This window comes from Trichosurus vulpecula, chromosome 9 (assembly GCF_011100635.1).
Source record: "Trichosurus vulpecula isolate mTriVul1 chromosome 9, mTriVul1.pri, whole genome shotgun sequence".
NCBI classification, from domain to species: Eukaryota; Metazoa; Chordata; class Mammalia; order Diprotodontia; family Phalangeridae; genus Trichosurus; species Trichosurus vulpecula.
This window is the reverse complement of record NC_050581.1, coordinates 112,445,471-112,733,828: the sequence shown is the minus strand read 5'-3', so window position 1 is coordinate 112,733,828 and position 288,358 is coordinate 112,445,471. Positions and strand designations below refer to the sequence as shown.

The window sequence follows — 288,358 nt, the reverse complement described above, 5'->3', positions numbered from 1 at the left end:
TGTATTTTAGCCTTGGATAGAATGGCTCTCGCTTCCCTGAGTGAAGATAGCTTGACAAGAGTCATATGGAAAAGAAAAAATGGGGATTAGGAGTCTGGGCCTATAAGGACTAAGGCAGGGCCTAAAAGTGCCCAGAATGCCCTGTGTTCATTGAAGGTAGTGTGGGGGGATGGGGAGAACCCTGGTCTTGGAGTTCTAACTCCTAGGTTTTATGTCTTCTGCCTGGTTCTGCAATTTAACATCCCTGTGACCTAGGGACCAGTCCCATAACCTTACCCTCACCCAACAGAACTTCAGCTCCTTGAGGGCAGGGACTTTCTGTCCTTTTAATTTCTTTTGTCCCCAATGTACAGCCCAATGACAAATGAAGAGTGGGTGTTTAATAAATGCTTGCTGTATTAAATTGAGTCTGCCAAATGGAGATCGTAATGCTCCCTGCCACCCCCACACCATGTGGCTGTTGGGGATCAAACGGGATAAAGCATGAGAGTGTTTTCTATCCTCCAAAGCACTATTCAAATATACAATCACTCTACATAGGACTGATACATTGGCAGCAGACAGTGGATGAATGACTTACCAAGCCTAAAAAAGAGAGCCTAGCTCTGTTGGTCACAGTTTGCAGCTTATAGTGTGGTTTCTCCCAAGTCATTAACCTGTCAACCTGTCAGATGCTGTAGTTAAAGGAATGAAGCTCTAACATGGAATATTTAGAGAGGGGCCAGAGAATGGTGTGAATGTTGGACTTGGGGTCAGAAGATTTAGGTTTGAATCTCAGTGCTGATGTTTCCCAGCCATGTGAACTTGGGCAAGCCCCTTCCTCTGTGTAGGCCTCAGTTTCTTCACCTGTGGAATGAGGAGGTTGGACTTGAGTGATGAGATTCTTCCCAGATTTAGGGTTGTTTGAATCTTTGATACTAGGCCTTTGAATAAGGCTGGCCCAGCCAAGGGCAGGGAAAGGAAAAGGAAGAAAGGGAGTAGGAGGAACACAGTGGGGAAGAAAAGGAGAGGGAGGTCAGGTGAAGAGGAGGGGGAAAATGATGAGCCTTCATAGGGAAAGGTAGAGAGCCAGCAACCAGCTTTGGTCCTGGCTCCCATGCCCAGGATCAGTGTGGGAAGTGCCTTTCCTCCCACTACTCTCTCTTTTTTTCTTCCTACCCTCCTCTCCTCTTTCCTTCTCTCCCCTCCCTTCTCCTCCTCTCCTCTCTCTTCTTTCCTCCTCTCCCCTCCCCTCTTCTCTTCTTTCCTCCTCTCCCATCCCTCCCCCTTCTTTCCCTCTTGTCCCCTTCCTTCCCTCCCCTTCCTTCCCTTCCCTTCCCTTTCCTTGTCTCCCCTTCCTTTGTCTTCTCTTCCTTTCCCCTCGCCTTGCTTTCCTTCCCCTTTCCTTTTCCTTTCTTTCTCCTTCCTTTCCTATTTTACCCAGACTGAAAGTGTAGCTGTCACTTATGGTTCTAATCCCACTACTGATTGGCATAGAGGCTTTGACCTGCTCTCTTTCTGACCTGGGCCAGTTCAACCCTCCTTAGAGAGCTTGGTGGCCCCTCTGTCCCCCAGGGGCTCCCACTATTAGTACCTGATTTCGTGTAGACATCAGATCTTTAGCCCCACTACACCTCAGAGCTCCCAAGTTCGTCAGCCTCAACCTCAACCTGTAGTATGGGTTGTAGGTGTGAACACCACACTCGGCTCCACAGCATTTTCCGAACCTTTTCCCTCTACCTTTCTTGCAGAAACCAGGGATCTTTTTGCTCATTTCCTCCTCCCCATTAATATCTGCTGAGCTGCCAGTGATTGATAACCACTTCAAGTGTGAGTCTTCTCCAGGGAACTTAATTCCTCAAAATTGTCCTCGTCATTCCCATAGCAGGTGATTATCACAGCCTGGGAACTCCGCAACCTGAGATGCCTCCAGTCTATGCCTTCTCCAGCTGCAGAAGAGAAGGAGAGAACATGCATTTCTGAGGAAATCACCTCTTTCCCTCTTGTGGGACAGTTCCATTTTGGGGCAGAGGTAGAAATCCAGCAGGTTCAGGGGCCCACCCGGTCCAAGAATCAGAGGCCTTAGAAAGCATTTGGTCCACCTCTCCATTATGTAGGTGAGGACATGGATAGCCCACAACTGTTGAGTGCCTTGTCTACAATCACACAGAGCTTGTGCCTGAGAGCCAGGACTAGAAACCAGGTCTCCAATCTACAGATTTTTCCACCATACCAAGCTGCTTCTTGGGAGCTAGCTGTATAACTAGGAAAGCCATTCCTGCTTCCTGGGCCTCAGTTTCCTTATTTATAAAATGAAGGGGTTGGACTAGATGGCCTCTGAGGCCCCTTCCACTTTCAATATTCTCTGATTATGCAACAATCTATGATGCCATGATAATTCTTGCTCTTTCTTACTCCCAGGAGTATTGTGTGTTATCAAAAGAGATAATAGAAGGGAATGTGCTTTGGGAAAAGTTATGTATTTATATATATATATATATATATATATATATATATATATATAGTGTAGATATATATATATGTGTGTGTGTGTGTGTGTGTGTAATATATATTTTATTTATATATATTATATAGAGAGATTATATATAATATATATATATATATATATATATGTATGCATTAGAGAGAGAGAGACAACCTTGAAAGAATTAAGAACTTTGACTAATGCATTGACCAAACATAATTGCAGAGAACCAGCAATGAAGCATGCTACCCTCCTACTGACAGAGAAGTGATGGACTCAAGGTGTACAGGCTGACACATTTTTTTAGACATACTCAATACTGAATTTGTTTTTCTTGACTCAGCAAATTTATTATAATAGTTTTGGTTTTCTTTCCTTCCTTCTCCTATGGGGGGGAGAGGGAATAAATTTTTGTTCATTGAAAAACAAAGTTAATTTTTTTAATAATCTTGCATATCTTTATTTTTTTAATTCCATATTTTATTATTTAATAATTTTTTAGTTTTCAGCATCGATTTCCACAAGATTTTGAGTCACAAATTTTCTCCCCATTTCTACCCTCCACCCCCACTCCAAGATGGCATATATTCTGATTGCCTCATTCCCCATTCAGCCCTCCCTTCTGTCATCCCACCCTTCTGTCACCCCACTCCACCCACATCTCCATTCCCCTTACTTTCTTACAGGGCAAGATAGATTTCTATGCCCCATTGCCTGCATATCTTATTTCCAAGTTGCATGCAAAAACAATTTTTTTTGAGCATCTGCTTTTAAAACTTTGAGTTCCAAATTCTCTCCCCTCTTCCCTTCCCACCCACCCTTCCTAAGAAGGCAAGCAGTTCAACATATGCCACACATGTATCATGCAATACACTTCCATAACAGTCATGTTGTAAAAGACTAACCATATTTCCCTCCATCCTATCCTGTCCCCCTTTATTCAATTTTTTTCCCTTGACCTTGTCCCTTTTCAAAAGTGTTTGCTTTTGATTACCTCCTCCCCCATCTGCCCTCCCTTCTATCATTCCCCATTTTTTCTCCCCTTCCCGCTACTTTCTTGTAGTGCAAGATACCCAATTGAGTGTGTATATTATTCCCTCCTCAAGTCAAATCCAATGACAGCGAGATTCACTCATTGTCCCTCACCTGCCCTCTCTTCCCTTCCAACAGAACTGCTTTTCTTGGCACTTTTATGTGAAATAATTTACCCCATTCCATCTCTCCTTTCTCCCTCTCTCAATATATTTCTCTCCCACCCCTTAATTTTATTTTATTTTTTAGACATCATTCCTTCATATTCAACTCACCCTGTGCCCTCTGTCTCTCTGTCTCTCTCTCTCTCTCTCTCTCTCTCTCTCTCTCTCTCTCTCTCTCTCTCCATATATATATATATAAACATATATACATACATATACACACATACACACACACATATATGTGTGTATAGATAGATATAGATATATACATACATACATACATACCTGTATATTCCCTTCAACTACCCTAATGCTGAAAAGGGTCTCATGAATTACACACATCATCTTTCCATGTAGGAATGTAAACAAAACGGTTCAACTTTAGTAAGTCCCTTATGATTTTTTCTCTTGTTTACCTTTTCATGCTTCTCTTGATTCCTGTATTTGAAAGTCAGATTTTCCATTCAGCTCTGGTCTTTTCTTCGAAAAAGCTTGAAAGTCCTCTATTTTATTGAAAATCCATATTTTGCCTTGGAGCATGATACTCAGTTTTGCTCCTAGCTCCTTTGACCTCTGGAATATCATATTCCAAGCCCTTTGATCCTTTAATGTAGAAGCTGCTAGATCTTGTGTTATCCCAATATACTCAAATTGTTTCTTTCTGGCTGCTTGCAGTATTTTCTCCTTGACCTGGGAACTCTGGAATTTGGCAACAATATTCCGAGGAGTTTTCTTTTTGGGGTCTTTTTCAAGAGGTGATTGGTGGATTCTTTCAATTTCTATTTTACCCTCTGGTTCTAGAATATCAGGGCAATTTTCCTTGATAATTTCTTGAAAGATGATGTCTAGGTTCTTTTTTTGATTGTGGCTTTCAGGTAGTCCAATAATTTTTCAGTTATCTCTCCTGGATCTATTCTCTAGGTCAGTGGTTTTTCCAGTGAGATATTTCACATTGTCTTCCATTTTTTCATTCCTTTGTTTCTATTTATAATATCTTGATTCCTCATAAAGTCACTAGCTTCCACTTGCTCCAATCTAATTTTTAAGGTAGTATTTTCTTCAGTGGTCTTTTGGACCTCCTTTTCCATTTGGCTAATTCTGCCTTTCAAGGCATTCTTCTCCTCATTGGCTTTTTGGAGCTCTTTTGCCATTTGTGTTAGTCTTTTTTTTAAGGTGTTATTATCTTCAGTACTTTTTTGGTCTCCTTTAGCAAGTCATTGACTTGTTTTTCATGGTTTTCTCACATCACTCTCATTTCTCTTCCCAATTTTTCCTCTATTTCTCTTACTTGCTTTTCCAAATCCTTTTTGAGCTCTTCCATGGCCTGAGACCAATTCATATTTCACTTGGAGACTTTTGATGTAGGCTCTTTGACTTTGTTGACTTCTTCTGGCTGTATGTTTGGATCTTCTTTTTCACCAAAAAAAGATTCTAAAGTCTGAGTCTGAATCTGAGTCTGTTTTCGCTGACTGTTCATGTTCCCAGCTAACTACTTGAGCCTTGAGCTTTTTGTGGGGGTATGACAGCTTTTAGAGTAGAGAGTATTTTGTCCCAAGCTTTAGGGGCTGCGCTGCTATTTTCAGAGCTATTTCTACACGGCAAGCTCTGTCACACCAGCACTCTTCCTCCCCCAAGAACCACCAGCCAGGACCATGATCCAGATCCAAGCAGGGCAAAGCAGGCTCTGCACTCCTGCTCTGATCCACTGCTGCTTAATTCCTCCCACCAGATGGGCCTGGGGCCAGAAGCAACCACAGCTTGAGTTCTGGAAGCAGCCACAGAGCTGCACCACCTCCGCAGCCCCTAGGGGCTGGGGCTGACCGTGCACTCCTCTCACCCTGATCCAGCACTTTTTCCACTAACCTGCTCTGTTATCTTTGGCATTTGTTGACATTGGGTTGAGAAGTCTGGTAACTGCCACAGCTCAATGATTCAGGGTCCAATGCCTGTTCTGCCTGGCTCCTGGTCTGGTTGGTCCTGGCACGGCCCATGCTGGGCTGCACTCTGCTCCCAGAACCATGCGATAGACCCTTCCCAGCGACCATCCAGCCTGTCCTGGGCTGCATCCCTGCTTCCCTCTGCTATTTCATGGGTTCTACAGCTCTAGAATTTGTTCATTTGTTCAGAATTTTTACAGGTCTTTGGAGGGACCCGGGGGAGAACTTAAGCGATTCCCTGCTTTCCAGTTGCCATCTTGGCTCCAACCCCCAAATTTAATTTTTTAAAACAAAAATTATATATTATCCAAATCCTGATGACTAGAATTATTTCTAGGAAAAAGACATACAGACCCAAAAAGGAGAGAATCACAGCCCATGGTCCCAATTCCAGGGTGAAAGAGAAAGGTCTTCTGGGAGGTAGAGGAGTGTCTGGATTCCATCCCTAGGAATCACACAGCTCCATGAAATCTAATGGAAGACAAAATGCTATTCATTCCATTCTAATTGAAGGCAGATTCTTCTGGATCTTGCCTCTTCCCTCTAGAGTAGGAACACAGTTTCCTTAATTCTGAATTTCAGAGGAATTGCATTTTTTGATCTCTAAAAATAAACAAACCAAAAACCAAGATAAAAATTCAGAGTGAATGAGATTCCCCTCACTAAAGTTTCCCTCAGATACCTCACTGAGACATGGAAGGAACTTTGCATTCTTGGAGACTATACCAGCAGACTACAAATTCTGTCTTTCCCTGGTCTTATGTATAGGTTTTGAGTTTGGACCTGACATGTAACCATGTGTCTGTTTTCTGAGGACTAACCTCTTCAAATTCAGAGAGGCATGTCACAAGGAGATGGGCCACCAGTGAGGAATCTTTTGCTTGTTACAACTCAGGAAACTCTATTTTTAAATAGAGATGGACCCTTAAACTACAAGTCTTTCAAAGTTTCCAAATAGCACAATTCTACAGAATGTAGCAATCAATCAACACTATTTGCTCAGTATTGACTTGACTGTGTCATGGGCACATCATCCCTATGGTGACCTAGGTCCTCCTTTTGGGAGTTAGGCAGTGATTTCAAGAAACAGACAGGGAAGGGAAAAGAATGGGTTCCATACTAACTGGACTTATACAGTTATTCCTATTAAATTTTACCTTATTAGATTAGGCCCATTGTTCATGTCTGATGAAATCTTTTTGCAATTCAGTTCTATCATGCTATTAACTTTCCCTCTCATTTTTGTGCATTATTAAGTCAAGAGTGAGACTCCTTCTCCTCACTTCACTACCCCCCTCAGGGTGCCCTTTGATGACTTTTTTCCCCCTTTACTACTACCGTGGATGCTCATTATAAATTTATTTCACCTGCAGAGGTGAGACATAATGTGGTTTGGCCAGGCCCATCCCTCCCCTAAAGAGGACTCTGCCTGTGGGAAATAACATAATATCAAGGAGTCTAAAGGCTCTCATGTCTAAGGGAATTTTGTTGGAATAACTGGGATCACACAAATAAATTGTAGAAAAATACATGACAGTGAGTAAAGAATAAATATACAGTTATCCCACATCATGGGGGCTAGGGATGTGGGACCCCTGTGATCTAGAAAATCCACTCAAAATTTTTTGGCCCTCCCTTCATACCAGAGAAGTCTGAATTATTATGGTATTAAAAGATAAGATATGTGGATATTATACAATACTATACATATATTTTATGCATTTCTGAGTTTCTAAACTTCGTCTGTGTCCTCTGTGTCTTCTGCAACACTCTCTCAAAATTCCCATTTAATTTCTTATTCCAGCCTGCAATATATCGAGACTGTGATGAGGAAAGTTGGGGTGTGGAAGGGGTAACTGTGCTTGAAGAGACAGAATGTTATAAAGACCACTGCATTTAGATTTAGAGCAAGAACATTCCAACCTAAATTTTGCCACTTACTACCCATACTCTGGGTCTCAGTTTCCTAATCTAAGGAAGGTGGACTAGATGATCTCCAGCGTTCCGCCCATCTCTAAATCTTCTAGTAATGACAGAAGCAGACACCAGGGAATAGGTGTAGACCCCTACTGGGTATAGGCCTCACATCTCTCCCCTAGGCATAACGGCACCCCACTCTCTTGATGAATGACTTCTGTTTCATTTACCAGATCTACATTACCAAAGTTAGACAACTACTCCAAGGTTACACCCAAACTTTCTCAAGGTCCTAGGGGGTAACCCCATGGAGGGGAAATACACTCCCCCTGCTCAACATTCTAACTTCTGAGCCCCTATCTGATGTATTTGCTCTCTATTCAACCAGTCACTCACAATAATGACACATTCAGACCTTAAACATAACCATAACAAAAGAAATAATATCATAGATGCTTATGTATTGGAGCAAATAATAGAATAATAGAAGAACAGGATAGAATAATAAAATAGAATAAACTATATTATTATGTAATATTACATAGTGTATAAACTATATTAACAATAAACATATAAATCTAGCTCGGAATCTCCCATCAATGTACTCAGTATCTATGATGATGAGCCGTCAGGAACTTCCAGGTACTTGGAACGAAAAATGCATAAGCAAGGAAATTTCATGCTCTTAGGGTAACTTACAACTCTGAACTACAGGATTTGATATTATTGGTCCCTTCAGGGACATATGCATGACTAGAAACAGTTTCATTGCTTTTTTCCTATTGATCTTTATCACTCCTCAGGCAAAATCTCTTCTCTACTTGTATCATTTTTAAGCTTTTTTTTTTTCTCCCAATTTGTAATATTGTTAAAACGATGTTTAGGAAATGTTACCTCTTAATATGAATAACAGTTCTCTTTAAGCCAGAGAACTTCAAAGTTCATCGGACTGGCTATCTTTGGGCTGTACAAATGGGCCTAGACAGTAAATCACTCTCTGGGACACTGCATTGTCCCTTCAGAATGGAGCTCGTAGAAACACAACTCAGGTTTAAGCCAGTTCACCAAATAACCAAAGCTTTTGCAGAGCTCCCTCTGCATTTCCTTGTCAAATCAGAGATGGCAGCAGAGAGCAACACACCCTTATGAGAAACTGCCCCTCTCTTTAATTCTGCGTGGTCAATAGCTGTCACTGAAGCTCTTCTCTCTCAGTCAATGAAGTCAATTCTCTCTCAGAAACTACTTAACTGAAGCCTTCTGTTACCTGACTGCTTATAACTACCCCAGCTCTGACAGAGCAGCTTTTGAGACCTCTGCTATGTCTTTCATTCTTCATTCTTCATTCCAGATTCTGTCAGATTCTTCTGTCAGTTTCCTATAACTAGTTCCTACATGTGGTTCATACAACCCTCAATCACTTAAATGAGATACTCCTCACTCTGAATGACTGGCCTTTCACCTAAAAAGCCACAACTCCCCAAATTTCCCCTATCAAATCAATAGCCCTTTTTTAAAAAAAAAATCATATCACACAGTCTCCAAATGTTTATGTGATTTCTCATTTTTTAGTTTTACCCTCTTTAGTCATAAAATAAAATGACTTAGGGTATCTAGTTTGTAGCTCTAAAGACCTCAACATAGTCCTTCATCTCTATGGTGTCCTTTAAACTGTTTCCTTATATCTGTATTTTCCCATTTTTTTTTACAAATAAAAAAATCTCTTTTCTTGCAGTCTTTACAATATTAAATCAAACTCATAAGAGTGAAGCATTACTCTACGTTGTACACAAGGAGATTTGCATCTTTATAGTTATCCCATAGTTCATTTTCTGTCTAAAACTGTTCCAATCCCATCTGAAATCTGTTTATATGTGTGTATACACATGCACATAAATGTATATATATAAATGTATATATATGTAAATGTGTATATGTATGCATATATACATATATTATACATATATATAAATTCACAGCAGCAACATAGGGAAGTCAGCTAAGTTTCTAGTATCTTGATCTTCCCCCTCTTATATCATTTTCCATAGGGATGGGAGTAGGAGTAGTGGAGCAAATCTTCAGGATCCATTTCTCTTTGAAGGCCATTAAGGCCTAGCTATGCCTCCCTAATCAAGTACTTTGTGAAAATTATTTTTAATACAAGTGTAATATATTACATATATCCTTATTAATTTTATTTTGTTAGATTCAGTCCGACATTCTAGCCTGCTGAGATAGTTTTGAATCCTGATTGTCATTCATTAAGTACAGAGTTGATAAGCCTGCTATTTATGCCTTTACCCAGGTTACTGATAAAAACAGTAAATAGCACAACACCAAGAACAAAGACGTGGGACACTCCACCGGAGACCTCTATGGCTGTTGACATCAACTACTCTTTGGCTACAGTCATTTAACCAGTTTCAAATCCACCTGCGTCGTCATCTGACCCACATCTCTCCATCTTATCCACAAGGAGAGAAGGAGAGACTCTGTGGAGAGCTTTGCTGAAGTCTAGGTAAGCTCTATCTGTAACATTCCCTTCATCAATCGATATCATATCCCTGTCAAAAAAGGGAATGATCATTTTGTCTTCTGTGATCTATTCTTGAACTTAAAATATGGAATGTAAAGTTGGTGGGGAAGGGCATTTGGACTAAATGTTCTCTGAAATTCTTTCCATCTCTAAGATTCTACACTTCTATTTATTGAATAGAAACTCTATGCCTATCTACTGATATATGTCACAGAGCCAGAAAAAAAAAGACATTCTCTATCTTAGGAGCCATGCAAATCCTCTGCATCCTTCAAGACCTAACTCCTCAGTGAACCCTCCAGGATTCTTGCAGCCCTGGTCTTCAATCAGAAGATCTAGATTCAAACCCTGGTCCTGCAACTTACCATATGTGACCTCAGGCAAATCATCTGTCCCCTTTGGGCCTCATTTTTCCCATCTGCAAACTAGGGATAACAATACACTGTTTCACAGAGTTGTTGTGAGGCTCAGATGAGAGAATGTATGTATAGAATTTTGCAAATGGCAAAGTGCTTTTAAACAGTAATAGTTCATGTTTCCGTAGCATTTAACAGTTTACAAGACACTTTCCTCATAATAATCCTGTGAGGCAAGTTGTTTTAAATGAGGAAACTCAGAGAGGTTAAATGTTATAAATGAGGAAGCTCAGAGAAATTAAATGACATACCCACAATCACATAACAAGTATCAGAGCAGAGGTTTGACTGGATTCAATGCTCTTTCCACCAAGCTAGGCTGCCTCTACTAAACATGAGGTGCCTTTGTAATTATTCTTTATTTTTTATACCACTCACCCTGGCACTCAGTCACACACCGTCTTATATTTTCTAATTCGTTCAAGTGAGTGAAGCTCCTTTTTAATTAGCCAGGGCAGGATTATCTTCATTTTGTCTAGTCTCCCCTTCCTGTCCTCATCTCCCCTTGGGAATCTGCCTGTGTACTTACGGAACTGATGGGAATGGCCTCCAGGTGGCAATAGATAGCTTCTCTAAGTTCTAAGTCTTCATTGTAGCCCTTCAGAGCCTTGAGGTAAGGGAACCAATCTGCAGCAGCATTGCCCAGGAATTTGCCATCTTCCCTCCACCCTGAACGAGGTGTAGGTGTAGGACAGAACCTCTCCTAGTGTAGGACAGAACCCCATTTATGCCTTGCCCTGGCACTTTCCTTGTTCAAGATGGGTGGGGGTAATAAAGTAGAAAGACCAGTAGTGAGAGACCAGCTGGGTTGAGACCTTCCTGCAATCAGTGGCTTCTCCTTGCCTTCAGAAGAGCCTACATCGGTCAATGACCTGATAAATAGTTGGCCAAGAGTTGCCCCAGAGGAAGGTCAATTGGCATAATAAATAGGTGTGAGTGGGGAAAGAGGTAGGGAAGGGGGAGAGGACATGGGGAGGGGAGGACTGGAAGGACAAGAGGAAAAGGAGGAAGAAACTGGAAAGATTTCCAGATGAGAAAGCAAGATGGTACAATGCTATCCACGGGGTCTAGAGTCAGGAAGACGTGAGTTCAAATCCTCACCGCCACTACCTCTTAGACATCCACGAGTTGTGTGATCCTGGACAAGTCGCTTCATCTCTATCTTCCTCAATTTCCTTGAACGTAAAATGGACATAATAATAGCACCTACCTTTCAGGGTTGATGTGAGGATTAAATGAAATCATATTATTAAAGCATTTAGCACAGTGACTAGCACACAGTAAGCACTAGTTATAAACGCTAGTTAGTATTATTTAATCTTTCTCAGTCTGTTTCCTTATCCACCCCACAGGAATAAAAATATATGCACTATTCTTTTCATTTAATCCAATTTGACAAACATTTAATAAGCATGAGCACTGGTACCAGATGCTAGGGACACAAAAGCCAAAACAAAACAGGAGCTGACATTCTGTCAATTGTTCAATTTTATCCCCCTGACCCTGTCCCTTTTCAAAAGTGTTTGCTTTTGATTACCTCCTCTCCCAATCTGCCCTCCCTTCCATCATGTCCCCTCTTATTCCCTTACCCCCCTACTTTCCTGTAGGGTAAGATACCCAGTTGAGTGTGTTGTTCTCTCCTTGAGTCAAATCTGATGAGACCAAGATTCACTCATTCCCTCTCACCTGCCCCTTCTTCCCTTCCATTATAACTTCTCTTTCTTGCCCCTTTTATGTGAGATAATTTACCCCATTCTATCTCTCCCTTTGTCCTTCTCCCAATATATTCCTCTCTTGCCCCTTAATTTTATTTCTTTTAGATATCATCCCTTCATATTCAACTCAGCCTGTACCTTCTGTCTATATATGTATATTCCCTTCAACTACCCTAATACTGAGAGAAGTCTCATAAGTTACAAATATCATCTTTCCATGTAGGAATGTAAACAAAATGGTTCAACTTTAGTAAGTCCTTTATGATTTCTCTTTCCTGTTTACCTTTTCATGCTTCTCTTGATTCTTGTATTTGAAAGTCAAATTTCCTCTTCAGCTCTAGTCTTTTCTTTTTCAAGAATTCTTGAAAGTCCTCTATTTTATGGAAAATCCATATTTTGTACTGGAGTATAATACTCAGTTTTGCTGGGTAGGTGATTCTTGGTTTTAATCCTAGCTCCTTTGACCTCTGGATATCATATTCCAAGCCCTTTAATCCCTTAAGGTAGAAGCTGCTAGATCTTGTATTATCCTGATTGTGTTTCCACAATACTCAAATTGTTTCTTTCTGGCTACTTGCAGTATTTTCTCCTTGACCTGGGAACTCTGGAATTTGGCTACAATATTTAGAGAAGTGATTGGTGGATTCTTTCAATTTCTATTTTACCCTCTGGTTCTAGAATATCAGGGCACTTTTCCTTGGTAATTTCTTGAAAGATGATGTCTAGGCTTTTATTTTTTGGATCATGGCTTTCAGGTAGTCCAATAATTTTTCAGTTATCTCTCCTGGACCTCTTTTCCAGGTCAGTGGTTTTTCCAGTGAGATATTTCACATTGTCTTCCATTTTTTCATTCTTTTGGTTCTGTTTTATAATTTCTTGATTTCTCACAAAGCCACTAGCTTCCACTTGCTCCATTCTAATGTTTAAGGTAGTATTTTCTTTAGTGGTCTTTTGGACCTCCTTTTCCATTTGGCTAATTCTGCCTTTCAAGACATTCTTCTCCTCATTGGTTTTTGGAGCTCTTTTGCCACTTGGGTTAGTCTATTTTTTAAGGTGTTATTTTCTTCAGTATTTTTTGGGTCTCCTTTAGCAAGTTATTGACTTGTCTTTCATGATTTTCTTGTATCACTCTCATTTCTCTTCCCAATTTTTCCTGTACTTCTCTTACTTGCTTTACCAAATCCTTTTTGAACTCTTCCATGGCCTGAGACTAATTCATATTTTTCTTGGAGGTTTTTGATATAGGCTCTTTGACTTTGTTGACTTCTCCTGGCTGTATGTTTTGATCTTCTTTGTCATGAAAGAAAGATTCTATAGTCTGATTCTGAGTCCTTTTATGCTGCTTGCTCATTTACCCAGCCAATTTATGACTGCTTTTAGAGTGGGGAGTGCTTCGTCCCAAGCTTTAGGGGTTTTGTGCTGCTGTTTTCAGAGCTACTTCTATTCTGAGGTGGTATGATACTCCTCTCCTGGCCTGTGCTCTGGTCTGTGAGTGTGAGCACTTGTTTCTGCCATGTAACTACCAGGAGGACTCCCTCTCCACCGTCACTGCAAGCTCTGCCACATCAGCACTCCTCCTTCTCCAAGAACTTCCAACCTGGACTGCAACCCAGATCCAAGCAGGGTAAAGACCTTGCCTCAACCCCAGCAAAGCTCTCCCTGCACTCCCGCTCTGATCAGCTGCTTGATTCCTCCCACTGGGTAGGCCAGGGACTCTGGAAGCAGCCACTAGAACTTCCTGCTGTAGCCCCCCGCCACCTTTGCCACCCCCAGGACTGGGGCCAGACCACGTACTTCTCTCACCCAGATCCAGCAGTTTTCCCACTGACCTACCCCGATGTTATTGGTGTTTGTGGGTTGAGAAGTCTGGTAACTGCCATAGCTCAGCGATTCAGGGCCCTGAAGCCTGCTCTGTGCCCGGTCTACTCTGGCCTGGTCTCTTCAGGCATGGCCCATGCTGGGCTGCACTCTGCTCCCAGAACTGTGTGATAGACCCTTCCCAGAGACCATCCAGGCTATCCTGGGCTGGAGACTTGTTTCCCTCTGTTATTTTGTGGGTTCTGTAGCTCTAAAATTTGTTTAGAGTCATTTTTTACAGGTGTTTAGAGGGATTTGGGGGAGAGCTTAAATGAGTCCCTGTTTTCAAGCCACCATCTTAGCTGCAGGTCGTCTTGACTCCGAGTCCAGTACCCCAGAGGTACCAGACTCTAGTAGCCTCTTCCATCAGCAAAACTCCTTAATGGACCCAAGCCAGATTCAGGAGCTGGTTTTATAGGGCCTCCGAGGACAGGTCAGCTGGGGACCGTGTCTTTGCAGAATCATAGCATCAGCAGGCTGAGTTGAAGGCATTTAGCATCTATAACCGAGCCAAGCATAATCGTTCAAGGCTCACAAAGGAAAAAGAGAGTCAGAAGGAACAGAGGCGTCAGAAAAACATGGCAGACAATGAGATGGTGGATGCCTTCCTCAAAATTATGGCCTCTTGGCAGCAGAAGCAGATTCTCACTAAGATCAAGGACTAGGCCTGAAAGATGCTAAAAGGGACTGTGCTCTATTGGAAAGATCGTTTAACTTGAAGTCAGTGGACCTGAGTTTGGAGGCCAACTTTATCACCTACTACCTGTATGACCTTTGTGTGAGCCCCTCTCTCTCTCTGAGACTCAGGTTCATTATCTATAACATGAAAGGAAAGTCCCTTTCAGCTAAACATCCATAATCCTAGGATAAGAACATAAGACCTTTGTCAAATCTCTGAATGGTTAGTGAGATTGGGTTTCTAGCACCTGGTCCTGCCCCAGGTTCTTCTCTATCTATCTGGCTTAAGTTTGAAAGAGGGCAGACCCCACTGCCTTAATAGGGCAGCAGCGGCCTGTGCTGCTTGGAACTGCTCTCATGCTCATATCTGGTAAATCTAGCTATAAAAATTCACTTCCTCGTTCTTTTCTGAATTTTTTGAACAGAGAATAGGAGAGACCAGCTAGGCTGGGGTTGGTCCTAGGTTGTGCTTGGTCCCCAGGACATTTTCTAGGGTCTACAAAAGCAGGCCAGCTGAGGACCAGTAGACAAGGTCCTTGCCAAACAATGGTGGCGCTCGGGATCCACAAACAAACCAAGAAGCAATATCCGCTAAAGTCAGCAAAGGAAGAAGAGAGATAAAAGAAAGTGAGGCAGTAGAAAAGCAAAAGCCCTGCTAGGCTGGTTATCATTCATACTTTCTCTCTCCCACCCTGCCCCCACTCCAGCCAACTTTCTTCCAAGGACTTTTCTCCTGTGTTTTTGTTAGAAGAAACAATGCTGTAGTTTCAAGGGTGAGAGGAATCTAAGGGCCTCTCTGATTAGTATGCTCTGCTAGCCTCTCCCTTTTCATGTTATGGAAGGGAACAAGGGTTGATGGAGAAGGAAGAGGTGGCCACATCAACCTAGATTAGGACATTATGTTAGGATACAGATACTTGCAACTTGCCAGAGGACCCACTCAGGAAACCCACGTATTGGCAAACATATTACCCCAAGGCTAAGGATGATGGTCTGTGCTCCAGAACAGAGGGAGGGGAAATGAGCTCTGAAATGGGGAAGTCCTATGGGTCTAGAGACAGCCTTGCAGGACCTACCTTGACCCATGCTCTGGATAACTTCTCCCTTTGACTACAGCCTGTCATAGACATGGAGTACTGATTATTAGGAGGGACTCATGAACATGACCAGGGATTGTCCCCCCTTTCAGGGATGACCTGTGAGATTAACCCTTATTTGTACCCTCTCTTCAGTATGGTGCATTGGTCAGTGTAACAGATCAGGAGTCAGAAGACCTGGGTTTGAAGCTTCTTGTCCAATTTGCTATGTGACCTTGATCATTTAACAATCATTTAACCTTCTGAGTCTTGGTTTCTTCATCAATTTAGAAGAGACTAGATGACATGCAGCTGAAAGTAAGAATGAATCCCAGCGCCTAAAATCTATCTACTGCTTATATACATAACCCATCAGCGAATAATGCCGTCATTGGCCAGGGAGATTATACAACTGCAACTACTTTAGTAGAGACCGGAAGGTGGATCTGACATAAAAATACACATGTGCCTGAAGGAAATTAAGTGCAGCAAATCTCGTGAATGCTTTGCCAAGCTCAGACCCCAGACATAATCTTGGTTTGCAGCCTTACTATTCAACCTCTGACTATGAAAAAGTAGCCAAATACAGTAGCTCTAACTGTGGTTCTGGCTGAACCACAGGATCTCAAAGTTAGAAGGTACCTCAGAGACCACCCTGTCCAACCCATCCATCCCTGAATAGGAATCCCCACTACAATGTCCTTGAGAAGCGGTCATCTGACCTCCACTTGAAGACCTCCAGGGAGGAGCAACCCACTTGCATCTGAGGCAGCTCACTCCATTTTTTGCACAGCCCTTCCTTTCTTCTTGCTGGAATCTACTTCTCTGAGCCTTTCCTCTCTTCCCCTCTGCTCCTGGTTCCGTTCTCTGGAACCAAGCTAAACGAGTCTGACCTAAATTCTTCCAACCACAGTGTGAGGCCATTTCATCTGAAGGAGAAATTGAACTGTGTCCTAGGATGTGTTTTCTCCGACTGTCCCACATTACTGAAATGCTTCTCCTTCCTTTGCTCCACCTCCTGACATCCCTGACTTACTTTAAGTCATAGCTAAAATCCCAGCTTTCACTGGGATCCTTCCCTATCCCCTCTTAATTCTAGTGCCTTCCTCTGTTAATTATTTCCTTTATATCCTGTATATAGCTTGCTTTGTATAGTATGTGTGTGTGTGTGTGTGTGTGTGTGTATTCTCCCCACTGAGGGCAGAAATTGTCTGTAACCTCTTTTTGTATCACCAGCGTTTGGAACTGTGCCTGACACATAGCAGATGCTGAATGTTTATTCATCAAGTGACATCTCTTTTCTGCCATACCTAGGGAGAAAATTTTAAAGGGGATGTCCTTGCCAGTCCCTCTCTGAGGTGTCACTGGTCTGGCTCTTCATTTGTCCTCTGGGAAATCGGGGAGGGGGGAGGAAGGAGATATTTGGACCTGTGGATGGCAGAGCCCAGGCACAAGATAGGAAAACACCTTGGCCTGTGAGAGCGAGAATCAAAGAAAGCATCAGGCGGGGCCATGAGGGTCTGTCTTGACAATATGATTGCACACACACACACACACACACACACACACACACCCCTACCTCTCCCTTGAGCCATCCCCAGTCCCTAAGATTTAGGTAGGCCTGTTGCTTCTTATAGCATTAAATGCCCCAAGGCAGGTGTTCTCCCTCACTCCCCTCAAATATACTCATCCTGGGTCAGGCTCCTCTGGGCCAGTTGAGTATTAGGAAATAATCTACTCATGTTCATTGGGTGCACTTGACCTAATGTTTAACATATATACATTTTATTTGAAAGTTTCTGTCTATTTTGCCCCAACCCAGAGGCCTGTCTGCAGTGGTAGAGATTTCAGACATTGAGGCAGGTCACAGAGAGATATTTTGACACAAGAGAACTTGCAGTATTCCCTCCCCACAACCTACCATGTAGGCAGCCATCTATTCTGCCTGTGGATAAGTCCAGCCATGTGAACCTTCATGCTACCTGGGTATCCCTAGCATTTCTCAAGTTTCATCGTCCTCCCCTAACCCATCATATTGAACTTGGCCTTGGGAACACTGTAATCCCTTGTACAAAAGATCATATCCTCTCTGCATCTTTATACTCAGCATTCCTCCCGAAAAACTGAATCTATAACATCTGCCATCTTCTGCAATACAGAGTGAAGGGAGCAAAACCAGGAGTACAATTCATACAATAAAAAAAGTCATTATAAAGGCAAAGAACTTTGAATGCATCCAGTTGGGCATGTCACATTGGACAGACATCTTAAAAGCAACACATTCAAAACTGAACTCAATGTCTTTACCCGTAAGCCCTCCTTTCTTCCTAACTCTCTTATCCCTGGGGATGATAGATTCAAGATGCAGAATGAGACGCATTTTTGAATATGGCCTATACGGGAATTCATTTTGTTTGACTACATTCATCTTTGTTACAAAGGGATTTCTTCTTTTTTCTCCAATGAGGGTGGAGAAAGGTAGAAAGGAGAGAAAACAATTGCTTGTTAATTGAAAATTTAAATTAAATTTTTAAAAAAGAAATTAGTGCTAGGGCTAGAGGAAATGTGACCAAACACAAATGTGACTAGAAATCTGTGCTAGGGTTAGAGGAAATCTGACCAAACACAAATTCCCAAGTAAAAATTGACAACCCTGAAGAGTTTTGATTGCAACTTTTATTTATTTCCAACCAAAGCAGAGAAGGAGAGGGGTAAAAGTACAGCTTTCAGATTAACCAAAGCTTCTTCATTTCACCGGCCTTATTCTACTTCTTTTCCTTAGAAGTTCCTCAAGATTCCACCTATTGCGTCATCTATGCCCCGGTAATATATCTCTTTAACTTTGGGTGGAAGGGAGTCGATGTCAATTTCTTCAAGGGATGAAGATCTTTTAGAACGAACCGTCTGAAGAGGAAAACCATAAATTAGTAATGTGAGTCGTTGGGAAGCAAGTAGAGACTAAAGCCTTCTTCAATGCCCTGTGTTCACAGAAGGTAGTGAAAATATTGGAATAATAATACTCACATACCTGCAAGAATCAAATAGGACAAGGTATAGCAAACTATTTTGTAATCTCCAAAGTACTATGCAAATGTACAGTCATGATACAGAGAACCCATACATGGATAACTCATAGGATTTTAGCAAGTATCCCAATAACCTACATTCAGTGGCCAGTGTAATAATAGAGCACATTTCCTGATTCCCAAACCTGGGTTCTCTATACTACATTAAACAGAAACAGATTTCAGCTCACAATGGCAGAATGTTAGAATGAAAGTGACCTCAGAGATTATCCAATCCACCCCTTCCCCCTTTTTTTGACTGATGAGCTAACCGAGACCCAAAGAGATTATTCAAAGTCTCCTAATTTGAAAGTGGTAGAGATGGTACTCAAATATGACTCCAGCAGAGAGTCAAAAGGGGACAGACAGGATAGCAGGTATAGATAGCCTTCCGAGGACCCTTGCCACAATGGCGAAAAAGTGGGTGTGGCTGATCAGGTTTGGGCAATTCACACTGACCACAAACTTGATCAGCTTCAAACAGTGCATTTTCCTTGAGTAATCAAATCTAATGAGAACTTTGGTCAGAATATTTAAAAATCTTCTAAACTGAACAGCTCACATGCAATTTTCCCTTTTGGGGAAACCTAGATTTATATTTCTCGGTTTCTCAGGTTTGTGTGGTCTCCTGAGATGCAGTAATAGTAATTAAGGTGGGACTTTTTGCTGTTGACCTTTAATGATTCTGGCCTTTGTTTGAATGGGACAGATAAAATGGGATGTTTTTGTATTTCTCAGCACTGAGACAATTGGGAGCCATCGATTTGTATCTGATGTGATATTGGGGGTGGGGAACTTCGCGCCCAGCCTAGGTGAGGTCAGGGCCCTCCTGGCCCTGAACAGGATATATAATCGCTGAGGTTAGCATTCTTTTTCGGAGCTCTTAGCCACAGCAAGAGTGGCGCGGGACTCTGGGCCAGCTGTTGTAATGAGCTCCTCGGCTGGTGGATCCTACCCCCCCACAAAAGCTGCTTGCTGGATTGTTGATACAGATGCTGGTTTTCCAATGAGGTTTTATGCTGATTTCTGGAGGTTTAAGTTGAAATCTAAGGGGTTCCTGTGTTAGACTCATGGCTCAGACAAGCTTGGTAAAAAAGCAGAGAGGAACCCTGAGACTCCCAATCCTAGGTGGCATTTGGGCAACAAGCCTGGCCTTCTCCCCTGGCAGGCGATCTTGGGAAAGCTTACCGGAGCATTGTCACTGCCATTGCCAACATCCTCACATTCGACAGAACCAAGCCCCGTACGAGTCAGCCTGGTGAACTTCGCTGTACATTGCTTCTCCAGCTGATCAGGATAGGGAGAGAAAACGTTTGAGGGTTTGAAAAATACATGACTTTTCATCTTCTCAGGAAGGTTAGTCCGTTGTCTTATTTTACCTCCTCTCCCTTGCTATAGGGTAAAGGTAGAAATTCAGTCCAGACATTGAACCAGTTCAAAAATGAGAGAACACCAGAAGTGACAGAAACCTAGGAGATCATGTGGGTCAGGTTCATTATTAGGAAGAAGTCTGAGACATTCAGCAGCTTGCCCAAAATCACAGAGATTTGGTGTCAACATTAAGACTAGAAACCGGTCAGGTCTCCTGCCTCCCTATTTTTCCACTATACCACAGTCAGAGGTGTACTGGAGCTAGTTCAAGCTGCTCTCAAGAGGGCTGATTGTTAAATTTTCACAGTGAGCATTTATACTTCAGAAATTGGCAAAGATTACAAATCAGGACTTGATTTTGTGTTTAGCTTATTGTCTAGATTTAAGAAACTGATGGAGAAATGTTAATAATGCAGATTAAATTTAAGTGTGTATGTTTTGGGGGAAGGGGGAGGGCCTATTGTTAAACATTTACCAACACAATCCTGCCATTCTTCTCCTCCCTCTTTTCTATATGACCATAAGTCAATCAATCCCCCTCTTTGTGTCTGTTACTTCACGTAGAAAATAAAAGGTTTGGTCCAGAGGATCTCAAAGTACTTCTCATCTATATAATGCTGTTATTCTATATCAATCAATTATTTTATTGTCTTCACCACTCATTGCGAGTACTGGAGTGAATAATGGAAGGCCAAATGCCTCAGGGAAAATTGCAGGTCACCAAAAGACTGAACTCGAAATAAATGCAATAACTAGTAAGTGCCGAGGACAGACGATACCATAGTCTCAGTAGAGATGAAGAAGAAGGTAGCATGGATATCAAAGGCAGCATATACTGACAGATACTAGAGATTGGTTTTGTTATGGTTCTTGTTTTGTTATAAGAGTGATATCTGTCAGGAAACTATGGTATAAGAAACAAAAAAAATCAGTAAAACTTTTTTTAAAGAAAAAGAGAAGTTATGGGTTGTTCAAATGCTATGTTCAAATGGGTGGTAGGATTATTGCTGGAAAGAGACACAGTGACCCAGGGATGGGAAGGGATACAACTTAGGGCTTCGATAATGAAGTGAGACAGGGTGAGTTTCTGCACTGAGAACCCACCCTGGGGATGCACAGAGAGTCCCAAGGGGCTACCTCTAAAACCAAAGGCTACTCACTCCATTCTCTTTGAAGGCACAGGTTTCTGGGTCCTGCTGCTCTGATGAAGGACACTCTGTTTCCTTTATTCTGAATGTCAATGGCAGTGTGAGAGGTGAGTCCTAAAACATCAGAGTAAAAACTCAAGGTCAACCAGGGCCTCATATACCAAGGTCCTATTTGCATGCCCCATCGTAGCCTGAAGGTAACCCTGTCTTCCTCAAAGTTATGCTATCAGAGCACAAGTTCTAGCTGGAAAGATTTCAGACCCAGTGGGAGGGCTTGTATCTGTGAAAAGAGGACCAGCTCAGCTGAAGACAAGAAGGCTTATCACCAGAAAAGTGACAGCAAGAGGAGGAATTTTTTCAGCCATGGTAGCTCAAGAAACATGAAGGAGTTATTGTTGACATGGAAAGGGAGACTGGAGGAAACAGCAGAAGTAAAGGCAGGTACCCATGCCGATGAAATCATAAACTTCTTAAAGTAACAAGCAATAAAACCCTAAGCAATTTATAATCAGGTGAAGTTTTTGCCAAAGGTCTGTGTCTCAGAATACTAAGAGGTAGAACCCTAGGACTTAGAGTCCTAGTTCATAGGACAGCTAGGTGGTGCCATGGTGCACAGAGTGCTGGGCCTGGAATCAGGAAGACTCATCCTCCTGAGTTCAAATCCAGCCTTAGACACTTACAAGTTGTGTGACCCTGGGTAAGTCATTTAACTCTGTTTGTCTTAGTTTCCTCATCTGTAAAATGAACTGGAGAAGGAAATAGCAAACCACTCCAGTAACTTTGGAAGAAAACCATCAATGGGGTCACAACTGAACAGTAACAACAACAAAGACACACACACACACACACACACACACACACACACACACACACAGAGTTGTATGACCTTGGACAAGGAATTTAACCTTTCTGTGCCTTATCTGTAAAAAGGGGAATACTAGTAGCATCCATCTCAGAGGGTTCTTGGGAAAATCAAAGGAGTTAGCACATATAAAGTGCTTTGCAAAACCTCACAGTATTATACACATGCTAGCTATTATTATCGTAGATTTAGAACTGGAAAGGACCTTAGAGACCATCAAAGTCCAGCCCTCTCATTTTACAGGTGAAGACACTGAGGACCAGAGAGGTTGAGCAATTTGCCCAGAGTCACACGTAGGGTGAAGAAGAATGCCAACTCAGGTCTTCCTGAGTCCAAGCACAACATGCCATCACCTCACTGCTTCTCCTAAAGAGGACCGCAGATCTGTCTTTCGGGTATAGGAGTGCCTGCTACAGCTCTCGTCACTTTGGGAGTAGCTAGGGGAGTGACTGTAAATCGATATTCTATGGGGCATTTAGGAAGGAGGCAGATTGGTGGTTTGGAAAGTGGAAAAGCCATGTCATTGCCCCGTGTTGGTGGAGCTGGATGAGAATTGGAGCTGGGTGTGCCTGGGTATGAGAAGACAGGATGAATATGAGGAAGGAGGAAGAGAAACCAAGAGACACGGTGTGGTCAAGGCTTGTCCCTGTTCTAGGTCCTGGACATGAATCATGGGATTTAGAGCTGAAGGGGACTTTAGAGAACACCCAGATTCCCGAGGGATCTGTGAACTGGGGATAGAAAAAAATTACATCTTTGTTTTATTTAACATCTAACTGAAATTTAGCATTTCCTTCCATTATTTAAAAACATGGTTTTGAGAAGGGATCCATAGGCTTTGCCAGACTGGTCCAATCATACACACACACACACACACACACAAAGGTAAAGAACACCTCTTTTAATCCAACTCCCTCATTTTACAGGTGAGGGAAGTAAAGTCTAGAGAAATTACAGGACTTGTTCAAGGTCCCACAGGGCATAAATAAGAGAGCTTGTGAATCAGGCTCATTGACTCCAAATCCGGGGCTCTTTCCACCCCACCACACTGTCCCTCTGCAGGGGTAGAAGGCAGAGCTGGTCTCATTGGCCCCTGAACAAAACCACTCAGCCTCAAGCTATTTATTCTAAGGACTTAGATGCCTTTTTGTTGTTGTTGTTCAGTCATTTCAGTTGTGTCCAATTATTTGTGACCCCATTTGGGGTTTTCTTGGCAAAGATACTAAAGCAGTTTGTCATTTCCTCCTCTAATTCATTTTACAGTTGAGGAAACTGAGGCAAGCAGGGTTAAGTGATTTGCCCAGGATCACATAGCTAGTAAGTGTCTATGGCCAGATGCCCCTTAGATACCGTAGATATTTGTAGAAAGGCACACAATTCAATTTAAGTCAAGAACCCAGATCCAATTGGGTTCCACACTTTCCATTACAATCTACTGCCCAATAGTTTCATGTCTTCTTGTGGTTTCCCCTTGCCCCAACTCCAGCCATATACACACCCCCAACGAATCCCACTGTATACTCACTGGGGTGGAAAGACTGGACTCCAGAACTCGATACTTTGCTCCTTCATTCAAGTTCTGATTAAACCTCCTTGCAGCCAAGACTGAAGCACTCCTGAAGGTCAGCCCTCTTCTAGGTACAGCTATGACTGCTGTGGCCAGGCCCAGCAGCAGCAAGACCCTCCAAGTACTCTCCATTCTTCTTCCTCTTAGGTCCAGGGCAGGTCCTTCACAGCATATCAGGGATCCCTATTTATAAGCCTGCCCTAGCCCTTGTCTTATGCAAGGAGAACCAGCTCTGCTCAGGCCTCTTCCCAAAATTGGTGACATCTCTTTTTCTTTGCAATAGACTTCCATTGGCTAATGTTTCAAGTGGGTAGAATTGGTCAAGGAGTGCCCCAAAGGAAAAAAAGCTTGGGTAAGAAGCCTCTGCATTGGGTACAGGTAAGATCCAATGAGGTAAAGAAATCTGTGTGCTCATCTCCTTTACCACTTCCATACTCCTCTGCAGGATTTAACATTGTAGACCCTCTCCTCCTTTAGCTTAGCTTCCATGAACCTCTCGTGGTTCTCCTCCAATCTCTCAACCCCATTAACTGTCTCCTTCGCTAGCATTAGAATGGTGGTATAAGGAAAGGACCAGAGCTCCCAAATTGCAGAGCTGGGAAGGAACCTTTGAAATCCTATTTGTTGCAATGAATTGTTGAATCCAACACAAGTCTCTCATTTTATGAAAATCAGGCTCAGAGTGGTAAGGTGACTTGCCCAAGGTCACACAGCCCTGCGTGTGCAGAGCAGGAACTTAAGCTGGGGTTTTCTCACACCAAGGCTAGTGATCGTTCTATCCAATCGCAGTTGCCTTTCTCAGGCCTATTAGTCCTGACCCTTTTGACTACAGAGAGATTTCCTACTACCTAATTCCAAACGATGGGTTGAGATGGAATCAATCGAGCAACCAATCAATCAAGTGCCTTCTATGTACTAGGTACTGTGCTAGGTGCTGGAGAAACAAAGTTAAAAATAAAACAGCCCCTGTCCTCTAGAGGTTTACAGTCTATCCAGGGGATACAACTTGTATATATGTAGGTATATACGAAATTGATAGAAGATTATTTGGGGGAAGTCACTGACAACTGGAGGGATCAGGCAAGGCATCATGTGATAGAGTGTCAAACTGGAACCCAGACAGCAATAAATGGCCAAAAACATTCCTGGGTTAAAGTGGTTAAATGTAATTAAATTAAATTGTAATTGGGATTAATGTAATTAATTAAACTAAAATGTATTTTAATTAAAATGTAATTGGGAAATGTAATTGGGATTAAAATGTAATTTGGAAATGTTTAACAAAATAAGTGAAAATAGAACATAGATAATGTTAATCTGTGGTTTTCTAAGTCAATATGCAGTCCACAGGGATCCCTTTCTATTTGAGTTTGACACCACTGATGTGGAAGATGTTTCTTGAGCTGATCCTCAAAGGAAAACTAGGGATTCTAATTGATAGGGGTAAGGAGAGAGGACCTTCTGAGCATGAGAGACACAATACAAAGACACAGACACAGGAGATTGAGTACCATTTGTGAGACACCACTCATAAGACCACTCTTGCTAGACCATAATTTGTGAAGGGAAGTAATAAGACAGGAGAGACAAATTGGGCCAGGTTTGACAGCCAATTAGAGTACATGTCTGACATCTTTTAGGCTTCTTCAGACAAGGGCAAAGCTGAATGACCTTATTTTCAGATAGTGTCCTTATTTGAGGCAAGACTTGTCCTGTTGCTTTAATTAAAAAAAAAAACAAAAAACGAGGTCCTCAGCTTACTCCAGACAAGCCCAACATGCCACATGAGACGCCTCAAGTGTCAGGACTTGGTGGTCTTCCTTATCCCCACACCTCTCCTGCTCATCTACCTTTCCTTTGCTTGGGTCTTCACAGTCACACCACACACCTCACCTGAGCCTTCTTCTGGGTTTCAGGCTTTCAATGTGCTGGCATAATGCTCAAAACAAAAGAGATAATAGCTGTATTACCCGCTGTCCTAGTCAGATTAAAAACCCAGCATGTTGGGTTCAGTTTGGGGTGCCATATTTTAAAAAGATCATGGCCAAGGGGGCAGCTAGGTGGTGCAGTGAGTAGAGCACCAGCCCTGGAGTCAGAAGGACCTGAGTTCAAATCCAGCCTCAGACACTTGACATACTTACTAGCTGTGTGACCTTGGGCAAGTCACTTAACCCCAATTGCCCTGCTTCCCCCCCACCCCGCAAAAAAGAAAAATGTAAAAAAAAAAAAGATCATGGCCAGATTGAAGCATTCCAGAAGTGAATAACCATGGACATACTGTACAATAATTAGTTGAAGGATCTTGGAATGGTCAGCCTGAAATGAGAAGATAGGGTGAGACATGACAGCTATCTTCAAAGATTTAAAGAACTGTCATGTAGAATATGATTTAGACTTAAGATTACAGGATATTAGGATTTAGAGCTGGAAGGGAACTTTAAAATAATTTAAAACCAACTCCCTCAGATTAGAGGAAATAATGACCAAAAATAATGACCAAGAAATGAAAGAAAGTCCAATGTATCTCATAGCGAAAACAACTGACATAGAAAACAGATCAAGAAGAAAATTTTAAGAATCATTGGACTACCTGAGTATCATGACCCAAAAAAAGAGTATAGACAACATATTTCAAGAAATTTTATAAGGGAATTACCAAGATCTCTTAGAACGAAAGAGTAGAAATAAAAAGAATCCACCAATCACCTCCTGAAAGAAATCCCAAAATTAAACCCCCATGAATGTTATAGCCAAAATCCAGAGCTTCCAGTTAAGAGAAAAGATGACACAAGCACTTCAAGCACTGAGGAGCTAGAGTCAGGATCACACAAGCTTTAATAGCCACCATTATAAAGGAGTAGAGAACTTGGAATATAACATTAAAGAGGTATGGACTTGGAGTGCAGATTGAGACTTTTTTTTTTGGACATTACCAATGCAGGAATTTGTTTTGCTGAACTGTACATGTTTGTAATCGGAGTTTTGTTTTTGTTTCTTTCTGTCTCAATTGAGGGAGGGAAAAAATTTAATTAAAAAAAGATTCAACGAGATAGCTATATAAAAAGGGCAGTGAATATAGAATCAGAAGACTTGAATCTGAATTCCCATTCTGACACATGCTAGCTGAGTGACACTGAGTAAGTCTCTTAAGCTTTCGGGTCTTTAGTTTCCCTGCCTGTAAAATGGGGATAATATTAACCCAAGCCCCAAAACCAGTCCAGGCCAGCAAAACTATAAATAAACCCAAAACAATGGGCCTTATTGAATGGAAGGCTGGAGTGGTCATTCAATAAAAGCATACAGTGATTGGGGTTAAAAGGTGTACTCAAGCAGCCCCATTCAGAAAAATACTGAAGAAGCCCAGAAGGTTAAAAAAAAAAAAGGTCCAAGCCTTTCAGGTGAAAAAATAGCCAATACCCACAATTTCTTGCAAAAATAAATGACCAGAAATTATATTCCTAAAGACAAAGCTCCCACATGTAGCAAGGGGATGTCATGTGTGGCTTGCAGGAAGGCAAGAAGAGACCTCTCTTCCCCTCTCCTCACTCTTCTCCAAGGGAGAGTTTGATTCATGCCAGGAAGGAAAGTGGGAGATTGGGGCCAGAGGCCACTGCTCTGCTATTCTCAGAGAGTGGGAGTACTGGACTAGAATTATATCTATCTAATCTCTTAAATATTGTTAGTCTAGAGAATGTAATATTTAGATTCAAGCTAAGTTCCTAATTACTGTTCTTTAATGGGGAAAGGAGGACCCCAAGCTTTATATCGAAGGCTTGACTCCATTCCCTTCAAATACAACACACATAGCAAATATTAATGAAACCCATTTATCCAAATCAAAGCAAAATAGAAATCAGAGAAAGTATACATATGAAAATATATACCAGACAATCAGATTGAAGTATTTCTCCCATTGGGTGCCAGGTAACTCAGCTCAATCAAGAGAGTCTCAGATCTCACACAAGGGGAAAAATCCCCAAAGTCTCTAGTGTAGCAAGCTGAGAATAAATTTATGATCAAAGTTTGGCTTCTTCCTGGAGTCTTTCTCCCTTCATGGCTCTGAAAAAAAGTTGGGATTCCATACATCTTTTCCTTCAATGCTAGAGACTATAAAAATTCTAACAACTCTGCCCTGCTTCTCCCAAAGGCTCAAGGCATTGGCCTCTACCAATGAGGAGAGATTCCCAGGCCAATGGGCCTTAGAGATTGGTCTACAATACTTATCCTGCCAGCCTCATGGGATTGTTATGAGGAAAGAGCTTTGCAAAACCTACAATTTTTTTTTATTTTTTTTTTAATTTTTTTTGTTTTTTTTTTTTTACCTACAATTTTATAGTGACAGAAAAATTGTTAATATAATGACAGAAGAATGCTAATATCCCTCTTAATGATCCTAGTAATGTCAGAATTCCAGTGATGTCCTAATGTTCCTACTTTTAAGGCATTTTCAATTAGGTTGAGTTGAGGCACACCCTAAGTCCTTGTAAACAAAGCCAGCTTGAGCCACGCCAGCTTCCAAAGTAGCTTCTGATGTCTTTACCCTCTTCTTTTGGGATTCATGGGATGAAGGGTGAAACAGCCAGGACGAAGTGGTTTTCCTTGCTCTGACTGCCGAGGGTAGTTGGCTACTTAATATGATCCCTCTTCCCCTTTTCTTCTCCTCTAGGTCTCCTGGTGGGACACCCCCTAGGGTGGCAGGTTTGTCTTGATTAGAGATACCTTATTCTTATTCTGAGTTTAATTTAATTTAAAACTTGACAATAGCAATAGGAATCACTATGATGCTTATAAAGCACTTTGAAACAGTCAAGCACTTTATAGAGATAACTGTGAAAGCCTTAAGAATTCTGATCAATACCATGACCCATCATGGTTCTCCAGGAATCATGATGAAACATGCTACCCATGTCCTGACAGAGAGGTGATGGACTCAGGTTGCAAAATGAAACAAATATATTCTGGATACACGGCCAATGCAGGAATATTTTTTGTTTGGCTATGTATATTTCTTAAATGGGCAATAGAAGGGAGAGAAAATGGATTTTATAATGAAAAAAGAAAATCTAATTTTATAAAAAGAAAAGAAAGTTAAATACTATGTAAATGTTAGTTATTATTAAGGAAATGAGAAAACAAAGACTCAAAGAGGTTAAGGGGCTCACCAAAGATCACACAGCAAGTTGGTCTCAGAACCAGGACCCTAGGTCTGATGTCTTAATTTAAAGTGAATGAGGAAACCTTGGAAAGGTCCCCCTGAAAGGCTGCCCAGGTCTGGCCTACATTAAACTCACACTGAACCATGACTCTAGGATGTGAGCTGGGCCTTAGCCTGAGGGAAAGCTGGGCAATCAGTGATCCAGGAGATGCCTGCGGCTGTCTTTGGAGCCATGAGCCTTTGCCATTCTTGAGACCATTCCCTGATTTCTGGGTTTCCAGGGCATGTGGCGTCATCCTCAGCTGTGGGGCAATGTGTTTGCCAAGGCCTTAACTTCCCCAAAAGTTGCAGGTATGTGGCCTAATTGAATGGACTAATCAAGTTTCCTTCTCTATCCTCATTCCACAACCTGAGGTCAAAAGGAACTTGTGTCAGAGACAGATAGACACTCAGACATACAAAGACAGAGACAGAAAGAGAGACAGACAGAGACAGAGAGACAGAGTGATGGAGAAAGAGACAGAGAGACAAAGAGACAGAAATACAGTGAGAGAAAATGAGAATCTATGACTACACTAATTAGCGGTGCCCCCATAGATGGCTACAATGATATGTGATCACCTACAAGGTGTGTACTGAAAACTGGAAGGTGCCCTTCTGCCACTAAAACTTCTGATAGCTTAAGATAGTGCCTGAAATCTCAACATTAGATCCTTATTCCTTTAGCAGAAGTTTTTTTTTTTCCTGTTAACATACTTCCCTACAAGTAAACCGTGATCTAAACCATGATCAACCATCAACATCTCATTGTAATTGTGTTTCTCAGGTCCTTTCCTGAAAGCAAAGCTTGATTGAAGGAAAGAACAGAAGAATATGACTAGGGGGTGAGGAGGTAGAGGGAGGAAGAGTCAGAAAAGGAGATGGGTCCTACCCATTACTAAGGGGGAAAGGCTTAGAGAAGGTAGGCTGGAATGACAAACTTTGCCAAATTCTTCCTTTAGCTGAAGCTAGTGCAAGCGAGAACTGTGTGGCCCATTTCCAGGTGCTTTATATATATTATCTCATTTGATCCTCATAACCCTGGGGTGTAGACACTATTATTATCCCCATTTTACACATGAGGAGACTGAGGCTAAGATGGTCAGTGACTCCATCCACTTTGCCACCTCGCTGCCTGACGTGAGCCTTTCCTATGCCATTTACATGCCTGGGGTGGGGTTCCGGACTGAAATTTGGAGGCCTTAACAGGTGCCTGTGGGTAAGAGGGATCTTGCAGCACTGTCATGTTACAGATCTAGCTTTGGCTGCACCCTTTTAAATGTTCCCAAGTACCTGGATGGGACCCTGTTGAAGCTGGATAGCGTGGTCTGGATAACTGGGTCCCTGGCGCTCCTTTATGCAGGTCTCCAAGAGCCTCGTAGACTCTATCCTTACAATAGCTTAAGGGGCCAGATTTCAGCCAGCCTATGTTAGAAATAGAGGCCAGGACCCCAGTCCTAACCCTTCAAGGCTTTCTGTCCCTATCCCAGAAGATGAATCCGCTGGAGCTTCCCTAAGGATTAGAGTCGGGGAGGGCTGAAGAGAGGAGAATCTCTCTACCCAGGACCCAATGATCTGCCTTCCTAGAAGATTTAGCGTGGTCTTCAGACACAGAGGACTCTGAAGAAGAGGAAATTTAAAAGATGCTACATCAACAATACCACAAATCATAAGGTGATTGGGCATCATGGTTTGGTGGAAAGGGTACTAGATTAGGAGTTAGACATCTAGGTTTTGCCTTTTACCAGGCAAGTCACCTGACCTCTCTGGGCCTCAGTTTCCTCATCTGTAAAATTAGAGGTTTGAGCTAGAGGATCTTTAAAGTCTCTCCATCTCTAAATACTATGATCCTATGATGATTTCACAAAGGGCTCAGTGGCCCAGAACACATTAAAGGCAGCACAGGACAGAGGGCTCCAAAGATCCCAACCTCCATTTGGAGGTGATCCTATCTGTTGCTTCCTGCCTCAGACAGACACTGACCTGTTTACACTCAATGGCTTCTGATTGGGCTCATAGACTGTGCCTTTGTCTGCATCCCTGGCACCAAATATAACTAGAGAGGAGATTCTTGGTCAGCCAAAATTTATACTAGATGGCCCCCGAGTTCCCTTCCAGTCCAGATTCTCTGAGATCTCAGCTCACACCTCAGCAAAGTAAGGACACCGGCAAAGTTTGTCTTGAATGGCCCAGCCTCCCCTAAGCCCACTTCTCTTCCCACTCACCCCTGGTTTACCCCGCTTTTCCTTCCTCCCTACCCCCTTTCACTCCCTGAGTTTTTGTTCCTACCCAATTACCCCCAAATAGACTCCTCTGTTAGGAAAAGAAATTCACCTGCTGAGTCCTCAGTAGACTACCACATCATCTGAGACTCTTTCCATGGAGATGACTATTATTAACAGGGCACAAAGCCTTAAACCAGGGATCTTTAAAGTTAGGAGTCTGTGGATAGATTTCAGGGAGCCTGTGAATTTGGATGAAAAAAAATAATTATCTTTATTTTCACTAACCTCTAATTAAAATTTAGTGTTTCAGTCAATTCTTTAAAAGTATGATTCTGAAAAGGGTTCCATAGGCTTCACCAAACTGTCAAAGGGATCCATGACACAAAAGGGGTCAAGAACACCTGCTGTAATCTAAAGGGATGAAGGTACAATGTTGAAATGTCAGGTACCAGTTTGTGTTGATGGGGAATTGGGGGGTGGAGGCAGGAGGTAATTTTCCTCACCTCTCAGGGCCAGCTTTGTCAGTAACCATTGACAATGTGAGAAGCAGTATGGCCTAATATAGCAGGACTTAGAGCCAGGAAGACTTGAGTTCTGTCACTACTGTGTGACCCTGGACAAGTCAGAGGCTTAGCTTCCTCATCTGTAAAAATGGATATAACACCTACCTATCTCACAGGGTTGCTACAAGGCTCAAATGAAATCACATATTCAATTACTTCACAAAATTTAAAGTTCTGTATGAATGGAATTCATCACCACTAATGCCATTAGCAATATTATTACTGCAGCCACCTGCAGAATTAATACTGTCAGCCTCTCCCCTGAGATCCTTTACCCTCAAAATGTGGAGAATAAGGGTGGATGGAGAAAGAAGAGATGGCCACATCTGCCTGGATTGGGACATTAAGTTAAGTCACAGATATCTGCAATTCACTAAGGAACCCACTCAGGAAATAAAGACATTGGCAAACATGTTGCCCCAGAATTTAGGTTGAGTTTATGTGCCCCAGGGAGCAGGAAATCTGCTCCACTCCCTGGCATGAAGAAGATCCATAGGGCTAGGGTCAGCCCTCAGGGATTCCACCTATTGATGGAGCACAGCCCAGTCCTGGACTCATAGCTAAAGATCAGAAACAAATTCCTAGAAATCAGAGACTGAAGACCTGGAAGGGAACCTAGAATTCCCCTGGTCCAACCTCCTCATTTTACAGAGGTGGAAACAGCCTCAGTGAGGTTAATGATTTTGATTTGCCTAATTCACAAAGACAGAACCCAGACTCAAGCCTTGGTCTTCTCCCTCTGAATCCAGTAATATCTCAACTATTACACCTCAGTCACCGAAATCAGGGATTGGCAATTCTGCCATATTTTCATTTACTTTTTCCTTTGCCTATATGGGGTATTGCTAAGTGAGTCAGATCATGAGCCAGAGACCCAAGTCCTGGCCCTGTGGCCAATTTACTGCGTGACACTGGACAAGTCACTTAACCTACCTTGCCTTTACTTTCTCAATCCTCTTAATTAAATATTAGCAATGACTATTACAATAATTATAATTCATATTTCCTTAGAACAAGGGTCAGACACACTACATCCTGTGGGCCAAATTTAGCCTGTGGCCTATTTTTATATGGCCCTTGGGCTAAGAATGGTGTTTATGTTTTTAAATAAAGTTTTATTGTATTTTAAAATGTAAAATCCATTCTTAGGTTGGAGGCTATACAAAAACAGGCTGCCAGTATAGTTTGCTAACCTTGGCCTTAGAACTTTCTGGTCACAAAGTGCTTTCCATCTATCACTTTATCTTTTCTCCAACAGGAATTAATTGATGGGCAGCTGAAAGCCAGAACTGGACACAGGAGAGGCAGCTGGCTTGGGAGAGTTGCAAATGAGAGGGAGGATAGAGAGGCTAGCTGGGGAGCTAGCTGGGGAGCTGGAGGTGTGGGAGCATGCCTGAACCTAAGTCAGGCTTCATTTACTTGAGAGTTTCTCCTGGTCTTTCCAATTAGAATCTTCTTATGTGCCATTTTGGAGCTATCTGATATAAGTGGTCAATTCCAGAGGTAAGAAAGACACAGTGGTGTATAGCCAATTTCAATGAAGAAACCCTTCTGAAACATCTTCCTGGATCTGATGAAGTCTCCAGGATTCTAGCAACATGCTCAAACCTCAGTCTCTATATTCCCCACCCATCCATCTCTCTGTAATCAGAGGGATCCCAAATAATGGTTCTGCAACTATGAGGTGATTTTAAAAAAGTCTTAGAATCAGAATGGATGAAAAAGCATTTATTAAGCACTAATTATATACCAGGAGTTGTGCTAAGCACTAGGGATACAAACACAAGAGAGAGACAGCTCCTGCCCTCAAGGAGCTTATGTTCTAAGGGAAGAGATGACGGACGCAGGTGAGCAGTGGCCATGTAATGATGAGGCTTCAGGAAACTTCAGGACTTTTCCAGAAGTAATGGTCGTATTGATTTGATTACTGTTCCCAGAGCAAAAGTTGTGAGGAGGGGAGAGAAGAGGAAGGATAGTGGAGGGGAGATGTCATGGTGGCTGACATGGCTGGCACCAACTAGATGTAGTGAGCTCTCACCAGTCAGCACAGTCCCAGAGAAGGAACTGGCAGTGCAATGGGGAGTGTGAATGGCAGAGGGCAGGAGTGGCATGGTAGTATGGACATGAGCTCAAGCCCAGTCTGTGACACTTCTTAGCTATGTATTTGTGAACAAGTTAATTTATTTCCCTAAGTCTTAGTTTCCTCCCCTGTTAAAAAAATAATATTTGCAATAACCAATAATTATTAGCTTCAGACAATTATTAGCTAAGCGACTATATGATATTTGGAGTCAAAAGACCTGATTCCCACATTCTGCCTCTGCTACTACGAGCTGTGAACTTGGACAATCCATTAAAAAAAAAAAGCTTTTATTATGTCAGACAGAGCAGCTAGACGTCATAGAGAATTGGGACTGGAGTCAGAAAGAATTCTCTTCATGAGTTCAAATCTGGACTCAGACATTTGCTAGCAGTGTGACACTGGGGAAGTCACTTAACCCCATTTGCTTCAGTTTCTTCATCTGTAACATGAGCTGGAAAAGGAAATGGCAAACCACTGCAGTATCTTTGCCAGAGAAACCCCAAACAGGGTCATGAAGAATAGGACACAACTGAAACAACTGAACAACAAAAATGTGTCAGACAGTGAGGGTTGCTTAAGATACAAAATGAAAACAGTCCCTGATCTCAAGGAGCTTCTATTCCATCTGAAGAGACAACATGTGCATCTAAAAGAGTATTCAAAGTAAATAGATAAGAAATGCGAGGGCACTAGCAGTCAGAGGGATCAGGAAAGGCTTTATGAAGAAGGTAGTTTGTGAGCTGAGACTCAAAGGCAGTAAAAGATTTACAGAAACAGAAGATGGAGAATGATGGAGGAGGAACAGCCAGAAGGTGGAGTGAGGGAACGGAAGTGATATATAATGAGGCAAATATATACACATATATACATACGTATATACACATATATACATACATGCATACACATATATACATACATATATGTGCATATCTATATATCTATAGATACATATACGCACAGATCTATACTTAAGGAAAATCACTTTGGCAGCTGTTTGAAGAAGAAGTTTGAGGGGGGAAGGCTTAAGGCCCAGAGAGCCTTACAATGATAATGGTGGCCAAAGATAAGAACAATCAAATTTAAAGCTGAGCACATTAATGCATTGTTAGTGGAGCTGTGATTTGGTCTGGCCAAATTAGAATGATGTGAAAAGAGTGATTTAAATGTCTATATCCTTTGACAAGGAGATTCCACTGCTAGATAAGCACCCCAAGGAGGCAAATGACAAAAATAAAAGTGCCATATATGCCAAAATTTTTATGGCAGCACTTTTTGTAGAAGCAAAGAGCGGGGGGTGGGGGGCAGGGGGAGGGAGGTGATCATCACTTGAGGGAATGGCTAAACCAATTATGGTACGTAGATATAATGGAATATGTTAAATATGATGAATACAACAGAGAAACATGGGAAGAACTACATGAACTGATGTAGAATGAAGCCATCAGAATCAGGAAAACAATATATGCAATGACTACAACAATATACATGGAAAGACTAGCAATAACAAAACAATCAAAACTGGATACAATAAAATTATGATGACCAAGCCTGTCCCCAAAGAAGAAATATGGTAAGAACATCTCCCTACTTTTTTCCAGACTTGGGAGTTTAAAGATGTGGAATGTCGCATAAAACATAAGAATTTTGATATCTTGCTTAGTTTTGATGAACCCCACCACCACATACACACACACACACACACACACACACACACACACACACACACACTTTTGAATTCTTTATTATAAGCAATGTCCCTTTGGATGGGATTCAATGGGAATTACAGGTTACATAGAAACAAAAGATATCAATACAATGTATCTTCAACAGTAATAATAATGCTGAGGTGTGAATCTGGGAGACTAGAAAGATAGGGGTGCCTTCAACAGAAACAGGGAGGTTTAGAAGAGGGATGGGTTTGGAGAAAAGATGATTTTATTTAACCAAGTGAATAAGTCACTTAAGCACTCTGGGTATCAGTTGCCTTATGTGTAGAACAAAAAGACTGGACTTGCTGATTTCTGATGTCACTTCCATCTCTAAATCTGTGAACCTATCTTATGATTCTAAATCACCAAACTCTCTGAGACTCTCTGCAGGGACTAAATAAGATAAAGTTTAATATAAGTATCCACTAACCTCCCAGAACTACTGCAAGAAAAGTACTTTGTAAGTCTTAGAGTACTGTTAAAATGAGAATGACTTTTCTCATCCCATCAATTAGCAAGTGTCTAGGGAATGACTACTATGAAGTCATCTCTTAGACCAGTGGTTCCTGTTTAGGACTTTGCAAAGGTGGTCTAGAGGTTTGTGTTAAAAATTCTTTAACGGTACATTAAATAGTAAATAACTGCCCAGGGGGGTCGGAGCCAAGATGGTGGCTGGAAAGCAGGGACTAGCGTGAGCTCCCTGACGAATCCCTCCAAAAACCTATAAAAAATGGCTCTGAACCAATTCTAGAACGGCAGAACCCACAAAAGAGTGGAGGGAAGCAGGGCTCCAGCCCAGGACAGCCTGGATGGTCTCTGGGTGAGGTCTATCCCACACAGAACTGGGAGCTGGGAGCTGGGAGCTGGGAACGGAGCAGAGCAGAGCCCAGTGCGAGCAGCACGGACCAACCAGACCAGGAGCCGGGTTGAGCGGGCCCTAGCATGCTGAATCAGTGAGCTGCAGCAGTAACCAGACTTCTCAACCCACAAACACCAAAGACAGCGGAGAAGAAGACCAAAACATACAGACAGAAGAAGTTAACAAAGTCAAAGAGCCTGCAACAGAAACCTCCAAGAAAAACACGAACTGATCCCAGGCCATGGAAGAGCTCAAAAAAGGATTTGGAAAACCAAGTTACAGAAGTAGGGGAAAAAATTGGGAAGAGAAATGAGAAGGATGCGAGAAAACCATGAAAAACAAGTCAATGACTTGCTAAAGGAGACCCAAAAAAATACTGAAAAATATACTGAAGAAAACAATATCTTAAAAAATAGACTAAATCAAATGGCAAAAGAGCTCCAAAAACCCAATGAGGAGAAGAATGCCTTGAAAGGCAGAATTAGCCAAATGGAAAAGGAGGTCTAAAGACCACTGAAGAAAATACTACCTTAAAAATTAGATTGGAGCAAGTGGAAGCTAGTGACTTTATGAGAAATCAAGATATTATAAAACAGAACCAAAGGAATGAAAAAATGGAAGACAATGTGAAATATCTCCTTGGAAAAACCACTGACCCGGAAAATAGATCCAGGAGAGATAATTTAAAAATTATTGGACTACCTGAAAGCCATGATCAAAAAAAGAGCCTAGATATCATCTTTCAAGAAATTATCAAGGAGAACTGCTCTGATAATCTAGCGCCACAGGGCAAAATAGAAATTGAAAGAATCCATCGATCGCCTCCTCAAATAGATCCCAAAAAGAAATCTCCTAGGAATATTGTCGCCAAATTCCAGAGCTCCCAGATAAGGAGAAAATACTGCAAGCAGTCAGAAAGAAACAATTTGAGTATTGTGGAAACACAATCAGAATAACCTGGCAGCTTCTACATTAAGAGATTGAAGGGCTTGGAATACGATATTCCGGAGGTCAATGGAGCCAGGATTAAAACCAAGAATCACCTACCCAGCAAAACTGAGTATCATGCTCCAAGGCAAAATATGGATTTTCAATAAAATAGAGGACTTTCAAGCTTTCTCAGTGAAAAGACCAGAACTGTATAGAAAATTTGACTCTCAAACACAAGAATCAAGAGAAGCATGAAAAGGTAATCAAGAAACAGAAGTTGCAAGGGACTTACTAAAGTTGAACTGTTTTGTTTACATTCGTACATGGAAAGATGACATGTGTGATTCATGAGACCTCAGTATTAGGGTAGCTGAAGAGAATATGCATATATATATATATATATGTTTATATATATGTAAGTGAATGTGTATGTATGTACATATCTATGTGGGTATGTATATATGTGTGTATATATATATATATGTGCATGTGTGTGTGTGTGTGTGTGTGTGTATGTATATAGAAGAGAGAGAGAGCAGACACAGGGTGAGTTGAAGATGAAGGGAAGATATCTAAAAGAAATAAAATCAAATTAAGGGATGAGAGAGGAACATATTGAGAGAGGGAGATAGGGAGAGATAGAATAGGGTGGATTATCTCGCATAAAGGTGGCAAGACGAAGCAGTTCTGTGGAAGGAGGGGAGAGGGCAGGTGAGGGGGGAATGAGTGAATCTTGCTCTCATCAGATTTGGCCTAAAGAGGGAACATCATACATACTCAATTGGGTATCTTACCCCACAGGAAAGAAGAGGGAGGTAGATAAAAAAGGGGGGGGTTACGGAGGGGAGGGCAGATGGGGGTGGAGGTAATCAAAAACAAACACTTTGGAAAGGGGACAGGGTCAAGGGAGAAAATTCAATAAAGGGGGATGGGTTGGGAAGGAGCAAAATATAGTTAGTCTTTCACAACATGAGTATTGTGGAAGGGTTATACATAATGATACACATGTGGCCTATGTTGAATTGCTTGACTTCTTAGGGAGGGTGGGTGGGAAGGGAAGAGGGGAGAGAATTTGGAACTCAAAGTTTTAAAAACAGATGTTCAAAAACAAAAAAAATAGTTTTTGCATGCAACTAGAAAATAAGATACACAGGCAATGGGGTGTAGAAATTTATCTTGCCCTACAAGAAAGGAAGGGAAAAGGGGATGGGAGGGGAGTGGGGTGATAGAGGGGAAGGCTGACTGGGGAACAGGGCAACCAGAATATATGCCATCTTGGAGTGGGGGGGAGGGTAGAAATGGGGAGAAAATTTGTAATTTAAACTCCTGTGAAAATCAATGCTGAAAACTAAATATGTTAAATAAATAAATTTAAATTAAACAAAAAAAAATAACTGCCCAATTATGTTACAAATATGTTTTCCCCCTTTGACAACAAGTATGTGCATATTTGAAACATTATAGGTTTGTTTCTTCAGCATTTCAAAACCTACATGCATGCAATAATTTTGGTTTTCTTGCAGCGATTACAGCAAACTCTGACCACTCCTAGTTAAGTGAAATGTGTTATCAAATTGTTTCCAAACTTAATACATGCCATTTTACTTTAGGTACTTTTTTATTTAATACAGTAGGGAAGAGAAAGGGGGGAAGGGAGGAAAAGAGAACAAAGGGTATGGTAGAAAGCAGATTCCCAATGGATGATCAGATACATGTTCATGCCCTTATTTGTGTTTTGTATACCACATTAGAGTAGCTCCCTCATTCTCCTTTGTTATCCTATAATTATACTTCATCAGCTGTGTAATCATGTGATCAAGACGTTATGAACATTTTTATTCTTGTAATGTAAATAGCAGGATACATGAAAACCATGTCACTGAACATTATGTTATTGTTGTTCAGTTGTTTCAGTTGTATATGACTCTTCGTGACCCCATTTGAGGTTTCCTTGGCAAAGGTACTGGAGTGATTTGCCATTTCCTTCTCCAGCTCATTTTACAGATGAGGAAACTGAGGCAACAGGGTGAAGTGACTTGCCCAGGTTCGCAGAGCTAGTAAGTGTCTAAACTCAGGAAGATGAGTCTTCCTAACTGGAAGAGGAAGACATTTTTAATCTAATTAATTCTATGTTTTGTAGGAAAACAAATCATTTGGTCTTTTTATTGTAGAACTCGCACAGATGGAGCAAAGAGGATGACTAGGGCCTTGTTTTATCAATAAAAAATGAATATGAATGCAGCATGGACACACTGCAACACACACAAATTTAGACATCAAGAGCACGCCACAACAATCTGAAGGCACATCATATGATACGGTCAAAAGAGTTAATTTTTTTTCAAAATCAAGCCCCACTAACTCTTGATTGCTTACTACCTTATGCAGAAAGATGGGCAACAAGCATGTTTCATTTAGTGGCTTTCCTGTGCCAGTTATTACTTGTTCATTTGATTAGAAGAGTTCATTGTCTTTGCTGATCTTTTCACCTGAGTGAATGAATGTACAAATGATATGGTGTGGCTACCAAGATTAATATGTTTAGCAGACATCTTTTTAAAAATTAATAAACTCAATGCATCATAACCAGGTGCAAATAAAAACATATTGACTGTTCAAGACAAAGTATAAAGTTAACTGCAAAATTGAGAATAGTCCTGTAACATTCCATAATTTCTTGATGACGTTCCATAATTCCTTCTTAGGAAATGAACTATCTTTGGGTCTGGCTGTGAAGAAAGACACAGATGATCATCTGAAAGTTTTAGAACTGACTTTCGACTTCTGGGGCAGAGCCAAGATGGCGGCTGGAAAGTAGGGACTAGCATGAGCTCCCCGCCAAGTCCCTCCAAAAACCTATAAAAAATGGCTCTGAACCAATTCTAGAACCGCAAAACCCACAAAACAGCAGAGGGAAGCAGGGCTCCAGCCCAGGACAGCCTGGATGGTCTCTGGGTGAGGTCTATCCCACACGGAGCTGGGAGCTGGGAGCGCAGCGCAGCAGAGCCCAGCATGGGCTACGTGGACCAACCAGACCAGGAGCCAGGCGGAGCAGGCCCTAGCACCCTGAATCAGTGAGCTGCAGCAGTTACCAGACTTCTCAACCCACAAACACCAAAGACAGCAGAGAAGGTTAGTGGGAAAAGCTGCGGGAGTGGAAGAAATTCACGGTTTGGCCACTGCCCCTGGGGCAGCAGAGATGGGGCAGCTACAGCTGCAGTTGCTTCCGACCCCAGGCCCACCTGGTGGGAGGAATTAAGTGGCGGATCAGAGCAGGAGTGCACAGACTGCTGAAGATCTAAGCCCAGTCCGGGTTGGGGGCTTTTGGGGAAGTAGGAGTGCTGGTGTGGCAGAGCTGGCGCATCCCCCACAAACATGGAACATAGAATTCTTTAGTCTACAAGCAGTCATACTTCGCTGAAAAACTCAAGGGTCAAGTTAGTTGGCTGGGAATATGGCCAGGCAGCGAAAACACACCCAGATTCAATCTCAGACTTTGGATTCTTTCTTTGGTGACAAAGAAGACCAAAACATACAGCCTAAAGAAGTCAACAAAGTGCAAGAGCCTACACCAAAAGCTTCCAAGAAAAACATGAACTGGTCCCAGGCCATGGAAGAGCTCAAAAAGGATTTGGAAAAGCAAGTTAGAGAAGTAGAGGAAAAATTGGGAAGAGAAATGAGAAGGATGTGAGAAAACCATGAAAAACAAGTCAATGACTTGCTAAAGGACAACCAAAAAAATACTGAAAAATACACTGAAGAAAACAACACCTTGAAAAATAGACAAACTCAAATGGCAAAAGAGCTCCAAAACGTCAATGAGGAGAAGAATGCCTTGAAAGGCAGAATTAGCCAAATGGAAAAGGAGGTCCAAAAGACCACTGAAGAAAATACTACCTTAAAAATGAGATTGGAGCAAGTGGAAGCTAGTGACTTGATGAAAAATCAAGATACTATAAAACAGAACCAAAGGAATGAAAAAATGGAAGACAATGTGAAATATCTCATTGGAAAAACCACTGACCTGGAAAATAGATCCAGGAGAGAGAATTTAAAAATTATTGGACTACCTGAAAGCCACGATCAAAAAAAGAGCCTAGATATCATCTTTCAGGAAATTATCAAGGAGAACTGCTCTGATATTCTAGATCCAGAGGGCAAAATAGAAATTGAAAGAATCCACCAAACACCTCCTCAAATAGATCCCAAAAAGAAATCTCCTAGGAATATTGTAGCCAAATTCCAGAGCTCCCGAATCAAGGAGAAAATACTGCAAGCAGCCAGAAAGAAACGATTTGAGTATTGTGAAAACACAATCAGAATAGCCCAAGATCTGGCAGCTTCTACATTAAGAGGTCAATGGAGCTAGGATTAAAACCTAGAATCACCTACCCAGCAAAACTGAGTATCATGCTCCAAGGCAAAATATGGATTTTCAATAAAATAGAAGACTTTCAAGCTTTCTCAGTGAAAAGACCAGAACTGCATAGAAAATTTGACTTTCAAACCCAAGAATCAAGAGAAGCATGAAAAGGTAATCAAGAAAAAGAACAAGAAAAAGAAATTGCAAGGGACTTACTAAAGTTGAACTGCTTTGTTTACATTCCTGCATAGAAAGATGATGTGTATGATTCATGAGACCTTAATATCATAGTAGCTGAAAGGAATATGCATATATATATATACATATATATATATATATAATATAAGTGAATGTGCATGTATGTATATATGTATGTGGAGGGAGGGAGGGAGGAAGAGAGAGAGAGAGAGAGAGAGGACACAGGGTGAGTTGAAGATGAAGGGAAGATATCTAAAAGAAATAAAATCAAATTAAGGGATGAGAAAGGAATATATTGAGAGAGGGAGGCAGGGAGAGATAGAATGAGGTGGATTATCATGCATAAAGGCGGCAAGAGGAAGCAGTTCTGTGGGAGGAGGGGAGAGGGCAGGTGAGGGGGGACTGAGTGAATCTTGCTCTCATCAGATTTGGCCTGAGGAGGGAATACCATACATATTCAATTGGGTATCTCACCCCACAAGAAAGAAGAGGGAAGAAGATAAAAAAGGGGGGGATGATGGAGGGGACAACAGATGGGGGTGGAGGTAATCAAAAACAAACACTTTGGAAAGAGGACAGGGTCAAGGGAGAAAATTCAATAAAAGGGGATGGGTTGGGAAGGAGCAAAATATAGTTAGTCTTTCACAACATGAGTATTGTGGAAGGGTTATACATAATGATACACATGTGGCCTATGTTGAATTGCTTGACTTCTTAGGGAGGGTGGGTGGGAAGGGAAGAGGGGAGAGAATTTGGAACTCAAAGTTTTAAAAACAGATGTTCAAAAGCAAACAAAAAAAATACAAAAAAAAAAGAACTGACTTTCAAAGAATATTTTCTTGAAATTTCCAATAAACTAAATTGGATTCATAAACTACTTGATATGCCTTTTATATCTCTGGCTAATGAATTGACAAAGGATGAAAAAAGAGAACTTAATCGACATATCACTGGATTTTGGACATTCAAAAATGATAGCCTTAAATAGTCTTACTTAAAAATAAAAAATGAATGTCCATCAAGACAGCTTGTAAAATTCTCCTCCCATTTTCCACCACATATTTTGATATCCTGACTTGTGATTGAATTAGATATGAGCTGCACAAAGTTGACAGCCTCATGACTTTGTATAGCTCTGCCTCACTCAAATCCAATTCGTTAGCAAGTCAAGACATCCCCCTCTTCGTGTCATTGGTCCTCGTCAAAAATGAAGGATGAACAATTTATAAGAAAATGCATTTTCACTTTATCCTTGTTTGCAATCAAAATATAAAAATAAAATCTATGTGGAAAGAGATTTAAAATTGTATTTGCCTGGGGTCAAGCCAAATAGTGCAAACCTCCTTGGTTTAAATTAAAAAGTCCAACATCAAGAGTAAGTTTATACGTCATTGCCATATTTTGTTAAATATCTTCCAAGTTGTAATTTATTTCATTTAAAATGTTACTTCTATTAGAAAAACTATGTATGATAAAGAAATTCAATATGAAATCTTGCAAATAATAGGAAGCCTTTGAGATCTTGTTGGATTCCTTCTTTCAAAAATCTTACAGAATGTCCCCTATAAGATATTCAAAATTATTGTACAGAGTTTTATAACTTTATATTTAAAGTTTTCATAAATATCAAAGAATAAAATATCACATTTTATAATTATAATTGTATAATATTAATTTTAATTTGGAGCTTTAAGGGGCAAAAATTATCATTGCAATTATTGTAAGCACTTAATGAATAAATCTAAAAGAATATTATGAGTAGTATACTAAATTACCCTGAAGGTTCACAATACATTTTTGTTGTTTTTGAAAGGGGTTTGAAGAACAAAAAATGTTGGGTATCATGCTGGAGACAGTTATCTCCATTTGACCAGGAAGGGTGCCCAGAGAAAGGGAGTGAATGTCCGAAGTCACACAGTTAGTCAGTGGTAGAACAGAGGTTTCCTGACTTCAAGTTCAATGCTTTTTCACCATTTGGTATGGCCCCTGCCTCCAATTATGTGGAAAAAGAAAAGTCAGTTTGTTGAATATCTTTGTGAGAAGAAGAGAAGCAAGGAATCTTAAAAATGACCCTCAAGGGGACATTCCACCAACTTGCATTCACACTTACAGGTTGGATCCCCAGAGGGCAACTGCTACTCCTGATTCTAATGCAGAGTTCTTTCTTTGGGGACTCTGAAACACAAAATTATCTCCTCAGACTTCAAGTCTTTGCTTAGATCTCAGCCAGAGAAGACAGATAAATTTTTCTGCCCCTTTCTCAACCTCTCAGCAGCCCCTGGGACTCCATCAAGGTGAGAAGGCTTGAGCCACTGAGATTTTTGCAAAAGGTACCTCCTTCCTCTTTGCCAAGGGATTAGGCAATGTGTTATGGAGAAAGAAAGCCACAGATTAAAACATCTGACCTGCCCCCCCTCCGCCCCCCAGAGGCCTTAAAAAGAACATCTTGGAGGGGGAATAGACCTGGACCCCCAACCAAGGTGAGAAAAGATGGGGACCCTGGGGAGAAGCCTCCTGGTGCTGTGTGTGGCTATGACCATCACAACACTTTCTGCTCGGCGAAAAAAGAGATTGAGTGACCGAGAAGCTATATCCCTACTACTAGCTACCTACAACAGAGAGTCCAACGATAATTTCATCTATGGGCTCCTTCACCAGGTGAGTCCCCTCTGCACTTCTCTCCGTCTTCCCAAGCACAGAATTTTGGGTTATAGACTCCAAGTCAAAGGTGCATGCTTCCATGTAGCCCTGAGGGAAGGATTAAGGTCCATCCCTAGGGTTTAAGGTCATTCCTAAACCCTGACCGGGAATCCTCTGGATATCTTTGAGGGAGGTTCAGTTGGGAGTAGTTCTGGTCATTGGAACAGCTGCAGGTCACTCCCCCCACCCCCAGGCCTAAGAACCCTGGGCAGAATAAGGTAGTTCTGGACTCCCTTAGAAAAGCCTCCTGAGAGAAGCAAGTCTTAAGATGTGGTTGGTTTTTTTTTAATTGATATTTTTGTTTTTATATTAGAGCAATTTCCAAAACTACTCTCCTCATCCCTCTCCACCCAGTGAACCTTGCCTTGTGATAAGGAAAAACAGTTAAGTAAGCAAAACCAGTTGCTGGCAGTCCTGTCTGCTAGTATATGCAAAATTCTAACTCCGCAGTGAAAGAAAAGAAATGCATTTCCTCATCCCTTCTCCAAGGCCAAGATTGACCATCACTATTATATAGTATTATGCTTCATTTTGTGATTATTTTCATTCAAAATTATTATAATTGTGTATGCTATTCTCCTGATTCTGCTCATTTTATTCAGCAAACAACTATCCTTATGTTTCCCTGAATTTCTTTGAGCTGTGTTTTGAAGGAGAGGAGAAACATGATTTCATGGAAGGTGACAGGACTGGGGGATGGGGTGGGGAATCTATTTTTCGGTTTTTTTAAATTTTTTTTCAGGGGGGAGAAGGCAGGGCAATTGGGGTTAAGTGACTTGCCCAAGGTCACACAGCTAGTAAGTGTGTCAAATGTCTGAGACCAGATTTGAACTCAGGTCCTCCTGACTCCAAGGCTGGTGCTCTACTCACTGTGCCACCTAGCTGCCCCAGGGGAATCTATTTTTCAAAGGGAATGGTGGGTGGCAAGGTGCAGAGTCTGTCCAAAAGAGAGAACAGGGATTACTGTGCAAGGTAAAGAGCTCATTTAAGCCTGGGAAAATAAGAGTCTAATAAATAATGAGAGTGTTCCTGCACTACAACTGCCCACAGGGGCAGGGCCTACCCTGAGGCAGAGCAAGTGGCTGCCCACATGTGATATAAAAGCTCCTTGGCCCCAAATATTCCCTAATGACTTTCTGTGATCTCTGTGATTTCCATTTGAATCACTCTTCTTAGTGGAGATTGGGTTTCCAGAGGGCTCCTGCTAAAACACACCTATGTTATATATCAGCTCAATTGTACCTGCTGCCCCATTTGGAGAAGAGGAATTGAGGGGTGTTCATCTGTTCTAGAAGAGAGTTAGAGGATGAATGGCTTTGATGGAGGAGGGGAGATGCCTGAATAGTAGGTACAAGGTCACAAAGGATTAAGTAGAAAAGCTGGGCTTCAAACCCAGCCCTTCTTACTCTAAAACCTCTTGTACCACATACCTCTTCTCCCAATAGGAGAATACTGGGTCCTGGAAGCTGGGGGAGGGCAAAAAGAGGGCAAAGATCTGCATCCTAGGGGAGTCTTCAAGGACAGACTTTGTCTATGCCACACTATTCACGATCATCCTCACTCCTCTCACCCCTGCCCTTGATGTTTCCTTCAACTCTCTCCCTCCCAGGCTGACAAACGGATCCTGAGTTTCACCATCCAGGAAACCAAGTGCCTTAAGTCAGAGAATCAGAACCCTGACCAGTGTGAATTCAAAGAAGGTGGGGTAAGTACTCCTTACTGAGCCTGGGATACCACACCATGTTACCACTGGCAAATAAAAATAAATGTCAACACTCAAGGATTCAGGAGCAACTTTTTTTGGAGGGGTGAAGGCAGGGCAATTGGGGTTAAGTGACTTGCCCAAGGTCACACAGCTAGTAAGCGTGTCAAGTATCTGAGGCTGGATTTAAACTCAGGTCCTCCTGACTCCAGGGCCGGTGCTCTACTCACTATGCCACCTAGCTGCCCCGAGCAGCAATATTTAACCCAGCCTTGCGAATAGGCTGCTAACCTAAAGCCTAATCATCCATCCAGACTTGAGCAGATAGCAAGGTAGTTTACTAATCCTTCTACTTTGGGAATACTTTCAGGCAGCCAGGCTGGTAACAACGTGCTGACCAAGGACAGGATCTGATACACACTGCTTTTTCACATCCTGTTTTCTAAAATGAGTTGATTTTGAAGGCAACATAGCAAAGGAAAACTCTACCTTGCCTTCCATCTCAGGGTTCTAGCTCCTATAGCCTCAAAAGGAACTCATTAAAATGTAATCCGACTGATAAGAATGCCAGGACCCAGAGCCAGAGGGCAATCTAGTATCAAGACCCTGGTTATTGTCCATTATATGGTAAGAAACCCAGAATGCTATGACAATAGTAGCAATATTCACAATCATTTAGCAATTTCTTCCCAACAAACCTATGAGAAGGGTGGTGCAAATATGATTATCTTCATTAAAAAAATTCTTTCAGGGCAGCTAGGTGGCGCAGTGAATAGAGCACCAGCCCTGGAGTCAGGAGGACCTGAGTTCAAATCTAGCCTCAGATACTTGACACATTTACTAGCTGTGTGACCTTGGGCAAGTCACTTAACCCCAATTGCCCTGCCTTCCCCCATGCAAAAAAAAAAGTTCTTTCCATTTTATAGATGAGAAAACTAAGGGTCACAGAGGAGAAATAACTTACTCAAAGTGAAATAACTTATAAATATCACGGGTAGGGTGTGAGCCTTGTGGGGTCTTTTGATTCCAAGACCAAGACTTCCTACACTGCCCTGTTGTACCCAGCTATAGCACAAGAGTGACATTCGTTTGTTTTGTTCAGTTTGTTGTGCAGGGAGAGAGCAGTCACATGAGCTAAAATTTAGTCAAGAAGATGAGAATAACAGAATCTAATTACTAAATAGAATATAATAAATAGAATATAAAATAACTATATATAATAAGTCAAATAACTCAGAATATAATAGCTAAATCAATTACTAGAGGATACTCTGCTTCAATCAATCAATCAACATTTCTTAGGTGCCTACTATGTGCTGGTCCCTGCCCTGCTTATAATCTAATGGGGGAGACAATATGCAAACAGATAATACAGAAAGAAAAAAAAAAAGCACTGGATTTAAGAGGAGGTAGGGAAGGCTTCCTGTAGAAGGTGAGGTTTTAATTGGGACTTAAAAGGAAGCCAATCCCTTCTCGCCTGGACCACCCTGGACTCTGAACCTTTCATTAGACCACTACATCCCTTCTGGCCATTGGAGGGCAATCGAAGCCTTAAAGTTCTACTAAGAAGGGTTTTTTTGGTTTTGCTTCTTATTACTTTTCCTTTTCTGCTGGGAGGCAGCTCTCCCTCATGCACATGATACCGCTCTCTGAATTCACATCCACCAGACTCTTAAAACATGGAGAAGATGGAGAGTGAGAAGGAATGAATAAGGGGAATTTAGCAATCTCTTCATCTGTAATGAAGATAATACTAAGGAATAAAGAGACTACTAGGACTGCCAATAGAATTTCCTGGGGATTTCCCTGGATCCTGGGGCACCTTCCACTTCCAACTAGGTTCTTAGAATGGGGTCACTCTCCAGTTAACTCCAATTCCATCTCAGAAGATTTTGGGGCTCTTGTGTTAGAGAAAGCAGTATGAGGTGATGGAAGGAACCCAGTATTGGGAGTCTGAGGCTCTAGACTTGATTATTGCCTCTGTCACTTCCTACTTGTGTGACTATGGCTAACTCAGCCATTTGGGGCCTCTTCTGTTTCTCTCTCTACATGAAGTGAGGAGAGAGGAGCAGAGTGATAGAAGACTAGCAACAGAGATGACCTTAGGGGTTATCTAATCCAACTCTCCCCTTGCAGAGATGGGAAAATAAGACCCAGAGCGAGGAAGTCACTTGGCCAAGGTTACAGAAGTAGGTAGAGACATGATCCTTAAGGTCCTTTCCATCTCTGAATGCCTTATGACCTAGCCTACAGTTCTTGTTCTTCACCTGTAAAATGAGGTACTAATACTATACTACATATGTTCCAGGGTTGTGATGCTTTGAGGTTTACATGATGCTATAAAATATTACATCATTGCATCCTCACAAACCCTGGAAGGTAGGTGCTTTTATTACCCTCATTTTGCAGATGAGGAAACCCAAGGCTAAATGGTTAAGTGACTTGCCCAGGACCACATGGCTCATTAATGTCTAAGGCTGATTTAGAATTCAGATCTCCTTGATCCAGGTCCAATACTCTGTCTGCCGTGTCACCCAGCTTCACCCAGCTGCCTCGTGGATAGAAAGGACTATAAAAGGGATACCAAAAGCCTCAGTTGAGCTTCAAGCTATTAAAGATGAAGAGGTTTCAGAGATTAAAGTTATTAAAGTTAAAGCTGCACTAAGAATCTTGGGATGCTCTAGAATGCCAGTGAAGGTTTTGATGGTGATGGTCATTATGCTTGGTTGCTTATTTATTATATTTATTATTATTATTAGACATCTATACTTGCAAATATAGGGAGCAGCAGGGTGATGATTGGTGAGCTGTCAGTGCCCCAACCCTAGTGGGCAGAAAGGTCATACTCAGTATCCTGTCTCTATCTACCAGATAGCCCAGCTCCCTAGCATGCCTTGGGAAACATACCTATGCCTGAGAGTCAAGAGTCTCTCAAGATGGCCTCATGAGACCCTTGGTCAATCAGAGGAAATTTTGTTGCTGTTCTTTTTCTTTTACTTTTAAAAAATGTATTGATCTCTCTTGTGTTTACATCCCATCTGTTTCCCAAATATCCCTTCCCAATCCTCCACCTAGATAACCCTTTGTAAGAGAAAGGGGAAAAAATGGAGTTTTTCAGCATTCAGCAAATCTAACCAACTCAACTGAACATGGCAGCGTATGTCTCATTCCATGTCCTTAGTCCTCCATTTCTGCAAAGAAGGAAGGGAAGTCCATCTATGTAGTGTCTGGCCAAGTTTGGTCATCAAAATTACTCAGCATTCACTTTCCATTTCCACTGTTATAGTCATGGTGTATTCTTTCACCTTTTTCTGCTTACTTCCCTTGGTATCAGTTCCTATAAGTCTTCCTAGGTTTCAAATCTGAGAAAATTCTATAACCCAAGCAGCCATTTGGCCTAAGGAAATTCCCCAAGAGGCCAGATAGGAAAAGTCAGGAGCATCTGACTCCTGAGGGAACAGAGCTACTAATGCCTCAAGTATCACCTTTTTGTTCTTTGTCTTTGTAGCTGGTGAGAGACTGCTCTGGAGAGATTTCCTCTGAGCAACCTCCTCGAGTGGTTCTAGTCTCTTGTGACTCTCTGACTGCACAGGTGAGTTTTTACAACCAGATACTTTAGAATAATAGAAAGGAACAGTGTGATCCTGACCTTGACCTTTCCACCTTCCCCTTTTCCCAAGGAACTTCCTTCCCCTGAGGTCAGGAAGGAGTCTTGGGGAAGACTGTGCAGCTCTAACTTCCTAGGATATGTTCCCACTACTCCCTGGAGTCCTACCAAGCACAAAAGGGATCAAGCTTCTTTTCCTTGGCCCCAGGGGTCAGAAACGGGAGCAATGGGTTGAAGATTCCAAGAATCATCTTTAGGCACCAGGAAAAGTGAGGGGGAGGGGGAGTAGTCAGGAAGGGTAGCCCACAAAATCAGAAGAGGCTGCTTCAGGAAGCAGTGAGATTCCCATCACTGGAGCTGTAAGGGACTTCTGTGGTCCCTTCCAACACTGAGATTCTGTCTAATGAATTTTCACTACAGCAAAAAAAAAAAAAAAAAAAAAAAAGGCAGGGGGAGGGAGGAGGGGGAAATAATTTGGCCTTGGTGAGCAGAAGAGAAGAGATTGTTAGATGGTGGGACCTTTTGAAATTCCATCTCATAAGTGTTTGCCTGTTCTGCCTGAGCTTAAGGCCAGGCCTTCCCACTCAAGGGAAGGTTAGCACCAAAAAAGACAGGTAAGTAACCCTAACCCACCCCCAACTCATTCTCCTATTCCTCTGGGAATTCCCAGCCATTGTCACGTGATCAGGTCCCTTTCTGAGAAGGAAAGAAAGCTATCTTGGACCTTCCTGGCATATAATAGGTACTGAAATTCATTGTTCAGTTGAAGATACTGAAAGTTTCTCCTCCTCCTTAGGTGACCAGAGGGCCTCTTCCTGACCACTGGAGCCTCTCTCCTCCCTTCTTCTTGATGGTCCTAGGGTTGGGTGTTCTGCCTCAGGTGGTCTCCTAAGGTCCTTCCCGGCTATGAGCTGCCATGCAGAGACTTTGCTTGAAGGACTTGGAGTACATACCCCAATCTACTCTTTCTGGGTCATTTTTACTATTTCCTAGGACCCCTCCCTTGACACCCAGCCCCACGTTCTCACTCCTTCCTCTAACCCTATCATTCATTCAACACAATTTCCAAGCATGTTAAAACCCTACTCTCAGAAAAGTTGGTGATCAGCCTTCATCAGTCTTCAATCTGCTTGTTGTGGCTTTTGGTTTCCTTTCGTTGTCATTGACCCTGCTAACCTGAGCTCCTGCTGGAGAGTGAAGAATGTGTCCCTGAAAGGATCCCAAGACCTCTAAGACCAGAGGCATTTTTAAGGGGGTTCCTTTGGGGGAAAACCTTCCTGAAATTATACCTTGTTGGTCTAGGTAACTTACTTGTTCTGCCTATGAGTAAGGAGAGCCCTGGACGTTCAGGATAGTAGGCCTAGCCCCAGTCATACGCTGATATACCTCAGGAATTCCAGCAAGGTCTCCAAGACATCCTAATAGTCCTGCATACCTGGGAGGTCTTCTGCCTTCCTGAAGACATAACGGCTGTTTGTGTATATCTTTCTCCCACAGGAGGCTCAAGCTGATCCATCCCCAGCCCATGGTGGTGTTCAAAATGGCCGCCTCCTACGCGGTCAAGGTGGCAGAGGACGAAGGCGAGGAAAACGTGATTTAGGGAGGGGGCCTCCTTTCGGAGAGCCTTCAAGGCGCTTCAGGCGTCCTCGGCCTGGCCCCGGCTTTCCTGGCCCCGGCTTTCCTGGCCCTGGCTTTCCTGGCCCCGGCTTTCCTGGCCCTGGCTTTCCTGGCCCCGGCTTTCCTGGACCCGGCTTTCCTGGCCCCGGCTTTCCTGGCCCCGGCTTTCCTGACCCCAACCAGCCTGGCCCCGGCTTTCCTGACCCCAACCAGCCTGGCCCCGGCTTTCCTGACCCCAACCAGCCTGGCCCCGGTTTTCCTGACCCCAACCAGCCTGGCCCCGGCTTTCCTGGCCCCAACCAGCCTGGCCCCGGTTTTCCTGACCCCAACCAGCCTGGCCCCGGCTTTCCTGGCCCCAACCAGCCTGGCCCTGGCTTTCCTGGCCCCAATCAGCAGGGCCCCGGCTTTCCTGGCTCCAATCCGTAGGGTCCTGGCTTTCCTGGCCCGAATCAGCAGGGCCCCGGCTTTCCTGGCCCCAATCGGCCTGGCCCTAATCGTCCTGGCCCCAATCGTCCTGGTCCCAATCGTCCTGGCCCCAATCAGCCTGACAATGATGATTACCCTGAGTACTTTTGACCACAGCCTGGGCCTGATTTCCCTGGGTCTGGGCTTTTAGCCTAGGCTCCTCTTTGGCTAAGCTTCCCATTTAGATTCCTGTCTCACGCCTAGAATTTCTTCCTTAACCCGGGCCCACTAAAGCCACTTCTTCAATAAGTTCCAAGATTTGAACCCACACATCCAGTAGGAGCAGAAAATGTATAAATAGGGACCAAATGCAGTAAGACATCCAAGAATCCAAAGAAGAGACTAGACTGTGGATTGTCAAAGGGCAGGGACTGTTAGACCTTTAATGCAGCATTCCAAGCAGACAGCAATAGAATAAAGGCTTTGTGATAGCAATAACCATTCTAACGATCTCTTACCTTGTGGTCTTCTTGTCCCCTATTTCCTCCTGAGTCCAATCTATTCTAACTACACAGACAAATCAATTTTCCTAAAGAGGCACAGGAAGGGAGGGAGGGAGGGAGAGAGGGAGAGAGGGAAAGAATATGCATTAAATAGTACCTACTATGTGCCAAGCACTGTACTAAGCACTTTACAAATATCAGTTGATGTGATCCTTACAACAACCCCAGGAGGTAGGTACTGTTCTTATCCCCATTTTACAGCTGAGGCAAACAGAGGTTAAGTGGCTCACCTAGGGTCACACAGCTAGTTAAGAGTCTGAGGCTGGATTTAAACTCATGCTTCTCAACTCCAGGCCCATCATTCAATGCACTGCTGCACCATAGAAGAAATGGGATTGGACTTGAAATCAAAAGATCTGGATTCTAATCCTAACTCTGCCCTTATGTAACCTTAGGCAAGTCAATTAACCTTTGAGCTCTTAGTTTTCTAAAGCTTAAGTTTTCTTGTTAAAAAAAACAAAACAAAACAGAGTTTATCTCTTAAATTCTCTTCCAGATATAAAACCTACGAATATACAGATCTGATCCTGTCCTTCCCCTGCTCAAACACCTCCATTGACTAGTCTGTATAAAATTCAAAGCCTTTATCTCACTTTATCTCTCACTATTCTTTTTCATGTTTATACATGTATTATCTCCCTGAATGAAATGTAGGCTCCTTGAGGGCAGAGATGAATGTTTTGTCTTGCCATCCCTAATGCCTAGCATACTGCTTGGCACATAGTAGACACTTTAAAAGAGGATGGAGGATAGATTAAGGAGTAAGGAAAACCGATTCAAAGGTTGTTCCAGAAGTCCAGGCTAGAACACCTGACTGCGGAGAAAGAAATAGATATGAGAGATGCAATCGATAAGAGTTGGCAACTGACTGGTTATACAGGAGAAGGCAGAGGTTGAGGGTGACTCCAAGGTTTCAAATCAGAGTGACTAGAGGGATGGTGATACTCTTAACAGAAATAGGGAGACTGAAAAGAGGGGTGGGTTTGGAGAAAAAGTATATTAAATTTTGGATATGTGGAGTTTGAGATGCTTATAGTTCAAAATGCCCAATAAGTAGTTGGTGATGAACACCTGGCTCTCAGGAGAAGGACTAAAGGTTAGTTAGATAGTTCTTGGATTAATTAATTAATTAATAAACCCAAAGGAGCTGATGAGAGTGAGAGAAAAGAGAAGAGCCCAGAACATAGCCTTGGGGGACATCCATAGTTAGAGGGAAGTGTGTGGGTTGGATAATTGTGAAGACTTCACAGGGTATGTCTAATGGAGAGGTTTTGGGATTTGGCCTTATAATTTTAGGAAGGCATGCCTTTCCCCCCCCCCCCCCTCTCAGATGTTAGAAGACAATGAACTTCCTGTGAGCTATTTGTTCTCTGCTCCAGGAAGGGTCTCTCCTTCCCCCATCCCATTTCTCCTCCTAGACTTTCAGGAGCCACCCTGGCAGTTGAGTTCTGATAGGGAAAAACCTGAACGAACTGGATCAATCTTGGTCCTCTGTGTAGTTTTCCTGCCTAGATTGTAAGCCTGCCTCTCAGCCAATGGTGAGAAGCAATAGAGGTGGGTGGGAATCTTTTTCATTAAGAGTATAAATTAAGGCAGGTTCTCTTTTACCTTGCCTCCTCCCTTATGGAGGTGTGCCCAAGTCTTGCAAGGTTTGTGTAATAAATTTACTTTGTTTCTCTTAAAGATGTCTCTCCTATTATTTAAAGATTCTGTCCCATACAGAAGGATATATGATGATCCACCTAAGATAGAGTAGTTAGGCAGGTAGGAGGAAAACCCAGAGAGAGGCATGTCATGAAAATAAAGAGAGGAGAGAGTATCCAGGATGAGGGTTGTTATGATATCAAATTTTGCAGAGAAGTCAAAAAGGAGCGTTGTAGTGCATTGGAAAGAACAATGACTCTGGACTCAGGGGACTTGGGTTAAATCCAGCCTCTGACACTCACTTGTATAACCTTAATCAAGTCACTTAATTGCCAAGGGCTTCAGTTTTCCCATATGTCAAATGAGGGAATTGGACTAGGTGGTCTCTGAGGTCCCTTCCAGCCCTATATCTATGATCCTATGGTCATTGGTCTTTTGATATATAGGGAATTGACAGAAATATTTGAGACCAGGAGTCATTCCCCTGTGCATAAGTAGTCAAAGCATATGAAGAAACATTCTCAAAAGAAGAATTATAACTATTAATGGGCATACAAATGATCGCTTGATATCATTAATATAATAGAAATGCAAATCAAAACAACCCTGAGGTTTTTCCTCACCCCAAGAAAATTGGGAAAAGATGACATAAGATGGTAATAGTCAATGCTGGAGGGACTGTGGAAAGCCAGGTGCAGTAACATGCTACTGGTGAAATTGTGAATTGGGCCAACCATTCGGAAATGCAATTTGTAATTATGCTAAAGAAGTGACTAAGGTGTCCATAAACTTTGACCCAATGACTCCACTGTTGAGGCATATACCAGTAAGGATGTGACAGTCAGAAAGAAAAGTCTCATATATACCAAAATATTCATGGCAGCTCGTTTGATGCTATCAAAGAACTGAAAATCAAGTAGAGGCACATTCATTGGGGAATGGTGAAACAAACTTTGGCAGCTAGGTGGCACAGTGAGTAGAGTGCCAGGCCTGAAGTCAGAAAGACTCATCTTCCTGAGTTCAAATATGACCTCAGATGCTTACTAGCTATGTGGCCCTGGGAAAGTCACTTAATCTTGTTTGCCTCAGTTCATCATCTGTTAATGACCTGGAAAAGGAAATGGCAAACTACTCCAGTATTTTTGACAAGAAAGCCCCAAATGGGGTCACAAAGAGCCTGAAACAACTAAACAACAACATATGAATATAATGGAATATTGCTGACCTCTAAAAAGCTATGAATATGAAGTATTCAAAAAAACATGAAAAATTTACATGAATTGATACGTGAAGTAAACAGAACCAGGAAAACAATATATACAATGACTACAACAGTGTAAGTGGAAAGAACAAAAAGAAGAAGAAAAAGAAAGTGAACACCATGTAATTATAATGAGCAAGACTGGTCCTGGAGAAGAATTGAAAAATATCTCTCCTTCCCTTTTTTGAAGAGGTAGGGGACTATTGAAAGGATATGAAATATTACATCTACGGCAGGAATCTGCCTATGTGTTTGTTGGCTTAGCTAAACTATTTTTCCCTCTTCCTCTTTTATTCATTATTGCAAGAAACAACTAGATTTATAGGGGAGGAGGAAGTGATATATTCAGAAATGAAAGCAATGATCACAGTAGATAAATGGTCAAAGGATAGGAAAAGACAATTCTCAAAGGAAGAATTCCAAATGATCAATAGCCATACCAAAAAATATTCTAAATCACTAATAATTAGAGAAATGCACATTAAAACAACTCTGAAGTTCCAACTTACAGCTATCAAATTGGCAAAGATGTCCAAATATTGTAGGGGCTGTGGGAAGATAGGCACATTCGTGTGTCATAGGTAGAGCTGTGGCATGGTCTAAACATTCATTCTGAAGAGCAATTTGGAACTATGCCTCAAAAGTCATTAAAGAATGCACATCCTTTGACCCAGGTGGCTAAACGGCTCAGTGGATAAAGTGCTGGTCCTGGAGTTGAGAAGACTCATATTTTTTTTTTAAAACAATGGCCACTCTGGCCACAATAACTTTAATTACTTTGTGATGAGATCCAGGGAGATAATGTACTAAAGATGGAAAAGAATTTTAGACCTAAAAAGAAGAATTTTATATCATACTGTATAAGAAACAGAAAATAATTCTCTACTCTAACATTTGGATAATGTTCAGAAGAGAGCTTAATAACTGTGGGACAAATTCCTTTTGCAAAATAGTGACTTTTATCATCATTTCCTATACCAAACTCCCTAGAAATATTTTAATATTCTGTTCCTTGAGACTACCTTGGCCTTCAGTCTCAATTATGACTTCCTACAGAGAAGTTCTCAACCTTTCTCATTATGAGGGAAGACTCATATTTTTGAGTTCAAATCTGGCCTCAGACACTTACTAGCTGTGTTACCCTGGGCAAGCATATTTGCCTCAGTTCCTCAGCAGTAAAATGAGCTGGAGAAGGAAATGGCAAACTATTGTAGTATCTTTGCCAAGAAAACCCCAAATGGGGTTACAAAGTGTTAGACATGACTGAAAAATGACGGAACAATAATCCTTTGACCCAGCGATACCAATTCTAGACCTATTCCACAATGAGATAAAAGAAAGAGGGAAAAGGGCCAAATATACCAAAATATTTATGATAAATCTTTTTGTTATAGCTAAGAACTAGAAACAAATGAGTTGGGGAATGGCTGAACAGATTATGGTATATGAGCAGAAAGGGGTTGCTTCTACTTGTATACCATATATACCACAGACCATATATACCACATACACTCCATTACAACCATTGTGGTATATGAATGTAATGGAATTCTATTGTACCATAAGAAATAATGCAAAGGGTAGTTTCAGAGAAATCTGGGAAGACTTGTATGAACTAATGTATAGTGAAGTGAGTAAAACTAGGAGAACAATTTATATAAGAACATTTTAAAGAAAAAAAGAACTTTGAAAAACTTAAGAACTTTAATCAAAGTAGTAACCCACCATAACTCTAGAAGATGAAAATGAAGCATGCTGTGTGCTCCCTGACCTAGGGGAGTGGAGAGGATGGTGATAGACCCAAGGTGCAGAATAAGATATATTTTTGGACATGACAAATGTATGGGTTTATTTTGCTTGAAGATGTTTATACGTTAGGAGAATTGTACTGTTCTGTTTTCATGTAGGGTGCAGAAAATGAGAGTTAGCAAACATAAGAAAGAAAGAGAGAGAGAGAGAGAAGAAAAAAAAGAGAAAAAAGGAAAAGGAGGGGAAAAGAAAGAAAGAAAGAAAGAAAGAAAGAAAGAAAGAAAGAAAGAAAGAAAGAAAAGAAAGAAAGAAGAAAGAGAAAAGAAAAGAAAGAAAGAAAAGAAAAGAAAAGAAAGAAAAAAATGAGAGAGGGGGAGGAAGGGAGGAAGAGAGAGAAAGAGAGAGAAAGAAAGAAAGAAAGGCAAAAGAAGAAAGAGGAAGAAAGGATTATTGAAGCATTTTTTAAATGCACAGAAGAGAAGAGAATTCAGAAGACAAACAAGCAAGACAGCTATGAAAGTAACATGCTGGAATAATTATGTACTTAAAAAAAATCTTTGTAATAGAGATTTGTGGTTTCACCTATAACCCTCTTTATCTGTTCTACTTTGTATATGGAAATGTTCTCTCTTTTCGGAATCAAAATAAAAATACAATTTAAAAAGAAATGAAGGTGTGTGACAGATTTACAAATTAAAGAAATAAAGCAGAGGTGTCTCAAGGTGAAAGTAGAAAGGAAAATTTATTATGATCCTGGGAAAGGGCAACTCGGACACCAGGAGCACTAGGGGTCCTCTCGGTGTCAGAGCGCACTGGACACAGAAAATTGGGGTGTTTATATAGGTCCCTAACCGCAATTCCCCTTCCCAACCTCCTTCCTCTCAGCTTGAAGATGCAAGCTTTGAGGGTACAATCTGGACGCAATAAATCTATCCCAGGGATGATGGCAAAGAACAAAGTTTTAATTATCTTTGACAAGCAAGTGACGAACATAACCTTCCCACCATTCTTATCCTATTCTCCCATCAATCTGAAGTGATAAATCTATCTCAATGACAATGACAAGGAACAAATGGTTCTGTTATTTTTCACAGTCAGAGGCCAGTAGTTTGATACCTCACCTTCACATCTGTGATGAATTAATCTCTCCTCCCCTCCCTGCCTCTGTAAGGGATATCCCTCAAACTCCTTACACTTGCCTCCCATCATTCTTATACCTAAATAGTCCTGCACATCTACATTGCACCTGGCTTCCCGGCTTTTCATCCATTCTTCTCCCAAGCCGAGGGTCCCTTATCCTGGTGGTCAATACACAGGGGGTGAGCATCCTGTGTCCTATCCTTATTCTCAGAGGATTTTTATGGTTGCTGACTTATTCGCCCCTAGCCTTCTTTCTCTCAGGCCTCTCACCCTTAGGTAAATACACAGGATGGGAGTATCCGGTGTCCTATTCTTATCCTCGGGGGCCTTACGGTCACTAACTTGGCTTATAGAAAGGAAAATATCTAAGTAGAGAAATGGCTTTACAGAAAGGAAAATATCTAAGTAGAGAAATGGGACTCACTATCCTACTTATTTCTATTTATTTAATTTGTCCCCTTTTATGAGAGGTCTTCACTTGTTCCACTCAAACATGATATAAATACAAATAATATCAACCAAAAAGTTTAAGATATCATTAGTAACTTTGGGAGAGCATTTCAGTGGAGGAATGAGGTTAAAAGCCAAACTACAATATGTTGAGAAGTGAATGAGAAGAGAGGAAGTTGAAGCAAGAAGAAAAGAAACCATTTTTTAAGGAGTTTGTGAAAGGGACAGGACACACAATGATAGGCTGAGGGCATGCTGAGCTGAAATGAGGGTTCTTTAAGGATGAAGGAGCCCTAAGAGACTTTATAGGCAGCAGGCAAACTTGTCTCCTCACTGTTTCCAAGTCATTTGACGTTTATGGGGGTTTTAGTGGACTGCAGTGTAGGGAGCCAGCTATATCCTGTTTAGGCCTCTTAGACCTCTGCAAGGCAGGGTCAACTGAGAATGGGTCTATGCATGGCAAGGCCAGTTTTAGGATAAGACTTAGTAAAGAAAACCTGCCTTTGTAGCTGATTATCTGTATGGGAGATGACAGAAATGTTTCAGTCTGGTTATCTATATGCGAGAGAACATAAATGTTCTTGGCTAGCCTTGAGGAAAAATAGTGTCTCACTCCCAGGAACAAGGAGATAAAAAACTTAATCAATGCTTTATTGTACTCTTCTTTGAAGTCAGGATAACTCAGCAATTAACCTTTATAAAATACTGTCAGTAACTCCATTAAAGTCAGTCTATAGCTTGACTATATGATTTGCCTAGCCCCATGTCTTTGTCTTTTTGTGTCAATTACTTCATTATATATTCACAACACTGCTGGTACACTGCAGGATCAATGCATCCATGCTGTGCTTTGACAATCTTCTAACAAAAAAAAGCTAACGTTATCCTTAGCTACACTAATAGAAGCATAATCTCTTAATGAGGAAGGTGCTTGTCCTGCTGTCCTCAGCCCTGGTCAGACAACATCTGGAGTTCTGTGTTCATTTCTGGGTACCACATTGACAAATCAAATAATAACCAGAGATGACCAGTATGATAAGATTGTAGGAGAGATGATTAAAGGAAAATGTTATCACAGTCTTTAAATATTTAAAGTACTTTTCCACAAAGGAAGAATTGGACTTATTTTTTCCTTTCCCTAGAATGAGAAACTTGGAGCAATAAGAGGAAGCTCAAAATTGTGAAGAGCCTTTTGGGGCCTCGGTGTTCTCTTTTGCAAGGTAAGAGAGCTGAAGCAATCTCATTTCTTGGACCATACCCTAAGGATATTAACCAATAGGGAGAAAAGACATGTCTATATAAAAATGGTGGGGGGTGAGGGGGCAGCTTTTAATAATAACAAAAACCTGGAAATAACCAATAGGTCCAAGATTTGGGAAATGGCTGAATTATGCCCTATCACTGCAATGAGATGCTATCATATCATTTTAAAAATAGAAATATAAAGGGTCCAAAGAGATATAGAAGGATATGGGGAAGCTTGAGCAGGTTGTTGAATTTCTCTATCCCACAAGATTGCTGTGGAGAATGCTTTGTAAACCTTATTAACAAAATGGGAGTGCTGGTTATCACTGTAGAAAGACCTCCTTATCAAGGACCTCCAAGGGTTAAAAAGAAATCATAGAGATTTTGGTGAGCTGGGAAATGAGTATGGGCAACCATCTCCCAGAATTCTGGGATTTTGGTTTTCCTTTACCCTTGGAGAGTTTTGCCCAGACTTTTCCACAGGCCAAGATGGAGAAGGAAGAGGAAGAAATGACCAAGGAATCTTTGATTTTCTTGCCACACAAAAGTGGGCATGCTAACCCTGAAGCTGAAAACAGGTAAATGCAAAACTAGTTCAGAGAAGTCTTTGCGTTCATGGAAATGAATAGATGAGCAATCCATACCAAATCAGGTCAAAACTAGCAGCTTCCATTGGTAAGATCAAGCAGAATTCCAGTCCACAAATTCTTTTGTCCCGTACTTCATCAGAATCTCTGGAGAAGCTCCCACAATTAAAAAAAACAAAACCTTTTGCTTCTATTCCCTTCACAAAAGTGAGAAGGATGAGTGGGGGGCGGGGTGGGGGATGAATAGGAGGAGAGAAGAAACCAATTCAAGCAACTATATTATTACAATCCGCTCTTTGAAGCATGGTTTTATTGTTTATTTGTGTTTCTTGTGCTATCTGGCTACATTAATAAATCACATGGCCATTAATAGTGAATTGCCAGAAGTAAAAATGTGGGCTCGAGCTAACTAACAAAAGAGAAAAATTTTGTAAGTTTTGGTAATTTTTGAAATAAATTCTAGAACATATCCTTCCTCCTCCACCCACCTCACTCCCATACTGGGGGTAAGTTAAAGAAAATAGGATACCCACCAGTAGCTAGAGTGCTATCTGGTGACCAAACAATATACTGTCTTCCCCTCTGTTGACAAAGTAATTGACAGATGGATGACAATCCGCTTTCTCTAGAAAGGCAAAGAGCAATAAAACAGGCTACTGGTGATCAGGTAGTCACAGTTGTCACTAAGTGCACCTCTTAGTACCACATCTAGCGCTACACTGCTGACCACACCCTGATTATATTATTGGCATTATTGGAAGTGATACAACAGGAGTCAGCAGAATAAGAACATATACATCAAAATCACTTAACCTGTTGGCCTCAGTTTCCTTTTCTGTAAAATGAGCTGGAGAAGGAAATGGTAAACCACTCCAGTATCTTTGCCAAGAAAACCCCAAATGTGGTCATGAAGAGTGAGACACGACTGAAATGACTGAACAACAGCAATACCTTTAAAATAATCAACATGTATATAGAGCTTTAAAATCTACAAAGCACTTAGCATATATTATCTTGAACTTCACAACTACCCTGTGCTGTAGGTGCTACAGTTATTATCATAATAGCTTGCCTGCCGAAAATCTCAAATGCAAACTCTGACAGCTAAGCATATTGGGAATTGTATTCTTTCCCTCCCAACCTCCTCCCCCCTTCCTTAGCTCAAGAAAAGATGGAGGAAACACCATATGGACTTGGGGCTTGGATTAGGGCTGAGAGATCAGAATGCAGATGCTTGAGCAGAAGAGGGCTGAGGCTGCATCTTAGTGAAGTTGAAGAGCTACAGCCACAGAGATGAGAAATCAAGGCAGAGATTATTCAGTGGAATGGAGAGCAACTTGGGATGGCCAGCATTATCAACCACCGGAAGGAGATGGAACTGGAGAAGGGTCTAAGCAATAGTAGAATCTTTCACCACTGGCTGCAAATCTAAGTGACTGAAGGGCATCTCATCTCTTCTTTCCTCTTCCTGAGCTGAAAAATAAAACAAAACAAGCCCTATCCTATCTACCTATCCCTCTACTACTAAAGGGAGTTTGTAAATTTGATTCTCTTTTCATAAATGAGTTTGTCCCCATTGTGGACATGTTGTTGTCTAAAATCAGAGAGTATATAGTCCCAGCATGGAAAGTTATAAGATCTCTCTGGGGGCTATTAAGCTCCAGTTTAGTTTTAGGAATGATCCCATAACTTGGGGAGGATTCTAGGAAGATGGCGGAGGTTGGTCAGAAAATTTCAAGCTCTCAAGATTTTCCTCCAAAAAAGAGATAAAATAGCATTTTAGGGTGAACATAGAGCAGTGAAAATAAATAAGAACAGGGGCAGAACAGTGGTCCTTCTGAGACAATGGGAGAAGATCTGAAGAAATATCCCAGGTCTGGGTTTCATTCTTGTGAAGAGTAAACAGCTCCAGGCTAGGGACTACTTAAACAACAAGCAGCAAGCCCTGAGGTTAGCCGGGTTGGGAGGTTGCCTCAGCCCCAGCCACAGGAACTTTTACCTCCAAGACAGTGAAAGGAGTTGGGAGTCTGAGCTAGGGAAGATCAAGGGAACCTCCGCAGACAAGGGACACCAGACCCAGCTGTTTTGCCAATACCAAGCCCTGAGCAGAAAGGAACCAGCTTACACTCTGTGAGTACAGAAGCAGTGGGGCAGGTGTACCACTGGCTGTGGGCACTTACAGGAAGCTGGAGGTCTTGGTTTGTGTTCAAGGTCAGAGGGGAGAACTAAAGGAGGATCTGAGGCTAGAGACGCTATCCCCCATACCCCAGGATTAGAGGTGATTACAAAAACTAAACTACCACCCAAAAAAATGCACAGGCAAAGGAGAAAGAATCCAACCATAGAGAGTTAGTGTGAGAATAGAGAAGACCAAGGTTCGTCTTCAGAGGAGGATACTGAAGCAAAGAAACCCACTTCTACCCCAAAGAGTAATGTCAAATGGTCACCTACCCAAAAAGTATTCATAGAAGAACTTTAAAAAGACGTTAAAAATCAAATGAGAGAGATTGAGGGCAAACTAAAAACAACAACAATCCAAGAAAAACAAGATTATGAAAAGAAAGTCAATCAATTAGAAAAGGAGATCCAGAAACTTAAGGAGGAAAATGACTCCTTGAAAATCAGAATTGGGCAAGGGGAAGCCAGTGAAGCTATAAGAGATCAAGAAATAATAAAACAAAATATAAAGAATGAAAAAATAGAAGAGAATGTGAAACATCTTGTGTGGTACGGATTTACAAATCCAAGAACTAAAAACAGAGGCATCTCAAGGTGAAAGTAGAAAGGAAAATTTATTACGATCCTGCGGGAAAGGGCAACTCCAGGCACCTCTCAGTGTCAGAGCGTGCCAGACACAGAGAACTGGGGTGTTTGTATAGGTCCCTAACCGCAGTTCCCCCTCCCAACCTCCTTCCTTTCGGCTTGAAGACAGAAGCTTTGAGGGTACAATCTGGACGCGATAAATCTACCCAGTGACAATGGCAAGGAACAAATAGTATGGTTATTTTTGACAAGCAGGTGATGGACATAACCTTCCCACCATTCTTATCCCGTTGTCCCATCAATCTGAAGTGATAAATCTATCTTAATGACAATGACAATGAACAAATGGTTTGTTTATCTGCGACAGGCAGAAGTCAGTTGTTGGTTACCTCATCTTCACATCTGTGGCAAGCTAGCCTTTCCCATCACCCTTACATCTGTGACGGATATCCCCAGCACCCTTACACCTTGTCTCCCATCATTCTTATACCTAACTGGTCTTGCAGTCTACATTGCACCTGGCTTTCCGACTTTTCATCCATGCTTCTCCCGAGCCAGGGATCCCTTATCCTGGGGTCAATGCACAGGGGGTGAGCATCCTGTGTCCTATTCTTACTCTCAGAGGATTTTATGGTTGCTGCCTTATTCACCTCAACCCTTCTTTCTTTCAGACCTCTCGCCATTAGGTAAATACACAGGATGTGAGCATCCTGTGTCCTATTCTTAACCTCAGGAGCCTTACGGTCACTAGCTTGGTTTATGGAAGGGAAAATATCTAAGTAGAGAAATGGCTTTATAGAAAGGAAAATATCTAAGTAGAGAAATGGAACTCACTATCCTACTTATTTCTATTTATTTAATTTGTCCCCTTTTATGAGAGGTCTTCACTCGTTCCACACAATCTCATAAGAAAAACAACTGATCTGGAAAACAGACCAAGAGAAAACATAAGAATAATTGGACTAACTGAAAGCTATAACCAAAAAAAGAATCTTGATACATGAATGCAAGAAATAATTAAAGAAAATTGTCCTGAAGCATTAGAACAAGAGGAGAAAGTAGAGATAGAAAAAATCCACCAAACACCACCTGAGAAAGTTCCTATGAGGAAAATCCACAGGAATATCATAGCCAAATTCTGAAACCCCCAGCTCAAGGATAAAATATTACAAGCAACAAGAAAAAACAATTTACATATGGTGGTGCCAGAATTAGAATCACACAAGACCTAGCAGTGGTGACAGTAAAAGACCATAGGTCTTAGAACACTATATATCAAAGAACAAAAGAACTGGGTTTCTGGCTGAAAATATCATACCCAGCAAAGCTAAGCATAAATCTGAATGGGAAAAAAATGGACATTTAATGATTGCTAAAAAAAAAAAAAAAAAAAACCTAAACTTAATAGAAGATTTCTCATACAAGAGCCAAGAGAAACATAATACATACCAATGACAAATTACAAGGGACTCAATAAGAACAAACTGTTCACCTTTTATGTATGTAAAATGGAAAATGTATGTCTAAGATTGTTATTAGTAATTGGGTAGTTCATAAGAAAGAATGGGGTAGATCTGAGTATGATGTGACTCCAAAAAGCAAAACCATTCAAGAACAGCTAAAATACAAAAAAAAAAGGTGCAAGAGGAAGAACTAAAACAGAGGAATTAGACAGGGAAGGAGGGCTGTTAGTTCTAGAAACTTGCTTTCATCAGGGATGTGTTTAAGAGGGAACAATACATAGACATTTAGAAGAGTATAAACATCTTCTAAATTTTGAAAGAAATAAAACGCTAAGGGGATAAGGAGGGGGAGAAGATAAGGAAGGGATCTTTGGAGGAGAGGATGAGGGAATAGGTCAGAGGGGCATATAAAATGGTGTCCAGACTTATGTGAATAGGAGGATAAGGGAGAGATGGTTGTGGGGGGAGTAGGTTAACTAATAGGAGGGCAAGGTAGCAGGTAGAAACGAAGTAGGGAAGTCAGGAAAGACAGGAAATAAGAGATACACACAAACATAAAAATAAAGATTAGGAGTAGAATCTGTTAGGGAAAGTATGTTTCTGTATGTTATGTATATATGTGTATATGTGTGTTTTATATATACATATATAAATATATACATATATATACATGCTTAATTGTAGCCTGAGGCTGGGAGGAAAGGGGTGAAAAAAGAACAAAGTAAAAAGAGTACAGCAGAGAGAAAAAGAAAACCTACAAAGAAGCAAAGAAGAGATGGACACATACAAAAAATTTTTATTTAAAAAAAAAGATAGACAGCTCTCAACACAACACATAGTATTTATTATATAAGTCTTGAAATGGAAATTTATTGCTATATATTTCGAATCCTCTCATGTTCTGCTCTGCACATGCTTTTTAATTTTATATTTAAGTTTATGATATGTTTTTCTTTTTGCATTATATATTTAAGTTTTAGTATTTAGGTCTAAAATTTTAAAAGATTAAGAAAAAAAAGAAAAACTTTAACTAGGGCCTCACTTATATTTCCCTTGAAACAATGAGATGATTGGAGTTATGATGTTGCTGGAGGTGTGGATCCCAGAGTCTAAAAAAGGATGAGGAGAGCTGGAGAGACTACAGGAAAAAATCCCACCTCCAAGATGACACAGTTGTCTGTGGGATTTCTGTAATTTATGAGAATTTCAGCTCCATCCCTAATTTGGTTGGGAGGGAAATGTATAGTCCCCTTGTGCTCCACAGTGACATCTAGCAGAGTTACATTCTTATGTGCATTTTACAGATGAGAAACCTTAGTTTCAGATGTGTTACATAACTTAATGGCAGTCATATACATATCTACTGAGTATCAGGCAGGATGTGAAATTTCCTTATTCTTTCCTGTTTCTTCCTGTTCTCTTATGACACTACTAATATCTCCTGATATTTTAGACATACTGTATTTATTTTCAATGTAATTTCTATTTCTATCTCTTCCTGCTGGGTGTTTTGGTAACATACTGAAAGACTAATAACTTTGGGGGTTTTGTTATTTTATATTTTGTAGCTTATCAATTGGTTCAATTAATTTTAATCAATTCCCTGGGTAAACCATCAAACTATTTGTAAGTAGTGAAAATGTTTCTTTTTATCAATATATTTTTTATTTCTTTTTCTTTTGTCTTACTGGATAGTTAGTTTTTATAGAGCTATATAAAATAACAGTGGTGACAATGGATCTTAGTGGAAAGGCCTCTGAGGTTTCTCCATATCAGGTAGTTTTACTTAACTACTTTACTTTGCTTCAAAGGAGAATGTGCTGGTAGAGAGAGAGAGAGAGACATAAATCCAGAAACGACTGCATTGTAAAAACAAGATATAAAACTTAATATACCCTAGATCCCATTAACCTCCAGATCCTCAGTCATACGTACTGGATTGATCTCAGGGAATGACTGAAATGACCATTATTTTCTTTGGTTCATATACTCCATCATTACCCAGAGTTTATTCTGGAAAATCTGCAACTATGTTTGGAACTAATTTCCATAAATGTGAATATTCAGTCCTCAGTTACTGTAGGAGTACTCAAGGAAACACATGCATATTGAGGTGAGGAGTGCTTTTGTTTCACTCCACAAAGAAATGCAGAAGATTCAAAGGACTCCCAGGTACCCATAAACAGATACAAGATTCATATCAAATACTCAGAGAAATTCATCAACTCTCCTGGAGCTTCCATCACAGCTACACTCTGACATTGTAGTAAAACATCTCTCTGCCATCAGGTTTTACACAGTCAAGGCTTATAGTGCCACCCTGTGGTTTGTCCTCTTCCTCAGAAGAGACAAACATCCTTTCCATTTCCTTGAAAGTCATTTCTCTTCCTACCAGATGCAGAGTGTCTCAGTAATTCACTATAATGCGCTGGGGGGAGGGGGGCGGAGGAGTGGAGCAAAGTCCCAATCTCTTTTTTAAGTGCCGTTTTTTTATTTTTAAATGACAAAAAAAACCTCATAAAACATTAGATAATGTGATTTTTAAAGGAAAAGAAAAAAAGTTTTAAGATTAAATTAAGTTTAAAGTAAAAAGAAGGAAGGGAACAAGCATTTATGGAATGCCTACTATGTGCCAGGCACTGTGCTAAGCACTTGATAAATATTATCTCATTTGATTTTCACAACAACCTTGGAAGGTGGATACTATTACTCTTATTCCCATTTTACAGTTGAGGAAATTGAGATAGAGGTTAAATGACTTTCCCAGGGTCACACAGGCAATAAGCAGTCTGTCTGAGATCACACTTGAACTCAGGTCTTCTTGACTCTAAGCCATGTTCTCAATCCACTGTACCACCTAGCTGCCTCTAAGGGAAATAGACAAAATGATAAGAAATTTACAGTAGCTGATTTTGGTACAATAAAATTGAACTCTTAAATGAAATAGATGACCCCAGAAAAATCAACTCCCTGAAAGAACAAAATAGGAAATAGATAAGCCAATAATAACTTAATCTCAGGAAGCAAAATTAAGCAAATCATAAATGAACTCTCATGGTTAAAAAAAACAAAACCCTCCAGATCCAAACAGATGTACAAATGACTTTATCTAACATGTAAAAAACAAGAATGTTTTTTAAAATACCAAATTCTTTCTTTTAAACAAACATGATTCTGCTTTCCAAACCAGGGAGGAATATAGTAGAAAAAAAGAACTAGACACCAATATCACTAACATACATAGATTTTTAAAATATTAAATAAAATGCTGGTCAAAAGAATACAATAATATATCAATAAATTATTCATTATAACCAGTTATAATCCAATAGATACTGAAAGGTTGGCTGAGAAGGACTTTCTCCATTCCCTTGGGTGAAACTGATTCTCTCCAACACCAGCAAATGGGGCTGCCTCACAGCATGACCTTCCTTTGAAGTCTTCACCTCTACACCCCCTCCCAACCTATTTTGTACAGAGGGGAGAAAAACAAAAGGTCCCTTGTGCAGAGTGACCTGTCTACTTGGAGATAACAAGATTAATTCATAAGAGTATTAGCTCATGAGGTTGTTAGCCTATGGCAAAGACACCAGTTGTATATTGCTTCTTATGTCTGTAAAGATAGAAAATACGTATTATTAAAAGAATTCATAAATACCATCAGCTCCCAGGCAAAGATCACCAAGCTAGAAATGAGGCAACACAGTCAGTTAAACTACGTGTAGTCAATTATCCATTTGCTTTCCCTCTTATTCATGATCTCTACAGCAAAGACCCTAATTCATGATACATTTTTAATTGCCTAACTTCCACCTAGAAAAAAATTATAAAAATGAAAGAACTAGTAAACAGATTTAGAAGAGCAGAGAAATGCTTGACAGAACAACGACCACATCTAGGCAATAATAAAACAAATGGGTTGTCCGAAATGGATTCTCTCTGCAGAGAAAAGAGTAAATTAACTATTGCTCTGGCAGCAGCACAGGGCAGGCATAGTTCAATAACTCTATTTCAAATATTACCCTAATAAGCAGATCAGGAAGCAAGGGGAAAAGGCCACTTCAATGTTTAGAGTCTTGATTCTTACTATGTAGCTGCTGCCACTGCTCGCTGCTATTGCCATTCTCCCTCTTCACAATATTAGTTTAAAAACTTCTTAGGATGGCATAAGTTTTACCCTTCTACAAACCACACTGCATACAATTCCATCTTTTCCTCGGCTGGGAAAAGATTATCAATATAAATAAGGGTCTTTATAACCTTCTTTGCAAAGAAACCAGTCCACACAAGTAATGCAATGATGGTTCAACATTAGGAAAATAACTACCATAACAAATATTTGTAACAAAACAACATTATTATATCAATAAACACTGAAAAAAAAGGCTTTGTTAAAAATAAAGAACTCATTCGTATTTAAAAAACCACTAAGAAGCACAGGAATGAAATACTATTCCTAAATGTGATCAAAATCACTAATCTAAAACCAAGAGGTAACACTCTTTGTAATGGAAAAGTGCTGGAAGCTTTCCCAATAAGGTCAGAAGTAAAGCAAGGAATAAAATTAAGGGATGAGAGAGGAATATATTGAGAGAGGGAGATAGGGAGAGACAGAATGGGGTAAATTATCTCGCCTAAAAAAGTGGCAAGAGAAAGCAGTTCTGTAGGAAGGGAAGAGAAGGCAGGTGAGGGGCAATGAGTACCTTGCTCTCATCAGATTTGACCTGAGGAGGGAATACCATACATACTCAATTGGGTAACTTACCCCACAGGAAAAAAGGAGGAAGAAGATGATAAAAAAGGGGGGGGGGGAATGATAGAAGGGAGGGCAGATGGCGGTGGAGGTAATAAAAAACAAACACTTTCAGAAGGGGACAGGGCCAAGGGAGAAAATTCAATAAAATGGGATAGGTTAGGAAGGAGCAAAATATAGTGAGTCTTTCACAACATAAGTATTGTGGAAGGGTTATACATAATGATACACATGTGGCCTATGTTGAATTGCTTGACTTCTTAGGGAGGGTGGGTGGGAAGGGAAGAGGGGAGAGAATTTGGAACTCAAAGTTTTAAAAACAGATGTTCAAAAACAAAAAAAAAAGTTTTTGCATGCAACTAGAAAATAAGATACACAGGCAATAGGGCGTAGAAATTTATCTTGCCCTACAAGAAAGAAAGGGAAAAGGAGATGGGAGGGGAGTGGGGTGACAGAAGGGAGGGCTGACTGGGGAACAGGGCAACCAGAATATACGCCATCTTGGACTGGGGGGGAAGGTAGAAATGGGGAGAAAATTTGTAATTCAAACTCTTGTGAAAATCAATGCTGAAAACTAAATATATTAAATTTTTAAAAATGTATAAAAAAAGAACAAAAAAAAACAAAGAAGGAGGAGGAGGAGAAAAAGAGGAGGAGAAGGAGGAGAGGAAGAGGAAGAAGAAGAAGAAAAAGAAAGTTACATAAATGCTTCTTTTGGAACATAGGATCATAGACTGAGAGCTGGAGGGAACCTCACAGGACATCCAGTCCAAATCCTTTAGTTTATAGATCAGGAAACTGAGGCTCAGGGAGGTTGGATAACTTGCCAAGATCACACAGTTAGTTATTAGAGGTCAGAAAAATGTAAGCTGTTAAATGTGAGTGTACAACTCACTTTTAAAAAACTTATGGACAGCAATTAATTAAATAAATAATTTGAACTTAAAGTAAAAAAAAGTAAAGCAAGGATGCCCATTATCACTTCATTAATTTTAAATACTACTAGAATGTATAGCTAATATGGCTATAGCCAAAGGGAAAGGAACTAGAAATATGACTTAATTGGTGAAGAGAACTCCCACACTCCCATTACCAATGTAGGTCAGTGCTTTCTCTTCAAGATTTGGACATAAGTCTTCCTGGCTCTGAAGCCAGTTTTCCACCCTCTATGCCATGCTAATTTTTAATTCAATAGCAATTAGGCATAGAAAAGAAATTAAGCAAATAAGCATCGGCCAAAAAGGAGGCAAAAGTATCTCCATTTTAATATGATTTGGTGGTTTGCTTCAAAATAATCAACAAAAAAAATCAAGGCAATTAATTATTTAAGCAAAGTAACAGGATACAAATCAACCTCCCAAATCACCATCATTTATGCACATTATTAACAAAAACTAGGAAGAGATAGAAATAAAAGAGCAATAACATTCAAAGACATACTTACTAAGGCAGACCACAGGAGTAATATAATTATAATGAAAAAATAATTTTCACAGAAATAAAGGAAGACCTAGACAATGAAGAAATGAAATCTAAACTGTAGTCACAATATCGTGACTACACCATGACAATAAGTTATAAAAAATACTACCTATATTAATACCATCCAAACTAATGTACATGTTAATGCTCTGTGAATGAAATTACCAAAGAGATACTTTATAGAATTAATCAAAATAGTAAGAAAATTAATATGAAGGAATAAAAGGTCAACAATACCTTGGTAAATAGGAGGAAAAGTAGAAATGAAGAGTAGTTGGTATTGCTAAATCCTAAATTATATTATAAAGCAGTAACTACCAAAAATTCTCTGGGGTGAGATGAAAAATAGAAAAGCTGATCAATGGAATTGATTAGGTAAGTGACACTTCTAAAGAAACACATATTGTGAACAATATAGTCTTCAATAAATCTAAAAGCTTAAATTACTGGGTAAAGAATTCTTTATTCAACAAGAGCTGCTAGAAAAACTGGAAAACAGTTTGTCAGATAGTAGGTTTAAGCCAGCACCATAGCAAAAATAAAATATAAATATAAATAAATAAATTGTGTGTGTGTGTGTGTGTGTGTGTTTTCCCTAATAAAAGCTGGTTGAGAACAGGTTATAGTTATCTCCTTTTAAAAAAGTTGTTCTATCAAACAAACATAATACTTTAATATAAATATATATTTATATACATATATAAAAATATATATTTATATATATAAATATATATACATATATAAAAATATATGTATATATATAAATACATATATAATATAAAATAAATAATATAAATATATAAAAAAATTTTAAATTAAAAGTTTTTGCATAAATAACACAAATGCAGAGGGACTAAGAAAAATAGATATAGATAGGGTAGAAATCATTGCATAAAACATCTTTGATAAAAGTCATATACCTCTAGTGAATTGGCACAGATCTATTTGATTAAGAATTATTCCCTAGCATATAAGTTGTCAAATGATATAAACCAAAAAGTCTCCAAAGAAGAAATGCAAACAATCAAAAAGGCATTTTTAAAAGAACTTGAAACTGATAATCATCAGAGAAATGCAAATTAAAACAACTCAGAGATGTCACCTCATCTTGATCAAATGGGCCATTGTGGAAAAATTCATTGTTGGCAAAGATGTGGAAAAAACAGGCACACTAAATCACTGATGGTGCACTTGGAATTAATCCAACAGTTCTGGGAAAATATACAAAATTATGGAAGTTACAAAACTGTTACTGCCCTTTGACTCAGTGATCCTACTATTAGATCTATTCTGCAGGAAAGATTTTGTTAACAAGAAAAGAACTACCTCATGAAAATTCTCATAGAAACACTATTTTAAATAGCAAAAGGTTAGAAAAAAAATCATGTGTGAAATGAGTGAGTGACGGTTAAATAAACTGTGGTGTATGAAAGTAATAGAATGTTACCATGCCACAAGGAATTACAAGTATGAAAAATTCAAGTAAGTGCAGGAAGACACATGAAGTGACATCCGGATAAGGAAGAAAGCAGAATCAAAACAACATACAGAACTGCTACAGTAATGAAGAAGGAAATGAAAATGTAGAAAAATGTGAAGTTTGAGGAGAAAAACAAAGCCTTACATCCAATTTCAGTAAATTACACCTTTCCAAGATTTCTCATAAGACAAAGGTTTCTGAAAATGCTTGGAACTTAATTATCTATTTCATAGTGTTAAAATGATGGCAATTAAGGAGGGGGATAAATAATTTGAATTAACTTGGAATAAAATACCACTTAAAATGCTAGAAACAGCTATAGATGACAATAGGTTTGTCCATACCATGGAGTATAATATTACATCACAGCAGAATCACAGACGTAGCTTAGGACCTTTCTCAAATCAACAAGCATGTAGTAAATATCTACAATGTGCCAGTCACTGAGCTAAATTCTGGGGATACAGTGGGACAGTTGGATTAGATCTAACTGAAAACTCAAACAGTGAAATATCTTATGTGGAGAAAAGAAGGTGATTTTTAGAAAATATTGAATGGAAAACTGTAGCAAGGGTCTGGCAGATGCACAAAACACCTCTGATACTCACCACATGGAATGAAAAGACTAGGGAATCTGCTTCTGCTAGAGCTGTGATGATATTTGTGATGACAAGTAATGCAAGTGCCTTGGAGAGACTTGAACATGTTTCAATATTCTGTCAATCTGCTGGGTAGCCAGAACAGGTAGTACCTACAAACGGCACTAGTAGCCAGAGATTCAGTTAAGTTCTTTGCTTTTGAACTCTAACAGGTAGGAAATACACCCTGGTTCAGTATCCTAGAGCCAGGCCTACTACATCTCCCCCTCAGGCTTCTCAGGGCATCACTACTCTAATGCCATCAGCTTGAGTTAGCACAAGTTGTGTCCCCATCCCTGTTAGGCAACAGTCTCTCTGACTTAACATCAGTTAGCTCTTAGAAAGGGACATTTGCTTGGAGGCATGGCAAAAACAAAAATCTGACATTTTCCTGAACACTTTAGGGGCATGTTCTTCCCTATGCCACCTCAGTCCCTGGGGAAAGCAAGCTCTGACTTAGGTCAGTTTCTACATAATATTGGTACCATTAAGTATACACCCACATGGGACTTCCTGCTAGATGATTCTTTGTCTCAGCAACTCAGCTGGGCCCCAAAGGTCATTACTGGCTCCTCAGAGCATCAATGTCGAGTTAGCTACAAAATCTGGATTCTGGGACACTGGAATGCCAGGATATCTGAGGCCAGGAAACCCTCCTGACTTTTCAAACTCATGAGGGTAGAGTGTCCAATTCATTCACATACAATGGAAAAGAATGCACATAGAGACAAAGGACCAAGATCCATTTCATGTGCCACTATTGTTGACCTTTGAGGAGAGAAGGTCCAAGGTTTCTCCTTACAACAGTGTCTCTCAGCAGATAATAAGGAATCAAACCAAGAGAACAGCTGAAAAGAGTGGCTAAGTTTCTGATTGCTAGTGCCTTTCAGTGGCACCTTCATGTCCTGATCACCCAGACTATGGTTATCAGAGTGGAGCCATGTACAGAATGGCATTTCCATTACATGTCATCATGACTCTCCCAGAGACAGCCTCTTCTACCTGGCAAGCAGCATCAGAGGCCCTCTGTGTATGTATCAGACTCCCAGCACATAGAATTTGGAATTATATAAAGTATAACAACTGCAAAATCTGAAGTTGCCTGACAAAAATACTTGCAGAGACTAGAAAGCCAATTTCGTGTTGGTGGGTAGCCCAATAAAGACCTTTTGAGTTTTCTAACTTGAGTCAGCTATGAAGACTGATAGGAGAACAGTAAAGCAGAAGCAGTAAAATATGATGAAGTAGATGAGTTGGACTGGGAAAAGTGGGAAAAGATATAGTGTTCCTCCAAGGGTTGAAGGTACATCTAATTGGTTTCAGTTACAGAAGAAAAAAAAAGATGCCCAGTTTTGATGAGTTGTTTTAATATGATGAAAACTCAACTAATATTAATTTCAGAACATCTTTCTAGGTATGGGCAATAAAACCCAAGAAAGAAACTACCTCATATTGCACTGATTCAAGCACAGAATCCTTTGCACAACCTGTAGATGGAAAAACAGACTAATCTATTCCACTTGATGTAGTGAGACCAAAACAAAGGAGTGAAACCCCAGATCTTTTGATGAAAAATTGCCACAAGCCCAGTACAAAGAAGCCAATAGATTTTTTTCTTTTGTTATTATTATGATTTGGATGGATATGTGAGTAAAGTATATATTGGATGAAAGAATATAGTTTTGTGGGCAAAAAGTTAAATTCCAAAATGTTAGTCTCAGGAAACAGAGAAGAGGCCAGGAAAAAAGGGTGCCCAGGACCTCTATGACAGTTAAAATGACTTTGTCCTCAACTGAGTCACAAGTTGATGCAAGACCACTACCAACAAGCTACTGTGATGATTAAAAAGGTTCAAGAGACATGGTTTCTGGGTGATTTAATCATTTTATTAATAAGGCCAGCAGGTTACTAATAAAAGGGTGGCCATTTGGCAGCCTCTCTCAGACCAAACTCCCTTCATGGCAGTGGGCTTACAGTTTACATGACCTTCAAAGATTAGGTCTTCTTGAGGGGTACTTAATCAGCTCTGATTGGTTAACACAATGAGAGATGGGCTATCTTGGGGTACAGGGACTTAGGTCACTCAAACCTTGGTCAAAGAGACATCAATTTCCATATCAGCTGTCCTGATAATACAGAGAATCAACATTTTTCCTGTCCTGTCTGAGCAAACACAATGAGCAGAAACATACCCATTAGGCCAAACTTAGAATTTCTTTTACTGTCTGATTAGATCTTGGCCTGAGTAAATCTCTAAGAGAGATTTCCCACACTGGTTGGTTTCTGGATGAGGAAGTAGAAAAGGGGAAAAACCTTGGTTCTAATACAATAACTAGTTATTAAATATGAGAGAAATATTCATTTCTTACAATACTATTGGGGGGAAGTTTATTTTCTGTTGCAATTGAGGATTCACTGGTAATAGGCATGTTAGGTGCTCTAGAGGGATGGATTGTCACTTGGTTTGGAGAAAGGTGATGTCCATGGAATTAGTGCCAAGAACACAGGAGAGGTCCAAGTTTGTTTCCAAGGAGTGAAAGAAGTTTCCTTTCTGAGGAAAACCTCGTTGCTCAGAAAATTTTGTGCTACTTAATAATCAGTCAGAGATTTTAAAATATAAGATAACCTAATTGAAGAGAAAATCACAAAGTTACATACTCCAAAATACTAATGTAACCAACAATCCACTAGATACAACAGAAGCGGCTACACTGAAACAAAAAAGCCCAGACTTTTGAAATTTAGCTTTCTCCAAGTAAACAAAGGAACTTATTTTAAAATGTTGCTTTGACTCCCAAGAATATTGTAGCCAAATTCCAGAGCTCCCAGGTCAAGGAAGAAATAATTCAAGTACTGTGGTACCACAGTCAGGATAACACAAGATTTGGCATCTTCTACTTTAAAGGATCAAAGGACTTAGAATATGATATTCTGTAAGGCAAAGGAGCTAGGATTACAACCAAAAATCACCTAAACAGCAAAACTGAGTATAATCCTTCAGGAGAAGGAATGGATATTCAATGAAATAGAAGACTTTCAAGGATTCTTGATGAAAAGACCAGAGCTGAATGGAAAATTTGACTTTCAAATACAAGACTCAAGAGAAGCATAAAAAGTTAAACAGGAAAGGGAAATCATAAAGTACTTAATAAGGTTAAACTTTTTACATTCCTAAGATGATGATACTTGTAGCTCATAAGAACTTTCTCGTTATTAGGGCAGTTAGAAGGAGTATATCTAGACAGAGGGCACAGGTATGAGTTGAATATGAAGGGATGATATCTAAAAAATAAAATTAAGGGATGAGAGAGGAATGTACTAGGAGAAAGAAAAAGGGAGAGATAGAAAAAGCTTTTACAGTGGAGGGGGAAAGGGTGAGTAAATGAACCTAATTCTCATCAGAATTGGCTCAAACAAGGAATGCCATACACACTCAGCTGGGTATGGAAATCTATCTTACCCTAGAGGAAAGTAGGAGGGGAAGGGGATAAGGGTGATAGAAGGGAGGGCAGATTGGGGGAGGGAATAGTCAGAAACAAAACACTTTTGAGGAGGGACAGGGTGAAAGGAGAGAGAGAACAGAACAAATGGAGTGGGGAGGGAATAAGATGGAGGAAAATACAATTAGCATAGTAACTATGAAAAAAATTTTGAGGCATGTTTCTCTGATAAAGGCTTCATTTCTCAAACATACAGAGAACTGAGTCAAATTTACAAAAGAGCCATGCCCCAGCTGATAAATGATCAAAAGATATGAAGTTTTCTGATGAAGTAATCAAAGCTATTTATAGCCATATGAAAAAAAGTTCTAACTCACTACCGATTGGAGAAATGCAAATTAAAGCAATTCTGAGGTACTACCTCATACCTATTAGATTGGCTAATAAGACAGAAAAGAAAAATGACAAATGTTAGAGGGAATGTGGGGAAAATGAGATATTAATGCACTCTTGGCAGAGGTGTGAACTGATTCAACCATTCTGTAGAGCAATTTATAACTATGCCCAAAGGGCTATAAAACCACGTATACCCTTTGACCTAGCAATGCCACTACTAGGTCTATATCCCCAGAGAGATAAAAAACACAATTCCTTAATAGTAAATACTTAATTTGTATTTAATGCAACTAATATTTTACTCTATATGCTATATCATTTATTGTTGTTATTGAAAAGTATCCTTTTATTGTTTATAAAATGCTGATGTAGATATACTTTTATATAATGCTCTTCATAAACTGCATATATACATACACACAGGCAATGTGCATTATTACTATCCTTACATATATAAGATATTGAATAGGAGTTAGGCATTTGATTTTCTTTATGCTATAGAATTTTGTGTATAGTCATGGATAAGACTGGCTATTGCTGCTGATACAATTGTGTATATACTATTGTTATGACTAAGAGTTTTTGCCTGTATTGATTACACTGAATGGAAAAATAGTTTCTAGTGACAAACAAGCTGGCAGAAAAGTGGCTTTAGATTGTTTCTGACGGAACCAAGGACTTTGAGGTCTACAGTTGTGATTTTCCCCAGATGCAGTTGTGAGTTGCCCCAGATGAGGAACTGAGCCAGACAGGGTTAAATGACTTGCCCAAGGTCACACAGCTAGTAAGTATCTGAGGCCACATTTGAACTCAAAAAGAAGAATCTTCCTTACTCCCAGTCTGGTACTCCATCCACTACACCACCTAGCTGCCCATGTATATAAGCTTGTTTCTAATTGTTTGCTTATCCTTTCCCATATTAGATTGTGAGCTCCTTGAGGGCAGGGATTGTCCTTTGCCTTTCTTTATATCCTCAGCACCTAAGACAGTGCCTGGCACATAGTAGGTGCCTAATAAATGCTTATTGACTGACTGTTGAATGAAATGCTAGCAAGGCTTGTCTCCTTAGCCCAAAATGTCAGCCCAAGGATCCTTGCTTATCATTGAAAGAGTGAAATGTCAATATATTCTTTGCTAAAAGAATATAACATATTTTCAACTACTTGTTAAGGGTAGCTGTGATCTAAATGAGTTTGTCCCTGTTTCAGAAGCTTGAGAATAGATGAAGAGTGATACTGCCTAGCAGGAGCACTAGTGAGGACCAAAAGGAGAGCAGCTAGCTGAGAAGGCAGCTAGGTGGCACAGTGGATAGAGCATCTTTCTGAGTTCAAATCTGGCCTCAGACACCTACTAGTCACATCACTTAACCCTGCTTACCTCATTTCCTCATCTGTAAAATGAGCCAGAGAAACAAATGGCAAACCACTCCAGTATCTTTGCCAAGAAAACCCAGAAAGGGGTCGCAAAGAATCAGGCACAACTGAAACAACTGAACAACAAACAAGCTGGCAGAAAAGTAGGTTTAAATGGTATAGATTGTTCCTGAAGGGACCAAGGACTTCAAGGTCTGCAGTCTTGAGTTGCCCCAGGCACATGACTTTTCCCATTTATGTATCTCCTTACTGCATTTCTATAAGTGTGTTGTCCTTCTTTCTCAGACACTGCATTTATTTGTGAGACCATGAGACCTACGTTTATAGGTGGACTGGGACATTTTGAATATTTTTGTTTTTGCTTTCTTTTGAGTTAACTATGACATTTGGTAATGACAGCTTTTACCTTCTATGGATAAATGGTACAATTACTATTGCTTTTGCTTTATCATTTAGTAAATATTTTCTATTTAAGAGCGTATGAGCAGGAAATGGTGGTAAGTACCTGTAAGCTGCCTGAATTCCTATTACTGGGGAAGGTGGAGCTGGTAGATCATTTATCTGAGCTTAGGAATTCTGAGCTTAGGGCTAAAGCCAATCAGGGTTCTGCACTAAATCTGGCACTAATAATGTAAGGGAGTGGAAGGTTGTCAGGCTATCTAAGGAGGACAAACTGGTCCAGCTTGAAAAAATGCAACAAGTTAAAGTTTCCAAGTTAATCAGTATTGGAATCAGGCCCATGACTGACAACTGTACTTACTGTGTGGGAAAGATTAGAAAGATCTAGTCTCAGAAACAGAAACAATAACAAGTCAATGGTGTCATAGTGACTGATTTTGTATAAATGGAAAGTACTCTGGTGGGCGCTCAGGAGCTATAGCGGAAAATAGTAGCAGTGTATTTACTTGTACACCAGGGTTAACTCTAGAGACAGAGAGGGGGAGGAAGGAGGGGAGAGAGACAGAGACAGAGAGAGAGAGAGAGAGAGATGGGAGAGAGGCAGTTAGGCGGTACAGTGGATAGAGTGTTAGACCTAGAGTTAGGAATACCTGTGTTCAAATCCAGCCTCAGATACTTCACAAGCTTTGTGACCTCTCTCTGCCTCAGTTTCCTTGACTGTAAAATGGGGATAACAACAGTATCTATACCTTAAGATTGTTGTGAAGATCAAATGCCTGGCAGGTAGTAGGTACCATATAATCGCCAGCTATTATTATTATTATTGTTATGAGCATATATGTATCATACCCATGGTCTACATAAAGTTGCAGTAATAATTGTTCTTTCATACTGATAAAATATATGATGGGAGATTCAATAATGAATATTACAGGGTACTTGATGAGGTAGTGAAACCAAATTTATCCATAAAACTAAATGAAATGGGCATAACAGTATTTGTAGTGACTCACCAGCTTGTTATGAGGCTCAAGTGAGATAATGTGTGTAGTACCTACAGCAGCCCACTAAAAACTACCCCAGCTTCAAGGTACACTGTAGATCCTTATCCCCATAAAAACCAAAGCTCGTGAGCCTCCAACAATTTGTTTACTATTACCAGTCAGCCTCTAATATCAATAAAATGACTGAAAGAAAAGCATTTATTCAGCTACTAGTAAATATCTAAGTGCTAGGATTACAAATACAAGTCCCTGCCCTCAAGAAGCTTATATTCTGGTAGAGGGAGACAAAGTAAATGGCAGAGTTGTGATTAGGGAAGGGTTTTTGGATCTGGGTAGTCTTGAGTGTGTTAAGTGGAGCTACAGGGGATTTGATTGCTTCACTTTTTCCAGAAGTAATTTCAACATTTATCTGATTATGGTTCCCAGAGCAAGAGGTAAAAATTGGCTTGGAAGGGGGAATTTGGGGAGGGAGGTACACATGTCATTTCAGGGTAGATGACAAGCATTTGGACAAAGATAAGGGACAGTGGGACTGGTTGGAAAGTGAAACATGTTTTTATTGGATTTAGAGCTGCCTAAATATGGTAGGCTATGTAATTTTGTGATTACTCACCACTGGCCCTGAAGTCAGGAGGACCTGAGTTCAAATCTGACCTCAGACACTTATTAGCTGACCCTGTGTGACTCTGGGCAAGTCATTTAACCCTGATTGCCTCCTAATAAATAAACAAATAAATAAATGAGTGAATGAATTAATAAAAAATAAAATAATATGGTTGGCCCACATAATCTCTAAGGTCCTTGCCAGTTCTACTTCTTATGATTCCTGAATGAGATACTGGGAAATGAAAGAAGGGAGTCACAGTTCAATTTATTCTGGTCCTATATAAAAAGGTGTCCAGCAGTGGACATGTGGAGAAAGGCAGGTCTAGGATCACATCCGTTGCTTAGACAAGGAAGAAAAGGTTAATTCAATTCAACCAGCAGTTTTTAAGTGTACATGGTCCCAGGAATTAGGTATACAAAGAGGTAACACTGTGATATGACAACATTACTAGCTGTGTGACCAGGGCAAATCCCTTCACTTTACTTCTCTCCATTGACTTATCTATAAAATAAAAGGATTAGATTAGATGAACTCTAAGATTCCTTCTATCTCTGACAGCTTCTTAGGCTATGAAAAATGACAAAGCCCCTGCTCTATAGGAACTCAAAATGATGATGACAATGATGAGGATGAGGATGATAATGGGTGATGAGATGACAATGAGGATGATGATTATTTACATAATGCTGTAAAGTTTACAGAACATTTTACATATACTTGAGCCTCACTTAATCACTGTGAGAAGGGTACTCATCACCATTCCATGTCCTATTTTCATGCCTTTACATGGGTGAATCTCCAGTGTTTAGTAGAATGGGGTTTGGTGCATATCCAGATCACCCACACAGAAGACACACAAAGGGATCTGCTTCTGGGAGACTGGAGGACTGGCACATTTGTGGACGTTGTACTTTGGCCTACCACTTGGTTGGTTGTAGCCTTTTTCCACTGGCTGTGTAGCTGGAATTGGCCAAAGCTGCCTGACAGTCTCATTTTTTCCCCTGCACTGCTGAGCATGAAGTGCTCTTTTACTCAAAGTAGGTAAAAGCATGCAGTAAAAGGGAAAGGCTCTAAGGCTTCCTCCCTCTCCTTCTCCAACCTCTCCCACTTTAGCCATGTGGCCCCAGGAAATAGGTTTGTGGTTTGGGCCTTTTTCTTCATCCTCTTCCATTCTAAGTACAGAGAGGGGAGTCTCTAACCAGGCAGATCGCGCCACAGGGACCTGGGAGTCCAGGAAGCCAGGTAGGTGTTTCAGCCAGCCCAGCAGGGAACTCATGAGGTACAAAGGTCAGGGGATGCTAACCCAGTGAGCTTTGGACTCACACTTGATAGCACTACTACTAAGTAGGAAGTGAACTTAATCCCTTTTCCTTCTCCAGAGACCTAGGTGATGTAATGGGGAATTATACTTTTGAAAAGCTGGGGGGCAATGTCTTTATGTTTGTCCTTGCTGTATATTTGGAGTAAATAACGCTTTGTAAAGTGCCTGAATGGAAATGAGGGTATTAGTCATTGGGCCCTAAAATTGGACGAATACAATTAGTGGGGGTTCAAACCAATAGCAGAGAAAAGGGACTCTCCAAATACCTCAGAGTACTAGAGAATACTGTTGGGTGAGTAAAATGTCACAGACCTGGCCCTCAGATAGTGGGGCCAGAGTCAAACATGTTGATATATCTCCACTTTGTAGAATCCCAAGTTTCCTTCAAAAGCACAGCTCAGTAGACACCTTTTCCTTGATCCTCCTAGAATAAGGGTGAGGAAAACTCCCTCTGGACTCACCTTGGTCAGATCATACCTGCCGAATTATACTCAGTTCCCGGTGCTACAGTTTAAGGAGGACATTGATAATACTACATTGTCTCTGGAAAAATACTGGATACTGGATCTGGAGAATACTGGGTACTCTGAAGAGTATCCAGAAAAGGGCCTCCAGATAGGTGAAGGGCCTTATGAGTCCATGTCATAATGATGCAGTTTAAGGACTGAAGCACTGGACAGGGTCGTCTGGAATGAATTTATGGACTCAAGCATTCTTTAAGTCAAGGTGGCAAAGGTTTATTTTAAGGCCAATATGGGGACAGAGCTCCTTCTGGAACTTGGATTCCTCAAGGAACTTGCACTTCAACGGGAATGATGCTAAAGCTTATATAGGAAAAGTAGTGGATTATCTGGAAGATATGCTAATGAGGTGGTAATTTACAACCTTGATCACTGGCTGTCATTCACTACTGGAAACCAGGGGAAGGGGTTTCTCAGGGGTGTTTTTTGGTCTGTAACATCTCTGGTAAGATAGCTTTGAGAGTTGATGTCCATAGCTTGACCTCTGGATTGAATATGATAACTTTGGGAATCAATACATGACAATTCTGTGGTTACAAGACAGTCCTGTTTTTGCAAGAGTATTTCTTCAGAGGTCAGCTTGTTCTTGTGATGGGGAAAGATAGTTTGTTTTACTGGGGCCCACTCATAAGTAATTGTGGAGAAGGGTAGTTTTTCTTACTAGGGCCCACCCATAAATTATTGCTAGGCATAGTGTCCTTAGGCTGGGGAGAAAACTGTCAGGGAGTGTTTTTCGAAGCTAGGAAGAAATGTGATCTTGGAAATGGGGTCCAAGCACAAGCACCTAAGCACCCATCAATATGAAGATTGTTTGAAGGAACTACAGATGCTTCACCCTGGAGATGACTCAAGTGGGACATATGAATTCAATAAGTTTAATAATCTATTTGTAAAAATAAGTTGAATAAATTAAAATTAAGCACCTTCTATGTGCCTCCATATCGCTGTGCTAAGTGTTGGGGGTACAAAAAGAGGCCAGTCAGTCCCTGCCCTCAGGGGACTCAATCTAATTGGGGAGACAACATGCAAACAGATAAATACAAAGCAGGCTGTATACTCAGGATAAATAAGGAATACTTAACAGAAGGAAGGCACTGGAATGGAGAAGCTGGGGAAGGCTTCCTGTAGGAGGTGGAATTTTTGTTGGGCCAAAAGTAATTAAGAGTGAAGGAGAGAGGGCATTCCAGGCACGGAGGACAGCCGGAGCGATGGCATATGATCATGGGTTGGACTAGAAAGCCAACCCTTCCTTCAGACAACCCTTCAGATTGGGAGATTGCGCTTGCGCCTCCTCTAGCAGACGAGCCAGTCACTGGGGGCGGGGCTTGCGGATCGGTCAGGCCAGAGCATGCGCTCTGCGAGGGCGCTGGCAGAGGCCGACCTAAGACTACATCTCCCAGCTGGCACAGCGAGCGCTCTTTCCTCCCCTTTTCCGCATGACTTCCGGCGTGGCGTGGAGGGGTGGGGAGTGGTGCGGCTGGCTTCGGCTAACCTGATAGCCTCTGGGCTCAGCTCGAGGCTGAGGCGGGCGGGTGGGTTCTCCGGGTCAGTGACTGGTACCTCCAGCCCCCTGGACCCGCCATGGAGGCCGTGCCTCGCATGCCCATGATCTGGCTGGACCTGAAGGAGGCCGGAGACTTCAACTTCCAGCCGGCTGTGAGGAAGGTGAGAGGCCGAGGCCGCGCCCCCTCCCCCTCCCCTGCCCGCGGGTCGCGACGAGCCCGGAAGGCCCGCTTCGGTCGCTACAGGCAGCGGCTCTCGCCGCCCCCTCTCCCGCACTGGGCGCCGGGCGGGTCGGGCTCTCCCGCGGGCCGCCGGTCCTCTCGAGGCTCTGCCTTTGGCTCCGCCGGCCTCCCCTTGGCAGCCCTAGAGCCGGGAGTCTCCCAGAGATATTAGAGGCTGACCCGCCCCTTTTAAAAGTTGGGGAAACCAAGGCTCAGTAGGTCGAAATGACTGGGCAGCGCCCTTCCATTTCGAAATCCTGACATCAGCAGGGTGCAGCGGAAAGAGCCTTGCCTTGGGGATCCAGGTCCTGGGTCGGAACCCCTGCCCTTCCCTGGGTGTCCTGTGCAAGAGTCACTTGATGTCCAGGCAGCCTTTGCAAAGTGACAGACTCCGGCGCGTTCTGGCTCTAAGTCTCTGATCCTGCTACGTGATCGTCTCTAAGGTTTCTCCAAAAGCTCTTTGAACTTCCCCCATTTAATTAAATAAGCGCCACGTCCTTCCAGTCCGGTCCCCTCCTAGTTATCCCACTTTCTTCTCCCGGTGTCTTTCCCTCTCTTCCCAGTCCCCCCTCTTCTCCTCCCATTTAGGACTTTCTCTGTACAAAAGGAGATTTTAGAACCTCTTTCCCTAAAAGACTTGGGGCACCAGGGCCAAAAGAAACCAGACTTCTTAACTATTTATGATTATTAATAAGAGCTAGCATTTGTATAGAACTTCAAGTTTTGCAAGGCGCTTTACTTTGTTTGACCCGCACAGCAATCCCGTGAAGTAGGTGCTGTTAATATCCCCATTTTTCAAATGAGAAAAGTGAGGTTGGAAGAAAGTCATTGAGGCCAGGGTCATGGCTATTAAGGGTCTGAGACAGGATTTGAACTCATATCTTCCTGACTCCAATTCCAGCACTTTGCCACCTAGCTTTCTAATTTTGTGTCGATCAGTAAACATGTATTAAGTGCCTACTCTTTGCCAGGCACTGGGAATACAAAGAGAAGCAAAAGATGATCCCTGACCTCATGGAGCTTACATTCTAATGGAAACATGGAAATAAATATATAAAAAGCAAGTTATGTGCAAGATAAATAGGAGATAATTAACAGAGGTAAGGCACTGGAATTAAGGGGGATTGGGGAAGGCTTCCTGTAGAAAGTGGGATATTTGTTGGGACTTGAAGCCAGGGAAGTCAGTAGCCCAAGTAAAGGAGGGAAAGGATTCCAGGCATGGAGGACAGCCATAGAGAATGCCAGCAGCCAATAAATGGAGGGTCTTATTCATGGAACAGCCAAGAGGGGCCATTGTCACAGGATCAAAGTGTTGGAGAGTAAGGTGTAAGAAGATTGGAAAGGTAGGAGGGAACTAGGTTATGATGGACTTTGAATTATGAATAGAGAACATTGTATTTGATCCTGGAGGTGATAGGAAGCCACTGGAGTTTATTGAGTAGAGGGATAACATGATCAGATATGTGCTTTAGGAAAATCACTTTAGTGGCTGAATGGAGGATGGATTGGCGTGGGGAGAGAGTTGAAGCAGGCATACCCATCAGAGGCTTTTGCAGTCCCCTTTGACAGAAGGGTATGGACCCCTTCTCAGAATAATGTTTTTAAATGTATAGAATAGAATTGCAAAGGAAATAAATTATATTGAAATAGTTATCAGAATAATTTTTTTTTAAATGTTCTGAGGTTAAGAACTTCTGACTTAGTCCAATTCTTTCATTTTACAGCTGAAACTGAGCCTGGACAGGTAGAGTTAGCTTTCCCTACATTTCATAGAGAGCCATTAGGAGAGCTATAATTTGAATGTAGGCCTCTTTCCAAATCTACTCTTCTTTCTGCTGTACCATGCTACTTTTAGTACTGAGAGAGAAAGAGAAATCATTGTGGTCTAAATTTTTTTACTATAAAACAAAAGCTTGCCCTAACAGTACTTTAAGGTGTTCAAAGTAGGTGTGTTTTATTTTATTAATTATTTTTGAAAGCAAAGAAATCCATTTATCTAAATCATAACAAAACAGAAATCGGAGAAGGGATACATAGGGGAATATATAGCAAACAATACTGATTGAAGGAACTTTCCCATTGGGAGTGAGATAACTCAGCTTAACCAAGAGAGAGTCCTGGATTTTACCCAAGGGAAAGTTCCCCTAATTCTCTAGCGTAGCTAGCTGGGAATAGGGACATGATTAAAACTGGCCACTCCACTCATGTCTTCCCAGAGTCTGCAGATGGATTTTAGATAGTGTGTTATCACCATTGTGTAAGGGAGGAGGAAGTCTTAGAGTGATGGAATGCTTCTGCTGAGATCTATCAAGTGGTAGGTAGCAGGGCCAACATTCCAATCCTGTAGTCTCCTTTACCTCAGTCACTTCCTCCTTTGTAGGTAATGGGCTGGTTGTGATGCTCTATCTGGAATGAGATGCATTGCCATCTACAAGTGTGTGGGGGAGGGAGGAGTGGATTAAATGATCTCTTGAGAACTCTAGGCAGTTGCTTGATATTCACTTCTTAACATTGACAAGTTGCTTTGGTCTTTCTAGTGCTTTACATTTTTCTCTACAGTTGGGAGGGGTGGGGGGTGGCAGTGAAAAGGGGGTAGGCAATATCAACTATTCCCCAAAACAGCTCATTCCATTTTTAGAGAGTGCTTATTATTAGGAAGTTTTTCCTTGTAAATTTACATCTGCAGCTCCTGTTTCTGTTTTATGGTGCCAAAGAGAACAAGCCCTTCAAGTGCTTAAATACTGCTATCATGTCTCTCCCAGTCTTCTTTTCTCCAGGCTAGAGAAATCCCAACTAATCCTCATCTGACATAAATATTTATGACACATTAAAAGAATATGTCAAGAATCTGTGTCAGTGGTGTGAATACTTTCTCCACAGAGTGCAGCCTCCCCACAAAAAATGGTCTTTTTTCAGTTGCTGTGGTCAAAAATTCACCAATCTTCTAACAGTACGCCTTTCTGAACTTAGGCTATAGGGACATACACAATACCACTGGGTCTAGATTTCTCTCCTAGGTGGACATGCCAGAGCTTGTTTCTGCTGGTACAGATTGTAGATCTCAGGGTGACCTGTACACGGTAAGTTATTAGAATAGGACTTTAATGGAGGAAAAGGATACTTAGTTGTATTTCATTCAAATTGTTGAGCCTGCCAGTCCTCCTAGCCCTGTCACTTCACAGTTGGTCAAGGGGTCTAGGATGGAAGTGTTTGAATCATGAGGATTCCTTTACCTGCTTCCTTCACAAACTGAGAATCAAAGAGAAGTCTTGTTTAGTAGTACCTTTTGAGATATTATTTAAAGAAAAATTATTTTATTTTCACTTGCAAATTCTCTTCCTCCCTTTGCCTCTTCCTCCTTCCATTGAGAAGGCAATAATACACATTACACATGTGAAGTGATGCAAAACATTTCCACATGAACTATGTTCTGAAAAAAAATACTTTTAAATAATATTTCAGTCTGTACTCTGAGCCCATCAGTTGTCTGTATGGAAGGGGAGAACACTTTTTATCATGAGTCCTTTGGAATTTTAGTGAATCATTGTATTGATCAGAGTTACTAAGTCTTTCATAGTTGATGTATTATTTCTAATGAGAAGCAGCATGGTGTAATATAAAGAACACTGGATTTGGAGCCAAGAGACCTGGGTTTGAATCCTGGCTCTATTTACTACTTTTGTGACCTTGGACAAGTCACTTAACCTTTCTGGGACTCATCTGTAAAATGCAGATAATACCTGTAATGCTTACCTTGCAGAGTTGTATCAAATGAAATAATGTATTTAAAGTATCTTTCAAACTAAAGCACTATATAAATGTTAGTTGTTTTAATAAACATTGAGTGAGCTACAGTGATGGCATAGCTCTCACAAAAATCCTACTTCTGAGTCTCGTAGGTTTGCAACAACACCCCAAAGAAAGGCAGATTAGGTACTGTAAGAAGGGAAGTTCCTTCCATATTCCACAGAAGTCAGTGATATGAGGTATGGTGCATTTGGTTTTTGTCACTCTCAGAGGTGTTAGGGTGCTCAGGAGCAGTTAAGGCCTAGGAAGGAGCTGAAGAACCAATAAAGAGATTGTTATGGGTGGAAAAACCCATAATATTGACTTGCATTGAGTCCCTGTTTTGTATTCACTTAAAAGACTCTTAGGAAAAAAGAAATTTTAGTAAGGAAGAGTATTGAGAGGAGTTAATCAGCCACAAGTCAGTTCTGGTGAGGTGTGTAGAGTGAGCATAGATGTCTGTGGAATCTGGTTGCTTTGACAGAGGCTTGTGGAATTGTAGAATGGAACACTGCCCCCTTCAGAAACCAAAAAAGGACAAACCTTGCCTCTGAACTTTTGTCATTTTCTGGTATACAAGTGAAGTATGATTTTTCTAACTCTGGCTCAGCTGGAAACTCGTGGGGCAAAGACTGAGCCTTGATAGAAAACAAGTTATTTGTTAATTGTTTAAATTGATTGTGTGTGAGGCTTTGTAAGGAGCAAAGTCTATCTCTTCTGGCTGAACTTTTTCTTTGTTTCAATTAAATTCAGAATTTATTAAGTACCCACTAGTTGCAAGATATTGTATTGGATTTGGGCTTTCTAAAGTCAAAAAGAAACATTGCCTGCCTTCACTGAGCTCCCATTGTACTGGGAAGGATACAGTATGTGCACAAATGGGTAAATACAAAGCATATACAAAGTAATCTCAAGAGAAGAGAGGACTGGTTTTGTGGGAGGTAACACCTAAGTGGTGCTTTTAAAGGAAAATAGGGTTCTTTCCTAAGAGGTGAAGAAGGGAGTGTATATCAGACAAGTGGACCACTTGTGGAAAGACATGGAGGCAGGAGATGGAATGCCCTGTAAGGGAAACAGGCCCATTTGTCTGGAATGAGAATGGATACAGGAGAGCAATATGAATTAACACCAGAAAGTTGGTGGGGAGCCAGATAGGACAGCTTTAAATGCCAGGATGAGAAATTTCCTTCTTACTCTAGAGTAGGGCTTCTTAACCTTTTTCCACTTGGGACCTGTTCAGCGCTTCTTAAACTATGGGTAATGGGGTTGCCACCCACAGTTTAAGAATGGCAGTGAGGTAGGTGGTAGCCAGTGGAGATAGTTTTGGGGTTGTGGGGGCTAGGAAAAGATCGATACTTTAAGATTAGAATTTCCCAGATTTAAGCTTTTGTTTTCTATGGGGATGGAAAAGATACTACTTGTTGTAGAGTGTGAAATGTGCTGTTTATAAAAATTCATTCAAAATAAGCAGCAGATTGACATTTCCCAACTTCAGTTTGCCCAATTTACCTACTTATTTTATGTGTGAAGGACCAGTTGCAAGATCTTTCAGGATTTCTTTCCTTCTTTTTATAACTGAAGAGTGGAGGAATTGAGCATGTGGTTCATTGTGGGAATTGAGTGAACTATACTCATTGCATCTTGTGACTCAGTTCTGCTCAGTTCCCTTTCTACTCAGTTATGGGTCTAGTCCAATTTCTGTCTTGTGAGAAAACTCTATTGTATTGTTTGAACCTAGGCCTCTGTGCCTGGGAAGCTGGACCACCTCTACTTGCAGCTTAGGACCTGAGTTATGCTGACCAGAAACCTGCTCACATCCAAAGACTGATGCAAGGAGTTTTCTCACAGTTGTATGTCTCAAGCAACCCATGTGTCTTATCTTAAAACTGGCCCCATACTGATCAGCCAGTTATGGTTTCCATGGTCCTGTGATTGTTTACAGACACTTTGGGGGGAGTGGGATGCCCCTTTTTCTCTGTTCTCTTTCCCCCTCCCAACTTGGAAAGTCCCAAATCTTTCATCCATTTAGATATCAGATTACCTAATGTATTGTTTTCCCTTTTAATTAATTGGCCTTATTTGATTAATTGTTTTTAATGTATAAAAGTCTGTCTCCTGCTGTATTCAGGGTCCAGACCTAACCTGAGGAGGTCTGGTCCCAGGTTGTTGGGCATGCATTGCTTAATAAATCGATAGATATCCTCAGAAGATCAAGCCTTCGTTTCCTCAGCCATTTCATCTTTCACCAGCCCCAGGAGTTACCCTTCACACCCTAACCTTGATTTCTCGTATTTTCTTTATCTCTCTAACCTCTATCTCTCCCTCAAGCCTATGACCTTTTCTTCATGGGTAGTGGAAAGAATACTGGATTTAGAGTAAAAGAAAAAAAAAAGCCTGAATTCTCATCCTCTCTTTGATGTTTTCTATATGTGACCTGAGACAGGGTTGCCTTTTGTGCTCTAAGCCTCAGTTTCCTCATCTGTAAAATAAAGATAGTTATACTTGTACTACCTACCCTCTAGAGTTGTTGTGAGCAAAAGCCCTTCGTAAACATTAAAGCACTATATAAATGAGTTTTTGTTATCTCTTCCTCCACCTCAACTGTAAAAACTCATGGAACCTTGTTTTTGTTCCTTATTCCTCTCCCTGGACATTGAAGCTACCGCTAGTAATTTGGTGCTAGGAGAGTCCCTTTTTCTTTTTAACTGGGTGGATGCATCAGGAAGATATTTGTTTGCATTTCAATTTGGAATTCTCAGTGCATTTTCCCTTTGAAATGATGTTACAATTCAGCTTGCCAAACATTTATTCAATGTCTTCTGTGTACAGGGTAGTGTTAGAAATAGAAAGAGGAATAAAAATATAGCTCCTGACTTCAAGAATCACAGAGTTCAGCAGCCATCTAGTCCAACCCATTCCTGAAGTAGGGGGAAGGGAATAGAAGAGAGTAAGCGTTTATTAAGCACCTATTCTATGTCAGGCACTGTGCTAAGCACTTTACATAAAGGTATCTCCTTTGATCCTTACAACCCTGGGAGGTAGGTAATATTACCCAATTTAACAGCTGAGGAAACTGAGGCAGATGGGTTAAGTGACTTTCCCAGGATTACACAGCCTAGATGTGTCTGGGGTTGGATTTAAACTCATGTCTTTACTTTGAGATTTTTTAAAATTTATTATTTTATAGCATTTAAAAAATTTTGTGTTCCAAATTTTCTCCCTCCAGCCCCTCCCCAGTCATTGAGAAGGCAAGTGATATGATATCATATATATGAAATCACGCAAAACATATTTCTACAATAGCCATGTCACATAAAAAAAGCAAGAAAGATAAAGTGAAAAAATTAAGCTTCAATTTGCACTGAGTTCATCAGTTCTCTCTCTGCAGGTGACTTTCTTTGTGAGTCCTTCACAATTGAACATCTTTACAATATTACTGTTAACTTTGTGCAGTGATCTCATGGTTCTGCTCACTTCACTCTATCAGTTCATGTAGGTCTTTCCAGATTTTCCTGAAGTCATTCTGCTCATCATTTCTTGTATAGTACAGTAATATTCCATCTCAGTCATATACCACAGTTTGTTCAGCCATTCCACAACTGATGGGCATCCGCTCAATTTCCAGTTTTTGTCACCACAAAAAGAGCTGCTATAAATATATTTGTATGCATAGGTCCGATTCCTTTTTCTGTGATCTCTTTGGGATACAGACCTAGGAGTGATATTGCTGGGTCAAAGGGTATGCACAGTTTTTTATAGCTCTTTGGGTATAGTTTCAAATTATACTCCAGAGTGGTTGGACCACTTCACAACTTCACCAGCAGTGCATTAGTGTCCCTATTTTTTACATTCCCCACCAGCATTTTTCATTTTCCTTTTTTCTCATGTTAGCCCATCTGATAGGTGTGAGGTGATACCTCAGAGTTGTTTTAATTTGCATTTCTCTAATCAAAAGTGAGTCAGAGAGTTTTTTCATGTGACCAAGTGGCTGTTTTTCACGTGATTATCAGTTGCTCTGATTTCTTCTGAAAACTGCCTGTTACAGTCTTTGACCATTTGTTATTTGGGGAATGATTTTTTTTTAAATATAAATAAATTTGACTCAGCTGAATGTGGATCAGACATCCTGGTTTTCATTTTTTTTTTTTGTTTTTCCCTTTTGCTCTGATTCTTTCACAACATGACTAATGCGGAAATATGTTTAACATGATTGTATATGTATAACCTGTATCAGATTGCTTGCTGTCTTGGGGAGGGAGGGAGAAAAATTTGGAACTCAAAATCTTACAAAAACGAATTTTGAAAACTATCTTTACATGTAATTGGAAAAAATTAAATACTATTAAGTGCAAAAAATGAGAATTCACTAAGGTAAAAAAAATTTGACTCAATTTCCCTATATGTTTGAGAAATGAGGCCTTTATCAGAGAAACCTGCTGAAAGATTTTTTGATATTACTTCATTGTCTATGATACCATTTAGCAAAATATAGTTTGTCTACTTATCTCTTTAAATTCTTTTTTTACAAAATATTTTATTTTTAATTTATGGAATAAAACAAGCATTTCTATAACTTAGTATAATAAAAAAGATAATTGCACATGAAACTGCAAATCTGTTATGTATAACTTGTTAGTCCTTTTAAATATGTAGTAGTTACCATGTAAATTTCTATTTTTTCCCTCCCCTCTGCACCCTAGAGATAGCTACTACTAGACACAAATATGTATATATGTGTAAATGCATTCTACACACACTTCTGTTTATCAGTTCTTTCTCTGGATTCCAATAGCATCTTCTTTCATATGTTCTTTGTAGTTAATTTAGGTATTTACAATAGTCAAAATGACTCATTCACTCAAAGTTAGTCTTTATTCTTATTTTTGCTTTGTCTGAGATCATGATTGCTACCCCTACTTTTTTTTTTTTTTTTACCTCTGCTAAAGCATGGTAGATTCTGCTCCAGCCCCCCTCCTCCCCTTTTTTTTTTTAACTTCTGGGTGTGTCTTTCTGTTTCAAGTTATGTTTTTTGTAAATAACATATTGTTGGGTTTTAGTTTCTAATTCATTCTATCTGCTTCTGTTTTACGGGTGAGTTTATCCTATTTACATTTACAATTATGATTACAATATATTTCCCTCTATCCTGTTTTCTCCTGTTTATCCTTCTCTCTTTTTTTTTTTAACCCTGTCCCTCTTCAAAAGTCTGTTTTTCTTCTGACCACTGCCTCCCTTAATCTGCCCTCCTTCCCTTTCTCTTATCCCCTTCCTTTCCTATTTCCTTTTTGGGTAAGATAGATTTCTATGTCCACGTGAGTATGTTGTGTGTTGTGTTTATATATTCTTCCCTCTGTGATCCAGTTCTGATAAGAGTGAGGTTCAAGAGTTGCCCACAAAATCCCCCCGCCCCCATTTTTCCCTTTACTGTAAAAACTCTTCCTTGCACCTCTTTTATGTGAAATAATTTCCTCCCATTCTTCCTCTCCCTTCCCCCAGTGCATCTCTCTCTCACCACTTTTTTTTTTTGAGATCTTCCCAATATAATTGACTCACACCTGTACCCGTTGTCAATGAAGGTTCCTTCTAACTTCCATAATAATGCTAAAGTTCTTAGGAGTTATGTGCATCATCTTCCCATATAGAAATGTAAACAATTAAACCTTATTGTGTCCCTTATTATTTCTCTTTCGTGTTTACTTTTTTTTTTGCGTCTTGTGTCTGAATGTCAGATTTTCTATTTGTCTCTGGTCTTTTCATGAGGACTACTTCAAAGTCCTTTATTTCATTCAATGTCCATCTTTTCTGAAGAATTACAGTTTTGCAGGGTAGATTATTCTTGATTGTTATCCTTTGCCTTTTAGAGTATCATATTCCTAGCAGCCATAGCACCTCCACCCCCTCCTCCCACAGTTCTTTAGTGTGGAATCTGCTAAATCGTATGTGATCCTGATTGTGGTTACATGAAATTTCAATTGTTTCTTTCTGGCTATTTTCAATATTTTCTTCTTGACCTGGAAGCTGTGAATTTGGCTAAAATAAAACCGGGAGTTTTCATTTTGGGATCTCTTTCAGGAAGTGATTGGTGAATTCTTTCAGTTTCTATTTTGCCTTCTGTATCTAACATATTAGGGCAGTTTTCCTTTATAATTTCCTGAAATATGATGTCTAGACTCATTCTTTGATCATGATTTTCAGGTAGTCCAGTAATTCTTAAATTATCTCTCCTTGATCTATTTTCCAGGTCAGTCATTTTTCAGATGAGATACTTCACATTTTCTTGTATTTTTTCTTTCTTTTGACTTTGTTTTTATTGTTTCTTGATGTCTGATGGAGTCATTAGATTTTACTTGTCCAGTTCTAATTTTTGAGGTATTCTTTTCTTGAGTAAGCTTTTGTTCTTTTTCCATTTGGCCAATACTGCTTTTTAAAGTGTTCCTTTTTTCAGGGAATTTTTTTGTGTATTTTACCATTTGGCCAATTCTGGTTTTTAAGGTGTTATTTTCTTCAATATTTTTTGCACCTCTTTCACCAAGCTGTTAATTCTCTTTTTGTAATTTTCTTGCATTATACATTTCTTTCCCCAGTTTTTCCTCTACCATTCTTATCTTTCTCTTTAGTTCTTCCAGGAATTCTTGTTGGGCTTGTGTCCAATTTGTGTTTTTTCCTTTGAGCCTTTGCTTGTAGCTGTTTTTACATTGCTGTCGTCTTCTAAGTTTGTGTCTTGGTCTTCCCTGCTGCCATAGTAGCTTTTTATGGTCAGGTCCTTTTTTTGTTGCTTGTTCATTGTTGCAACCTATTTCTTGACTTTGAACTTTGTCTAAGTTGAGCTCTGCTCACGCTGGAGTGGGAAGGCACTTTCCCAAGCATCAGGCTTTTTTCCACTCTACTGTCTTCAGAGCTAGTTCTGGGGGGTCTATAAATTTTCAGTGCTTCCAAGGTGGTGTGATCTAGGGAGAGGCATGGTCTCTGCTCTGGTCTGTACCCCTATGTCCCTGTAGCCACAAGCCCTAGTATTCCTCTTGGCCTTTTAACTGTGGCCAGGTCCTCTGCTCCCCTGTAGGAATAAGCTTTAGTGTTCCTCTCTGCTTTGGAACTGTGACCAGGGCCCCTGCTCCCTCCTGACTAACCATAAGTGCTTCTCTCTGCCTTGAACTGCAACCCAGAACTGCTTATGAGCTAGAGAATTGCCAATCAGTGGCAGCTGTGTTCAGTACCAGCAAAGAGTCCCCTGAAATGTCTTTCTGACCAGTTGTCCAATCCCTTTACTGTCTCTGGGTTGAGAGCTTCCAAAGCTGCTACTCTGCAGCTGCCTTCAAGTTCCGCTGCTGGTGCGGCCTCCACCTGTACTCCAGGCTCGCCATTATACAAACCTCTCTTGCCAAGCTCCTAAGTTATCTTAGGTTGGAAAAATGCCTCGCCTTGCCCCTCCAGAATTCACGTTTATGTGCTGTTTTAAAAATGGTTTGGAGAGGAACGTTGGGAGAGTTCATCTGGTTTGCTGCCTCTACTCTGCCAGCTTAGCCTCACCAATCATGTCTTCTTGACCTCAGACCCAGTACTCTATGCACTGTGCCACCAGGCTGCCTAGGTGGAAAAAAAAAAAAAGAACCACTACTGCGACACACCCAATAAGAGGCCACACAGGCTTTGCTTAAAAACCACCAATGAGAAAGGGACCTATCATCTCCCTTTATATATAGCTTTAATTGTTAGGAAGTTCTTTCTCATATCAAGCCTACTTTTGCCTCATTGCAACTTGTAGCTGTAGCTCCTAGTTATGCTTTCTGGAGCTAAACAGAACACGTTTAATTTCTCTTTCACCTGACAGCCCCTCAAATACTTGAAGATTATCTATTTGGAAGAGTTGAGACTAAACATATGCACAAACAAGCATAGTATGAGGCAAAAATGTGGTAAGGGACAGAGGTAGAACTAAGTACTATGTGGATTCGAGGAGTTTAGCCACAGAGAGCAAAGAGATATGTCATAAGGCATGATTTGGGAGGTTAAAGTATATAAAACCACACTCTGTTGAGTTTAGGATTTTACATGGGAAGCTAGGGAATCCATTTGGAGACATCTGCTGGCACTCAATCTGTTGCATCACTGGACAGAAATTAAGACAGAGATGAGTAATGGAGGTGACTTTTCACCAGTGATTAAGTTGGTTGGACATCTTAATGGTTAAAGTTCACTTTTCTTCATGCCTTTTTTTTCCCATTACCAGAAATATCCATTCAGCCTAAAACTGAGCTCAATTTTCACCTCCATCCTCAACTAAGAATTGTCATTTTTGTGGTCTGGAACAAATTCAGGCCGGCCCCAGCCCTGTCTCCCAGGCTCTGGTCTGCTTATGTCAGTCTATCAGGCCCAGTGCTTGCTGATTCTTTAGTCTCAGGTAAATCGCTTAATCTCTCTAGGCTTCAGGACACCTATCTGTAATACAAGAATACTGGACTAGATCATCTCTAAAATCCCTTCTAGCTCTGATGTTCTATGATTCTAACCTTACTCTTATCATTGTTACTCCAGTGGTTCTCATTGCCTTCAAGATAAAAGTCCAAAATATTTTAGTCTGACAGTTGCCTTAACTTACCTTGCTGGCCTTTCCTTCCACTACTCCCTTACCTAAACTTTGCTTTAGCCAAACTTTCTGTTATATATACCTTGTACTTTCTTGGCTCCATGCCTTTTCTCATATTATTCTTTCCTCTCATCTGTAGCTATCCAGATCCTATCTGGTCTTTTTAGACCCAGTTCAAATCCCGTTTCTTTATGATGTGTTTGTTATTTGAACTGTTCACTTGGTACTTATACCTTGCCCTGTAAAGTTATCTTTTTATTTATGTTTTATCCCCATTTAGATCATATGGTCCTTAAAGGCAGGATAGTTCTTTGTACTCTTTCCAATGAAATCTGCCCTTTCCCTTCTCTCCTTTTTATCTGTTTAGGTTCAGATTCTAGATCATCTCTGAATAAACCACTTTATATTATATAATTAGCTATATTAACTGTGTCTCACAGTGTACAGAATATTCCACAGTCCACCACTTTTGCAAAGAGGGGAGAGAGGGATTGCACAATAAGTTAGTGGTAAAGCCAGAACTTAAACCCATGTGTCTTGACTCTCAGGTCAGGTCAGGTCAGTCCTTGTCTTTCTGTGATAAAGAGATGCTTTACCTTTCATCTCACTTTGGGGCAGGGAAGGAGGTCAGCAGTGCTGATAATGGGCAAGTCTGTAATGCTGAAGGGAGCCAGATTCCCTAGGAATCCAGTTTATGAATGCTAAAAGTCCCCAGAGAAGGGATTGTAGCCACTCTGGCCCCACATTCAGTCACATTAGAATCCTTGTCACTATTAACAGATATTTGAGTGCCTGTTATGTACAGGACACAATGCTTAATACTGGAGATACCAAGATGTGTAAGAATCCTTCATTCCATGTCAAACATGCCATTTAGATACTGCCTTTGTGCCTTAGCTCACGTTTTTCCTTTTGCCTGGAATGCTCTTGCTCCTAATTTCCATTTGTCCTACTAGTTTGACTTGAGGAAAAAGTATATATTAGGAAAGAGTTGGAGATGAAGTTAAAGAGATACAAAAAGACCTGATTTTAGGATAAATTGGAACAGAGATAAATTGGAAGCATGTAGACAAATAAAGAAACTATTGGAATATCATGGCGTTGCTCATATTGATATAATTAGGTTCTGAAGTCAGCATTTTTAGATGGTAATCATTTTAGTTAAGGTTATCCTTGAAAATCTCTTATATCACTTATGAAGTATAACAGTATCTGTAAGCAGTTATAACTGGAAAAGAATTTCTTTAAAAGAAGGCAGTCTGTGTCCTGACACAGATGGCTCTGAGACGGTTGCTATGGAATTAATTGAATATAGATTTTATTTTTCTTTATATCCAACTAAGCTGTTCACTAAGAGAGAGTTGGAATCTACATCTCCTCAAATAGAAGGAAATAAAAACAGGTTAAGTTTATCTAACAGGAAAACTGTTGATTCAGGGAAAAATAATTTTTGCAGGACTTCATACACAAGTGTGATTATGTTAGAGCAGAGATTCTTAACTAGCAGCATGTGAACTTCTAAAATATATGTATTTTGATAACCGTATTTCAATATAGTTGGTTTTCTTTGTAATCCTATTTTATTTAAACACATTCTTACAAAGGATCCATAGGCTTTATCAAACTACCAAAGGGGTACATGACACATCATCACAGTTCTTATTATTTCGCCATGAGACAAGAGAGGAAACAGAAGAGTTAAAGGTAACACAGCAGGAGCCTTCTAGTACACGAGGAATCTTAGAAATAGCTACTAAGGCTGGTCCTTTTATTAGCTTTACTGTCCCAAGCAGAATGACTAGACTGGTTGTGATGAAGAGGAAAATCTAGAATCACAGTCAGTGTGGCAAGATGTTTACACTGAGAGGCATATGGGAAATGAGATTAAGGGAACATCTCATGCTTCCACCAGGACCCCCATTCATTATGGAGTGAATTAATAGGGTGGAATCCCTAGCACTACTTCAGGTGTTCATTTTCTGTTTCTCTGTCTCTGTCTCTTCTGGAGTTGAATGTAATTAAGTTAAAAGCACGTGTGATTCAAGTTCATTATAGTTTGGTCTGGATGTAAACTAATGAGTGTCTAGCCTAGGGTGATAACAAAAGGAATGGCAAAATCAAAATGGCTGTGAGAGTTAATATAAGGGAGAAATCAGGATTTGATAACTGACTGAATGTGAGAGGTGAGGTTTAAACATGATCCTTGTTTTGACTGGGAGAAGATGAATTGACAGAATAGGAAGGGCCTAAGGGAGGCCTAGTTTTGATGGGAAAAGTGATGGGTGCAGTTTTAGATGTTTGGAGTGCTGGTGGGAATATCTAGCTAGAAATGTCCAGTAAGTATATGTTTACCTTTGTGTACGGAAGCGTATCTCTAAGGCTTGAGATCTATCTTGAATGACATTCACCAGACAGAAAATGGAAAGTGAAAAGAGGAAAGGTAGAGGACAGATATGCTTAAGGGTCTCAGAATTGAAAAGGAACTCAGATGCCATCAGGCCAACCAAATTATGGCCTAGAATCCCTTCTGCAGCGTGCCTGATAATTGACCATCCAGTCTTTGCATGAAGACTTGCAATGTTCACTTCCCAGGGCAGCCTATTCTACTTTTGGATAGCTCTAATTGTTGGGAAGTTTTTTCTTAAGTTACATGTAAATTTATTTCTTTGTGGCTTCTATGCATTGTTCTTAGTTCTGTTCTCTGGAGCCAGGCAGAACAAGTCCAATAGCTCTTCTGTGGGCCGGTCCTTCAACTATTGAAAGCTATTATATCCCTCAAATCTTCTCCAGGTTAAACATCCCAGATTTCTTCAAATGATTCTCACATGGCATGAACTGGAGGTCCTTTACCACGCTGGTCATCGTGCTCTGGATGCCCTTCATCTTGTCAATGTCATTCCTAAAACATGGCTTGCAGAACTGCACTTTGATGTGTTCTGTAGCACTGAGCAGCAGAGAGTGATGTCCTTAATTCATGGACACCTCCATTTTATATAGTACTTGTGAAGTGGAGTTTTTCAGCTTGACATTTGTCTTTGTTCTGTTTCATCTTCATTGATTCAACTAAGAATTCTACGCTGTCAAGGTCTTTTTGAATCCTGCCTTGTCATCCAGTGTGTTAACTATCCCTTACAGTTTTGTGCCGTCCAAACATTTGATAAGCACACAATTACCTAAATCATTGATAACAATGTTAAATAGCACAAACCTAAATTATATCCCATTGTTGGTTGCCTTCCAAATTGACATAGAATCATTACTGACCACTTTGGGGTTTGGCCATTGAATCAATTCCAATCCACCAGATTGTTCTGCCATCTAATTTTCACCTCACTATCTTTGCCACAAGAATCGCATTAGAGACTTTGTCATATGCTTTGCTGAAATCCAGGGAAACTACTATATGGCATTCCCCAGATCTACCACTGTAGTAAGTAGCCCTTTCAAAAAAGAAAATCAAGTTACTCTGGCACGATCTGTTCTTGGTGAAGTTTGCTAGCCCTAGATTATTGAAGGCTACTCCTTCCTTTTCTAGATGTTCACTAACCATCTCTTCTAGTAATATGTTCTAGAATTTTGTCAGGCATTGAAGTTAAGCTCACTGGCCTATAGTGCCCAGGATTCATTCTCTTCCCTTTTATGAAAATGAGGACATTTACCATTCTGAAGTCCTATGATACCTCTCCCATTCTCCAGAATCTTTTCAGGTATCATTGACAATAGCTCAGCAGTCATATATGCCAGTTCTTCATCAGTGCCCAAAGATGTAGGTCATCTGGTTTAGGTGACTTGAATTCAACTGAGGCAGCTAAATATTCTCTTTGTATATTAATAGGAAGATAGTATTTGGGTTAGATTTTGTCAAGGGTACCAGGATTTTCAACACTATCTTACCTAATTTCTACCTAGTGGGGACTTTGACATAATAACTTTTATTAAGATGGTAACTTCAGAAAAAAAAAATGTCAGAGATCATTCCAAACTGGCAACTAAGGGTTCACTTGCCCTGGGGAGCTCTCTGGGCTTCTCAATCAATATCCCCTGAAATCTGGGCCCAAAGTGAACAGAAGGAAATGCTTAGTATACTGACAGCTTAAGAAGAAATTGTCCTCTCTAATCAGCTGATACTCCTTGAGTACCTACTATGTGTAAGTCTCTGTGCCAGGTTCTGTGGTAGTAGTATCAGATCTAGCCTTCAAGAAACTTATAAGCTAGTTGGGAAAAAGTAGGATACAGATGTCAAAAGTTAAAGATCAGGCAGTGTGAACCAGCATTAGATGAGTAGTACAAAATTATGGAGGAGGAAAATAGAAGTATGAACTAGGGAACTCAGGAAATCCCAGCTTCACAGAGAAGGTAGAAACTATGGGTCATAGAAGAGGACTTTAATCTAGTCCTCAAGTATTTTTTTTCCCTATTAGCCATGTTGCTAAAGAAAATACAGACCAAAACAAACAAGGAAAATTAAGTTTAAAAATATATGCTTTAATCTGTATTTAGAATTGATCTGTTTTCTCTGTGGAGTTGGATAATACTTTCATCGTGGGTCCTTTGGAATTGTCTTGGATCATTGTCTTGATTAGAGTAGCTAAGTCTTTCACTATTGATTATCATTATAATATTACCATTTCTGTGTACATGTTCTCCTGGTTCTTCTCACTTCACTTTTTATAAGTTCTTGTAAGTCTTTCAGGTTTTTCTGAAATTATCTCTGTTGTCTTTTCTTATAGCACAGTAGTAGTATTCCATCACAGTCACATACCACAACTTGTTCAGACATTCCACAACTGATGCACATCCCCTTGATTTCCAATTCTTTGCTATAAATATTTTTGTATAAATAGGTCCTTTTCCCTTTTATTTGATCTCTTTGGGATAGAAACCTAGTAGTAATATTTCTGGGTCAAAGGGTATGCATAATGATGTTATAGCCCTTTGGGTGTAGTTCCAAACTGTTCGTGAGAATGGTTGAATCAGTTCACAACTCTACCAATTTTTCCACACCCTTTCCAGCATTTATCATTTTCCTTTTCTGTCATGTTAGCCAGTCCCATAGGTATGAGGTGGCATCTCAGAGTTTTAATTTACATTTCTCTAATCAGTAGTGATTTAGAGCATTTTTTCATATGACTATTGATAGCCTTGCTTTCTTCTAAAAACTGCCTGATCATATTCTTTGACCATTCGTCAGTGAGGGAATAGCTCTCATTTTTATAAATTTGGCTCAGTTCCCTACATGTTTGCCAATTCTCAAATTTTACCAGAGGCAGGAAAGAACAGAGACCTGCTTAAAGAGCTATCAGATAAGTTGAACCTGTTTAGATTTCAGTCTATACTACTGGAGTAACAAGTTTCACAAGTTTCTATCCACTGTGTAAATAAAGGCTCCCCACCCCCAAAATTCTGTTTCAAATTTGTCAACCTCTCATCCCAATATACTTCTATTCGGTGAACAAATAAATATTTACTCTTTTACTCCCTTTGGAATGCCACCTAAAGTCCCTGGGATTATCTCCTCATCTGTAAAAGCCCAGGTTTTGGACTCGATGGTTCCAAAGAACTGTGATTCCTACCTTAATGCCTCATTGTGGTATGGAGGTGACCTTGGATTCTTGAAGGCTATGCCAGTACAGCACAAACTGCCTAGTTGGGTCAACAATAATAGAAAGGTTTTTTGAATAGTGCTAACAACAGGTTATTTCTTGACAACCAGACTTGCTTAATATGGAATGATCCATCACCATTAAGCTGGCCATCTGGTATTGAATTCTTTGCCCATGGCAACCCATGTAAAAAAAAAATACAAAATGAACCTCAGTCTTATTCAGTTAGTCTCCTTCCCATGGTGGCAGAAGGTGCAAAGCATCAGTTTTTAGGCAATCTGCAAACATATGGAACTCTAAATGTGACATACTTATCCAGTGACTCAATGAGTGGTCCTAATTCTTGGAGGGACTAAATGATATAATTCTTCACATTCTTGTCATAAAACCAAAATAGAATAGGAAATTGCTGCCAAATGAACTAGACTCATCTTAGAGTCACAAATAAATATTGGACAAAATATTTTGATTTAAAACTGATTTGATCCTTCGTGTAAAGGCAAAAAAAAAATTCATTTCATGGGTCATTTGGTATATTAGGAAGGCAGAATTTATGATTTCAAAGAGAATCTCATATGTGCCTAAAAGGTCCGGAACCGCAAGATATAAGGAATTCTCTAGGCAGAAGGCAGGAGAACTAAAGCATGTATTTACACTCCACAATAACAATCCCACAAACCAGCGTCCCCATTTTGATATTTTCATCAAGAGCTTCCAGGCCCAGTAAGTCCGCCTTATAAGGGTAACCAAAAGGCCACAGAGAAGCGAGATGGTATAAGGCAAAATCGTATACATGCTTCCCCTCTACAGTAAGAAGATTACCCACTAGCCTCTAGTCAGCTCTGCTACCGGCAGCTCAGCTTCGGCTGTAGGTGTCTCTGGCTCCAACCGGAAAAGGAAAGGAGGATCTTCAAGCTGTCCTCTCCCCTCTTATAGAGTTTTTGACATCATCAAGCGCTGCCTGAACGACCAGGGCCGATTGGTTCTTGACTTGGCCCCTCCCCCAGCGTAGACCACGTTAACACACCTCCCCTCAGCCAGGGCCACGACTCATCACACAGGAAGCTCTGGTTCTGCCCCGGAAGAGCAAGCCCCAGCGTCCAGGGAAGCTCAACGAGGCGAGCTGAGTCATTCAAAAAAAACAAAGTCCATTCTGGCTACATTTGGTTATCTCATGTTCTCCTAATAAGCATTTCCAAAGAATCTCTGTTAAAATAATTGCAGTTTATATGGCAGGATGGTGAAGAATGAGGAGGTAGAAGAATTCTACAGAAATTTAACGAGACCCCCAATCAACATATGTTTTGATACTTGATAATTTCACGCAAAGGTGAACGTTAAAAAAAATTGCTTTCCCCCCAAATTAGAAAATATGGTTGCAGAATAAGAAACAAGAGCCTAAAAGCTTGTAGACTACACTGAAGTCTCACTTGCATATCATGAATACTTTTTTCAAGAAAAGTCAACAAGTGCCAGGCATTGTGAGTTCCAAACTGATCACAAAACAAATGAAATGGATTATATTTTGGTAGACCCAGAAACAAGTTTCTGAATCAGTTTGTATAGCAAGCCTGTAGAGGAAATCATCCCAGAGGGTACCAAGGAAAAAACCAAGATGGGAAGGGCAACTGAAGAACAATCAAAAGTATAGACAGATTTGTGCTACTAGAGACACAGTTTTGAAGATAGCAATTTGCTTGTTTTTAAGTCTTTACCAAAAGCTGGGGGAAAAAACCAGTGTTTAACCTTGACACCCCCAAAAGAGTCCCAAAGAGATTAGCAATTAATTACTGGTTATATACCTTCTTTTGCGTCCCTATAAAATTGCTATGAAAATAATGTACACAAAATTGAGGATGTAGAAATGACACCAAAGAAAACCATGGGAAGAACAACTGGACTAGGCCAGATACATACAGAGGACATTCATGCTAGAAGGGACACTATTTTGAGGACACTGAGTCTTTTTTTTAACCTGCAAGCACTTTAATATTTTATTATATCCATGTAAAAACATTTTTTGAGATTTGTTTTTAAAAATGTTTGAATTCTAAATTCTGACCCTCCTTCTCTTCCCCTCCTTGAAAAGGCAGTTTTTTATATGTTATACATGTACAATTGTGCAAAATATATTTCCACATTAGCCCTGTTGTAAAAAGAAAACACAGACCAAAAAAAACCCAAAACAAAACCAAAAAAAATAAAGAAAATTTAAAACAAAAAGTATACTTCAATCTGTATTCAGATTCTATCAGTTCTTTCTCTGAAAGTGGATAGCTTTTTTTATAAGTCATTGTATTTCTGAGAGTAGCTGAGTCATTCATAGTTGCTCATCATATAGTGTTGCTGCTACTGTGTACAGTGTTCTCCTGGTTCTACTCGCTTCACTTTCATGTAAGTCTTTCCAGGTTTTTCTGAAAATATCTTGCTCATCATTTCTTATAGCACGATAGTATACCATCGCAATCATATGCTACAACTTGTTCAGCCATTTCCCAATTGATGGGTATCCCTTCAATTTCCAGTTCTTTGCCACTACAAAAAGGTACAAATAGGTCCTTTTTATTTTTGCTTTTTATCCCTTTGGGATACAGACCTAGTAGTGGTATTTCTGGATCAAAGGGTATGTACGGTTTTATAGCCTTTGGGGTATAGTTTCAAATTGCTCTCCAGAATGGTTCGATCAGTTCAGAACCCATCAATAGTGCATTAATGTCCCAATTTTCCCACCTCCCCTCTAATATTTGTTATTTTTCTTTTCTGTCGTGTTAGCAATCTGATAGGTGTGAGGTGATACCTCAGAGTTGTTTTAATTGCATTTCTCTAATCGGTAGTGATTTAGAGCATCTTTTCATATGATTGAAGATAGCTTTGATTTCTTCATCTGAAAACTGCCTGTTCATGTCCTTTGACCATTTATCAATTGGGGAATGATTTATATTCTTATAAGTTTGACTCAGTTCTCTATATATTTGAGAAACGAGGCCTTTATCAGAGAAATTTGCTCTTAATGTTTTTCCCCCAGTTTTCTGCTTTCCTTCTAGTCTTGACTGCGTTGGTTTTGTTTATACAAAATCTTTTTAACTTAATGTAATCAAAATTATATATTTAACATCCTATAGTGTTCTCTATCTCTTCTTGGTCATACATTCTTCCCTTTACTGTAGATCTGTCAAGTAAACCATTCCATGCTCCCCTAATTAGCTTATAGTATCATTCTTTATGTCTAAATCATATATTCATTTTGACCTTATTTTGGTATATGGTGGATTTTGATTTTTAAGGTTCCTGTAAAAAGGCAGGTTACCAAAGTCTTGGGAGAAAAAATTGCCTACTTCAATATTGCCCCAAATGCAACTGGTGGCCAGGGAAGGGAATGTTTGGGAGGCACAGTGTTGGTGATTTGATTCATAGGGTAATCAGTTGACCTCGGTGTCTTTCTAGGAGCAGTGATATGATAATATTGATTTTAATACTAAGCCCAGAGGAAGAGGTGGAGAATGTAGGGAGCATATAAGGGCAGCAGGATGAATGGCGAGATACCTGGGGTAGACTGCTAGACAAGTTGTGAAAACATGATCTGATCTGGGGCCTGAGGCTGCCTTAATATAGTGAAGTAGTTGAATTTTTGCTCACCAATCAAAGCAGCCCAGGGCAGGAGTTCTAAAGCTGAATGGACTAGCTCCTCTGGGGATTCAGTTTATAGAGAATGAAATTGAGGCTCAGAGAGGCTGACATACCCAAAGTCACACAGCTTCGTAAGTACAGTCAGACTTTGTTTTATTGTCCTTTACTTTATTGTGCTTCACAGGCATTGAGTTTTTTTTTGTTGTTGTTGTTGTTTGTTTGTTTTACAAATTGAAAGTTTGTGGCAGCCCTGCGTTGAGCAAGTCTACTGGTGCCATTTCTCCGACAGCATGTGCTGTCATCATGTCTCTGTGTCACATTTTGGTAATTCTTGCAATATTTCAGACTTTTTCATTATTATTATACCTGTTATGGTGATCTATGATCAATGATCTTTGATATTGCTGTTATTATTGTTTTGGGGTGCCACAAATCAAACCCATAGGATGGCGAACTTAAATCAATAAATGTTGTGTGTATTCTAATTACTCCACCTACCCGCCAATCCTGTCTTTCTCCCTCTTCTCAGATCTCCAAATTCCCTGAGGTACAACAATATTGCAGTCAGGTCAATTGATAACCCTATAATGGCCTCTAAGTATTTAAGTGAAAAGAAAAGTCATTTCACCTGGCAAACTTCATCATTGTCTTATTTTTAAGAAATTGCCACAGCCACTCCAGCCTTCAGCTGCCTGATCAGTCAGAAGCCATTAACCTCAAGGCAAGACCCTCCAGCAAAAAAGATTACAATTCACTGAAGCCTCAGATGTTGGTTAGCATTTTTAGCATTAAGGTGTTTGTTAGTTAAGGTATTACATTGGGTTGTTGTTTTTTTTTAGACATAATACTATTGCACACTTAATAGACTGCTGCATAGTATAAATGTAGTTTTTGTGACTTGTTTTACTGCAATATTTGCTTTATTGCAGTGATCTGGAACCAAACTTATAATATCTCCAAGATATGCCTATATCAAAACTGCAGTGGGAACCAGATTTTATTTTTTGGCTCCAAGCCCAATTTTTCCCACTTATACCATGCTGCCTCAAAGACCAGGCGTGTAGAGCAAGCTGGACTGGCTCCTTTCGTGAATCTTATGCTTCAACCAAACTTAAGTCTTCCTCTAATGTGTCTTATACTTATGTAAAGAGAATCACAGAATTTTGGAGTTGAAAGGAAACTTGAAAGCCTTCTAGGCTAGCCCATATATAAAAAATTCCCTCTGTAATAAGTGCTTATTCAGCCTTTGCTTGAAGACATCCAGTGAAGAGGATTCACTACCTCCTGAGGCATCCTCTTTTACTTTGAAACCTCTCTACTTTTTAGGAAATTTTTCCTTACCTTAAATTTGTCTCTTTCAGCTTCTACCTATTGCGCTCTATGCTCCAGAGCCAAGCCGCAAAAGTCCAATCCCTTTTCCATGGGGGTAGCCCTTCAGATACGTGAAGACAGACGTCATGTCCTGTTCCTCTTCTCCAAGCTAAAATGTCCCCATTTCTTTTCATCAGACCTATATATATAATGAACTCAGAGGCTTTCACCTGGTCACCTTTCCTTGGACACTCTACCCTATCAGTATTCTCCCTGAAATGCAGCACTAAGAACTAAACCTAACACTTGGATGGCTCACCAGAGCGCATTTATCCCTATGAAATTTCATTTGATTTTGATTTAGCCTAACCAACTTTCTAGTGTTTCAAAATCTATTTGGATCCTTACTTTGTGCATCTAGTTGTTAGCTGTCCCTTCCAGCTTTGTGTCACTTGCAGATTTGATAAGTGTGCCATATGTGTCTATCCAAGTCACACCGAGCTAAATGCACATCTCATCATATTTGACTTCCTCTGTATATCCCATCTGTCTGTCAGGCTCTAAGACCCAGCTCAGGTCCTACCTCCTCTATGAAATCTTTCCTGAACAAACCTCCTAGCTCCCTTCACAATGAATTTTTTTTCTTTAATACATGTTTTATTTGATGTTCTCTGAATAATAGAAGATTCTCTTGTCATGCATTTCAGCAAAACAAAACACAGTTGGCCATTTCTTCTAATGAATATCTCATTTTGGACCTGTAATCTACCACCTATCTGCTGAAAGGAAGGAGACAAACAATGAGTCTTCTTACAACTGAGCTGCTATCACACTTAAACCTGCATCTCTTGTATGAAACTTAACTTGTGACCCTTAGTTACTTTTTAAAAAAAAATTAAAATTTGTTACTAATTTTTTTGTGTACGTATCATCTCTCCCCAGCTAGAATGGAAGCTCTACAAGGCTAGGAAATATGCTTTGTACTTCCTTGTGTTACATAAATAACTCTTTGCTAATGAGAATTATTTTGGCCCTTGGCATTGGAGCATGGAGTAGCCACTAATGTCTTGATTTCAACCTGTGATCAGTGTGTAGTAGCTTTCCATCAAATGCCATGAGCTTTTTTTGTCAAGAAATACTCTGCAGCCTATAACTTTCTTGAAATTGCACTTTGCAAGGACATTAGTGACCTTTGTGTCATCAAATCATGTGGCCTTTGTTCAGGCCTCATCCTTGCTAACTTTCCTGCTGCAGTATTTGATACAGTTGAGCCATCATCAATCTTTGCAAAAGTCTGTCCTACCTTGGCTTCTATGATCTCCTGCTTTGAAGGAATTTATTAAAAACGTATTAAGTGAGGGAAGGGAACAAGCATTTATGAAGCACCAACTATGTGGCAGGCACTGGACTTTGAAATTATCTGATTTGCTCCTCACCATAACCCTCTAAGGAAGGTGCTATGATCCCCATTGTGCAGTTGAGGAAATAGAGGCAGAGTTTAGGTGATTTTAGCTTGGTCACACAGCTAGTGTCTCAGGCTGGATTTGAATTCGGGGGCGGGGGGGGGGGGGGAGTGATGACTCCAAGTGTAGTGCTCTGTGCACTGTGGTGCCACCTAGTGGCCTCAGTACGTAGTGCTTACCACGTACCAAGTTCTGGGGATACAAATGGAAAAGCAAGGCATATTGTGCTCTCAAAGAACTCCCTTTTGTTGGTGGGAGATAATGCATTTATAGGAGGGTTTAACTGCAGGGCAGAATGAAAGGCTTGTTGGGCCTAAGGGTTTAGCTGTTGGGTGTCTGCGCAGAGTAGGCAATGAATAGATGCTTGTTGACAAGGCCCAGGGTTCCTTAGAGTATGTTTGGCAGGACAAATATCATTTCCTAGGTGTCTGGGAGTTTATAGTGGCCGGGAAGATGATAGAGCAGAAGGAAAAGTCAAGTGCCTCCTACATCATACAGGAAGGGTTATAGTAGGTGACTCCCTTCTCAGTCAAGTGGTATCACTGACCCTCTTCCTCTAGCAAAGAGCTAGGAGAAAGTGGGGTAAGGGGTTGGAGAGGAGCAGGGACTCAGGATTTCCTCCAGCACTGTAGGGAGTGGGACCTATGTTTTTCATGAACCAGTCCTTAGTCTCCTTTTTCTTTCAAGTTTTTGTCCTCAGATTTCTTCTCTTGTTTTCCCCTTAGCAGTCTAATTCACTCCCATAACTTTAGTTTGGTGAAGCTCTGTGTGAATGGTTTGCACATCACCTGACCTCTCTCTGAAGCTCCAGATTGGCCAGCTGGATATCTGAATGTTCCACCAGTACCACACACCCAACATGTCCTAAGCCAATATATCCTTCCTGCCTCCAAATCACCTCGTTTTACTTATTGTCACCTAATTGTAGGTTCTTGAAACTGCAGTGTTATCTTTTAGTCTTCCTCATTTGTCATATCTGATCATTTCCCAATTTATTGTTACCAGTATGACTGTTGCAATAGGCACCTAACTGCTGGTCTTCTTACCTCCCCTCCCCCTCCCCCTCCCCCGTCCTCCCTCCCTATCTCTACCCCCATTCATTCTTCATACTCCTGCCAAATTAACCTTTCTTATACTCACATCTGATAATGTTACTTCACAGTTCAAAATCCTTCCACGGTCCTCTCTTCTTTCCCATACCAACTCCCGTGGCCTATGGAGGCAACTTAGTATATTGGAAAGAACATAGAACAAAAGTGTAGGATCTAGATTTGAGTTCCAGTTCTGCTTTATGTTTGTATGGCCATGAACAAGTCATTTTCAGGCTGTTTCCTTATGTGTATAATGGGGATGTTGATACCTTGATTTCTGTGATAGGGTCAGTGTGAGTAACACAGTATATAAAGGTGAGTTGTGTTCTCACCTTTATGTGTTCTACTTCCCACTATTCCTCATTTTCATCTAACCCTTTCAAAACCCATTTTAGGTGCCATCTCATGTGTGAAGTCTTCTATGATCCTTCACCCCACATCCCAGCTGAAAGTAATCTTCCAAATTTCTCAGAGCATATCAACATTTTAATTCAGCAAATATTTAACATATGTGTGTTAGACTGAGAGAGGGAACTTTTAAAAATTTGTTTTTATGCCCTTACATGTATCCCCAGAATTGAGCACAATGCATGGCACATACTAAGTAGGTGCTTAATAAATGCTTGTTGATTTAGTGTGTGTGTGTGTGTGTGTGTGTGTGTAGTACAGATAATCAGATGGGAATAACTAGATGAAAAGTGGATGCCATTAACTAATAAGAAAAAGGAACAATTTTTTTTTTCAGGAAAGTTAAGCTTGGTTTAGAACATACTGAATTGGAGTTACTGGAAGGACAATCTAGATGGAGAGCTCCAGTAGGCTGATTGGAATCATCTGTGTTTGTTGAATCAAGTATCACTTTGTTTGGCCCTCTTCTTTTGTGTGGGTATCATGTTCTGTTTTGTATCATAGCTATTTGTGTACGTGTTTGTTCCACCTATTAGAGTTAATATTCCCTGAGAGCAGGGGCCATGTCATGTATTTTTTTAAGTTCCTAGTGCCCTGCATACATGCTAAAAGGTGGTGTAATTCAAGGCTTTCCACAACCTGGGCCCAGCCTGTTTCCAACCTTTTGGTTAGAACCTATGAATTAATTGATCTAGGGAACTCACCATGAGGAAGCTTCCTTTTTTAGTGTAGATGAGCAGCTGTTCTGTAACTTAGAGTTGCCTCAGCCATGAATGGGTGAAGTGATTTGCAGTCATTATGGGCCAGAGACAAGGCTTGAGCCCGCATATTCCTCAGTCCAAGGCTGGTTCTCTATCTACTGTGCTGCACTGTTCTAACCTTATCTCTTACTGTTTCTCATCAGAACTCTATTTTCCATTCAGACTTGGCTGCTGGCCATCCCCCAGATATAGCCTGAGGTTTTCTGCCTCCATATTTTTGTTGACATCAGCTCCAACCTGCTGAAATTGCCTGTTGAAATCTTAACTTCTTTTCAAAACCCACAAAGTTTCTCCTGATTCCTCTCCATCCCACTCCCTTCCTCTGAAGATGATAATGATGTTTATGTAGCACTTAACATGTGCCAGCTACTGTACAAATATCTCTTTGATCCGCACAACAGCCTTGAGAGTGAGGTGTTATTATCCCTGTTTTACAGATGAGGAAACTGAGACAGACAGAAGTTAAGTGACTTGGCCAGGTTCAAACAGCTGAGTTTGATCTTGGGCCTTCCTGACTCAGAGTCCAATGCCACATAGTCCTTTGCCCTCACGGAGTTCACACCCTAGTGCACATATAGTACAGAAGTGAATAGGAGTAAGTGCCTAGGAGAGGTGCAAACAAAGTACAAATAAAGTCCCAGGAAGAAAAGGGCATTGAGGAAAGCTTCCTGGAGGAGTTTGCATTTGAGCTGTGTCTCAAAGGATGGGTAGGATTTTGCCTTTGAATATACAGAAATTTTCTTTGTTGTTCTACTTTTATTTTCTCTGATTTTCCTCACTTATATCGCTATTGTATTTGAAGAGAACAGTAGTATGGAGTTTGAGTTGTTTTTCCGGCAAAGATTTATTTTTCATACTTTGTTTACACACACACACCCACACACCCCATCATCACCATCAAACAGCAAGTGACCTGCTGAACCAAAGACCTGGGGACCAGTCACATCCACTGGCCCCATAGCGGCAAGCTAGGGATCTCCTTCCCATCCCTCCTCCCCATCTCTTCTCCCCTTCTGCCCACCCCGTCCCAGTGATGGGTAGCAGGAAAAGAGACCGGCAACACCTGTTGCCACTGAGGGGGAGTCACAGACTTACCCCTTTCCAAACCAGTCTTTATTGCCCAAACGCAAGTTCCCATTCAGCACAGGATACCCACTGTCAGCTGGATGCTGGCCCCTGAATATCTACCTTTATTGAAGATACCCCAGAGTCCCGCTCAACTCTAGTCCTTAAACCCACTCCCCAAGATCTTCTTGGCTTTGCCACCTGCTCTGCTTCTTTCTCTGCCTAAGGACTACCTGGCTTTTCCATGTACCATGAACTGAACATAAACATGAACTTCTTTTGTGTGTGGACCCCCCAAATAGAACATGAGCTCCTTGAACAAGGACTTGATTCTTCATTTGTGGTCCTCACACTTAGCACAGTGCTTGGCTTATAGTGATACTTGATGAATGTTTTTCCATTTCATTCTATTGGAACTTGACAAAAACTAATTGGCATATATGGAGATTGAACCTCTGATCCTGGCTTCATTAACACCTAATTATGGCCCATTGAGCTCTGTGACTGCAGATATTATTGTGGACAGCCCTCCCGTCTCAGTAACATTTCCGGAGAGCCGGAGTGTTGTCCAGCCTTCTCTTTTGTTTTGGACACTAACAGGATTGTTTTCCTTCTTGTTCACCTCATGGGGATTCTCCCCATTTCCAGGTTTTCTGAATTACCCTGGTACTTCTTTAATTTTGGACTAATCTGCTGAATTATCTGGGAATATGGGATTGTAGAATATTATATATGAAAGCACAGGTTTGCTTGTTATATCAAAGCAGTGGGATGTAGATCTTCCTGGTGGTATTCAACTATTTCTACCTTTACATCCCTTTTTACTGTTACTCTGTTGAACAGGTAATGCTTTTCTTCAACTTACTAGAGAGTATTTAAGATACAGTACTCTAGTAATGGAGAAAACAGTGCTCTTTTCTAGGTGCTCCAAGTGCTGAGAGGCTGGGAATAAATTGAAGCTGAACTCTCAAGCCAGCTGCTGGAGGGAATGGTAGGGGAGTGGGCGGGATCATGGGACTTAAGGGCTTCACTCACTCCCTGTGTTTCCTCTTCAGTTCGTCCTAAAGAATTATGGTGAGAACCCAGAGACCTACAACGAGGAGCTGAAGAAGTTGGAGCTGCTTAGACAGGTAGGGGCGTCAGCATCCCCACAGGGTACAGGTGGGTGATGGTGAAGGAAGGGGGCAGGGAACAGGGTTGTCTCAAGCTGTGTAGATGCTGGGGTGCCCTTACCCATTGACTGCACTTAATGCAAGTTTGAATATTCTTTGTTGTGCCCTTTGGCAAATTTGGAGAATCTTGAGAGGAGGCGCTATCCACAGATTGCGGCAGCTAAATGAATTCTCTGCCTTGATGTTTATAACTGTGGAGCACACCTGCATGAAGCCCTGGAGAAAAGGATCCTTGCTTTAGAGTCACTATTACAGGCCCCTTTTGGGGGTGAGAGAGGGATGTACACGCACGTTCCATAGTTTTCTGAGAGAGGTCTGCCTCAGAACAAAGCCTATGTGGAGACAGTATGTTTGGCCTTGCATTTTCCAGTGAGGAGGGTGGGTTAGGGTTGAGAAGGAATTGGGAACTGCAAGTCAAAAGCCTGGAGGGAGAAGGAGGTAGGAGGTATTACCTTACCACCCTCCTTTCAGACTTGTCTGCTTCTCTTCTGTTTCTAAACAGTGATGAATGGGCTGCTGGTCATCTAAGGCAAGACAAGGGAGGGAAATTAATTGGAGTTTTTGTTGAATGAATGTCATAAATTTGACTGTAACATGAGTAAAGTGAGTGTATTCAGTCCCCTCTGGACTATGATTAAAAAAACAACTCTTGAACTTTATAAAGCATTTGCACATTCTAATTTGATCCTCCTCGCACACCTATGAGGTAAGCAGACAGACCCCATTTTACTGATGAGGAATAAAGGGGAGAAGTGACTTGCCCAAGAATCGTGTGATGCGTTAGTGACAGGCTAGGATTCTAATCCAGATCTTTTTGATAGTAGCCCAGTGTATTTTCCACTAATTCCCAAACTTGTTGAGAACTCTCCCTGTCCACATGCTATCCTTCTGGAGTGTAGGAATTTCTTCAGTTGGAAGGCTGTTCACTGATTTGTACTAGCGTAGAGAGATTTGGGGGAAGACTGATGGTTTGAGGACATGATGGATAGAATAAGCCAAGGCTCCCCTTACCCAGGTGCTGAGCCGAGATTCTCCTACTTGGTAGAATCCCAGGTTGCGAATTTGTAAAATTTAAATGTTTTTTTTTTTTTGACGAACAGAATTCTATTTTCTTTTCTCAACTGTTTCCCCATTAAAAAAAATTAGAAGAAAACATGTAACAAATATGCATAGTCAGGCACAACTGATTCCTGTATTGGCCATGTCAAAAAAAATATGTCTCTTTAGTCTTTCATCAGGTTGTGAATTCTGATTCTATTTCCACAAAGAGGGGTGCTCTGTAGCAGAGGTTCAGGTCAGTTTTTAGCTGTTGGAGAAGGCAGTGGGCAAGCAAGCTTGGTCCAGAGAAGCTGCCTCCAATGACAAAAAGAGATGGAGCCTTAAAGAAAATGGAACATCTCGATGTCCTCAGACATCAGCATCCAAGAAAAATAAACTTCTGCTTCCATATTACTGTTTTGTATTTTTGTTTAATTATCAGCACTGTCTTCTCCTTTTTGTTTACCTATAGAACCTTGAGCTAGTCACTTAAATGTTCTGGGTCTCAGTATCCTCTAATGTATAGTGGGCTGGAGTGGATTGGACTGGGTAACTTAAGGTCTTTGCCAGCTCCTGATCTGTTTGGGGACAGTCTGGTTAGACTTGAAGGAGCTCTGAAGGTACAATCCGGAGAAACCAATTTGGCCTCAGTCCTTATGAGCTGTGAGACCCTTTTGGACAAGCCACTTCATCTCTGAATGTCCTCTGTACTGTCTGTCACGGGTCTGTGGGGAAATGGACTGATGAACTTTGGGGACATAGTTGCAGGCTGACTGTACCTGCACATTGTGCTCTCTCTCTTCAACATTCCTACAGTCAGAGGATCATAGGTTGAGAGCTGGAAAAGACCTCCAGCCAGTCTAAGCCCTTCAACATATGGAGGAGGGACAGGAACCAAGGAGGACTTGCTTAAGGTCACCACAAGTAGTGGCAGAGGCAGAATTATTGACAGTGACTCTTCCTCTCTCTTCTTTCCCCTCCCCTTGGGTCCCCAGAATGCAATCAGGGTTCCTCGGGACTTTGAGGGCTGCAGCATCCTGCGGAAGTACCTGGGCCAGCTCCATTACCTGCAGAGCCGAATCCCTATGGGTTTGGAAAATGAGGCAGCTGTCCCCATCACGTGGTAAGAGCAACAGGATGAGGAGATGGGTATGGTGGGGCTGGGAATTGATGGGACATTGTGCTCTGTCAGCTCTTCCTTTCCAAGCCCAGGTCAAAATCCTTACCTCTCTGGTAGACCAGCTCAAAGTAAGGGCCCTTTGGATAAAAGGGAGTATTATGACATTTGCACTTGGTGTGAACGCAATAAGCCCCTCCCTGCCCTGTGTTCCTTTTTCTGTAAAATAGGAGTATCTGCTGTTCCACTTTACACTGGGTATTTTCTTTTGCCTCCTGTCCAAGAGAATAGAGGGTCCTGGCTTTATGGCCTAGAGATTTCTTCCCCCAATAACATGGGGCTGGTGTGTTTGCAGGACAGAGATCTTTTCTGGGAAGTCGGTGACCCACGAGGACATCAAGTATGAGCAGGCCTGCATCCTCTACAACCTAGGTGAGCTGCCCTCTCTCTACTCCATTCCCAGGCAGTGTAGGACTCTGAGCTCCAAAGAACCTTAAGATTATCTTGGGAACTTGGGTTTGTTCCCTTCCCTTTTGGAGCCTCTTGTCTCCTTGCCTGCGTCTCATGTGGCCCCTGTCCAGGGGAAGAGATATTAATTGCTGAGGAAAAACACTGACTCCTTTCCGGAATCCCAAAGTGTTGCATACCCCAGCTTAGGTCTAGCCCATATCGCCTTGCCAGGCCTCAGTTTTCCTTTGAGTGCAACTAGAATAACACTAACCCCAATTCCCTGTGAAAAGTAAAGTTGGGTGGCTTTGGTGATCTGAGCCAGGGGATCCTTTCCATAGGCATCCTGAAAGGGTGCTGATGTCTTTTTTTCTCTGTTTTCTAAAGGGGCTCTTCACTCCATGTTGGGTGCCATGGACAAGAGGGTGTCTGAGGAGGTGAGAAGCAGGACCTCCTGCCTGCTTTGGAACCCAGGTGGCAGCGGAGGGGCAGACAGGGGCCAGGGGCTTTGGCTTCTCCTGCCTTGAACTAGCTCTTGCTGATTCTATCCCTCAGGGCATGAAGGTTTCTTGTACCCATTTCCAGTGCGCAGCAGGTGCTTTCACCTACCTACAGGAACACTTCCCTCACTCGTACAGTGTGGACATGAGCCATCAGATCCTCAACCTCAATATCAACCTCATGCTGGTAGGCCCTGCCTCTCGGTCCTACGGCATCTGAGATTGCTCAGTGACCAGGGCACTTTTTCACTCTCTGTGGGGGCCAACTCTGGCCTAGATTGCCCCAAGGAGCTTGCTCAACAGGCAGAAAACTGAAGCAGCCCTTGCACATAAGTGTTAAGGGTCAGAGAGAAGGTCAGGTCACAGGCTGTGGTTGGGGATTTCAGGGATCTTGAAAGGCAATGGAGAAGGCTTTCCAGATGTGAAGGAGCATTATTAAATGCATGGAAGTTGTTTTAGGAGGACAGCAGTCTGGCTGACTGGAACAGAGGGCTCCTCTAGAGGGAAGAGTGGGAAGTTAGATAGAAAGGTAGAGTGTGACCAAATTGGGCAGGGCCTAGAATGCCAGGCTAGGTTTGCATTGGCAGTGGGGGGCTACTCAAGATTTGAGGGAAGACATAAAAGCAGTGGTTTAGGAAGCATGGGTTGGCATGGTATGCAGGATGGATTGGAGACCAGAGGCAAGCAGGTCAGATAGGAAGACTTGCAGTAATCCAAGGGATAGTAAAGTTTTGAGGCTGGAGAAAATTTGGCTATTTTTCTAGCAAACCCTTATATCAAGTAAGAGAAAAGTTAGGCTTTTGTCCCCAGCTAACCTCAGGTGACCAGCTATGTGATGAGATCTTTGGGTCTTCATGGACTGGAGTAGAGTAGAAGTGGTAGGAGGTACATGTGGGCCTGCTCTAAAGGTGTGTTTGTTCTTGCACCCCAAGGGCCAGGCTCAGGAATGCCTCCTGGAGAAGTCAATGCTGGACAATCGAAAGAGCTTCCTGGTGGCTCGCATCAGTGCACAGGCAAGTGCCCAGGGATCACCTTCACCAAGCAGCCCTGACCCTCTGCTCTGTTCCTCTAGTCTGGGATTCCCCACCAGATAGGGAGGGCCTCAAGGGAAGGGAGATCCTGTCCCAGCTCTGGTGTAGAAGGAAGAGCACTGCATTTGGGGTCAGTCCAGGAAGACTCAGGTTAATATCCCCCTCTGCTACTTGGCAGCCATGTGACTTTCAGCTTACTGAGACTCCGTTTCCTTCTCGGTGAAACAAGGATGATATTTATATACTTTTCTGCTAATGACACATAAGGTCATTAGGAGAAAAGTCCTTGGTTTTTTTTTTTTTGTTTTTGTTTTTGTTTTTGGAGGGGACAAGGCAATTGGGGTTAAGTGACTTGCCCAAGGTCACACAGCTAGTGTCAAGTGTCTGAGGCCTAATTTGAATTCAGGTCCTCCTGACTCCAGGGCCCTGCCTTTGCCACCTAGCTGCCCCTGAGAAAAGTCCTTGTTAAACCCCACAGGCAAGACAAACAGATGCTGCTGGTTATCAAGTGCCATGAGGTGAGGGTCATCACTCGGAGTGCTAGTGAAATTGATTGAGGCTTTCCTGATGGCCTCTTCCTTTCCCTCCCCACTCCCTGATCAAGCTTTCTTTTCCCCTCCCAGGTGGTGGTTTACTACAAGGAAGCTTGCCGGGCCCTGGAAAACCCCGAGACCGCTTCACTGCTGGGCAAGGTCCAGAAAGACTGGAAGAAATTGGTACAGATGAAGACTTGTTATTTTGCTGCTGTGGCTCATGTAAGGAGCCCTGCCAGCGGCTCTTCCCTTCCCTTCTCCTGCTGTGGGTGGGGAGGATGCAGAGGTGGGGAAGATGAGGCCAGCCCCCAGGCCGGACATCTCCACTGACCTCACAGACTCCTTCTTTTTCAGCTGCACATGGGGAAGCAAGCTGAGGAACAGCAGAAGTTTGGAGAGAGGGTAAATGTGGCTGGCACTGCTGAGGTCGTGAGCTCTGGCTCAGAAATACCCCAGGGGGAGGGATTCACCATCTTCCTAAGGAGGAGGAAACATGCACCGGAAACCTGTACCAAGCCTTGGAGCTTCTTTGCTCTCCCCTGCTCCCCAGTTTCCATTCGTTTTTCTACCCCATTCTCCCCCCACCCCCAATTCTCTCCCAAGTAGATGAGAACGTAGCACTAGGAGCTTAGAAAGCTGAGTTCTAGGATTGGCTATACTATTGACTTGCTCTGTGACACTGGCTCTGGTCTCTTCATCTGTAAAATGGCCATGTTGCTCCCTGCCCTGTCTGCCTCACAGGGTTGAGCTTCTCAGCTCAGATAAGGTAATACTTTTGGGAAGTTCTTGGTAAGCGTTCAGGGCTATGCACGGGCAAAGCATTGTTTCCATCTGGCACTAACCATGGTGCTCAGGGATTCCTGGGGTGGTAACAGCAATGCCAGCTAGTGGACCTGGCATTCAGGGCCCTCCACATTCCCATCTAATCACCTTATACTTCTTAACGTGTTTCTGCTGCCTTAGCCAGACTGGACTCTCGGCCACCTGCTGAGCCTGCCCTGGGCCTGCTCTTTGTCTCCCTGCTCGGAGCACTCGCTTGCAGTTCTGAATTCTTTGCCCTTGCCAGACTAGCTGGGCAGTTTCTTTACCAACATGTGGGGAATGATTTGGGCCCAGTTTATCTTGCTGGGCATTAGGAGGAAATAGGTCTCAACCCGAGAAAAGTCCATATATCTGGGTATGGGCTTAATGCTTAAGCCTAGAGAGAAAGGGAAGCTTTGGGTTCCCTATGGCTAGTTTTGAGATGCTGTCTCTTAGGAGATAATGAGGACATAACATAGGATGGAGTGGGAGGAAGGGGCTCCCTTCTCTTTGCCTTCCCATCCTTCTCTCCCCAACTGTGCTATTAGGAGGCCAACTGTCACTTTCCTTATAGGTAGTCTATTTCCAGAGTGCCCTGGACAAGCTTAATGAAGCCATTAAATTGGCAAAGGTAATATTGGCTTGAGGTCCTACCTACCCTTCTGTTTTTCCCTTCCTCGTCTCATTAGAAGTTTTGATCTTTTGCTAATTTCAGATTACCTTGATTGAGTGCCTTTGTACATAGAGCTTTGTGGGGAGGGGAGAAGGGAAAGTGGAAGGGAGGGCTGGGGACATCTCACTAGGGGCCAGATTTGGCATAATAATGAAGAGCTTTCCCTCTCTTTCTCTCCCTTTTGTCCCTTCCCAAAAAGGGACAACCTGAGACTGTACAGGATGCTCTGCGCTTCACTATGGATGTCATTGGCGGAAAGTAAGTCAGGGTTGAACCACATAAGATGAGAGCCACTGTCACATGTGAAAGTGAAAGGTTAGGGCAGAGGAGGGAGCATTTGGAATGTGGAGTGCTTGAAATGGTCATGTACCCCTTCCCAAGATATAACAGAGAGGAAGGCGGCAGCTGAGCCAGGCCCAGAATTATGGGATCCCCAGGTGGTTCTAGTGAGAGGGGTAGAATTGGTGTGTGGTGACAGGAGCAAGTGAAAAGGAGATGGTGGCAGTGCCTCTGAGGCAGGACATGAACATACTCCTTACCTCCTTTTCTCTCTTCACAGGTTCAATTCAGCTAAGAAAGACAATGACTTCATCTACCATGAGGCTATCCCTGCACTGGATACGCTGCAGCCTGTAAAAGGTGTGGAATGCAGAGGGTGGAGGAGAGAAGACCCAGTGACACCATTTGGGGGAAAACAATTGGGTGCCTAGTGTCAGATTCTTACAGTGAAGGAATAAAGAGCTCTGTGTTTGGAGTTACATTAACAGAAACATTGCATAACAAGGGGAGTGACCATCCCAGTTCCTTCCAGCCTGTTTATACCAGATTGAGTTCTGGGAGCTAAGTTTTAAGAAGAGCATTGACGAATCCTGGCACATGACCAGGATGGTGAGGGAACAAAGGGTTGTGGGAAATGGAGATGTTGCACATCACAACTGGGGATCCTCTTCAGGTATTTGAAAGACTGTCATTAGACTTGTTTGGCTTCTGGACCCCAGAAGTGGGAGAAGTTGCAGAGGGATATTTATGCCTTATATAAGGAAATGTTCCTTATGAAGTCTGAACTGTACAAAAGTGGAATGAGGAATGAGTTCCCCACCATGAGGAAGCTGGGTAACTTCCTACTTGGGTGGGATCCTTCCAGTATAAACCTTTCAGGATCCATTCCCCTCTGAGAATTTATTATTTTATGATCTCTTTACATAAGCAACTGAATTGTTCTTTGCCTAAGTTTCTGCCCCACAGCTTTCTAACTAGTAAAACTTTCCAACTATTTTCTTTCCCTCTGCCAGGAGCCCCCTTGGTGAAGCCCCTTCCTGTGAATCCCACTGACCCAGCTGTCACTGGGCCTGACATTTTTGCTAAGTTGGTGCCTATGGCTGCCCATGAGGCTTCCTCACTGTATAGGTAAGCAGAATGGGGAGAGGCTTGGCTTAAGGTCAGGGGAATGAGCATCTCCTACAAAAGGGTGGGGTCACCTCCAGAGTTAAGCCCCAGTGGATTTGCAATGGGAGGGTGATGGTAGTCCAGACTGTCTCAATTGATTCTTTTACCCTCCCATCCCCTAGTGAGGAGAAGGCCAAGCTGCTTCGTGAGATGATGGCTAAGATTGATGCCAAGAATGAGGTCCTAGAGTAAGTAATGGAGAAATGGGAGGACAAAGTCCAGACCTGCTTCCATCAAGTGCTACAGAATTATTGGGGACATTTTTTGGTTGGAGTTAGCCAGCCAGCATATGAGATTAGAGAGTGGAACCAGAGCTCCTCCAGCAGAGTCCTTGTGGAGATAGAAGCCCAGGGGAGAGAAAATCAGGCCTTTCACAAACAACTCCCCACCCTTATACTTAGCCACTATTACCTATAGCCCACATATATATATATATATATATATATATATATATATCTACAGATATAGATATATATCCTTGCATTCTCACAGAAAGCTTCAGCAACTGAATTTAATTCATGTTTGAATTGAAATGAATTGCAAAAAAGTAAACTGGAGGGGAAAGTTGGCCTAAATTTTCTTGTATGTCACATATCTTGCTCTCCATTCACTCAGCAACTATGTCAGAATTCAGTCTGGCTGGGGAGCTGTGAACAAGCTGGAGGTCAATGGAAAAGTGCCAATAGGGCAGAGGTCCTTTTCCCCTATCTCTGATCCAATGAACCTCAGCTCTCAGCCACCAGCCCCTTCAAAGCTACTCTTTTTCCCTGTAAAACCATTGGGTCAGGGATGGTCTCTTGTTTGTGTCTAGTTGCGCTTACCTCCTTAAGGCCTTGCTGCATGAGGGCCAAGGACAGGTGTGCATTGTGGACTAAGGTGACTCACAACAGTGATCTTCTTGTCATCCCTTGGCACAGCCAGTTCATGGACTCCCTGCAGCTAGACCCAGACACAGTGGATAATCTGGATGCGTATAACCACATCCCACCTGTGCTCATGGAGAAGTGTGCGGCCCTCAGCGTTCGGCCTGACACAGTGAAGAATCTTGTTCAGTCCATGCAGGGTGAGCATCTGTGGGGAAAGGGTGTTTGGGGGGTAGCTTATGGTTGAACCTTCTTCCCTAGGAGCAGCTAGGGTCTGGAGTGTTTCTGGTCAGGTCACTTCCCAAGGGCAGCTGGCATGGTCCAGAGAGTAACAACGGGCAGTCATTGCTCGGGCAAAAGTGAAATATGAGAGGCTTTTTCCTAGGTGTTAGCACCAGAGACAGCCTCAGAGATCATGTAGCTCATTCCACCCTTTTCCCCCTTACTCTCATTTTATATAGGAGGAACCTGAGGTTTCCTTTCTAGTTAAGTGACTTATCCAAGTCATCTGGCTAGGTGGTATTGGAGCTGAAATGTGAACAGTCTTACCATTCCAAATCTTTCTCAATCAAAAGGAGAATAGGATCAAGACCAATAATCTAATAAAAGGCCAGAGCAAGGCTAAGCCCAAGATTTTGGGACTGTGCGGGAGAGGGGTACCTCAGGGGAGTAGGCTTAGTGTCTCTCCCCTTCACAGTGTTGTCAGGAGTCTACACAGATGTAGAGGCTTCCCTGAAGGAGATTAAGGGCCTGCTAGAGGAGGATGAGCTTCTGGAGCAGAAGGTCCAGGAAGTATCTGGGCAGCCAGGAGCCATTCCAGCAGGGGGTCTGGCTGAGGTAAGCAGAGAGTGGGCCAAGTACATGGAAGTGCACGAGAAGGCCTCCTTCACCAACAGTGAGCTGCATCGGGCCATGAACCTGCACATCAGCAACTTACGGCTGCTGAGCGGGCCGCTGGACCAAGTGCGTGCTGCCCTGCCCTCTCCGGCCCTCACTCCTGGTAAGCAGAAAGGCTGGTGTCGTCTGTGGGGCCGAGGGTGATGTACTCATGGGCCTCCCCCAGAGGAGGAGACTGCTTTGGATTCTTTTTGTGATGAAGGAACACTGCTCTTTGCTCCTTCCCAGATGACAAGGCTGTGCTACAGAACCTCAAGCGTATCCTGGCCAAGGTGCAGGAAATGCGGGATCAGCGCCTGTCCTTGGAGCACCAGCTCCGAGAGTTGATCCAGAAGGATGACATCACCACTTCCCTTGTCACCACAGATCGTTCAGAGATGAAGGTGGCATCCTGGGGGTCCCCCAGGGGGAGGTTCTGCTTTGGGGGCTTCTCACTCCCTTAGATGAGAACATGGGAAAAGCTGTGTACAAGGACTGAGGGTTGGGATGGAGGAAGCCCAATGGGCAGCCCTGGTCCTGTTTGGAGAGTTATCTCTCCTGGGTCTCACTCCTCCTCTTCTTCCCTCTCAGAAGCTCTTTGAAGAGCAGCTCAAGAAGTATGACCAGCTCCGTGTGTACCTGGACCAGAACCTGGCTGCCCAGGAGAATGTCCTCAAGGCGCTGACAGAGGCCAACGTGCAGTACGCAGCCGTTCGCCGAGTGCTTACAGAGCTGGAGCACAAGTCAGTGCCCTGGACTACTGCCCTCTTCTCTTCCTGGTCACTCCCAGCCCTGGGGCTTCATTTTTATTTCATGAGGACCCCTCACATTTCTCCAGCCCATGTATTTAGTAGTTACCTTGGGGTGATGCAAGATGCTGGGCTCAACTTTCTCTCTGCCCCAGGTGGAACTCCACCCTGCAAACCTTGGTGGCATCCTATGAGGCCTATGAGGATTTAATGAAGAAGTCCCAAGAGGGAAAAGATTTCTATGCTGATCTGGAGAGTAAGGTGGCTGCTTTGCTGGAACGGGCCAAGGCTGCATGCCAGGCCCGAGAAGCTGCATTCCAGCAGCTCCTCAGCAGGTAAAGCTGGGCCGGAGGACAGTCCTAGTCTTAGAGATAAAATGGAGTGGGGGGAGGGAAGAGTGATCGGGGGACTGATGAGGGCTCTGGACTGACTTCTTAGAGAACTGAAGAAGAAACCTCCACCCCGGCCTACAGCCCCAAAGCCACTACTACCCCGAAAGGAAGAGGGGGAAGCTATAGAGCCTGGGGATCTGCCTGAGGAGCTCCGAAGCTTGCCCCCTGACATGCTGGCCACCCACCTGACTGCCTTTCCTACTGGAACCCTCCCTAGTGATGCCTTTGTGGGAGCTGGAGCTGTTATGCCTTTCCCCCCTGGCCATTTTACTGTCCCTGGGTCCCACTACATTCCCAGCCAAGGTCCCAGCCCCTTCCCCCCAGGTACCTACTCTGGGCCTCCACCTCTGTTACAGCCCTCAGCCCCTCAGCCTACAGGACTGCCCCTGCCAGGCTTGGCTCCAGGGCCCCGCCTCTATCCAGCTCCCACTTATACCCCAGATCCTGGCCTAATTCCTGGCTCATCTCCTCAACGCAGGGTGGTAAGCGGCCACTATGCTCTAGGGCCTCCTGGATCCAGTGGGGGTCCCCCCACAGCACCCCCTCCTCGATTTGTAAGTCCTGAGCTGGCTCCAGGGATCCGTCCTGCCACTACCACAGTGGATAGCATCCAGGCCCCCATCTCTAGCTACACAGCTCCCAGGCCTGGGCCTAACCCAAGCCCAGGCCCCACTAGGCCCTGCTACTCTGCCTCCCATCAGGGACTCCCAACAGTACCTTATCCTTACCCTGTAGGGGTTTGCCAGCCTTTCACCCCCTCCTCAACCCAGCTTCCTTTCCCCCCAGCTCCCCGTGGTGAGTTGCAGCCTCGGCCCCAACCTTATGCCTCCCAAGTGCCCTTTGTACCTCAGCCTCGACCCCCAGCCCCAATCCAGCACCCACCCGTCTTCCCTCCCCAGACTAGGGTTCCTGCTCCCACTGCCCAGCAGCCACCTTTTCCTTTTGTCACCCAGCCTGCTGTCTTGGGGCAGCTCCCACCACCTTTACGTACCCATCTTTACCCACTTCCTTCTCAGGATCCCCTACCCTCCCATTCAGGAGCTTTGCCTTTCCCCACTCCAGCCCCACCTCAGCCTCCCCATACTCCACTCCCTGGAGTTCAGCCCCTTCCCCAAGGCACTTCAGCCATACCCTACTGCCCAGCCCCAGCTTCTAGGCCCCAGGGTCCCCAGGCCCCCTCACTGCCCAGTCAGTTGCCCCCTGGCACCCCATTACCCCTCCGGGGCCCCCCACCCTCCAGCCAACCTTCTCCAAGCCCTCACCCTGTGCCTTCACCAGCCCCATCCCCAGGGCCTGGCCCTGCCACACCACACCCTTCCCAGGCAGAGCCACCGCCATTCCAACGCTGCAACTCGTCCACGGCCGATCTCCTCTCATCCAGCCCCGAGAGCCAGCACGGGGGGTCCCAACCCCCTGGTGGAGGCCAACCTTTGCTCCAGCCCACCAAGGCAGATGCCACAGAGGGCCAGCGGCCCCAAGCCCTGCGGCTGATAGAATGCGACCCTTACGAGCAGCCACAGAGGCTCCAACAACTGCAGGAGGAGCTGGAGGCATTCCGAGAGCTGCTGAGTGGTGGGGCAGGGGCCCTGGATGGAGTATGGCGAGAGCTGCAGGAAGCCCAGGAGCGCGATGCCCGGGGCCGCTCCATCGCCATTGCCCGCTGCTATTCCCTCAAGAACCGGCACCAGGATATCATGCCCTATGACAGTAATCGGGTGGTGCTCCGTTCAGGCAAGGACGATTACATCAATGCCAGCCGCATGGAAGGACTCTCATCCTACTGCCCTCCATTGATAGCCACCCAGGCTCCTCTGCCTGGCACCGCAGCCGACTTCTGGCTCATGGTGCATGAACAGAAAGTGTCCGTCATTGTTATGTTGGTTTCAGAGGCAGAAATGGAAAAGGTGAGGAAAGGGGGTGGACAGTCACTTGGGGAATTTACCTTTGCAGAGGGAGCAATAGAACCGAGTTGTGCCTGTGACCTTTTAGGACAAAGAGCAGAACTGACATTTGAACACAGGTCTTATCTAAGATGGGGTGGCCTTTCTATCCTACCACCCTCTCATTGGTCCAGGCTGATTCTTCTGGACTTTGGAATTCAATCCTTTTCACTCTAGGCTTAAGTTTTTTTGTTATCCTACCCCAACAATATTTTTAGAAGTGTAAAATACAGAGATTGCAAAAGAGACCAATTATATTGAAATATATTTTAATCAAAATACTTTTAAAAACAAATTCGTAGGTGCTAGGTTAAGAACCCTTGACCTTTCTGCTATGGCCAGGGTCAGCTTCTGACAACTCATTCCTCTGTCTTTCTGCCCTACAGCAGAAAGTGGCCAAGTATTTCCCCACGGAGAGGGGCCAACCTCTGGTGCAGGGCCCTCTAAGCCTGGTGCTGAGCAGCGTCCGGACCACAGACACCCACGTGGAACGTGTGCTGAGCCTGCAGTTCAGAGACCAAAGCCTCAAACGCTCTCTCGTACACCTGCACTTCCCCACTTGGCCTGAGCTGTGCGTTTAACCCAAGGGGGCAGAGGGGTGTCGATATGAACCTGAGAGGTCCCCATAGCCACTACCCTTGTACTGGTCCTGGGGCCCCCACTCATTTCTCTCCTCCCCTTTTCAGGGGCCTCCCAGACAGCCCAGGGAACTTGCTTCGCTTTATCCAGGAGGTGCACACCCACTACCTGCATCAGCGGCCTCTGCACACACCCATTGTAGTGCACTGCAGGTACTGGCCAGAGTGGCTGGGGGAGAGCGGTGTCTGGGCATTCTCTTGGGGAACTCGTGCTCACCCCCCTTCCTTTCCTTTTCCTGCTCTCACAGTTCTGGCGTAGGCCGCACTGGAGCCTTTGCACTGCTATACGCTGCTGTGCAGGAAGTAGAAGCTGGCAACGGGATTCCTGCCCTGACGCAGCTGGTCCGGCAGATGCGGCAACAGCGGAAGCACATGTTACAAGAGAAGGTAGGGCTAGAGAGGGAGGGTGAGCTGGGCTGCTGAGTTTAAGGTGATCCCTTGAACTGAAGTCACTGTTCTCTTCAGCTGCACCTCCGATTTTGTCATGAAGCAGTGTTGAGACACGTAGAGCAGGTGCTCCAGCGTCATGGGGTGGCACCCCCTTCTGCCTGCAGACCCCTTGCTAACTCCAGTGTGGCCCAGAAGGTAGAGGAAGGCTGGAAGGGTAGGGAGGGCAGGAATGGGGGAGATGGAGTAGCAGAGGGTAGATGGAGTCCCTGAGTCTCTTCTCTCTCCTTCCTCAGGCATATCTGCCACAGGACCCCCAGGACCTGGTGCTGGGTGCGGACATGCCCATCAGTTCCATCCAAGCTACCATTGCCAAGCTTAGCATCCGGCCCCAAGTAGGCGGGCAAGAGCCCCCTCCTCCAGCCTTTCCTAGTCCTGCTGAGCCTCTTAGTCCTACCACACCTAACCTCCTGGAGCTCACCAGTCCCCCTTCACCTTCTCCTCCTTCCTCCCCCCAGCCAGAAATTCCTGAGCCTAAGGAGGAGAGCCAGGTACCTGCAGCACCTAGTCCTGGGCCTTCTACTTCTTCTCTAGAGCTACTGGCCTCCCTGACTCCTGAGGCCTTTTCCCTGGACAGCTCCCTGCGGGGGAAGCAACGCATGAGCAAGCAGAGCTTCCTGCAGGCTCATAATGGGCAGGGACTGCGGGGCACTGGCCCAAGTGATGACCCTCTCAGCCTTTTGGACCCACTCTGGACCCTGAATAAGACATGAATTGGACCTAGAGGCATGGATATCCAATGGCTTCTAACTCCCTACACTACATGTTTTCCTTTAAACCTGCTAAGTCCCTAATCCAAAATCTGAGCTGCCTCTCTTCTGGAACAGGGAAATACTTCCCACGCCTTCCTGGGGCCCTCAAGGAGGAAGGCGCTGGAGGTTTGCCGAAGGGCCAGGGTAGAGGAACAACTCGGGAGAAGTCAAAGCCCACCTCTTCCCCAACACTTCTTGTTGCCTTTAGCCCTGGTCTAGTGGAAGTCCTTCTCCTAGGATGGTCATTTCTCTTGACTGCATGGAGCTGCTGACCTGACTTCAGCACTCACCTCTTGCCCTTCACTAACTGGACCTGACTCTTAGGGGCAGACCATGAACAAAGTAGCCATTCTCTTACTTGGGACCTGAATTTTTTTTTCAGCTCTTTGCTACTAAAATAAACCAACCTATATGCAGCTGCTGCTTGTGCTTCCCTTCTCTCCTTCTGCCCTTGATAATCTACTTTCTCCTCGGCTTAGAAAGTGCCCAAGGCCACCTACATGGCTATGTGATAGCGAGATAAGGTTGTGTATAGATAGCCCAGTCTTTGACTTTAAGTTGTGTTTTCCTTCACACTTGGCTTGATGTTGGGAGATTTAGTGTGGGCGTTTTTCCTCGCTGTTAAGTAACTTGGGGGAGAAGGCGTTTAGGAGCTGGAATCCAATGAATATTCTTCCTTAAAACTTTCTAGTCCCTGGCACAAAGCCAAGCCCTTAGTGCTGGTCCATAGCTCTGCCAGTGATTTTCTTGTGTAGGACTAAATGGTTTGGAACCAATATTCTGTTAGCCTTGAGGGATTACTGATGGCAACTAAAGTAAAGGAGCAGAGTCTGTAGGGCAGGGCCCCATGTAAATGTTCAGAACTGCCTCTTTCAGCACAAGTGACAAAGGCACACATGCCCACCCGCCCTAGTGAGGCCAAAGAGCCTCTTCATATCTTCAATAATACCCTCCACAGTAAGCTAACCTGAACTCCACTAAGACTCCTACTCTTCCTTCCTCTACTTTCTTATGTGGGTCAATCATGCAGCCACACTCACCCATTCTACCTGCCTTCCCCGCCAGTACAACCACACTATTCAAACCAGCCTCCCCGCAGAAGGCAGTTTTATGGTGGACTAAAGCAATACAGCTTTTTCTCCCTCTTCAGGAGTGTGAATACCACACCAAAGACCTCTTGTGCTAACTAGGCCTGGCCACACTTAATGGGTTTATTAATAATGCTACCCACCACTTATTTTCTTCAAGGTGGGCACAGGGAAAGAAAGTAGTAACAGAAACATAATTATGTACCCTTATAGGGCATAGATGGAGGTAGCTCATGGTGGTTATATATTACATGATTTAAAAAAGTTTATTTAAGAGAGGGAACTGGCAAGATGGGAAGACACTGAAAAATCCCAAGGGCAAACCCAGCCAACCCTATTCTCTCCTTCACCCTCAGGTACTACAGCTTTGGTCCCACTAAAGGGGAAAGGGAGAGCCAGAGATGCCAGGCAGAAGGAACACTCCCTATGCCTAGCACAGGGTCCACCAGTTAACAGGACACATAGTGCCCTTACTGGGATAGGAGCTTACCAACAGCTGTCCTCCCCAACCACCAGAAAGGTGGACAATTCCCTTCCTGCTCCAAGCCTGGTCACCACTATTGGGTCACCTCCAGTCCAGGCCTGCTACGAAGACTCTGGAGAGGGTGCTCAGGCCCAGTATTAACCCTGGTTCAGTCCAGCTTCTCCAACACGGAGGGCACATATACCAGGCTCAGCTCACTGCCGAAGTTGCAGACAATGGCTGCGTTGTCCAGCACAAGAATCTGGCGGGCTGGCTGTGCCTCGCTGCTTTTGCCCAGGTAGACAGTTTGCAGCAGGTCCCCATAGTTGAGATCCCAGAAGGAGACACATCCCTGGCCTCCAGTAACCAGCAAGTTGTCTGAGATGACACCCAGGCTGGCCCCACACCCCATGTCCTAAGGAAGTTGAGGGGAACAAGTGTTACAGATACTGTAGTTCGTAGTATATAGGTACTACCTTCCTGTCCCACCCAATATGGGGGTCTTGAGTCTTCTTTTATAACCCATTTGCCCTTAAAATGGGAGCGGGACAAGATAAAAACACCACCCCATGCCCTTCCGCCTTGCCTTTCCTCTCTTCTCACCTGCTGAATTGAGTAGAGTTTGATGCCAGTGCTTCGGTCCCAGATGCTAATTAGGTCATCTAGGCCACTGCTGATGATACAGGAGGTGGTACAGGTGAGCGAGGTCACATCTCCACGATGTGCAAACATATGGCTTACTCGACTACCTGTCAGAACATCCCAAAGGCAGATGGCTCCATCCTGCCCCCCACTGGCCAGCACCATTGTCTGAGAGAATGGAGATGGAAAAACTTAGGTTATTGTAGGGTCTCAGAACTTGATAACTCATCTCTATTGAAATCTGAATCAAGATCAGGAAGAGAATAGGGTTAGTGTGGAAGCCTCACCCACAGGCAGAATCATGTGCAGTCAGCCAAATGTGGCTAAGGTCCATTCCACCCTCCCCCACCCAAGGGCTCTTGGCCCTGTCTTAGCTCTTCCCTAGGGGCTCATACTGGATCTCACCTGGTCAATGTACACAGCTGTAATGGCTCCTGAATGGCCCTGCAGGGTGAAGAGGCAGCACGAGTCCTCCAGCCTATACACCTGAGACATGAAGCACATCAGAGCTCTGACTCCCACCCTGATTTTTCAAAGCTCACCCTGTCTCTGTGTGTCTGTCTCTCTCTCTCTCTATATATATATATATCCCACTTGTTCATATATAAAAAGGTCCTCTGGAGGTCAATTGTGGCTCCAATAGAGATTTCACCACCTTCAGCCAAGAAATCCTTGTTAATGGGTCTCCATTCCCTCCACTCTTGCTCCCTACCCTCCTCCTCAAGACAGCCCAAGCTTCCAAAGGATACTCACTCTCAGAGTGTGGTCCTGGCTCCCAGTCACGACACGACCAGCAGCAGCTTTTAGGGCAGTTATAGGTTTCTGGTGGGCACAGGACACTGTGTGGGTGAGGTGGCATACGACAGTATCACTGTTGCTGTACACTGGGGATGAGGGAGCACTGCCCCGGCCTGGAGTCCCTGGGGAAAACCAGCTCAAAGTGAGCAGAAACCCAAAGTAGAAAGGAAGTCATCTTTTCCCACACCCACTAACACCAGCTAGAGAGTTAACCCAGTTCCCATCACTCCTACTCCTCCCCACCCTCAGGGAGGTCAGGGTGAAAAAGTTGCTATAAATCAGTCTCACTTTCCATAGAATCTTCTCTTGACCCACCCTATCCCCTCTTTACCTCGAAACTGCAAATGGCTGAGGACCGTATGAGTCTCTAAGGAGAAGAAATCGAGGGACCCATTGAGCCGGGCAGCCACAATCCTGAAACAGAATAGTAATGCCTGCAGCCTTTAGGAGGGAAGGGGGGGGGGGGGGCGGGATATATATGCTAGAAGCTGGGTATAAGGCCCAAGGGGACCTCACAATAGTAATTAGGGAAGGCGTGTTCCAATCCTGCCCCCAGGTACCCATAAGACCAAGGATGAGAGCTTCCAAGGCCCCTAGATACAGTTCAACCCTCTCATTTTACAGTTGAGAAAACTTAGACCCAGGGAGATTAAATAAGGTACCTTACCCAGCTTGTAAGGGTGTAAGGCAGGTCTCACAGCCAGGTCTTTATCTACATGGACCCTCCCTTAAACTCCCCTTTTCCCTCTCAAAAGACCTCGATACTCTCTACTGGGTTAAGACTCACAGTGCTATCTGTTGTACCTTTGACCCAGATGCCCCTTCTGCAGAGGGGTCCAAGAGCCATCCTGGCCCAGGAAACACATCCTCACCTCTTGTTCAGGAACACAAGGGCAGTGATGCCTGAGGAGACCTCCTCGTTGCTGCAGCGAAGGGTGCCCTCGATGGCGTCCCACACCTGTAACCCAGAGGCCATGAGGACCCTGCTCAGTGAGGGACAGCCCCACCTGACTTCCTGCCTGGAAAGGACAGACTTAGGTCCTCCCTCCCAGCCACTATGGGAAAGAGCAGGACTCGCCCTCCTTTGATGGAAGTGGGTGGATTTAAATTGAGCCTGTCTAGAGTCCTTGATTCTCTACCTAGTGCTACTGGTTGGGGACCTGGGGTTCCTATCCCTCCTCTGGCCCCCACCCCAGCCAATCCCATTTGGGAATGAGTCAAGAAAGTCAAAGCCTGGCCCTTTGTCCTCAAGGCTCACTCATCAAAACACAGTGTCCCTTTCCTCTGTCCTCAACTCGCCGCCTGACCTCCCCACCTCCAGCCTGCCATTGCTGCGCCCGGCCACGATGAGGTTCCCCTGCAGGTCCAGGCTCCAGACGGAGCTCTCTGTGTCGGGAGTCCAAGTAGGGACGGGTGACCCCTTCTCGAGATGTGAGCAGGCTTCATCCTCAGGGCCATGGAATGAAGAAACTGGGGATGGGGGTCCTAGGGCTGGTAAGGGAATAGGGCCCAGCCCCTCCTCTTGGTATACCCGCTGCACCAATCGGCTGAAATCATAGCCAGGGGGGTCATGGGGTCGTTTACAGCCAGCGCGGTGTCTTGGCTCAGGCTGGGAAGGCTCTAAAGGTGGGGGTTGGGGCTGCTCAGTAAAGTTGGTGTCAATGAGGCAGGTCAGGTCAGGCTGGTCACCAAAGAGTGGAGGCTGTGGCGGACCCAGGAGGCGCCGCAGCTGGGAGTTGTCTCCAAGTTCCTCAGGGCTTCCTTTTCCCCCATCTGATAGCTGCTCCCAGCTCTCTTGGGAATCAAACACACCACCACTGTCCCTTCGAAGCCTAGTAAGTAGAGAAAGGAAGGTGCCAGGATAGGAATGTGTTTGGGGATGGAAAAGGGGTTAGAAGGAAAAGGATCTCATGCCAATGTTTAGAGCTAAGTAGCAGGTGAAGAAAGGAACTAACCTTTGAAGCCAGGAAGAAGGGATAAGAGAAGGAATCATACCCTTGCTTGGGGATCAGGGTAAGGCAGTCCCCAGTCTGTGCATCCCACACCCGGATCTGTCCTACTAGGCAGCAGCTCACCAGAAGCATCCCATCACTTGCGAGGCACTCAATGTCCTGCCAGGTGAAGAGAATCCAGCTTACCCCAAGGGAAGGGATGCATGGCCATCTCCTGGCATCGAGTGACCTGTGATGGGATCTGTCCTTGTTCAACCTGAAGATCCCCAACTGTCCTCCCACTTCACGGGGGGTGTGGGTGGGAGGGGGTGGGGAGCAACAAGAGACACGGGGGAACCAGAAAGGACTCTGCAGGGGACAAAACCAGCTCATTCCCAATTCTTACCATGAGATGCCCTCGAAGGACAAGAGGAATGATCTCTGTCTCAGGTGGAGAGTATCCATAGTCATCACAGGGTAGGTCCCCACGCTTTCGACGGCCATGGGAGGACCCATGCTGTCCATAGTTCTTGGGGCAGAGCACTCGATAGAGGCAGAAGAGCAAAAGCACCAACAAGATACCAGAAGCCAGACCTAACGCGGCTACCCTGTGGGCACGGCATGTAGATGGTACTCAGTGGGATCAGCTCCAGTCAACCCCAATACCCACACCCTAGAAACTACATGAGAAACTACCCACCTCCCAATTATTACCCTAGAAACCCAAATAAGGTAGAAATGGGACAGGAAACTAGTGGTTAGGAGCACCTACACCCTAGACCAGGGGTGGGGAACCTGCGGCCTTGAGGCTACATGTGGCCCTCTAGGTCCTCAAGTGCAGCCCTTTGAATCCAAACTTCACAGATCCTTTTGGCTGCACTTGAGGACCTAGAAGGCCATATGCAGCCTCAAGGCCGCAGGTTCCCCACCGCTGCTAGACAGTGTATGATCAGGTAACCAATTTCTCACACTTCTCTAACCCTTTTGATACTTCTGGTCCAGCCAAAGACAGTGGGGGTAGCAGCCCTTACTTGTAGAGAGTGACATCTCCATGGACCTGGGTCCTACTAGGACCTTCAAATGCCTTCCCTTGGCCCTCCCCCTGGGCAGTTCCAGAGCTGGAGGGTTTGAGGGGCCAGTAATGTTGAGCCTCCTGTTGGTGCTGAACCTCTTGTGGGTTCAAGTAGAGGGTGACAGGAATCACTGGAAGTAGGCTGATGTACCTATGAGGAAGCAAAGCAGAAAGATGATGAGGCCAGATGAAAAGCCTTCCTTGGCTATCCAATCTGTACCAAGAACAGCCAGGTGCCCTGACATGAGGAGGAGACAATGCAATGCCTCATAACTGACCCTCATGAAGAGGCAATCAAGAACCCAGCTCTCAGCTCAGGGGCAAAGGGGCTGGGGAAAAATCCTAAACTTTTTTCCCCATAGCTTTTCCAAGCACCAGCAGTCCATGCACCTCTCTTGGGGAATTTAGTAATACTTATCAAAAAGCTTCCTGCTAAAATGAATCATGTTCTAAGAACAGTGTCCTGAAGCCACCCCCTCTACTCACTTAGCTCTCCTCCTTTGCTACACTCACCTCTTAGCCAGAGTGATATTGTAGTAACTGAAAAGGGATGGCCAATGGCGAAAGGACAGTTTCCTCCAGAGCTCTTCATCTTCTGGTCCCCATGTCACCTCTGGGGCAGGGCCTGTGTCCAGCAGGCTGCCATGAGGAGCCCCGTCCAGATGGTCCTGGGGCTCCCGAACATCAGGCGATTCCCAAGGCAGTGTCTGATTCTCTGCTAGCTTAGAAGCATCCGGTGGGAAGATGGAGAAGGTACTCTTGGGGTCACCTGCGGGCAGCACCCCGCCTGGCACAGGCATCGGGGGCAGTCCTGCCTCACCCAAGGGGCTCTGCTCTGTCACCTGGGCTGTCAAATAAGTGCGTAGCCCAGCAGGGTCCGTATACACCAAGATGCCAATCCAGATCACAGTGCCAACCTGCAAGCGGCAGGGATGAGATCAATAAACTCACACTAATGCCTCCAAAAACTTTGGCCCTGTGAATTTTGCTGATGGGGTGATGGGGAGGGGATAATCTCTCAGGTAATGTGCTATGTGAACTGACAATCAGTTCACAAAGTTCAGGCTGGGGGAAAAAACTCCCCATCCTCCCCTTCTTTGCACCTTTAAGGCCATCTGATTACTAACCATTTCCCCCAAGTTGAGAACATGTATTTGGTCTTGTGCTGTGCCCCTCTCCCCAAATGCCACCTAAAATCCCAGGACCTGAGTCATACTAGAATGGGATGTTCACTAGGCTCGATGCTATTCTCTCCAGCTTCCAGTTCCCTTGACATCTTCCCTCTGTACCCCCCATACTCAACACTGGTCTAGAATCAGTGCTTGTCCCAGCACTGAGGGTCAGAAGGTTGAAATCCTTCAGGCTACTTCAGAGAACAAATGACCCCAGTTTCTATTAGACTAAGACCCATTTCCAGGAAAATGTCTATTGGGAACCAAGTCTCGAGGTCAAAACTGTTGTCCAACTGGTGAGCCACTCACTGACAGAATCTCTCACACCACTAACAAACCCACTCTTTCCACCTCTCCTTATTTCTTTTAATGCTGTAACAGCCTCCCATGCTTGCTACAACTAGAAATCAGTCTCATTCTGTCTCAAGCAGGCAGAAAGAGCCCACTCAGGAGATCTCCTAGGAAGTTGAAGAGAGAGGGACAGAAGACCTCTTGGACTAGAATGGATAAGAAAACAAGGACTCCACCGCTGCTATTTCCCCAATCTTCCCTCAATCTTTTCCCGGATCATGGAGCCGGCCTTCAAGGGGCATGCTGCACTGATAGCAGCCCATCAAAGGGGGAGCTACCGAGGAGGAGATCAGAGGGACTTTGGTACTTCAGCAGGTGGGGATGAAGCTCCTACACCTTAGACCAGGGCTGTCCAAAATGTGGTCTACAGTGCCATTTATGCGGCCTGCCTAAATGCTTTAGTAAATGAAGCTGAGCTACCACAGAGCTCTCACTAAAATGGCAAATCAAAATATATTGTCTGTTGGTTGGACAGCCCTGACCTAGGTAGCTTCCTTCTGAAAAGTTGCCAAACTCAAGTTGTCCTAAGCTCATAACTTTGGAAGAGGAAGGGACTTTGGAGGTCATTTAGTCCAATATATTGTCTATTGTTTCAATAAAAACCTAAGTTGGACAGCCCTGTCTTATACATAGGGGAAAATAACCAGGGGATTGGGCAGGGGTACCATGATTAGTCTCTGGGCCAGCCGGGTCCGGGCCAAGAAATAGATGACGCGTAACCTCTTGGGGAGACGCAGATTTCTAAAGGATGATGGCTGTAGGGTGATTGTGTGTGGTGTTGAGGGTCGCATGGCCAACTGCCGCTCGTATCGGTGGCCCCGTCCTGCAGGTTTTGCCGGGTGCAGGCAGACTTCTGGGGGCAATCGTTTATTTAGATCAGCCAGCTGCAGGTAAAAATAAGACCTGAGTTCAAGATCTTATTCCTTCCTTTTTGAGGTACAGCCCTCAGTCCTTACCACCCTAGGCAAATACCAACATCCAAGTAGCCACATGCACACACTTTCCAATGTCAACAGGCCTATATGTCTTCTAAGATTGCAAAATCTAGGCAATAAGCTACATGGACACTATGGACCCTGACCCCACCATGAAAATTAGGGGCTTGGGGGGTAGGGGGAATAGAAATTAGTCCTCTCTCCTACCTCCATTCGACGAATGTCAATAGACAGAACAGTGGTAAAGAAGAGCATCTGCAGAAAGAAGTCAGAGACAAGGCCCACCACGGCAAAGAGACAAAATTCCTGGGGATAAAGCAACACATGATAAGCAGGTCATGATGACCCTTACATAGGAGTCACTCTGTGCCTCACAGCTTTTTCTGCTGAACCCCCTAAATCTGTCCTATCCCCCAGTTCCTAGTTCAGATCTTCAGTTCAATAAATCAGTAAACATTTATTAAGCACCTACTATGTGTCAGGCACTCTGCAAAGCAATAGGGATACAGAAAGAGTTCAAAGAGGAGTCTTCCTTCAAATGAGGCTCTCTTTCTCTTCATGGGTTCAGAAAGCAGGCTAGGGTACAGCAGGCCTCAGGCACCCACTTTGCCTTGGGACTTCCCAGCCTTTAAAACTCAGTGGCCTAATAATTCCAAGCAAGGCATATCCTGACAGTGTGAACCAACACATGCCTGGTTCCAGCTCCTCTGTAAGCTACCTCCCACAGAGTAAAGAACAGAAAGCTCTTCCAAAAGGCTCAGTGCTAAGGTAGAGATGACAAATTGATGCACTAGGCTGTACTACATTCCAGGAGCTAGGGTGCTAGGGCAAACACAGCCCCTACCTGAATAGCAGGAACCAGGGTGAAGTATCCAATGAGGATGATGCCCAGTTCTGTGGCCATGTTCTTCATGATAGACCAACTCTCATTGCTTAAGCCTAGAGACAATATAGACAAAGCAGTGAAAACAGAATAGACTGGGGGGCGGGGGTGCCACAAGGTCTAGCTCTAACTACACCTAGGTCACATCATTACCTCTGTACCTTAGTTTCCACCCTTAATTTCTGGAATTTCTATAGCTAGCATTTCATGTCTTTCAAAGCACTTCAATATAAAATCTATCATTTGGTTCTCACAACAACCCAGAAACAATTAAAGCAATACTTTTCCCATCTCAAAGCGGGGGAAACTGAGGCTCAGGTGAAAGAATTTGCCCCAAATCTCACAACTCTATAAATGTAAAAGTCCCATCACAAACACTACTCCATTCCCACGACTTGATGTTTCCATTCTTCCCCCACCTAACTCCTGGCAAAGAAAGGGGACAGAAAGGTGGACAGAGAATAGGAAGAATGCCTTCTTCTTACGGGGTGGGAAGGAGGGTGAGAAGTTCTGCAGTTTATGATGTCCTAATGCTCCCCTAACACAGCACCAATGATCCACATGTGCTATGGTAAGCCACCACTGCCTTTTCCCTTCCTCATTTCAGGACTTTATAATCAAGTTGCAGGTTCTTTCCCACAGTTCAAATACACAACATTCCTCCTCAACTCTGTTACCTTGAGCAATCCGCAGCTTCACTTCAAGATCTACCGGAGTAGATACAACTGACTTTGTGAGAACCAGCACATTCTCCAATCCAATGACCACCACCAGATAGGGGAAAATCTCTCTGGGGAAAGAGAAGGATGCCAAGTCAAAGTTTGGATCCCTACTGCCTGAAATAAAATGAATAACTATTGTGAATACCACCGAATACATTCCTATCACTCACACTTGAGATACTAACAATAGCCACCTACTACTCTAAATCTCATGCTGTCTCTGTTAGACTGCAGTCTAGATTTCTAACCTTTTGCATAGTCTAGTAAGGTATTTTTTCATGGATGACAGGTCCAAAACAAATGCTTCTACATCCCACTCTTGGAATCAACAGGCCTTATTTTACACAGACCTCTAGAGGTTGGCAACTTAAGACTCTTTCCATAGATAAAATAAGCAAAACTCTCTCTCTTTAACAAAGTAGGACATAATTAACACAAAATGAACTGCCATAATCAGCAATATCATTTATATAGCGCCTACTCCCTATCACTAGCCTTAGATTTTATAATAGGAGCTTTGGTTCAAGTCTATCAAGTGGACAATGGTTGGATGACACCACTTTAAGTTTCTGCTTGAAATTTTTATTTACATTTGCCGTCCAAAGTGTTTGACCTGAGTAAGGGATCCTGGTTCTATAAGAAAAAAATCTGAAAGAAGTCTTTTGGGTTACCCTAAACCACTATCAGCAGTAACAGAATTCTAGAATAGTAAAAAGTCCAAGAGACCTTCATTATCCAAGGATAACTGAAACCAGAAAATGGCTTCTTAAAGGGGAGACCAACACAAAATGGAGACCAACGTTATATAGCAAATGGCAGGGAGAAAGATTTTATTGGGACTTTATCTTGTGGAATGATGAAACTAAAACTCATAAAAATAAGCTTATTTGACTTTACTTTGGTTATAACTGTAACAGTAATTCCTAGAATGAACAGAGAACGAATCAAGTGCAATATTTTATATCCTCCACCCTCCTTTTAACTTTCACAGCATGACTATAAAAAAAGTCATTGAAGAAAAGGCCAAGAAGATTTGAGGACCTCATCAATTTCCATAAGGACCTTGCTTAATCCTTTGCTATTCGAATAATTCTACTGAAATCAAGGCAGAGGGAAACTAACAAAACTATGAGAGACTAACTGATTAAGACATTGGCTTATCAGGGATAGACATTATTGTTAAATACATAGGGATGTTTGAGTGGGGACTATTTTTAGAAATGGTCAATTCATTAGTGAATATTTTCTTATTAAAATTATTTTCTGCTTTTCTTACCAGTTGGGGCAGGGGGGGTAAAGTGGGGTAGGTGGGAGAGTTTGGCATAGTGACCATAAAGTCAGAAAGACAGACCTATCTTCAAATCCAGTCCCTTGAAACACAGTGGCTGGGCAGGCACTCAATTTGATCTGCATTGGTATAGGGAGTTTCCTTAATCGATATTCCCTACACCAATTGAATCACAGGTCCAGACCAAAACAAAACTGAAACCTTGGAGACTTAGATAATGAGGGTCCTTCTATTTTATGAAAAATCAAATTATGCCTAAACAGAAGCTCTGGATGAGTCAGTATTAATACAACCACCTTTTATAGAACTTAAAAATTTATTTATAGAACTTACAAAAAATTTGCCAAGAATTTTATGCATCATTTGGTTTGTTCTTTACAACACAGCTGAAGACAATCATGAAGAAGAAACTAAGGCTTTCCTAGAGGAAGTAGAGCAGAATTCAAACCCAACACTTTCCATCAGGACATTCCTGCCTTTCCAAGTAAGGCAAAGAGAAAGGAGAAACTAAGAATGAGGAGATCAAAAAGAAAATTCTTTCTGGCTAATAAAATATGTGTATTTGAGTGGCTGGAGTTTAGGGTTCCCTCCTCTGCTGTATGTCACTGTATCTTTACAATTCGTTTTTCAGCCACACTTGGAGAAAGGAAACACAAGCCAAGAAGAGAGGACTGGAAAACACAAACAGAAACAAAAAAAACGAGGAATCTTCCTGAGGAGCCTGAATAGCTGAGACACTGAGTGAAAAGACTAATAATGAATTTTAAGCAAGAAGCATCAGCCTGGGATGTTTTGACAACAAGTTTCTGAAATTGTCCTGAAGTTTTAGGACAAACCAGTGTGAAGGGCTTTGATCACACACTGAGAGGTAAGTTGATAAAATAAAAGTTAAAGATAAGTGAGAAAAAATTAATATATTATAACTAGGCGGTTATTTTCTTTAAAAAGAAAACTTCCTCCTAAAAAATTATTTGATTTCTAGGTTAGAATTCTTAAATGGTTTTAAAATTAAGAGTGGAAGTACATAGCTATATCAAATGGGTAATTTTGTCTTTGAGAAAAACATTCAGCCTCCTGTTACAAAATTAAACATTTCGGACCACGAAAGCTTCAAAAGAAGCAGGACAGACAGTGCATTGAGGTGATTACTGTACCATTTCAGGCTAAGCTGGCCAACCCACGCCATGGGACTCACCCGCCATTGAGAGTTGGTGTCAGGCCAAAGAGTGTACAAAGCCCCACAGACATGAGTAGAGAGCTGAGGACAGTCACCACTGCTGCCAGCGCCAATCCCCATTTCGATTTCACCATGTCTATCTTCCCTAAAAAGGAGAAGATAGAGAGAGATGTCCCCTCATCAAAAGGAAGACGCATGACTTGTTATCTGTTCCCCAGTTTTCCCCTTTTACTTGACTAGCTGAGACTCCCCCAGTGTAAGGCCCTTTTGCTTGAACATAGAGAAAAAATCCAAGAGACACAGGTGAAATAAATTTACCAATCAGGTGAATGGAAAGGGTAAATCTTTGGGGGGGGGGGGCAGGGCAATTGGGGTTAAGTGACCTGCCCAAGGTCCCATAGCCAGTACACGTGTCAAGTGTCTGAGGCCACATTTGAACTCAGGTTCTCCTGACCCCAGGGCTGGTGCTCTACACACTGCACCACCTAGCTGCCCCTAAGGGTAAATCATTTTTACATTTGAACTCAGAATGCTATATTTTGGACAGGATTTCTCCAAAGAGGCAATTCTGCCTATACAAGACCCAAAATGCAGTGCTTAGAGAGACACCTCTGTTCCAATGGACCATCAAAGACTCATAAAATGACAAAAAAGGCAAGGATACTATGACCCTAATACAGCCCCCCTCCCTCTATGAAGAAGAAAACGTAAGTTCCAGAGAGGTGATGACTTACCCAAAGATGGGCATACATAATTTTTTCTATCACCACCTGGGTACAGGAAGACCCCTGCCCATAAAAACACTCAGGCCTAAGAAGTGAGTTGAGAAATAGTCCCAAATAATATTACTAGGTTAGCCCCTAAACCCATCTCGGACCTACTTGTAGAGAAGTAAATGTAGGCAAAGAGGATGATGTAGGTGGTGACGAGGGGGATGAGCTCAGCAATGCCAATTTCTTCCTTGAAATGTACATGCACCAGATTCTCCTCCCGAAGACTACAGTTGGGGCTAGGGTGCAACAGCTTTAGTCGGGCCCGAAGGCTATTCAGATACCTGGTCATAGAGACGGGAGGAGAGAACAGGGTACAGTTGTTCCCTTCTGCCCAAAGGCAGCCTCTGGGAGGAGAGGTGCAGTGAGGGCCTCTTTTATGTATTAGGAAAGAGACATACTAAGTTTGAACTCTGGGCTCAATTTCAGATGCCTCCCTCCTCCCCTTTTAGGTCCCCTTTTTCTCACCCCTTCAACCCCATACAATTATCTAGGCCTTGCTTATAACTAATTCTTTAGCTAATCCCCACTAAACTGTTAGCACATAAGACTCTTAGTATTACCCTTCCCAAGAGTACCTGGTATTATATAGAGGGCTCTTTAAGACTGAAAAACCTTCAAAACTCAAAAGAACAAACCACCTGTACCATCTATAACAGTAAAATTTCAGGCATAGTGACAGAAAAGGAGGAGGACACAACACCATATACGGGGGCTACCTACTTGAAAAAATGGCCCTGCTAGTCCCTGATGACCACTGATTCCAAACACTGGCAGGCTTACCTGGAATGGTAATTCTGGAAGACCAGGGTAATGGTATAAGACACCATCCTCTTCCTAGTGTATAGGTTCACTCCACTATATTTTCCTGGTACTCCAAACAATAAGTCTATAAACATATACAGAAAAGTAAACAAGTCACCAAGGATCAACATCTAGGCGTCATTCAGTGATGTGTCTGACACAAAGTATGAACGCCCTGCTCTGACCCCGCCCATTCTAAAAGCAATGTGGAGCCCAAGGAGCCATCTAACAGGGGACTAAATAGGGCAAGGCAAAGGCTTGTGTGTACCTTTGAGGGTTGCAGAAGTCTGGAGGGTCTTTGGTTCATGTTGATAGATGGTTTTGATAATATCAGGGTCAGCGTTGAAGCGCTCCTGATCATTCTGCCAGAAGTTTCCAGGTGACAACAGGAGGCAGCCATGCTCAGGAAGCAAATTCCTAAGTTTCTTTAGGCCTGGCAGGAGATCAGTCACTTGCAGGCACACTTCCTCTAGGCTCTTGGTCCCAGAGCTATCCAGGAAAAAAGTACAAAACAAGCCATTGTCCTCTACCATTATGGACCAGAGATATCACATCTATCAAATCTCACTGGGTTCCAAATGGCAGAATCTGGTAATTCACTATATTGTTCTCCCCAATTCCAATATAGCCAGAGAATGGGAAAATCAGTTACTAGGACATGAAATAGTAACTAGTATTTCCCACATCATTTTATACTAGAGTATTTCTTTAGGAGCTGTTAAGGCCCATCCACACTGAAAGGAGAAACAGGAAATTAAGAAAGAACACAAAATAAACTTCTGTCTTAAATCCCTATCTAGACAGGATGGGAGGCTATCTACCCAGGCATTGAACCTAACAAGTCTAAGTTAAAAGCTCTGCAATGCTTCAAAGGTCCAATATCTGGTACTGCCAACTCAACTTTCTGGACTATTTCTCTTTCCCACTGGGAAAAGAGGTAATTCCAGGGGAAAAAAACCTAATTCTTCCTTGAAATGTACATGCACCAGATTCTCCTCCCGAAGACTACAGTTGGGGCTAGGGTGCAACAGCTTTAGTCGGGCCCGAAGGCTATTCAGATACCTGGTCATAGAGACGGGAGGAGAGAACAGGGTACAGTTGTTCCCTTCTGCCCAAAGGCAGCCTCTGGTTATTAAAATAACCTTTTAAAAGCATGCTACATACAAGACATTATGTAAGATACAAAAATGGCAGCAGGGACTGCATCTTGTTCAAGGTGCTTACATTCTAAACTGGACTGCCGCAGAATTAATGAAATGGTGCAACTAGTTTAAAAAATTGAAAACAAAGGCAAAAAAAAAAAAAAGACAGAGGCAGCATGATGGAGTGGAAAGAGCACTGGATACAAATAAAAGAATTTGTGTTCAACTCTTGGTTCTACTACACTGTGGGACCTTAGGCAATCTCCACTCTGGGCATTAGTTTCTTTATCTGTAAAATGAGGCTAAACTCAATGACCTCTAAGGTCGTTCTAGATGAAATGCCATAATCTTATGAATTCTGTTTTTGTTTACGAGACTTTTAACAAATCATTTCCCTTCTCTGAACCTATAAAAATGGGGAGGCGGATTAAATGAGCTCTTAGGTCCTTTCCAGTTCTAACACCTATGATCCTATAACTGAAGATGGGAAACTCTAAATACACTGTCCAAAAAAAATCTGCACATACATATTACTTATTAGTGGGTCTTGTCCCATCTTATTTGAATTAAATAATACATTAAGAACCTAATTGGGTTTTCTTTCACACAAAAGTAATGCTATATGTCCAAGAGTTTATGGGTCCCGAGCAACATCAATTTAGGTTAGCAAGTGAAACAATCTAATAGGAGGTTGTAGTGAGAAATTTAGCTAGTTTTGATCCCTGAAATTTCCAGTTAAGAACTGGACAGTAGGAAGTCAAACGAATAATTAAGAAATTTAAAATTTCCATATTTAAGAAAACCACTATTTGGCCTGGGAGCAGAGAAAGTTGGTCTATGAAAAGAATCTTTAATATAACTGATAGACAAGGTTCCTGAGACCTGTGGTTGGGTTTCAGTAGCACAGTATCATTATTTATGACATGCTTAATCCACAGATAACGCTGATTCATCCATTTTTAGATTTCTCATGACTCACAAGTGCTATACACAACACATTGCACACAACAGACCCTTAAAGGAGGATATTATCTTCAAAGCACAACAGAAAGAATACAAGTTCTGAACTATCAGCCTTCAGCAGAGGTGTCAAAATGAAGGCCATCAGAGCAAAAGAGCCAGATTAAAAGGTAGCTGGAAAATATTTAACAAAATAAATTAAAACACAATACAACAGATATAATGTTAAGTTGTGATTCATTTCTATTTGAGTTTGACACCACTGTTCTAGAAGGATTTTTATGGATTGTTCCTAAAGCTGTATGTCCCCCAAAAAGAAGCATAAATCACCTGAGAGTCACCTGCATCAAAGTCAGATTGGGCAGACATGGGATTGAGATGCAGCTGACACCACATGCTATTAACTACTACAAGAATTCAAAGGAAAATTTAATCTATGAATGGGCAAGCAATTTTATAAGGCTACTGTTCTTTTTGTTCCTATGAATTGATTGGCTTACCTAATTAGGGGAAGAGACGCCAGCTTAATCATAACATTCATAGGCGAGGAACAATGTTAGCAAATCTACTGCTAAAAGGACCCAAACCCTCAATTACTTCACCATACCTGTCTCTCAGCACATGGTTTCGGACCTCTTCTACCAGCTGGAATACCCGGGAGAGAGGTGAACGGAACACATCCACTGCCAGCAAGTTCTTGTGCCAGGGGGAAACAGTGGATTTCACAAATATCTGTTGGATATAGGCCACTGGAGCTCCCACATACTGCCAAGGAAATGGAGAAGAAGGGAAAAAGAAATTAACTCAGCATACTAAGGAGCTGCATAGGTCTAAATAAATCTGACAAATTTTACTGAGAGACTACTCTACAAAAAGCACTGCTTTAAGTACTATGGAATATAGAAGAGACAATTTTTTAAAATGCTCCTTTCTTTTAAGAGCTTATAAGTTAGCTTGAGGAGATAACAAAAGACATACACGGTACAGTCAGATAACAAAACAAGGTGATACAATTATTAAATACACAAATGAATGGTCCAGACAATGGGTGCTACAGGAAATTCAGAAAACTCACAGATTGATATGAGTGCTGTGAAATGGCCAAAGGAGGCTTCATCACAGAAATCATCAAAACTATCTGGTACAGTTAAGGAACAGAACAGTACATGAAGAACAGTACCTATCAGATGAGCAAATGCAAAACCAGGTGAACTCAATATTATCAAGTGTTCTGTAAACCTATGAAAATAAACTAATGCTTTATAAAATGCTAGGAGGCTAGAAGACCCAATCAAAGACTTAACCTGTTCCATTCTTCCAACCCAAACTGGTCTGCCTCCTCCTTATGCAGCTTTGGTGGCAGTTCACTCCCAGGATTCATCAGATTTGTACCAGACTTTCAGTGACTTTACCTTACTACAGCTCAAAACTGAGCTCAAGTGATCCAGCAGCCTCAGCCTCTCTTGGGAGCCAGGATTATAGGAGTGTGCCACCCCATTGTATAGGGTATTTTAGTGATGAACTTTGTCAAAGGCTTCTTTTTCAGCACCAGTTGATGTGCTTTGGGAAGAGGGGGGTGTTTTTGTTTTTAATATGACTAATTGTGTTTATTATTTTCCTAATGTTAAGCCATATTTATATCTCTAGTATAAATCCAAATTGCTCATAGTGAATAATTTTTGGATTTATTACTGTAAGTTTTATGTTAGAATTTTATTTAAAATTTGTACATTAAGGAACTATGTTCCAAAAGTTACTAAACTGTGCATATCCTTTAACCCAGTTACTAAGCCTATACCCCAAAGAGATAAAAGAGGGAAAGGACCTATATATACAAATATGTTTATAGCAGCTCTTTCCAAAATATCCAAAACTAAAAATGAGGGGAATGTCCAGTTACTTAGGAACGGCTAAATAAATTATGGCATATGAAAGTTATGAAATATCACTGCATATTAGGGAATGAAAAAACAGTTTCAGAGGAAAATTGTGAAGATCTCTATAAGTTGATGAAGCATAAAGTGAGCAGAACTAGGAGAACAACTGATACAATGACAGCACTATAAATAAAAACATCTCTGAAAGACGCTGGAACTCTGATTAATGGAATGATGAACCTTGAGTCTAGAGGACTGAAAAAGACACATGCCACCCACATCCTGCCAGAGAAATAATTACCACATAAGACATGCTTTTTTGGACATGACCAATGTGGGAATTTGTTTTGCTGGACTGTGCATATTTGTTTTGAGATTTTTGCTTTTATTGTTCAATTAGGGGGAAGGACAGTGGGAAGGAAAGGTAACAAATGTTTACAAAAATAAAAATAAAATTTGTGTGTGTAAGAAATGGGAGGAGGAGTTTTATTTCCACAGAACTGAAGGTGTACTTCCCCCCTCCTCCCTGACCCCAGCTTTTTTGTATTGATGGGAAAAGTTAAAAGTGGATTTGAATTCATTCCATCGTCTAAAACATAAAGATAAAAGTTATATGGTTCAATTCTTTCAGATCAGGCATAATTAGGGAAGAATTGAAAAATAGAGGAGAAACTGATGCAAATGTGTTAGAGCAATAACTTATGATCTTAATGGGAAGATTTTACAAACAAGGGAGGAAATGCACGCAAGCTATTTAGAGCTAGCTTTAAGGATGTTCCTTAAGCAATGTGAGATCATAGTCATATCCTAAATCGGTTATTGGAATTTGCTATTCAAAGACTTAATGGGACTGTTAACTGACTTTTTCTGAGTCTAACTCCAGGTGTGAATATCAAGGAAGGCTGACCCAAGATGCCAGCAGCCCTGTGGGAGGGCAGGCATGAGCTGGAGGTATGAGTTCATGGTAAAGTTGAGATGGCAACTGTTCAGCACGTGCTGAGGTAGGACCCTCTTGACTTGATCCCCTTAACTGAAACCTGGCAGACTAGGCCTGGCTCAATGCAGCTTGCAGTTTGACACAGCCTCTGCCTGGAGTTGATAGGAAGCTGGGGAAAATATGGTCTCTTGGCGGCAAATTTCTATAATCAGAAGGTTTTGTAAGTACCGTAACAAATCTACTAAAATAACTGATTATGGAACATCTTAGACTACTACAGGACTGCGAGCAGTATTTTTGTATAGGTCTGTGTATAAGTTAGGTTTTTTTCTTGGTAATGGTATGGAAACAATTAGGTCAAGGGCTTATAAGAATATTATTTTGTTATTTGGTTAATATCAAGCTTGTCTAAAGCTTTGTTACAATTAGTAACGTTAAAAGAGGAATGGCTTGTAGTTTATTTTGTAAATGCCATCAAAGAAACATGGTATGACTAAAAGTTTATGATGTTATATGTACTGTGTTAAGAATTGGTTATCTAATGTATTTATGTATGTGCTGGAGTTTGCTGTTAATTCCTTAGTGAAATATCATCCTCCTGGCGAGGAAATTAATAATGAGTTAATGTAAAGTATAAGAAACTGGGTTCTGATGTGAATCTCTTAAACATGACAACTGGCCAAAGTTCCAATTCTGAATTTGTAAAAATGATCAGGGTGTAAGGATTAGAAATGGTAACTTAAAACTGTGCTAAGGTAACTTTTGTAGGAGAATGGAAAGAAAGCTGGTTCCTACAAGAAGGCAAGAAGATGCTGGAGATGGCTGGAACAAATACCAAGGACCAGAAGACTTCACTGATGTTGTTCCCTGCCAGACAGCCTTATGGGAAGAGACTTTTGAATCTTAAAGGGACAATTGAATTATCATTTTCTTTTGAGTCTCTGTATCTGTATTTACAAAGGGGACTGCCCCCTTTGATTTGTCAATGTGTCGATCAATCCTTCCCATATTTTTTTTTTTTCAGTATTTTGAAAGCTTTTTATTCCATGTATCTCAGAGATGATTGGTATTGGAATGGCAACATCTTTTAAATGTTATTCTTAAGTTTTTGTAAATCAATGTTTTTTTTTTTAATATTATTTTTTTTTCCTTTATTTATTTTTAGTTTACCACACACGGTTCTACATAGTTTTGAGTTCCAGTTTTTCTCCCCTCCCTCCGCCCTCCCTCCCCAAGACGGCATGAAGTCTCATATAACTGTCATGTATAACTTCGCATTGAATTAATTTATGCTCTAGTCAAGTCGTGGAGAAGAATTTTGACCAATGGAATGAATCATGAGAAAGAAGAAACAGAACCAAAAAAAAAAAAAACCCAAAACCAAAAACAAAAGAGAAGCAGAAAAGGCGAGCATGTAGTGTGCCTCAGTCTGTATTCAAACTTCGCAGTTCTTTCTCTGAATGAAGATAGCATTCTCCATCGTGAGTCCCCTGGAGTTGTCCCCGCCCCTTTAGGTTGCTGAGAGAAGCGCAGTATGTCAGGGTTGTTCCTCACGGAATCCACATATCTGTGGCTGTGCACAACGCTCTCCTGGCTCTGCTCCGCTCACCCAGCATTATGTCGTGTAGGTTTTTCCAGGTTGTTATGAAGTCTGCATCATCCCCATTTCTTATGGCACAATAGTATTCCATCACCTTCATATACCACAGCTTGTTCAGCCGTTCCCCAATTGATGGGCATCCCTTTGCTTTCCAATTCTTGGCTACCACAAAGAGAGCTGCTATAAATATTCTTGTACATATGGGTCCTTTTCCCGCTTGCGTGATTTCTTTGGGATACAACCCTAGAAGTGGTATTGCTGGGTCAAAGGGTATGAACATTTCTATAGCCCTTTGGGCATAGTTCCATAGTTCCATAGTTCCATAGTTCCTTCCCATATTTACTTAAAGGGGTGATGGTTAAGGGAAAAAAAAATTCAGATGAGAAAAGAGAGTAAGGGAGTATTAAAAATATGGAAACAAAAATTTGAATAAAAGAAGAGGGGGTAAATGTAAGAAATGGGAGGAGGAGTTTTGTTTCCACAGAACTGAAGGTATACCTCCCCCCTCATCCCCCACCCCAGCTTTAGCAGAAATCAGGCCTCAGGTGGGTCAGGTGAAAGGTCAGAAGGCTTGTACGCATGCTTAAATGAGCCATTGGAGGAGGGCATGACGGAGGCAGTCAGGCGGTTGTATCTGGCCAATGAAGAGCCTGGCGAGAGATTCAAGGTGAGGGTCTATTAAAAGACTGGCTTCCATCTGAGTCCTTTGTACTTTCTCCTGTACTCTGTTCAGGGGAGGTACCCATTTATTCAGGAGGAATAAATGTAAATTATAATCAAAACGTTCCTGACTTTCCAACAAGTCTTGCTTATTCCTAGACAAAAATTTATTAGAAAAGCAGATCATATATTTTTCATAGCTATGGGTAGGGGGCGAGTTTTTAACCAAACAATGGATAAAGGTGATTAGAAAACATGAAAGATAATTTTGATTATGGGGAATTTAAAAGCTTCCATATGAACACAAATCAATGTAACTAGGATAAAAAGGAAAGCAGTAAATTAGGGGAAAATATTTCTACGAACTATCTCCGATAAGGGGTCAATACCCAAAATATGTAAACATAAATAAGTGACAAAAAGCTGCTCCCAAGTAAATTATCTAAGAATACAGACAGTTTTCAAAAGAATTGCAAACTATTAACAACCATATAAAAGAATGTTCCAAATTTCTCATAATAACAGAAATGCAAGTCGCAACAACCCTAAGGTTTTATCCTATACCCAGAAAACTGACCAAAATGATAAAGGATTTGAAAAGTCAATATTGCACGAATCATAGAAAGATGGCCACACTAATGCATTTTTGGTAGAATCTCAACTAGTCCAACCATTCAGGAAATACATTTGCAATTAAAATACATGTAAAAAGAGTAAAGAAAATACCAACAACCTCTGATCCAGTGATTCCAGTGCTCAGTACGTAACCCAAGAAGGGCAAAGATAGAAAAATCCCAGATAGCATCACTTTTTTGTGATAGCAAAGAACTGAAAACTAAGATGCCAAATGACTGGGGAACAACAATAGAAACTGTAGCACAGGAACATAATGGAATATTATCTTGAAAAATACAAAGAAACACAGACTACAGGAAGTGATACAAAATGAAATAACCAAAACCAGGAAAACAGTATATGTAATGACAATTATGTAAATGTCAAGGACAATAACAAAATCAAAACTTTATAAATGGTTTATTTTTGTAAAGGTGCTATAAATGAAATGTATACCCTTTAACACATTTAAAATATACCGTCTTTCAACTCTAACTTCTCCAAGTCTGTTCAGTTCCCTATTTTCCTTATTTATCTTCATTAGATATGTACAATTTTTAGAGAGGAACAATTGTCTTAATAATACATGTAAGGGGCAGCTAGGTGGAACAGTTGATAGAGTACTTGGAATCAGGGAAATAGAGGACCTGGAATCAGGGGAACGGAGGACCTGGAATCAGGAAGACTAATCTTCCCAAGTTCAAATCCAACCTCAGACACTTACTAGATGTGTGACCCTGGGCAAGTCACTTCACCCTGTTTGCCTCAGTTTCCTCACCTATAAAATGATCCGGAGAAGGAAATGACAAACCACTCCAGTATCTTTGCCAAGAAAACCCCAAATGGGTTAACAAGAGTCAGAAATGACTGAAAAATGACTAAACAACAACAAAAAGTGAAGCCATGAGATATTAAGTAATTTGCCTAAGGTCCTATAGGTAGGCTGTTACAAAGGTGAAACTAAATCGTAAGTCTCCTAATAAATTAAATTTATACCAAAATGCCTCCCATAATTACATAAAGCAGTATAAAATGGACACACGTACACTAAACATTAATTTTTTCTTAACTAACAGCCCCAGAGTATTAAACAGTACAGAATCCAGAAAAATCTTGACAGACTAGAACATTAAGCTGACTCTATTAAGATAAAATCAATAGGGGTAAAGGTAAAGTCTTATATTTGTGTACCAAGAGAATTCAGCATCACAGGTAAAAGATGGAGGAGGATGCACCTGTCAGGCAGCAGTTAATCTGAAGAATATTTGGGGGGTTTAGTGGACTGTAAGATCAATTGTCATTTTGGTTTATGTTGCCAGGCACAGCTTCTAAGAATGAGGTCATTTTCCCACTATACTTTGCCATCATCAGAACTTATTTCAAGTATCTAAATTCTTTACACCAAAGTTTAAGAATAACATTGATAAGCTAGAGAGTGTCCTGAGAAAAACAACCAGAATGGTGTCCTGGTCATATGAGAAATACCTAAAGTAAATAAGTATGTTTGACTTGAAGAAAAGAATCAGAGGAGACACAATAGCTTTCTCCAGGTACGTTAAGGGCTGCCATGGAGAAAAGGCATTAGATTTGTTCTGTCTGGCTCCAGAGAGTAAAACTGACGGAAGTTACCAAGAGGCCGATTTAGGCTTGATGTCTGGAAAAACTTCCTAACATACAGCTATCCCAAAGTGGAATTGGCTACTCAACAGTGGGTGAGTTTCCCCTTCTTGGAGGCCTTCAGCAGTTGGAATGGCACTTGTCCCGTTCATTATAGGAAGGATTCCTGGATTAGATTAACCACTACCTATCATAAGGCATATGCCATCAGAGTCAGGGGTTCAAGTTTCATCTCTAACACATAATGCCTATGTGACCCTGGGGCAAGTAATTTAATCTCTTAATACTTCAAGCAACTCTAAGAGAATAGAATTACAGAGCAGGTGCTGATCTGCAATGGGAGGGGGAAGCGTTCTCACAACCAAATTTCCTATGCCAATGAAATTACAGACTGAAGCCAAAAAGAAAGAATAAAAAAATATAAAAATTCAACTTTACAATCATAAAGCTGACATCAAACTAATGTTAACTTTACTAAACGTACAATTGACAATTTTGCTTGCTTTCTAAGAATTTAGAAGGACTTTTGGAAAATGTTTCAGACGGCCAATTTTGTTTTAAACAAAAACTACCCAAGAAAGTTTGAAATAAACCATTTTCTCTCAATAAATTATCCTATAGCATACAGAGACATTCTAATTAATTCATTTCAAAATGGTCATTTTTATATTTTGGGACATAACTGAGGATTTTAGTTGCAAAGATCAAATAGATGATAGCTACTTTTGCCACTCAGAGACCTACCCAGTCTGGCTGTTCACTCCGATCCCTTTGTTCATGATCCGGGTCTGATGGAGGTGGTGAGTAATCCTTCACAGGGGTTGTGTATTCCACTGGTCCTGTTCCAGGCAAGGGAAGCTTCAATAGTGGATAGCTGGGGTATACAAACAGGCAAAAAAGTTAGGCTTTTTAGAAAATGGGTCTTTTCTCAGGCTACTTTTTAGTTTCAACTAAATTCCTCTCCAGCACAGCTAAAAGAAAAGCCTCAACAATATTAAAATCACAGAATTTGAAAGTTGGAAGAGACCTTAAAATAATCTAAGTCTAACCACATTTTAGAGCAAAATGAAGCTCAATGCCATGTAGCTACACGCAGATCCAGGGCTAGAATCTAACTCTAGGTTCTCTTTCCCCTACAGACTATTGTGACTCATAATACCTACAGGTAAATCCCAAATAGACTGCAATAGTATCAGTTCACACCCTGAACCACTACCATCGCTAGCTCACCGACTCATTAGAAAGACTAAGAGGGTACAGGTCTTCAGCGGAAGTTGTCCTTAAAAAGATCAGCATTCCTCTTACTCTAGGGGGATAGGAAGGAAAGGACAGGGTTGGGGGAAAGGAGTTCCAAAATGCCCCTGTGTTTACAGGGTCTAATGTATACGAACAGCTCTTTCTAGTTAACTAAGATGATTTTATGCTCATCAAGAAATTTTCTTGACCAGTTTTTGTTTAAAAGTGGTTACTTGGAGCCTACTTCATAAATTGCAATATCAAGTGTCGCATGTGGTTAGCTGCACAACAGTGGAACAGTCAAGGCTTCTATCCTAAAAAGAGGCAGATAGAAATAGTATAGACTCTGGCATCAATCAACATTGGCCCAAAACCACTGAAAACACACTTTTAATTCAAGATGAGACAATATATTTAAATGATGAGATAACAGACTTAATATTTAATAATGACATGAGATAATAGGTTTAAAACTGAAAGAGATTTCAGATATCATTTAGTAAAACCTTCCCATTTTACAAATTAGAAAACTGACATGATATATCAAGCATCTGGATTTCATTGAAAATATCAAGTTTATTCTCCAATGCTTTGCTGTTCCACAACAAGGATACTGGAAATTCCAATATTTTCAATCTAATTTCAATATTTTTATATTTCTAAGAAAATAGAAAGGATTGGAGATACATGAACCCATCAAGATGCCATAAGAGTTTCCCTATCACTTAGAGTTCTATTAGATCACTTTTTAAAAAATCACATTTTTTCCAATCAGCAAAAAGATTCCTTCTCTCCCTCTCACCCCATCTACCCACTCCCAATTGAGAATGAAAGAAAAACAAAACCTCTGTTATAACACGTAGTCTATCAAAACAAATTTCTGCATTGGTCCAGTCCTGTTTCCACTTCCTGTCCCTGGCAACCTATCAGGATGTGTGTGTATGTTGTCTTCCTTCTTTTAACCAGATGAGAGCGAGCTTGAAGTGTGAGCCACTCACCACCTCTAGCCCCTCCCTCTTTGTTTGCATTGATGTTTATTTGCATACCCTGGTTATGTGAGATAATTTTCCCCATACTTCCTCTCCCTTACCCCCTTTTTCAGTGTTTTCTTCTTTTCTTTGTATTTTTCTTTTTGAGATCATCATATTTCATTATTAATTAGTTCTCTCTAAAATGATGGTTGGTAATTATGCTGATCAGTTTCTATGTCTTTTAAAATTATTTGTCTTTACTACACTGTTGTTATGGTATTAACTGTTCTGGTTCAATTCACTTCACTTTGTATCAATTCATACAATGTCTTCCCAGGTTCCTCTTCATCATTTCTTACACCACAATAGTATTCCATTACATTTATATACCATAACTGATCCAACCGTCCCCCAATTTATTGGCACCCTCTCAATCCCCACTCTTTGCCACCTTAAAGATTTATAAATATTTGTGTACATCCTTAATCAGAGTTTGTTTTGCTTAGATCTAATCCTGCCCTTAATCTACTCTCCCTCCATTTCTTCCTTCTCCCCTTTCCTTTCTAGTTTCTTACTGAGTGAAAAGTATTTCTGTACCCAACTCTGTGTGTATGTAGGTATTCTTCCTTCCTTTAACCAGTTCAGATGACAGTGAGGTTGAAGTGTGAGCTACTTAACACCTCTACCCCTCCCCTTCCCCCCTTGCTCATCTAGATGTTTACATGAACATTCTGATTATGTGAGATAATTTTCCCAATACTTCCGCTTAATGTATTCTTCTCTTTGCATTCTTCTTTTTAAGTTTATCAGTACATTAACAGATTCACTCCCAGGAGCTGTCTAATTAAACTCACTCTATGACTCTTGATGATAAAAGAGTTCTAAGGAGGTTAAATCCATCATTTCCCCTAGTAGAATATAAAGTTTGTCCTTGTTTATTATTAGTTCTTTGTGATTGTTCACTCATATTTACTTTTGTGTTTCTCTTGATTTAAATCTTGTTAAAACTTCAAAGTTTCTACATATCTATAATCTATTCATTAAGAAAGCTTGCAATAGGGACAGCTAGATGGAGCAGTGAGTGGAACACCGGCCCTGGAGTCAGGAGGACCTGAGTTCAAATACGGCTTCAGACACTTAACACACTTACTAGCTGTGAGAACTTGGGCAAGTTACTTAACCCCAATTGCCCTGCCTTCCCCCCTCCAAAAAAGAATGCTTGCAATCCTCTATTTCATTGACGTCCAAAGTCCATTTCCGCCCCCCGCAGAGTTATAATCAATTTTGCTAGGTAATTTCTTCTTGGCTATAAGCCTATGCCTTTGCCTTCTGGAATATCATATTCCTTGCTCTCTGCTCTTCATAGTGGTGGCTGCTTAATCATGTGTGTTCCTGACTGTGGCTCCTTGATACCTGACTTCTTTCTTTCTAGCTGCTGGCAGCATATTCATTGACCTGGAAGCTCTGGATTTTGTCTATGGTGTCCCTAGGAGTGTGCATTTTAAAGTTTCAGGAGATGACAAGCAGATGCTTTCTTTTTCTACTTTGCCCACTGCTTCTAAGAGAAGGAGAGACTAGGGAAAGGGATACGGTGAGAAATGTAGGTAATTTTTTAAAATGTCAAATATTTTTAAAAGGGTCAGTGATTGAGGCTTTGCATTTAAAAGATGTTGATGCAAGGATGCAGCTAAATGGTAACATAAACAATGCTGGCAATCTACCTTGACAGCCAGAATTTTATCAAGTAAATATTCAAAATCAAGACAGAAATTTATCAAATACCCATGTACAATGGCTATCTCAGTACAGCCCTGAATGTCCTAAGAGTTGCTAAACCCACAAACTGGTATATCATAGTTTTGAGCCAGGGCACTGCTCAAGAAGAATCTTACAACAGTGAGTCTGAGAGATGGTGGCACAAAAGCACAATGTTCTAATTAAACTACCTTTAAAAGCTATGAACTTTTCTTGAAGCTTGCACAACTATACCTAGCTTCATCTTATAAATTAATTTCCCCAAAATTATATGTGCATTTAATTACAGTATATCATGGTACAGAGATGACACTGGGCTATCAAAGGCCATTCTAATCCGACACAACAAAAATAAATAAAATAAACAGCAATTATTAGACGCTGAATAGGTACCAGCCACTGTACTAAAATCTGGAGATACAAAGAAAAAAATTAGTCCTTGTCCTCAAGGAGTTGACATTACATTACAGGAAGAAATATATACAATGAAAATTAAATACAAAGCAGATACAAAGTATCTAGGAAGAGAGTACTAGTAACTCAGAGAATATAAACTCTGGAAAGTTACCAACTACCAGGAAAACCTTTAAGTACAGGCATAATAACAGACTTCACTGTCTTGTCATCTGAGCAGCAAGCCAGCACCAACCTTTCCAATCATGCCACTCGGTGAGAGAAACCATTCTTGCTTTCCAGTTTCTCTTTGAGTGTTCTTCTCTCATTAAAAATGTCAGCTAATTGAAGGCAGGGGCTGACTTCTTTGTACCTAGTACGTATTAAGTGCTTAGGAAATGTTTTATCTAAGTTCAGAGAAATCCATCAAAAGGTTAGCATGAGGGCAATAAATGTATTTGGTCTCAACAATTCAAAAAGACCATTAACTAAGAAGCAAGAAAATCAAAATCTCAGCTTTTGAGGAAAGGAGGCTGTTATGCCATTGAAGGACAATACTCAGCAATATCACAGATCTCTGAGGTAAAATTACCAGCTTCAGAATTGTGTACATGAGGCTTTCTTAAAGACAGATATAATTATAACTTATTTATTCCTCTGTAAGGTAGTGGTGTCAAACTCAGATAGAAATAGGGGTCACTAAACCATACATAAGAATCCCTGCAGGCCACATACTGTCTTAGAAAACCATACATTAACATTCTATATGTTCTATTACATTTTTATTTATTTTGTTAAATATTTCACAATTATATTTTAATCTGATTCAGGCAGCACCTTAGGAGTGTTGCCCAGCAACATATCTGACACCTCTGCTGTAAGGTACTCTTAACTTACCCTCAGATTCAATATGTAGGAACTGAGACCTAAGGGAAAAATTATGCCTGTGGTTATAAAATGATAAATGGCTGGGCTGAGAGCAGTGCCAAAGACTATCAGCTGTCTATTTATTATAAAAATTCCTACTATGTTACCAAGTTTATCAATTTATTATAGAATCATAGAATGTTGAGAACTGGAATGGGACCTCAGGGGGAAAAAACCCTGGCCCAAACTTCATTCTATAGGTATGGAAAGATGGAGGCTCAAAGGAGTCAAGCTGACTTGCTTATGGCCATAGAGCTGGTTAGCGGTACGGCCTGGACAAAAATGCAAGTCACTGGACATTCAAGAAATTTATAATTTATAATCCTGTACTGCTGCCTGAACAAGGAGAACAGACTAAAGACCAGATTAAAACCAACTGCTATCTTTTCACTGCTATGTCTAAGTCTTGAGGGATGTGTTCTTTGCTGTCACTTAGGACATAAATGAAATTCCATGACAGAAGTTGAGAACAGGGTAATAAATACAGGGAGAAAAACACATCAGAAAATATTAGATCCCTTTAAACTACTTGTGACCCAACTAAAGAATCCTGCTTAGTTGTCAATCTACCTTTCTCAATTCAGAAACATCCAAATATCCTTTATAATTTTCTTGTTCTTCATAGCCCAGGTCAATCTGTCTACACAAACAGAATAAACAATAGCAGTGCCCCACAAACCAATAAGTGCTTGGCACATAGTTACTTTAAAAAATGCTAGCTGACTGAAACTGATAAGTCATAGGAAAAGCTACTGTGCAGTAGGGGATAGAGAGTAAATTAGGAGGGAGTACAAGAGTTGTCTTGCTACTGCTGAATCACCAAAATCCTGTCATTTTAACTTTTCTAAAATTCTATTCAGGTCGTTAACTTTCTTTCCACCATTTCTAAACTATTTATTCTCATTTTGTTTCTGTAAAGAGCATTTTTGCAGTTATAGTACATTCCTTAACATTTTGACATTAAGTAGTTTCAGAAAGGAGGGACGTAAGAAAAGTGGTGCAAAAAAGACAGACTTTTATATATATTTTTAAAACCAGTATCAAATAGTTTGATGATTATTGCTTTAGAGTACAGTTCAAAGTCTAGAATGTTATTCCCTCTTCATTCTCACCTTTTTCATGATTTCCCTGTAATCCTAAATCTCTTTGTTTATCCCCTTGAATTATTATTCTTTTTAGTTCCATAAAATATCCCTTTGGTAAATGTGTTTTTGGTACTACTGTCATTTTTATTACACTGGTACATCCTAATCACAGGCACTGAATATTTCTTTATTTTTCAAGGAGTTTCACAATTTTATCTACGTAGATCTTGAGTATGTTTAGATAGACAGGGACTGGCCTTCCATTAGCGTCTCCTGGTGCTTATTTCTGAGAGTTGTCTGTAGCTCACTATTGTGCTGAATCTGTTAATTATTGCAAACAGTTTAAATGCTCATTGCTTAGGATTTTCTAGGTGAACTATCGTATATATCAATCAGCAAACAGGGCTAGTTTTGTTTCCTCTTTATCGTCTTTACGCCTTTAATTTCTTTCTTGTCTTAAAGCTATTACTAAAAATCCTACAAAAATCAAATAAGTGGAGAATGGGGGCATCCTTCCTTTAATCATATATTTAATGGGAAAGGTTCTACTGTTCCCACTTGTATTTGATACTACTTTTAATTTTAGATGGATACTTTTAATCACATTAAGACCTTCAATGCCTATATTTTGTGGAGTATTTGATTTTTTGTCAGGGTTTTTGTGCATTTTTTAAAAGTATAAATGTTATATTTTTCAAAGACTTTTGCTGTGCCAATTGGTATAATAATATGGTTTAGGCTGCTTTTCCTCTGAATGATTATGCAAATTGTTTTCCTAATGTTTAAGCCAACTTCATACCCAAGCATTCCAATATTCTATAAAAAGTTTGAAATAAACAGGAAAAGAGTCCTACCAAATTCCTTCTACAATATAATCTTGATACCAAAACAAGGAAGAATCAAAACAAAGAAAACTACAAACTAATAAATCTAATGAACACTGACGCAAATATTTTAAGTAAAATATTAGCAAGGAGCCTATAGCAACACATGCCAAAGATGCTATACTATGACAAGGTTGGATTTAGGTCAGGAATGCAGAGCTGGTTTAATAGTAGTAAAATTATAAACTTAATTAACCACATAAACAACAAAATCAACAAAATAATGATTATATCAACAGATGCAAAAAAATCCCCAACAACTTTTGACAAAATACAATATCCATTTATGTTTAAAAAAAAAACACTAGAAAACACAAAGGATTATATGGAACTTCCCATAGAGTAATTGATAGCATATACCTAAAACTAAAAGATAACATTCATTATATGTAAAAGATAAACGAGGATTTTTTTCCAATAAATTCAGGGGTAGAGTAATATCCACTGTCGCCACTTCTATTTGATATAGTGTTAGAAATGCTAGCTATAGTAATAAAAAGAAAAAGAAATCAAGGAAATAAGCACAGGAAAAGAGGAAACAAAATTATTATTTTTTGAAAGAGGAAATAAAATCATCACATTTGAAGATGATACAATGGTTCCCATAGAGAACCATAGAAAGCCAACTAAAAAGCCAAATGAGATTAACTTTAGCTAAATTGCAATGTATAAAATAAACGCACACAAATTATTAACATTTCTGTATATTACCAACAAAATCTAGAAGGAAGAGACAGAGAAATTCAATTTAAAAGAACTACACAAAATGTAAAATAGTTGGAAGTCTATCTGCTGACACAAATCTGAATTACTGGAGAAATATTAATTGTTCATCGGAAATATAAGCCAATATAATGTCAATATTACCTAACTTCAATTCAGTGACATACCAAACTACCAAAAAATTATTTTAGAGAGCTAGAAAAAAATAATAAAATTTACATGGAGAAACAAAAGAAACAAAGAAAACAAGAAAATTAGCAAAAAAAAAGTAGGAAAGAAGGCAGAGCAGTATCAAACATAAAACTATATTAAAAAGCCATAATCACCAAAACAATTACTAGGTAAGAAATGGGGGGGAGGGGGGCGAGCCAAGATGACGACTGGAAAGCAGGGACTTGTGTAAGGTCGCCCCCAGGTCCCTCCAAACCCCTATAAAAATGGCTCTGAACAAATTCTAGAGCTGCAGAACACACAAAATAGCAGAGGGAAGCAGGGTTCCAGACCAGGACAGCCTGGATGGTCACTGGGAAGAGTCTATTGCACGGAGCTGGGAGCAGAGCACAACCCAGTGTGGGCTATGCCAGGACCAACCAGACCAGGAGCCGGGTGGAACAGGCCCTAGAGCCCTGAATCAGTGAGCTGTGGCAGTTACCAGACTTCTCAACCTACAAACACCAAAGACAATAGAGAAGGTTAGTGGGAAAAGCTACTGGGGCCAGAGTGAAAGGAGTTTGCAGTGAGCCACCTCCCCGGGGACAGCAGAGGTGGTGCAGCTCTGAGGACAGAACTACAGCTGCAAGTGCTTCTGGCCCCAGGCCCACCTGGTGGGAGGAATTAAGTGGTGGTTCAGAGGAGTAGTGCAGAGCCTGCTGAAGATCTGAGTCCAGTCCGGGTTGGGGGTTCTTGGGGAAGGAGGAGTACTGGTGTGGCAGAGCTGGCTGTATAGAAATAGCTCTGAAAACAACAGCGCATCCCCTCAAGCATGGAACAAAGTACTCTTTACAAGCAGTCATACCCCAACGAAAAACTGAAGGGTCAAGTAAGTTGGCTGGGAATATGGCCACGCAGCAAAAACAGACTCAGATTCAGTCTTAGACTTTGGAATCTTTCTTTGGTGACAAAGAAGACCAAAACATACAGCCAGAAGAAGTCAACAAAGTCAAAGAGCCTACATCAAAAGCCTCCAAGAAAAACATGAACTGGTCTCAGGCCATGGAAGAGCTCAAAAAGGATTTGGAAAAGCAAATTAGAGAAGTAGAGGAAAAATTGGGAAGAGAAACGAGAAGGATGCGAGAAAACCATGAAAAACAAGTCAATGACTTGCTAAAGGAGACCCAAAAAAATACTGAAAAATACACTGAAGAAAACAACACCTTAAAAAATAGACTAGCTCAAATGGCAAAAGAGCTCCAAAAAGCCAATGAGGAGAAGAATGCCTTGAAAGGCAGAATTACCCAAATGGAAAAGGAGGTCCAAAAGACCACTAAAGAAAATACTACCTTAAAAATGAGATTGGAGCAAGTGGAAGCTAGTGACTTGATGAGAAATCAAGATATTATCAAACAGAACCAAAGGAATAAAAAAGTGGAAGACAATGTGAAATATCTCATTGGGAAAACCACTGACCTGGAAAATAGATCCAGGAGAGATAATTTAAAAATTATTGCACTACCTGAAAGCCATGATCAAAAAAAGAAATTTCAAGAAATTATCAAGGAGAACTGCCCTGATGTTCTAGAGCCAGAGGGTAAAATAGGAATTGAAAGAATCCACCAATCGCCTCCTCAAAAAGATCCCCAAAAGAAAACTTCTAGGAATACTGTTGCCAAATTCCAGAGCTCCCAGGTCAAGGAGAAAATACTGCAAGCAGCCAGGAAGAAACAATTTGAGTATTGTGGAAACACAATCAGAATAACACAAGATCTAGCAGCTTCTACATTAAGGGATCAAAGGCCTTGGAATATGATATTCCGGAGGTCATTGGAGCTATGACTAAAACCTAGAATCACCTACCCAGCAAAACTGAGTATCATGCTCCAAGGCAAAATATGAACTTTCAATAAAATAGAGGACTTTCAAGCTTTCTCAGTGAAAAGACCAGAGCTGAATAGAAAGTCTGACTTTCAAACACAAGAATCAAGAGAAGCATGAAAAGGTAAACAGGAAAGAGAAATCATAAGGGACTTACTAAACTTGAACTGTTTTGTTTACATTCCTACATGGAAACATGTGTAATTCATGAGACCTAAGATTATGAACAAATTATTTCTTAAAAGCTCAGTCTCCTCTATAAAGTAGAAATAATAATTTTTAAAATAATCTACTTGAGTGCTTTATGAAGGGCAATAACTGATGGTAAAGTATTCTGGTTAACAGAAAAAAATTAATTCACTAGAACTCTAGGGGAGGATTACATTAGTACCCATATATTTCAGCACTGATGATTGGAGTCCCATGATGAGTCTTAAGGAGGTTCTTTCCCTTATAAGGGTGGACCATTTCTATGGCCCTATAGTAGTCTAAAAACTGCATTAAGTACTTTTCTGTAGGAATATTTTATATATCTGAGTCACCCTAGTTCAGGTTTAAGCTTGCCATCCAACTGAGCTAATTTGTTAAAATCCACACCCTCAAAGCCAGCAAAGGGAAAGGAAACGGTACTAAAATTGATTTGGATTTTCCTTCATACTATAAAGGCAGTGATGACAACTACATGGTTAGTATAGTACAGTATAATTAATCAAAACCCTTTTGGAAGTATAATGAGCACAATAAAGCATAAGGGAAAAGGCATGGCTTTACTCTATTCTCTCCTTGTATGTGACAACCAATGTCCTTTAAAAAAAAAAAGGAATACCTTTTCATCATACAATTTGGGGAATTGAGGGGGTTCAGAAGTAGGGGTGAGACAACACATGAGATTGAAAGGCAGAAAGCACAGTGTTCCTAATTTCAGCCCTACCACTAATTGGCTGTAAAACTTTAGAACATGTCACTATCACATTGTGCCTCAGTTTCTCCTTTGGTAAATTAAAGAAGAAATAAAAGACTATAAAGAACTTAAAACGTCATAAAAGCCATTACAAAAGTACAAAACAATGTTATGTCCAAGGCTGATAGTTAGAAAAACATGAAGCAATCCCTCGGGGGGGGGGGGGGGGGGGGCTCTGAAAAAATCCGAGGTCAAAAAAAGGCTAGAATGAAGCACAATTTGTTATAACTACCTCAGAAATTCCATCAATAAACCACGATGAGAACATCTCTTGGAACTGTTTTTAGAACCAGCTTATTCCTAAGATTACGCAGGCAAAATAAAGAAGAAAAACGTGCCCACAGACTTTAGTGCATACGTTAGGATGCTGAAAATATGAACAGACCTAGCAGTAGTTTATGTTACTGGAGACTAAGAGATGAATCTATTTAAAACAGAACTATATGCTCCCATTTCTAGAAAGGAGGGGGCTTTCTTAGAAAGAGGAAAGCGATAAAAATGGAGAGTGGAGCATTACAAAATGCAAAATGGATAATTTTGATTATGTTAAATTGAAATGTTTTTGTACAAAAAAAGCCAATGCAACAAAGATTAGGAGGGAAGCAGAGAATTGGGAGAAAAGCTTTACCACTAGTATCTCTGATAAAGGCCTCATTTCTAAAATATACAGGGAACTGAGCCAAATATATAGGAATACAAGTCATTCCCCAACTGAGAAATAGTTAAAAGATATGAACAGGCAGTTTTCAGAGGAAGAAATTAAAGATATCTATAGGCATATGAAAAAATGTTCAAAATCACTACTGATTAGAGAAATGCAAATCAAAACAACTCTTAGGTACCACATCTCTCCTGTCAGATTGGCTAAAATGACAAAACAGGAAAATGATAAATGCTGGAGAGGATGTGGGAAAATTGGAACATTGTTACATTGCTGGTAGAGTTGTGAACTGATCCAGCCATTCTGGAGAGCAATTTGAAACTATGCCCAAAGGGCTATAAAAATGTTCATACCCTTTGACCCAGCAATACCACTTCTAGGGTTGTACCCCAAAGAGACCACACAAGTGGGAAAAGGACCCATATGTACAAAAATATTTATAGCGGCTCTTTTTGTGGTAGCTAAGAATTGGAAATCAAGAGGATGCCCATCAATTGGGGAATGGCTGAACAAGCTGTGATATATGAAAGTAATGGAATACTATTGTGCTATGGGAAATGGGGATGATACGGACTTCATAACAACCTGGAAAAACCTATACGACATAATGCTGAGTGAGCGGAGCAGAGCCAGGAGATTATTATACACAACCACAGATATATGGACTCTGTGAGGACTAACCCTGATAGACTTTGCTCTTCTCAGCAACACAAGGTGCAAAGACAACTCCAAAGGACTCACGATGGAGAAAGCTATCTACATCCAGAGAAAGAACTATGAGAACTATGAAGTACGAATGCAGATTGAGGTATACTTTATGCTTGCCTTTTTTTCCCCTTTTTTCCTCTCTTTTGTTTTTGGGGTTTTTTTTGGTTCTGTTTCTTCTTTCTCATGATTCATTCCATTGGTCATAATTCTTTTCCACAACTTGACTAGTGTGTAAGTTAGCTCAATGCGAAGTTATACATGGAAGATATATCAGGTTCCATGCCGTCTTGGGGAGGGACAGGGGGAAGGAGGGAAGAAAATCTGGAACTCAAAATTATGTAGAACACAGTGTTGTAAACTAAAAATAAAAAATAAAAATTATTAAAAAAAAAAAGAAAATGGAGAGAGTGAAAACTCTTTTGTACCTGACAAAGTTTTATCTTCTGTAGAAAATTTCCCATCAAAATGATATACCATCTTATTAGCCCCAATCACCCTTTGTTGGTGCATTCTACAGACAATGTGTAAGCCTAACAAAGCCCACCTTTTAACTTTAACAAAGGTATCAGAGACTTCATAGGTATACTTACTCAACCTCATCAGACAGAACAGAGAGAGAAGAGGTAGGGCAACAAATTCCTTACACTTATAAAACTATCTGAAGTTTAGAAAGAGAAAAATCAAATCATAAAGGAAAAACAAACTGAGATTATGAGAGAACAATTCATAGCTAAACGTTGCTTTAAGGATTATTAAAAAAAACTTTCCTAGTAACAGCCTTAGAAGTTAAGCAGCATGAGTGTAATTAGCTCCATTTTATTTTTTTATTTTTTATTTTTTTAATTTAATATATTTAGTTTTCAGCATTGATTTTCACAAGAGTTTGAATTACAAATTTTCTCTCCATTTCTACCCTCCCGCCCACTCCAAGATGGCGTATATTCTGGTTGCCGTGTTCCCCAGTCAGCCCTCCCTTCTGTCACCCCACTCCCTTCCTGTCAACCCACTCCCCTCCCATCCCCTTTTCCCCTTCCTTTCTTGTAGGGCAAGATAAATTTCTACGCCCCATTGCCTGTGTATCTTGTTTTCTAGTTGCATGCAAAAACTTTTTTGTTGTTTTTGAACATCTGTTTTTAAAACTTTGAGTTCCAGATTCTCTCCCCTCTTTCCTTCCCACCCATCCTCCCCAAGAAGTCAAGCAATTCAACATACGCCACTTGCGTGTCATTATGTATAACCCTTCCACAATACTCATGTTGTGAAAGACTAACTATATTTTGCTCCTTCCTAACCTCTCCCCCTTTATCCAGTTTTCTCCCTTGACCCTGTCCCTTTTTGAAAGTGTTTGTTTTTGATTACCTCCTCCCCCTATCTGCCCTCCCTTCTATCATCCCCTCTTTTTTATCTTCTTCCTCCTTCTTTCCTGTGGGGTAAGATACCCAATTGAGTGTGTATGGTATTCCCTCCTCAGGTCAAATCTGATGAGAATTAGCTCCATTTTAAATGTGAAGCAGATTTAGACTCAACCTAAAGAGAAATTTCTCAAACAATGAGAGCTCCTCAGTAGATCTGGGCTTCTTTGGGAGGTGATGAGTATCCCCTTGCTAGAGGGCCTCAAGCAAGGACCCTTTGTTGGGCATGTTTTATGGGAGGATTCCCTTTCAAGTGTGGATTCAACCAGAGGGCCTTTACCAACTCATTTTCCATGATTCTGGCACAGAATGAACGCTGGAAAAGCTGAGGCCAACTACCTGAGCTTTCTTCTACAGATACAAAGAAGGTATACAGCATTTGTGAAAAACCTATAAAACTTTCTGTTTACCACATTCTGTTATTTCCAATCCTAGTAGAAGAATGCGTTTCTCTTTTAGACCCCCAATTCGAAGTTCTTAAAATTTTCCTATTTATATTCTCCATACAGTCTTAAAAGTTTTTTTTCTAAATCTACTTGACAAATTAGTTCTGCTGCTCAATACCTTCATAATTTTGTGCTTACCACAAAAAGCCAGAAGACTTCTCACTCCAGAAACACTTAGTATGGAAAAGTCCAGAGTGGAATTTAAGAGTCCAACCCCAAAAGAAGAGGCCACTAATCAAGTGTCTGCACAGGTATGTGCTTTCTCATGAGATGAAAAACTCTGGTTCTCCACTCCACAAAGTCAAAATGCCACAAGGAGCAAGTAGCACCCATCTCTCAGACCATTCTCCAATGGTAGAGGGAACAGAATTAGTGGTATATGCTTTCGTTACACACTGATAGCCCTAAGAGCCAGGTCCCAGATCTCCTGCCAAGAAAGAAAAAACAGAGAAATGGAGAAAACAATAAACTAACACATATAATATTTTAAGGTTTACAAAGCATTTTGTCACAAGGTAAAGGAAGTAATACTAGTATCCCTATTTTACAGATCAGCAAACTGAGGCTCAAAGTAATTTAGTGACTTGGCCATAGTCACAAAACTGAGGAAGAAGGAAAGGAGGTGGAATGGGGGAAAGGAAAAAATAAAAGGTAAAATTACAGTGAGGATGAAAGCCTGCTCAAGCAGAGAACCAAAAGAGCACAACTGAAGAGGAGATGAGATTTTAGAGACATTCTTGGGCAATACCAACACCACCATATGATTTAAATTTTTTGCTAGGGTAATAAAGATAGGGCCTTAAAATGCTGGAGAATCTCAAACTCAAAACTACAAGGAAAAAGATGAGCAGAGAAATGTCCCTTTTAATCTCTATTGGGCCTGCCACCAAGAGAAGAAGGCAGAACTCTTAAATCAACAGAGGAAAGGAAGAAGTTAAATGCTTTCCAAAAGATCACTAAAATGAAAACAGAAACCTGAAAGAGCTGAAGGAAAAGGGCTGGAGAAATGTGAAATGGTAACTTATTTGAGAAATTCTTCATTTACAAGGTGATCAGTCAAATGAGGAAGGCTGGACTAGACGACATGTAAGGTCTGTAATACTTTGGATCTAGGCTCCTATGATCTGGAGGGGTATGTGGAAGGTGCTGAGTCCTCCAATCCTATCTGGCAGAGGTCTCTGTAACTCAAACCTGCTCTTTTGGTTAATAATTCAGAACCACTTTCCTTAGCTTGAGAACAGGCTGTAGAAAAATAAATTAAATGCATTATATTGTAGTGATTCTTTGTCTTATGTATCTGACAGGCAAGACTAAGCCAGAGAGCCCAGAAAGTTCCTTAACTCAACAGCATGTACACATATTTCCTAGTGCGCAACAATAAACTATGCTATGCAACTGTCATATATATTAACATGTCATATGTATTAAGAGCAGAGGTTTCTGCTGCCTAATTATTATAAAGTGTAAAAATAGCCACTTTATTCATTCCATGGGCATATTTGCTGCACGTTTCATCAGACCTTCCCAAAGGAGGCAGTCACTGCTCTTAAGGAAGAAAAGAAATTAGAAGAATAGAAGAATCATTGAATGCAGCTCGTTAAGGCCATTTAACCAGCTCTCCCAGCCCTTCAGCATAACCACTGCCTTTGAGCAATGAGACACAAATTACAAACTGAAAGCAACAAGTTACATGTCTCAAATGCTGCAGCTGCTATGGTTCTGTCAAAAGCTTTATATCTTCAACTACCATGTTAGATCAAGTTTCAGTATCGTATACATTGTCAAATACAGTCACAAAATGGAATGTTTACATCCGATCCTTCCACTTGGATACTCCAAAAAGCTACCTTGACTCTGCTGTATCTTATCTTTAATGAGTCAGCCCAGGAAGGCAAAGAGGCAAAAAAAAAAAAAAAAAAGTCATAACTAGGTTGGGTAACATCTTTTTGCTACAAGGAAAAAAGCATTTGACCTTTGGGCAAGGCAAACATGTATTTTTCCCTTCAGGAACAACATTAAAGCTAACGACAACAATGAAGAGTGTGATAGAGTAGACAGAGAACTGGCCCTGGAGGCAGGAGACCTAGGCTCCAATCTTACCATGACCCTTACAAGCTCCTGGGTAAATCACAAACTTGATCACAACTTGGAGATGATAACAACAGCTGCGCTAACTATATACAAGGCGGTTGTCATAAAAATAGTTTGCTAGTCTTACTGCACTACACAAACAGCTTTTAGTTACACAGTAATTTTATACAGTATTCAAACTGACCCTTGTGATGACCTTGTGAGATGGGTCCCCGTTTCATACATGAGGAGGAAGAAAGAAGTGAAGTTATTTCCCACAAGGTAGAAAGCTACCAAGTGCTAGAGCTGTAGGCCATGAACCCAAGTATCTGCAGCACAAGTACACTATTCTTCCCACTATATCGTGTTATGGTGGGCCTAACACTAATTGCCATCTAATAGCTTGTACTTCATTTTCTCATAGCGCCAGTCATTCAGTGACTCAATAAATCAACAAATATGTACTAATTGAATACCACGTACCAGGAACTCTGCTAGGCCCCAAGGACAAAGACAAAGAACTCACATGCTATTGGGAGAGACAATACATAAGGGAAGAAAAATGAAATAATAATGAAATGAATATATAAATATAATGTAAAGGGGGGAGAAGCACTGGGTAAGGGGATCAGGAAAGGCCTCTGATAGGTGTACCTGAGTTGAGCTTTGAAGCAAATTGAATCCTAAGAGGTTCTAGGAGTCAAAGGTGAGGAAGGAGTGAATCCAAGAAAGGAATAATCTGTATATAAGCAAAGGGATGGTCAATAGAATATTATGTGTGAGAAAAGCGCAAGAAAATCATTCTGGATAAACTGTAGGATAAATAAAACAGAGGAAGGCACAGTAAGTCTGGAAAGTTAGTTTGGAGAAAGGAAGGAAATAAACATTTAATAAGCACTTACTGTGTGCCAAGCACTATGCTAAACACTGGGGATATAAATACAAGCAAAAAGATAATCCCTGACCTCAAGCAGCTTACAGTCTAATGGTGAAAGATATCATCCCATAAGGGAGCTGAAAAGATGGGGCTGATTCAGGAGGAAGGCCAGGGCCTGGAAGAAAATAAAGGCAGGCCGGCCTGGGCCTTTCCACAAAATGAAGACTTCAAGAGGGATAAAGATGGGGGTGGCCTTATGCAGAAATATTTCAGGCTGAGCAGGCATGCAAAAATGCCTCGCAAATACTCCTGTTCCAGGGCAAGAATGCTTCAGTACTGAGAGAAGTATACCAGAAAGAGTGAGACATAGAGAAGGCATGGTTTTGAAGTCTAGAAAGTCAGAGACAAGGCCAGAAAAGTCTAAATCTTCCTGCTCTGAAACAAACCCTTTCATCCCTTCTTATAGCATTATGTTCATATACCATAATTTGCTCAGTGATTCCACAACTGATGGGTACTCCCTTATTTTCCCAGTTCCTTGACTACCAAAAAAGGCTACCAGAAATATTTTTGTACATATGGGTCTTTTGCCTCTATTATTTCTTTAGAGAAGAGGTTTAGTACTTAAGTCATATATACCTTTAGTCAAAAAATAAGCAGTTTGAGGGCATAGTTCCAAATTGCTTGCCAGAATGGCTGGAACAATTCACAGCTCCACCAGCGGTACATTACATGCATGGTTTTCCACAACACTCCCCCCAACATGTGCGGTTTTCCCTTTTTGTCATCTTTATCAATCTGATAGGCATGAGGGAGAATCTTAGAACTGCTTCAATTTGAATAAGCACTTATCCAGTGACTAATATATGCAAAGTATTGTTCTAAGCACTCGGGATACAAATGAAAAAGGAAGACAGCCCCCGCTCTCAAAGAGCTCACATTCTAGGAAAGAGAGCCAATGCATACAGAGGGCCCCAAAAATCTTAGGGCAGTGAAGGATTTAAGCTTAAAAGTGCACTAAGGCTTTTAGGTCATCTTTACCAGAGGGGTCTGCAGCAGTTCTGATAGAACGGCTACAGCCTGATTATGCCCATCATGCATCTTTTCTATGACTTGTATTTCTGACAACTATATAACTTACACTTAAATTTTCTTAGATGGCGCTATTCAATGATTCACATTCCAAGCCAAGAAATATTAGTGCTACCAGCCTTCTAACTGATCTCCCTAAAACAAATCTTCTACCTCTCCAATCTAGTTTCCATTCAGCTACCAAAGTGGTTTTTCCAAAGCATAGTAATGACTACTTATTACTTCCAGGATCAAATATAAAGTCCTTGGTATTTAAAGCTCAACCTTCCTAAGCAGCTAGGCAGCACAGTGGCTGGAACAGTGGGCCTAGAGTCAGAAAGGCCTCAATTCAAATCTGGCCTCAGCTACTTAGTAGCTGTGTGACCTGGGGGCAAATCTGCTGCAGTTTGCCCAATGTAAAATAGGAATAATGATAGCATCTATCTCCCAAGGATACTGTAAGGATCAAATAAGATCCCTACAGTGGGGGAGGGAGGCAGGGCACAGCTGAGCCAAGATGGCAGCTCGAAAACAGACTTGCTTGAGCACTCCACAAATCCCTCCAAACACCTGTAAAAATTGACTCTAAACAAATTCTAGAGCTACAGAACCCACAAAATGACAAAGTGAAACAAGTCTCCAGCCCAGACAGCCTGGATGGTCACTGGGAAGGGTCTATCGCACTATGCTGGGAGCAGAGCGCAGCCCAGAGGGGGCCGCCCCAGGATAGACCAGACAAGAGCAGAACAGGCGGAGTAGACCTCAGGGCCCGGAATCACCGAACTATGGCAGTTTTCAGACTTCTCAACCAACAAACACTAAAGACAACTTAGCAGTTCAGTGGGAAAACTGTTGGACCTGGATGAGAGAAGTACACAATCTGGCCCCAGCCCTGGGGCGGTGGCAGTGGCTGCAGCAGTGGTGGTGACAGCAGAAGCAGCTGTGGCTGCTCTCAGAGCTCCAGGCTCACAGACAATGGGGGGAATCAGGCAGCTGATCAGAGCGGGAGTCCAGGGATCTCTTTGCTGGCTTTAAGGCAGTTCTCTCACTTTGCCCTGCTTGGATCTGGGACACAGTCCTGGTTGGCAGGGACAGTAGAGGGGGAGTCCTCCCAGTAGTTACACAGCAGAAAGGAGTGCTTGCACTCCCAGACTAGTGCGCAGGCCAGGAAAGGAATATCCTACCACCAACTATGAAAACAGCAGCGCAAAACCCCTGAAGCTTGGGACAAAGCACTCTCTACTCTACAAGCAGTCATACCCTGACAAAGAGCTCAAAAGTCAAGTAACTGGCTGGGAAAATAAACAGGCAGCATAAAAGGACTCAGACTACAGAATCTTTCTTTGGTGACAAAGAAGATCAAAACATACAGCCAGAAGAAGTCAACAAAGTCAAAGAGACTACATCAAAAGCTTCCAAGAAAAACATGAACTGGTCTTAGGCCATGGAAGAGCTCAAAAAGGATTTGGAAAAGCAAGTAAGAGAAGTAGAGGGAAAATTGGGAAGAGAAATGAGAGTGATGCAAGAAAATCATGAAAAACAAGTCAATGACTTGCTAAAGGAGAACCAAAAAAATACTGACGAAAACAACACCTTAAAAAAAGACTAGCTCAAATGGCAAAAGAGCTCCAAAAAGCCAATGAGGAGAAGAATGGCTGGAAAGGCAGAATTAGCCAAATGGAAAAGGAGGTCCAAAAGACCACTGAAGAAAATACTACCTTAAAAATTAGACTGGAGCAAGTGGATGCTAGTGACTTTAGGAGAAATCAAGATATTATATAACAGAACCAAAGGAATGAAAAAATGGAAGACAATGTGAAATATCTCATTGGAAAAACCACTGACCTGGACAATAGATCCAGGAGAGACAATTTAAAAATTATTGGCCCACCTGTAAGCCATGATCCAAAAAAGAGCCTAGACATCATCTTTCAAGAAATTATCAAGGAAAACTGCCCTGATATTCTAGAACCAGAAGGGAAAATAGAAACTGAAAGAATCTACCAATCATCTCTTGAAAAAGATCCCAAGAAGAAAACTCCCAGGAATGTTGTAGCCAAATTCCAGAGTTCCTAGGTCAAGGAGAAAATATTGCAAGGAGCCAGAAAGAAACAATTCAAGTATTGTAGAAACACAATCAGGATAACACAAGATTAGCATTAAGGGATCTGAGGGCTTGAAATATGATATTCCAGAGGTCAAAGGAACTAGGATTAAAACCAAGAATCACCTACCCAGCAAAACTGAGTATAATACTTCAGGGCAAAATACGGACTTTCAAGCTTTCTCAGTGAAAAGACCAGAACTGAATAGAAAATTTGACTTTCAAACACAAGAATCAAGAGAAGCATGAAAAGGTAAACGGGAAAGAGAAATCATAAGGGACTTACTAAAGTTGAACTGTTTTGTTTACATTCCTACATGAAAAGATGACATTTGTAACTCATGAGACCTTTCTCAGTATTAGAGTAGTTGAAGGGAACATACACATATATAGACAGAGGGCACAGGTTGAGTTGAATATAAAAGGATGATATCTAGAAAAAAAAATTAGGGGGTGAGAGAGGAATATATTGGGAGAAAGGGAGAAATAGAATGGGGTAAATTATCTCACATAAAAATGGCAAGAAAAAGCTATTATAATAGAAGGGAAGAGGGGGTCAATGAATGGGAATGGGTGAACCTTGCTTTCATCAGATTTGGCTTAAGGAGGGAATAATATGCATACTCAATTGGGTATCTTACCCTACAGGAAAGTTAGGGGGGAAGGGGATGGGGGGGGTGATAGAAGGGAGGGCAGATTGGGGGAGTAGGTAGTCAAAAGCAAACACTTTTGAAAACAGATAGGGTGAAGGGGATAAAATTGAATAAAGGGGGACAGGATAGGATAGAGGGAAATACAGTTAGTCTCACAACATGACTATTATGCGTTTTGCATAACAATACATGTATAACCTATACTGAATGAGGGTGGGTGGGGAGGATCAAGAAGGGAGAGAATTTGGAACTCAAAGTTCTAAAAACAGAAGTTAAAAAAAGTTGTTTTTATATGCAACTGGGAAATAAGATATATGGGCAATGGGGTATAGAAATCTGTCTTGCCCTACAAGAAAGTAAGGGGAAAAGGGATGGGGGTAGGGGTGCAGTGGGGTGATAGAAGGGAGGTCAGACTGGGGAAAGGGGCAATCAGAATACATGCCATCTTGGGGTGGCGGGGGGGAGGGTAAAGATGGGGAGAAAATATGTAACTCAAAATCTTGGGGAAATGAATGTTGAAAACTAAAAATAAATTTTTTTAAAAAATGTGAAATACCCCCTCCCCCCCCCCAAAAAAGATCACTACAGGGCCTGGCATAGTAAGTACTTAGTAAATTCTTGCTAACCAACTAAGCTAAATTTTTTCATTGAGGTATTATCAGTGCTAAAGAAATGGACTTATATAGGAGTGAAAAGCATGGATCACTGGGAACACCATGCAGTTCTCAACCTGTAATCCAGCCATATCTCCCCTTCTTACTTAACTGTGGGCCCAGTTCACTATCTCTAGCACCTAAGGAATATACAGTGAAGTACCAATTCAATAGGCCGTCAAGTGTGGCAGCCTTAACAAAATGTACATTCCGTTCGCTTTACTTTTGCAATAAAACCGGTTAGATCAATCAACAAACACTAAGTACAAATGTTAGACATTGGGGAAACAATAAAACAGTCCCTGACTTCTAGGAGTCAACATATATACGTGCATACATTCCAAATTAATACAAAAGAGAGCAAAGATCATCATAAAAGAGAAGAGCTGATAGCTGGAAAAGACAAAAAAAAAAAGCCTCATGTAGAAGGCAACACCTGAGCTGAGCTGTGCAACACAAGGCTTGAAGGAGGCAGGGAAGGCAGGCATGCACTCAAGGCAAAGAGATGGGAATGCTATACAGAAAACAAAGAGGAGGTTTGGCTCAACTGCATAATTTGTGAAGGTAAGCCAACAGAATAAAGCTGGAAAAAACCCCAAAGTTGGTAAATCTAGATAATTGGAATGAGAGTGAGTGGTAACTAAAAACCAAACGGTAACAAGTATTTATAAAGAGCTTACTACATGCAAGGGACTGTACTAGGTGCCGGGGACACACCTACTCAGAATGAAACAATTCCTATTTACGAGGCACTTACGTTCCAATTGTGGAAGCAACCAATACATATCAAAATATGCAACATATACAAACACATAAAAGGAAGTTCAGAGGTGCTCTATAATCCCAGAAATTAGTGTGCTGTCATCTGCCAACAGATGGCAGCTGGGTGGCACAGTGAATGGAGTGCCAGGCCTGGAGTCAGGAAGACTCCTTTTCCTGATTTCAAATCTGGCCTCAGACACTTACTAGTTATTTGATCCTGGGCAAGTCACTTAACCCTGTCTGCCTCAGTTTCCTTACCAGTAAAATGAGCAGGAGAAGGAAATGGCAAATCACTCCAGCATCTTTGCCAAGAAAACCCTAAATGGGGTCTCAAAGAACCAGACACGACTGAAATGACTGAACAAAAAAAAAAAATCTACCAACAAGAACATCTAGAGAACTTTAACAATACAATGAAGGACATCTTTCATCACCTTAGGTTAAAACCTGTCTCCCTGTCTAAATACTTCTCTTGATGCCAACATTCAGCACACTGCTAAATAAAATTATCTACAGTCTCATTTCTAGGAGTCTTGTGTGTGACTTAGCCTAATGGGAGATGCATTTTTGGTTTCCTTAATAAATACAGCTGGATCCTATATTCTCTATACTTCTCAGTGAGTCATATAACCATAAAGATGTAATCGAGTATAGAAAATGATGTGTACAATCTAAACTTATTTCTCATATTTTAAGTCAGATACCCATTAATGCATGGATACGAAACTGAAAATTTTTATAGTAATAAGAAAGCAGAATATTAGTAGTCTTTTAAAAAAAAAACTATCTTTGCACCCTTTTGGGATTCTTTCCTCTTTGAGACATCTTGAGGATTTATTCTTGAATGCCTTTAAATGTGTGTGACAGTTAAAATAGATTTTGTCAGTATTTATAAAAACTTCAGAGACCGAAAATAAGCTCAAATTCTAGTTTGCTATTTGCAATAAAGTGTGATTATGCCCAAGTTTTAGCTAGATCTTGGAAGAGAGATCCTGTTTTTTATTTCGGCTTCACTGCATACTAACTGCTTTGCAAATGAGCTTGTATTTTAAGCCAGTGTTGCTCTCTCTAATAGGGAAGAGTAGGTTTGCTGGCTGAGGTAGTTTACTGGGCTATTTCTACCTACCATGGTAATAAATGTTTTGCATTTGTTATGCTTGTTTAGAAAAAAGTGATGGTTAAAATCTTTGTTTCTATTAATTTTTTCAGAGTCAAAAGTTTATTTTAAAAAGTTGGGTTGCAGTTGCTTTAATTGTGAAGTGCTGTTATCTGTAACCAGTCACTTTCTGTCCATCCATTATGACAGTCAAATTCTTTTTTTCCTCCCATTTGGTGCATCCAATGTCCAGCACTTCTAAAGGTTTCTGAATTGTCTGTAAGATTCTGTATTCTTATCTCCTGATATCAAACTATATTTTCCAACTCGGTTTTCTTTGTCCACCCCTAGGACCACTTTCCCAAGTATCAGAGTACACACTCACTTAATTTTGGAGCATCCTGTCAAATTCTATGGGAGATGTGAAAGAATTCTTTCCCTGAAGAAATATAACATCTGTAGGGAAGATAATTTATGTATACAAAATAAAGTAGTATAAGGTGTCATAAACACGGCATAAACATTCTTGAGTTCAGCAACGGAAAAGATAATTTCTGAGGGCAACAAGAAAGGATCAGCTGAAAGCTTAATAGAGGAAGTAAAATTCAGAGCTAATCTTTGAAGAATAGATATCATTTCCACTGGCAGAGATGAGTTAGTTTAATTACCCAGAAGTAAAAGAAATTTGAGGGCTGGGGTTATCAATTCATGACATTACACAACGTTTTGAAGAGAATCTTATCTTGTGCAGCATGAAATTTCCACACAAAGTTCCAACACAAATCTGCTCAATGTTTGAGTGTGCTGAAGAATTCACCATCACTTACAGATTAACCAAATATATTTAAAAGAAAATAGCCTAAAAAACCCTAAAAATTAGACAAACGACTAAGATGAGGAAATATTCTCAGTAACGTTTAGATAGTTATGAACAAAGGAAAAAAAGTGTTTTCTGAAAGACAGTAACAGTAATATCCTCCAACAGTAAAGTCCTTGGACTTCTCATGGGTTTCCAAGATAGCAGATACAGGTCATACAGGTTACGAAAACACTAGCAAGCCAACACATCTGGAGACAGCAAAGGAGGTACCAGCTTAAGAGAAAGAAAATCAGAAAAGGGCAGCTAGGTGGTGCAGCGGATAGAGTGCCAGGCGTGGAGTGTGGAGGACCTGAGTTCAAATCCAGCCTCAGATACTTACTAGGTGTGTGACCCTGGGCAAGTCACTTAACCCTGTTTGCCTCAGTTCCTCATCTATAAAATGAGCTGGAGAAGGAAACGGCAAAGCACTCCAGTATCTTTGCCAAGAAAACTCCAAATGGGGTCACAAAGAACTGGATACAACCAAATATCACTGGAAGGCATTTATCTCTTACCAGGCTGTTAAGACATTTGTCATTGCTAAAAATACTGTCCCTTCTCCCTCCAAGAGAACCACCCCATATAACAAAGAATTTTTAAAAATATATTATTTCCATATTTTGATTTTTACACCACCTCAATTTCCCCCATATCCCTTTTTCCCCTCTCGCCCTGCCCCCTCCACCAAGCCATCCACATATAACAATGATTTTTTTAAAGAGGGGGAGAAGAATCAGCAAAACCAATCAATACACTCAAAAACAGAAAAATCTATACTATTTCACATCCACAGACCTCCTACCTCTGCAAATGAGTGGGAAGGAAGGTGGTTTTTTTTCCATTTTTTTTTCTTTGAGGCTATGCTTATGCTTGTGATTTTGCTACATTAACTTATGATTGCTTTCTGGTTACTTGTCCATTTATATTAAGTTATGTATAGTGGCTCTGCTTATTTTACTTTTCATTAATTCATCTAAGTCTTTCTATGACTCTCAGTATTGATATTGGCCATTTCTTATAATACAGTAATATTCCATTACTTTCATGTACCAGAATTTATTTTAGCCAATCCCCCATTTTGTTTCCAGGTCTTTGCTGCCACAAGAAGTCCTGCTATAAATATTTTGAAGTACCTGAGGATTTCCTTTTTATCAAAACTGCATTGGAGGATATGCCTGGTGCAAAAGATGTAGGCATCTCTTTTCCCATTTTACTTGCATAGTTCCAAAATTACTGTACTAATTCACAGCTCGACCAATAGTGTATTAGTTGTTAGCTACTACTCCAACATGAATTATTCCCATCATTTTTATTTGTGTCAATTTACTGGTTGTGAGAAGTGTTTTGATTTTTAAAAATTTCTATCATTATTAGTGATTTGGAACATTCTCTGATATGTTTCTTAACGGTGTGCACATTCTTTTTTATTTTTTGATAACAGTTTGTTCATATCTTTTCATCACTTATCTGGGGAGGAATAGCTTTTGGTCTTCTGTATTTCTATTAGTTGTCTATATATTTTGGATACATTCAAAATCACATTCAAGACATTTGATTAAAAAATATATTTCCCATTTGAACACTTCCTTTCTTCTTATCCTAGATGCCTTAATTTCATGTAGGAGCTTTTTGGTTTCATCAAAGTAGTCTATTTAGTATTTTGCAATTGCTCCTATTCCTTGTTTAGTTAAGAATGTCTCCTAGTCATAACTATGAAAGTTATATTATGTCCTCTTTAATTTTTTTGTGGTATGATCATTAACAGTCAGGATGAATATACACTGTGAATTTACTGTTATTATGTTAAGATGTTGATCTATGCTAGTCTTTGCAAGATAGTAGAAAAAATGGTTTGTTAATGACTTTTCTTAGTTATTCTTAAGATGCCCCAAGAGGGTCTTAAAAGGCTTTTTTTTAATTCTATTTTTATTTCCATTGTTGCATTTTTTGGTTATTAATTTAGTTTTAGTTTTCAACATTCACTTCCATAAGATTTTCAGTTCCAAACTGTCTCCCCATCTCTCCCCTCCCCCCACCTTAAGATGGTGTGCATTCTGATTACCCCTTCACTCAATCTGCCCTTCATTCTATCATCCCCCCCCTCCTTCTATTATCCCTTTCCCTTCTATTTTCCTGTAGGGCAAGAGAGATTTCTATACCCCACTGCCTGTATATCTTATTTCCCAGTTGCATGTAAAAACAATTTTTAACATTCATTTTTAAAACTTTGAGCTCCAAATTTTCTCCCTTCTTCCCTCCCCACCCACCCTCATTAAGAAGGGAAGCAATTCAATATAGCTCATAGATGTGAAGTTAAGCAAAAACTTCTATAAGTCATGTTGTAAAAGACTAACTGTATTTCCCTCCATCCTATCCTGCTCCCCATTTATTCTATTCTCTCCTCTGACCTTGTCCCTCCTCAAAGTGTTTACTTCTGACTAGCCCCTCCCCAATCTGCCCTCCCTTCTATCATCCTCCCCACCTTATAACACTTCCCTGCCCCCACTTTCCTGTAGGGCAAGATAGATTTCCATACTCAATTGAGTGTGTATGTTAGTCCCGCCTTAAGCCATAGCCGATGAGGATAAGGTTCACTCATACCCTCTCACTTCCCCCTTCTTCCCCTCCATTGTAAAACCTTTTTCTTGCCTCTTTTATGTGAGATAATTTACCCCATTCTTCCTCTCCCTTTCTCCTCCCAGTACATTCCTCTCTCACCCCTTAGTTTTACTTTTTAGATATCATCCCTTCATATTCACATATCCCTGTGCCCTCTGTCTATACATATATATTCCCTCCAAGTACTATAATACTGAGAAAGGTCTCATGAGTTACAAATATCTTTCCATGTGGGAATGTAAACAGTTAAAATTTAATAAGACCCTTATGATTTCTCTTTCCTATTTACCTTTTCATGCTTCTCTTGAGTCTTGTATTTGAAAGTCAAAATGTCTATTCAGCTCTGGTCTTTTCACCAAAAATGCTTGAAAGTCCTCTATTTCATTGAAAGTCCATATTTTGCCCTGAAGTATTATACTCAATTTTGCTGGGTAGGAGATTCTTGGTTTTAATCCTAGTTCCTTTGACCTTTGGAATATCATATTCCAAGGCCTCTGATCCCTTAATGTAGAAGCTGCTAGATCTTGTGTTATTCTGATTGTGTTTCCACAATACTCAAATTGTTTCTTCCTGGCTGCTTGCAGTATTTTCTCCTTGGGGATTTTCTTTTGGGGATCTTTTTGAGGAGGCAATTGGTGGATTCTTTCAATTTCTATTTTACCCTCTGGCTCTAGAACATCAGGGCAGTTCTCCTTGATAATTTCTTGGAAGATGAGTCCTAGGCTCTTTTTTTGATCATAGCTTTCAGGTAGTGCAATAATTTTTAAATTATCTCTCCTGGATCTATTTTCCAGGTCAGTGGTTTTCCCAATGAGATATTTCACATTGTCTTCCACTGTTTTCATTCCTTTGGCTCTGTTTTATAATATCTTAATTTCTCATCAAGTCACTAGCTTCCACTTGCTCCAATCTCATTTTTAGGGTAGTATTTTCTTCAGTAGTCTTTTGGACCTCCTTTTCCATTTGGGTAATTCTGCCTTTCAAGGCATTCTTCTCCTCATTGGCTTTTTGGAGCTCTTTTGCCATTTGAGCTAGTCTTTTTTTAAGGTGTTGTTTTCGTCAGTATTTTTTTGGTTCTCCTTTAGCAAGTCATTGACTTGTTTTTCATGGTTTTCTCGCATCCTTCTCATTTCTCTTCCCAATTTTTCCTCTACTTCTCTAATTTGCTTTTCCAAATCCTTTTTGAGCTCTTCCATGGCCTGAGACCAGTTCATGTTTTTCTTGGAGGCTTTTGATGTAGGCTCTTTGACTTTGTTGACTTCTTCTGGCTGTATGTTTTGGTCTTCTTTGTCACCAAAGAAAGATTCCAAAGTCTAAGACTGAATCTGAGTCCGTTTTCGCTGCGTGGCCATATTCCCAGCCAACTTACTTGACCCTTCAGTTTTTCGTTGGGGTATGACTGCTTGTAAAGAGTACTTTGTTCCATGCTTGAGGGGATGCGCTGTTGTTTTCAGAGCTATTTCTATACAGCCAGCTCTGCCACACCAGTACTCCTCCTTCCCCAAGAACCCCCAACCCGGACTGGACTCAGATCTTCAGCAGGCTCTGCACTACTCCTCTGAACCACCACTTAATTCCTCCCACCAGGTGGGCCTGGGGCCAGAAGCAACCACAGCTGTAGTTCTGTAGCTGCACCACCTCTGCTGCCCCCCAGAATGGTGGGCAAACAGCGAACTCTTTCCACTTTCTCCCCTGCCGCTTTTCCCACTAACCTTCTCTGTTGTCTTTGGTGTTTGTGGGTTGAGAAGTCTGGTAACTGCCACAGCTCACTGATTCAGGGCTCTAGGGCCTGTTCCACCCGGCTCCTGGTCTGGTTGGTCCTGCCACTGCCCACACTGGGCTCTTCTCCCCTCCACTCCCAGCTCTACACACGATAGACCTCACCCAGCAACCTTCCAGGTTGTCCTGGGCTGGAGCCCTGCTTCCCTCTGCTATTTTGTGGGTTCTGCAGTTCTAGAATTTGTTCAGAGACATTTTTTATAGGTTTTTGGAGGGACCTGGCAGGGAGCTCACGCAAGTCCCTGCTTTCTAGCCACCATCTTGGCTCTGCCCCACCTCTTTAATAATTTCTTGATTCCTCATAAAGTCTTTAGCTTCCATTTGCTCCATTCTAATTTTTAAGGAATTATTTTCTTCAGTGAGTTCTTGGACCTCCTTTTCCATTTGGCCAATTCTGCTTTCTAAGGCAGTCTTCTCCTCATCAGCTTTTTAGACCTTTTTTGCAATTTGGATTAGTCTATTTTTTAAGGTGTTATTTTCTTCAGCATTTTCTTGCGTCTCCTTTAGGAAGCTGTTGACTCGTTCTTCACGATTTTCCTGCATCGCTCATTTCTCTCCCCAATTTTTCCTCTACTTCCTCTTAGTTGATTTTCCAAATCCTTGTTGAGCTGTTCCATGGCCTGTGACCAATTCATACTTTCCTTGGAAGCTTTTGGTGTAGGAGCTTTGGCTTTGTCTTCTTCTGATTGCATCTTTTAATCTCTCTCACCAAACTAAGATTCTGTAGTCTGATTTTTTTTTCCTCCATTTGCTCATTTTCCCAGCCAATCACTTAACTTTGTAGCTCTTTGTTAATTATCACTCTGCTTCCAGTGTGGAGGGCTTACTGTCCCAAGCTTCAGGAGTTTTATGCAGCTATGTTTAGAGACACTTCCAGGGTCCTGTTAATTTTCAGTTCTTACAAGGTGGTATGATCAAAGGAGAGGTGTTTACTCCTCTGCTGGCCTGTGCTCTAGTCTGTGAGTGACCACAAGCACTCTTTTCTGCCTTGGAACTGTGAGGAGGATCCTCTGTCTACCACAGCCACAAGCTCCACCACATCAGCCCTCTTCCTCACCCCAAGACCACCACCTAGGACCAAGACCCAGATCCAAGCAGGGCAAAGCAAGAGAATCCTGCCTCACTACCAGCAAAGAGATCCCTGCAAACCCTCTCTAATCAACTGCTCAATCTCCCCACTGTCTGTGGGCCAAGAGCTCCTAAACAGCCACTGCTGCTGCCATCCTGGGGCTGGGGTCAGACTGTGTTCCTCTCACCGAGGTTCTGGCAGAGCTTTCCTACTGAGCTTCTAAGTGGTCTTTGGTGTTTGTGGGTTCAGAAGTCTGGAAACTGCCGCAGCTGCCAGTAATTCAGTCCCCTAAGGTCTGCTCCAGCTTTGCCGGGGGGCCCAATCTGCGCTGGCATGGCCCACACTGGACCTGGTGCAATAGACTTTCCTGTCAACCTTCCAGGTTGTCTTGGGCTGGAAATTTGTTTCATTCTATCATTTTGTGGGTTCTGCTGCTCTAGAATTTGTTTAGAGTCATTTTTACAGGTATTTGGGGCGGGGGAGCTCAAGCAAATCCCTGCTTTTACTCTGCCATCTTGCCTCCACCCCAACTCGAAGTTCCTGAGACCTTAAAAGTCTTCTAAGGATGACTCCTTGTAGAGGTGGGGCCTATCACTGTGGAATACTGAATAGACTTGTCAGATTCAATTTATATATTGCTTAATTTTTCTGAATTGCATTTCCCTCCCCATTTCTGTTTTATTCATTGCAAGAGATGGCTCACCGCGTAGGGAGGGATGAAGGCTGTATTTGGAAATCAAGGAGAGAGAGGAGGCAAATGCACAGAGGTAGGAGATGGAGCATTATGTATAAGAAATTATGAGGCCAATTTGATTAAACTGTAATGTTCCCGGAAGGAAATAATGTGTAAGTGGAGTGGATGAAAGTCTCTCATTTAAGGAAAAGGATACTTAATATTTTAGCTTCCATAACACCTGAACTATATCTTTGAGCTTAAAAATTAACCCCCCCAACCCCCCACCCCCGCTTAAACTACTATAGACACCACATATATCCACATCCTGCATACACATAGGGTGAGCATGCCTGTAACTGCTGTCTGTTAGTTTGAGGTTAAGGTGTTAGACTAAAAAATTTTCCTTGTTTCAAGAATGTGAGGCCAACTACCCCCATGGATGGGGACAGAGATCCAGGGGGTTTTTGGGGCTTCTTAGAATTGTTTTGTAAGGGGGAGTTTGGGGCTTCTTAGAATTGTTTTGTAAGGAGGTTTTTGGGGCTTCTTAGAATTGTTTTGTAAGGGGGTTTGGGGTGGGGGGCCTTTAAGGGGTATATAAACTGCCTGTCTGCCTTCTGAAACTTGCCTCTCTACCCCAGTCCACTCTGGAGTAGGCGATGCCCAATTCTCACGCAAGACTTGCAAATAAAGCCTCTGTCTTTACCTTGAGATACCTTTGATTGTTATTTCATTTGGGGGAAATTATTGTCCCACACAGTTTTGGTGCCAAAACCTGGAAGTACCCTTGACTGAGGCAGACCCCTTTTATTGGAGACACAACCTAGTGCACACCAGGATTTCCTGGAGGTTTCGGACCCAAGGGGAGTGGAGCTGCCTGGCCAAGGGGAACAACCAGAGAAAGGGACTCGGTAAGACAGACCGCTTATTAAAACTCCGACAATAATTCGGCTTCCATATGTGAGACTGAAATTCTGGTCAGCCGTTGAGTGTCAGCAGTCAGGAAACTTGTACGCATACAATCCAGAGGTAAGTGCTTGGGGGGTCTGGAGGTAATTGGCATTGCAGTGGACTTCTGGTAGTCCACAGACCAAAGTGCCAAGTTAATACCTCAGTGAAAAGACGCTGCTTAGTAGGCTTCACTGGTGACTGAGGGGGAAGGGTGACCTTCCTCGGAAGTTTTGGCTGAGTCATTTTGACTCGGGGAGCTCAGTGACGACTCCCATAAAACCCCTGAGGATGGGGAAAGAGCAGTCCAAACCTGTGCAGTCGGAGTATAAGCGTGAGGTACCTGTATGTAGTCCTCTAGGCAATCAATTGCAAAAATAAAATTGGAATGAACTGCCAAAGTATAAGAGAAAGGATATGAAGAAAATGGTTAAATACAGTTGTTTTAGCCAAAATACATTTGGAAAAGAGGACCCCAAAAATTTTGAATAAATTAGCTTTCTGGATCCATCTCGTTGCACTTTGTTTGTACCCATTTCTGTGTTTGTTTCTGTGTGGAGTGACTGTGTGATCTGTCTCTCTCTCTCTCTGACTCTAGTCTCCTTTGAGGAGCAGGTGGGTGTCAGAGAAGAGAGAGAAAGTATTTTATTGTCTAGGTTATATAGTTTTGAAGGGGCTTTAATTAAAGTCCACCTGAAGGGAAGAGTAAGCAAGGTTTGGAAACTCTTGAAGAGTTGTTGGAAAATATTTTCTTCCTCTCTGCTGCACTCCAACTTCAGCCAAGCTGTTGAATGTAGGAGAAAGGGAGATAAGGAAGAAGTAGGGGGTGAATCTTTTCCCCTCAGATCAAACGGAGGCAGGCTAAATAAGCCTTTAACCATTTCCTGCTTTACCTAAAAGAGAAAAGTTTTACGAAATAAGACCCAAAACTGGAAAGAAATCGAACTCATTCTAGTTGTTTCAAAAATATAAAAGTGTAACCCGTCACTCCCAAATTAAAGCTTAAGAAAGGTTAGAATTTATTTTACTATTTGGCACTGAAGCAAGTTTAGCAAACAAAGATCTTAAGCAGGAAGCTTAGAGTGAAACACTGATTGCCTAACTTAAAGACCAATAAATAAGGCTACGGAGAGAGAGAAGGAATTTTGCCCATCCACCTTTCGGCCTATATACGTGGGTGGGTTCTATTAAACATACTGTAGATACTGGTTATGGTAAAGATATTGGTTATTGTGAGTTATGATTATTACTGTTTAATTAACTGTCAAGCTTCAGAGGTGTCTACCTGGAGGGAAAGCTGATCATATTTTGTCAGCATTTATTCAAATTCTTTAGGTTTGCTTTTTACTGGGGCCAAAAAAAAGTAGTTGGAATGCAGGCCCAACACATTTTAAACTGACCTGATTACAGTAGGTGATTCCAAAAACTGTAAAACTTTCAAAAAATGTGGACATGAAAGTATATATTTGGCATTAACAAATTTATTAATTATATGGCTCCAAGAAAGCTCTATTTAGTTTATTGTTCAGTAAGGAGATGGGGTGGAATTTACTCCCAGGGATATTATGGGAGTCACATGATTGTGAAAATACCTGGCACAATGCTTGGCATAAAACGAATGCTATCTTTATCTGAATGTAAACTGTTTCAAGTTAAACATAATTGCTTCATATTCATTAACTTTATGTAGATTTTCTTGTTTATGTCAATGATGATGAAATGAATAATTCTCTATTGTAAGGCAATTGCAACTTCAGAACACATCTGACTAAAAGTAAAGCCACCAGAGTGGTAATTAATTGGTTTTGGTTTTAAGAAGTTTAAATAGATGATAATTGTTTAGGGTATTGTTGTATTTCTAAAAATTTCCTTTATTGCATAATTTGGTAAACAATTGTATCAAGTTTTGTTTCCATTTAAAGGGGATTTTCAGTTAAAAATTGTTTTGCTATCATTTATGAAATTCGTGAGACTGTTAACTGAACTATTGGAGTTTCTGTCTAAATCAAGTACTTACAGAAGTATGTTTAGTTTTCTTTATTTTTAATTGAGTGGAAGAGGTTTTGTGATCAAATTTAAGAATTGTTTAGTACTTAGGAATTAATAGTAATATCAGAATGGTTTGGTTATTTTGTTGATTGTTGCTTTAATGCTAAAACCTAAAATGGTTAATTGATTACTGTATGTGAAAAGAAGAGAATTGTGTAAAGTCTTATCAGGTTGGTTCTGCTCATACAGAACAGGCCTCCTGTATGCATGGAGGGCAGCAGGTAGAGGGGCACCAGCATTATTACCTTTACTACCACTACTGTCATTAACACTACTATTACTGCTGCTATTACTATGTAAGTATATGTATATAGCATTTAACCCCTTCCTGGGGTCCATGTTAAATCTCACTATTGTGTCAAGTTGCTGGGACCCCTTGTAAACTATGCCCAGGAGCTAGTTCACTAGCCCCTGGGTGGTGGGGCGGGGGATCTACAAGAGTCCCCTATCCCTGGGAGGATAAACTTATTTGTAGGTGGTTCCTTTAGAGTGACAGAAGGGGAATGATTAACAGTAAAGGGGAAAGAGCTAGCCCATGCCACCTTAATCATGCAAATACTAGGGAACCTACTGCTGCCTAGTAATATAACAATAATCCACTTAGGTGGTCATCAAAACTGGGCAATCCTTTGAAGTTAGGGGCAATGGCTTTGCCAGTGAGGAAGCAAGGAAAGCAGGAATAATGGAACCTGAGTTATCAGACAGGTTACTGGTCTTAATCCCCTCTTTTCCTTCGAATCTCCCTCCTCCTTCCTTTACTGAGGAAGAAATGCAGAAGGCACTGACCTTAGGAGCCCAGGAACAAGACAGCCAATGGCTACTCCCAGGTGGAAGAGAGGTACTAACTAAAGCAGGTATGAAGCAAGTCCTGCAATACCTACTTCAAGGCAGCCATTGGGATGTTCAAAACCTGTGTGATGCGGTCCTGACCCAGTATGTACTGCCTGCTCTTTACACTTTAGCACAACAGCTGGTGGATGGGTGCCTTGTGTGTTGAAGGACAAACAAGTCTGCCTTGTGCCAGGCTCCAGGAGAAGGCAGGCCCTCGGGTCTCAGACCTTTCCAAAGCATGCAGGTAGACTTCACTGAGCGAGCTGCCCCCTATAGGTCACCTTAAATACCTGCTGGTCACAGTGGACCACTTGACCTCCTGGGTAGAGGCCTTTCTTTTTTTACCTCAGGCCACTGCTCCAGTGGTGAGTAAGGTCATACTGAAGCACATAATTCCAAGGTACGGGATGGTAGAATGGATTGATTCAGACCAAAGGACCCATTTTATAGCTAAATGTAACCAGAATGGACTTTGTTTTCTTTGAATGACTCAGCTTACCTCACTGAGCTTCCCTGGACACTGGGGCTTGCTCTTCCAGGGCAGGAAGCCCAGCGACCACGCCAGGAATCAGAGAACTTCCTGTGTGATGAGTCATGGGGCTGGCTGAGGGGAGGTGTGTTAACCTGGTCTACGCTAGGGGGAGGGGCCAAGTTAAGAATCAATCGGCCCTAGTCCTTCAGGCGGCGCTTGATGATGTCAAAAACTCTATAAGAGTGGAGAGGACAGCTTGAAGACTCTCTCTTCCTTTTCCGGTTGGAGCCAGAGACACCTACAGCCGAAGCTGAGCTTCCGGTAGCAGAGCTGACTGGAGGCTAGTGGGTAATCTTCTTACCGTAGAGGGGAAGCATGTATACGATTTTGCCTTATACCATCTCGCTTCTCTGTGGCCTCCTGGTTACCCTTGTGAGGCGGACTTATTGGGCCTGGAAGCTTTTGATGAAAATATCAAAATGGGGACGCTGGTTTGTGGGCTTGTTACTGTGGAGTGTAAATACATGCTTTAGTTCTCCTGCCTTCTGCCTAGAGAATTCCTTATATCCTGCGGTTCCGGACCTTTTAGGCACATATGAGATTCTCTTTGAAATCATAAATTCTGCCTTCCTAATATACTAAAATACTACCGTCCTTGGCTCAGACCTTGGATATTATCTGGGAGTTCTATACTCCTTGGCACCCTCCCTTGTCTGGCAAAGTCGAAAAAATGAATCAGGAGATTAAGAGACAACTCACTAAATTAGTCTTAGAGACCCAGCTACCCTGGACTAAATGTCTACCCTTAGCCCTACTCAGAATTCAAACCAAGCCTCAAAGGGACACGGGACTCTCCCCTTATGAGCTCCTTTTTGGACACCCCTACCCTGGCAGAAGTAAGGGGAGTTAGGATCCACTGTGTGACCAGAAAAATAAGTTTCTGTACAAGGCACTTGCATTCTTTACAGCTTAAAGGGTTAATTGCTCAAACTCCACCTCTAGTATTCATAGTTCACAAGTACAAACCAGGAGAGTGGGTTCTGATCAAATCTTGGAAAGACAATAAACTCAGTCCCAGCTGGGAAGGGCCATTCCAGATCCTGCTAACCTCAGACACCGAGGTGCAAACCCTGGAAAGAGGTTGGACACACCATACCGAATTAAAAGGACCAGTTGCACTTCCAAAGGTTCAGACTGTTGAGAAAACTGAACCGAAGGACCCAAAGGACTTAAAGCTTCATCTTTGGTGCCAACCTTTCTCCTTGGAGTAAAGGGACTTGGACTCTCAGCAGGTATGCATGGTGACCCTCTTGGGTTGGATAATTCTAATTGTATTCTGGACTTTGAGTCAAAACTGCCTTCTCCCCAGTCTTTTGAATCACATGAATTGTAAGTACAACTGGGGACTTTCCTAACCTTTGCCTTTCTGCTAGGAGTGTCCTCTCCAGCCTCCATCTCTTGGCTCCCTCAGAGAAATAGTCTTGAACAATTAATGGAAATTGTAGCCCAAACCTTTAATTTGACTAATTGTTGGGACTGTGGAGAAACCCAGCAGTTGGAGAACTGGCCCTGGGTCCCTGTTCCTGTAAGCCCGGCTCAGATACTTAGTAAATGGTCTGAAGTCCACCTGGGTATGCCAACTTGGCTGGAAATAGAGAAACATACCTGGCTTTTAACAGAAATCCGTGAAGGGAAGCTATTTTGCAGCATAGGCTGGACTACCTCTTGGCTGCAGAAGGGGGGGTAGTATGTGATAAGCTCAATCTGTATACTTATTGTATGACAATAGATGATATAGGGCAAAACAGTAAGAGACATTAATAAAGAGATCAGAAAAATTGCCCATGTTCCAATCCAGACCTGGTCTCCCCCACTCAGCACATCATGGTGGTCCTGGTTTGGAGGAACCAGGTGAAAACAGGCTCTGCGGTTTTTACTAGTGGCACTAAGTGGAGTTACATTGCTCCTGTTTGCCTACCATGCATGATGCAATTAATTACAGCCACTGTGCATAAGACACTCTCCAAAATGGTTAAGTTAGAGGACCCCACCTATGGGTCCATGAGGCTGATGATTTTGAGGGGTCAAGAATGGGAACCAATTAGTCAAGGAGACGATGGATTGACCCATGACGGGGACAGTGACCAAACTGATGATAGAGCTGATGAAACTTACCAAATTTGATGTGAGAGACTTTCAACTATGGAATAAGGTGAAGAATTGAGTGGAATGGATGAAAGTCTCTCATTTAAGGAAAAGGATACTTAATATTTCAGCTTCCATAACACCTGAACTATATCTTTGAGTTTAAAAATTAACCCTCCCCTCCCCGCTTAAACTGCCATATACACCACATATATCCACATCCTGCATATACATAGGGTGAGCATGCCTGTAACTGCTGTCTGTTAGTTTGAGGTTAAGATGTCAGATTAAGAATTTTTCCTTGTTTCAAGAATGTGAGGCCAACTACCCCCACGGATGGGGGATAGAGGTCCAGGGGATTTGGGGGGCTTCTTAGAATTGTTTTGTTAAGGGGGTTTTGGGGGCTTCTTAGAATTGTTTTGTAAGGGGATTTGGGGGGGGGAGCCTTTAAGGGGTATATAAACTGCCTGCCTGCCTTCTGAAACTTGCCTCCCTACCCCAGTCCACTCTGGAGTAGGCGATGCCCAATTCTCACACGAGACTTGCAAACAAAGCCTCTGTCTTTACCTTGAGATACCTTTGATTGTTATTTCATTTTGGGGGAATTATTGTCCCACGTGTAATAAGGATGGAGATTCACTGGTATCTAAATCATCTGAGACAAAGTAAAATAATTAAAATTATCAATTTATACACTACAATAAAATGTACAATTTCTTGCATCTTTTAAAAACCTAATATGCCACAATCACTAGTTTTATAGAATTATGCACTGATTTCACAAGATTTTGACACACTCTTTAATTCTGCATTATGAAACTACACTTTTACAACACTGATTATTAAGCATACCTTTGACAAACAATTTTTCCAAGTCTATTCTAGTCTTGACCACAGCACACAAGTTTTCAATGGGGCTTACATATTCCAGACTACTGAAGCACAAACAGCTCAAACTCTTGGATAAATTTCTTAACCTTTTGGGATGTGTGATAAAATAACAAAGCCATGTTGCTATGTTCCATATAATTTTGGAATTTTTGTATTCCAACATGAATCTAATTCTTCAGCCTATCAACAGTTATCAGAATTCATCATGCCTTAATGGGGAGATGACTTGCAGGTCCACTAGAAGTAAAAAATTCCCAAAATATTTTTTCGGGGGTTGGATGTTTTGCAGTATGATGATGATACACAGATTTCACAGACTCACTTGAACATCTGACAATTGTTTGGTATGGCCTTAAATTTAAAAGTGAGGTTTTTTTTTAATTTTTAATACTCTATTCTGTATTGTTTCATTCATGACAGTATTTTTCTCCACTGCAATTTTTTTTTAAAAACTGATCTTCTCAATGTTATTCAACTTCAAAAAGCCTATGCCATACAGTAGAGCAAGGGTTCTTAATCTGGAATCCATGAACTTGTATTCTTAATATTTTGGTAATTGTATTTCAACATAATTGATTTCTTTTGCAATCCTATGTATTTCATTTTACTCATTTAAAAATATCATTCTGAGAAAGGACTAATAAGCCTCACCAGACCACCAAATGGGTTCATAACACACACAAAAAGCTAAAAATCCTTTTAGCTGCCACATTTCTTTGGAGGTTTTTGCTTACTTTCTGGGGATTAATTAAGTTGTTTCACAGCAATAATTTATCATTTCTCAGCATTACCATTTTAAATGTAACTTTCCTCTACCATAACTTTTTTAATTGCAGATCTAATATACTTGACTTCCCCACACCAAAACCATTGCAGTATCTTTAATAATCATTCAAGTGTGTTCTGTAAGTTATTTTTGTATATTTCCTTGGCATAATATCCATTTTTTGAAACCACAGAAATAAAAACACAACAAAAGAGAGCAATGAAACGTTTGTGAGGGCTGAAATATAGTATTTAACTGTTAGAGCACTAACTTAAGGTGAAAAAACCAGCTCAATCAGTTTCATCTGGTCAGGGTCAGACATTCTGAGTCAGCCCACCGTGAGAAGAAACAATACATGTATGACCCCTGTTGCAACAAAATGAAACTATATTAACATTATTCTTGTCACAAGTAATTTGCACCTCACCCCCTCACAGAGGTTGGAAACAGATTATGAAGGGCTTTCAACGTTTAAACAAAGGAGTTTACACTTGGCTCTAGAGGTAAGAGAGAACCAACTTACCCTTCTCAAAGAGTTTCCATATTAAATTCCAAGTGACTTATGTATAAACCACATGGCAGCACAGAAGTAGGGGGAGACAAAGAAATCTCAAATAAATTCAAAGACTTTAGAGGCAATCAAGATCAAAAAAAGTTTGCACTCCTTGGCACAACTATTAAACATCCAGGTAACAATGATGAATTGTTTTCACACTGAGACTTACCAACAGGCTAAGATACAGAAGCCAGTGAAGAGAATGATAGGAATAGGGTAGGATGCACAAAAAAGCCCATGGCTATAAAATGCCCGCGATATCTTGTCACGCAGCCTTTCAGTCAGGGTCATCCTCAGCTCATGTCACCTTGTTGCCATCACGGAATTCAACAGGAGGTTAGCCAGGAACACTGTGGGTAGCACTGATGTCAAATACCATCCACAGAAAAGGAATCTGGAGGTGACAAGGAGAAGAGAAAAACAACCCAATTAGCACAAAATAGTCCTTAGCTAACTGGCTAGAGCTGAAATGGATGGCTACAAAACAGAACTAATATTAAATAAGCTGGCAGTTATGTATCACACTGAAACTGCTCTCATGATTTAGTTTTTTAAGACACTAAAGGCTAATCAAATGAATTGCTACACTAGCGTTTTAGAGATAACAATTTTTAAGTTTCTAGTCACTCTAATTCTATGCCCACTTACCCAATTTATTCAAAGAAATCAGAGATTTAACCCTCCAATTTAATTACCCAGTCTGCTTCTTTAGGTCTTTCTATATTTCACAGGCACTACTGCAGGACATATATCCCTTGCTCTTACCCAAAAACAAAAACAAAAAAACACTAGCCCTTCTCCTCTTCTGATAACATACTTCCTCTATGATATACTATGCACAACCCATGAAAAAAAGAGGAAGGTAGTACAAAAACTATCCCCACTTTAAAGATGGGGAAAACTGAGGATCAGAACAAGTAATTAGTTTACAATAACAATTAGAATTAGAGGCAGCACTTGAACCCAGGTCTTAAAGACACCAACAGGAGTGCTCTTTTTATAACATCAGGTTGCCCTATCAGCAAGAAGTAGTGGAAATAAACAGATTTCTCTAGGTCAAGTATGTTCCAATGAACCACAATCCAACATGTACAAGGTACTAGGTCTAGATTCAAAGCCTGACGAAGGAGCTTACAGTCTACTCGGGGTGGGGGGTGATAACAACATGTACACCAAAGCAAATTCAGGGTAATATGGAGAAGATAGTATGAACTGGCAGAAGAGAGATCAAGAAGGTTTCTGAGAGGAAGAAGTTCCTTAGGTCAGTCTTCTTTGTTTGTTTAGTATTTTATCTTTTCCCAGTAACACGTAAAAACCATTTCTAACATTCATTTTTAAAACTCTGAGTTCTGAATTCTCTCCCTTCCTCTCTCCCCACCCCTCTTATTGGGAAGGAAAGCAATTCAATACAGGTTATAGTCATGCAAAACACATCTCCATATTAGTCATGCTGTGAAGGAAAAACAAATACCAAAAACCTCAAGAAAAATAAAGTAAGAAATGTATGCTTCAATCTATATTCAGAAACTATCAGCTCTTTCTCTGGGGATGGATAACAGTTTTCATTATAAGTCCTTCAGAGTTGTCCTGGATATTGTATTGCTGAGAAGAGCTAAGTCATTCACAGTTGATCATCTTACGCTATTGCTGTTACTTTCTACACAAGTCTTTACAGGTTTTTCTGAGAGCATCCTGCTCATTTCTTACAGCACAATAATATTCCATCAATCACATACTACAACTTATTCAGCCATTCCCCAACTGATAGGCATCTCCTCAATTTCCAGTTTTTGTGCAGCTGTTTTCAGAGATTCTTCTACTGACCTCTAAGTTTTCAGTCCTTCCAAGGTGGTATGACCTAAGGAGAGGTGTTTACTACTCCCCTGGCCCTGTGTTCTGATCTATGAGTGACCATAAGAACTCTTTTCTGTTCTGGAGCTGTGACAAGGGTCCCTGCGTCACTGTGGCCTCCAAGCTCTTGTGTGCTAGTCCTCCTCCTTGCCCTACTGCCAGCCAGGGCTGTGACTGAGACCTAAGTATGGGCAAAGCAACAAAGTCGTGCCCCCAGTGCCAGCAAAGAGATCCCTATAATCTCCTTCTGATCAGCTGTTCTACCTCCTTACCATTTGTGAGCTACAGGTCCAGTGACTCCCAAGGCCTGCTCCTGGTTTGCTGGGGCTCAGGCTATGTTGGCATAGCCTGCACTAAACTGTGTTCCACTCTCACCCCAGTGCAACAGACCTTTCTGTGTTGTCTTTGGCTAGAAAGTTATTTCACCCTGTCCTTTTGTGGGTTCTGCTGCTCCAGGAATTGTTTTATGGCATTATTTAAAGGTGTTCATAGGGGTTTGGGGGGAGCTCAGGTGAATCACTGCTGTTTCCCTTCCATCTTGGCTCTGCCTCCTTTAGGTCAGTCTTGAAGACAGATAAAAGATTCTGGGAAGCAAAAATGAGGAAGAATTAAATTTCAGGCATGGGGGAAAGGTTATAGAAATGCACAAAGGCAGGAGTCAGATTACTCATTTCAGCAAACAACTAGTGGTCCATTGATTGAAACATAGAGAACATAGAGTCATATGAAATACAGCTGTCTACATAACTTGGAGCCACCTGCAGGATCATAAATGCCATGTTGAAAAGCCTATATGTTATCATGGAAGCAATAAGGTTTTTAAACAAGCCAGATCTGACATAGACCTGTGTCTTCAGGAAGATTATTTCGGCAGCTTTGTAGAAAATAAGAGCAGAAAGGAAGAAGATGAAAATAGTAAAAGCAATCGGATTATACTAGTCCAGAGAAGAAATGTTAAGGACCTAAATTTGGGTAGTGGCCATATGAATAAAGAGAAGGAAACATATGCAAGATATACAAGACTTGGCAAAAAAAAAAAAAAACTGGATATGGAGGGTGAAAAATCAAGAATGATGCTGAGTTTACAAATTGGGATGATCAGAAAGATGGTAATATCCTTAACAGAAAAGGAAAAGTTTGGGAAAGAATAAAGTAAGGCTTCTTATCCCCTTTGGTGATCTGTTAAAGTCCATGGAACCCTTCTCTGAATAAAGCTTTTAAATACGTTAAGTATACAAGATTACAAAGGAAACCATTTATTTAAATACTTATTAAAAAAAAAAAGTTCATTGACTCTCAGGTCAAACACCCCTGGTTTAGAGGTAACAAAAGTTTGGTTCTCTTCTTGAGGTTTTTAATTTGAAATGTTGATGGGACAGCAAAGTAGAAATATCCTTTTGGTTGTGAGTTATGTATGATTACAATACAAGAGATTAAGACTGAATGTATCATTCTAAGAGACACTCATATAAATCTAATTAAACCAAGGGAGAGAATAAAGAGCATCCCAGACAAGGCCTTGGTAAACACTTGCACTTAGTGGAAGAAAAAGACAATGCAATAAATGCAACTGAGGAGAAGCAATGAGATGGGTATGAGGAAAATCAGCAAAGAACAGTACCATGGAAGCCAAAAAAGAGACTATCTAAACCACAGGGATCACTGATGCCCAAGGCTGCAAAGAGAAAGGGATCACCGAATAAAGCAATTAAAAGACCATTTATAACCTTTGAGAAATGAATTTCAATAGAATGAGAAACAAAACCATAGGAGGCTGAAAACTGTTAGGACGGTAAGAAATCAAGTAAATGAAAACATACTACTGTCTAGAAGCATGGAAGTGAAAAGGATGAAAGACATAGGACACTAGTTTTAAGGTATTTGTTAAACTGAATGGAACAACAGAGGAAAAACTGAAGATAAAGATGTGAGAGTCAGTCACGAAAATAGATGAAATCATTAGAGCAGAGTATATAAAGGAAAAATAAAGCAGAAGACAAAGCCTACGTACAGAGGAGAGATAATGATTTATTGATATGGGATTGATAATACCGGAGTTGTTGGTTGATGATCTCAGAAAGCAGTTTCAATAAAACAGTAGAGGCAAAAACCAATTTTCAAGGGATTGTTAGTGAGAAAATGTAAGCAATCCACACAAACTACTAACTCTAAAAAGTCTGGCAGTGAAAGGGAGGAATTAGTTGGAAAAGGAGCTCAAGGTAGGAAAGAATAGGAAAACAGAGTCTGAGAAAGGTTAGCCAGAGTAGGAGACAAGGTCATATGAGGGGGAGGGGAAAACAGAAAAGTACATATACAAGGTTTGAAATGGTTGCTGAGGATATGACAGGGAGTTCCTATGAGACTATATACTGATCAACTAGGAGATTTCCAACCACGTTACCCTTCCACCACCTTGCTTCTCCACCAGGTTAAAGGAGTTCATATTGGATTCAATTACTGACATTCAAACCACAGAATTAATTTTCCTTCAAGAGCCCAAGAAAATAAGAAATATATCATACAGTTCAATCCTCCACAACAGAACTTAACCCTAATTACTGTGGAAAGGAAGTATTTAGTCAACAGTCTAACTTCTATTTATTACTGATCACACATCAAACAAGGTCTAGAACATTTCATATCATTTCAGCCCATGTCAAGTCAAAGAAATGAACAAAATAAAAAGGCAACTGGAGTCATTATGTTTTACATATAGACTGGGAAGAAATTTAGGTTATTTATTCCGTGAGTATGGGAACATCTACCTTTTTCTATATTATAGAAAACTTTTTTCTCATTACCTCCTGTTAAAAACTCAAGGCAATTCCCCAATTGATAGATGGTCAAAGGATATGAACAGGCAGTTTTCAGAGGAAGAAATTAAAGATATCTATAGTCATACAAAAAAATTCTCAAAATCACTATTGATTAGAGAAATGCAAATCAAAACAACTCTTAGGTACCACATCTCTCCTGTCAGATTGGCTAAAATGACAAAACAGGAAAATGATAAATGCTGGAGAGGATGCGGGAAAATTGGAACACTGTTACACTGTTGGTGGAGTTGTGAACTGATCCAACCATTTTGGAGAGCAATTTGGAACTATGCCAAAAGGGCTATAAAAATGTACATACCCGTTGACTCTGCAATACCACTTCTAGGGCTGTATCCCACAGAGATCATACAAATGGGAAAAGAACCCACATGTACAAAAATATTTATAGCAGCTCTTTTTGTGATGGCAAAAAACTGGAAATTGGGGGGGGGGTGCCCATCAATTGGAAAATGGCTAAACAAGTTGTGGTTTATGAATGCAATGGAATACTATTGTGCTGTAAGAAATGATGAGCAGGCGGACTTCAGAAAAACCTGGAAAGACTTACATGAACTGATGCTGAGTAAGGGGAGCAGAACCAGGAGAACATTGTACACACCTACATCCACAGTGTGCTATGACAAATTTTGATAGACTTGGTTCTTCTCAGCAATGCAAGGTTCTAAGACAACTCCAAAATGCTCATGATAGAGAATGCTAGCCACATCCAGAGAAAGAATTATGAAGTCTGAATGCAGATCAAAGCATACTATTGGCAGCTCTCTCTCTCTTTTTTGTTTTGTTTTGTTTCTTCTTTCTCAGGTTCATTCCATTGGTTATAATTATTCTTTGCATCGTGACTAATGTGAAAATGTTTAATGTGAATGTATATGTAGAGCCTAAATGAGATTGCATGCCATCTTGGGGAAGGGGGTGGGAACAAGGGGGGGAAAATTTGGAACTCAAAAGCTTGTCAAACTGAATACTGTAAACTAAAAATAAATTAATTTAAAAAAAAAACCTCAAAAAAAATCTCAAAGCATACAAAAGTGAAAATAAGACCAGATAGAATAAGTACAGGTATCTAGTATGAATGAACATTTACTGAGTACTGAGACAAAGTGGACACAGTTGATGTGAATTTCCTAATGCTCATTTTATAACAACCACTCTCTTTGGGAGCCATATCAGAAGAGGGCCAAGAACTGCTCAAGTATAAAAGTTTCAGGAAAGACTCTACCAAATCAGCTCTTTGCCCTTTCCCAAGACCAGTCCCTAGAACAGCAACAGCTTCTAAACTTCTTAAATAATGGGCCTCTTGCTCCTGGCCTGAAAGGCATACTCTGATGGCAGCATAAACAATGCACTCATTTGGGGGTAGAAACAAGAAAAATGCCAGACTAAACACATACTCTTTCTTGCCAAACCTCCATTTGTATTATTCTTCCTCTCACTGTACCCTACAGTCACAATCCAAAAAAAAAAAAAAAAAAAGAAATAAGTAGGGTCATTACCCTAAAGTATACATGAAAATAAAGAATGTGCTTGGGGTAGTAATCTCCCTTCAGTACCACCAGTTCAGAAACATTGTTCCCAGCTGGCATTCACAGAGAGAGAACAGTGGACTTTGTCCCATTCAGGGACCACTGCTGGACAAAAAAAAAAAAAAGAGAAATCTGCTCTGGGAAAGTTCACCACGACAAGCTACTTCCTAGTGATACAGCAGCACCTTTTTGAATTAAGACCCTGCTGCTGCTTGCCCTCCAAATCCCAGAGCACTGTTTCCTCTAAGAGATGGGGCAACATGGCACCATAGCACCCTGCCTTTCCATTCTCAGGCAAAGAGGACAACTCAAATTCTACCCACTTAACCCAACCTGTTTCCAAGAATCTGCCTACACAAAATTTACTGATGTACAGAGGGAAGAGAAATAAACCAGGATCTGAGTCAGAGTAATACATGCATATGTGTGTACATACGGCAGATGACCTTACTAATCATTTCTTTTGCTATTCAGGAGCTACAGAGACTATACCTTTCACATTAATTCCTGATAAAATTCCACAACAGATTTCTAAATATATGGTTTATAAATACTTTAAAAAGGAGATGATCAGTAGACAGAACCTTGATCTTGGAATCAGGCATGGGTTCAGATCCCACCTCAGATACTTACTTGTTACATCAAATAACTTCCCCACAACTTAGTTTCTTCATCTGTAAAAGGAGATGAGACTCAGTGGCCTCTAAGGCCCCTCCCAACAGCAGAGCTATGGTCCTATAAGCTACGTCATAATCTTAACTCATCACAGCACATGATGAAGTGCATCGTAAAAGCACTGTCAGCAAGATGGAAAACTGTGGCCTCAGTGACAACACAGTAAGGTATCCCGGTCACTAATCTGAAAGGCTACCTTCCACGCTGACACAGATGCTCTGAATACAGCCTCTAATGATGTGATACAGGCTCTATCCTCAGCTGCAGTCTGCTTTAATATTTTTGTTAACATAAATATCAGTCAACAAGCTTTTATTAAATGCTTACCAGAAACTGCGGGGCAACATAAAGAAAGGAAAAAAAAACAAACCAGTCCCTGCCCTCAAAGAGCTTAAATTCTAATGGAGGAGACTACATGTAAATAACTAGGTATATGTAAGACATACATGATAAATGGAAGACAATCTGAAAGGGAAAGGCATTTACAGCTAGAGGAATCAGCAAAAGCTTTTTACAGAAGATGGCCCCTGATATGAACCTTGAAGGAAGCCAGAAAAACTAAGTGGAGGTGAAGGCACAGAGCACTGTAGACATGGGAGACAGCCAACACAAAGGCACAGAGATGGGAGATAGAAAGCCCTATGCAAAAAAAAAAAAAAAAAAAAAAAAAAAAAAAGGCCAACAATCTATGTCACTGGATTAGAGAGCACATGAAGGGGAAGACAGGAATGCAGGGACAAGCCAGTTTAAATGCACATCCCTTCCTTGTTTGCAGAGGTGGAAGACTATGAGAGTGGAGCACTAAGCCTACAGTGAGATTCTTTATACATCAGGTAGCAGTTTTACTCATATGCTCTTTTCCTTCTCTTTTTAAATTTTTAGCTAGAAGGAATGGCTCTCTAGGAAAGGAAGAAAGAGATACCTGGAAATGAAGCTGGTATAAAATAATAAAAACATTTTTTTTTTAATCTCAGAGAATCAAATATTTCAAATACAGAAGCAGAATAGAAAGAGGCAAAACCAGATGAAGTGGTGGAGTCCAAAGTGAGATGCATACATCAACTATCCAATTAAAGCAATAAATTGATATGAAACAGGATTTTCATCTGAGATGGCTGCCTAAGGAGCAAACCACCCAACTCCCAAACACCTACTCCACCAAAACCCCAAAATTTGCACCAGTCAATAATGATAAAATACAGTGAATGGCTTCTAGCCCAGAACTGCACAAAAACTCAGCCAAGGGCAAAAAGAAAGTAAGACACCAGTACAGCCAGACCCAGCTCCAGGTAATCAAGCCAAGACTAAAGGGATACAAATCAGCCAGGGGCTGTTTCCCAAAACATCAAGAGGGAAGGACTCCCAGAAAGCCTCAGAGTGGGGGCCTTGAAAGCCCTGGGGTACAGCTGTGACTGACTAACTCAAGAGCATTCAGACACCACAGGGCTCTAGGTCCTAGCACTGTCCTGAGAAGACAGATAGCCCTGAAGATTCAATACTCTGAAGAGGTACTGTTCAGGGGGCCTAACCCTAAGAGACAGAGGTCAGCACTGAGAAAGACCAAGCATGACTCACCACCCCACAGGAGAAGTTGAGGTCTGGCCTATCTCAACTCAAGAACTAATCATATGAATAAAACAAAGAAGACTGGCCAGCATAAAAAAATTATCGTAGATCTAGTGATCCCCCAAAAAAGAATAATTCCAGAATTGCAAGCAAAGATTCAAAGGAAAAAATGAATTTTCCACAAGAACTACATGAATACTTAAAAGAAATTAAGCCACTCTGGAAGAAATAAAAAGAATAAATAGCTTAGAAAAGAAAATGGTGAATCGTATCCAAAGAAAATTAAATCCTTGAAAATCAGAATTAACCAAACAAAAATCAAACTCCATGAGGCAGCAAAAATTACTAAAACAAAATTAAAAGACTGAAACAAAAAATGGAAGGAAACATCAAGTACCTGATATCAAAAACAACTGTCTTGGAAAACAGGTCAAGAAAAGGTAATATAAAAATCATTAGACTGCCAGAAAATCATGAAGAAAAAGAATGGATGCTATTTTTCAAAAAAAAAAAAATCCAAGATTTAAATTGCTCAGATCTCTTAGAACCAGAGGTCAAAGTAAAAACAACAAAGAACCCATCAATCAGCTGCTGAAAGAAACCCAAAAGAGGAAAGTCCTGGGGGTGTCACAGCTAAAATCCAGAGCATCAAAGAAAAACTACTCTAGAGAGAAGCAGTTCAAGTACCAAGTAACAACAGATAGAATCATACAAGACTTGGCAGCTTCTACCATAAATGAGAGATATTGGAACATAGTACTCCAAAAAGCAAGATCAGTAAGTTTAAAATCAAAAATAACTTGCTCTCCAAAGTTAAGTACAATCCTTCAGAGAAAAAACTTGACCTTTTATGGATGGGGCTTTCAAGCATTTCTGATGAAGACAGCAAAGCTCTGAAAAGCAAACACAACAGTCAAATTACTTTTTGAGTAACTAGAAGAGGTTGTATGACAAGAAAGTGATAACATTTTAATGGGGGAAAGATACAAGTGTTCTTCCAAAACTTTAATGTCTGCTAGATAGAATTTTTTGTTAAAAAATGAGAAACATGTTCTGGATTGGTTCTATTCTGAGGAATTTAAAAAGAAGAAGATAAAGGGGAATTAAAAAAAAAAAAAAGATGTGTAGAAAGGAGGAAGAAGGGGGTGGAACTTGCAATTTCTCTTCACTAGGTTCCTAAAACGAATATACAAACAAGAAAAAAGGGGTAACAGGAGCAGATAAGAACAATATCATTCTTATCTGAAACAAAAGAGAATATAACAAACACACACTGGCAGTTTGGTATAGAATTACATTAAACTTAACTAGGAAACAAGCAAGGATACAGCAAGGGGGAATAAAGTTATGAAGGAAAATAAAACCAATGAAAGAACAGAAAAGTCAGTCCTCATGATTCCTGGAAATCTTTTCACCAGATAACTCATCATCCTGGAAGACCGCATCATCTGTGGTACTCACTCCTCTTCATTACCCTTAAGAGTACACTCACTGCCTCTCTGATTGGAGGGCTGGAAGGCAGAGGAAAAATTGAGGAAAAAAAAACCTCTGCCCAAAGCTTTCCATGACCCTAAAGACTTTCTCCCCTCCCTACCTTTCAGTTTCTTTTGTATACTATCTTCCTCCCTTAGACTGTAAGCTACTATCCCACTACTACCCCAGCATTTAGCAGTGCCTGTCATACATTAGGCACTTAGTGTTTCCTGACTGACAGAAATTATATACTTTTTTTAATTAGTAGGAAATAGAGATTCACGTTTTCATATAAAATCCTCCTTCAGGATTCTGCTGGGCATGGGCAAAATGCTGGGTTTCTTGGTGTTTACATTCAGAATAAAAAAAAATTAATTGACATGGACCACAGTAAAAAGTCTGATTGAGCACATCAAAAGAAACAAGAAATGCTGAAAAACTTTGTAAAGTTTCACTGAATAATACTGCAACATGAAAAACTAGGAAAGTATAAAAGGAAAAAATGATCAGAGGACATCCAAGAGATGAAGGCTTAAGAAGGCAAGCTCACATACTAATATATCTGGATCAACTTCAGATATGTCTTTCAGAGAGAAAGATGTCCTGTTCCCACGAATGTTTTAAACACAGTCATTTTCGTTCTATTCTTTCAATATAATTTTATCTTGCAGATTCATGTGTGAAGAGTGACACTTCCTTCTGTTTTTTTCTCCAGAAAAAAATTAACCTACCATTCAATGGTAGCATGGCCCAGAGCGAACATTTTTTCTGGTTCACATAGGCTTTTGCCATTATGCTCAAAAGGGTGCATATCATAAGCAAATTAGTGGAGCAGTAAAGAAATTACCTATTAGATCTAGAGATGGGGAAAAGTTTCTGCCTAACAGACAGAAAGGTTTACAGGAAGTAAGATGGATAATTTTGATTACATAAACTTAAAGTTTAGACACAAAACAAAACCAATGCATTTAAAATTAGAGGAAAAGTAGTAAACTGGAAAAAAATCTTTACAGTAAATTTCTCTAATAAAGGTCTCATTTCTAACACACACACACACACACACACACACACACACACACACACAGAGGAATTAAGTCAAATTTATAAAAATATGAACCATTCCTCAATTAATCACACACAAACACAGAAATTAAGTCAAATTTATAAAAATATGAACCATTCCCCAACTGATAAAGGATCAAAGGATATTTTCGGTTGTACCTGACTTCTTTGTGACCCTATCTGGGGTTTTCTTGGCAAAGATACTGGAGCTGTTTGCCATTTCCTTCTCCAGCTCATTTTACAGATGAGCAAACTGAAGCAAACAAGGTTAAGTGACTTGCCCAGGGTCACAGAGCTAGTAGGTATCTGAGGCTAGATTTGAACTCATGAAAATGAGTCTTCCTGACTCTAGGCCTGGCACTCTATCCACTGCGCCATCTAGCTGCCTCTAAGCTATCAACAGCCATATTTAAAAATATACATAATATAATATTATTTATGTGTTCCAAATCATAAGTCTGTGGTAGCACCTCATACCCATCAGATAGGTAAGATGACAAAAGAGGAAAATTACTAACGCTAGTGGGGATGTAGGAAAATAGGTATACTTAATGTGCTATTAGACAAGCTATGAATGACTGCCACTATTCTAGAAAGCAATTCGGAAGCATACCCCAAAAGATATTAAACTGTGCATACCTTTGACCCAGAGATAACTTTATACCCCAACGAGATCAAAAAAGAGGAAAAGGACTCATATTTACAAAAACATTTATAGCAATTCCTTTTGTAGTGGCAAAGAATTGAAAACAGAGACAATGCCCATCAATTGATCAAGTTATAGCATATAAATGTGATAGAATACTATTGTACCGTAAGAAATAAGGAAGAGAATGGTTTTAGTAAAACTTGGAAAGATCTGTATGAACTGATGAAAAGTGAAGCAAGTAGAACTAGGAGAACAATATACACAGTAACAGCAATATAATAAAGATAATCAACTTTGAAAGACTTAGTAACTCTAAGGGGATGCAACCAAGATGTCAGAGCGAATTAAACATTTCTGCTGAGCTCTCCCAACACAACCCTCTGAACAATTTTTTTTTTAAAAAGGCATCAAATAAAATTCTGAGCGGAGTGAGGAAAAAAAAGTCAGTGATTCATTTTTCCCAGCCCAAGTCAGCTCGGAAAGACAGAAAGAGAGGTCTACAGACACTGAGGAATTGTGGTAGATCACTGTATTACAGAGGTATTAACAAGTAAGTCTTTCACAGTGAGTTATCTTTATAATATTGCTGTTACCATGTATGTAAACTGTTATCCACCTTCAGAAAAGGAACCAATGGGCTCAAAGTACAGAATGCAGCATATCATTCTTGCTTTTCCCATTGCTAATGCAGAATATGTTTTGCATGACTATATGTATAAAGGGTATCATATTTCTTGTTCTCCCAGTGGGTTGGGGAGGGTGTGGAGTAAAGGAGAGAATTTGGAACCAAAAATAATTTTTAAAAAAATTTAAGAATACTATTAAAGAATGAAAGATAACCTAGGGTAGGGAAGAGAGGACTGGCCTCTGCCCCATACTGTCTATTCGACCCTGGTGTTTGGGCTTTTAGATTTTGGTTTTGTTTGGCCTTTCTTTACATCCTCAGTGCTAGGCACAGTGCATACCACATAGTAGGAACTTAATAATACTGTTTGTAAACCCACACTTTAAAAATGCTAGAGGAAGGAATCATTATTTTTAAAAACTGCTGAATAAACTGAATAGCGATAGGCAAAAAAAAAAAATTACTTAACCACGAACCCCTAATTTTAAAGCAATTTAATTTTTTCTTAAACTAGAAGACAAATGTTCATATCAACTATGGAGAAAAGGGACATTTTTATCAAAGCAGAAATAACTGAAGCCAAAATTAATGTTTGATTACGGAATTACAAAATAAACAGACTTTGTACAGCAAAAAGCAATCTTTTCAGGGTTAAAAGAAAAAACAAACTGAGGCAAAAAAATTTGTTGTACTATATCAGATGAAGGTCTGACATTCAGAATCTATAACAAAACTAATAATACGCATTCCCTAATGGACATCCAGAATCTAACAAGACTAATAATACACATTCCCTAATATAAAAAAACTGCTCCAATTCTCTAATCAGAATATGTTCTCTATGAACATTAAGATAAATAGAATGCATTTTTGTCAATGGACATGAGGCTGGAAAGAAGAATTAATTTGTTGGAACTATGGATTGGTAAACTTTTGTTTTGTAAATTAATGTGTTTTTGATTTTTTAACCATTAATGTCACTTCCCAATAACCACCTTTCCCACTCTCCACCCATAACAGCCCTGGGAAGAAAGTATAATTGAACAAAACAACCATTTTGTTTGTTGTTTGCTGTGTCTAACAACATATGCCTCATTCCACACCTATAGCTTACTGCCTCTGTACTGAAAGGAGGAAGATATTGAGTGGAATGGCTGAAAGTCTCTCATTTAAGGAAAAGGATATTTAATATTTTAGCCTCCATAAAGCCTGAGCTATATCATAAAGTTTAAAGTGAACACTCCCTCTCCCCGCTTAAACTTGTACATATACCACATATACCCACATCCCGCATCATGCCCGTAACTGCTGTCTTTTAGTTTGGGGTTAAGGTGTTAGATTAAGAATCTTTCCTTGTTTCAAGAATGTGAGAACAATTATCCCCACCAATGGGGATAGATATCCAGACTTAGGGGCTTTTCTTAGAATTGTTTTGTAAGGGGGGTTTAGGGGTTTTTCTTAGAATTGTTTTGTAAAGCGGTTTTTAGGGGCATATCTTAGAATTGTCTTCGAGGGGTATATACACTACCTGTCAGCTCTCTATAACTGGCCTCCCTACCCCATTCCACTCTGAAGTAGGCAATGCCCAGTTCTCACACGAGACTCGCAAATAAAGCCTCTGTCTTTACCTTGAGAGACCTTTGATTGTTATTTCATTTAGGGGGAATTATTGTCCCATACAATATGTTTCACTACCAGTACTCTAGCCCAGAGTGAGTCTAGAGTAGAATTTTGATCATTGCATTGGTAAACATTCTGATATCTTTTTAACACTGATTTACTGGACAGTGCCATCATCATTGTGTAAATTTTCTCTTAGTTCTACTTACTACACTGGGCACAAGATCATATAAATCTTCCCAAGTACACTTTAGAAAGCAGTATGAAATGTGTCCAAAATGACCACATCCTTTCTACCTAGCAAATCCACTGCAAGTCTTTTATCCAAAAAACTTTAAAAAAAAAAAACAAAACTTAATTCATATGTAATCTTCTCAGTAAAGCTTCCCTTTTTAGGAAATCCATTTTGTTGCTGATGAAGATTAGGCACAGGTTTGTAAAGTACATTGAAATGGACTACAGTTTTAATGTCCTTGTATTTCGGGATTTACTATTCCATTCTCTTCTGCAAACTCTCATGAATGCAGAATAAGCCTAAATTCTTAGAACTGCCTTTCCTTTATATTTAAAGGTAGTTTTTTTTTCCTCCAAAAATTTGTTATTGAAATTGTTAAATTTAACCATCGTATACCTTGTAGTTTGAATTATGTGTGATTTGGGGGGTATTTTTTTGTTTTTAATCTGATGGCAAAATGCGAGTTTTCTCAATCAATGCATTGTTTTCTGTATTCAGAAGTTCTGGACAATTTTCTTACATTATTTCCTCTATTGTGATTTTAAAGTTTTTCTGGACATGTCAAATTCTGGGAAACCTATGTTCCTTATATTGTCATTCTTCATACTGTCATCAAGGTCAGTTGATTTAGTTAATATAGAATTCTTGTGCTGCATTTACACTGTTGCCTTTTCTCCATTGCCAAACTTACCATCACCTAACTTTTTTGTTCCAAACCTATTTAAACTTCTACCACTTTAGAGAGATTCTCCATCCACTACTCAATTTTCCTTACTATGTTCTTTAATTCTGTGTTGAGAGATCTAATTTGACATAAATTTATTCAAGAGTATTATTTACCTTTTGAACCATTCTGGAGTTTCTTGCTGTTACATGATTTCTAGGGAATCAACGGGTTCCTTCCTATCCTTGGATGATGTTTATTTTCCTAAGTAATACTACATTGGTCAAGGTGCTTTAGTTTCTCTTTACAATTTCACATATTCTTCCTTCTGGTTTTTATGACCTTTCTATCTTTCCCTCCAAAATACCACAACCCTCCTGCAATTTCACAACCAACGTTGTATGTAAGTAATTTATGTACATGTCTTACATCATCGTCTATGTTCCACGAGGACAAGGAACAGTGTTGCCTTTATATTCCCCCACAATGTGTTGCACTGTTGGGTATTCAATCAATATTTGTTGAATGAGCAAAGGGTGAGAGAAATTTTGAGGTTGAGAGATGGGAAACCCCTAAAAGCACTGTTAATAAAGAGATGAGGGCATCTGCTGAGAATGTGGGGTGAAAGGGACTAGGGCTCACTGTGGAAAAAAGTTTCGAACAGCTATAGTAGGGGATGCTTTTCAGCCCACCAGGTAAATAAAAAGATTACTTACCAACACTGAAAGTCTTATTAAAATTAAACAAATTGGTAATAGACACAATCACATCTTTTTCCTGTAGCCATACACAGGATTGTGTGTGGATACAGCAGGTAGGGAAAACAAGCAAGACAAAGAACCTGTTGTACTTTTGTTAAATGTATATATTTTATACAATTATATAGTGTTGAGTAATAGTATTATTTAGTTTTGTTGAATAATTTATCTTTAAAGGTTCAGGGTAGCAATTGAGAGTTTGAGAGGTAGACTGTACAGAAAGTCACAGGCAGGCAAGTTATTCTACTACTTGATTTACTTTATTATCTTTGGACCCAGATAGCCTGTAGTTAGTAATTAATACTGAATTAGTATCATCTCTTTCCTTATTAAATAGTCTCTGGGAATTGGGACATCTTCATTTTGAGGTCTGCCTATATAACATAACAATGTACCCAGTTTTGGGGGGGGGAGGGGAGGGTTTGGGGGAGGTGTTTGAAATACTAAAAAACATATAAATGGTCCTTTGCGCTTGAAATCTTTGTCTTTTGGGGGAAATGAACATACATGCAACATAATTAATAATTACAAAGCAACAGATTAAAAAAGTGCTATATAATATAAATTATGTACATGAATGCTAGGAGATGAAGTAAAAAAGAAGCTTTACAGGGGGAGGGAGGGTGGAAATCAAAATCCTAAATTAACATTTCAATAGTGCTTCTTTGCTAAATTCTCACAACTGCCCAGTGAGGCAGACAGTGTGTCATTCCCTTTCTCTAAAAGAAGATTCTGAAGTTTAGAGGAGTAAAGAGCACTCTTAGAAGCCTCCCTCAGGCAGTATCCTTGGACTCTAGATTTACTACTTCTTACAAGGCCATTGCTGTTTAAAGTGAATATGAAAATAAGACAATTACTCATCACTAGAATGCAGTAAGCTGAAAACTATCATTAATGTAGCCAAATATTAATATCTTGTAGCTAAGAACGCCCCACCCCTGCCCCTGGATCACAGTCTTGTCATGGCAGAGGAGCTATTATATGAAGCCCAATGAAACCATGAGCTAATGTAGTACAGAGTTACCCAAGACAGGTCATAGTGGAGAGGGAAGTAGCAACAAAAACCATCCCCTCTCCCAGCAAAAGAGAACAAGAAAGCAAAATCATTGTCTAATGAGGCTTTACAAATGGGGGGAGGGGGAGAGAGAAGGAAAGTGAAAGGTAAAGGAGAAAAGATGTACCCAACTGGAGGCAAAATTCCAGAGAATAACAAGGAGAGATAAAGTTTTTTTAAGTGAGCAATACAAATAGAAGAAAACAATAGGATGGGAAAGACAAGGAATCTACTTTAAGAAAATCAGAGATATCATGGGAACTTTTTGTAGAAATGGCCATGATAAAGGACAAAAATACTTAATAGAAAAGATTAAGAGGTGGCAAAAATACACAGAAAAACTAAACAAGAAAGATCTTGACATCACTGATAACTGTGATGGTGTGGTTACTAATTTGGAGCCAGACATCTTAGAGAATGAAGTCAAATAGGCCTTTGGAACCATGGCTAACAATAGGCCAGTGGAGGTGATGGAATTCCAACTGAGCTATTTGAAATCCTAAAAGATGATACAGTTAAACTGCTGCACTCAATATGCCAGCAAATTTGGAAAACTCAACAGTGGCCACAGAATTGGAAAAGATCAATTTACATCCCAATCCTAAAGAAGGGCGATGCCAAGGAATATTCAAATTATTAACTGCACATATTTCACATGACAGCAAGATTATTTGAACCAAGAACTACCAGAAGAACAGGCTGGTTTTCAAGGAGGCAGAGGAACTAGAGACCAAATTGCCAACATTTGCTGAATTATGGAGAATGCAAGGGAGTTCCAGAAAAACATCTACTTCTAATTCATTGACTACACTAAAGCCTTTAACAAAATGTGGCAAGTCCTCAAAGAGATGGGAGTACCACACATCTTTCTTGTCTCCTGAGGAACCTGTATGCAGACCAAGAAGCAACAGTTGGAACTGAACATGAAACAACTGATTGGCATAAGATTAAAAAAGGAGTAGGACAAGGCTGTATATTGTAACCTTATTTGTTTTAACTTACATTCAGAGTATGAGGCAAAATGCCAGACTGGATGAACTGAAAGCCAGAATTAAGGCTGCCTAAAATCTCTAATATGTAGATGATACCACTCTTGATGAGGGTGAAAGAAGAGAATCTAAAAGCTAGCTTGAAGGTGATCAAAAAAAAAAAAAAAAACAAACCCTAAGATCTTGGCAGCTGGTTCCACTGCTTTCTGGCAAACAGAGGAAGAAGAAATGGAAGCAGTGTCAGATTTCATATTCTTGGGCTCTAAGATCAATGAAGACAGCAACTGCAGCCATGAAATTAAAAGACATTTGCTCCTTGGAGGAAAGCTATGGCAAATCTGAACAGCATACTAAAAAGCAGAGACAACAAAGGTCTGTATAAGCTATGGTTTTTCCAATAGCAATGAATGGCTGTGAGAGTTGGACTACAAGGAAAGATGAGCACCACAGAATCAACACTTTCAAATTGTGGTACTGGAGAAAACTTTGGAGTCTCTTGCACAGCAAGGGCATCAAATCAGTCAATACTTAAAAAAATTAATTCAGGCTATTCACTGAAAGGTTAAATACTAAAAGCTGAAGCTTAAATACTTTGACTTCATAATGAGATGAGACTCATTAGGAAAAGACCCTGGTGTGGGGAAAGACTGAAGGCAAAAAGAAAAAGGGATGGCAAAAGATGAAATGAATAGTGTCATGAAAACAACAAACATGAACTTGGACAGACTTCAAGACATTGTGGAAAATAGAGGGGACTGGCGCTATATAGTCCATGGGGTCGCAAAGAGACAGACATAACTGAACAGCTGAACAACAACAAAAATTAAGAATGAAAAGAATACAAAAAATTCAAATATACAGATAATCTCATTTTAGCAGTTTGTTTTTAGGCCTTTTTTTGTACTAGACAATTGCAAAACTATTTGATTAATTCATTTAATAGCCAGCTTGTTCCTGAATATATGGATTCGAGTAAACATACACTTGTTACTTGAATTCAGACATCTATGTAGGCTGCAGTTATCCATAGCTGTAGTTCTGAATGTAAATTATGACTTGAACAGCTACAGTTATTTTGCGGAAGAGCACAATTTAAATAATCTTTCTGTCTTCACCTTCTGAGAAAAAAAATTTCTTCCTTATTTACAGATTAACTCCTATTCTGCATTCTGAAAGCTCTTTCGGAGTCCAGTCTGAGATGTGAAAACAGAAAAAGGATGCAAGAGAAAAGAAGATCAGCCCAGACACTATTCCTAGAAATGTGTGGAGGCCAGCATTAACAAGTCCAAAGCTAAGAAGCAGGCTGGAAGAATAGGCAAACAAACAAAAAAAAACCCCTGACCCTACCATATGGCAAGAAGGAAGCTCAAGACATAAACCCAAAGGAAAATGAGCCAAAATTATCTACAAGCAAAGCTTCAAAAACGAACACACTTTGGACATGAGTACCACCAGAATTACTCAAAGGGATAAAGCAAAAGTTAAAGTCAAAAATTATTTCCTGAAAGTTAGAATTAACCAAGTTGAAGTTACTAACTTCATGAGACAATAAGAAACATTAAAACAAAACTTAAAAACTTTAAAAAATAGAAGAAAATATGAAGTTATTTCGTAGCAAAAACAACCGATACACCCAACTCCTCTCCTGGACTTCAATGATCACCAAAAACTGATCATCTGGCAAGATGACTTCATCTCTTAAATTCACTCCTCAAGTCCCCCAGCCCCAGGTACTTCCCTCCCTCTGCTTGGAGAGGGTGGAGGGCAGCGATAGGAGAGTTCTTTCCAGATTCTCTACATTATTAAGAGGCATTCACCTCATCATTTCTCATCCCAGTACAGGACTTCATCATGCCCCTGTGGTGGGTACCCTGCCCCCCTTTTTATGTGCTGCCTAGCCTCCATTAAACTGTAAGCTCCTTGAGTGCGGGGACTATCTTATTCCATTCTTTGTAGCCTCAGTGCTTAGCACAGTGCCTGACACGCAGTAGGGGCTTAATAAATATTAACTCTGAAAACTAGATCTAGAAAACAGATTGAAGGAGAGATAATTTAAGGATCACTGTTGCTGTTCAATCACTTCAGTCATGCCTGATTGTTCGTAAACCCATTTGGGGGTTTTCTTGGCAAAGATACTAAGGTGGTTTGCCATTTCCTTCTCTAGCTCATTTTACAGATGAGGAAACTGAGGCAAAAAGGGTTAAGTGACTTGCAGCTAAGTAAGTGTGTGAAGCAGGATCTGAACCCAATTCTTCTGCCACTCTATCCACTGCGCCACCTAACTGACCTTTAAGGATCACTGGACTACCTGAAAGCCATGAACCATGAAAAGGAACCTAGACACCATATTTCAAGAAATCATGAAAAAAAAAAAAAAACACCTTGATCTCTTTGAACCAGAGAGCAACATAAAAAATAAAAAAATCTACCAGTGACCTCCTGATACCCCAAAACAAAAATTCCAAGGAACATCATAACCAAAATCCAGAGCTCCCACGTCAAAGAAATACCGCAATCAGCCAGAAATAAAGAATTTAAGGAGTTGGGGAACCATAGTCAGGATCTCACAAGATTCAGCAGTTAAATAAAAGGGGAGAGTGCTTGGAAAATGGTATTTCAGAAGGCAAGAGATCCAGCCTTATGAGCAAGAATAACTTATCCAGCAAAACCAACTATAATCCTACAGGGGCAGATATAGGCACGCCCCGTGTGTGAGTATGAGTGTGTGTGTGTGTGTGTGTACAGACACACACATATATTTAATGAAACAGAAGACTTCCAAGCATTCCTAATAAAAAGATTGGAGGTGAGTAGAAAATTCAACACAATAATTCAACACAATTCTTCAAACAGAGGAATCAAGAGAAGAATGAAAGGTAAACATGAGCAAGCAACCATGAGACACTAAATAAGGTTAACCAGTTTACATTCTTATATGGGGAGATGATATATGTATGCCCTCAGAACTCTCCCACCACCATCAGGAATCATAAAGGGAATCTAATTAGACAGAATGACTGGGAGTGATTCTGTTTCGTTTTGATAATTTTTTTTTAATTGAAGGGAAGAAAGAGGAATACACTGGGAGAGAGCAAAGGGAGAGAAAGAATGTGGAAAATTATCTCACAAGTAGACATCTATACACAAGGAAGAGGAAGTAGAAAGAGCTGATGACATCTGAACCTCATTTTCATTTGAGGTAGGAAAGGAGGAAAGAACATACATACAATCACAAGTGGATCGGTCAGAAACAAAACAACCTATTCTAAAATAAAGAAAAGGTAAAGTCTAAGAGAATAGGGCAAAGGGAAATATACAATTAACAATTATGAATGTGAATAGGAAGACTCACCTAGAAAAAAAAAGATACAGATTAGAAACCCAAATCCAATGATATGCTGTTTACAAGAAATACATTTGAAACAGAAAGATATACAAGGAGGTAAAATAAAGGTCTAGAGCAGACTCCATCATGCTTTAGCTAAAGTAAAAGAGGCAGCCATAGTGCTCATGATCTCATCAAAGCAATACCAAAAACTGACCAAATTAAAAGAAATAAATAAGTAAACTACTGAAAGGTACCACAGTTAATAATAAAGATCAATACTAAATATATATGCCCCAAATGGCACAGCACTTAAATTCCTTACAGGAAGAAACAGACAATAAAACTATAATAAAGGGGAACCTAAATTTGTCCTCTTTCAGATCTAGATAAATTTGACCAAAAAATAAAGAAAAAAGAAAAGACCTGAAGAGGATTTTATTAAAGTTAGATATGGTAGACCTGTGGAGAACACAGTATGGGAATAGAAAGATGACCTATTTTTCAGCTGTGCATGCTACCTTCACAAAAAATAACCATGTTTTCTTTATTTAATATTTTTTAGTTTCCAACATTGATTTCCACAAGATTTTGAGTTACAAATTTTCTCCCCATTTCTACCCTCCCCCCACCCCAAGATGGCATATATGCTGACTGCCCTTTTCCCTAGTCTGCGCTCCCTTCTGTCACCCCACTCCCCCCCTTATCCCCTTTTCCCCTTACTTTCTTGTAGAGCATAGATTTCTATACCCCATTGCTTGTATATCTTATTTCCCAGTTGCATGTAAAAAACAACTTTTTTTTGAGCATTTGTTTTTAGAACTTGGAGTTCCAAATTTTCTCCCTTCTTCCCTCCTCACCCACCCTCCTTTAACATAGGCCACACATGTATCATTAGGCAAAACACTTCCATAACAGTCAAGTTGTGAAAGACTAACTATATTTCCCTCCACAGTATCCTGTCTCCTTTTATTCATTTTTATCCCCTTTACCCTGGCCCTTTTCAAGGGTTTGCTTTTGATTACCTCCTCTCCCAGTCTGCCCTCCCTTCTACTGTCCCCCCCTTTCTTATCCCCTTCCCCCCTACTTTCCTGTAGGGTAAGAAACCCAATTGAGTACGTATGTTATTCCCGCCTTAGGTCAAGTCTGATAAGAGCAAGATTCATTCATTCCCTTTCACCTGCCCCCTCTTCCCTTCCAATAGAACTGCTTTTTCTTGCCACTTTTATGTGAGATAATTTACCCCATTCCATCTCTCCCTTTCTCCTTCTCCCAATATATTTCTCTCTCACCCCTTAATTGTATTTATTTATTTATTTATTTATTTATTTTTACATAGCATCCCTTCATATTCAACTCACCCTGTGCCCTTTGGCTACATATATATGTATATTCCCTTCAACTACCCTAATGCTGAGAAAAGTCTCATGAATTACACATATCATCTTTCCATATAGGAATATAACCAAAACAGTTCAACTTTAGTAAGTCCCTTATTGGTTTCTCTTTCCTGTTTACCTTTTCATGCTTCTCTTAATTCTTGTATTTGAAAGTCAGATTTTCTATTCAGCTCTAGTCTTTTCTTTTACAAGAATGCTCGAAAGTCCTCTATTTTATTGAAAATCCACATTTTGTCCTAGAGTATTATACTCAGTTTTGCTGGGTAGGTGATTTTTGGTTTTAATCCTAGCTCCTTTGACCTCCAGAACATCATATTCCAAGCCCTTTGACCCCTTAATGTAGAAGCTGCTAGATCTTGTGTTACCCTGATTGTGTTTCCACAGTACTCAAATTGTTTCTTTCTGACTGCTTGCAATATTTTCTCCTTGACCCAGGAACTCTGGAATTTGGCTACAATATTACTAGGAATTTTCTGTTTGGGATCTCTTTCAACAGGTGGATTCTTTCAATTTCTATTTTACCCTCTGGTTCTAGAATATCAGGGCAGTTGTCCTTGATAATTTCTTGAAAAATGATGTCTAGGGTCTTTTTTGGAGCATGGCTTTCAGGTAGCCCAATAATTTTTCAGTTATCTCTCCTGGGTCTATTCTCCAGGTCAGTGGTTTTTCCAATGAGATATTTCACATTGTCTTCCATTTTTTTATTCTTTTGGTTCTGTTTTATAATATCTTGATTTCTGATAAAGTCACTAGGTTCCACTTGCTCCATTCTAATTTTTAAGGTAGTATTTTCTTCAGTAGTCTTTTGGACCTCCTTTTCCATTTGGCTAATTCTGCCTTTTAAGGCATTCTTCTCCTCATTGGCTTTTTGGAGCTCTTTTGCCATTTGGGTTAGTCTATTTTTTAAAGTGTTATTTTCTTCACTATTTTGGGGGGGGTCTCCTTTAGCAAGTCATTGACTTGTTTTTCATTATTTTCTTGCATCACTCTCATTTCTCTTCCCAATTTTTCCTTTACTTCTCTTACTTGATTTTCAAAATCCTTTTTTAGCTCTTTCATGGCCTGAGAACAATTCATATTTTTCTTGGAGGCTTTTGATGTGGGCTCTTAGACTTTGTTGACTTCTTCTGGCTGTATGTTTTGATCTTCTTCATCACGAAAAAAGATTCAATAGTCTGAGTCTTTGGCTGCCTGGCCATGTTCCCAGCCAACTACTTAAGACTGGCTTCAGAGTAGAGAGTGCTTTGTTCCAAGCTTCAGGGTGTTGAGCTACTGTTTTCAGAGCTACTTCTACACAGCAAACTCTGCCACACCAGCGCTCCTCCTCCCCCAAGAACTGCCAACCAGGACCGCAACCCAGATCCAACCAGGGCAAAGCAAGAGAATCCCACCTCTGCGCCAGCAAAGTGCTCCCTGCACTCCTGCTCCGATCTGCAGCCTGATTCCTCCCGCTGGGCCTGGGGCCAGAAACAACCACAGCTGGATCTCTGGAAGCAGCTGCAGAAGCTTCCTGCTGCTGCAGTTGCCGCAATGCACCACCTCCAGCTCCCCCAGGGCTGGGGCCGACCATGTACTCCTCTCACCTCCATCCAGCAGTTTTCCCATGGACCTGCTAAGTTGTCTCTGGTGTTTGTGGGTTGAGAAGTCTGGTAGCTGCCACAGCTCAGTGATTCAGGGCCCTCAGGCCCCATCTCCTTAGCGCCTGGTCTGTCCTGGTACAACCCATGCTGGGCTGTGCTCTGCTTCCAGCAACCATCTAGGCTGTCTTGGGCTGGAGACCTGATTCCCTCTGTTATTTCACGGGTTTTGTAGCTCTAGAATTTGTTCAGAGCCATTTTTACAAGTGTTTGGAGGGATCTGAGGGAGATCCTTGTACAGTTAAGGTTCGGATTCGCCCGGACAAAACACTCCGCACTCCAAGAAGCACGAAAGGGTTTTTTTTTTCTTTTATTATTAAAATACAGGCAAGAAAGACGGAAATTGAAAGTAGCAGAGAGGGAGGCTTAAGAATACTGATAGCAAGGCAATTACTAGATTAGAAGAATGGCTCAAGAGACAGGGCTCCAACCTCCTCGTCACCATCCCACAGGCAAGTACTAAAATCAACATATTTACAATCATCACAGATGCGGGGAAGCTCCAACACCCAACCACACAAGCTGGGGAATCCTAGGGTACAGCCGTCAGGGTCCCGCTCACGGAAGTCCCAGGACTGACATCTCTGCCATGGGTGAGATTCCAATTTGGGGGGGGGGGGGGGGGGCGGAGCCAAAATGGCGGCTGGTAAGCAAGAACTAGTGTGAGCTCCGGACCGAGTCCCTCCAAAAACCTATAAAAAATGGCTCTGAACCAATTCTAGAAAGGCAGAACCCACAAAACAGCAGAGGGAAGCAGGGCTCCAGCTCAGGACAGCCTGGATGGTCTCTGGGTGAGGTCTATCCCACACGGAGCTGGGAGCTGGGAACGGAGTGGAGCAGAGCCCAGCCTGAGCGGCTTGGACGATCCAGACCAGAAGCCGGGCGGAGGGGGCCCTAGCGCCCTGAATATGTGAGCTGCGGCAGTTACCAGACCCCTCGACCCACAAACACCAAAGACTGCGGAGAAGGTTAGTGGGAAAAGCTACGGGAGTGGAAGGAGTTCGCCGTTCGGCGAGTTCGCCGTTCGGCTTCCAGCCCCGGGGGCAGCAGAGGTGGGGCAGCTACGGCTGTTGCTGCTTCCGGCTCCAGGCCCACCTGGTGGGAGGAATTAAGTGGCGGATCAGAGCAGGAGTGCAACAGCCTGCTGAAGATCTAAGCCCAGTCTGGACTGGGGGTCCTTGGGGAAGGAGGAGTGCGGCTCTGACAGAGCTGGCACCTCCCCCCCAAACGTAGAACATAGAACTCGTTAGTCTACAAGCAGTCATACCCCACTGAAAAACTCAAGGGTCAAGTAAGTTGGTTGGGAATATGGCCAGGCAGCGAAAACACGCCCAGATTCAGTCTCAGAATTTGGATTCTTTCTTTGGTGACAAAGAAGACCAAAACATACAGCCTAAAGAAGACAACACAGTCATAGAGCCTACAACCAAAGCCTCCAAGAAAAACATGAACTGGCCCCAGGCCATAGAAGAACTCAAAAAGGATTTGGAAAAACAAGTTAGAGAAGTAGAGGAAAAATTGGGAAGAGAAATGAGAAGGATGCAAGAAAACCATGAAAAACAAGTCAATGACTTGCTAAAGGAGACCCAAAAAATACTGAAAAATACACTGAAGAAAACAACACCTTAAAAAACAGACTAACTCAAATGGCAAAAGAGCTCCAAAAAGCCAATGAGGAGAAGAATGCCTTGAAAGGCAGAATTAGCCAAATGGAAAAGGAGGTCCAAAAGACCACTGAAGAAAATACTACTTTAAAAATTAGATTGGAGCAAGTGGAAGCTAGTGACTTTATGAGAAATCAGGATATTATAAAACAGAACCAGAGGAATGAAAAAATGGAAGACAATGTGAAATATCTCCTTGGAAAAACCACTGACCTGGAAAATAGATCCAGGAGAGATAATTTAAAAATTATTGGACTACCTGAAAGCCATGATCAAAAAAAGAGCCTAGATACCATCTTTCAGGAAATTATCAAGGAGAACTGCCCTGATATTCTAGAGCCACAGGGCAAAATAGAAATTGAAAGAATCCATCGATCGCCTCCTCAAATAGATCCCAAAAAGAAATCTCCTAGGAATATTGTTGCCAAATTCCAGAGCTCCCAGATCAAGGAGAAAATACTGCAAGCAGCCAGAAAGAAACAATTTGAGTATTGTGGAAACATAATCAGAATAACCTAAGATCTGGCAGCTTCTACATTAAGAGATCGAAGGGCTTGGAATGCGATATTCCGGAGGTCAATGGAGCTAGGATTAAAACCTAGAATCACCTACCCAGCAAAACTGAGTATCATGTTCCAAGGCAAAATATGGATTTTTAATAAAATAGAGGACTTTCAAGCTTTCTCAGTGAAAAGACCAGAACTGAATAGAAAATTTGACTTTCAAACACAAGAATCAAGAGAAGCATGAAAAGGTAATCAAGAAACGGAAATTGCAAGGGACTTACTAAAGTTGAACTGTTTTGTTTACATTCCTACATGGAAAGATGATGAGTATGATTCATGAGACCTCAGTATTAGGGTAGTTGAAGGGAATATGCATGTATATATATATATATGTATGTATGTATGCATGTATATATATATGTTTATGTATATATATAAGTGAATGTGTATGTATATATCTATGTGTATGTGTATGTATGTGTATATGTATATATATATGCATTTATATATATAGATATATATATATGTAAAAGAGAGAGAGCAGACACAGGGTGAGTTGAAGATGAAGGGAAGATATCTAAAAGAAATAAAATGAAATTAAGGGATGAGAGAGTAACATACTGAGAGAGGGAGATAGGGAGAGATAGAATGGGGTGGATTATCTCACATAAAGGTGGCAAGAGGAAGCAGTTCTATGGGAGGAGGGGAGAGGGCAGGTGAGGAGGGAATGAGTGAACCTTGCTCTCATCAGATTTGGCCTGAGGGGGAATACCATACATACTCAGTTGGGTGTCTTACCCCACAGGAAAGAAGAGGGAGGAAGATAAAAAAAAAAATAAAAGGCGGGGGGGGGGGGGGGGGGGGATGATGGAGGGGAGGGCAGATGGGCGTGGAGGTAATCAAAACAAACACTTTGGAAAGGGGACAGGGTCAAGGGAGAAAATTCAATAAAGCGGGATGGGTTGGGAAGGAGCAAAATGTAGTTAGCCTTTCACAACATGAGTATTGTGGAAGGGTTATACATAATAATACATGTGTGGCCTAGGTTGAATTGCTCAACTTCTTAGGGAGGGTGGGTGGGAAGGGAAGAGGGAAGAGAATTTGGAACTCAACGTTTTAAAATCAGATGTTCAAAAACAAAAAAAAAGTTTTTGTATGCAACTAAAAAATAAGATACACAGGCAATGGGGCGTAGAAATTTATCTTGCCCTACAAGAAAGGAAGGGAAAAGGGGATGAGAGGGGAGGGGGGTGATAGAGGGGAGGGCTGACTGGGGAACAGGGCAACCAGAATATAAGCCATCTTGGAGTGGGGGGGGTAGAAATGGGGAGAAAATTTGTAATTCAAAATGTTGTGAAAATCAATGCTGAAAACCAAATATGTTAAATAAATAAATTGCATTTAAAAAAAAAAAAAGCCTCCAAGAAAAACATGTACTGGTCCCAGGCCATGGAAGAGCTCAAAAAGGATTTGGAAAAGCAATTTAGAGAAGTAGAGGAAAAACTGGGAAGAGAAATGAGAAGGATGCGAGAAAACCATGAAAAACAAGTCAATGACTTGCTAAAGGAGACCCAAAAAAATACTGAAAAATACACTGAAGAAAACAACACCTTAAAAAACAGACTAACTCAAATGGCAAAAGAGCTCCAAAAAGCCAATGAGGAGAAGAATGCCTTGAAAGGCAGAATTAGCCAAATGGAAAAGGAGGTCCAAAAGACCACTGAAGAAAATACTACTTTAAAAATTAGATTGGAGCAAGTGGAAGCTAGTGATTTTATGAGAAATCAAGATATTATAAAACAGAACCAAAGGAATGAAAAAATGGAAGATAATGTCAAATATCTCACTGGAAAAACCACTGACCTGGAAAATAGATCCAGGAGAGAGAATTTAAAAATTATTGGACTACCTGAAAGCCATGATCAAAAAAAAGAGCCTAGATATCATCTTTCAGGAAATTATCAAGGAGAACTACCCTGATATTCTAGAGCCACAGGGCAAAATAGAAATTGAAAGAATCCATCGATCACCTCCTCAAATAGATCCCAAAAAGAAATCTCCCAGGAATATTATCGCCAAATTCCAGAGCTCCCAGATCAAGGAGAAAATACTGCAAGCAGCCAGAAAGAAACAATTTGAGTATTGTGGAAACATAATCAGAATAACCCAAGATCTGGCAGCTTCTACATTAAGAGATAGAAAGGCTTGGAATACGATATTCCGGAGGTCAATGGAGCTAGGATTAAAACCTAGAATCACCTACCCAGAAAAACTGAGTATCATGCCCCAAGGCAAAATATGGATTTTCAATAAAATAGAGGACTTTCAAGCTTTCTCAGTGAAAAGACCAGAACTGAATAGAAAATTTGACTTTCAAACACAAGAATCAAGAGAAGCATGAAAAGGTAATCAAGAAAAAGAACAAGAAAAAGAAATTGCAAGGGACTTACTAAAGGTGAACTGTTTTGTTGACATTCCTTCACGGAAAGATGATGTGTATGATCCAATTTGGGGTCCGAATCTTATGGCTGGGAACAAAGAAGGCATCAGGCCAGGTGTTTTTGGCAAATGCTGCATCTTACGCAAGGCCCTGAAAGGAGGCCAATCCCTTCAAGGTCTCCAAGCACAGCGCGTCCTTGGAGCGGCTAGTTCCCAGGACACTGGTCCTCAGGGTCTTGGCGAGGACCCAGGGAGGAACCTCCTTCTTGTGTTCCCAGGGCTTTCTACTTTAGAAGATAAGACTTGTGCCAGATTTGCAATTGAGTCAAGTTAAGAGGGGCTAACTTGGCAATTGAATCAAGGCCTCGGTTTGTATAATGTACCTACGAGGGGTTAAATCTTACCCCTTCAAGCCTAAGTGAGTCCCTGCTTTCCTGCCACCATCTTGGCTCCGCCCCCTCAATAACCATGTTTTAAGGCATTTAAAAACTTCACAAACAAGAGCAGAAAAATTTAATTAATCTTTTACTGACCATAATGCAATTTTTAAAAATTCAATGCTCTTTGAAACAAAAATTAATTCAAAAATAAATAACTTAATCCTAAAGAATGGGTGGATCAAAGAACAAACCATATGAACACTCAATAATTTCATTAAAGAATGGCAATGAGACAACATATCCAAAATTGAGGGATGTGGCCAAAGCAGTATTTGGGGGAAAATTTATATCTCTGAATGCTTTTGTCAATATGAGAGAAAGAGAAGATCAACAAATTGGGCATGCAACTAAAAACACTAGACCAACAAAATAAATATCCTGAATTAAACATTAAAATAGAAATCTTGAAAAGCAAAGAGATAAACTAAACTGTGATTATTATAATAATAATGATGATGATGATGATGATATGTAAAACAAAGAGCAGGGTTTTTAAAATCAGTAAAATATATAAGCCATTCAGTAACTTTATGAACACAAAAACAAAAATATTCTTTATACAGATTCAAATAATTAGAGAGCTATTAACTGTTCGTGGTTAGGACTGAGCCAATACAATAAAATGTTAATCCAATCAAACTTCTAAAGACTTGCTTTATAGAGCTAGAAAACTAATAACAAAATTCATAAGGAAAAATATCAAGGGCAGTAATGAAAAAAAGTAGGAAAGAAGAGGGAATTCCAAACTGAGCACTACAAAAGCTTATACCAGTGGGGTCAAATTCAAGTAGAAATGGATTCCTTCAGACCACATGCTGACTTTTTTTTTTAAATCCACAAATTAACATTATCCATGATGTACTATTTTTATTTTGTTCAATACTTCCCAACTACATTTTAATATTATTAGAGTGGAACTAGGGAATTTTGCCAGCTGCCAGAACTGAGAGTTTGACAGCTCTGGACTATACTGTTTAGACAACGTTTCCTATATACCATGAACTGGTAGCTACTTTAAAAGCAAAATAACCCTCCTAATTTCTTATCCCTTTCTGACCAAAAGAAGCACCAGCTAAGAAACAGGAACCAGACATCACCTTTAAGAGTCAACCTCTTCACTGCAAAGATAAAGGAATTAAAGTCCAGAGACACTATGATTGGTTCAAGGTCATAAAATTCAAGAGTAGGTTCTAGAACTCAAGTCAATTTCAGATAAATATCCTATTGTATCATGCCCCCTGAGAAACCAGAACCATGAGCATTCCCTATCCACACAGTCTTCTGTTTCCTCTGCAGAACCTTCAATAACATTAAGAAACCAAGAGAGCAGAAATACTCTGGGATCTATTGCCAGCTATTAAGCTTCAGGGTTTTTGTGTCCCCAAAAATGGGGATTATAGGGTTATCTACTACATTACCTTAAAAAATTTCAATTTTGGGGGCAGCTAGGTGGCACAGTGAGTAGAGCACAGGCCCTGGAGTCAGGAGGACCTAAGTTCAAATCCCACCTCAGACACCTGACAGATTAGCTGTGTGACCCTGGGCAAGTCACTTAACCCTAATTGTCCTGCCATCCCCCCTCCAAAAAAAAAATTCCAATCATAAGTGATATTTTGAGTAAGTTCTTTTTTCAAGTACAAGAGAGTCCAAGAGCTTTAAGAATGTTATCTGAAGGTCTTAAGGAAAGATACAGACACATGAAGATGAAATGACTAAAAGCAACTTCAAAAAGTAGAATGGAGGAATCCTTTCTGAAGATTTACCAAAGAGAATACTCTGCAGGTGTCTCTCCTTAATGATATTTTTGGAGACATGTATTTTTTTTTATTAAGTAATTCATTTTGAGTTTTCAACATTCACTTCCACAAGATTTTGAGTTCCAAATTTTCTCCCCATCTCTCCCCTCTCCTCACCCAAAGATGGCATGCATTCTGATTACCCCTTCCCCCAATTTGCCCTCCCTTCTATCAGCCCACCCATTCCCTTCCCTTCTATTTTCCTGTAGGGCAAGAGAGATTTCTATACCCCCATTGCCTGTATATCTTATTTCCCAGTTGCATGTAAAAGCAATTTTTAACATTTGTTTTAAAACCTTGAGTTCCACATTCTCTCTCTCCCTTCCTCCCTCCTAACTCACCCTCATTGACAAGGCAAGCAATTCACTACAGGTTATACAGGTGTAGTCATGCTTAAAACACTTCCATAACAGTCATGTTGTGAAAGACTAACTATAATTCCCTCCATCCTATCCCACTCCCCATTTATTCTATTCTCTCCTTTGACCCTGCCCTTCCTCAAAAGTGTTTACTTCTGATTACCCCCTCCTCCTATTTGCCCTCCCTTCCATCATCCTCCCCTCTCTTATCCCCTCCTCCCCTACTTTCCTGTAGGGCAAGACAGATTCCTATACCCAACTGAGTGTGTATGTTAATCCCTCCTTAAGCCAAATCCGATGAGGATAAGGTTCACTCATTCCCTCTCACTTCCCCCTTCTTCCCCTCCACTGTAAAACCTTTTTCTCACCTCTTTTATGTGAGATAATTTACCCCATTCTACCTCTCCCTTTCTCCTTCACCCAGTACATTCCTCCCTCACCCCTTAGTTTTATTTTTAGATATCATCCCTTCAAATTCAACTCACCCTATCTTCTACGTATGTGTGTATATATACATATGATTTAAAAATACACACATACACACACACACACACACACGCATATTCCCTCCAACTACCCTAGTGTTAAGAAAGGTCTCATGAGTTACAAATATCATCTTTCCATGCAGAAATGTAAACAACTCAACTTTAATAAGTCACTTATGATTTCTCTTTCCTGTTTACCTTTTCATGCTTCTCTTGATTCTTGTTTTTGAAAGCCATATTGTCTATTTAGCTCTGGTCTTTTCTTTTTCAAGAATTCTTGAAAGTCTTCTATTTCATTGAATGTCTAGTTTTCTCCCCTGAAGCATTATGCCCAGTTTTGCTGGGTAGGTGATTCTTGGTTTTAATCCTAGCTCCTTTGACCTGTGGAATATCATACTCCAAGCCCTCATATCCCTTAATGCTAAATCTTGTGTCATCCTGATTCTGTTTCCACAATACTTGAATTGCTCTTTTCTAGCTGCTTGCAGTATTTTCTCCTTGACCTGGGAACTCTGGAATTTGGCTACAATATGCCTAGGAGTTTTATTTTGGGGGTCTCTTTCAGGAGGTGATCAGTAGATTCTTTTCATTTCTAGTTTTCCCTCTGGTTCTAGAATATCAGGGCAGTTTTCCCTGATAATTTCTTGGCTTGTCTAGGCTCTTTTTTTGATCATGGCTTTCAGGTGGCCCAATAATTTTTAAGTTCTCTCTCCTGAATCTATTTTCCAGGTCAGTTGTTTTTACAATGAGATATTTCACACTGTCTTCTATTTTTTCATTCTTTTGAGTCTCTTTTATAATTTCTTGATTCCTCATGAAGTCTTTAGCTTCCATTTGCTCCATCCTAATTTTTAAGGAATTATTTTCTTCAGTGAGCTCTTGAACCTCCTTAATAGGCCATGTGAATTGCTTACGTCACAGGAAGCCTAAGTCACGTGGTAGGAGGAACTTGCTGAGAGGAAAAGGAAATTGTGTCACAGGAAATGCTGAGAGAGCAGTTACAACAGTTAGAACTGAGGGAAAAAGCAGACATGTGGTGGCTGTGAGTGAATTTGTTTTTAGGAAGGCCCCAGCAGGAGGGTGGAAGGTTTTGGGATGGAGTGGTTCTCTGCTGTGATGTTGTGGACTCATTGGTTATAGAATCTGGTTATTTGGTGTCTTGAATAAATGGTTTACTTCTTCTACCTTCTATGTGGAAAGTCTCATAAATTTTGCAATACAGAACCACACAGGCATTTTGACAATTATCATCTATATTGTGGTTATTGCCTTGCTGATCCACCTTTGGGGGAAAAAATGGATATTTAATGAAATAGAGGACTTCCAAAAATTCCTGATGAAAAGACCAGAGATGAATAAAAAATCTGACATTCAAACAGAAAACTTGAGAGAAGCATAAAAAGGTAAACATGATAGAGCAATCATAAGGACTCAATGGAGTTAAACTGTTTATATTCCTACAGATGATACATGTAAATATAATTTTATCATTACCAGGGCAATTAAAAGGAGTCTGAATAGACAAAAGTCAAAGACGGAAAGATGATACATGTAACTCCTAAGAACTTTATGATTATTAGGAAAGTTAGAAGGAATCTACATAGACCGATGACATAAGTGTAAGTTAACTGTGTTGGGATGATCTAAAAAAAAAAGTGAAGGGGTGAGAAAGAGGTATTTACTGAGAGAAGGAAGAGATAGAATGGAAAAATTTCCTCACATAAAAGAGGTAAGCAAGGAAGGGCTTTTATAATGGAGGGGAAAATAGGGGTGGGAGATGGCAGGCAATGCTTGATCCTTACTCTCATCAAACTGGTTCAAACAGGGAAGAATATTATACAGTCAGTTGGGTAGAGAAATCTATCTCACTCAAAGGGGAGATAGGAGGGTCAGGGGATAGGAGATTGAGGGAGTAGGGGAGGAGATAAAGGAGATGGCAGGTTTGGAAGGTAGTGTTCTGAAGCAAGACAGTGGAAGGGCAGGATAAAAAAAGAGAGAAGGATAAACAAAGGAAATGAGATGGAGGGAAATTCAGTTCATCATCATAATTAGAAATGTGAATGAGATGAGCTAACCCATAGAACAGAAGCAGATAGCAGAATGGCTTGGAGACTAGAATCCAAGAATACAGCGTATATAAGAAACACACTTGGGACAGAAGGACACACAGAGAGTTGAAATGAAGGGCTGGAGCAGAATCTAGTATGCTTCAGCTGAAGTGAAGAGGGCAGGAGGAACTAATGATCTCAGACAAAGCAAAATTAGATCTAAATGAAAGAGATAATCAGGGAAACTATATTTTGCCAAAAGGTATCATAAACATGAACTAATAACAAAAAAAAATTTACAACAAACTTCTCTGATAAAGGACTCATTTCTCAAATACGTAGGGAACTGAGTCAAATTTGTAAACATAAGAGTGATTCCCCAGTTGTTCAATAGTCAAAAGTCATGAATAGGCAGTTTTCAGAAGAAATAGAAGGCTACCTACCGTCATATGAAAAAAACACTCTAAATCACTATTGATTAGAGAAAGGCAAATTAACACAACTCTAAGGTACCAACTTACCCCTATCAGAAATATCAAATAGCCATTTGAGCATAGTTCCAAATTGTTCTCCAGAATGGCTGGAACTATACCCAAATGGCTATAAAACTATGCATTAACATTTTGATCCAGCAATACTACTACTAGGTCCGTACCCCAAAGAGATCAAAGAAATGGGGAAAGGACCTACATGTACAAAAAATATTTATAGCAGCTTTTTTGTGGTGGAATAAGAAATTGAGGGAATGTTCAACTGGGGAATGACTAAATAAGTATATGATTGTGATGGAGTACTACTGTGCTATAAGAAATGAGGAGTAGGATGGTTTCAGAAAAAACATGGCAAGACCTACATGAACTGATGAAAAGTGAAGTCAGAAGAACTGGGAGATCACTGAGCAAAGGAACAGCAATGGTATAATGGTGATCAACTGTGAAAGAGTTGGCTACTCTGATCAACACAGTGGTCCAAGACAATTCCAAAGGACTCATGATGAAGAAATGCTATCTACCTCCAGGCAGAAAGAACTGATGAACTCTGTGTGCAAAATGAAGTATAATTTTCTTGCTTTTTTTTTTAATGATATGGCTAATATGGAAAGGTGTTTTGTATGATTTAACATACAGCATTGATTTCATATTGTTTGCCTTCCCTCAGTGGATGGGGGAAGGGGAAGAGGAAAAGAATTTGGAACCCAAAATTAAAAAAAAAAACATTAAAAATAAATGATAAATGTTTTAAAAATAAAATAAAATGAATAGAATGGAAAAGTCACTAGTATGCCACAGCCTCTTGTGACAGTATGATAAATACTGTACTGAAATTAAACATATTTTCCTAAAGAGCTCCAAAATGTTTCTCAGAGAGGATCTCATTTATCTTTGAAAAGGATAGGAGTCAAGGCACAAGTGGATAAGTCAGAACCAAAATTCAGGTTTTCTCTAGCAGACTGGCTGACAGGGCATCAATAAATGCAAATTTTTAAAAATGCATTTAGTACTTACTCACACATGTGCTGAGTAAAATAATTATATTCATAAAGTACTGTGCCCATTCTTTAAAAATAAAACAATTATTGGAAAATCTAATTTTAAAAACTTTTCTTTGCCATTTAAAATATTCAATTAGCAGCTTATAGTCTCCTTAGTTTTCTAGAATTCTCAGACACCTGCCATCACTGTATCCAGAGAAAATACAGTCTTGATCATGGCTGTAAAACTCCTCTTACTTAAAAATTTGATTCATTATCAGTATGATTTAAGGACCATAATGTCATATGGACCTTTCCATATTTCTTGATCACGCATTCTAAATTCCAGAAAGGCTGGTCACTATGACTATATAGGGAGAATAAAAATCCAAGAGCTTAGACATTCAAGTCTTAACAACTCTAATCACTAAGTAGTTCAGGTTATTTCTGAGGAGCAGCATGTTGTACTAGATAGAGGGCTACCTCTGAGGTCAAGAAAACTTGGGATCACGTACCAACACTGGCACAAACTTGCTATGTGATTCATGGCAAGTAATGTAACCTGTTAGTGTCCAGCCAATTGTTTCAAAGTTGCTCAACAGTTGCTGATTTATAGGTAAGAATTTTTTCATTGGAACTTCTCTACACCTATAAAATCCAAAGATTCAGAGAAAAAGAAACCAACCCAAAATGTACTGATGGTAAAACTAAACTCCAACTTAGGTAATCTGGATTCTACCAAGTAGAAATCTAATTGAATTGGCACAAGGTTTAGTACATCCCTTTTCTGCTAAATTCATTGTCCAGTTGGGGTATACAGTGGTGAAGTAATCCCTAGTCAGAATAAAATAATGATTCAGTGCTTACTATGTGCAAAGCCCTGCACTAAGCACTGAAAATACAAATAGAAAAGATAGGCCCTGCTCCCAAAGAGCTCACATTCTAATGGGATAATATAACACATTGAAAGCTTCATCTGCAAATGAGATGGACCGCTCTTTGGTCCCTAGGGTGCCTAACAAATCATATCCATCTCTGAGGCTGAACCCTGTGACAGGGCCAAGGACTTTAGTGGCTGTTGCTCCTTCAAGAGCAGTTACCAGGCGGCAACCTCCATAGGGATGCTTCCCAGGAGGGCAGGTTCAGGCAGGGAGCTTCAAGCGCTACCATTCCCTAGGCAATTAGGTTCAGGGTCCTGATTTGTCTCCATCCAGAGTCTGGGGGGAGAGGGCAATCAAGATGGTGGTGATGGAATATGCTGCCTCTTATCTCTTCCCCAGGGCACCCCGCTTACTGCTTCAGCTGGGCAGCCTGCATGGGAGCAGTTGGTTGGCAGGTGGTAGGGATAGCTGGCCCCATTTCCACAGGAACTGACTCCTAAGATGATGGCTGTGAGGGCTGGCTGAAAGCAGGAGAGTAATGTGATCATCTGCTTATTGGTGGCAATTAGTTGGCAATTGCTGCTGCTGGGGATAAGGGAGATGAGCCCCTACTTCACAATGATTTCTCCCCTCAATGAAGATTGTAGGGGGTGGGCTGGAATAGAAGCAGGTATAGCAGCCTGGGAGACCCTGCTATTGCCAAGCTCTTGAGTTCAAAGTCCTGGGGTGCTGTCTCTAACAGGATCTGAGGGAAATTGTTGGTCAAGGTGGTAGTGATGACCTCATCTGGCTTACACTGTGTGTAGCAACTGGTTTGTTCAAGTTTGTTACTTTTAGGTCTGAAATGCACTATGAGGTCTTTCTTAGAAGGGAGAATTTATGTTCTTTAATTCCATCACAGAAGTATGTACCTGAGAAATAAGTAGTAGGGCTGGGATCTGGGACCTGGACTACGGATCAATTTTAAAGTCACCAAATTTTAACTCCTGTCTCACTACATCCTAGTCTATATTATTGTCTTCTCTCTTCCTGTGCTCATCACTTCTAACAAACTAACTTGCTTCAGAGACCTATATATCAGTCAAGTCTCCTTTTAAGCTGTACCCAACGCCAGTACTGTCTTCCCCCTAGCCTAGCAAATTTCTCTTCACCCACCTCAACAACTCCAGAAATGCCATCATCTCCCTTGGCCCTTCCCCTTCACAGCCCCAAAATGTTATTTAAACCTTTAAAGGTATGTAATGTAATTACTTAATCCTGTCCACCTCTGCAAGTATTCAATACTTCCTTCTATTTATCATGACATGCTAGTATTCTTTTTTTGTTAGTGTGTCCTGTCTTATATTAGAAAGACACAGAAGACAATGAAAATTAATATGGATTATCATGTCAGCCTGTCACAAATTAGTAGACACTTAAACGAATGCTTTTAGCAGGAGGTGCGTTTAGGATGGGCAAGTTTCCCAGCAGTCACCCAACCTAAAAATTCATGCCCACTTTGAAGCACAAATTTTAAGGCCACTGACAGGAGCTGAAGTACGTTCAGAAAAAAGCAACCAGAATTGTCAGGGGATTGGAAAGCACTACATATGAGGGACTAAAGGAACCAGGCATTCCTTAGCCTGCAGAAAAGACCACTTAGGTGGCAAAATCCTCATCTTAAAGTATTTGAAGGGCTGTCACATGGAAAAAGAATCAGATTTATTTACAGCTCTAGAAGGCAGAAATGGAAGCAATGTGTGGAAGTTGCAAGGAGGATGATTTTAGCCCTATAAAAAGGAAATGCATGGTACGGAGTAAGCTCTTAATAAATGTTCCATCTAAAAACTACAACTGCACAGAAGTGAAATTGGTTGCCTCTTTTGAGAAACAGCAAGTTCTCCTTCACTATAAGTCCTAAAACAGCCTGGATGCCTACTCCTAAGGCTCATTCTAAAGAAGTTTCTCATTCATTTATGGGTTGTGTTCTGTATGACCTCTGATGTTCCTTCTAACTCAGATTCTGTAAATATCAACATCTGTTAAAAATTTTTCTTTATTTATTGTCTCTTCTCTCATTTCACTTTTCAAACCTTTGCAATCTGGCTTCCTATCTCATTACTCAACTGAAACTGATATCTCAAAAGTTATCAATCTTCTCTTAATTGATAAATCTGATGGCCTTTTCTCAAACCTCATCCTTCTTGATCCATCTGGAGCACTTAAAACCACTAACCATCCTCTCCACCTCAAACTGGAACACTACTGCATTGCTGGTGGAGTTGTGAACTGATCCAATCATTCTGGGGAGCAATTTGGAACTATGCCCAAAGGGCTATAAAACTGTGCATATCCTTTGATCCAGCAATTCCACTACTAGGTCTGTATCCCAAAGGGATCAGAAAAAATGGAAAAGTACCCACATGTGCAAAAATATTTATAGCAACTCTTTTTGTGGTGGCAAAGAACTGGAAATTGAGGGTCCCACCCATCAACTGGGGAATGGCTGAACAAGTTGTGATATATGAATATAATGGAATACTATTGTTCCATAAGAAATGATAAGCTGGCAGACTTCATAAAAACCTAGAAAGACTAACATGAACTGATGCTGAGTGAAGTAAGCAGAACGAAGAGAACACTGTACACACTAACAGCAACACCATGCTATGACTAACTTTGATAGACTTAGCTCTTCTCAGCAATACAATGATCTAAGACAATTCCAAAAGACTCATGATGGAAAATGTTATCTACATCCAAAGAAAGAACTATGAAGTCTGAATGCATAGATCAAAGCATTTCTTCTTGTTTGTTTTTTCTTTCTTAGTTTTTCCCCTTTTGTTAATATGATTGTACGTCTATAGCCTATATCAAGTTGCTTGCCCTCTTGGGGAGGGAGTAGGGGAGGGAGAAAAAAATTTGGAACTCAAAATCTTATAAAAGTGAATGTTGAAAAATAAAAGAGAAGGGAACCTCTTTACAAAAGAAAATTTAAGTAAAATAAAAAATAAATACTCTTTCTTTTCTGAGTTTTCAAGTCACCAGTTTTCTCCTAGTTGTCTGACTCCCCCTTTTCAGTCTCTCTCAGTCTCCTTTGCTGGTTCATCATCCATATCAATTCCCTAACCGCTGACATCTACAAAGACTATGCTCACCCTACTCTCTCAACTGGTGACCCCATAAGTTCTCATGGTTTAATTATCAAACATATGCAGATATCTCACAAATTTATATGTCCAGCCTTAGTCTCTCTCTTGAGTTCTTATACCACCTCAAAGTCAAGAAGTCCAAATCTGAACTTCCTATCTTTCCCCCAGGAGCCCTTCAGAGTTTTCCTAGTCCTGTAGAGGGCACCACCACCCTTCCAATAAAAACATTCATCTGCCATATCTTGTCATTATTATCTCCACGACATCTCTCACATCCAAGTCCTCTCTATTCACATGGCCATCCCCCTTGTTCAGGCCATCACCATCTCAGCTGCTCCCAACAGCCTCCTATTTAGTCTCCCTGCTTTAAGTCTCTCCCCTCTCCAATGAATTCTACACAGAGCTGTCTAGGAGACTTTTCTGAAGGGCAGCTCTTACTTTGTCATTCCCCTACTCAATAAACTCCAGTGGCTTCCTACTGCCTCCAGGATAAAACTCTTCTGTTAGCATGTAAAGCCTTTTACAACCTGGCCAATATTATCATACGATAGTCCCCTTTCCATATTCCAAATTCAGGCCAAACTGGCCTTTATGCTGTTCTTCAAACAGCACTCAAACTGAGCCTTTTTAGCGGCTGTCCCTCAAATTTGGAGCTCACTCCTTCACCTACATCTTAAATCCCATGTTTCATTCAAAACTCAGCTCAAGTACCACCTTCTACATGCAGTTTTTCCTAATTCCCCCAAGCTCATAATGGCCTCCCCTCCCCAAATTATCTTGCAATTATTTTGTCTATATTTTGTATATTGTTAGGTATACATTGTCTCTTAACAGAATATAGGCTCCTGAAAGACTGGTACTGTTTGATTTCTGATTACTACCCCCAGTGCCTACCATGGTGTCTAGCACATAATAGGCACTTAATACATGCTTGTTTATTAAATGATAAAACACCAACCTTGTCCTCAAGGAGCTGTCTATCTGGTGAGACTGAAAATGGAAAAAACTAAAAGTCCAAGGGCCAAACCAGTAGCACAGATAAATGTCAAAGTTTAGAGGAACGAGGATAAAATCAAAAGTTGCAACATGTTTTTCCACAATCTCTAAACACATGGATGAAAAAAATTCTTATAGCATAGATAGGCCAGATATTTGCCACTGCCTTCTGGTTCCACCACTTCTGACTCATCTTTTTTTTTTTTTCACTGTTTTCCTGTTCTACCAACTTGGTGCTTTCACCACCATCTCATCTAACAATGATATAGCTAAAGTGCTAAAAATATGCAGGCTGGAATTTAATCATTTTTTGTTTTATTCTTAAATTCTTGTCTTCTAATATGAAATAAAATACAGAAGAAAAACATGATCAAAGAATGTCTTGAAGCAACAAGGCATAGTAGAAAGAACACTGGACTTCAGAGTCAAGAGAGCTACGCTCAAATACCACCTCTGTCAATACCAGGGCGATCCTTGGACTAGTCCCTTTTCCCCTCTGATCTTAATTTCCTCATCTGTGAAATGGAAAATTGGAACAGATAACTTCTAACCCCTCTTCCAGCTCCAAACCATATGACTAAGGGATAGAAAAGTGGACAAACTCATAATATCAATCAGCAAAGGACACATTGAAGCAGCAAACCTGTAAACCTGAGTCAAATATTAAATAAATTTTAAACATCCTAAGATTAAATTTTCTTGCTCTTGCAAATTGCTGTTATAAATATACTTATTAAAAGTTGAAGTAACATGAGGAATTACTACCTAGATTTTTACTGAACATTAAAAAATTCTCACTTATTAATGCCTAAAAGTATGCTAGGTTTGGGTTCAATTCTCATTTCAACAATTTACTTTATCACCTCAGGCAAGTCATAACCTCTATGCCTCAGTTTTCCCAATCAATAAACTGAGATTCCTTTCTTATTTACTTCAAATAGGTAAAATTATTTAAGGAGGTAGGAGTCATAAATTAGTATGTTAAAAGTGCTTTAAAATCTCCAGGTAATTAACAGGGTAATATATAAAAAGTTATTCTCTATGCATGGGGATTAATGGAAAGAGACTAAGAGTCAGTAAGATCTGAGTTAAAAATTCCACCTCAGACAATCATTAGTTTCATGATTCTGGAGAAGTCATTTAACCTCTCGACCTTAAGTTTCCTCATCTATAAAATGGGACGCACTTTGCAAACCATAAAGCCCTATACAAACATAAGCTATTATTTACAGAAAATACTACATGCCTTAAAAAGAATAAAATATATATTACATATATGTAGTTTCATATTTTAATACTGACCTAGAACATACTCATAATTATATAGCTATATTTTATTTATATTTGTTAATTATATAACTACATTCCCTGCTACAAAAACATGTTTCCAGTGAAGAAAAAACAGTGAAAAGAGCTCTTATGAAACAAAATCTTGGTTGTATAAAAGCGAATGTAAATGAAAATAACTGAATTACCCAAGGCAACCTTAAATTACACATTTTTCAAAATTCTTAGCCCAAATGGTAAAAGTTCTTAAAGGACAACTTGTATTTAAATTCCACATTAACAATTAAAAAGCTAAATAAAACAGCCTTCAACACCTAAATAAAGATGAAATATAAAATCTTTTATTTAGCTTCTAAAGCCTTTCTGGGCCCTTCCAACCTCTCCAGTATTCTTACACTAGGCTCTCTTCCACATACTCCATAATCCAATGACGCTGGCCTCCCAGCTCCTTGCACAAGACACTCTTATCTCCCACTCTCTGCATTTTCACGGGCTGTCCCTCATGCCTGAAATGCTCTTCCTCCTCTTTTCTGCCTCCTCGATTCCTTTAATTCTCAGCTCATATTCCACCTTCTGCAAGAAAACGTCCCTCTGAAACTACCTCCAGTTTACTTTGTATGGATCTCGCACATACTCGTTTGCCTGTAGTTTCCCCATTACACTGGGAGCTTGGGGGGGGGGGGGGGGAGGTGCCGCTTAGGTTTTTGCCTTTCTTTGTATCTATTCCCAATGCTTAGCACCGCGCCAGGCACATTTTAAGCAGCTTAACAGAGTATGCTAAGACGAATCCCTACGAGACCAGGATTTGGTGCGGTGCACAGGGTCCGTCAATGGCCTAACAAAAACACCAGCCGCTCGCCTTCCGCCGTCAGTGCCCGGCACCCAGAGCTTGATCAGTTCCCGGTGACTAACTTGGACAACTTTCTGTGATCTGGGTCCTTTAGCAAGGGACCCCACGCAGGTCATTCTGCGGCTTCGGAGGTACAATAAACACCGCACAACTGTGGGGTGAAGACCAAATGCCCGGAAACCAGGGGGTGGCGGAGAGGACCGGGAAAGGGCTCCCGGCACCCCCAGCCAAAGACCCCCGGGAAGGGGCCCGCGGTGGGAGGCCTGTCAGGCCCCCCGCGGCTTCGGGGGCTCGGAAAGCGCTCCCCGCGGCGCTTACACACGCACACAGGGGCCCACAAACACGCACACGCGAACAGGCGCGCGTGCGCACACTCACGCACACAGCTTAAGTTTGGCTCTGGCATTCCCACGGAGACGAGGTGATGCCGCGTCCCCCCGCCTCGAAGTCCGAACTGGGGTGCGGAAGGCACCGCAGACAAGTTCGGGAGCCCCTCCCCGCCCCCGCCGCCCTTTCCGCTCCCCGGACGCCGGCTGGGGCCAGGAGCGGAGGAGCGCGGCCGCTGAACCGGGTCCTCCGAGGCAGCTCCGGGAACAGGCAGGTGGCGGGGGCGAAGGGCCGGCGCCACAGGTGACTCCCCTCGGAAGGGGAGGAGCCGGAGCAGCCGCCGGGGCTCCCGAGGCCCGGCGGCGCGGGCCGAAGGGAGGGGTTGAGGCACCGGGCAGGGCCGGGGTGGGCTGAGCCGGCCGGCGGCACCGGAGCACGCGCGGCCTAGAGCCCGGCGGAGGCAGCCACGTTACCTGCGGCGGAGGCGGCTCGAGGGGCCGCGGGAGGGCCTGGGCTCGGCGTGTGCGCCCGCCCGTCAGCTGCCCGGTCCGGCTCCGGGCGAGGAGGGAGGGACGCCCTCGACTCGGACCGCGGCTCCCAGGATCCGCTCCGCTCTCCTCCCACTTCACCTCTCACCTCCTACCTTTCCCCTCCTACCGTCCCGCCCACTCTCCCCTCGACCCCTCCCCAGCCTCCTATCTCCTCCTCTTCCCGGCCCACGCACGTGCTTCCGCACGCCGCCCGCAGCGCCTCTGGCCACGCCCTCTCCCCGGCCCGTCGTCCCTCGGTCGTGCGCACGCGCATGCCCACTATTTGGGCGGGGACGGGCTTGGGGGAGGGCCTGGAAGGTGGGCGGGGCTGGAGGAGTGTTCGGCCCCACGGCTCGTGCACACCCCCTGGCTTGTTGGTGCTTGCCTGCAGCTCCTGCGGACGGACGGACGTGAATCCTGGCTGTTTAAGACCTGGGGCCGTGGAAGCCGCTCAGCAGCTCAGTCATTGAGGCAGCCCGGGAGGCCCAGTGGATAGACCCTTCAGTCTGGAAGATCTGCAGACGCTTGCCCAGTGACCCTGCGCAAGTCACTTAAGTGACAGATCATGCCTCTCGATTGTAAGAAGGAGTCACTAATAGCGCCTACCTCCCGGGTGTTTGTAAAGCGCTTAACACAGGCTGGGCGTTTAATAAATACTGGTTTCCTTCCCCCTTCACCAACGTAGACACCGAGGCTTGCTGTGTATTGTGCAGATACACACGTACATATGTATATGTTTGTAGGCACAGCATACACAGACACATAAAGTCTCAGGCAGCTCCATGGGCTTTATCTACTAACAGATCAGGCTGGGTCTGCTGGGTGTAGGTGGACTTCTCTGCAGGGGATAGCCCCAGGCTCCTGCTTCTTGGTTTAGTGCCTTGCACAGAGGAGGTTTGGATCCGGCCTCAGCCACTTCCAGGGGCATTGTTAGGAGGATCAAATAATCATAAGGTGCTTTGCTCCGCGCCTGGCACAGAGGAAGCACGGTATCAATGTTCCTTATTTTAATTAATATTAATATAATTTCATAATATCATCGTTGTTATTTCTATCTCCTCTCTCATACCATACACTACTGATTCACTAGCTGATATCTGTACAAGATGTTCCATCTCCAGCCTCTGGGAACCTGTAGATCCCTTCAGGACCAAGGGCAGTCTTTAATGAGGCCTTTCCCTGTGTTTATTTTGCATGTTTAAATGCTATCTACTTATTGAAAACATTATATCCTTCTAAGAGAATGTAAGATCTTAAGGTCAAGAACTGTATCACTTCTGTATGTGTGTCCCCAGTGCTTGGTATGCGTCACCTGGACCGAACCATCCTCTAACCTGTGGAAGGCCGGAGCTGAACAAAGCAGACTAGAGACAGGAGAGTCAGGAATCAAACAGAAGTTTTGTTTCAAAGTGAGGGAAATGGCTTGCAAACAAGGAGGCAGATTAGACACATGTGCCGGGGCACTGCCCCTAGAGAGGGGACCCAAGGTAGTGGGGCTGAACCTTGATTTACATACTTGTAGCTAGACAAAGAGTAAAACAGTATAGTGCAGCAACAGTGAAGCAAGATTGCCTAGTGACAAAAAGTCCATTCACAGCAGGGCTTTGTGTCTGGGCCTGTTGGTGCTTGACTGAGCTCAGGGACCATTCCTTCCAACAAATGAGCACAAAGGATTGTTGTTAGGCCAAGCTCAGGGCACAGCTTGCTTGCTGGGCCTTAGCTCTGGAAAGTAGGTGTCCCTTAGCATCTTGATATGTGTGATAGGTATTTTATACCCAGTTGATCAGTAAATATTTATTAAGCATCTACTATGTTCCACTGTGCTAGGGATACAAAAAGAGGTTAAAGTCAGCCACTGCCCTCAAGAAGCTTACAGTCTAATGGGGGAGACAACATGCAAACAAATACATACAAAGTAAACTATAGAGAGAGGATAAATAGGAAATGATTAACAGAGAGAAGGCGTTAGAATTAAGATGAGTTGGGAAGCTTCCTGTAGGAAGTGGGATTTTAGTTGGGACTTGGAGGAAGCCAGAGAGGTCAGTAGTCAGAGTAGAGGAGGGAGAGCATTCCAGGCACCAGGGACTGCTAGAGGGGATGCCCAGAGCCAAGGGATGGAATGTCTGGTTCTGAGAACAGCCAGGAGGCCAGTGTCACTGGATTGAAGAGTATGTGTTAGGGAGTGGGGTATGAGAAGACCGGAAAGGTAGAAGAGAGCTGGATTATGAAGGGCTCTGAATGCCAAACAAAGCATTTTGTATTTGCTCCTAGAGACAATAGGGAGCCACTGGGGGGGGGGGGGGCGGGTGCTGGGTGGACCAGTGTTATAGGAAAATCACTTTCATGGCTGAGTGGAGAATGGATTGGAGTGGGGAGAGGCTTAAGGCAGGCAGACCCACACCCAACAGGCTATTGAAACAGTCCAGGCCTGAGGGCCTACACCAGGGTCATCTCAGTATCAGAGAAGAGAAGGAGGCAGATTGGAGAGATGTTGCAAAGGTGTAATCTATAGGTCCTGGCAACAGCTTGGATGTGGGGGCCAAAAGATAGGACTCCAGGATGACTCCTAGGTTGTGAGCTTGAGGGACTGGGAGGATGGGGTTGTCCTCTAAGATAATAGGGAAGGTATTGCGATGGGGGAACAGTTTAGAGGGAAAGATAATGAGGTCTGTTTTGGATAGAATAGTTTAAGATGTCTACTGGAGGGGCAGCTAGGTGATGCAGTGAGTAGAGCACTGGGCCAGAAGTCAGGAGAACCTGAGTTCAAATCTGGCCCCAGACACGTGACACACTTACTAGCTTAAGTGACTTGGGCAAGTCATTTAACCCCAACAGCCCTGCCTTCCCCCCCACCTAAAAAAAATATGTCACTGGACATTTGGTTCTAAATGTCTGAAAGGCAGGTAGAGATGTAAGATTAGAGATCAGCAGGGAGGTTCGGTCAAGAAAGGTAGATTTGAGAACCATCAGCATAGAGATGGTAATTAAATCCATGGAAGCTGAGAACACCAAGTGAAGTAGTATAGAGGGACAAGAGGGCCCAGGACAGAAGCCTGAGGGACATCTGCTGTTAGAGGACATGATCTGGAGGAGGATCAGTCAGACAGGTAGGAGAACCAGGAGAGAGTGGTGGCCTGAAAACCTACAGAGAAGAGAGTATCAAGGAGGAGAGAGTGATCAACCGTGTCAAAGGCTGCAGAGAGGTTGAGAATGAGGATTGAGAAAGGGCCACTGGATTTGGCGACTAGGACATCATTTTTGGAGAGAGCGGAATGGTAAGATTAGAAGCCAGATTTTTAGGGGTTAAGAAGAGAATGAGGAGAGAAAGTGAAGGCACCTGTTGTGGACTAGAGGAGTTTAGGGGCAGAAGAGATAGGGGATAATAGTCAGAAGGGATGGCAAAGTCAAGTGAGGGTTTTTACAGGAGCAGTGGGGGACATGAGTATCTATATAGGCAGTAGGAAATGAGCCGAGATTAAAAATAAGTGCAAGAGTGGGGATGACATCGGGGGAAATCTGTTGGAGGAGATCGAATGGAATGGGATCACTTGAACTGGTTAGCCTTGGTGAGGAAGGAGTAAGGTCACTCCATCATGTGAGACAGAGAGGAAGGAGCAGACATGTTTGTTAATCCTACAAGCATATGAGGATGAAATTCCAAGTAAAACAGATGAAAACTGGAAAAGATCAGCCAGTTTTTCTATAACAAACTCTTTCCTCCAACAATAACAGTAGAGCTACAATATTTAGACTCACTGAACAGTGTGATACAGTAGGCACTGGAGAAGAGAAAGAAAAAATGCTGGGCTAGATTAAGCATACCAAAAAGATGTCAGAATCATGGAAGATTCCTTGAGCAACACCACAGCAGAGATAACTTTGTTCAACAGTCCTCCTATTTTTAAAATAATATGAAACAAACAGGAAAATGTAATCTTGTCCAAAAGGGTTTTTTTTTTTTTTACCAGTGGCACAGAGGGTATCCAGTATGGAGTCCAAATTAAAGAGGAATTTTCCTGTAAGGGAACTCTTGTTTATGAAAGTAATTGTACTGATTACATCAGGCCCTGGAAGACTGCAGAAGTTGTCCAATGAAATTTATAATCACACAAAAGAATTTGGACAAACAATTTAATCTGGAAAAACCAACTGGACAATAATATATTATCTAAATTACAATAAAAATTTGGAAGGACAGCCCATAGAGTAGGTCTATTGGTACATATATCTTGGACAGATATATCAACTGGGTAAAGCCCACCCCTCAAAGTACAGAGGAGTCCAAGCTGAGTTGAAGGCACAAACATTTTATTAGGAGGAAAATCAGACTCTAGTGTTGAGGAACCCCAGTACAAAGTAGCCTACCACCTAGGAGAAGGAGGGGCAATTTATGCTTGAAAAACACAAAGGGGAGATTCGGGGAGGGATTACGATAAACAATGGAAAGTCTTTCCCAGGAACAGATAGGACACACACAGAAGCAGGATGTTTTGCAGGTACTTTCACAAATACAGCAGATAGAAAACAAACCAGGTTCATAATTAAACAGGAGGAAAAGAGTAGGCTAGATTGCATTTGGAAGATTGTGTAGTGTTTTAAACAACTGGAAGTTTTTCCATAAAAACTCATCTTTTTAACATCAATATTCTTCTAGTGATGATTACAAATCATGGCATATCATGATCTCCAAAGAATAAAAATTAAAGGTCCCCCAAGTGGAAAGACATTGGGTGGGTATACAGCTGCTGCTAAATATAACCAATAAAGAATAGTGCTTAGGAAGCTATGAAGGAGAGATCATCAAAGAGATAGACCGGGGGAAAAAGCGTATTTAGAGCAAAGGATAACAGGTGGATAGTCCAGAAACCTAGGGGAAAATCTAAATATGAAAAAGCCAGCAAGTATATGGTAGAGGAATGGGATTCAGAGAGGGAAAGGATAGGATTTTTACAAGTTAGAGAGGAAAAGGCCATATTCTGTAGTGGGACTCAAATAATGTTAAGACCTACAGGAAGGGTCCCAGAATAATTGGTGTATTGCCTGTGAAGAATTCACTGGAGGGTATGAAGAGTCACACAAGATAAGAAGGCACAGATGAGCTGCAATCTGCATTACTGGAGGGAATATCCCTATTGATAAGATCACAGGACCATTTACAAAATCAATCAAAAGCATTTTTGAGCACTTCACATGTGCCAGGCACTATGGTAGGAACTGGAGATACAAATACAAAGGGTAAAACAATCCCTACTCTCAAGGTGCTTGTGTACATATATAAATGTATGCCGAATCAATAAAAGGCAGTTTATTACAGTGTAGGAGGAACTGAGTAAGGACAGTAGAGTTGGGCATTGTAGAGAAGGTAGTACTTGAACTGCATCTTTTTTTTCTTTTTCTGAGGCAATTGGGGATAAGTGACTTGCTCAGGGTCACACAGTTAATAAGTGTCTGAGTTCATATTTGATCTCAGGTCTTCCTGACTCCAGATCCACTGTGCCACATAGCTGCCCCTCCTTGAACTGCATCTTGATGGAAGTGAGGGATTCTATGAATCAGAGGTGAGGGACTAGGCACAAGAGGTCTGCCAATGCAAAAGCACAAAGAGGGGAGATGAAGTAGATGTTTATGAAGAAGGCCAGAAGGTCAGTTTGGCTAGGAGAGTGATGTAGAATGATGCTGGAAAGACAAGTTAGGAACAGCTTGTGACCAACTTTGGAAGTCAGAGGAGTTAATATTTTATCTGGAGGCAGTAGGGAGCTTTTTGAGTAGGAAAGTTGCATGGTCAGAGCTGTCCTTAAGGAAAATCCTTTGGCAGCTGTGTGGAGAATGGATTGAAATGGAGATAGATTGAAGGCCATTCCCGTCATCCAGGTGAGAGCTGATAAGAACCTGAACTAGAATGGTGGCTGTGTGCGTGGGGAGAAGAAGTCAAATGCGAGAGAGATGGCATAGGTGGAAATGGCCATCCTTGATGATGGATTTGGATGTGTGCTATGAGGGAGAATAAAGAGTCAAAAATGACTATGAGGTTATAGGTACCTTAGAGACCTAAAAAAATGATGGTGCCATTACCAGAAACAGGGAAGTTCAGAAGAGAGGTAGGTTTTGGAGAAGGGATGTTGAGTTCTGTTTGGAGCTTGTCGAGTTTGAGATGCCTCTAGGACATTCAGTTGGAAATGTCCAAAAGGCAAGAGGTGATACAGTACTGGAACTCAGAAAAGAGAGTAGGGCTAGAGATAGGTAGATAGATCGATCAAGATCTGTGGTTCACCTACATAAAGACTGGCAATTAAATCTCTGGGAGCTGATGAAGGTGGGGTGGAGGGTGAAACACAAACAGACAAGAAAGTTCAGGACGTAGCCCCAGTTAGGAGGTGTGATTATGGCTGATGAGTCAACAAAAGAGACTGAGGTGGTGCAGTCTGACAGACAGGAGGACAATGGAGGGAGTGGTGTCATGAAAACCCAAAGAGGAGAGAACATTGGGGAGGGGAGTAGAGGCCAAGAAGGGGGAGAACTGAGAAAAGACCATTACATTGGGCAAGTAAGAGTGACTGGTAACTTTGAGGAGAGCAATTTCAGATGCGTGATAAGGTGGGAAGCTAGATTATAAAGGGTTGAAGAGTGTGAGTGGAGAGGAAGTAGAGGCAAAGACTATAAACAACTTTTTCTAAGCATCGGAACAGGTTTGTATCTGTATATGTATATAGGCATGTACACATATACACGTGCAAATGTACGTCAGTCAATGAACATTTATTAAGGGCTTGCTGTGTGTCAAGTACTGTGCTGAGGATACAAATACAAATAAAAAGGGAGACAGTCCCTGCCCTTAAGGAGCTTAGAGTCTAATAGGGAATGCCAGCCCAGAAAAGGTAGGGAAGGGGGAAAGGGGAAGGGAAGAAGGTACCTAACACCATGGAAGCATTATGGAGAAGTACAAAGAAGTCCGAAAGCAGTGCAGCCAGTGGGAAATTGGGAGATGACTAACCTGGGCCCCCTCCATAAATGGAGATTTTGGAGCTCGTGGTTCTGCTCTCCAATCAGAGGGGCAGAGATGTGAGGACCAAAGCTGATTTGATCCTGCAAGATGACAAGATTTTTCAATGATGAGTTTCCTGGGACATGATGGAGAGGTTCCAAAGCAGTGCAGCTGTTGGTTACAGATGAGGAAACTGAGGGCCAGAAGGGTTAACCTATTTGCTAAGAACAAACAGCTAGTTTGTGGCAAAGTTGAGATTCAAACCTAGGCCCTCTTTCCAAATGTATTTTTTTTCCCTAGCAACAAATCCGTTTTCCTCTTTCTTCTCCTCCCTCTTCCTGTATATGTATAGAGAGAAGGGGGGCGGGGATCATAAATTATCAGAGCTGGAAGGGACCTTGTTGTTCAGTTGTGTCTCTTGACTCTTCATGACCCCATTTGGGGTTTTCCTGACAAAGCTACTGGAGTGATTTGCCATTTCCTTCTCTGGCTCATTTTACAAATGAAGAAACTGAGGCAAACAATGTTAAGGTAAGTGCTGAGGGTCACTCAGCTAGTAAGTGTTTGGGGCTGGATTTAAACCCAAGAAGATGAATCTTCCTGACTCCGGCCCAGCCCTCTATCCGCTGGGCTACCTAGACAGAGACCACCAAATTTAATCCTGTCATTTCACAGGTGTGAAAACTGAGGCACAAAGAGTCACATTTGACCCTTCTCCCACCTGCTCAGCATAATCTAATTAGCTACTAACTCTTCTCAAAATAGTCCCTCTACAATATTGCCCACATCTGCCCCTTTCTCTCTACTCAGGTAGCTACTGCTCGTTCGGCCCCAGTCGCTCTTTACCCGGATGTCTGTAATAGCCTCCAGATTGGTCTCCTGTCCTTTCCCTCCTCTTCAGTTCATCTTCTCTGACAAAGTTCTCCTAAGATACAGATCTGACCACGACCCTCCTCTCTTAACAGACTTCTGTGGCTCTCTCTTGCTCCCAACACAAAACAGAAGCCTCGGACTGCCATTCCACACTCTGTCTCCTACCTGCCTTTCCAGCCTGACTTCATCTTCTTCCCTGTAGGGTCTACAATTCAAGGGTGGGGAACATGCGGCCTCGAGGCCACATGCAGCCTTGAGGCCGCACATTCCCCACCCCTGGGCTACCTTATAACTAAACCATATGACTAGCTGTTTCTGGGACTCAAACTCCGGCCTCCCTAAAGTATTTTTTTTAGAGGTTTATCTCTTTTCTGTTTTGTTTTGTTTTTCCCTTCACACATTTAAGGAGCGGTCACACATGCCTGAAACTCAGCCTCTCAGAATCCTTGCCTTCCTTCAAGGCGTAACCCAGATGCTCCTTCTCTTATGAAACTGATCCCTCCAGAGGGTCAGCGCTTTCTCCTTCCCCAGATTATCATGTACTTACATGTTACATCCTCCTGGAAGACGAATGGAAGGCCTTCAAGGTCAGGGATGATCTCTTTGTGTGTGGATGTTTGTATCCCCAGAACCAAGCAGAGTGCTTTGAACTCAGCAGGTGCTTAGTAAGTAAGCTTGTTGAATTGAGTTGGATTCACTAAAATCTAAGTGTCCTGAATCTCCATTCAGTGCTCCATTAAATAAATGGAGAAACTGAATTGTCAAGGTTACACTCATAAATACTTAGCGGTACAAAGACGAGGACTGCTCTCCTGTTTACTATTCTAGGACACTTACCTGCCTAATATTTAAGGATATGGGTTTAAACTGGAATAATTGTCTAAACATCTATAAAACCAATCCTGCGATTTATTAGAAGAAAACTGGCATAATTTTTAAAAAGAAAACCAGTAGACCTACAATCCGAATTAATATGAGGCAGGTAAAGCTCTTCCCCTTTAAAGATGGGTAACCCACCCTTCATATTCAATTCTATTTCCAGAGTTAACAAGATCATAGTTAATAGTTCAACAAGCTCTAGTGCTCACTGCTCAGAACAAAGTCTAAACAATTCTAGTGCCAAGAAACCTCCTAGACCATTTTTCAGTGTTAAGTAATTGACCAGATCACTGGATGGATTATGTACCCAGCTGAGAACTGCCTAGAATATATGGGAGGCCCATCTCCAGATTGCATTGCTTGGGAAAGGAGATTGTCTAGTCAGTGAGTATTTTAGCTTCTGCAATTCCTCTTTCAAAAGCCATACCATGAATGATAATATCCCCAAATATCAATTTACTTATGACCTTGACAGCTGAGTTTAAGATCTCCAATTGGGTATGACGTGTAATCCAATGTTTCTGAGAAGACATGTTTATAAACGTATCTGACCTTGGTAAGTCTTTTTGGTGGCTTGAACTGAATTCCATTTGTGGTTGTCTGCATTACTTTGCCCAAGCTTTGTGGCTTCCGGCAGTCATTATCTCATCAAGAGGTAGGATGGCCGGTTCTCTGTTTTCCTATGCAAAGAGCAGTGGAGACTGGCCTCCAGTTAAAACCAAAGCTTCTCCAAAAAAAAAAAAAGCAGCATAAATAGCATGCTCATGAAAAGTAGTGGGTTGCCCCTTATTGGAAGTCTTCAAGCAAAGACTGGATGACCCCTTGTTGGCTATGTTGGCACAGGGATTATTTTTCAAATATGGATTGGTAACCCCTTAGGAACCTTCAAACTCTGAAATTCTGTGATTCCATAGACCACAAGATGTTAATTGAGGAAAGCAAAGATAACCTCATTCCATCTTAACTTCCTTATTCCCATAATGTCAGTGTTCAAGTTATATTTGTATTCTGGCTCAGGGTCAGTGAAATTGAGGTCAGAATAAGATTAAGGGTGAACTATTATTTTCCATATGATCTAAGATAGGGATCAGTAAGGAAAGTTTGGTTATTAATCAGACCTGTTGTCTAAAGATATAAATTTATTCCAGAGATTCCACTTAACATCATAAAGTTGTAATAATAAAAATTTTTTGACCATTTTCTTTGATTTGAGGTTAGTTGTTTCAGAATGGGTACAGAATCTCACCTCTCCATCCAGATTGAAACCTCATCAAACCACTGTCAGTCTGGCATTCAAGTCTATTAAGTCTACTCCCAATTCCCATATGTCAGCTGATGGTTATTTAGAGGTTATAACATTCAGAAGACTATTATCACATTGGTTCCAGGACAGACAGTTTGGTGTACCGAGAAATCTTGGTTTTAGGACAGACAGCTTAGTGTAAGGAGGCCCCATTTGAATTTGCTCTGCATGCAAATCTAGATTAGATACAACCTTCCTAAGCCTTGCTTTTTACTTTTAAGAATAATATTTACACATCCTAATCACAAGAACATTGTGAGGAAAGTGGGTTGTTTTTAGTAGTAGTAGCACAGATGTTAGATGAGAGGCAGCACAGAATGGTGCAGTGGATAGACAGGAGCTTTAAACCCAGGAAGACCTGGGACTAGGTACATGACCTAGTCTCCTTGTTGTTTTGTTCAGTCGTGTCCAACTTTTCATGACCCCATGGACCACAGCAGCCCAATACTATCCATGGGGTTTTCTTGGCAAAGATACTGGAGTGGTTTGCCATTTTCTTCTCCAGTGGATTAAGGTTAAATGAGTTGCCCGGGGTTATACAGCTATCTGGAAATCAGGTCTTCCTGACTCTATGCCCAGCCCTCTATCCACTGAACCACCTAGCTGCCTCTTCTAATCTCCTTAGCCAATACCAACATATCTTCTGTGGAGCATCACTCCATTTCATCCAAAGACACATAGCCTAATATCCTTGATTGATGCAATAGAAGTGTTATCATCTGGTTCTGTGGGGGGAGAAGGAGGAGGAAGGAGGGTGGATGGATTGATCCCTTCCCCCACCCTTAGCATATATAATTCCACACTTAAAATGTTACCAACGCCACCAGGATAGGTCAAGAAAAGTTTATCTGGGCTAGAAGAACAGGGGTCTAGTTTTTGATAGTGAAAGAATTTAAGGCCTTTCTGCTCCATTCCATCTGAGAAGTGGACTAGATTGACAACTATACCCAGCCTATAATGAGAATAGCTCATGCTTATATAGGACTTTACCATTTGCAAAGTGTTTTCCTCATAATCTCATGGGTAAGTGGTTGCCAGTAATACTAATCTTATTTTGTAGAAGAGAAAACTCAGGTTCTGAGGGGACAAGTGACTTGCCTGTGGTCAAACAGCCAGAAAGTATCAGAGGTGGGGTTTAAACTCATGTCTCCTGACTCAAATCTAACATTCTTCTCACTATACCACCTATATCCATCGTTGGGAATAGTGAGGTGAGAAGGAAAGCCCAAGGAGCAAAGCATTGAAATGGGAAGAAGCTTAGAAGGGAGTGTTATACCCAAGGACAGTGTCAGGGTTAATTGATGATAATAGTGTTAATGCACTAGAATCCACAAATAAGGCAAATGAAGCACCTGAAACTGAACGTGATATCCAAGAGCCCCATATAAAGGGTCAATGCCTTTGTTTTTAAAAAGGCGGACGGGGGAGAATCCTTTTAAAGCTCTATCTCAAAAAAAGATTCATCTGTTTGTTCAGATCTATTCTGGAGGCAGGCTGGTAGAGACACATATATACATGTAACATGTATTTAATTATACATATGTCCACATGTATATATACATATACGTATTTGTGTGTATGAAGTGGTCCAATATAAAGAGCCTTGGATATGGAGTCAAAGGACTTCGGTTCAAATCCCAGTTCTCCCACTCACTCCCCGTATGACCTTAGGCAAGTCACCTAACATTTCTAGGCCTATTTCTTTTTCTGTAAAAGGTGAGAATCACATCAGATTGGCACAGATGACAAAAAATGAAAATCACAAATGTTAGAAGGACTTTAAGAAAACAAGCACATTAATTTGTTGTTGAAGGAGCTGTGAATGGGTCCAGCCATTCTAGTAAGCAGTTTGGAATTGTGCCTCCAAATAATTAAGTGATGTGTGTATACCCTTTGACCAAGTCATACCACTGCTAGGCCTATACATAAAAGAGCTCAAAGAAAGAGGGAAAGGATCCATATGTACAAAAATCTTTACAGCAGCAATTTTTTTGGTGGCAAAGAACTGGAAACTGAGTGGGTGCCCATCAGCTGGTGAATGGCTGAGCAAATTATGGGATATGAATGTAATGGAATACCATTGTGCCATAAGAAATGATAATAAAAATCATAGCCATCATGTATATAACAATAAAGCTCACAAGTGCTACACTTGATAGTCACAACTACTCTGGGAGGCAGGTACTATTAAGAAACTAAGGATGAGAGAGGGTCAGTGACTTGCCCAGGATCACACAGCTAATATGTGCTCAAGGTGAGATTTGAATTCAGGTTCAGCATTCTATCCACAAATGTGTTTATATATGTACACACATGTATATTTATATGTGTACATTTGTGTGTGTATGAATGTGTGCATGTGTATATACGTATTATGCACATATACACATCTACATGAATAACCGAAGTAAAGCTTCTTAACTGCTTCACCCCAGTAGCCCTAGACAGATGCAGGTCCACCTGATTTTATGCAGAAATGGGGTTTGGAAAGGAACTTTCCAAAGAATCAGGGCAGTTTCCCACATTGTCTAGATTTTCCTCTATAACTCTTTCCAACTTTGGGGCTCAGTCTCTGTGCTTGTGAATGGATGGGCAGCTCCTGAGTGACCAGAAGTTGCTAGGCAGAATGCAGTAGCTGAAAGCCTCTGCTTTCAGGCCAGTGGTAGTTGCAAATACCAGGTACGGGGTGGGGGGCGCCACCCCCAAGGAGTCATCAGGACTACTACTTGATCACCTCAAAGCATGGCTTTTGCTCTCCAAAAGGAAGCACAAGGGAGGAGATAATGGTGGTCAGTTTGTTTTTTTGTTGTTGCAAGCATTCCAATGGGGTTCTTATTTCAAAACAAAACAAAACCTTTCCTGGCACATTTATTAACTAGCTCATCCCAGTGCTTTGTTTTCTTTCCTAAGAGGCCTCTCCTCTTCTCCTCCCCTTTCTTACCAAGGATACATTAAAATTTGAGCTGAACCAGGCCCCAGATTTTTCCTAAAATTAAGTCTCATTTAGTTGAAAGGTGGAGGCCAGGTCCCTGGAGACCTGGAAGGATGATGTTCTCATACTATTCTTTTGGAAAAGATGAAAATATGTGGTCTAGATAATAATACAATTGGGTAGATTAATTCAGAACTAGTTAAATGACTAGACCCAAAGGGTAGTTGTTAATGATTCAGCTTAGAAAGGAGATCCTCTGTGGCCAAAGATCTGCACTTAGCCCTGTGCTGTTTAACATTTATCAGTGATTTGGATAAAGGCAAAGAAGAGCATGCTTATGGAATATGCAAATCACACAAACCTGCAAAGTAGAGCCAACATGTTAGAGGATACATAAAAGTTCTTAATAGGGCTGACTAAAATGAAATTTAATAGGCATAAATGCCTTCTTACACTTTGGTTGAAAAATCAACTTGACAATTACAAGAGATGAGTATGCGGCTAGAAGGCAATTACTATTAAGAAAGATCTGGGGACTTTAGTGGTCAGAAAGCTCAATATAAGTTAACAGTATAGTGGGATATGACAGCTAGGAAAGTTAATGCAATCTTAAGATGCATTATGAAAGGTAGTGTCCAGGAGTAGGGAAGGGTCGCACCAGTAGACTTTATGCTGGTCAAACCCCATCATGTCCATGAAGTTCTGAGTACCATGATTTAGGAAGGGCATTGATAAGCTGGAAAGTTCAGAGAAAGGCAACCAGGATAGGAAAGGGCCTTGAGTTCATGCCATATAAAAACCATTTGAAGGCAGTAGGGAAATTTTAGCCTAAAGAAGATGTAGGTGGAATATGATAGTTCTCTTCAAGTATTTATTTGAAGGGCTACCACATGGAAAGATTAGACTTGTTTAGCTTGGCCCTGAAAGCAGAACTAGGAACAATGGGCAGAAATGACAAAAAGGTAAATTTAGTCTCGGTTTAAGCCATTCAAAAGTAGAATGGCTACCTTGGGAGATAAACCAGTCTGAAGGTCTTCAAGCAAAGGTTGGGTGATCACATGTCAAACATGTTGTAAAGGGGATTCTTGTTCATGTATGGGCTAGACCAGGTTGTGTCTACAGTCCCTTCCACCTCTGAAAACCTGAGAGGTATGTTCTCAAAAAACACACATTTAGCCAGTCTGGATTTACAATCAGTGGACTTGAGTTCAAATCCTCTCTCATCGACTACCTGTATGACCTTGGGCAAGTCACCTTCACTGTTTGGGCCTGTTTCCTCATGTGTAAAATGAGAAGGTTGGACTAGATGACCTCTAAGTTTCCTTCCAGCTCCCAGGCTACAATTCTAAGATCCTAAGACAATACTGTTTTGCTGACACCAAGTGCTCTCCATAGTGAGTTCTCCCTAAGTTCACTATGCTAACTCTTATGTAAAATGAAGGGTTGGAATAGATTATCACTGAGCTCCCCTCCACCTCTGACTTTGCAGTTCTGTGGTCTTGGGAGCATTCCAGGATGTAAAAAACAAAAATCTCTCATTTCTCTACAGCTCTACAATCCTGTAGCACTTGCTGTCAACAGCATTCACTCAGACACAATACTATTTGGTACTCTTAATTACTTTGTTTATTTCTTATCTCTCCCAACTAGAATGTAACCTTAGGTATACGGATCATGTTTTACACTTACATAGTAGTTCCCACAACAGCTGACATATATATGCTACTTTAAGATGTACAAAGTGTTTTACACACATTGTTTCATTTGATTCCTTCCATAACACCTAATGGTTATTAAGTTGTTAAGTCTTTTTATCAGTTGTGTCTAATTCCCTGTGACCCCATTTGGGGTTTTCTTGGCAGAGATACTGGAGTGATTTACCATTTCCTTCTCCAGCTCATTTTACAGATGAGGAAACTGAGGCAAACAGGGATAAGTGACTTGCCCAGGGACACCCAGCTAGTAGGTATTGGAGGCCAGATTTGAACTCAGGAAGATGAGTCTGACGGGCCCAGCACTCTATCCACTGTGCCACCTAGCTGGCCATAGTAGGAGACTTATAAAGGCTGTTAAATTAAACGGAATGAGGGAGCAGAATTTTAGCCTCCAGAGAGAGAACAGTAATAGCTAACATTTATGCAGTGCAGTGATTTACATATATTATCTCATTTGAGAATGAGAGGTTACAGTTGAGTTCAGGAGCTCTAAATAAGAGGAGCAAGAAATAATGAGCAATCCTGTGCTGTGTGTGTGCCTCTTACTGAAGCCAAAGGTCGGTGGCTTGGGAGGAAGGGGAGGTGATTTGAGGTGGGAACGGGAGGGTAATCTCAAATGGGTGGGTAGGAGGTGAGAGGAAGTGTTAGAGCAGGCTGAGGTCATTGTGGAGGGTGAGGTTCCTAAAATCATATTAAGGCTTGACAGGGGACATCAATTGTATGGGAAGCCTGCTTCCAGGTTCTATTTTTACTATTCTGAAAACTGTCATTCCTTGTTAACAACATCATTATACACATTTTAATTATATAAATATTACATACGAAATAAGGGCCAGCATGACTCCATGCTGTACAGAGAGCCAATTTCAGAGGGACAAAAACTTTGGTCCAAGTTGTCTCTCACACAGAATGGCTCTGTGACCTTGGGCAAGTTAACCTCAGTGTTCCATGCTATTTCCTAAGTCTTGAAGCTGCCAACCAGGTGCTAACCTACACCAATAGTGGGCGTTACCACATTGGAAGCTCACATCTATGAAATAAAAGGTTTGTCTTGGTCCAAAAATAACTTATTTGCATAGAGCATTAAGGTTTACAAAATCCTTTTCCTCGCAACAACCCTGATCTACCACTCATCTTAGTTCTGAAATGACACGTGTGGTGTATATGTATATACACACATATACATATGCACACAGTGCACATATATGTATATGTATACATACACACACAAATACACATACCTCAAAATATTTGTAGTGGCATTCTGTGGCAGCAAAGAACTGGTAACAAAGTGAGTGTCCAATGACTAAACTAGGACAGATGACTGTAATGGAGTCTTACTGTGCAACGAGGAATTCAGAGAAACGTGGGAAGAGCAGTGTGAACTGAGCCAGAATCAAAAGACCAGTGTGCATGAATACAATGATATAATTGAAAAGATCATTCAAAAGGAAAATAAGCTCTGAGTGACGGAAAAACCAAAGAAGGTCCCAGAAAAGTTAAAATAATGAAACATAACCTCTCCCTCATAGCGAGAGGTAGGAGACTACTAGGAAAGAATACAATACATACTGTCAGATGCAATTACTCAGTGGGACATTTTGGCATAATTGTTTTTGTCACAAAGGAGAAGTTAGTCCAGGTGAGGGAAGGATCCTGGAATGACTGTAATATAAAGACAAAAGGCATCAACAAAATCTATTTAAATATGTATTAAATAAATTATACACATATACCAACAAGATCAGCCCACTGTACAATATGTTTACATCCAAAGCTCATTTTCCCACAGTGAGTAGAGGGGATGTCCATTTTGTGAGGGCTTCATAGATTCGCTCTTGGTCTGATTACTGAGAACAGTGGTGAATCTGAGAAGCAGGAAGTATATACGGCGGTCCTGCCCTGGGCTTCAACCACAGAAACCACATCTGAAGTAGCCATGCTTGTCTGATTAGCTTGAGACAAAGCTGGGGAAGGTCCATTTATGGCGTGGCCTTTTCTCTCAACTCTGAGAATAGTCAGGATGTCACTTTTCACAGTCCAAAGATCAAGTCACAGCACAGCAGGAGATAGTCCTTTAGCAAAGAAGGTCACACTCTTGTCCTGTATTTTGTATTGATAAATGAGACTCCGAGTCTGCTCAACCTTTGTCTGCTGCGACCCCCTCCACAGGATTTTTAACTGCAGAAACAAGGAGGAGAAGGAATGAAGTTGCTTGGTTGGACAGCTTGTTCCTCTGTCCTTGCTCCTCCATTCCACTAATAACTTCTCCCATACAGCTTCGATCAAAGGTACCTAACTTCTCTAAACTAGCACATTCAGACTTTATATACGGCCAGCTGTGTTTTCCTCAGGACACTCTTATTCCAACAATGCCACCGTAAAGGAAGTCACAATACAGTAGAAAGAGTGCTGGGTTTGACTCCCAGCTCTCCAATGCAGTGCCAAGATGGCCCTTCATTTTCCTCATCTGAACTAGATGATCTTTTAGGTCTCTTCCTTCTCTCTTTCTGTGATCCTAGGAGCCACATAATAACATCAGTTTCACTACTTTACAGTCACACCATGGAATTACCAGCTTGGTCATCCACTTTATTCACCAGACTTGACTATAAATGACTTTTGGACATTTCTAAATGTGAAATCTATACCCTCAAAGGATAGAGGTCATCCACCACTGAGGTTCTTCAAAAAAAATGGCCTGAGGAAAATTCCAGTAAGTGAATTTCTGAAATTCAGAAAAATAAACACATTCTGGATTATAACAAGTATAGCCTGTCAAGAGGACAATTTGAGCCAACCCTCACATTAGTCCAGTGTCTTGGCATGGTGATTCAACCCCTGGAGAATATATTTAGTATATGTACCATTATTTTGTTCGTTTGTAATCTGTGGCCCTCTTTCTGCCTGAAGGAATGGGCCTAATACCAACACACAAACACTCTAGAAAATAGATCTTTATTAAAAGCCCTTAACTACGCATCATTACCTAGGTGATGCCCACATTACCTGCCCATGAACATCTTTGCAGAATCCAGTTACCAATCCCTCAGCCCGGAGGATCAAGCTGCTTTGGTGACCAAGAGCGTTCATCAGCACTGCATTTTCCTCATCCTCTGTCTTCTCACTGTCATGCACCAAAGCTACCACGTTTCCCTAGATCAAAGGGATGGATCCAAGTACTATTAAACCATCCAAAGGAAAGCAGTTCTTAGTTACAAGGGAAAAGGCTGGTTTGGCTTGACTGCAGAGTAGAGGAAGAGGCATACTATTCACTAAAGCTGGAAAGAGAGGCTGGGACTAGGTTGTAAAGGGCTTTAAAAGCTAAACAGAGGGGTTAATCTTTTACCCTTAATATAACAGGAAGCCACTGAAGCTGGCAGAGTAGGGAAGTCACATGGTCAGATCTGTGCTTAAGGGAAATTACTTTGGCAGCTCTGCATAGGATGGATTGGAGTGAGGAGAGACCTGAGGCAGGAAGACTAATTAGGAAACTGTTGCTGCTTCACCTACTTTATTACCAAGTCCTTCAAAATATTTTTTCATTCACCCTTCTTTTCCATTCTTACCACTATTTCTGTAATTATGATCCCCATTAGCTGAAACCACAACTATTTCTGTAATGGACTCCAATTCAGTTTCCCTGCCTTGGGTCTCTGCCCTCTCCAATTCATCCTGCTTCCAACCACCAGATAAATCTTCCTAAAATACCATTCTATTTCATTTACCTAACCAAATCTCTCCCTATGACCCCCAACATCTTAGCCTGACCTCAGGGTCTCCCAGAGCCTGGTCTTGATCTCTTTTCCAGCCTTGTTTTCCATCACCTGCCTCCTCCACAAAACCTCCATTCCAGGCGACCTGCTTTATTCACTGTCCACTGAATATACTTTGTACTTTCCTGCTTCTAGGGTTTTACCTCCATCTAGACTGCCCTTCCTTTTGTTTTTCCCTCTTAAAATTCTACCCATCCTTGAAAACCCAGCTCAAATTATACCTCTAATGTAGAGACTTCTCTAATTACCACAGCCTGAAGTGATCCTCTTCAACTCCCAGAGCACTTACTGCCTTTATCAATTAATCATCTATTAGCTTGTGGTACCTCTTCTATTCTTAGCTTGAAGAGTTACTGAAATATTATATTATTTGTTATTATATTTCACATTTATGTCTCATTTTTCCAACTTTACTGAAAGCTCCTAGAAAGGAAGTGCTACCAATTTATATTTCTTTGTATCCCCAAAAGTGTTTTGTACATTGTATGAAGAGACTTAATAAATTGTCATTGATTTAAATCTATTATTTCTCAAGTTCTCCTCAAAAAGAGCAACAAATAAGAAACAGACCTTAAAGTTTCTTTTGCTTTTTCCTGAGCTTGACTTGAGTTTTATGGAATTCTAGACTCTTACCACTGGAAGTACTCTTTGATGGCATCTATTCTAAACTCTGCTTCAACAGAGGCGTGCTTCTTACAAAATCTTTATGAACAGTCCCCATCTCTGCTTGAAAACTTCCAGGGGCAAAGGACTCGCTGCTGTGTCATTTACAGCTTGTTATCATGTTCTCTTACACTCTCCAAACCCAACACCATGAGGTATAAAAATAAGAAGCTCTGTGGCTCTCAATGTTAATGTAAACTTACAGAGAAATTTTACTCCATATGGCACAGAAGAGACTGTATTTAACCTCTCCCTCTTCTTTTCACCACTGGACTCTTCAGCTAGTACTCCAGGGATGTCTAACTCTAGGTGAGTTGCCAATTGGTCAGTCTTTTCTTAGTGTTACTTTAACACGCCAAGCACCTGTGGTTTCATCAATGTGGGTTTTCCACTTACTGATTGTATTGGCAATCAAGAAGGGCTCTTAGCACTTATTCAACCAAGTGCCCTTGAAGGGTTTGGCCTTTATTTCTTTGATTAAATTAGGAGTCCTTGATGACCTCCTTGCCTCAAGGGAAAGCCTAGTTTACATGGGTTTGAATGACACGTTTGTGACATCAGAGGCTTTTAGACCACGTGGGTTTAAGTAGCATTTTCATGACGCTTTTAGGTCACGTGGGTGAGTTGCATGTGTGACTCACCTTTGACCCTGAACAAGATATAAAACCAGGGGTTGGCTTTCTCCTTGGGAGCTCTGAGCCACAGCAGGAGCCACAGCCGTTGTTATGAGCTCCCCAGCTTTGAAGAAAACTCAGATATTGATGCTTCTTTGGTAACTGTATATTGTGACTTTGTCAGACAGAAACTGTCTGTTGCTTTATGTTTATTTGCTCTGTTTGTATTTGCTCTGAAGCTCATGGTGCTGGCTTTTCCCCCTGAGCTGAGTGAATGATATTTGTATGTTGGATTAAAGTAAGATTGTTAACCCCTTAACATTGCTTTCCTTAGTAAAGCAGATCAAAAGAACCTGTGCTTGCAGCATTCTTGTTGTTGGGCTTGTGTTGGTTCTTCACCCCCACAGCAGCTGCTAGCTGAATTGCTGCAACATTGATGCAGATCAAAACTGCCTCCACATCTGAGTAGACTGCATGAGTGGCTATGGCGGGAAAAAATGCACCACTTGATAGCCAACGTTTTGATGACATGCCTCTTCACATGGAGCTAGGCTAATCCTCAGATAAGACTCACTATTCACCACTGGACACAGTGTGGTAGGTTCTATAAGAATTTGCAGGCCATTAGCTTAGCCTATGAAGATTCAGGGTCACCTGCGTGGCACAATGAGGGATCTAGAAAGGCCATTAGTGGAGGTTTATAAGTATAATTCAGTTGGCTGACAACCCACAAAACAACAACCACAAAATAAATACATGCTGCCTCTCCTCCTTTTCTAAACTGATGGTAACAGAAAAGTATAAAGGGGATCAGAGAGTACTAAAAATTACAGTTTTTAGACCGACTAAAAACCACTAATTTTGCTACTGTTACCTTAAAGTTAAGATCTCCGTCCAATATCCAGTGAGAAGACATTCCATTCCAAGAGGAATGGAATCATGTTAATCTCGACATTTTTACAGAAATGAAACCAGAAGACCAAAGGAAGTTTAAGCTAAATGGAAAAATGAGTTCTCACAGGTTCTCCTTTAAGGAGTTGGCAGAGTGGGACCTTATGGATCTAAAGGCAACATCAAAAATTTCATGGGATATTTGGCAATCTTATATTGTAAGACTCACGATTAGGATCTGCAAAAGGATTGTGCTGAAAATAGCCAGAGCTTGCTTATGCACTGACATCTGCTGTAGAGGATAAGGAGATAAAAAAAATCACAAGAACTCAGTAAAAGCCTCCAAATTAAATCAACATCTTCAATACTCGGTGACTTCAGTGCAAAAGTGGGTGATAATGAATAAACAAGAGATAGCATTGTGGGAAGTAAAATGGATAATTTTGATTATATTAAATTAAAAAGGTTTTGCACAAATAAAATTAATGTAGCAAAGATTAGAAGGCAAGCAGAAGTTGGGGACAAAATTTTGTAGCCAATTTCTCAGATAAAGGCCTCATGTATAGAAACCTCAGTCAAATATATAAGAATATGAGTCACTCCCCCAATGATAAATGATCAAACTATATGAACAGGCAATTTTTGGAACAAGAAATCAAATAATAATAATAGCCATATGAAAATGCTCTAAATCATTATTGATTAGAGAAATGCGAATTAAAACAACTCTGAGGTACAATCTCACACCTATCAGATTGGCCAAAATGAAGGGGAAAATGACATGTTGGAGGGGATGTAGAAAAATTGGAATACTAATACTACAGTGGAATTATGAATTGATCCAATAATTTTGGAGAGCAATTTGGAACTATGCCCAAAACTGCGCATATCCTTTGTCTCAACAAAACCACTATTAGGTCTGTTTCCCAAGGTGATTATGGAAAAAGGAAAAGAACTTAAACGTTCTAAAATATTTACAGAAGCTCTCTTTGTAGTGGCAAAGAACCGGAAAGTGAGGGGATGCCCATCAACTAGGGAATGGCTGCATAAGTTATGGCATATGATTGTGATGGAAACTACTGTGTTGTGAGCAATGACCAGTAGGTTGGTTTCAGAAAGACCTGGGAAGACTTTCATGAAATAATGCAGAGCAGAAGCAAGAGAACATTGTGTACAGTAACGGCAATACTGTTCAAAGAGTAACTGTGAATGACTTCAGCTATTCTGAGTAATACGATCATTCAAATCAACTGCGAAGAGCTCCTGAAGGAAAACGCTACCCATCTCCAGAAAAAGAACTGATAGATGGAAGTATGTATTGTATGGTTCCAGATCGATCGATCTCTCTTATCTATCTATCTATCTATCTATCGATCTCTGGATCAAATGTTGGCCTTCTCTAATGTGGTGTTGGAAGGGAAGGAGGCAGACAACAAAATGTAACAAAAATTCATTTTTTTTAAAGTGGTCAATAAGTCTACATAAAGGTATGGAGAAAGGAGATGGGGAACAAAAAACAGGCCAGTTTGGCTAGACCATGAAATATATGAAGGTGAATATTGTGAAATAAGGCAGGAAAGTCCCAGAGAACAAATAATGAAGTATACTTCCCCTATTATGGCAGAAGGAAGGGACAAAAAGACCACACTACTGCAGACACTCCTCTTCAACTGGTTTTCTTTGCATAAGGGTGCCCTTAATCAGGGGTGGGGTGAGGGAAGAACTGAAAGAGTTGGGTTGAAATATGAACATTTAAAAGCATCAATAAAACATTTCTCGAACAGAGCTAGCAGTTCTGAAAGGTACACCAATGCCAGACTATAAAAGGCTTTCAGTGCCAGGCTGAAGAAGTTTTTGTATTATCCTGGAAACGCTGGGAGCCACTGAAAGTTAAAGCAGAAGAGAGAGACCGTTCCAGGAGCCGAGCTCAGAATTGGGACAGTCTAGAAGCAGGTAGTCAGCTCCCTGAAGGGATAGTGCAGGACTTGAAGTAAGAGGTGATAAGGACCTGAACTCTGAGTGCAGCGCTAGGAGTGAAGAAAAGAGAATAGCAATCACCCAGAGGAGATCTTCTAGAGGCAAAATGGATAAGATCTGGCAACTGAGTGGCTCCGAGGGAGAGTGGGAGGTACGTAGAGGGTGCCTCTAAGGTTGTGAACCCCAGGGAATTAGATGATGAAACATTTCAACAGAAATTGGGAAATTTGGAGAAGGGGCAGGTTTAGAAGCAAAGATGGGTTCCTGAAGGGTCTTTGGTGCTATCAGAACAGGCCAAAGGCTGAAAAGGATGAAGAGCCACTGACCTAGAGAGGGGTCAGCTTCCTCCTCTATTTTCAGGTCTTAAAAGATCACAGCTATGAATAAGGTAATTCAGGAAATAAAAGTATGAAGACTGAACAGTACCTTCAACTGGCAGCAGATAGTGACTCTACAGGACTGGATGAAGTCCAGAATAGCCACTGCTTGAACACCCAAACTGAGCAGGACACTCAGGTCATCCACCAAAAGCACTGGGAACTTCCATGAAGCGGCATCACCATCACCTGAAGGAGTCAGAGCTTTCTGCACCAACTCATACAAGGACTTCAGGTCAGAGCCAGACTCTCTGGAAACAAGGAACCAAAAAAACCCCCCCAAAAAAACAAAACCCTGTAAATGAGTTCATTCATCCATTCAACCAGTGAACTTGAGCATCTACTCTTTGCTAGACATAAATGGGGCAGGGGGAACTTAGAGAGCCTTTTCCTTCAGAAGTCTGAAACTAGATCTGGTAGGGAACACATTTGAAAAACTAAACAATAACATGAGAATTAACAACAGATGGTAACCAAGAGATGTCCCGAGGCAGAGCATGGATAAGTGTCGAGGGAGCCTTATGTGTAAAGCACAAGTACTCTGAGTTTCTAAAAGGCCTGGTTCCCTGACAGTTGAAGTGGTTGGGTGAGGCTTCCAGAGGTGGGGGCCTTCAATGGCAAGTTATTATCCCCAAGCCTAATTTAAACACAACCAAAATACCATCTGAAACCTAGCCTAGAAGCGGAGATCTGTATCATTCTACAAGAATACACATAGACCTAAACAAGCAGAGGTGAGCTCAAGAACTTCTAATCCCAATTCACTGAGTGACTATGGGCAAGAATCAGTGATTACTGGATACAGAGCTGAAGAGACCACAGAGACCATCTCATTCAACCTCTTTGTTTTACAGATGAGGCAACCAAGACCCAGGAAGGGGAAAAGACTTGCCCAAGACCACCCCCAAGTAGTCATGATTTGAACCCAAGTCCTACTCTGAAGTCCACATTCTTTCTACAGCCCCGTTCTACCTAGGGCATTTTCCCAAAATTACAAATGAAGAAATGAGCCCAGAGAGGTGAAAGGACTTGCCCCTAGTGACACAGTTACTAAATTGCAGAGGGAAGGCTTAATCCAAAGCCACCTGACCCAAAGTCCTGCAGTGCCTCAGTTAGACCACAACATCAGTGGCCATAAGAAACAACCTCTTTACCCTGCTCCTTGGTCTTCATTTAGTAAAATGAGAATGCTATCTACAAAAGCCAAATTGTTAAGAGTTTGCAAAATTAAAAGCACCAGAGAATTAGCCAGTGGAAACTTTCATTCAATAAAGATACTGGTTTCTAAAGAAAAAGCAAAGTAACAGTAGGTCCCCTGATGCCCTCTTCATTAAGACACACAAAACATTTTGCAAAAATCCTTAGGAAAGAATATAATTAACTAACCCACAGAAAAAAGAAACAAATTGCCCAGTTCTCTCACTATGATATTTAAGATAATAATCTTCAGCCCAGGTGGGTCCAACAGTCAGTGGATATAAAATGGGCTCAAAGGACAATATTGTAATCAGTGTATTCTAGATTTCAGAACATCCAGTGACTCACATACCCCTAGGCAACTTCACAAAGAGTTTGGGAGGAGTAGAAGAAACTACCCAAGGATAAGGAAATGGAAGTAGCCAGTGGGAAGTGCCTTGCCCAGCTCCTCTAGCGTGCAAGAGATGATGTGGTCCAGGACTCTTCTAGTCTTCCCTGTCATAAACTCTAGACAAAACAGTTTGATTATTTCATTGCCCCACTCAAAGACCTCCAGTGGCTCCCCATTAACTACTTAAGGGAATGGGTCTCCCACAATCAGACTCGAACTAACCTTGCTAGCCTCGTTTCGCTCTTCTTTGCTTCACCTGCTAGAGCCTTTCCTCTCCCATCTATCTGTATTAATTTTTATGTGCCTATTTATGACATGTTGCCTCTCCCATGAGAATGTAAACTCTTTGAGGACAGTTGCTATACATCTTTCACTTTTTAAAATTTTGTGTCCTGGACTCAACACCAAATAAAACAAGCATTTCCATATTCATAGAGTCACCAAGCATTATCTGTAGATCTCTACTGCGTTTGGCTTATTCCATGTGAATAGGTAACAAGTTCAGTCTGTAGTTTTCAGAGCTGACCTGCTTGTCTGTGCTTTTTTTCTGACCTTCCTTTTGCTCCCTCACCTTTCTCTTTTCTTTGTGTCCTCTTTAGCAGCACAGAGCCCGGCCCAGACTAAGCACTTGATAAAAATTTGATGACTGACTTACTGCCGATTGAAGCACTTTATAAAGTCCGGCCAAACTGAATGACTAAGGGGTGGAAGTTTTCCCTAAATAAGTGATATGCCTAAGGGGTTGCAGAATAGGTCAAATCACAACAGGGTACCCCCACTGCCCCCAACACAATTCTTATCAGGACAGGTTTCTCCAGGTGAAATCAGGTTTCAAGGAACAATAAGGTGTCACTATCACTTGGGCTGGGCGGAGAAGGAGGCAGAACAGCAGTGACCCAGCAGCAGCAGATGCCAGGAAGTCCACACCCCGGGCAAAGAAGAACTTAGCAAGAATCCACCCACACCCTTCACCCCCAGATCCTAAGAATTTCCATGTTAGGGTTGGGTTGAAGATCATTAACCTGATAAACTTGAGGGTGTTTGGCTGTTCTTCTGACCCAAAGAGGACTTCAACAGTGGACTTCAGGCCTTCAAGAAATACCAGCTGTCCTCGATCTCGGGCAGCAATCAGATTGACTCCCTATTATAATAAAAAAGAATAGGATGAGACAGGTCCTGGTCCGTGCACCTCAAGAAGTCTCCTCAAAGCCAGAGTACTCTCTCTCCATCTCTCTCACCCTGTAACATGGATGACAATGAAATGATTTCCCATTGCCACAGCACCACCAGAGCAGGGATACTTGGGGATCATCCATACAAATGGTCCTGAAACTGATGGCTACTCACAGAGTGACTTTTATCAAGTATTCTAAAACACTTGGGGAATACAGTCTCAAGAGAGCCTCTAGAGTGGGAAGAGGGGGGAGCTTACCCTAAAGCACAACTGGGCCTACATGTCTATCTTATGTATTGTTTTCTTGTTGATTTGGGTATGTAAATGGAGGAACAGAAGGTGATTTAGAAATGGAGAATGTTGTACATTGGAAAGGGAATGTTGCACAACGGGAAGTTGTAGCTGAATTATTAAACATGCCAATGAACAAATGATCCTCTCAGTCTATGATGCAATCTTACACCAAGCTTTGCACATGGACCTAATTTTTCCACCATACACTCCCATTCCATAGTCCCTGAGCACACTATCTGGGCCTCTCTCTGACCATTAAGTCAATGTTCATGGACTGAGAGTTCATTGAGTGCAACTCCCTCCCATTTGGCAGAAGAGGAAACTGAACCCCAGAGAGAGAAGGTATCTGGCCCAAAGTCTTACAGGTAGGAAGAGGTAGTGCCTCTTTTGGCGCTGTTCCAGGCGCTCTTCCCTAGGCCAAGAGTGCTCCTCCCTCTCACTCCTACCCCACTTCAAGGCCCAGCTCATGTGCTGTATATCCTCCAACAGGTCCTTTCTCTGTGTGTGTGTTCGTGCTATATATTCTTATCTGTAAGATGTTTATCTCCCTTGTGAAATATAAGCTCCTGGAGGGCAGAAATTGTCTCACTCTTGAATTTGCATCCCCAACATCTAGCATCATACCTGGCACACAGTAGGCACTTAGCAGAAGTTTGGTGAAAGAAATCGCCAAGTTTTCCCATGCCCCAGGCCAAGTACTCTATTTCTCAACAGTGAGGCAAGCCCTGGCTCCTCACGCTATTCATGCTCAAAAAAAGCAACATCTATCACAAAGGTCTTTCCACATCTCCTGATTCACCAACTCTCTCCTCTCACCCCTTCTCTTCCTCATTATAAGCTTATAATTTTTTAAAATTAGTGGTACTGGTATAAATGATTTTATGTATTGCTAGGGGTCCTGTATCACAATTAAATAAAATTATGCAAAAACCCCGTTTTCTTAGAATTTCTCTAAGGAAAGGACTGACATGTAATCTTGCAATGGCTCCCCACTGCCTACCAAATAAAGTCCAAATTCTCTAGCCTAGCACTCAGGCCATCCAACATTTTGGGGTCTCCTCAACCTTCTCTCCTGCTGCTCCCTTACGTGAACAAATGCATCATTCACATTCCCACTTCTGGACCTTTGCTCGGGCTATTTGCCTAAAACAAAATATCCTGCCCCTTCCTCAAGACTGTCTCAAATGAAACTTCTTTGCAAAGCTTGGCTTGAATCTCACCTCCTCTGTGAAACCTCCCCCAACTACCTCAACCTCTAGTGTTCTCTCTCCCACCGCTCAGCCCCTATGATGCTTCCAGTCTACACCACTCATGTGGTTTTCGGCACAAGACGCCATGTTTATGTCCATTCTTTCCCATGAATTAGGTAGAGTATGTGAAGAACAGGGACAAAAACCACATTGGATGAGGTTAGAAACTGTACCATCAGAGGAAATATCCACATCAGTGCAATTACATGTCCACTGAGGAATCTGAATATGCTCCCTGATATTATTAGAGTCTGGTTTGTGTCTACATCCCCAAGAGATGACAAATTCCCAGAGGGCAATGTCTCCATCCTCTCCCTCTTCCTCTTCTCCCCTCTCTCTCTCTGTCCCTGTCTTCCTCCCCTCATGCAGGTGTACACACACACCCACCCCTAAAATACTTACCAGCTTTTGACCTACAATATTATAGTGACTGAAGGACTGCAGAAGAGCCACAAAGCAAACCTTACAGTTAGCTGGAAAATAAAATAAGTTCACCATTAATGAGATTCTGGCTCATACACAGCATTACATATTTTGTTTGTAACACTGGCAGGCAATAAAAATGATACATTGACCAAGGGGATTCACCAGCTGTGAGACAGGAAGTCTAGAATTAAGAAGTAACTGGTAACAAGGATACCTGGATTTTATTCTAAACTCTACTAAAGACTCCATCCACCATTAACTCAAGTGCATCCCTCTGTCCTGCCATACTAATTTCACTTGCTGGATAGAAAAAAAATATTACTTCCACTCACTTCTTTCACAGGGGAACTAAGAAGACTAGCATCTCTACACTATCTATAACTTCTTCAGGGAAAAAAAAGAATCCAAATACTATCAGTATTAGTTCTAATTGCAGGACAGTGCTGAACTTGGGGTTGGGAAGATGGGGTTCAAATTCTATCTCAAGGAGTTACTAGGTGTTACCTTAGGCAAGTCACTTAACCACCATGTGCCTCAGTTTCCTCTTGAAAGGGTTGGCCTTGAAGGCCTGTAAGGTCCCTTCCAACTCAAAAATCGATGATTCACATCTGGAAGTGATCTGAAAGGTCTAGTTCAGTGTTTCACAGATGAAGGAAATGACTCGTCCAGCCTCTGGCAGTCAGGACGTCAGCCCTCTCCCAGTCCAGCTCTGTCACCCTGCAAGGCCTCGCTGTCTGATGAGCATGATGCCTCTCCCCTCCCTTGTGGACTCATGGCTGCTCTCACCTGGTATCAGAGCCCAGGCAGAAGCAGCTCTGGTCAGTCCAGAACCCTGGGCTTCAGGACCAGGCTTCAGGGTGCTTCAGGGTGCCATGGCGGCAGCTGCTGCTTAGAGGACCTCATCCTCCACCTCTGAGGCCGCTTCCTGCTGGGTGAGGCCAAAATAATAACAATGCCTGCACTGGCTCTCAGGGTCCATGAGCCCCAAGTCACTTCACAGCTAGAGGTACCTTCCCACACATTCCACAACCATGTGCTGTTATGATGGAAGGTCAAACCCCAAACATGGCCTCATGGGGATGTTAGGATAAAGGAGAATATGTGAAATTTATTCTCTCTGTAAGAAAACTATTAGTTAAACTCAAGTTGGTCTTTAAGGCCTTAAATCAAGGACAAGAACTGACAGTGGTACTATTTGAAACCTTATTTTCCAAAGAAGGCATAGGTACTGTGGAGATCTTGGCCCTCTTAGTATCTCCTGTGAAGGAAGTAGAAGGGGAAGTTTTGGTTTGTTGTTGTCATCACTTTCTATTCAACAAAGGAGATCAGTCCTGACTCTCTCAGTGATCCCCTTGACCGTCAGATTCAGATCCTTGACCTGAAGCTTGGTTGGACCTCTGATGACTTCCTCTTGCTTCACCTCTGTCTTGTGCATCTGGATGTCCAGCCTGTTGTCATCTATGAATCCTGTCAGCAGACTATCCCCTTGCTCAGTGCCCAGCTCTGGGGCACTGAGGGCCAAGAACACAGGAGTCAGGGAAGGAAGCATTACCACCCCCATGTTACAGATGAGTAGTGGCAGCACAAAGGTCAGATGGCCAGTCACAGGCCTGAATGCAGGATTTCTGATGCTAAGTCCAAAGTTCTCTTCAGGTGCTCTTCCCTACCATTGAGGAATTTATGATAGAAAAAAAGTAAGTTGATGACCAAATTTCTGGTTGCCTAGAGAAATGGTCTCTAGCTTCTCAAACAAACAAAAACCCCGCTACAACTACATGTTTATCTGGACACTTCTCAAAGGGTACCTCACTTCCCAAACAAGGACAATTAGCCAAAAAGGACTCTTTGTGTTTGTGGGTCTCTTTTCAGGCTGTATGTTACCATACCTTTGAGGTAAAAGGAGAGAAAGTGGTGCACAAGGAAGCTTCCATCTGTCTTGGCATCGCAGAGTAGAGTAAATGTCCCCTTAAAAATACAAAAAGATTAACAACTCCATGGGGGAAAAGGCAACAGATGGAGAAGTTTATAGTAATAATTTTATATTTATATAATTATATATATATATATGTATTTGTATATAATTATATATATATTATATATATGGTCATTTCCTTCATCTGTGAAGTATATAAGTAATAATTTTATCTTCTCTAAATTTCTATACTTAATGGTTATTTCAAAATATGTGCATCATCCTCCAAATTATAAGAAGGGATAGTAAATAAAACACTAATACAGCAAATCAAAATGGACAACTACAATTAGCCTTCTCCCAAATCCTATCAACTGAACTACTCACTGCCCCTCTCTTTTCCCTGTGTCTGTTTATGGTATTTCCTAATTCTACAATTCCTCCTCCACCCTCCCCCTTCTTCACTTGTTAAATTCCTACCCTTCCTTGCAAGCTAAGTTAAAGATATCAGAAATCAAGCCACCAAGCATCTGTTAAATGCCTACTATGTGCCAGGCACTGTGCTAGGCAACGGGTGTACACACACACAGGGAGATATACATACACACGCATACATAATACACACATATAATACACACACACACGTATATAAGGATACACATACACATTTATGGGAAAGCTAGGTGGCTCAGTGGATAGAGTGGAGTCAGGAGAACCTGAGTTCAAATTCACCTTCAGACACCTACTATCTGTGTGACCCTGAGCAAGTTACTTAACCTCTGTCTGCCTCAGTTTCCTCTATTTAAGACAGAGATAAAAACAGCGCCAACTCCCAGGGTTGTTGTGAGGACCAAATGAGATGACACTTGTAAATGGCTCAGCATCGTGTCTAGCACGTAGTGTCAGTTATTATTAATATTATATAAGTATATATGAAATAAATATAAAGAATAAATAGAAAGGGAAGATGGAAGGCCCTAGCAACAGGAGGGTGAGGAAAGGTTTATACAGAAGATAGCATTTGAGCTGCCTCTTGTAGAACAAAATTAGTCTCAGAAAAAGAGGTGAAGAGAGGATGCATTCCAGTCAGGGGAACAGCCAGTACCGAGGTGGAGTGATGGAAAACAGAGCGCCATATCTGAAGAACAGAGAGAAAGCCAGTTTGGCTTCATTGGAGGGCAGGGGAAGAGGAGGAACAACCATGGCTCACAGAATCCCTCTCTTCCTTCAAGACACAGCTCAAGTGACACATTCTCCATGACATTAGAAAAGAGAAGGCGTGCAACATGCTGGGACCTGCGGGGAGCTGCGCTGGTGAGTCATCATGGTGGGCTGGGAGTTGTCAATGCAGTGAGATGATGCAAAATTATGGGGGGACTTTTTGTCAAAGGCCAAAATAGGATAAAACAAGTCCCTCTTGGGTTAAATGTCATTTCAAAACAGGGCTCAGGAAGCCTTCTCTGATCCCCCATGTGGTGGCCACCCTTCCCTCTGAGCTCAGGCAGGCATCAGTTTAGTGCTGTGTTTATACCTCTCTAAGGCACTTCTCATATATAAACTTGTATTATAATTATATGTATATGTCACTCACCTCTACCAGAATTCAAGTTCTGTAAGGGAAGGGCCAGTATCATAGCTAAACTTTGTATCTCCAAATGCCTAATACAGTAATAGTACACAGATAATGCATACTATTTCTTGATCAACAGAGTTATCATGAGAAATCTGAAAAAGTGGGTTGGCACCATGTTTTAGCAGGCTTTGAATGCAAAGCAAGAAGTTTCTGTTTTATTTGGTATGCAATACAGAACCTAGGGCAGCTAGTGGCACAGTGGATAGAGCAGTAGGCCTGGAGTCTGGAAGATCTGAGTTCAAATCTGCCCTTAGACAGCTACTAGCTGGGTGACTGTGGGCAAATCACTTAATCCTGTTTGCCTCAGTTTCTTCATCCATAAAAGGAGCTGGAGAAGGAAATGCCCAACCGTGACAGTATCTTTGTCAAGAAAACCCCAAATGCAGTCAAGAAGGGTTAGACACAACTGAAACAAATGAACAACTACACAACCATTAGAGGTTTTTGAACCTGGGAAAATCTTTGTGATAGGTGTGGGAAGGAAAAAAACTGAAGGTTGAAGAGACAAAGAGACAGAGGTCAGGAGCCTATTAAAACTGTCCAGGTGAAGGTCTATGAAGGATCAGAATTTCCTCCTCTACTACTTACCATCACCACCTAGCATTTATATATCACTAGACAGCACTTTACACGTCATCTCATTTGACTCTCCTAACAGCCTCGTCAGGTTGGGGCTATTATTTTCCCCATATGACACATGAGGAAACTGAGGTCGGGAGAGTTTAAGGGACTTGCCCAGAAGCGTCAAAGACAGGCTGATACCAGTGTCCCTCCAGTCCCTCAATGATAGGGTCAAGACTCAAACTTTAACGTTATCTTTCAAAATCCAGCGTTCTTTTCACTGCATCGGAAATAATCAAACAAGGTTTAGTTCTTACTGCCTCTTCACTCCTCTAACAGACGTCCTATAACTGTAATAGTAATTATTATTAATAATAACAGCTGGCGTTGATATAATGTCTAGATTTTATATGTAACGCTGTGTGATGGTGTGTCAACAACCCGGCTGGCAGCTTCTGTGGGGGTATAAGATTCACCCACAGCCAGCACCCAGAAAGCTGCCAACAGCACAGGTTCTTTCGATCTGCTTAATTAAGGAAAGCAAGGTGAAGGGGTTGACAAGCTTACTTTTAATTCAAATATCATTCAGTTAGTTCAGGGGAAAAAAAAACCAGCACCCTGAACTTCAAAACAAAATGCAAACAAATTACAGACATCAACAGACTTTGTCTGATTCAAGTCCCAACAGATAGTTACCAGAGTTCAACAAAGTTTCAACATCCGGTTTTACAAGCTGGAGGGCTCCTTAGCTACAGCTGCCCGGAGTCTCCCCATCAACACCATCTCCAGAGCCCCGCACCAATAGCTCTGTCCTCCCTTCTTATAGGGCTTCAGACATCATCAGACATCATCTGAATCACCAGAGCTCAGGCCCTGGTGATTGGTTCTTGAGTTGGCCCCTCCCCTTAGGACCCTGGGAGGTTCACGTCCACATGGATTACTAACACCTAATGGGGTTTGGGCCTGGGGCTTAGCACCTAGTAAAGCTCACTGAGATAAATTGAGTCACTCAAAGAAAACAAAGGCCATTCTGGTTACAGATGGGTAACATTATATGTGTGTGTGTGTATACATATATACATATATATACATATATGTATATATGTATTACAAACATTATGTGTGAGATGAATAATTATTCACATTTACACAGACCTTCGAGGCTTTACAAAGCACAACAATACCGTGGGGCAGGGAGTGCAAGAATTATTCCAATCACTATGTTCCTACCTACTTTGTGCAAGTTGCTGTACTGGAGGGAGATGGGAAGGAGGATCGGGGATAGAAAGACAAAAACAGGACTGCCCTCAAGGAGCTTACGTTCTACAAGGCGGAAACAATGTGCACTCAGCCAAGCAATCCCTATTTCACAAAACCTTGGAACTCCGCTTGCCCAACATCGAAGAGCCCTTATCGTAACGCACTCTTCGACCACTTGTTTAAAACGCAAAAAACAAACAAAAAACCCACTTCGATAGCTTAGAAAACACTAAGCAGCATGCCTCTTGATCCACAAGGATCCTTCAAATACAGTCCTGTTTCAACCAAAAAATGCCTCCTCCCAAGAAACACTCAAAAACGACCTTGCATACTAAGCCAAACTACCCAAGGTCCTGCGTAACTTTCCTGGAAACTACAAGTCCCGGCGTGCCTTGCCAACCACCCCTTTCCCTTCCGGCACTAGGCGCAAAGCCCCCTGGGAGATGTAGTTCGGAGCGACCGCGAGGTATACCGGGATTTCTCCCTTCCCGCTCTGTATCTTCCTTACCTGCCCTGGCTTCTCGGGGCTGACATTCAGCAAGTTATTAAGCTCAGGGAACATCCCGAGCCTTGGCGGTGGAAATGGGCAGGCCTGAAGTGTGTAGGATAGAGAAGCTGCAGAGGCCTCAAAAGACGCTCAGAGACGAGGCCTGAACACACGCCTTCATCCTCTTCGCAAAGTGCGTGAGAGAAATGCGCATGCGTACGCACTTATGCCTTTTCCCCGGAAGCGCATGCGCTGCTGACCCCTTCTAAAACAGACTTCGCGACAAGCTCTGTCTGTGAGATTTGTACGGTCCTAATACGTAAACCAGGGAAGGATAAAGCAAAGAAAGAGATCTGTATGACCAGTGTCGTTAGCGAACATTGATTGCAAAATTTAAATTCCGGCAAAATAATAGCTACCCCCGACAAAGGTCTTTAAGGTTTTCGCCTTGGATTATCTTCTTTGATCCCTCCCCCATTAACCCTGCGGGGCAGGTGCTACTATTTTACAGATTTTACATTTTACGGATGAGAAAATAGGCTGCGGAGAAAGGTTAAGTGACTTCTGTCGCTACAGTCTACAGCAGAATTCGTTCAAGGCGACCCCTGCGCCACCTAGCGGCCTCAAAAAGACCATAGCAATTTGTTCAAAATGTAATCCGCTGTTGATCGAGTTGGATTTTAGCCAGGAATGAATGGGTGGTTCAACGTGAGGAAAACCATAAACGTGGTTAATCAGATGACAATTAAAAACACATTTTGATTACTCCATCCGTTCACTTCCCCTACTCACTGTTGAAGGGAGCTACAGACAACCTTGAAACCGTGATGACTGGGTCCAGTACAGATTTGTGTTACATCATCTTCCTTGGGCCCTGCCTGGATCAAGGCCATTTTCTACAGCTCCCCACAGTCAATTCACTGTTCCACTCGCCGTAGTGACTGTTGGAAACCGTATTTCCTCAAGTCAGTTATGACACCCTATCCTGGGGACCTACACTGGAAAAAATGGAAGCCATTCACTGAAGGATCGCCCTTCTCCCCTCTTCTGCATATTACATCCCTCAGACATTTTTCTCAACTATCTTTTCCTTTACCTCTGTCTCACATGAGGAGGTGGCTGTTCTCCGTGCAGAGGCAAAATCCTCCAATTGTACCTTTGATTCCATTCTAACCCTTCTTCTCCAATACATGACTCCCATTCACATCCCTACCCTGTCACTAATCTTGAAATTTTCTTTATCTATTGATCCTCTTCTACTGCCTAAAAATTTGTTTACAATTCTGCTCATATTTTTTAAAAAAATTAATTTGATATAAATATTTGATAAACAACTTTGAAAGACTTTAAAACTCTGATCAATATAATGACAAACCGCAAGTCCAAAAAACTGAAGAAGAAACACACTACCTACCTCCTGCCAGAGAAGTGATGAACTTAAAATGCAGAATGGGACATACATTTTTGGATATGGCCAATACGGGAATTTGTTTTGCTGGACTATGCATATTATTATTTTTTGGTTTTTTTCATCGTTCAACTGAAGGAGGAAGTCGTGGGAGGGAGGGGTAATAAATGCTTTAAAAATAAATAAATTTAAAATAAAAGGACTTTACTTGATACACCCCATCACTACCAGCTATAATTCTCAATAGTCAATAAATGTTTATTAAGTGCTTATTGTGTTCTGGGCACTGTATTAAGTGCTGGGGATGCAAATACAAAAGTAAAGACATTTCTTGCCCTCGATAAGCTTACATTCTATTAGGGGACACAGCACAGGAAGGAGAGTGGTGATTAGGGAGGGGCAAGTGAGTGAAAGTGATGAATGGGAACCTAGGGGAGTGTGCCAACACCCCATCCAGGAACAATGGCAAAAAAAAGCAATATCTTCACTTTGTCTCTATCTAGTATCTTCTCAGTCCCTTCCAATTTGACTTGTCCTATCACTCTCTTCAGCTCTTCCAAAGGTGACTTCCAAATGATTTCTTAAACGCCAAATTAAATGACCTCCTCCTCCCAGTTCCTATCTTCTTCCACCTCTCCATCATCTCTTAAATTTATCATTTTATTGTTATTCCCAATGTCACAACCCTAGTACAGATTTGCTGCTTTCCTGGACAACAGCTTTCTAACAGGTTCACTTGCATTCTTTTTCACCTCCAATACATCCTTCAGATTGATACTAGATTAATCTTCCTTTCAAATAGATTTGGTTATGCCACTGCTGAAAAGTCTCTGGTGGCTTCAGTTACCTACCAAGTAAAATCCAAGCTCCTTTGGCGTTCAAGGTTTGCCATAATCTGGCACTACCCTACCTTTCTAGTCTTATCTCATATTAGTTTTCTCCCCACACTTTACACTTCAACAGGACTAGACCACTTTCTGTTTCTCCAGTATTCCTTGTGCTTTCTCACTTCCATGCCCTTGCTCATGCTGTTCTCTATGCCTAGACTATCCTCCCTCTTCTTTGCCTGCTGAATTCCTGTCTTTTTAAAAAAATTTTTTGAGGGGGGAAGGCAGGGCAATTGGGGTTAAGTGACTTGCCCAAGGTCACACAGCTAGTGTGTCAAGTGTCTGAGGTCAAATTTGAACTCAGGTCCTCCTGACTCCAGGGCCAGTGCTCTACTCACTGCGCCACCTAGCTGCCCCCTATCTATCTTTTAAAGACCAAATCAAATGCTACTTCCTCCTTGAAAATTTCCCTGATCATTCCCATCAATAATAACTTTATTACTCATCTCACACAAAACTTTGTTTTGCCTCTCTCTGATACATTTATTATACACTATGTATATATTATTGCATAGATAAATATTTATATTTATATATGTGGGAAGAGGAGAAAGACTTTTCCCTGAGGGAAGGCTGCTAGAGGTCATTAGAGCAACTTTAAACTGTGCTAGCATAAGACAGCTTCTATCACCTGCTACCAACCTGTTCTCACAACCAGGATACGGAGAACCTCCAGGGCAAAGAGAAGCAAGCTTCCCTTTGGCCCTAAGTCTTCCCTCTCCTGCTATGCTTGTCCCTTGAGGGAAGAGGAAGAGGAAAGTCAGTGGGAAAGGAGACTTCCATTCCCTGCTGTGCAGTTTCCTGCCTAATCTCTAGCCTTTGGAGGGAAGAGGAATAGCCTAATGTGACCCCTCGTCTGATCTGACCATCTGCCTTCTCTCTCCTTTTCCTGTTGTCTACAGCCCAACCTCCAGAAGTGGCATCTTCCATCCACTGATAAATATCCTTCTACCCGGTCATACCCTACACCTCTCATTGATTCTGATTTCCTGTAGGTCACCATCCAAACCATATTCCCGATATCTTACCACCAAATTCTTTATTCCTATCCTCCCCAACCCTCCCACCCCAAAGTTTCAACCAAAAGCTCCTCACCCCTTCCACTGTGCCTTAAGAAATGCCTGTTCCATAGACAACAAAATTCCCTTTATGTTAAGTCTCTTCCTCTCTCACTCCTTTCATTTTCTAGCTATTACCAAAATCTGGCTATCTCCAATGACACAGTCTTTCCTGGCTATTCTTTCCAGTGCTGGCTATACTCATTCCCCTCAACTCACTGGTCAGGGGAGAGGAGTTGGAACACTCCTTGCTCCTATTGATACTTCTAGGTTCTCTCCCTGCCTCCTTTGATGCAATTCATGTCTCCAGCACAATCAAAATCCTCGTAACTATTGTCTACAGACCTCCAGGTCACTCCTATCCCTTTCCCAGTGAGTTTGGTACCTGACTCACAATTTTTCTCTCCTCCCCAGTTCCTGCCCTCCTACGAGGTGACATCAACATACATGTTGACTCTCCTTCAAACACCCTAATCACTTTGTTCCTCAGCCTACTCACTTCCTATGAACTTCCTATGAGCTCTGCACTTCAGCCACACAAAAAGATGGTCACACCACTGATGTTGTCATCACCAGTGAATGTATGCCCTCCATGTTCAAGAATTCCAAAATCCCTTTATCTGACCATAATTTATTGCCTTTCCACCTCTTCCTCTGTATTCTCTTACCAAACTCTGCTCTTCATCCATATCATGCCCTTCAATCCCCTCAGTTCTCTCTTTTCTCCATCTTGACCCCCTTGGTGAACCAGTTCAACTCTATACTGTCTTCTTTTCTTGAGTACCTAGCCCCCTTATCATAGTTCCTGTTGAGCTTTGACAAATCTTAACCTTGTATCACTTCCACCATCCACCACCTTTGCTCCTACACATGTGCTTCTAAGCAAAGGTGGAGAAAATCACACAACTATCTGACTGGGCCAACTACAAATTCATTTTGCACAGCCTCGAATGAGCCATCACTGCTGCTAGGCAATCCTACTATACCTGCCTTATCAACTCACCGTCCTACTCTTCACAGCAACTCTTCCAAACCTTTTGAACCCCCCTCAAGCCTCCCATGGCTCTCCCTCCCCCTACTATCTCAGCTGAAAGCATTGCCTCATATTTTACAGAAAAAAAATCAAGACTATTCGCAGTAAGCTCCTCTTTTCTGCTGTTCTTCATCTCGTATCACTCAGATTTCATCTGCCACTGTCTCCTCCTCCCCCCTGTCTCACATAAAGAGGTGGCCTTATTCCTTACCAAGGCTAGCCCTTCTACTTGTTCCAGTGATCCATTCCAGCCTGTCTCCAACAGATTGTTACTTCTGCCATTCCCAATCATCCCTTACCTTCAGTCTCTCCCTGTCTATTGGCTCCTTCCCTGCTGCCTACAGTCATGTCTCCACCATCCTCAAAAACCCCTCACTTCATCCTTCCATCTCCAATAATAACCATCCTGTATCTCTTCTGCCCTTTGTAGTTGAACTTCTTAAAAAGGCATCTATGATAGGTGTCTCCACTTTCCTGTCATAGTCTTCTTACAATACGGCTTCTGACCCTATCATTCCAATGAAACTGTTCTCTCCAAAGTTATCAATGATCTCTTAACTGCCAAATCAAATGGCCTTTTCTCAGTCCTCATTCTCCTCGACCTTTATGCAGCCTTTGACACTGTTAACCACCTTCTTCTTAGTGATACTCTCTTCTCTCTCCTTGTTCTCCTCCTACCTATCAGACCTTTCCTTCTCAGTCTTCTTTGCTGAGCCTTCTTCCAGATCATACTCTCTAAATATAGTGTCCCACAGGGTTCTGTCCTCAGTCTTCTTCTCCCTCTATACTACTTTACTTAGTGATCTCATCAGCTTCCATGGATTAATTAATTACCATCTCTATGCTGGTGATTCTCAAATCTACTTCTTCTACCCTAATCTCTCTGCTGACCTCCAGTATTGTACCTCTACCTGTCTTTCAGATAACTCACCCCAGATTCCAATAGATATCTTAAATTCAACACATCCAAAAACACAACTCATTATCTTTCCCCCTAAATCCTCCCTCCTCCTACCTTACCTATTACTTCTTTATTGTAGAGGTCAATACCATCCTCCCAGTCACTCAGGCTCCCAAACTAGATGCTGTCCTACACTTCTCATTGTCTCTCATCACCATCCCCCAATCTATTGCCGATGCCTATTGATTTCACTTTTGAAGCATCTCTCAAATATGCCTTCTTGTCTCCTCTGACACTGTCACCACTCTAGTGTGGTCTCTCATCACCTCACACCTGGACTGTTGCAATAGCCTGCTGCTGGTTGTGTCTGCCTCAAGTCTCTCCCCACTTCAATCTTTCCTGCATTCAGCCTTTTCTAGAAGACAAAGTAAAGGAGCTAATAGACTGCCTCTCCAGATATAAGGAACACAGGTGGAATTGTTCATGACTACTCTTCACTAAACAGCCACAATAATAATGATAGCTGACCATTATGTGAGATTCGAAGTCTGAAAAGTGCTTTTTGCATATGATCTCATTTGCCACCTCACAGCAAGTAGCAAGGGATGCCAAAGAAAAAAGAAAATGTGGAAAGTGACCAGCTGATTCAGAAGGTGGAGTCTAAGCAGATAATTTAGATATCTGGACCACAACTTAAAATATAAGAGATGTAGCAAACCTAACAGATTCTAGTAAGGATGGATTTGCCTGGAGTCTTGCAAATCTAGTCAAAGGGCTTTAAACTGAAAAGGGAAGGGTTAGAAGAAAACTGCCTGTGCATAGTAGTATGTCAGACGAACTGGTGTGAAGATGGGTATGCTTTGTGGCAGCACCCGAAGGGGATTGGAGACTGGCATGTAATATCTACACAACCCACTAGGTAGCACTCCAGGCTTGCACTGTACCGACTTACTTCCACTGGGCAGCTGCCAAACACCCATAATTTCCCGGTCCAGATTCTTATCTAGCCTAGGGATATAAATTAATTCCTTCAAAAACTGTAATTTATCAAATGGCTCCAACTTGTCTCTCCCCACCTCATTCTCACAGTATCTTAATCCGTTTCCCACAGCAATGAGATCCCAAAGGACTTATTTACCTATAGATTCAATTGAATTTTGGTTACAGTGAAAACAAAAGTAAAGGAAATACAGCTTTAAATGTGAGGCTGCAAGCCCTTTAGATAGGATCTAAATACTCAGCTCTCTGCTCATTCCTTTGCTCTTCTGTGCCTGGCTTCAAAGGCATTCTGAAAGGCTATTTTTAGGGCTGTGCTTTCAGTACCCTTGTTCAAGGTCACTCGTGGGGGTGGTTGTGTTGGTGGGAAGTAAGAAGGAGGAAATTGAATCACTAAGTTATAGCTTTCTCTCTTATAGCCAGGAGAAATTACCCTTCTAGTCACCAAGCTAGACAAACTCTGATCATCAACATAGAGGGCTGAAAGCCTTCAGTGATTCTTCCAACCATCTTCTCCCTGAGACTGATAAGCAAGTCAATCCACCTCCATCACTCCCCCTCAGACCCTGATGTAGATAGCCCAAGAGCCCCAGGATAAGCTCTTAATAAATGCTTTTTCTTTCATTCATCAGTTACCTTAGGTAACTCCATTCATGTTAAATGCACAGAAACTATGCAAGCACAGTATTTCATGTTCTTTTTGGCACCTAAAAGATCCAAGGAGGAAAAAAACCAAGATGCTTCCACCAAAGGCTTCTCTAGATATCATAGATAGTTGTTAAAATATAAGGAAAAGGATTGTAATTTATATACTCGTAAGGCTACAGAGGACAAGCCCAAGAAATGAGGTATTAATAATACCTGGGGCCTCAAATGTCTATACAAAAATTCATGAAATATAGCTAAGAAGCAAGATCAACTAAAGTCCATCAAGGACTAGGGAGGAGGCAGATTTGACTTTGTAGGTTCTCTGAGGCTTGGTAGGAGGAGTTAGACCCATATCTTCAATATGGCTCCAAAAGGCTATACTTTATTTAAAAAAATAAGGTAAGCAAAGTGGGTGAAGCACCATGTATTTATTAAGAATATATACTTATAAGAAAGATATGCTCTTAAGAAAATATGGAAACCAGAGGGAAGAAGCTTGTGGGGAGTATTTGGATAAAACTGGTAAGGTGAATAGTAGCAACATTCCCATTAGTGTTTACTGCAGGCCACCTTCACAAAAAGAAAAAAATAGATAAATTAAGGCATGATAGAAATCAGTAAGGTCACAAGATTGGCACAAAGTTATAATAATACACTAATGATGAGGGGCTTTAATTATCCAGACACCTACTAGAGTTTTCTCTCTGACAAAAGCTCAGTAGCTAATAATTTCTTGACTAGACATAAGGATATTTTCCTCCTTCAAAGGATAGAAGAAAACAAAGAGAAATTGTATTCTGGATCTCACCAACCAGGAGAAACAAGTTACTAAGGAGGAGATTTTGGAAACTTTCTGGAGAAGTGACTATTGACTCAAGTCTGTTGATAGAGCAGAGAAAAATCCAGGCAGAGTATGACATGCATTCCAAATTTTGAGAACTTAGATTTTGAAAGGTTCAGCAGGATGAAAGGTGGGATCCTATGGTTTACAACTGAATACAGTGAGCCCAAGATGGATGGGAAGCTCTCTAGAGAGAAATTCTAAAGACATAAAGAGAAAAATTCCAATTAGAAAGAACAAAGGGAGATGTCCGAAGAGGGTGATGTGGATACACAGGGAACTCACCAACCAACTTAGATTTTTAAAAGAGAGAGAACAGTTGAAGCCTTCACTTCTCTCTGTCCTCTGCACGGGCAGACAGCAACCTCCTGTGCCACTTCCCGCAGTGGAGTGATGGGGGAAGGGGGGAGAAGCCAAGCCTGTTCTTCAGACACGATGCCAAAGAAGAACATCATTTCTGCTTTTAGGGAAGAAAGAGAAGGGCCTGATGGGAGCCTAAGAAGAGGCCAGAAAAGTTGTCAGCCAGAATCCCACCCCTGTAGCAGTTGAACTTAAGCCAAAATTTATTAGGAAAATAAAAGGGAAGCAAAGAAGGAAAAATGTGAGGCTTCAGAAGTCTGGGCAAAAGAGAAAAGAAAGGAAAACAAACAGAACTGACTAACCAAGAAGAGAACAACAGTACACACTAAAAGAAGCATAACACAGACCACAGTTTGGAGTCACATTCATTATTTTTTTTTTTTTTGAGGCTAAGTAACTTGCCCAGAGTCAAGCAACTTGCAAGTGTCTGAGGCTGGATTTGAACTAAAAACCTCGTGACTATTCACTGCATCACCTAGCTGTCCTTATACACACAAATTTTAAGTGTCAACATTTTCATTACCTATGTCCTGTATCTATCTTATCTTTTGGTAGTATTATTCCCTAAATAAAACCACTCCCTGATGTAGGATTTTCCTCCCAAAAGACGTAAAGAGAAGCTAGGTTAGGAAACAAACTACACCAACACAAAAGCTTGGCATGGTTCTCTAAGAACAGGGTCAGAGATTGCTAAAGCTTAGAATGAGCTGAGGCTCCTGAGAAAAGGAGAGAAGGGATAAGATTACCACTCCAAGTGGATGGGATGATAAGTGGCAGTAGACAAAGGGCTGAGCTGCTCAGTTTTTAGTCTTGATCCTGTTTTCTTCATCAAGGAGAAAAAACTTTGGACTCCCACAGATAGAACAAACAAGGAGTTGATACCCAAGACAAATAAGAAGACAAAGAGATACTAACTGACCCTGATGGGTTCAAGTCACCTAGCCCAGCTGAGCTATTCTCAGGTAGAAAGAATTGTTGAATGTGAGTGATTTCTCTTTACCAGGAAGCCTCAAATAGGGTATACTACTTAGGTAGTAGTGGGGAACCTTAGGTAGGGTGACAGTATAATTCGGAAGGATTACATGGTAAACTAAGGAAGTTGGGGCTTCTGAGGGTGGGTTGCTTGGCTCTGCTTTCCTTTTTTAGGGAACCTCTATGCTAGGATAATATGATTTCTGAAGAAACTAGCAAAGAAAAGGCCCTCCAGTTGGGGAAGGAGAGTAATTTTAACTATTTATGACCTCAGCCAAGACCTTTGCATTTTTATGTTGGATAATAAAGTCTGTTTTGTGTTCAATGTACTGATAGCTTGAATACATGAGATCTGAAAGTCTTTTTTCCTTTTGTGATGGAGAACTAGAAATGAGCCAAATTATAATGTTCTTCCAGAAAGCACTGGCCATATGGCAAAAAATCATTTATGATCCAAAGTACAACCAAGTCCACGTAAACCAAGGCCTTCAGTTCTAGGCTATTGTTATTCTCCTGTCCTTCTTGCTTCCTCCTCCTTCCGTAGGGACATCAACTTGCATTTCATATGCTTGGTATGATATCTAAGCCCTCAACCTTGTTATCAAAGCTGAGTTGAAACGAGGTACAACTGAAGAGCATTCCAGGGAGAGTGTGAGGATAGGGAATGTAAGCAACCACCATGAAATACTAAAGCTTTGTGAGTGAGAGTGCATAGAAGCAGCATGTCAAGTCAGTCAAATGGCAAACTCCTGATCCATATTGACCTCCCAATCTGAATATCTGCTCCAACCCTGGTTTCCCTAAGAACAAACAAACAAATTCTGATACCAGTCCGGTCTGCTCTTGTGACTTGGCATTTATGTAACCTGATTTGGATTCTTCCCTTCTCCCCAGAAAGGGGAGTACCTAGGGGTGTGCTACTAAATGTTTAATAACCAGCTCTAGGAAAACACAACACACTTTTAGGCTTAATCCTCATTATTAATATTCTCTCCATCACTTTCTTAAGTCTAGACAAGTAACAAAACAATAAATCAAGTCCTGTTTTGTAGCATTTGCCTTAGAAATGATCTAGGGTAGTGGTTCTTGATGTTTTCTGTTCTATGAACTGCTTTTGACCAAATATACATGTTGTGAACTTCCAGGTTAATTTAATTTGCAGTCATGATATTCTTTCAGATTTATTCAATAAGTGCTTACAGTAACTACAATGATAGGATCCTAGCCCCAACCAATACCAGCTAGGAGGAAAAGCAGAGGTCTGGGTGTGCCAGAAGCCAAAGACAGCCACTTGTTGACATGGCATGAAGATTGTCATAGCCAAGGTCTCCTAGTCTTCTGGTTGTATCCTTTCTTTGATAGGCTTTGCTTCCTTGCTTCTTCTACCAGGTCCTTCATGTTAGGATTAAGCCTTTCTTACAGCATAATGTGATAGGGTTGCAGACCCCGTTAGTTTGCTAAGATGGCAGTATCCACATGGAAGACATCCATTACAATAATAATATTCCATTGGTTCACATACCACAATTTGTTCATCTTTTTCGAAGTGTGGTGTTCTTAATGACCCCAAGCTTCTCCCAGAATCAGTGTTACATTTTGTGAGCTGCAAATCCTGGAATGCCATAGTCTTTGAAGAATCAAAGTTGCAGATTGCTCAAAGGGGAATGGAATAATGCACGGTGGCCATAAGTCGGCTTTGGTAGATCACCAGCAGAAAAAATATTGCAGAAAAAGCAGCATAAAGGATGCCATTGGAGATGTAGAACCAGAAATTTGAGTGGGATGATCACGGAGCAACCATAAGGTATAACTGTTGGACAGTCGATTCTGTCTTGATCAGTATCTACCTAACATCCAGAGATCTGTAGGAAGGATCATAGCATGTTGAGCAGGCTGACCAGTGATGGGATATTTCGACAATATGAATTCCATTCCTAAGGTATCAATCACTGGGTTGATGAAAAAGGAACAGATCCATTTGGCAGAACCCTGAGGAATTTTGACTCCCTTCCACTATCAGTAACATCTCTGAATGCAAAAATAGCAAATTAAGTTTCCTATCTTTCCACTCCAAATAACTACCCTCCTTGACTTCCTGATATCTATTAATTGCACCACCATTCTTCAAGAACCCAAGCCAAAGGGGAATCCAAGGATTTCTGGCCACAAAACCACTACCTACTACACAAATAAAGACATCATCTATAAGCCATTACTTTGTGATTTATGCCCTCTCCTACATACCCAGCAGAGGGGGCCACAAGCACAGGCACCAGAATGGATCAGACCCTTAAAAAAACTACTTAATATAAGAATAACACCATTATCGCAATCAAATAGTTTTATTAAACATTTATTTGCACCTGAGTTGGTTCTAGGTGCTGTAAGAAATGCATTGACAGAGAAGGGGCCCACGTTTCAATGAGTTAGCAAAGTTGGTCATATTGACATGAAGGAGAGGCAGTGTAGTGCAGTGAGCAAAGAGCACAGTATCAGAAGTCAAGAGACCTGGGTTCTTGTCTTGCCTTGCCAGTTGTGACCTTGACAGTGTGCCCAATTTCTCTGGCCATCAGCTTCCTCATATATAAAATGAGGGGGTGGGCTAGATGGACTTCAAACATCCCTTCCAACTCCCACATTCTGTGATTATCTCTGATTAAGCATGGACAAATAGGTGTATGTGTGTGTGTGTGTGTGTGTAAACACATCACATAAAACAGGAAGAAACAATTAGACAGCATGAATTAAACTCATTAATTTAGGGGGATAGAGGTGGGGTGAGGATGGGTGGCTCAGAATTAAGATTTCAACTATGGAAGTGACGACCCACAATTCATCTAAAATTCATCATCTTAAAAAGTTGCCTTGAGGTTAAAAAGTAACCTGAAAGTTTAAGTGATTTGAACCCAGATCTTCCTGACTTCCAGACTGCTCCACTAGTAACTACTCCACATTACTCTACCATCATCTCTACCCTATAAATAAATAATTACATTTAAAGTATTACCCAATGTATCACTGTCAGCTTTCTTCTTTGAAGTCATAGAAAGCTTCCCAGATATGATATGGCTCAAAGGGGCTGATGAAAAAGCGGGGATGGAAGGGTGTCTAAGCTGGAGAGAAGCACATTTCATGCAGAGCTAAGCGAGGTAGTCCTCCTAGTCAGAACTGAGTAAAAAGAACAGTGAGGCTTTGTGAAAGAATGGCTTTGTCTATAGCGTTGGTGAAAATTCTCCGGGATCTCTGGGCTTTTCGGTGTCATTGCTGTCCCTTGGTTCTTCATCAACAGGGCCATGCTATCCCCTGCTTGTTGAGTGCCCACTGTACCTAGCTAGCTTCTCTCTGCATGACCTTGTGCACATTAGGGGCTCTCGAGCAAGACTTTATTTATATCCCCAGATTTGTCTTTGCCTTCTAAAGGCATTGCCTTTCATCAACAGCAATACTGAAAATATCACCATCATAGTCTTTTAGCTTTTTCTCTAGGACTTCCCCATGACTAGCCAAGCTTTCAGGTCCTTCTGGGCAGTACCATTTGTCCCTCAGTGGATCACCTGAAGTAAGTGGTGATGATGACATTTGACCAGTCTCATAAAGCTCTCTCCCTTCCCTCTGAAGACAGCACACCCCTCTACTGATGTTAAGTAGACACATGGTAACCTCAGCACCCTCAGCTGGGAGCTGCCGCCTACCACCAGTCATTTCTCCCACCTATAACCAACAGTGAATGGCTTCCTTCCCAGGGAAACTTTTTTTTTCTTTTTTTTTTTTCCCAGGGAACCTTTATGATCATTTCTTGTTCCCTAAGAAATTACTTCCCCTTCAGAGGGTCCACTTCTACTCTCTGGAAATAGAAACTATAGAGACTAAAGGCTTTATGAGCAAAGGAATGACATTGTCCCACCTGTGGTTTAGGAAGGTTATCACTCACAGCCAAGTGAAGATGGATTGGATAGGCCAAAGGATTGATCAGGAAGCTATTCCCATGGTCTAGGTGAAAGGCATTGGGGGCCTGAAATTGGATGGGTGCAAGTAGCAGGAAAGATGAAAAAATGGATGCAAAGGATGTTGTGGAAGTAGAGACAAAGGAGCGTAGCAATTGATTGGATGAAGGGAGAGGTAAGAGTCAATGACAATGCTGAAATGTCAAGTTTGATGGACTTGATGGACAGGGATGGAGAAACTGTGGCCTCCAGGCCACACGTGGCCCTCTAGGTCCTCAAGTGCAGAAGGGCCACGTGTGGCCTCAGGGCCACAGGTTCCCACTCCTGGGAGAACAGAAAAGGGAATTTTAACAGTTCACATTTACATAGTGCCTTAGGGTTTGCAAACATTATGACCACCATTTAAATTTTCACAACAAGAAGAGCATCTGGGTCATAGGAGCTCTTCTTATCACTGTTCTGTAAAACAGGAAACTGGGGCTCTCTGAGATTCAGGGATGTGACTCACCCAGGGTCACATGGCTAGTAAGTGTCTGAGGCTGGATTTGAACTGAAGTCCTCCTGACTCCAAGCCCAGGGTTCTATCCATTATATCAAGCTTCTTCTCTTTAAAAGAAAGGGAAGAATTTAGAGGGAAGATGATTAATTTAGTGGGGCTGTACACCAGGCCATTGTGAGCTGCAATAACATGAAGCCCATGGCATGGATCAAGGGGGCCGCTAGGTGCGCCATGGTGCACAGACCGCTAGACCTGGAGTCTGGAAGACTCATCTTCCTGAGTTCAAATCTGGCCTCAAACTCTTACTGGCTGTGCGATCCTGGGCAAATAACTTAACCCTGTTTACCTCAGTTTCCTCATCTGTAAAATGAGCTGGAGAAGGAAATGGCAAACCACTCCAGTGTCTTTGCCAAGAAAACCCCAAATGGGGGATGAATAGTCAGACGCAACTGGAAAATGACTAAACAACAAACACAGTAGGGATCAAACCCTCCCTAGTTTGGACATTGGAAGTGAGGAGCGGTTATGAGGGTAGCAGTTAATTGGTTTCCATACAGCCGAGGATTACAACAGCCAAGTGAACAAGCTAAAATCAAAATCTGGGCAGACGAGCAAGCGCTTTCATTCCTCTCTGAGCCGCCCTTTTGACTCTCTGGGCTTCCTTCTCCATTTCCCAGCAGCCTTCTCCCCTTGGAACATCTGGCCACCTCTGTAGCCTCTTCCTCTGATAGATTAATTAGCTCCTCCTAGACCTTCCATTCTAAGGAAAGGCCCAGACCAGCCACTTTCATTCCATCATTCTTCTCTGGCCCCTATCCCTGGCTCTCTGGATTTCTTCCTCTACCACGAGACTGTGTGGATTCCTTCACCCTGGGTGTGATTGTTAAATTTTCAGTATGAGCATTTGTACTTTGAAAACCAGAAAATGCTTCAGGGCTGCATTTATTGTTTTGCCGTTTATCTTGACTTAAGAAAGTAAAGGAGAAAATGTTACTAATGCATATTAAACCTAAAAGTCTATTGTGGGTACATGTTTTCCCCCTCTGGAAAGTGGGGGACATTCACTTGCACATTCCTACCTTCCCCTCCCCCCACACACACTTCACCTTATGCACTGTCTTCCCCCATTGGAATGTAAGACACTTGAGGACCAGGACTACCTTTATTTTTGCTTCTATTTGAATTTCCAGCACTTAGCACAATGCCTGTCACATAGTAGGCACTTAATAAATTCTTTTTTTGACTTGCCTGGACTTGACAAGTCACAGAACTGAAAGGGCAACTAATTGGTTAAGGGAATGAGAAGCATCAAGCATAACCCCAAAGCTAAAAGCTTACTGGGAGAATGGAGCGGAGATTTAGGCGAAGGAGGAGTGAGTCAAAAGGAGAGACGATGAAGTCATCATCAGGGAGAGGAAATTTCACTTCAGGGTCATGGAGGTGGCACCATTACATGTGACTGTTATAGCTAATGCATGATCACCCCTTTGGGTGCCTGAGGGGGGGGGTAAAGAAGTAGGTCATAGGAATTGAGGAGATGGATTGTCTAGAAAGAGGGTTTTCGAAAGGGCAATATTGTCCACAAAAATAAGGACAGATACAGGGTTAGAGAGGAAGACTTATGAGTCAGGCACTGAAATCCTCTAGACGTGAGTAGAGCTTCCTGAAGGCTGGTAGATTATAGTAACAAGAATCTGGAAGGCGTGATTGGGAGCGAATAGTCTTTATTTTCCTCTTTTATAACCCTAATTTCTACAGACTTGAAGACATTCTCCACAGAAACCTTGGGGTCAGAGAGTGTGTTCTCCATCTGTAGCCTATCAGTCCCCACCGCCACTAACATCGCCTTTTTTTTTTTAAACTTTCATGATTATCAAATTCATTAGTTTTCCTTCTGCCTTGAAGGCATGAACTTTAAAGATCAAGGGCTCATTCACTTCTGTCTCTAATTGCCTAATGTAAAAGGACAATTTATTGTCACCCTCCTTGTGTTGGCAACCCTGACTTTCTAGCCCAGTAGTAAGAACCAGGAGATATTTTTAGCATCATACCCTTCAAAAATACAGTAAGCCAGTCTCATGTGGTAAATAGGTACTTTTCTTTATTCCATAAAAAGGGCCACCTTTCTTCCACAATACTCTTTCCCCCACTTTAAAAAAAATTAATTTAACCGTAAAGCTGTGGCAAAACAAAACCACAAAAAACCTCTTCCAACTTGATGCCAAATAGTATTGGCCACATTTAAATTAGGATAGTCTAATAATTCAGGTTCATAGTTTAGAATAAAATAAAACAATGTGCAATATAAAATAGAATTAAAACCAGCCTTACTTAATAGGCAATTAATTATAAAGGAGTCAAGGTTACAGTAAAACAGTACTTAGCTCCTCTGCTAGAACCACAATGACAGATGGTTAGCTGGATCAGAAAGGCAACTAGGGTTCAGGTAAAATTTCTGACACTAACTTCCCTTCAGCTCAACCTTTTATGCCTCAGGTAGGAGGGAAACAAAACTGGCCCCTGTTCTTCAAGAATCAGCCGGGTTTAGGCTATAGAAAAGAGATGTTGCTCCTATGGGTCCAGTGGCATCACTCCCCCTCTGGGGGCTTTGGTATTCTCATCTTTAAAATGAGGGATTTGGATGATTACTAAGGCCCCTTTCCATGACTAACATTCATAAGTAACACATGGGAACTGAGTTTTTGTTTGCCTTCACTAAAGACAGATATCCTCAAAACATCCTCTATGATTCAGTTCCTCCATTTCCTATGGAACCGATCCTCCCTAAGTGAGGGTCTCCATGATGAATGGTACTTGATAAACACAAAGAGTTAAGGGGAAGGATAAGAGATAATCGTGAGCCCCATCAGAAAATGGCCCAACCCTTTGAAGTTCAGTTCAGCCAAGCTTCAGAACACTGTTTGAGAATCTGCTTGTACTTGGCAGCTGTCTCCAAACTGTCCTGCCCTGTGGCAGTCCCGGACTTCCTGCTTCCCCCTCTGGAGACAGAGTTAAATGGAAAGAACAGGGGTCCCTTGTCAAGGGGCTGAGAGCTCCACCCTGGCATCATGACCAAACATTCTAACAAAAGGCAATATCAAATTCAACGGAAGAGAGAATCTGCCTGAAATACCCTATTAATTGCTCCTACTCCTCTTTCTGTCTTTGGTCCAAAAAATGAAATTCAGAAGATTTAGATTTGGTTATATTTTTATATAGACAAGTGGTCCCTATCCGAAGTACAGAAATAACATGAAGGATGGCGATGAGAATGCGGCGTGCCCTGGCCTGATGGGGTTTGGGGTCAGTTTGGAAAGCAGAGTGCAAAGCACATCTGAGCAATACCAGGAACCAAACACACAAAGCTTCGGATTAGAAGAAATAAATATGATTATTTTAAGAACTAATTATTTCTTTCGTGCTAATCCGCCTATTACAAAGGGGAAGAATGGCGTACACAGTTCCTTTTGTATGAAGGTGGCCTAAGGACTTTATTAACATTAACCCTTCAGAGACTTCCACACAAATTTAACATATTTTGACTTCTTGCACATAAGTAAATGGGGAATGCTTATATTAGACCACATGACTCAGGTTTCACACACACATGCAAACGCACACATATATGCTTGTGCACACACACACATTTGTAAATATATACACGTGGCTACGTGTGTGTATGTGCATATTCCCCCACACACGGGTATATGTGTAAACCACACACTCACACATATACCAGTGAAGCCTAGTGGAAACAGTGCTAAATTTGGGGTAAGTAGATCTGGGTTTGAGTATCAACTCTGCCACTTCCTAGGGGTGTGGCTTTGTGACTCTGGGCCAGCCACTTCACCTAGATGATCCTTATTTTCCCCCTCTCTAAGACAAGAGTCACACTATTTATTGCCTATTTCTCCGGGGTGTTGTGAGTACTCTGCTTTGTCAACTCTCAAGAGCCACAGAGATGTCGGTTATTATTTATGACAAGGACAGAATTATCCAGAGGTAGAAGAGATCTTCTAGATTATCAGGATTAATTTCCTCATTTTATAGGAGGGGAAAATTGATGTCAAGAGAAATGAAAGGACTCAAGGCACCGTGGTCCCTGGAAAAAGCGCTGGCTTTAGAGTCAGGGACCCTGGTCTCAAATCCTACCACTGCCACTTACTACCTGTGCGACCCTGGGAAAGTTGCTTCGGCTCGCTGGGCCTCAGTTTCCTCATCCATAAAATGGGGGGAGGTTAGATAAGATCACCTCTGAGGTATCTTCTAGCCCTAGGTTTTTGCTCCTATGACTCGTCCATAGTTAGCTAGGGAGTAAGCAAAGCCAGAAGTAGAAATCAAGTACTTTGCTTAGACTCTTATGTTGTTGTTGTTTAGTTGTTTCGTTTGCGTTTTGGGATTTTCTTGGCAAAGATCCTGGAGTGGTTTGCCATTCCCTTCTCCAGCTCGTTTTACAGATGAGGAAACTGAGGCAGACAGGGTAAAGTGACTCGCCCAGGGTCACACAGCCAGTAAGTATCTGAGGCCAGATTTGAAATCAGGCAGATGAGTCTTCCTGACTCCAGGCCTGCCACTTTATCCGCTGTGCCACCTAGCTCCTCCTTGCTTAGACCGTATTCATCTCCAATTAAAATTGCTCTCAGTTGAGAGAGGCAAGGTGGTACAATGGATGGAGCTGAAGCCAGGAGGACCGAGGTTGAAGGTCTGCCTTTGATCCCTACTGGTTTTGTGACCCTCGACAAAGTCACTTAAACTCTCGGTGCTCTCCTAGCATCTCTGGCAAGTACTGACCTGCACTGGTAGAGGAAGTTTCCTCACTGAGAGTTAGTTCCCTTTACAGCTCTCTGTGACCTCGATGGTTCCGTTCCTCTTCCAGACCCTCAGAATAGCTATTTGGCTTCAAGATAGCTCTTTCCTTTTATACACATTCCTTAGAGCATGACCAAATTTCTCATATGACAGCTTTCATTGATTCAAGATGTACAGGCCCTGCTCATACTTGGTTCAGATTGATTAATTCAATCAAGAATCTATATATCTTATCTAATAAAGGTATCTAAGTGAATGAGATAATTAATGGAACCCCATCATTATACTGATTTCCCCAGGTTCCTCTTAAACCATTCTTTTTTGTTATATCTTAGAGTGGAATGATATTCTAATATATTCATACACCACAATTTGTCCAGCCATTTTCCAACTGATAGATACTCACTTTATTTTCAGTTCTTTGCTACAACAAAAAAGGCTGCTATAAATATGTACCAAGGACCGACCAGTGAGAGCCCAGCCTTTGTGAATGTATATGGTATGCTTGGCTGATGCAATCGCCACATAGGCTTCAGAGGATACACTGGTGTTTTATGACCAGTTCTGTTTCACTAACTACCTGGTGAAGAAAAGGACTTTTTATTAGTTATTGAGCCAAGCTGTTATTCAGCAGGCAAAGTGAGTCTGTTTGTCTCTCTGTGAATGACAACAGCAACAACAAGAACACCCACAACAATAATAACTAACATTCATATGGTGCTTTAAGGTTTGCAAAGCACATTATAAGTACTAATTTTATTCTCACCACAACCTTGGGAGGTAGATGTTATCATTATCCCTATTTTATAGAGGCAGATAGAAGTTAAGTGACTTGCCCAGAATCACACAGCTATTAAGTATCTGAGGCCAGATTTAAACTCAGGTCTTCCTGACCCTAGGTCCATTCTATCCACTGTGCAACCTAATCTTCTCAGAATCTGTACTTCTGTCTGTGAATCTGTCAGTAGTCTGTCTCTTTTCTTCCTGGCTATATTTGAGTGATGTGGCAAGGACTGACTCCATCAGCACTATAAACAGGAACTCAAAGGAAAAAATGGATTTCCACAAGAAATACAGAAATACCTAGAAGAAATGAAGCAAGAAATAAAGAAATAAAGAAAATAAAATAAAAACTCTTGAGGAAAGAATTGGAAAGGGTTTAAATAGTTTAGAAGAGAAAGCAGTAAACATTACCCAAGTAATGGACTCCCTGACAACTAGAAGTGGCCAAACAAAAATCATTGGTTCCATGAGACAAAAGGAAATATTAGAATAATACCAAATGATTGAAAAATAGAAGCTAATGTAGGATATTTGAATTTTTAAAAAATTGACCTAGAAAACAGTTAGCTAAGGAGAGATAATTTAAGAATCACTGTACTCTCTGAAGATAATAATAATTTTAAAAGCCTGAATGCTAATATTTCAACAAATCATAAATGAAAACTGTATAGCTTTATTAGAACCAGAGAGCAAAATGAAGAGAGTAAAATTCACCAATCACTTCCTGAAAAGAACCCCAAATGGTATAGCCAAAATCCAGAGTTCCCACATGAAAGGAAAAAAAATACTGCAAGTATCTAGAAAGAAGCAATCCAAGTATGACAGAGCCTCACAGTTAGAATTATACAAGATCTGGAAGTTTTTGCTATCAATGAGAGGATTTCTTGGAATACAGTATTCCAAAAGGCAAAAGATAAAGGTTTAGAGCCAAGAATAGCTTATGCTGCAAAGCAGAGCAGGGGCCTTCAAGGGGGAAAATGGACTTTCAATCAGATAAAGGATTTTCAAGCATTTCTGGTGAAAAGATCAGACTTAAGTAAGAACTTTGAAATACATACACAATGAGAAAGAGAAATTTTGCTCAAAGTAATTCGAGAATGCGTAAAACCTTTGACGTCTAATTACCAAGATATAGACAGGAATTATATGAATGCAACTGTTAAAAACAAACTCCTTATATAAATAAAGACTTATATGATTGGAAAAATTTAATTGTTCATGAATAGCCTGAGCTAGTATTACAAAACTGACAATAATACCTAAATTAATTTACTTATTCAGTGCCATACCACTCAAAGTACCAGAAGATTAATTTATAAAGCTAGAAAAAAAATAATGGAATTCATTGAAAGTTAAATAAAGTCAAGAAGTTCAAGGTAAATCATGAAAAAAATGAGAAGCAAAAACTATAACAGTACTAGATCCAACTAAAAATTACTTGGTCAATTGTTATTTGAAAAGATAAATTTAAATTTAAAAAGAAATGCAAACACAAAAGTCAAGAGAAACCCAGAAAGATAAACATACCTGAGCAATTGGAAGAGGCTGTACGATGATGTAGTGCTGACATTGCCTGATATTTTCTCCCTCCTCATCTCTACCTCCTGGCTTCTCTAGTTTCTTCCCAGTCCCAGCTAAATTCCCACCTTCCACAGAAAGACCTTTCCTGATCTCTCTTGATGCTAATGCCTTCCTTCTGCTGGTAATCTCCAATTTATTCTGCATATATCTTTGTTTGTACATAATTGTTTTCATGTTGAGCTCCTTGACAGCAGGGACTGTTTTGTTTGTTTTTGTTTTGCCTTTCTTTGCTTAGCACATAGTTGATATTTAATAAATGCTTGTTGACTGACTAACATTCTAATAAATAGAGAAGGAAAGAAGTATCCTTTTCTGAGCTGTAATGCTTTCAACGGGTATTACGGAAGTTTAAAAAAAAAGGAAGAAAAAGAAAAACAGGTCTTTGGGGATTGATTGATTCTATTCCAATGACTGGAAGAGAGGAAAAAGAAGAGAGGATAAAGGGAATATATTTGTGTAGAAAGAAGGAAAAAAGGAAGTGGAACTTGCAATTTCTCCTAAGTGGGATGTATGAGAAAAAGAATGTCTAAGTAGAGAGGAAGTGGTGGAGGGTGGAAGGAAGCAGGAGTCAGATAAAGTTCGTTATTATCCAAAGGGTTAAACACACTCATAACAAGGTTTTCGTATAGAAAACACCAAACTCAGAAAGGAAACAAGGCGGGAAAGGGACACAGATGGACACGAGGGACAATAATATTGATAATACTGGGTAGGGAATAGATGAAAACAAACTTCCTAATTCTGAAGGAGGGATTACAAGGAAAAGAAAAGAGAAGAAAAAAAAAGTATAAACTCTGTTCATTACAATGACCAACCTCATCTCCAGAAGACATATGATGATGCATGTTACCCACCTCCTGACAGAGAGGCAATGGATTTAAGTTCAGCAAAAGACATATTTTTTAACATGGCTGCTGTGTATAGATTTGTCTTCCTTGACTTGCAAATCATTTTATTTCAACAAGTATTTATTAAGTACCTACTATATGCCAGATACTGTATTTGGCCCTGAAGATACAAACACAAAAATGAAATAGTCCCTGCCTTCGTAAGATGTACTTTCTCTACTTCTCTTCTTGAAGACTCCAAATGTCTCTGATGATTTCAATGTCTCTACAATGACTCCAAAATGTTTTTAGGATTAACTACAAACTCTTCAGCTTGACATTTACAATCCTCTATAATTGACTCTCTCCATGTCTTT

General features: G+C 41.2%; 4 protein-coding genes across 5 annotated transcripts; 1 reads left to right on the top strand and 3 right to left on the bottom strand.

Moving 5' to 3' along the window:
• Positions 1 to 18,567: 18,567 nt before the first annotated feature.
• Positions 18,568 to 23,934, bottom strand: LOC118832205 (neutrophilic granule protein-like). Its single transcript, XM_036739607.1, has 4 exons — positions 23,761 to 23,934; positions 21,386 to 21,487; positions 20,043 to 20,141; positions 18,568 to 18,693 (listed from the first exon to the last, which is right to left on the bottom strand). The coding sequence occupies exons 1-4, from the start codon at positions 23,932 to 23,934 to the stop codon at positions 18,568 to 18,570; spliced, it is 501 nt and encodes a 166-aa protein (XP_036595502.1).
• A 59,674-nt stretch (positions 23,935 to 83,608) lies between these two features.
• On the top strand, positions 83,609 to 127,496 carry PTPN23 (protein tyrosine phosphatase non-receptor type 23). Its single transcript, XM_036738930.1, has 25 exons — positions 83,609 to 83,901; positions 112,715 to 112,789; positions 114,865 to 114,992; positions 115,342 to 115,418; positions 115,821 to 115,870; positions 115,989 to 116,120; positions 116,866 to 116,946; positions 117,588 to 117,719; positions 117,852 to 117,899; positions 118,873 to 118,929; positions 119,171 to 119,229; positions 119,531 to 119,610; positions 120,264 to 120,378; positions 120,540 to 120,605; positions 121,335 to 121,480; positions 121,978 to 122,280; positions 122,406 to 122,560; positions 122,748 to 122,899; positions 123,061 to 123,240; positions 123,344 to 125,201; positions 125,624 to 125,808; positions 125,924 to 126,028; positions 126,124 to 126,262; positions 126,341 to 126,460; positions 126,559 to 127,496. Exons 1-25 carry the CDS (start codon positions 83,818 to 83,820, stop codon positions 127,033 to 127,035), a joined length of 5,004 nt encoding a protein of 1,667 aa, XP_036594825.1. The 5' UTR covers positions 83,609 to 83,817; the 3' UTR covers positions 127,036 to 127,496.
• Positions 127,497 to 128,405: 909 nt separating this feature from the next.
• LOC118831548 (SREBF chaperone) lies at positions 128,406 to 232,988 on the bottom strand. Of its 2 annotated transcripts, none has more exons than XM_036738927.1 (23): positions 232,811 to 232,988; positions 189,884 to 190,108; positions 151,323 to 151,452; positions 143,880 to 144,037; positions 141,439 to 141,659; positions 141,150 to 141,255; positions 140,478 to 140,650; positions 139,615 to 139,741; positions 137,087 to 137,199; positions 136,371 to 136,465; positions 135,734 to 135,832; positions 135,257 to 135,475; positions 133,582 to 133,985; positions 133,028 to 133,219; positions 132,403 to 132,604; positions 132,061 to 132,176; positions 131,381 to 131,897; positions 130,938 to 131,023; positions 130,397 to 130,479; positions 130,021 to 130,187; positions 129,673 to 129,753; positions 129,229 to 129,435; positions 128,406 to 129,040 (listed from the first exon to the last, which is right to left on the bottom strand). In XM_036738927.1, the coding sequence occupies exons 2-23, from the start codon at positions 190,003 to 190,005 to the stop codon at positions 128,795 to 128,797; spliced, it is 3,864 nt and encodes a 1,287-aa protein (XP_036594822.1). In that variant the 5' UTR covers positions 190,006 to 190,108; positions 232,811 to 232,988; the 3' UTR covers positions 128,406 to 128,794. The 2 variants fall into 2 exon arrangements, with proteins under 2 accessions (XP_036594822.1, XP_036594823.1); XM_036738928.1 differs by lacking the exon at positions 232,811 to 232,988 and adding an exon at positions 232,393 to 232,519.
• A 16,260-nt stretch (positions 232,989 to 249,248) lies between these two features.
• Positions 249,249 to 266,641, bottom strand: ELP6 (elongator acetyltransferase complex subunit 6). The gene is made up of 7 exons (XM_036739296.1): positions 266,456 to 266,641; positions 262,468 to 262,546; positions 260,558 to 260,628; positions 258,460 to 258,578; positions 255,899 to 256,100; positions 250,561 to 250,707; positions 249,249 to 249,732 (listed from the first exon to the last, which is right to left on the bottom strand). The coding sequence occupies exons 1-7, from the start codon at positions 266,507 to 266,509 to the stop codon at positions 249,604 to 249,606; spliced, it is 801 nt and encodes a 266-aa protein (XP_036595191.1). The 5' UTR covers positions 266,510 to 266,641; the 3' UTR covers positions 249,249 to 249,603.
• Between the last annotated feature and the right edge of the window lie 21,717 nt (positions 266,642 to 288,358).

Bases quoted from the DNA above. Each gene is read 5' to 3' on its own strand.
- LOC118832205 (XM_036739607.1), bottom strand. From the start codon at position 23,934: ATGGAGAGTACTTGGAGGGTCTTGCTGCTGCTGGGCCTGGCCACAGCA. The intron at 21,488-23,760 runs GTGAGTATACAG...CTGATGTTTTAG, and splicing joins AGTCCAGTCTTTCCACCCCA to GACTCACCTCTCACACTGCC. The intron at 20,142-21,385 runs GTGAGTAGCCTT...TATCCTGATCAG, and splicing joins GTGCCTTCAAAGAGAATGGA to CTGGAGAAGCAATGTACAGC.
- PTPN23 (XM_036738930.1), top strand. From the start codon at position 83,818: ATGGAGGCCGTGCCTCGCATGCCCATGATCTGGCTGGACCTGAAGGAG. The intron at 114,993-115,341 runs GTAAGAGCAACA...GTGTGTTTGCAG, and splicing joins GCAGCTGTCCCCATCACGTG to GACAGAGATCTTTTCTGGGA. The intron at 118,930-119,170 runs GTAATATTGGCT...CTTCCCAAAAAG, and splicing joins AAGCCATTAAATTGGCAAAG to GGACAACCTGAGACTGTACA.
- LOC118831548 (XM_036738927.1), bottom strand. From the start codon at position 190,005: ATGACCCTGACTGAAAGGCTGCGTGACAAGATATCGCGGGCATTTTAT. The intron at 135,476-135,733 runs GTAGGAGAGAGG...TTTTACCTGCAG, and splicing joins TTGACATTCGTCGAATGGAG to CTGGCTGATCTAAATAAACG. The intron at 132,177-132,402 runs GTAAGAATTGGG...TTCACCTGGCAG, and splicing joins TCCTTCGAGGGCATCTCATG to GACATTGAGTGCCTCGCAAG.
- ELP6 (XM_036739296.1), bottom strand. From the start codon at position 266,509: ATGTTCCCTGAGCTTAATAACTTGCTGAATGTCAGCCCCGAGAAGCCA. The intron at 262,547-266,455 runs GTAAGGAAGATA...TGTATTTTTAAG, and splicing joins GCCCCGAGAAGCCAGGGCAG to GGGACATTTACTCTACTCTG. The intron at 258,579-260,557 runs GTAAGTATTTTA...TTATTATAATAG, and splicing joins ATATTGTAGGTCAAAAGCTG to GGAGTCAATCTGATTGCTGC.